The sequence below is a fragment of the Oncorhynchus clarkii genome, chromosome 20, assembly GCF_045791955.1.
Source record: "Oncorhynchus clarkii lewisi isolate Uvic-CL-2024 chromosome 20, UVic_Ocla_1.0, whole genome shotgun sequence".
Taxonomy (NCBI): Eukaryota; Metazoa; Chordata; class Actinopteri; order Salmoniformes; family Salmonidae; genus Oncorhynchus; species Oncorhynchus clarkii.
This window is the reverse complement of record NC_092166.1, coordinates 53,844,200-54,132,557: the sequence shown is the minus strand read 5'-3', so window position 1 is coordinate 54,132,557 and position 288,358 is coordinate 53,844,200. Positions and strand designations below refer to the sequence as shown.

At 42.9% G+C, this 288,358-nt stretch overlaps 4 protein-coding genes and 2 pseudogenes across 4 annotated transcripts in view; 1 reads left to right on the top strand and 5 right to left on the bottom strand.

The window, feature by feature from the left end:
* Positions 1-62,233: 62,233 nt before the first annotated feature.
* On the bottom strand, positions 62,234-63,205 carry LOC139377117 (toll-like receptor 13). The gene is made up of 2 exons (XM_071120141.1): positions 62,639-63,205; positions 62,234-62,557 (listed from the first exon to the last, which is right to left on the bottom strand). The coding sequence occupies exons 1-2, from the start codon at positions 63,203-63,205 to the stop codon at positions 62,234-62,236; spliced, it is 891 nt and encodes a 296-aa protein (XP_070976242.1).
* Positions 63,206-72,260: 9,055 nt separating this feature from the next.
* LOC139377116 (toll-like receptor 13) lies at positions 72,261-75,180 on the bottom strand (annotated as a pseudogene).
* A 6,894-nt stretch (positions 75,181-82,074) lies between these two features.
* Positions 82,075-168,993, bottom strand: LOC139377491 (ras-related protein Rab-26-like). Its single transcript, XM_071120526.1, has 9 exons — positions 168,520-168,993; positions 163,562-163,672; positions 134,489-134,530; positions 124,455-124,521; positions 110,018-110,070; positions 83,332-83,397; positions 82,900-82,956; positions 82,377-82,453; positions 82,075-82,197 (listed from the first exon to the last, which is right to left on the bottom strand). The coding sequence occupies exons 1-9, from the start codon at positions 168,703-168,705 to the stop codon at positions 82,095-82,097; spliced, it is 762 nt and encodes a 253-aa protein (XP_070976627.1). The 5' UTR covers positions 168,706-168,993; the 3' UTR covers positions 82,075-82,094.
* A 7,395-nt stretch (positions 168,994-176,388) lies between these two features.
* LOC139377115 (lipase maturation factor 1-like) lies at positions 176,389-223,600 on the bottom strand (annotated as a pseudogene).
* Positions 223,601-236,773: 13,173 nt separating this feature from the next.
* LOC139377490 (transcription factor Sox-8-like) lies at positions 236,774-239,772 on the top strand. Its single transcript, XM_071120525.1, has 3 exons — positions 236,774-237,381; positions 237,726-237,973; positions 238,190-239,772. The coding sequence occupies exons 1-3, from the start codon at positions 236,975-236,977 to the stop codon at positions 238,948-238,950; spliced, it is 1,416 nt and encodes a 471-aa protein (XP_070976626.1). The 5' UTR covers positions 236,774-236,974; the 3' UTR covers positions 238,951-239,772.
* A 5,762-nt stretch (positions 239,773-245,534) lies between these two features.
* Positions 245,535-288,358, bottom strand: part of LOC139377489 (arf-GAP with dual PH domain-containing protein 1-like) — a 50,594-nt gene continuing 7,770 nt past the window's right edge. The window contains exons 2-10 of the mRNA XM_071120524.1: positions 271,539-271,669; positions 270,388-270,479; positions 261,244-261,326; positions 255,402-255,514; positions 254,954-255,100; positions 251,943-252,026; positions 251,710-251,844; positions 251,309-251,537; positions 245,535-246,289 (exon numbers count right to left, since the gene is read on the bottom strand). Coding sequence (XP_070976625.1) covers positions 246,261-246,289; positions 251,309-251,537; positions 251,710-251,844; positions 251,943-252,026; positions 254,954-255,100; positions 255,402-255,514; positions 261,244-261,326; positions 270,388-270,479; positions 271,539-271,669 — 1,043 coding nt within the window. The 3' untranslated portion in view covers positions 245,535-246,260. The remainder of the gene's footprint in view (positions 246,290-251,308; positions 251,538-251,709; positions 251,845-251,942; positions 252,027-254,953; positions 255,101-255,401; positions 255,515-261,243; positions 261,327-270,387; positions 270,480-271,538; positions 271,670-288,358) is intronic.

Genomic DNA, 288,358 nt, shown 5'->3' with positions numbered 1-288,358 from the left:
AGCAGGTACCAAAACATTCAAATGCCATTTTTTCAAACGTGTGGTTACAAGTTTATCAACTTTCAAAGCAGAATTACTTTTCCATTGTTCCTCAAATACAGTGTATGATATACCATTTTGTTGCTCTGTGTCTCTGCTTTTATCCAATGTCAAAAACACAATTTCAGATCTTGCTCCATAATACCTAATCAAGGTGATCGGTCACATATGTTGATGTTGGGGTGGTGCTGGAGATTATGAATATTAAGGGTAAAAGTACCTTTTGTGTGCACTTTGTCATCACGCACTGATTTTTATCTTCAACAAGTCAGTTAGGTGGAAACACACCACTGGTAGGAATATGTGACTATTTTCTTTATGCAGATTTTAGATTATTCTCATGAAAATCTGTCGCTAATTGTTTGGAAACCTAGCTACAGACGCTAAGTAAAATACAATAGCATATGCCATTTTGCAGATGATTTTATCCAAGGTGACTTACAGTCACACGTGTATACATTTTTATGTAGGAGTGTCCCCAGCTGGAATAAAACCCACAACCATTAGTGATGCAAGTGCCACGCTCTACCGACTTAGCCACACAAAGTCAACAGGCTTTGACACTACATGCATTTAGAGTGGGTGTAGCTGACAGTGGATAAGGGTGAGATGTGGATAGGCACAGAGGATGAATCATATGATAAAAGAATGAACAGATTTTCCCTGGATGATTACATTAAGAAATCAACAGAGGCATTAACTCATATCTCTAGCCAAAGCCTTGTAAAATATTACTGATTGTCTCACTATCCCCATTCGACCCCGTGCTGATACTCAAATCAAAATCAAATCAAATTTTATTTGTCACATACACATGGTTAGCAGATGTTAATGCGAGTGTAGCGAAATGCTTGTGCTTCTAGTTCCGACAATGCAGTAATAACCAACAAGTAATCTAACTAACAATTCCAAAACTACTGTCTTGTACACAGTGTGAGGGGATAAAGAATATGTACATAAGGATATATGAATGAGTGATGGTACAGAGCAGCATAGGCAGATACAGTAGATTGTATCGAGTACAGTATATACATATGAGATGAGTATGTAAACAAAGTGGCATAGTTAAAGTGGCTAGTGATACATGTATTACATAAGGATACAGTCGATGATATAGAGTACAGTATATACGTATGCCTATGAGATGAATAATGTAGGGTAAGTAACATTATATAAGGTAGCATTGTTTAAAGTGGCTAGTGATATATTTACATCATTTCCCATCAATTCCCATTATTAAAGTGGCTGGAGTTGAGTCAGTGTCAGTGTGTTGGCAGCAGCCACTCAATGTTAGTGGTGGCTGTTTAACAGTCTGATAGCCTTGAGATAGAAGCTGTTTTTCAGTCTCTCGGTCCCAGCTTTGATGCACCTGTACTGACCTCGCCTTCTGGATGATAGCGGGGTGAACAGGCAGTGGCTCGGGTGGTTGATGTCCTTGATGATCTTTATGGCCTTCCTGTGACATCGGGTGGTGTAGGTGTCCTGGAGGGCAGGTAGTTTGCCCCCGGTGATGCGTTGTGCAGACCTCACTACCCTCTGGAGAGCCTTACGGTTGAGGGCGGAGCAGTTGCCGTACCAGGCGGTGATACAGCCCGCCAGGATGCTCTCGATTGTGCATCTGTAGAAGTTTGTGAGTGCTTTTGGTGACAAGCCGAATTTCTTCAGCCTCCTGAGGTTGAAGAGGCGCTGCTGCGCCTTCTTCACAATGCTGTCTGTGTGAGTGGACCAATTCAGTTTGTCTGTGATGTGTATGCCGAGGAACTTAAAACTTGCTACCCTCTCCACTACTGTTCCATCGATGTGGATAGGGGGGTGTTCCCTCTGCTGTTTCCTGAAGTCCACAATCATCTCCTTAGTTTTGTTGACGTTGAGTGTGAGGTTATTTTCCTGACACCACACTCCGAGGGCCCTCACCTCCTCCCTGTAGGCCGTCTCGTCGTTGTTGGTAATCAAGCCTACCACTGTTGTGTCGTCCGCAAACTTGATGATTGAGTTGGAGGCGTGCGTGGCCACGCAGTCGTGGGTGAACAGGGAGTACAGGAGAGGGCTCAGAACGCACCCTTGTGGGGCCCCAGTGTTGAGGATCAGCGGGGAGGAGATGTTGTTGCCTACCCTCACCACCTGGGGGCGGCCCGTCAGGAAGTCCAGTACCCAGTTGCACAGGGCGGGGTCGAGACCCAGGGACTCGAGCTTGATGACGAGCTTGGAGGGTACTATGGTGTTGAATGCCGAGCTGTAGTCAATGAACAGCATTCTCACATAGGTATTCCTCTTGTCCAGATGGGTTAGGGCAGTGTGCAGTGTGGTTGAGATTGCATCGTCTGTGGACCTATTTGGGCGGTAAGCAAATTGGAGTGGGTCTAGGGCAGGGGTGTCAAAGTCAAATGGACGGAGGGCCAAATAAAAAAATCAGCTACAAGACGAGGGCCGGACTGTTCGAATGTTCATTGAAAAAATTTTAAATGACGCATATAGTCTAGTGAACCTAATTGAACCTACTGAAAACCTAACAAATATATTACAATATGATCAGATAAATAAAGCAATATTTTCTTATGGCTCTGTCAGTAATCTTTAATTTTCAACAGACACAAAAGACAAATTTCCTTTATATAAATATCCCCATAACATGAACATTAAATGAAAGAAACCGGTATTCAAGGCACCATCAGTAGACTATATTTTCTATTTTAGCAAAAGTGGGCTAAATTTACTTCAAAGAAAAAACAATAATAGCAATTTTCTATCATCCACTCAACTGAAATATTTTTAAAATATAATTGGATTGAAATACAAAAAAATAAAGTGCAAAAATCTATTAATCAAAAACAACACTTTGTTTAAGGAGAAGTAACATGCAGTGAAAACAAATATTAAATTTTAACTTTTAAACTTGAACTGAGTAAAAACTCTAAATATGTGATTGCACAGTAATGTTCACTTGTTTGAGGTTGAGGGTGATACTTGGTGGTGTCCCATCTTTTCCACAAGTTCATCAATGTTCGGGGTAAGGCTCTGAGCTGAAGAAATCCTCAGAATTGAGTGGAGGTGTTCAGCAGTAAGTCGACTTCTGTGTGATGTTTTGTTCAGGTTCATCAAAGAAAACAGTTGTTCACACAGGTATGTGCTGCCAAACATAGACAACGTTTGAGCAGCCTGGATGCGCAGCTGGGGCATTGTGCCGGGGAGGAAACGGGCGAACTCCGCAGCACCCACTGCCGCATATTTTGCCCTCAGTGCATCATTGCATTGGAGGTCAATCAACTCCATTTGGAGGTTTGGTGGTGAGCTTTCCACGTCAACAGCAAATGGGTTACCGAGCAGTTCCAACCTGCTTTTTTGTGCTTCAAAGTCAGCAAATCGGCGTCGAAAGTCAGCGGCAAGCATACCTATTTTATCAGCCAACTGTGTGCTCGGGAACGCACTGGTAGAGAGCTTCTCTTTCATGGTCTGGCAGCTGGGAAAGTGGCTCAAATTTTCTTTCCGCATCTGCGTCTCCCACAGAGTCAGTTTGGTTTTAAATGCCTTCACTGTACTGTACATATCAGAGATGACACGATCCCGACCCTGCAGCTGCAAGTTTATTGCATTCAGATGACTCGTAATGTCACACAGAAAAGCCATTTCACACAGAAACATTTCGTCTCGGAGTTGTGTTGTGTCTTTCCCTTTGCTGTCCAAGAACAGACAAATCTCCTCACGAAGCTCGAAACATCTTTGAAGCACCTTTCCCTGGCTTAGCCATCGCACCTCTGTGTGATAAGGCAAATCACCATGCTCCGTTTCTAACTCCGTCAGAAATGCCTTGAACTGGCGGTGATTCAAACCTTTGGCTCTGATAAAGTTAACTGTGCGCGTGATGATGCTCATTACATGCTCCATTTTCAAGGCTTTACCGCACAACGCTTCCTGGTGTATGATACAATGATAAGCTGTCAGCTCACCTGTCGCGTTTTCCTCTTGCATCTTTTCCCGTATCTTCGCCACCAGTCCGCTCCTGTGTCCACACATCGCAGGTGCTCCGTCGGTTGTCAAACCCACGAGTTTTTCCCAAGGCAGCTCCATCTCATTTACACATCTTGACACCTCTTCATACAAATCATGCCCCGTAGTTGTGCCATGCATAGGACGTAAAGCCAAAAACTCCTCTGTCACGCTTAGGTTGGAGTCCACTCCGCGGATGAAAATTGACAACTGGGCAATGTCAGAAATGTCGGTGCTCTCATCCACAGCCAAGGAATATGCAATAAAATCTTTTCCCTTTTTCACAAGCTGCTCTTTTAGATTGATGGACAACTGGTCTACTCTCTCGGCAATGGTGTTTCTGCTCAGACTCACATTTAAAAAGAGTTGCCTTTTTTCTGGGCAAACTTCGTCACAAACTTTAATCATGCAGTTTTTGATGAAATCCCCCTCCGTAAATGGCCGGGCTGATTTAGCGATCTCTTCTGCCAAAATAAAACTGGCCTTGACAGTTGCGTCCGCGTGTGTGTCCGCGTGTTTCGTTTCATAATGTCGTCTCAGATTATACTCTTTCAGTACCGCCACACTTTCTCCACACAGAAGACACACAGGTTTTCCAGCTACCTTCGTGAACATATACTCCGACTCCCACCTTGTTTGAAACCCCCGGTTCTCAGTATCCACCTTCCGTTTTGCCATTTTTGATGGGTATCTGAAAGTTAATTTTACTGTGATGCTGACGACTGCTGTGCCAATAAATATTGAAATGAAGCAGCCTACTGCTCGGTGCGTCACCTTTGCATTGTGGGAAATGTAGTATTGGTGCGTGTAAAAGATCTGCGGGCTGCCGGCTTGCTGCGGGCCGGTTCTAATAATAAATCAAGATCATCCCAGGGGCCGTAAAAAACCTTCTTGCGGGCCGGATGTGGCCCGCGGGCCTTGACTCTGACATATGTGGTCTAGGGTGTCAGGTAGGGTGGAGGTGATATGGTCCTTGACTAGTCTCTCAAAGCACTTCATGATGACGGAAGTGAGTGCTACGGGGCGGTAGTCGTTTAGCTCAGTTACCTTAGCTTTCTTGGGAACAGGAACAATGGTGGCCCTCTTGAAGCATGTGGGAACAGCAGACTGGTATAGGGATTGATTGGATATGTCCGTAAACACACCGGCCAGCTGGTCTGCGCATGCTCTGAGGGCGCGGCTGGGGATGCCGTCTGGGCCTGCAGCCTTGCGAGGGTTAACACGTTTAAATGTCTTACTCACCTCGGCTGCAGTGAAGGAGAGACCGCAAGTTTTCATTGCAGGCCGTGTCAGTGGCACTGTATTGTCCTCAAAGCGGGCAAAAAAGTTATTTAGTCTGCCTGGGAGCAGGACATCCTGGTCCGTGACTGGGCTGGATTTCTTTCTGTAGTCCGTGATTGACTGTAGACCCTGCCACATGCCTCTTGTGTCTGAGCCGTTGAATTGAGATTCTACTTTGTCTCTGTACTGACGCTTAGCTTGTTTGATAGCCTTGCGGAGGGAATAGCTGCACTGTTTGTATTCGGTCATGTTACCAGACACCTTGCCCTGATTAAAAGCAGTGGTTCGTGCTTTCAGTTTCACACGAATGCTGCCATCAATCCACGGTTTCTGGTTAGGGAATGTTTTAATCGTTGCTATGGGAACGACATCTTCAACGCACGTTCTAATGAACTCGCACACCGAATCAGCGTATTCGTCAATGTTGTTGTCTGACGCAATACGAAACATGTCCCAGTCCACGTGATGGAAGCAGTCTTGGAGTGTGGAGTCAGCTTGGTCGGACCAGCGTTGGACAGACCTCAGCGTGGGAGCCTCGTTTTAGTTTCTGTCTGTAGGCAGGGATCAACAAAATGGAGTCGTGGTCAGCTTTTCCGAAAGGGGGGCGGGGCAGGGCCTTATATGCGTCGCGGAAGTTAGAGTAACAATGATCCAAGGTCTTTCCACCCCTGGTTGCGCAATCGATATGCTGATAAAATTTGGGGAGTCTTGTTTTCAGATTAGCCTTGTTAAAATCCCCAGCTACAATGAATGCAGCCTCCGGATAAATGGTTTCCAGTTTGCAAAGAGTCAAATAAAGTTCATTCAGAGCCAACGATGTGTCTGCTTGGGGGGGGATATATACGGCTGTGATTATAATCGAAGAGAATTCTCTTGGTAGATAATGCGGTCTACATTTGATTGTGAGGAATTCTAAATCAGGTGAACAGAAGGATTTGAGTTCCTGTATGTTTCTTTCATCACACCATGTCACGTTAGTCATAAGGCATACGCCCCCGCCCCTCTTTTTACCAGAAAGATGTTTTTTCCTGTCTGCGCGATGCGTGGAGAAACCTGTTGGCTGCACCGCTTCGGATAGCGTCTCTCCAGTAAGCCACGTTTCCGTGAAGCAAAGAACGTTACAGTCTCTGATGTCCCTCTGGAATGCTACCCTTGCTCGGATTTCATCAACCTTGTTGTCAAGAGACTGGACATTGGCAAGAAGAATGCTAGGGAATGGTGTTTCCCTCTTTTTCGGAGTCGTTTTTTTGGGTCGCTGCATGGGATCCACTCCGTTGTCCTGTTTGTAAGGCAGAGCACAGGATCCGCGTCGCGAAAAGCGTATTCTTGGTCGTACTGATGGTGAGTTGACGCTGATCTTATATTCAGTAGTTCTTCTCGACTGTATGTGATGAAACCTAAGATGACCTGGGGTACTAATGTAAGAAATAACACGTAAAAAAACAAAAAACTGCATAGTTTCCTAGGAACGCGAAGCGAGGCGGCCATCTCTGTCGGCGCCGGATTTGATTTGATTTGTTTGCAATCCCTTTAGCGTTGCAATCCCAGCAACACTGACTGACTGAGCACATGGTGTTCACTCATCAACATCTTAAAAAGTTTTCACGTTATGTGTTTATAAAACGGTGTTGTCCAAAAATATCCCTTAAAGAACCTTTTTATTGGAAAATGTTTGACACATCAGCAAACAGGACCTCCTGAGGGTCAGCAAAATAACTAAACTCACTGCAGAAGAGGAAGCTTCTCATCTGTAGTGTACTGTGGCAGAAGTACACTATAGCAAACCTAATGAAACGTGACCGACAGTGAAGAGAACAATGAGTCAAGATGGGAATCTCTTCTCTGGGTGTCTGGAAATATCTTTCTAAGTCTAGACATCCATATCCGATAGCATATGCTTGCAGGTCCTGGTTTATATCTGGTTCTACAGAGCTTGAAGGAAAACCAAGCTCTGGTCCGCCTTGCTTTGAACACGAAGGCACATGCAATTTTGTGGCTCGGTAGTGTCCACATTGTGTCCGTTCCGCACTATATTCAAATGCCAGTATGCATTCTACAAAAAGTGGAATAGACTAAATGTGATAATAACACCAGAACAACTGATCGACGTAGATAACTACTCTACGCTAAGTACAGTGCCTTGCGAAAGTATTCGGCCCCCTTGAACTTTGCGACCTTTTGCCACATTTCAGGCTTCAAACATAAATATATAAAACTGTATTTTTTTGTGAAGAATCAACAACAAGTGGGACACAACCATGAAGTGGAACGACATTTATTGGATATTTCTAACTTTTTTAACAAATCAAAAACTGAAAAATTGGGCGTGCAAAATTATTCAGCCCCCTTAAGTTAATACTTTGTAGCGCCACCTTTTGCTGCGATTACAGCTGTAAGTCGCTTGGGGTATGTCTCTATCAGTTTTGCACATCGAGAGACTGACATTTTTTCCCATTCCTCCTTGCAAAACAGCTCGAGCTCAGTGAGGTTGGATGGAGAGCATTTGTGAACAGCAGTTTTCAGTTCTTTCCACAGATTCTCGATTGGATTCAGGTCTGGACTTTGACTTGGCCATTCTAACACTTGGATATGTTTATTTTTGAACCATTCCATTGTAGATTTTGCTTTATGTTTTGGATCATTGTCTTGTTGGAAGACAAATCTCCGTCCCAGTCTCAGGTCTTTTGCAGACTCCATCAGGTTTTCTTCCAGAATGGTCCTGTATTTGGCTCCATCCATCTTCCCATCAATTTTAACCATCTTCCCTGTCCCTGCTGAAGAAAAGCAGGCCCAAACCATGATGCTGCCACCACCATGTTTAACAGTGGGGATGGTGTGTTCAGGGTGATGAGCTGTGTTGCTTTTACGCCAAACATAACGTTTTGCATTGTTGCCAAAAAGTTCAATTTTGGTTTCATCTGACCAGAGCACCTTCTTCCACATGTTTGGTGTGTCTCCCAGGTGGCTTGTGGCAAACTTTAAACAACACTTTTTATGGATATCTTTAAGAAATGGCTTTCTTCTTGCCACTCTTCCATAAAGGCCAGATTTGTGCAATATACGACTGATTGTTGTCCTATGGACAGAGTCTCCCACCTCAGCTGTAGATCTCTGCAGTTCATCCAGAGTGATCATGGGCCTCTTGGCTGCATCTCTGATCAGTCTTCTCCTTGTATGAGCTGAGAGTTTAGAGGGACGGCCAGGTCTTGGTAGATTTGCAGTGGTCTGATACTCCTTCCATTTCAAAATTATCGCTTGCACAGTGCTCCTTGGGATGTTTAAAGCTTGGGAAATCTTTTTGTATCCAAATCCGGCTTTAAACTTCTTCACAACAGTATCTCGGACCTGCCTGGTGTGTTCCTTGTTCTTCATGATGCTCTCTGCGCTTTTAACGGACCTCTGAGACTATCACAGTGCAGGTGCATTTATACGGAGACTTGATTACACACAGGTGGATTGTATTTATCATCATTAGTCATTTAGGTCAACATTGGATCATTCAGAGATCCTCACTGAACTTTTGGAGAGAGTTTGCTGCACTGAAAGTAAAGGGGCTGAATAATTTTGCACGCCCAATTTTTCAGTTTTTGATTTGTTAAAAAAGTTTGAAATATCCAATAAATGTCGTTCCACTTCATGATTGTGTCCCACTTGTTGTTGATTCTTCACAAAAAATACAGTTTTATATCTTTATGTTTGAAGCCTGAAATGTGGCAAAAGGTTGCAAAGTTCAAGGGGGCCGAATACTTTCGCAAGGCACTGTAGCTAGCTAACCTCTGTAGCTAGCTAGCAAGCAATGCTAAAGGGATTGCAAACGAGTTAGCATAACTCTAGCCAAACAAAAAATATTGTTTCCAAATATTAGCTAGCTGGCTAGCATTTATGAGGCCAGCAAACACGTCCCCCAAACACTCTCCTCCAACGTTATAATGAAAAGGTGCCTCTCGGTCCCAATACACAAGTTTTCTGGAGACTTGTGGGAGGAGTGCTGATGACATGGCCCACTGTATGCGCTTTCGGCCAGACAGATCTGAACACAATCAGACCACAAAACAACTTTTGTGCATCTAGACCTATCTTTTGAATGCAAGCTTCTTATTCTTATAGAGGAAGCATGTAAGTGTCAAGTGTAGACACAATCATTGTTACACACAAGTTATAATAATTTATGACTGTGCCTCATTACCCAAGGGCAGTCTGAACCACAAGATTGACCCATCTGAAGAAGCTTAAGTTAGACTGAAATTATTCACGTAAGCACTGTATATGTTTGCTGGGAGTGAACCAGAATGACAGTAAACTGGCTTGTTCTTGCCTGGATGCAAAGGGCATATAAATATAGAGGTTTCCATGGCAACACCTTTAGGCGAGGCCCGATCCCACATGGTTTGTCAAAACCGTGACAGAGAGCGACAGACAGACAGGCAGGTGCGAGTTATTCATGTCTACCCAAACAGACAGACTGACAGCTTCCAAGTAGTCAACAACACAAAACTTGTGTGAAACTTTTTCTTCCATCTTTGCTTGCTTCTTATCCTTTCTCTACTGTGGTATTTATTTTTCCAGTCATTTAGCAGTGTCACCCACAAAAGCCCAGGCACCAACACCCACAGTATCTTTTGCTGTCTGCGTCTGTCCTGTCCTATTCATCAAATGACCATACAGTACATGGCTACGTGTGTACAGTATATCCCTCAGATTGAGTAACACTTCTTTACAGCAACAAAACTCCAGGCCCTGGATTAGAGCAGTAAGAACAGACAAACTCTACAACCAGCCCCAGCCTTGCCCCATGATCCACTGTGTGAATATTGTGATCCAATCCCTCTCATGTGGACAGGTCCAGGCCTACAGTGCTGAACATGCCCAGGAGGCCTGGTGTCACAAGGTGCAGGTGTGTCTCAGTGTCGAGATCTCAGCACAGCCGGGAAAGTCCTATGAATAAATAGCACAGTTCAACCCAGTCTGCAAATGGGAGTAGATGCACTCACAAGTTATTTCGATAAATCAATGGCTTGTAAATGTGAGAACCAGCAACAGCTCATTCGAGATGTGAGAGATATAAAATAGTACATTTCAGTTGCTTTGCTTGGATTGAAAGCAAAAACAAAGTGCTCTGTATACATCACAGCTCCTTCTGGGAAAACCGACTGTCATGACGTGTGTGTAGGTGGCAGGGAAGTCAGCCACAGGAGAATCAAACTTGGTATAATGGAGTAGTTTAATAACTTAAAACAAAAGCTCCAAAACCAAAGTCCATAATAAAAATAAATGTGGGTACAAGAACCCATCGCACACCAATCCATAAAACACGAGCATAACAATAAAAAAAAAAATAAACCAAGAACAACGGCATATGCCTACATGGTGCTACATGCACAAAACAATATCCCACCAACACAGGTGGGAAAATGCTAACTAAATATGATCCCCAATTAGAGGCAACGATTACCAGCTGACTCTAATTGGGAACCAAACCAAAACACCAACATAGAAATGTTAAACTAGAACACCCCCTAGTCACGCCCTGACCTACTACACCATAGAGAAACAAGGGCTCTCTATGGTCAGGGCGTGACACCGACAATATAATCAAGGCTGCTATTGTTTGTACAGTATAATGTCAAGAGTGTGCTAGGAACAGATGAATGACAGGAAAAAACACCCACCAGATAAAGTAAGCCAATTCCACATTGGTTTCAGCTGCAACTGCTCCCTTAAGAAAGAAACACATGAATTTCACATGTAAATACACGTGGTGTTCCAAAAACACTTTTCATGTGATCACATGATCTTATGTGAAGTTAATGTGATAACGTGATCACGTGAACTATACCAATCTCCCAAAAACACGTTTTCACATGATTTCACGTGTGAAATGTAATTTGAAATCATGTGGTTTTTCTGTAAGGACTGCTTCATATCGCACTTGGCACACAAGGTCATTTCAATGTGGATAATTCAGTAATATTTGGTTGAGACGTTGACCAATGAGATTACAATTTAGATTCACCCACTCAAAAACACAGCCAAAATGTTGTTGAATTTCCAGTGTGTTATCACTATACTGTCAACCATCTAAAAGAACAACTGAATTCCAATGGAAAAACAATGTCAATTTTTTTGTATCACTCCTACTCCTACTCTCTCCCTCTGGCGTTCGATGTTGCCGGTCTACTAACCACCGGTCCTGGCAACCCACATTGTGCACACCTGGCAACCATCATTGCGCACACCTGCTCCCCTTATTCAAGCACACCTGGACTTCATCACCACCTTGATTACTCCCTTCATATAGCCCTCACCAAGCTATTGGTTCTGTTTTCATGTCCAGACACTTCTCTTGTTTTGTAACTCTCCATGTTCATTATTATTAACTCACCATCTGCACCTGCTTCCTGACTCCCTGTGTCTTTAATACGTTTTGTTTTAGTTGTCACAGAAATATCTATAAGTGCACTTTCAACCATTTAAAAGCACATCAAAGTTTAAATGGGAATAAAATCTCAGATATTTTGTTCATTTATACAACAGATTAATGTGTTATCAATGTGATTCATCTAATAGCAGAACCAAATAACCTTGATTGCAGTAGAGATTACATTAAAAGTACATGGTTCTTAACAGATTATTACAAGAATTGTGAAGATCTCCACAGACCTGCGATGACCTAAGCCCGCTTTATATGATTTCATAAGAAGAAACCTCAAAATATATTACTTATTTTAAGATAGGCTATTTACTGTAAGTAATATTAAATTGTGTTTGGTTGTCAACGCAACCAAATATCAACATTTGAAGGTGATCCATCTGCTTGGATAGTTCCATTTGTGCCACTGACTTAGTCTGGCTTTAATTCAAGTTTGTCAACAAATTAATAATTGATATGTTGATTCACATCTCAACCAAAAATATAAGTTAAAGAATAGGACTAAATCAAACTTTAAATGTACTTTAAATTAAGTTTGATTTGATTTAGTCCTATTCTGTAATTTAGGATTTATTAGGATTGGATTTATTAGACTTTTTAAAATGTAGATGTTCCAAAGGTCTGCATCAGTGGTTGTAGGCTGTGTGTGGAAGCCAGGAGATGCTGAATGTGTTTGTGAATTACCGTGGGACTGACGGTTATCTGCTTGACAATCACCCTGACCGCCACAGCCCTAAAAACCTGATAAAAATGAATTTATAAGAATACTGTAAGTACATAGAGTACTTTGTTTCTCAGTGGGAAATGAATATCCAACTAGTCGGTGACACCTACGTGGAGTTTGTAGTTTGTGACAGCAACTATGTGAGTTTATTAGAGTATTATAGACACTGTATCCTGAGATTTCCTATTAACTTCTATGTAGATTAACTCATTTCCTTCTAACTACTTTTTTGTGAGTTGTGAGCTCATAGAGCTAAACAGATTACATGTATGTATTCATGGGAGTCTCAGCTTTTCATAGATTGGTCATAATAATTTCAAACTTTACAGGCGTTTCTGTGAGAAGAACCGCTGCCAGATAATTTCGGGATCCGCCCTTGTCTCACAAACACTGCTCCAGCTCAGTTAATCACAGAAATCTAAACAAACACACAATGTTTAAAAGTGGTAAGAAGTCCAATTGCCATATTGCTGAATAGGGTTGAATGGCACCAACAACAAAAACAATTGCTAAGGTTCATGGTGGAAGTGGCCGTAACTAGCAAAGGATTATGGTCGATGTAGTCGCTTTCATTCTACCTGACAGACTCAAATGTACAGCTCAAATAAAAGAGAAACGACAGTCCATTATTACTTTAAGACATGAAGGTCAGTCAATACGGAAAATGTCAAGAACTTTAAAAGTTTCTTCAACTGCAGTTGCAAAAACCATCAAGCGCTATGGGGAAACTGGCTCTCATGAGGACCACCACAGCAAAGAAAGAAATTGCAGCCCAAATAAATGCTTCACAGAGTGCAAGTAACAGACACATCTCAACATCAACTGTTCTGTCACACCCTGATCTGTTTCACCTGTCTCTGTGATTTGTCTCCACCCCCCTCCATTATCCCCTGCGTATTTATACCTGTGTTCTCTGTTTGTCTGTTACCAGTTTGTGTTGTTCATTCAGACCTACCAGCGGTTTTCCCCTTGCTCCTGTCCTGTCTATAGTGCTTGTTTTCTAGTTTTCCCGGTTTTGAAATTTCTGCCTACCCTGACCCTGAGCGTGCCTACCGTCTCGTACCTTTGCCCCACTACTCTGGATTACCGACCTCTGCCTGCCGTAATGTACCTTTGACTGCCCGTGTTCGATTTAATACACTTTTGTCACTTCAACATTGTCTGCACCTGGGTCTTACCTTCAAACGTGTTATGTTCAGAGGAGACGGTGTGAATAAGGCCTTCATGTTCGAATTGCTGCAAAGAAACCAATACTAAAGGACACCAATAAGATGAAGACACTTGCTCGTGCTAAGAAATATGAGCAATGGACATAAGACTGGTGGAAATCTGTCCTTTGGTCTGATGAGTCCAAAACTGAGATTTTTGGTTCTAACCTCTGTGTCTCTGTGAGACACATGAGGAGAACGGATGATCTCTGCATGTGTGGTTCCCACCGTGAAGCATGGAGAAGGTGTGATGGTGTGGGGGTGCTTTGCTGATGACACTGTCCGTGATTTATTTTGAATTCAAGGCACGCTTAACCAGCATGGCCACCACAGCATTCTGCAGCGATACACCATCCCATCTGGTTTGCGCTTAGTGGGACTATCATTTTGTTTTTCAACAGGATAATGACCCAACACACCTTCAGGCTGTGTAAGGGGTATATGACCATCAAATTACCTGGCCTCCACAATCACCCTACCTCAATTCAATTGAGATTGTTTGGGATGAGTTGGACCACGAGTGAAGGAAAAGCAGCCAACAAGGGCTCAGCATATGTGGGAACTCCTTCAAGACTGTCACAGGAAGGCCATAAAGATCATCAAGGACAAAAACCACCCGAGCCACTGCCTGTTCACCCCGCCAGAAGGCGAGGTCAGTACAGGTGCATCAAAGCTGGGACCGAGAGACTGAAAAACAGCTTCTATCTCAAGGCCATCAGACTGTTAAACAGCCACCACTAACATTGAGTGGCTGCTGCCAACATACTGACTCAACTCCAGCTACTTTAATAATGGAAAAATTGATGTAAAAAAATGTATCACTAGCCACTTTAAACAATGCCACTTAATATAATGTTTACATACCCTACTTACTAATCTCATATGTTTATACTGTACTCGATACCATCTACTGCATCTTGCCTATGCCGTTCTCTACCATCACTCATATATTTTTATGTACATATTCCTCATCCCTCTACACTTGTGTTTATAAGGTAGTTGTTGTGAAATTGTTAGGTTAGATTACCCATTACTGCATTGTCGGAACTAGAAGCACTCGCATTAACATCTGCTAACCATGTGTATGTGACAAATAACATTTGATTTGATTTGGAAAAGCATTACAGGTGCTGGTTAAGAGAAGGCCAAGAGTGTCCAAAGCAGTGATCAAGGCGAAGGGTGACTACTTTGAAAAAAATCAAATATATTAAGATTGTTTTAACACTTTATTGCTTACGACATGACTCCATATGTGTTATTTCAAAAGTGTTGATGTCTTCACTATTATTCTACAGTGTAGAAAATATTACAAATAAAGACAAATCCTGGAATGACTAGGTGTGTCCAAACTTTTGACCGGTGCTGTAAGTATTCACACCCCTGGATCAGTTCTGTTAGAATTACCTTTGGAAGCAATAACAGCTGTGAGTCTTTCTGGAAAAGCCTTTAAGAGCTTTGCACACCTGGATTGTACAATATTACTTTAAAAATTCTTCAAGCTCTGTCAAATTGGTTGTTGACCATCACTACACAGGCATTTTCAAGTCTTGCAATAGCTCTTCAAGCAAATGAAAGTCAAAACTGTAACTAGGCCACATAGAAACATTTTATGTCTTCTTGGTAAGCAACCACAGTGCATATTTGGCCTTGTGTTTTAGGTCCTGCTGAAAGGTGAATTTGTCTCCCAGTGTTTGTTATAAAGCAGACTGAAACAGGGTTTTCATGGTTCAGTGCTTAGCTCTACTCTGTTTATTTTTATCCTAAAAAACTCCCTAGTCCTTGCTGATGACAAGCATTCCCATAACATAATTCAGCCACCACCATGCTTGAAAATATGAAGAGTGGTACATCAGTGATGTGTTGTGTTGGATTTGCCCCAAACATAGCATTTTGTATTCAGGAATGTGGTAGTAGGATTACAAGATTGTTATATATATGCACCAAATGGTAGTTTTATTTAATAGATAAGGTTCTTAGGACTCTTTTTCTGATTAACTGAGAGGAGTCTTTTGAAGCTTGGGCTGGCAATTGACTAAGTGATGGCTTGGTGATCATAGAAAAAACTACAGCTGGCATTCCATAGATCAGATGTGGTGGGTGTCACCGAGATAGAGAGAGCCTGGAGGAACAGAACAAAGGCCTCAGTATTCCCAATTATCCTGGCATCTTGGAGACAACACCAGAGGCAGATGACCACAGGATGAACCCAAAGTGGCTTATGTGCCCCCAATCTATATGGGGGGTGAACCAGCTATGACTGAGCAATCTTGGCATCAGGTATATGCGGAACAGCATGGTCTGTAAAGGGTAGGCTCTCGGCCCAACAGTCAAGACGGTTTCATTATTGCAATAATTCATCGATATTGAATAAAGATGATTGATTGAAGAAATGACAAAGTCTCTCTCAATTGAATAGAATATTACACAACAGGACATAAAGTTAATTTCTTTGCCACATTTTTTGCAGTTTTACTTTAGTTCCTTGTTGCAAACAGGATACATGTTTCGGAATATTTTGATTCTGTACAGGCTTTTTTCTTTTCACTCTGTCATTTAGGTTAGTATTGTGGAGTAACTACAATATGGTTGATCCATCCTCAGTTTTCTCCTTCTCACAATCATTAAACTCTGTAACTCTTTTAAAGTCACCATTGGCCTCATGGTGAAATCTATGAACGGTTTCCTTCCTCTCCGGCAACTGAGTTAGGAAGGACGCCTGTATCTTTGTAGTGACTGGTGTATTGATACGCCATCAAAAGTGTAATTCATAACTTCATCATGTTCAAAGGGATATTCAGTCTTTATGTTTTTTTTTTAAATCTACCAATAGGTGCCTTTCTTTGCAAGGCATTGGAAAACCTACCTGGTATTTGTGGTTGAATCTGTGTTTGAAATTCACTGCTCGGCATCGGGAAATTACAGATAATTGTATGTGTAGGGTATAGAGATGGCAGTCATGTTAAACACTATTATTGCACACAGAGTCGGATGTAACTTATTATGTTACTTGTTATTCAAATTTTTATTCCTGAACTTATTTAGGCTTGCCATAACAAAGGTGTTGAATATAAGTATACAACAAAGACATTTAAATACATTTCATTTTTTCATTTTTAATTAGTTTGTAAAAAATTATTAAAACATAATTCCACTTTAACGTTATGGAATATCATGTGTAGGCCAGTGATACAAAATGTTAATTTAATCCATTTTAAATTCAGGCTGTAACACCACAAAATGTGGAAAAAGTCAAGGGGTGTGAATACTTTCTGAAGTCACTAAGTGTCTTTGAACGGGGTATGGTAGTAGGTGCCAGGTGCACCGGTTTGTGTCAAGAACTGCAACGCTGCTGGGTTTCTCACACTCAACAGTTTCCTGTGTGTATCAAGAATGGTCCACCACCCAAAGGACATCCAGCCAACTTGACAACTGTAGGGAAACTCAATATTATGAAGTTGTTCCTAATGTTTGGTATACTCAGTGTATGTAAAATGCTGTATGACATTTAGGGGTGAAAGTAGGTTTAATTTCTTCCCGGTATGGGAATTCTATATGTGCCTGTGCTTGAAAAAATGTATGGGCCTAATCATATAATTACAGGATCTCTATTAATTTCAAGTACAAGTTATATTTATTATTCCAGTATGTCCGGGATATGCATGGTATTTCATCGTCCAACGAAATGCTTACTTGCAGGTTCCTTCTCAACAATGCAACAATAAGAAATAGTAAAAAATAAGAACACTGTCACGTTTCTTCAAAATCGAACCCAGAAGCAGACCAGGACAAGGAGAGTAGGAAGAAGGTGAGTATTTATTTACAAGTGAATGTGAATGGGTAGATATATCCAGGTGGCGTAGCGGGCAGCGGTGGTGAGTTGATGGGAGTAAATAGGTGGATCCAATGGGGAAGCGGAATCCTCCGACGACCAGGCGGGAATGGGGTAAATGATCTGGGTGAGTAACTGAAGACAGAACAAACGGAGGTAAGTTTAAGGCAAGCAATACGTAAAAAACAACAAAACAAATTCTATCCAACTTGAGGCTGATACTATGGCACAACATACTGTTCATGGCTAACGATCCGGCAGGGAATGGATGTCAGGTCCGGGCTTATGAAGAGGAGAGATGATGATCAGGACCAGGTGTGCAGATAGATGATGGGATACAGGTGCGGGTAATCAAAACTCCCAACTGGCTACATTGCCCGGCAACCAGACAGGGTGCGTTCCAGGACGCCGGAAAAAACACTCCAGGACAGAACACAGGCAAAAAACAGACTCAGGAAACGGGATTCGTGACAAACACGAACATATGGTAAATGGCAGTAGAATAGAATAAACATTTTAGTATAACTATATTACAGGAAGGCACAATTTATTTATACATGTATTGCGGAAGGGGATGGGGGGCAAGTGTGTACATTTAGCAGTATAATCAGCGTCTCGTAGCAGCAGTTGTGATGTGTGCTAAGGTGCGGAGAAATAGAGCAAGTAGTCAGTGCAGTTCAAGTGTTCAGCAATGTTTTACATTTTTTATTTCACCTTTATTTAACCAGGTTGGCCAGTTGAGAACAAGATAAAGCAAAGCAGTGCGACAAAAAACAACACAGAGTTACACATGGGATAAACAAAAGTACAGTTAATAACACTATAGAAAAATCTATATACAGTGTGTGCAAATGGAGTAAGGAGGTAAGGCAATAAATAGACCATAGTAAGTAATTACAATTTAGCAAATGATAATGTGCAAGTAGAAATACTGGTGTGCAAAAGAGCAAAAAAGTAAATAAAAACCAATATGGGGATGAGGTAGGCAGTTGGATGGGCTATTTATAGATGGGCTATGTACAGCTGCAGCTATCCGTAAGATGCTCAGATTACTGATGCTTAAAGTTAGTGAGGGAGATATAAGTCTCCAGCTTCAGCAATTTTTTTTTCAATTCGTTCCAGTCATTGGCAGCAGAGAACTCGAAGGAAAGGCGGCCAAAGTAGGTGTTGGCTTTGGGGATGACCAGTGAGATATACCTGCTGGAGCGCGTGCTACGGGTGAGTGTTGTTATGGTGACCAGTGAGCTGAGATAAGGCAGCGCTTTACCTAGCAAAGACTTATAGATGACCTGGAGCCAGTGGGTTTGGCGACGAATATGTAGCGAGGGCCAGCTGACGAGAGCATACAGCTCGCAGTGGTGGGTGGTATATGGGGCTTTGGTGACAAAACAGATGGCACTGTGATAGACTGCATCCAATTTGTTGAATAGAGTGTTGGAGGCTATTTTGTAAATGACATCGCCGAAGTCGAGGAACGTTAGGCTAGTCAGTTTTACTAGGATATGTTTGACAGCGTGAGTGAAGGAGGCTTTGTTGCAAAATAGGAGGCCGATTCTAGGTTTAATTTTGGATTGGAGATGCTTAAAATGAGTCTGGAAGGAGAGTTTACAGTCTCACCAGACACCTAGGTATTTGTAGTTGTCCACATATTCTAAGTCAGAACCGCCCAGAGTAGTGATGCTAGTCGGGCGGGCGGGTAGCGATGAGTTGAAGAGCATGCATTTGGTTTTAATAGTGTTTAAGAGCAGTTGGAGGCCACAGAAGGAGTGTTGTATGGCTGGAAGCTCGTTTGGAGGTTTGTTTAACCTGTTGCGACGACCAAACCCGGATCCGGGATTCTATTTATAAGCTCATTACCATAACGCAACGTTAACTATTCATGAAAATCGCAAATGAAATGAAATAAATATGCTAGCTCTCAAGCTTAGCCTTTTGTTAACAACACTGTCATCTCAGATTTTCAAAATATGCTTTTCAACCATAGGAAAACAATCATTTGTGTAACAGTAGCTAGCTAGCGTAGCATTTAGCGTTAGCATTAGCGTTAGCATTAGCGTTAGCATTTAGCAGGCAACTATCACAAAAACAAGTAAAGCCTTCAAATAAAATAACTTACCTTTGAAGAACTTCTGATGTTTTCAATGAGGAGACTCTCAGTTAGATAGCAGATGCTCCGTTTTTCCAAAAAGATTCTTTGTGTATTAGAAATAGCTCCGTTTTGTACATCACATTTGGCTACCAAAAAAAAAAAAAAAAAAAAAAAAAAAAAACGAAAATTCAGCCCTCAAAACGCGAACTTTTTTCCAAATTAACTCCATAATATCGACTGAAACATGGCAAACGTGGTTTAGAATCAATCCTCAAGGTGTTTTTCCACATATCTCTTCAATGATATATCCTTCGTGGAAGCCTGGTTTCTCCTTGCTCTCAAATGGAAAAATAATTGCACCTGGCTTTACGCTCCAATTTCGACGCAGGGACACCAGGCGGACACTTGGAAAATGTAGTCTCTTATGGTCAATCTTCCAATGATATGCCTACAAATACGTCACAATGCTGCTAAGGCCTTGGGAGAACGACAGAAAGTGTAGGCTCATTCCTTGCGCATTCACAGCCATATAAGGAGACAATGGAAAACAGAGCTTCAGAAATTCTGCTCATTTCCTGGTTGATGCATCATCTTGGTTTCGCCTGTAGAATGAGTTCTGGGGCACTTACAGACAATATCTTTGCAGATTCTGAAACTTCAGAGTGTTTTCTTTCAAAAACTGTCAAGAATATGCATAGTCGAGCATCTTTTCGTGACAAAATATCGCGCTTAAAACGGGAACGTTTTTTATCCAAAAATGAAATAGCGCCCCTAGAGATCAAAGAGGTTAACCTCTTGAAGCTAGGGGGCACTATTTTTATGTTTGGAAAAATAACGTTCCCAAAGTAAACGGCCTATTACTCAGGACCAGATGCTAGAATATGAATACAATGGGGAAAAAAAGTATTTAGTCAGCCACCAATTGTGCAAGTTCTCCCACTTAAAAAGATGAGGCCTGTAATTTTCATCATAGGTACACATCAACTATGACAGACAAAATTAGAAAAAAAATCCAAGAAATCACATTGTAGGATTTTTAATGAATTTATTTACAAATTATGGTGGAAAATAAGTATTTGGTCAATAACAAAAGTTTATCTCAATACCTTTGTCGGCAATGACAGAGGTCAAACATTTTCTGTAAGTCTTCACAAGGTTTTCACACACTGTTGCTGGTATTTTGGCCCATTCCTCCATGCAGATCTCCTCTAGAGCAGTGATGTTTTGGGGCTGTTGCTGGGCAACACGGACTTTCAACTCCCTCCAAATATTTTCTATGGGGTTGAGATCTGGAGACTGGCTAGGCCACTCCAGGACCTTGAAATGCTTCTTACGAAGCCACTCCTTCATTGCCAGGGCGGTGTGTTTGGGATCACTGTCATGCTGAAAGACCCAGCCACGTTTCATCTTCAATGCCCTTGCTGATGGACGGAGGTTTTCACTGAAAATCTCACGATACATGGCCCCATTCATTCTTTCCTTTACACGGATCAGTCGTCCTGGTCCCTTTGCAGAAAAACATCCCCAAAGCATGATGTTTCCACCCCCATGCTTCACAGTAGGTATGGTGTTCTTTGGATGCAACTCAGTATTCTTTGTCCTCCAAACACGACAAGTTGAGTTTTTACCAAAAAGTTATATTTTGGTTTCATCTGGCTATATGATATTCTCCCAATCTTCTTTTGGATCATCCAAATGCTCTCTAGCAATCTTCAGATGGGCCTGGACATGTACTGGCTTAAGCAGGGGGACACGTCTGGCAGTGCAGGATTTGAGTCCCTGGCGGCGTAGTGTGTTACTGATGGTAGGCTTTGTTACTTTGGTCCCAGCTCTCTGCAGGTCATTCACTAGGTCCCCCCGTGTGGTTCTGGGATTTTTGCTCACCGTTCTTGTGATCATTTTTACCCCACGGGGTGAGATCTTGCGTGGAGCCCCAGATCGAGGGAGATTATCAGTGGTCTTGTATGTCTTCCATTTCCTAATAATTGCTCCCACAGTTGATTTCTTCAAACCAAGCTGCTTACCTATTGCAGATTCAGTCTTCCCAGCCTGGTGCAGGTCTACAATTTTGTTTCTGGTGTCCTTTGACAGCTCTTTGGATCTTTGCCATAGTGGAGTGTGACTGTTTGAGGTTGTGGGACAGGTGTCTTTTATACTGATAACAAGTTCAAACAGGTGCCATTAATACAGGTAACGAGTGGAGGACAGAGGAGCCTCTTAAAGAAGAAGTTACAGGTCTGTGAGAGCCAGAAATCTTGCTTGTTTGTAAGTGACCAAATACTTATTTTCCACCATAATTTCCAAATACATTCATTAAAAATCAAAAAAAAAAAAAAATCTAATTTTGTCTGTCATAGTTGAAGTGTACCTATGATGAAAATTACAGGCCTCTCTCATCTTTTTAAGTGGGAGAACTTGCACAATTGGTGGCTGACTAAATACTTTTTTTCCCCACTGTATAATTGACAGATTAGGATAGAAAACACTCTAAAGTTTCCAAAACTGTAAAAATATTGTCTGTGAGTATAACAGAACTGATATTGCAGGCGAAAGCCTGAGGAAAATCCAATCAGGAAGTGCCTCTTATTTTGAAACCTCTGTGTTCCTATGCATGTCTATCTTCCATTTAAAGGGATATCAACCAGATTCATTTTTCTGTGGCTTCCCTAAGGTGTCAACAGTCTTTAGACATAGTTTCAGGCTTTTATTTTGAAAAATGAGCGTGAAGTATCACATTGTGTAAGCCGCCATTGTTCCTCCCGCTGTTATGGAAAAAGCTACACACTCGGTTGATATATTATCGAATATATATATTAAAAACTACCTGAGGAATGATTATAAAAAACCTTTGACATGTTTCTGTGGACATTATGAAGACTATTTGGAATTTCCATCTGCGTTGTCGTGACCGCTCTTTCCTGTGAATTTCTGAACATAACGCGAAAAACAAACATCGGTATTTTGGGTATAAAAATAATCTCTATGGAACAAAAGGAACATTTGCTTTGTAACTGGGGAGTCTCGTGAGTGAAAACATCCAAAGATCATCAAAGGTAATTGGTTAATTTGATTGCTTTTCTGATTTTCGTGACCAGGCTACCTGATGCTAAGTGTTCATAATGCTATGCTTGGCTATCGATAAACTTACATAAACGCTTGGATTGCTTTCGCTGTAAAGCATCATTTCAAAATCTGAGACGACAGGTTGATTAACAAAAGGCTAAGCTGTGTTTCGCAATATTGCACTTGTGATTTCATGAATATGAATATTTTTTAGTAATATTATTTGACTGTTGGGCTATGCTATTCAGCGGTTGCTGACGAAAATTATCCCGCTACAGGGATGGGTAGCGTCAAGAAGTTTTAACACAGTGTCCAAAGAAGGGCCAGATGTTTACAGAATGGTGTCATCTGCGTAAAGGTGGATCAAGGAATCACCCGAAGCAAGAGCGACATCATTGATATATACAGAGAAAATAGTCGGCCCGAGAATTTAACCCTGTGGTACCCCCATAGGTCCAGACAACAGGCCCTCCGATTTGACACACTGAACTCTATCTGATAAGTAGTTGGTGAACCAGGCGAGGCAGTCATTTGAGAAGCCAAGGCTGTTGAGTCTGCCGATAAGAATACGGTGATTGACAGAGTCGAAAGCCTTGGCCAGGTCGATGAAGACGGCTGCACAGTACTGTCTTTTATCGATGGCGGTTATGATATTGTTTAGTACCTTGAGCGTGGCTGAGGTGACCAGCTCGGAAACCGGATTGCACAGCGGAGAAGGAACGATGGGATTTGAAATGGTCAGTGATCTGTTTGGCTTTTGAAGACTAGAAAGGCAGGGCAGGATGGATATAGGTCTAACATTTTGGGTCCAGAGTGTCACCCCCTTTGAAGAGGGGGATGACCGCGGTAGCTTTCCAATCTTTAGGATTGTGGTCGGAGCACGATCACAACCGATCATGATGTTTTTATCAATGGCTCCTGTAGGCTACCTGCGCACGTTCATCTACTCTACTCCAGGATCCATACTGGCTTACTTTCACCCCTGATAACATCCCTTATAATGTGTTATAACTGACTATAAGCATCCATAATAACTCATAAGCGGTTATATAACTTTGTAGGATGTTTTATGGTTTATTAACTATAATGACTTATAAGACTATAGTGCATAATGTATTATAGCCATACAGGTTTAAAAACACAGGCAAGTGAGTTACTACACACATTAGGGCCTATAATTCTGTCACGCCTGCTCCTGCTGTTCCCTTCCCCTGGCGCTTGAGGGCGCCAGATGACCATTCATCACTCACACCTTCCTTCACTTGTCACTCGCATCAGCGTTATTTGACTCACCTGGACTCACTTATCTCCTGTTAATTTCCTCCCCTATAATTGTCAGTTCCCTAGCTCTGTTCGATGCTGCTTCATTGATTGTTTCTTGTCTTTAGTTTTTGTTCTTGACGCTGTTCCTGTCTCGTCTATGTCAGTCATTTATTAAATGTTTACTCCCCGTACCTGCTTCGTCCATCCAGCGTCATTCCGGGTTGTGACAAAATCACTTTAACAATAGCTCTTCTAGACGGTACAACATACCAACCATATTACTATTTCCACAGCATTTGGTAGCACGACTTTTAAAAATCCTCTTTTAATTGACTATTTTCAATGTCCGTCCATGACCAACAACCACTAAATCAGGTGGATGTTGTACAGCACATCATGACTCATGTCCAGTATTTAAAAAACCTTGGTGGGTCCCCCGTCCTGTTTTGTCATGTTTCTATTGTATGCAACAGAAAGCCTCAGTCTTGTCCACAGAAGCCAAAGGAATGTAATGAATGTAACAACAGTAGCTAACAACCACTCTTCTCTCTTCAGCCCATCGTCACTCCTCCACACTGACACTTGTACCCTCTCTTACCTTGACAATGTCTTTACAGGAGGAAGAGAGGATGAGAGGTAGCACATGAGAGAACAGGTGAGAACAGCAATGCCTTCAAAAGAAAAAGCTTCAAATCAATGCATTCACAGCAAAGCCTTCTCTGAGGGTCACTTTATCATTCAAATTGCATGAAGACCTTAATGGCCCGATAGTATTGGAGAAAATGTTTAAAAAAACGGACCCCTCTGACGCTGTATGTTAAATTGTGACGTAACGTACAGCACACATAATGCATCTCATTCTGTGTCGTACAGCCTCTCTCCATCAGGTGTAGCGTTTCTCTCACAGATTAAAAACAAGAAAGGGACAGGGTAAGAGGGGATACATAGTCAATTGTACAACTGAATGCATAACATTTTTGCGTCATCACTGCAAGCCAACATGACTCTCAAAAGCCACGACAGCACCGCCCTAAAAATCAGATTCAAATTCGACACAAACCTTCAAATAGGTATGTAATGACACAATATATAAACTCTTTATAGTGTTTTATTTACATTTTAGAGGTGATAAGTTGGACAAATCGGATGAAAACAGCTGTTTCCCAACACGGCTTATCTCCCTCTTTCCCTCTCACGCAGTAGGTATCGCTTCCCCAACTGTCATTTTTAAAAAGACCCGACGGAGCTCATTGCCTTCTTCAATCATGCAGAAACAGGCAGCATGAAGGTCTCGTCATTGTCGTCAATTTTGCTGGAAAGGGGAAAAATTGTGCTTTACAATGGTATTCATTGTCACGTGATGAGCGTACATATTCTTTATTTACGAATGACGCCGACAAAAACAATAAACACTACAAACAAACCATGAAGCTAAAGGCTATGTGCCCTAAACAAAGTCAACTTCCCACAAACAAAGGAGGGAAAAAGGAGGGAAAAAGGGCTACCTAAGAATGGTTCCCAATCAGAGACAACGATAGACAGCTGTCCCTGATTGAGAACCATACCCGGCCAAAACATAGAAATACAAAAATCATAGATAACAAAACATAGAATGCCCACCCCAAATCACACCCTGACCAAACCAAATAGAGACATTAAAAGGCTCTCTAAGGTCAGGGCGTGACATTCATATTACAGTTGACCTGGAATTATTACGTTTTTGGGGTGATAAAATAATGTAAATTGTACGTTACAGCGCTGTCACGCCCTGGTCTTAGTATTTTGTGTTTTCTTTATTAATTTGGTCAGGCCAGGGTGTGACATGGGTTTTGTATGTGGTGTGTTTTGTCTTGGGGTTTTTGTTAGGTAATGGGTTTGTATTATAGTAGGGGTTTCTAGCATAGTCTATGGCTGTCTGGAGTGGTTCTCAATCAGAGGCAGGTGTTTATCGTTGTCTCTGATTGGGAACCATATTTAGGCAGCCATATTCTTTGAGTGTTTCGTGGGTGATTGTTCCTGTCTTTGTGTTTGTTGTCACCAGATAGGCTGTTTAGGTTTTCACACGTTTATTGTTTTGTTAGTTTATTCATGTATAGTTTTCTTCATTAAAAAACCATGAATAACCACCACGCTGCATTTTGGTCCGACTCTCCTTCCCCTAAAGAAAACCGTTACAGAATCACCCACCACAACAGGACCAAGCGGCGTGGTAACGGGCAGCAGCAGGAGCAAAGTAATAAAGACTTCTGGACTTGGGAAGAAATCCTCGACGGGAGAGGACCCTGGGCAAAGCCAGGGGAGTGTCGCCGCCCCAAGGTGCAGCAGGAGAAACGGCAGCAGGAGCAGAAAGAGGAATGGACGTGGGAGGACGAATTGGACGGAGAAGGACCCTGGGCACAGCCTGGAGAATATCGCCGCCCCAAAGAAGAACTGGAGGCGGCGAAAGCGGAGAGGCGCTGGAATGAGGAGGCAGCACGGCGACGCGGATGGAAGCCCGAGAGTCAGCCCCAAAAATGTATTGGGGGGGGGGGGCTCACAGGGAGTATGGCTACGCCAGGTAGGAGACCTGCGCAAACTTCCTGTGCTTACCGGGGGGCTAGAGAGAACGGGCAGGCACCGTGTTATGCTGTGGTGCGCACGGTGTCTCCAGTGCGGGTGCATAGCCCGGTACGGTACATTCCAGCTCCGCGTATCGGCCGGGCTAGAGTGAGCATCGAGCCAAGTGCCATGAAGCCGGCTCTACGCATCTGGTCCCCAGTGCGTCTCCTTGGGCCGGATTACATGGCACCAGCCTTGCGCTCGGTGTCTCCGGTTCGCCTGTATAGCCCAGTGCGGGCTATTCCACCTCGCCGCACTGGCAGGGCGACCGGGAGTATTCAACCAGGTAAGGTTGGGCAGGCTCGGTGCTCAAGAGCTCCAGTGCGCCTGCACGGTCCGGTCTATCCAGTACCACCTCCACGCATCAGCCCTCCGGTGGCAGCTCCCCGCACCAGGCTTCCTGTGCGTGTTCTCGGCCCAGTACCACCAGTGCCAACACCACGCATCAGGCCTACAGTGCGCCTCGCCTGTCCAGCGCTGCCAGAGCCTTTCTCCTCTCCAGCGCTGCCAGAGCCTTCCTCCTCTACAGCGCTGCCTCCTCTACAGCTGCGCCTGTTCAGCGCAGTCGGAGCCTTCCTCCTCTTCAGCGCTGCCGGAGTCTCCCGCCTGTTTAGCGCCGCCAGAGCCTTCCGCCTCTACTGCGCTGCCGGAGTCTCCCGCCTGTCCAGAGCTACCAGTCTGTAAGGAGCTGCCAGTCTGCAAGGAGCTGCCAGTCTGCAAGGATGCCGCCAGAGCTGCCAGTCTGCAAGGAGCCGCCGAAGCCGCCAGTCTGCATGGAGCAGCCAGAGCCGCCAGTCTGCATGGAGCAGCCAGAGCCGCCAGTCTGCATGGAGCAGCCAGAGCCGCCAGTCTGCATGGAGCAGCCAGAGCCGCCAGTCTGCATGGAGCAGCCAGAGCCGCCAGTCTGCATGGAGCAGCCAGAGCCGCCAGTCTGCATGGAGCAGCCAGAGCCGCCAGTCTGCATGGAGCAGCCAGAGCCGCCAGTCTGCATGGAGCAGCCAGAGCCACCAGTCTGCATGGAGAAGCCAGAGCCGCCAGTCTGCATGGAGCAGCCAGAGCCACCAGTCAGCCAGAGCCGCCAGTCAGCATGGAGCAGCCAGTCAGCATGGAGTAGCCAGAGCTGCCAGTCAGCCGCTATTCAGCCAGGATCCGCTATTCAGCCAGGATCCGTCATTCAGCCAGGATCCGTCATTCAGCCAGGATCCGCCAGAACTGCCAGTCAGCCAGGATCTGCCAGAGCCAACTACCTGCCTGAGCTTCCTCTCAGTGCCGAGCTTCCTCTCAGTGCCGAGCTTCCTCTCAGTGCCGAGCTTCCTCTCAGTGCCGAGCTTCCTCTCAGTGCCGAGCTTCCACTCAGTCCCGAGCTACCCCTCAGTCCCGAGCTGCCCCTCAGTCCAGTGGGGCCCTTGGTGAGGACTACTAGGCCAAGGTCGGCGGCGAGGGTCGTCTATCTAAGGACGCGGGGCAAAGGGACTAAGACTTTGTTGGAGTGGGGTCCACGTCCCGAGCCGGAGCCGCCACCGTGGACAGACGCCCACCCGGACCCTCTCCTATGGGTTTAGTTGTGCGGTCGGGAGTCCGCACCTTGGGGGGGGGGTTCTGTCACGCCCTGGTCTTAGTATTTTGTGTTTTCTTTATTAATTTATTCATGTATAGTTTTCTTCATTAAAAAACCATGAATAACCACCACGCTGCATTTTGGTCCGACTCTCCTTCACCTAAAGAAAACCGTTACAAGCGCATTTTTACAAAAGTGTGTTAGCTAACTATACAAGCAAGTGTCTAGGTCTGCAGTTTACACAGATGACTTCAGCCTTATATGAAAGCCTTCCTTGCTACCTAGCTACTCAAAACAAAACCACAGTCATTGGCTTATCAAATCGGAAACAACTCACTAATAACTAACCAACCCATTTTTTTTTAATGTCAGATAATTATTTGTATGCATTTATTAATTAACCTCAGTTTGAATACCAAAATAATCTGAGCAATTCCATAGTAAGGTCAACATGAGCATGAAAAAATTAAATAGCTTATTTCCTAATTAAACTACTTTTATGTATTTTGTGTATTTTGAAGTAATGACTACATTTGGCCTTTATAATTGGCAAATTGAATATTATTGTTACTACAAAGTAGTATCCAAAGTCTCAAAATAAGTATTTTCAGTCAACCAGATTTCATAGCTTTTGGCAATGGCTGACATAACTTGTGTTGGTACTCACATCTAGACCCCCTGTGTATCTGATCAAGTCGGAAGGTTAATGAAACAATAGAAAATATGTTTTGTCCCTTGAGTGCTAGTATAGAATTCTACAATCTAGTGAAAATCGAACGCTGATTTGGACAGGCAGTGTCACATCCTTAACGTTTTTGAGGAAAGGTTGTTATTGTGGGCGCGTTTTGAGTATGATTGTATGCAAACCTTCATCAAGTTCTTATGGGATGTATAATTACTAAGCGTAACGGATGTGACCGTTACGGATGCTTCCTTACATGATCAATGACTCGCTAGTCAGCATCACTGCATAACAGAATCATGATAAAATGTTCATGCCCTTCCTACTGCTTCCGAAGTGTTTTTATGTCAGCAAACAAGCTAGTGTGTGATCTATTTCGGGTGTACTCATATTCTCATATGAACTGCAATCATGCATTGTTCTGCTAACTGGAGCATTGCATGTGATCACATGGCATAATAAAAGTCTTAAAAATCATTAACATAATTAAGGTTTTAAAAATCCATAAGAACATTTCACAGGTCATACTGAGTTTGTTTACTTCCTTTAAGTATGGGTACCCACCCTAGAGACAATTTTGGTCTGTATCTGTGTAGTCTGCCCTGCGCTTGCTTGTGAACTGCACCTGTCAAGCCTGGGGTGCTTTACAAACCGACAAGAAATGTCTACGAAAGTGCAAACCATGTGCTACCGGTTGGTTATAAGTAAATGTGTTTAGCCATTTCACGTAACTGAAATTGAGAATTTTAACCCTTCATAGGAAAGACATCAACATAATGACATATATCAAGATATAGTAGAGTTGATAAGGGATGAGTGAGGGAGTGAGTCCAGATAGCGCACATAAACAAGGGAATGAAATGTGTGCATCAATCACTGAGTCTAGGGTTAGAGGTATACACGGAGTCTACAAAACATTAAGAACACCTGCTCTTTCTATGACATACACTGACCACATATCTCAAGGTGAAAGCCACGATCCCTTATTGATGTCACTTGTTAAATCCACTTCAATTAGTGTAGATGAAGGGAGGAGACAGGTTAAAGGATGTTTAAGCGTTGAGACAATTGAGACATGGATTGTGTACATGTGCCATTCAGAGGGTGAGTGGAGAAGACAGAAAAATATAAGTGTCTTTGAATATGGCATGTTAGTAGATGCCAGGCGCACCGGTTTGTTTCAAGAACTGTGACCCTGCTGGGTTTTTCACGCTCAACATTTTCCTGTGTGGGTCAAAAGGACACCCAGCCAAACTGAGTGAAGCATTAGAGTCAACATTTCGGCACCTTGTAGAGTCCATGCCCGGACAAATTGAGGCTGTTCTGAGGTCAACTTAATTAAAGAAGGTGCTCCTAATGTTTGGTATACTCAGTGTATATAGAGGCAGTTTGTGGGACTGGTAACAGATAAAGACGGACTCTGAGTTGTTGAAATGCAGTTCTTGTGAAGAAATGGACACTCAGGATTTGTGTACATCTTGCCAGCCAAGGCTTGGGTGGCTGCAGGTAAAGTTGTCCAGTCCCTGTGTCCTTTTGTGGACAGCAAGGGGAGGATGTGCCGTTAATTAGAGCCTGTGCTGGCAGATTAAAGGGTGTGAGATTAATATAAAGCATGAGTTTATAAAAGTTTTTGTATGTTTATTCTGTTACTCAGTAGGTGATTGATAATAACATTTAATATTTAAAATAAAACATCTGTCATTAATGATCTACAATGAAATGACTAAAATGTTGTACATTTGAAATGGATTGCCGTGTCATCATTTGCTGTCTGTCTTCTGGGACCAAGTCACATCAATAACACAGAATGTCACGTCCATAATCACATTTTCCTCTAGTGTTATTATGAAAGTGCAAATATTTATATAATTGTTGAGGTATGCAACACTAATTCGCAATGAAAATAGAGATTTTCAAATAAAGAATTGTAAATGCATTTTTTTTGCACATTTGTAAATTTCTGGTTGGTTAAGACTGGAACTACGAGTGCACTTTGATAGCCTATACAATAACTATTCAAGATACTGGTCATTTCTTGGTTCTTTGAGGTAGTTAGGTGAAGAAATCTTTAATATACAAAACACTCATTTTCCACAGTGTCACATCTACAGTGCCTTGCAAAAGTATTCGGCCCTCTTGAACTTTGCGACCTTTTGCCACATTTCAGGCTTCAAACATAAAGATATAAAACTGTATTTTTTTGTGAAGAATCAACAACAAGTGGGACACAATCATGAAGTGGAACGACATTTATTGGATATTTCAAACTTTTTTAACAAATCAAAAACTGAAAAATTGGGCGTGCAAAATTATTCAGCCCCCTTAAGTTAATACTTTGTAGCACCACCTTTTGCTGCGATTACAGCTGTAAGTCGCTTGGGGTATGTCTCTATCAGTTTTGCACATCGAGAGACTGACATTTTTTCCCATTCCTACTTGCAAAACAGCTCGAGCTCAGTGAGGTTGGATGGAGAGCATTTGTGAACAGCAGTTTTCAGTTCTTTCCACAGATTCTCGATTGGATTCAGGTCTGGACTTTGACTTGGCCATTCTAACACCTGGATATGTTTATTTTTGAACCATTCCATTGTAGATTTTGCTTTATGTTTTGGATCATTGTCTTGTTGGAAGACAAATCTCCGTCCCAGTCTCAGGTCTTTTGCAGACTCCATCAGGTTTTCTTCCAGAATGGTCCTGTATTTGGCTCCATCCATCTTCCCATCAATTTGAACCAGCTTCCCTGTCCCTGCTGAAGAAAAGCAGGCCCAAACCATGATGCTGCCACCACCATGTTTGACAGTGGGGATGGTGTGTTCAGGGTGATGAGCTGTGTTGCTTTTACGCCAAACATAACGTTTTGCATTGTTGCCAAAAAGTTCCATTTTGGTTTCATCTGACCAGAGCACCTTCTTCCACATGTTTGGTGTGTCTCCCAGGTGGCTTGTGGCAAACTTTAAACAACACTTTTTATGGATATCTTTAAGAAATGGCTTACTTCTTGCCACTCTTCCATAAAGGCCAGATTTGTGCAATATACGACTGATTGTTGTCCTATGGACAGAGTCTCCCACCTCAGCTGTAGATCTCTGCAGTTCATCCAGAGTGATCATGGGCCTCTTGGCTGCATCTCTGATCAGTCTTCTCCTTGTATGAGCTGAAAGTTTAGAGGGACGGCCAGGTCTTGGTAGATTTGCAGTGGTCTGATACTCCTTCCATTTCAAAATTATCGCTTGCACAGTGCTCCTTGGGATGTTTAAAGCTTGGGAAATCTTTTTGTATCCAAATCCGGCTTTAAACTTCTTCACAACAGTATCTCGGACCTGCCTGGTGTGTTCCTTGTTCTTCATGATGCTCTCTGCGCTTTTAACGGACCTCTGAGACTATCACAGTGCAGGTGCATTTATACGGAGACTTGATTACACACAGGTGGATTGTATTTATCATCATTAGTGATTTAGTTCAACATTGGATCATTCAGAGATCCTCACTGAACTTCTGGAGAGAGTTTGCTGCACTGAAAGTAAAGGGGCTGAATAATTTTGCACGCCCAATTTTTCAGTTTTTGATTTGTTAAAAAAGTTTGAAATATCCAATAAATGTCGTTCCACTTCATGATTGTGTCCCACTTGTTGTTGATTCTTCACAAAAAAATACAGTTTTATATCTTTATGTTTGAAGCCTGAAATGTGGCAAAAGGTCGCAAAGTTCAAGGGGGCCGAATACTTTCGCAAGGCACTGTATAATGGTACATTTTCCTCTCTTGTAAGAACCGACGTTGGAGATGAGAAGCAGATACGGGGAGTGGACATTTAATTTGGAACAGGACAGGAACAGCGTCAGCACCGGGTAACATAAGGACATACGACAATTAACGCAGCAGCAGGAACATAGCTGGGGAATTTACAAATATAGGGGAGGTAATAAAACAGAAAATTGAGTCCAGGTGAGTCCAATAATTTTCTGATGCGCTTGATGAGGGAAGCTGGTGTGCGTAATTATGGTAGTAGGAATGTGCAGTGCTGGGCAGAGAGCGGGAGCAGGCTTGACAGTACCCCCCACCCCCCTCTAGGGGCGCCACCCTGCATCCCCACCTGGATGAGCCTGACGGGCCGGCCGAGGCATGGGCTCTGGACCAGCCGGCTGGGTCGTAGGAGCCCCGCGAACCAGCTGAGGCGTGGGAGCCTGAAGGTCCGGCTAGGGCCTGATGTGGGATGGGCGCTTGCCGAGCAAACCGGGGCAAGGAAATCTCTCCCGGCTAGGGCATGGAAGTCTGACAATCCAGCTAAGGCACCCCCGGTTCCATCAGTGGCAGTCCCCTGACCCGACGTCACCACCAACCGAAAAGCCAGCACTCCCCGATGCTTAATTTGATGGCTGCTGCATTCTGTAAGAACTGCCGCTGGAGATGAGAAGCAGGTACGGGGAGTCAACATTTTATTTGTGACAGGAACAGCTTCAGCACCGTGTAACATAAGGAGATACGACAATTGATGCAGTAGCAGGGAACAGACCTGTGGAACTGACAAATACAGGGAGGTAATAGAACAGGTGATTGAGTCCAGTGAGCCCAATAATTCACTGATGCGTGTGACGAGGGAAGCTGGTATGCGTAATGATGGTAACAGGACTACGCAGTGCTGGGCAGCCTGGCGCCCTCCAGCGCCAGGGGGAGAGAGCGGGAGCAGGCATGACATCTCTAAAGTATATATGACAATTTGTACATTTTCATCATTGTTTTTTTTTATATTCAAGCCTTACTGTCAAAATAGCTATTCATATTTTACCCTTTTGAGATTCACAGACTTTTGCTGATGTGTTTATTCTCCCAAAAATGTATGTCCATTTCTGTCACATCCATAAATGCAAGTATTGTTGTTCCATTAGTTCAAAGTGGTATTACTTAGAATTTTGTAATTGTGTGTCTACACTTCTCCTATAGGCTTCTACAAGTACACACATTAACATTTTCATTTAAGCTTGATAAGTCAATTCTGTGAGACATTTTGATTCTCATTTTGTGTGTAAATGTCGCATCAATAATGCTGGAATTGCCCATCTACAGTAGCCTAGGTTTGTTCTATTTTTTCCTAATGCTAATGACCCTGTTAAAAATCTGGTATGTGGTTCTTTGTAACAGTTGAATGGATCATGATGAGAGTGCGTTGTGTACCTACACTCAAGTTGATTTGCAAATTGTCATAGACAATGGTTTTGACTTAGATATGATGGTAGGGATATTATAATTTGACATTGAGCTTCAACCAATCCAATACTATAGTTGCACCGACCAGCACGACTATAATAATTTACACACTGCAAATTGCCCACACCTAAGCCAAACAAAACATTGTGTTTGAAAATAATAATGATTACTGTCACACCCTGCCCATAGAGAGGCTTTTATTCTCTATTTTGGGTAGGCATTCTAGTTTATTTCTATGTTTTCTGTTTCTATGTTTTGGCCGGGTATGGTTCTCAATCAGGGACAGCTGTCTATTATTCTTAGGCAGCCTTTTTTCCTTTGTATTTTGTGGGTAGTTGACTTTGTTAGTGGATACGCACCAGATCTCCAGTGCTCCCCCACAGCCCGGTTCATCCTGTGCCTCCTCCAAGGACCAGGCCTCCAGTAGGTCTCCCCAGCCTGGAGTCCTGTGCCTGCTCCATGGGCCAGTCAGGGGCCCGCAGCGAGGGTCCCCAGACCGGGGCCCGCGGCGAGGGTCCCCAGACCGGGGCCCGCGGCGAGGGTCCCCAGTCCGGGGCCCGCGGCGAGGGTCCCTGCACTAGAGGCGCCACCAAAGTGGGGGGAGCCAGAGGCGGAGGGGGGTCTACGTCCCGCACCAGAGCCGCCGCCGTAAGGGATGCCCACCCGGACCCTCCCCTTTAAAGTCAGGTTTTGCGGCCGGAGTCCGCACATTTGGGGGGGTACTGTCACGCCCTGGCCATAGAGAGGTTTTTATTCTCTATTTTGAGTAGGCCAGGGTGTGACTAGGGTGGGCATTCTAGTTTCTTTATTTCTATGTTTTCTGTTTCTATGTTTTGGCGGGGTATGGTTCTCAATCAGGGACAGCTGTTTATAGTTGTCTCTGATTGGGAATCATACTTAGGCAGCCTTTTTTCCTTTGTATTTTGTGGGTAGTTTACTTCGTTAGTGGCACTATCGCCCTAGTAAGCTTCACGGTCGTTTTTGTTGTTTTTGTTTTTGTTAGCTCTGTGAAGCCTACAGAACGTGACGTTTGTTATTATTTTGTTGTTTTGTTTGGTGTTCTGATTAAATAAAGAATCATGAACAACTACCACGATGCACCGTAGTCCACTTCTTCCGACGAACGTTACAATTACATTGAGAAATGATCACGTCCCTTTTTTTATTTGTGGAAATACTTGGAACAGATTTCCTAAATGTATATATCTAAAATCTCAAATGAAATGTAAAAAAATATATTAAAATCAGGGATTATTAGTCACATGCACAGGGTTGCAGATGTAAATACAGGGTACAGTGACATTCTTATGCTCTTAGCTCCAACAATGCAAGTCAGGGCCACCTCTAGCCTTTTGGAGGCACTAAGCCAGATTTGGTTGGGGGGCCTCCCACCTTGCAGCACAACATTTTACTGGCCCCCGTCTTGATGGTGGTTTTAACCTTAATTTCCTGCAATTCTACACATTAGAATGTGGCAGAGAGAATTCCTTGCAGTTTTACAGTTAATTTCCTGAAATTCTACACATTTGCCATGACTTATGCCATTATAATATGATATCTGAGCGAGAATGACTAACAAAATCAATGGGGTCCCACTGTAGGTCAGGTCCCCTGGGCATGTCCCTTGCCTGCCAGGTCAGTATTTGGTATGATTACTTCAAGTGAAAAACTACTGATGCACAACCAAATTTCTAAATTGCACTTGGTATATTTAGCTATTTCTTACTCTCAATAGTCAAATCAAATCAAATCAAATTTATTTATATAGCCCTTCGTACATCAGCTGATATCTCAAAGTGCTGTACAGAAACCCAGCCTAAAACCCCAAACAGCAAGCAAGGCAGGTGTAGAAGCACGGTGACTAGGAAAAACTCCCTAGAAAGGCCAAAACCTAGGAAGAAACCTAGAGAGGAACCAGGCTATGTGGGGTGGCCAGTCCTCTTCTGGCTGTGCCGGGTGGAGATTATAACAGAACATGGCCAAGATGTTCAAATGTTCATAAATGACCAGCATGGTCGAATAATAATAAGGCAGAACAGTTGAAACTGGAGCAACAGCACGGCCAGGTGGACTGGGGACAGCAAGGAGTCATCATGTCAGGTAGTCCTGGGGCATGGTCCTAGGGCTCAGGTTCTCCAAGAGAGAGAAAGAAAGAGAGAACACACTTAAATTCACACAGGACACCGAATAGGACAGGAGAAGTACTCCAGATATAACAAACTGACCCTAGCCCCCTGACACACAAACTACTGCAGCATAAATACTGGAGGCTGAGACAGGAGGGGTCAGGAGACACTGTGGCCCCATCCGAGGACACCCCCTGACAGGGCCCAACAGGAAGGAATAGTGAGGAATAGTGAGGTTCTAGCAGCCTGGGGGCCCTAAGCGACCACTTATGTCGCTTATCCCTGAAGTCGGCCCTGATGCAGCTCAAAGAGAAGGGAGTGAAACAATAATAGAATAGAAAAAGATCACAAGAAGGCATATACTGTACGTACTGTATATACACAGTGTACAAAACATTAAGAACACCTTCCTAATATTGAGATGAACAGCCTCATTTCGTTGGGGCATGGACTCCACAAGGTGTCAAAAGCATTCCACAGGGATGCTGGTCCATGACTCCAATGCTTCCCTGAAGTTGGGGGGTGGACCACTTGATACACACGGGAAACTGTTGAGCGTTGCAGTTCTTGGCACAAACCGGTGCGCCTGGCACCTACTACCATACCCCGTTAAAAGGCACTTAAATAAACGTATATATAATACACATATGTGTATGTATTTGTTACGTTCCCCAGATTATGTGTTGTAGTTTTTGTATTTGCAGGAAATGGCTTCCTGAAATCCCTCAAGCAGCTGATTGGTCGACTCCATGGCTAATTGGAGAGCTGACCCCGCCCCCTCGTCAAGACACAGCTGTCTCCAGTTACACATTCATTCTGAAGCTATATAAAAGCCAGTGTTCTGTTCAGGAGAGAGAGTCATTGCTGGGAGGTCATTGCTGGGAGGTCATTGCTGGGAGGTCATTGCTGGGAGGTCATTGCTGGGAGGTCATTGCTGGGAGGTCATTGCTGGGAGGTCATTGCTGGGAGGTCATTGCAGAGAGATCATTGCAGAGAGATCATTGCAGAGAGATCATTGCAGAGAGATCATTGCAGAGAGATCATTGCAGAGAGATTGAATGTGAAGGAGGTCATTGCTGAGAGAGGAGGCTGATGGCTGTGGATAATTTACTATGTTAGTTGTTGGTATGTTCTGTGAGTTTGTTGCTCAGATAGAGCTTATTTGATGTCCTTTGTGTCTTAGTTTGTTTGAGAAATGATTTGTTCTCCTGTTTCATTTGTTCCCAGGGGGGAAGGGGAAGGCACCTAGGGAGTGCTTAGGCAAGAAGCCCGCGGGCATACATATACCCGTAGTATATACATTGTCTAGGTACACCCCCTGTATTTTGGTTAGGGCACCAGGTGGTGCTAAATTAGGTAAGTATTGGTTAGGCAGGTAAGATGGGAGAGGGGGCTTTGAGATTTACTTTCTTTGCTTTGGTTCCGTCCAGCCCCTTTTCCCAATATTACCGTGTAAAGGAAAAAAGTCCTTGTAAACGGTACCACATTCTGCCTGTTGTCATCCTTACTCACGCCTACAGTCCATACCTCTTTCACTTTACGGAGAGTTTAGTTGTAGCAGGGTGTTGCGTTCCCTCTTCATAGAGGCGTGCGTAACAGTATTAAAGTAGTCAAAAGATTAGTTTTTCTTATTTACAATAAAAGTGACTCCAAAATGACACAATACATTATTACCATTCATTTAGATTGGGCACTAAATAATCTGAAACACAACCAAAACAAACAGGCATCCAACAAGTTTGTAGAGTCACAAGCTTGATGTAATAATTTATTTTCATGGAATATGGGACCAAATACTAAACCTTTGATTACTTTTTAATACATATCAAAGTGAAATTGTCCCAATGCTTTGCATCCCTTAAGTGTTGTCATTTATAAATGGTTCACCCAATATGGATGAAAATGCCATCAAATTAAAGCTGAGAGTTTGCACGTTAACACCACCACAACTGGGAGCTCGGAAAGATGTTGATTTGAACAGTCATCCAACTCGGGAACTCGGGCCTCTTTCTAGAGCTCCGACTTTCCGACCTGAAGATCACTGACGTCGTGAGTTGACCTTGTATTTTTCAGTGTTTCCAGTTGTTTTGAACCCAGCAATCGTATAATTTCAAATCCAAAGTGCTGGAGTACAGAGCCAAAACAACAAAACATTTGTCACTGTCCCAATACTTTTGGAGCTCACTCTATTTATATATCCCTACAGCAGGATCTTTTTCCTGTTCCAGAGTGATATATCACTAGGTCAATCATACAACATGTATCACATATAGGCCTCCTAGATTACTCTAGAACAGTGTTGGCGGGTAACACGTTATAAAGTCATGCGTTAGAGATTACTTTTTTGTGGTAACGCATTCATTTTTCAATTTAAAAGGATAGTTCACCCAAATTACACATTGGTTTACCTTGCAAGCAGTGCACAGATAAAGCACGATAGAAATCCATGCCAGCATTTGAGGCACAAATCCCGTCCAAATTATCCGAAAGCGTCTAAAATTGATTGTAAAGCTCAACAAACTCACATATAGATGGTTTCAGTGTTATGCCCGAAAAATGCCAATATCGGTCTTGCCCATTCACTCTCTGAATAGCACATATACAGAATCCGTGTCTCAATTGTCTCAAGGGTTACAAATCCTTCTTTAACCTGCCTCCTCCCCTTCATCTACACTGATTGAAGTGGATTTAACAAGGGATCAAAGGTTTCACCATGACTCACCTGGTCAGTCTATGTCATGGAAAGAGCAGGTGTTCATAATATTTTGTACACTCAGTGTATATACAAAAATAAAGGGAACACTTAAACAACACAATGTAACTCCAAGTCAATCACACTTCTGTGAAATCAAACTGTCCACTTAGGAAGCAACACTGATTGACAATACATTTCACATGCTGTTGTGCAAATGGAATAGACAACAGGTGGAAACTATAGGCAATTAGCAAGACACCCCCAATAAAGGAGTGGTTCTGCAGGTGGTGACCAGACCACTTCACAGTTCCTATGCTTCCTGGCTGATGTTTTGGTCACTTTTGAATGCTTTCACTCTAGTGGTAGCATGAGACGGAGTCTACAACCCACACAAGTGGCTCAGATAGTAGAGTTCATCCAGGATGGCACATCAATGCGAGCTGTGTCAAGAAGGTTTGCTGTGTCTGTCAGCATAGTGTCCAGAGCATGGAGGAGCTACCAGGAGACAGGCCCGTACATCAGGAGACGTGGAGGAGGCCGTAGGAGGGCAAAAACCAGCAGCAGGACTGCTACCTCCTCCTTTGTGCAAGGAGGAGCAGGAGGAGCCCTGCAAAATGACCTCCAGCAGGCCACAAATGTGCATGTGTCGGCTCAAACGGTCAGAAACAGACTCCATGAGGGTGGTATGAGGGCCCAACGTCCACAGGTGGGGGTTGTGCTTACAGCCCAACACTGTGCAGGATGTTTGGCATTTGCCAGAGAACACCAAGAATGGCAAATTCGCCACTGGCACCCTGTGCTCTTCACAGATGAAAGCAGGTTCACACTGAGCACATGTGACAGACGTGACAGAGTCTGGAGACGCCGTGGAGAACGTTCTGCTGCCTGCAACATCCTCCAGCATGACTGGTCAGTCATGGTGTGGGGTGGCATTTCTTTGGGGGGCCGCACAGCCCTCCATGTGCTCGCCAGAGGTAGCCTGACTGCCATTAGGTACCGAGATGAGATCCTCAGACCCCTTGTGAGACCATATGCTGGTGCGGTTGGCCCTGGGTTCCTCCTAATGCAAGACAATGCTAGACCTCATGTGGCTGGAGTGTGTCAGCAGTTCCTGCAAGAGGAAGGCATTGATGCTATGGACTGGCCCGCCCGTTCCCCAGACCTGAATCCAATTGAGCACATCTGGGACATCATGTCTTGCTCCAGCCACCAACGCCACTTTGCACCACAGACTGTCCAGGAGGTGGCGGATGCTTCAGCCCAGGACTGGGAGGAGATCCCTCAGGAGACCATCCGCCACCTCATCAGGAGCATGCCCAGGCGTTGTAGGGAGTTCATACAGGCACGTGGAGGCCACACACACTACTGAGCCTCATTTTTACTTGTTTTAAGGACATTACATCAAAGTTGGATCAGCCTGTAGTGTGCTTTTACACTTTAATTTTGAGTTCTGACTCCAAATCCAGACCTCCATGGGTTGATAAATTTGATTTCCATTGATAGTTTTTGTGATTTTGTTGTCAGCACATTCAACTATGTAAAGAAAAAAGTATTTAATAAGAATATTTCATTCATTCAGATCTAGGATGTGTTATTTTAGTGTTCCCTTTATTTTTTTGAGCAGTGTACATATTTACAACTATTTTTCAGTTTTATACAGTTAAAACTTCTTACGGCTGAAATCCCGTTAACAGGATCGATATGACAACAGCCAGTGAAAGTGCAGGGTGCCAAATTCAAACAGAAATCTCATAATTAAAATTCCTCAAACATACAAGTATTATACACCATTTTAAAGATAAACATGTTGTTAATCCCACCACAGTGTCCGATTTCAAAAAGGCTTTACGACGAAAGCATACCATGCGATTATGTTAGGTCAGCACCTAGTCACAGAAAAACACAGCCATTTCGAGCCAAAGAGAGGAGTCACAAAAAGCAGAAATAGAGATAAAATTAATCACTAACCTTTGATGATCTTGATCAGATGACACTCATAGGACTACATGTTACACAATGCGTGTATATTTTGTTCGATAAAGTTCATATTTATATCCAAAAATCTCAGTTTACATTGGCGCGTTATGTTCAGTTTTGCTTCCAAAACATCCGGTGATTTTGCAGAGAGCCACGTAAATTTACAGAAATACTCATAATATACATTGATAAAAGATACAAGTATTATGCATGGAACTTCAGATAAACTTCTCCTTAATTCAACCGCTGTGTCAGATTTCAAAAAAGCTTTACGGAAAAAGCACACAATGCAATAATCTGAGAACAGCCCTCAGAGACCAAAACAAGCCATACAGATACCCGCCATGTTGTGGAGTCAACAGAAGTCAGAAATAGCATTATAAATATTCACTTACCTTTGATGATCTTCATCAGAATGCACTCCCAGGAATCCCAGTTCCACAATAAATGTTTGTTTTGTTCGATAAAGTCCATCATTTATGTCCAAATACCTCCTTTTTGTTCGCGTGTTTAGTTCACAAATCCAAATTCAGGAGGCGCAGGCCAGATGAAAAGTTAAAAAGTTTCATTACAGTTCGTAGAAACATGTCAAACGATGTATAGAATCAATCTTTAGGATGTTTTTATCATAAATCTTCAATAATATTCCAACCGGACAATTCCTTTGTCTTTAGAAATTAAAAGGAACGCAGCTCACTCTCACGGCCGTGCGCATGACTTAGCTCATGGCATTCTGTCAGACCTCTTAGTCAAACAGCTCTTATTCGCTCCCCCTTCACAGTAGAAGTCTGAAACAAGGTTCTAAAAACTGTTGACATCTAGTGGAAGCCTTAAGAAGTGCAATCGGACCACATTTTACACTGTATCTTGGATAGGCAAAGACTTGAAAACCTACAAACCTCAGATTTCCCACTTCCTGGTTGGATTTGTTTCTCAGGTTTTTGCCTGCCATATGAGTTATGTTATACTCACAGACATCATTCAAAAAGTTTTAGAAACTTCAGAGTGTTTTCTATCCAAATCTACTAATAATATGCATATCGTAGCTTCTGGGCCTGAGTAGCAGGCAGTTTACTCTGGGCACCTTATTCATCCAAGCTATTCAATACTGCCCCCAGCGATAAGAAGTTAAAAGTGGCGAAGTGTGTAAACAAGGATACTTGTCCATAGAGCGACGAGTGAGTAAAAAGGATAAATGTCCATTGGGGGGTGAGGGGTACAGGGGAAGGGAGGAGCAGGCAGATGGGGGGAGGAGGGGAACAGGGGGAGCAAGCAGCTGACTAGGAGGAGTAGAAGCTATTGGCCAGTCTGCCAGTTTTTGCCATGATGCTTCTATATTGCCTGCGTCTGAGTGATGAAAGTGGGGAGAACAGGCCCCTGATGATCTTCTTGGCCTTCCTGTGACACCTGGTTTTTTAGGTGTCCTGGAGGGCAGGCAGTGTGCACCCGATGGTGCATTTGGCTGAGCATACCACCCTCTGTAGAGCCTTGCGGTCAGCGGTGGTGGTGTTGCCGTACATGGCTGTGATGCAGCCCAACAGTATGCTCTTGATGGTGCTCCTGTAGAACACTGTGAGGGGCCTTGGGGACAGAGGTCCCTGATGATCTTGGGACAGGACCCAGTTGCATAGGGAGGAATTCAGTCCCAGGGCCGAGAGCTTTGTGGTGAGCTTAGAGGGTACTATGGTATTGAAGATGGATGTAGTCGATAGTGCAATGGTGATTGAATCATCCGCGGATCTGTCAGGGTGATGTGGTCTTTGGCTAGCCTCTCAAAGCACTTCATGATTACCGGAAGTGAGTGCTACGGGTCAGTATTCATTCAGTTCCTTTCCCTTTCTTGAAAAATCACTTGCAGGCCAGTTTCGTCCCACAGGGCTCCTGTTGCCGACTCTTGCTCTAATGCATGAAATGGTTAATAAAACAAAAAATTTCAATCAAAGGTGGCCACATAACATTTTGAGTTGTTTACACATACATGTAGTTTATTGCAACTATAAATTACCTGATACATTTTGTTTTGGCCAAATGGCAACTACCCATTTTCAGTGGCCTCCTCTTTCTCCTCAATGAGTGCGAAAAAGCTCAATAATTTGTGTACTTGCGTGACTCACTCTAGCTTTTTGTGTGACTGTGATGTAACCACAAGACATAACTCTATAATCTTGCCAATCACAGTCTGATTGAGTTACATCGATCCTCTCAAACTAAAGTGAGAGTTCATGAGTAAGGAAATTACTCATGAGTAGGATTATAGACATACCACCCACGGAGAGATGAAACATACACCTTCTAATGTACTCAAGGAAGCAATGAATACTAAATCAAAGTTTGAATCAACTTCACTTCTTTTCATCCTTATACCTGGAAATGGATCCATACGCCATGTCATCATTTCCTACCTATCTGCTGCTGTGTCCACAGAGAGCCAATCAGCCGTGTCAAGGACAGCTCACCATCACTGTTTACATCTGTTCTACAGCATGTCTCAGCCAATTCAAACATAAGACATGCTGAGATCACTTCTGGGACAACCAGAACTAAAATATTGCGTCAGATGCTCCATTAAGTTCTGGAGGGAGACTAGCGAGAAAGCAAGAGCAGAAGCGAGAGGTTTTACTAGGCCTAAAATCTGTCACAAAAATAAGCCCAGGAAGTGAGGAATTGTAATCAGAAAATGTAATCAAATGACATTTTATTGGTCACATACATGGTTAGCGAGTGTAGTGTAATGCTTATGCTTCTAGATCCGAGCAGTATCTAACAGGTAATATCTAACAAATTCCACAACAAAACCAAATACACACAATCTAGTAAAGGAATGGGACGAGAACATATAAGTATAAAATATATGGATGAGCAGTGACAGAGCAGCAATAGATAGTGAAGGATACAGTATACAGTATATGAGATGAGAAATGTGAGATATGTAAACATTCTTAAAGTGGCCAATAATATCAGGTCTGTAGGTAGGCAGCCACCTCTCTGTGTTAGTGGTGACTGTTTAATAATCTGATGGCCTTGAGACAGAAGCTGTTTTTCAATCTCTCTGTCTCAGCTTTGATGCACCTGTACTGACCTCACCTTCTGGATGGAAGTGGGGTGAACAGGCAGTGGCTCGGGTGGTTATTGTCCTTGCCTTCCTGTGACATCAGGTGTTGTAGGTGTCCTGGAGGGCAAGTAGTTAGCCCCCGGTGATGCGTTGTCCAGACCTCAACACCCTCTGGAGAGCCCTGCAGTTGTGGGCGGTGCTACAGCCCGACAGGATGCTCTCAATTGTGCATCTTTAAAAGTTATATGTTTTTCAGCCTCCTGAGGTTGAAGAGGCGCTGTTGCGCCTTCTTCACCACACTGTCTGTGAGCGTGGACCATTTGAGTTTGTCCGTGATATGTACACAGAGGAACTTAAAACTTTCACCTTCTCCACTGCTGTCCCATCGATGTGGATAGGGGGTGCTCGGTTTGCTGTTTGCTGAAGTCCATGATGGACTCAAATAATTGCTAATTTGCCTCGTGTGTCACGAATCCCGCCGAAGATGGTGCCTCTTCCTGTTCGGGCGGCGATCGGCGGTCGTAGTCACCGGCCTACTAGCTGCCACCGATCCCCTTTTCTGTTTCATTTAGTTGTGTCTAATTAGCTGCACCTGTTTCGTGTTTAGGTTGTGGGCTATTTAAACCCAATAGGCCCGCCGACTTTTGTGCGGGCTTGTTTTTATGTTTATGGTGTGTGATTATTTTGTGGTATTAATTTTTCCGATCAGTTTCGTCCTGTTTGTTTGGACTGGGTCTTTACGCGCCCTTGTGTGTGGCGCGACCGTCTCTCAGTTTTTTGGGAAAATAAAGATCCACATCTTTTGAACTACCCTGCTCTCTGCGCCTTACTCCTCCACCCACTACTTATAGAGGCCGTGACATTGTGAGGCTTATTTGATAGAATATACATTTTGTAATGGTTAGGTTGTTATACACTGACATAAGTGGACACACGTGTCATTTGAAATAAATGACTTCACGACAGCATCGTGCATGTGATCATAGAGATAGATGATTCACCATGGATATAACCTGTTTTAGCATGGACATTACCATTGAGGGCTTTCGCCATTTTAAAGTGGTCAACTGGGTGGGGATTCCAATGAGTTGGGAGCAATCTGCTAATGAAGAAGACGAAAATGGACTACTTTAAAATTGTCCATGCTGTCACAGAGACTATAATAGCACAGATACAAAGATGAAACCTCTATCTATCTCTAAGGCCTGTTGTTCACACGTGTATCTGCCCTCTCATTGGCTAGAATGGTCCAACCTGATCTTGCCTCTTCCCCTCTGCCTTGCATCTTTGAGGAATTGTATTTCCATTGTTAGAGCGGTCACTAGACAATCTTTGGAGTAGCGAAGTCTCCACCCCCCTAAACAGAATCTCTCAACCAGTTTCGGGCAAGTCTATGGGTCACATGTCCCCTCCCATTCCGAAATCTGAAAGATGCGAGCGCCTGTGAAATCGTGATTTGTCCAAATGATCAGTGACGGAAAATCAGGACACTGGAACAAAGTTACTTCTTAGTCATTGCATCCCACAGTCTGTTGACAGCAGTGGAGGATGCTGAGGGGAGGAGGGCTCATAGTAATAGGTCTATCATTGACCAGAAGTACTTGTAAGCTCTGGGGATAAAACGTTTATCCTGATGGCACATCATGCTCTGAATTGACGATCCTGCCATTGAAACATTAAGGGAGCTCGGTAAGACAAATGAAAAAGACAGATGTATATTCAAATAAATCTATTCAGGAAATACATTTCTAGGGATATGTCACCTACTCCAGTGTTTTGAGTGTCTAAGGCCGGGTTTCAATCCAATTGCGTGCAATTTCCGATTGAGCCAACATATACAGCATTTACTGTGAATGGAATACCCACAAATGTGGAAACGTTGCCTTGAAAATACTATTTTCTGGTCGCTCCCAGCACTAGTCATAACCCAATAGAGAGCTTGTGATGAGGTTTTGTCCTCATGATGAATCCCTATGAGCAAAAGATTTGAAAAGACATTGACAACCTTTCAACGTCTTCTGCTCACTAGGATGAATGTGTCATTACTGTGGATATTCACCGGCTGGAGACTCATCCTTTGTTTCTGAGAACAAATCTATCTTGGCCTAGCCATCACCCATCCTGACCTTCTTACCTTAAGAGATCAGCACACACACACACTTGCATGCATAAAAGTAATCACACACGTGCACACACATGCATGATTACAAAGGCATGCATGCACAAACGCAATCACAATTACAGGGTAAATGGTTCTAAATAATGTATCCCATGACCCCATCAGCTGACAAAATCAATCAGGTGATCAGATGCTCCCGGGTCAAGTCTTTCACTCATTAAACCCTCATCTTTCGCTCTCTCCTTTTGTCTCATTCAATCCATCTCTATGCAGGGTCAGTAGGTCCACCTTCTGCAGTCAAGGTGTTGCCATTTGCATTTTTCCATTTTGATTGGAGTGAGCTTCCAATTACTTTGTCATTTACATAAATCATTTTGTGAGGAATAATTTAGATGACTGATGCATGTGCCCTCCCTTTTTTTCTAGCTTTCAAGCCTGACACTCATCCTTTTCCTCCTAGCCGCTGCTAGTCCCTATTGAATGTGTGCATACCTTTTCTAACACTGTCATCTTATATTAGAAAGAACACAGGGCACAACACAGGATTGGTCAGAGAGGAGGGAAACAATGTCATAATAATGGAGAGAGAGAGTGAGAGATTTATTTTAATCCTCATTTGGATTAATCTTCCAAGAGTCAAACACTAAAATGCAATTTATAATACAATCCCATTTTCACATATAACAGAGAGAGGGATACATAGGAAAGAGTGTCAGGTAAAAAGAGAGACCCACCCTCTGGGACCGCTGCCATTTCTGACTCTCCAGTCACAGGAGTGTACTGTGTGTTATGAAACAGAATATTAAATATAAAGACATCACAATTCAGTGTTATGCTATTTTATCTGTCCATGTCTGACTACCAAATACGAACAGTATGTGGTCCCTTCATGATATCTTTGGAATATGTTTCTTTGACCCATAGTTCAGTTTTACTTTCATGAAGACCTTCACATCCCCGAGTCTTCTTCACATTGGCTGGGATGTGTTCTTCAGGGCACTCTGTAGCAAAAACACTTAAAAACAGAAAACAAAACGGAGTGTTTCTTATTGGACAAGTCGAGGTTGTCTCATCCTGTTTTAGTCTGTTGTCATTCATTTTGTGCCAAATTAACACTGCTCGGGGCTGCTCTATAACATTCTTACGAGCCAGAGATGGAAAAGGGAAGTATGGCTTAATTACTTTGACTACGTGGCGGATGACAGTTTAGGCTTCCCACAAAGCAGATGTCAAAGCTCAGGAGAAGACCCAGATGCAGACCGTTTCGAAGTAATGAAAGTTTATTACAAAAACAGGGGAGGCAGGCCAACGACAGGTCAAGGGCCGGCAGAGGTCAGTAAACCAGAGCAGAGTCCGAAAGGTACAGAACGGCAGGCAGGATGAGGGCAGGCAGAGGTCCGTAATCAAGGGTGGAATAACAAGGTACAGAATGGTCAAAAACCGGGGAAGCTAGAAAACAGGAACTAGAGACAGACAGGAGCATGGGAAAACCACTGGTAGGCTTGACAAAACAAAACGAATTGGCAACAGAGAACACCGGTATAAGTACACTGGGGATAATGGGGAAGATGGGTGATGGGTGAAGACAAGCACAAAGACAGGTGAAACAGATCAGGGTGTGACAGCAGAAAAAGCAACTTTTGTTTCCATTACATGACACAAAAGTAAGCAAATACAAAATAGACACATAATATAAATAATAACTAGAGGAGATGAAATGTGTGTGGATGTGTTCAGCGGATGATTCCATGTTTTCTTTGGGAATTTGGCAATTAGGTTAGAGTGGAAAAGCAAACAGTGGCTTTGTCCTATTTTCCTTTCTCCCGGTTGCCATTGGAAAAGGCCTGACTGTAAACATTGAGAACACAGAGGAATTGATGCAGATGAAATGCTGCTTGGATAGGGTGTGTTTAACTGTGTACAGAGTTTGTGTATGAGTCGTGTATGTATATATCTGTATCTTTCTCAGCTGCCTTCTGCCTCTGTTGCACTCTCTCTCAAGTGGTGTGAGCGTGTGTGGATGAAAACACAAACACGTAGTTTCCCCATCTACTGTATAGAAAAGCTGTGTGTGTGTGTGTGTGTGTGTGTCTGTGTTATGGAAATGGAAGGACCAGCAGCCCCACAGGCCCATTAAGATAAATCCTGCCTCCCCTTCAGACAAAGAACATAAAAAAAATAGACAGACCTACTGTTCTCTCACCATACTGTATCTCTTTCTCACACACACACGTAATGCACCACACCCACATACAGTAGGCATATTCTTCTCACAGGCATAAAAGAACCAGACACACACATTTCCATTTTTGCTCCCACCAATTTGTGGAGGACGTACTGAGTCTGAGTGAATATACAGAGGTTGGATTGAAGAGGGATAGTTTATATAAAGAGTGGAAATCAAACCAACATAGTAAGAATGATCATGGAACATCCAAAACCATTTTCGAGAAAGTCTCAGCACCTACAAAATCTTACACTCCAGTCTTAACATATGAGTAGTCAAAGCCAACTGAAAAGTCTAGTACTTATCACAGCTGTTCCCCCCCCCAAATGGGATAAAAGCCACTGCTAAAGGCATCAAAGGTTACTTGGGCATTTACTCTTTGATACCGTATTTGAGCATCATGATCAACGGTTGAGATTAAGGGAAGTGCCTACCCACAGGGCTCACCACATCATTTCAATGTGGAAATGTTGATCATATTTGGTTGAGACGTTGATGAGATTTCAATCTTTATTCGCCCACTCAAAGACAGCCAACAGTTATATTTTTATTTTGGTACTATCGAGTTTGAAAACTATACTCGACTAATAATCAACTACGTTTGTATATTGGAGGGAGGTTAAGAACACATTGTGATCTGATATGACCAAAACACACAGTGAATTCAACAGGGATTGTAACCAATCCATGAAGTGGGTTGATCTTTGTTTAGAAGTAGTTGCCATTGTGATGAAGGCTTCTTAACATTAACTAAGAATAAGAGCCTGAGTGTAACATAGACGATGGGAAGCAAGACGATTGGAAGCAAATCGCCTGTCCTCGGTTGGAACATACATTACCAAGTTCCAAACTGCATCTTGAAGTAACGTCAGCACAAGAACTGCTCGTCTGAAGATTCATGAAATGAGTTTCATGGCCAAGCAGCTGCACACAAGCCTAAGATCACCATGTGCACTGCCAAGCATCTGCTGGAGTGGTGTAAAGCTTGCCGCCATTGGACTCTGGAGCAGTGGAAACGCTTTTTCTGGGGTGATGAATCACGCTTCACCGTCTGATGGATGAATCTGGGTTTGACGGATGCCAGGAGAACACTACCTGCCCGAATGCATAGTGCCAACTGTGAAGTTTGGTGGAGGAAGAATAATGGTCTGGGGCTGTTTATGGTTTGGGCTAGGCCCCTTAGTTCCAGTGAAGGGAAATCTTAACTCTACAGCATACAATGACATTCTAGACGATTCTGTGCTTCCAACTTTGTGACAACAGTTTGGGGATGGCCCTTTCCTGTTTCAACATGACAATGCCCCGTGTACAAAGTGAGGTCCATAGAGAAATGGTTTGTTGAGATCGGTGTGAAAGAATTTGACCGGCCTGCATAAAGCCCTGACCTCAACCCCATTGAACACTTTATGGATGAATTTGAACATTGACTGCTAGCCAGGCCTAATCGGCCAACGTCAGTGCCCGACATCAAAAAATGCTTGTGGCTGAAAGGAAGCAAGTCCCCGCAGCAATGTTCCAACATCTAGTGGAAAGTCTTCCCAGAAGAGTGGAGGCTGTTATAGCAACAAAAGGTGGACCGACTCCATATTAATACCCATGGTTTTGGAATGAGATGTTCAACAAGTAGGTCTCCACATACTTTTGGTCATATAGTGTACCTGATGGCTAGCAATGTAGGTCAAGTTATTGAATTCACCATCATTTCTCTCTGGATGTGAACCCTCAGAGTGGAAAACTTCTGAACAACAGCCTTTAAACTGACATATTCCGCATGCAAAATATCCACTATTTGATGCATTTTAGCATGGCTTGCACTGGTGCATCACAAAGAAAAGTTTTGATTGTGACATAGTAAGGACATAGCTCTGGCTTAGCCTCTCCGGTGAATAAGGCAACAACAAATGGATGGATAATCATTAAAGCTGCATAAAATAGGCCAAAGTTGGCAACTAGATGATTTGAAGAGAGGAACATCATCAATGTTGATTTTCAAATTCACCACAATCAAACAACCAGTATGATCACGTGTAACACTGGAGCAGGTGTCACACAAGTTAACATCTACACTAGTTTCAGTAGAAATGTCAGATGTTCCATTATCGCTAGACTCTGCCAGAGCTAAAACATCCGCATTGAATTTGTGCCACTGTTTATGATAAGCCATAGCTAAATTGCAGTAGTCCAAACAAGGCACATTTGCATTTATACTGTAGGTGCAGTGGCGACCCGTCATTCAGGGCATTAATTACTTTCTTAGCTACAGTATACATATCTCCCTGGCATATTACATCATTTATCCAGTAGCATACAATATATTTGTGGACTCTTTGTGTGGTGCAATGCTCACTTAAACAGGAAGGTGGCACGGCTGTTCTTCGTGGGCAAATTCTGTCATCAAAGTCTGGCATTCTCTGGATTTATGGTGCTTTCAACACAACTGGGAACTCTGGAAAAAAAACAAGGTCAAATCGTGATAACGTCAGTGATCTTCAGGTCGAAGCTCTAGAAAGAGGCCCGAGTTCCCGACAATTCCGAGTTCCTTCAAAAAACCACTCATTATTGAATGCGATTTCCAACATGTTGTGTAATGTCCAATGGCCGATGAGCACCGATAAGTTGAAACAACATTGATTCAACAAGTTTGTGCCCAGTGGGTAGCAGTGGGATTAAACACACAACCGTCAAACCAGACGCTTGCGGTTTATACATACCCCCCCCATCCACATCCACAATGCCCTAGCAAGCCACAAGCCTACTTGATGGTAATAACGCTCACCGCTACCCATAGTGGCAGGTTTGAAGGCATCTCACGACATCCTGGGGACCTGAACAAACATTGAATATCACCTTAGATCTCAATTAACCTGGCTGTATGCCTATGCATGCACACACACACACATGCACACACTCACAAACACACCCAACATAAATATTACCCAAAACAAAGACTAGCCACAAGGCCAGACCTGTTTAAACCAAGGACACATCCATATACGTGATGGGGACGTACTTTAGGCTCGGTTAGAGATATCACACAGTGACAGAAACATACAGCCCAGACAGAAAATTATGTATATTTTTTTTCATCCTCATTTTTCTCTCTAGATGCGTTCCCACTCACATTTTTTTCTCTCTATCAACTCCTCAAAACATCAGTTACAGTGGAAGCCCCCCTTACAAAATGTACCATGGTCCTACTATAGTACTTTCATTCATACCATGGTACTACTATGGTACTTTCACTTACACCATGGTATAGTCTGAATCCTGGAAATGCACCATGGTTTTAGCCTTGAAGTATGATGATATTACCATGGTATTACATCATTTATATCATGGTATAGATCGGAATCATTGAATAATGATTAATGTGAATAATGGCGGCGAAGGGGATGGCTGACGTTTTACTGGCTCCTACGAAACTGTACTATTTTGTACATACTGTTGATGCTACCGTCTCTTATGACCGAACAGAGCTTCTGGACATCAGAACAGCGATTACTCACCTTGAACTGGATGACGATTTATTCTTTAATGAGTCCAATGCGAAGGATATACTGCTTTCCGGAGACCAAGCCCTCATCCCCGTCATTCGTGTGAAGAAAAGATGGAAGGGTGGAAGTCTAGGTGCCTTGTGAGAATTCGTAAGAGAGTGAGTAAACCATCACTACCCTCTGTATTATTGGCCAACGTGCAATCATTTGAAAACCCACTGGACGATTTACGATTAGTAATATCCTGTCAATGGGACAGAACTGTAATATCTTATGTTTCACCGAGACTTGGCTGAATGACGACAGATTATATAGAGCTGGACAGAGCAGCTACGTCTGGTAAGAGGGGCAGGGGGGTCTGTGTCTGTTTGGAAATAACTGCTGGTGCGCGATGTCTAATATTAAATAAGTCTCAATGTATTGTTTGTCTGAGGTAGAATACCTCATGATAAGATGTAGACCACACTATCTACCAAGAGAGTTCTCATCTATATTATTCGCAGCCGTCTATTTACAATCACAAACCAATGCTGGCACTACGACCGCACTCAACAAGCTGTATAACACCATAAGCAAACAATAAAATGCTCATCCTGAAGTGGCGCTCCTAGTGGCCAGTAATGCAGGGAAACTTAAATCCATTTTACCTAATTTCTACCAGCATGACACATGTGCAACCAGAGGAGAAAAGAACTCTAGACCACCTTTACTCCACACACAGAGACGCATACAAAGATTTCCCTCGCCCTTCATTTGGCAAACCTGACCATAATTCCAGCCTCCTGATTCCTGCTTCCAAGCAAAAACTAAAGCAGGAACGCGGATGCTACGCTACAGAACTGGTTTCCTAGCACAGATTGGAAAATGTTCTGGGATTCATCCAATGGCATTTAGGAGTATACCACCTCAGTCAACGGCTTCATCAATAAGTGCATCGACGACGTCGTCCCCACAGTGACCGTACGTACATTTCAAAACCAGAAGCCATGGATTACAGGCAACATCTGCACTGAGCTACAGGCTAGAGATTCCGCTTTCAAGGAGCAGGACACTAATCCGGACGCTAATAAGAAATCCCGATATGCCCTCAGACGAACCATCAATACAGGACAAAGATTGAATCCTACAACACCGGCTCTGACGCCCGTCGGATGTGGCAGGGCTTGAAAACTATTACTATAAACTACTAAAGGGAAACCCAGCCGTGAGGTGCTAAATGAGGTGCTAAATGAGGTGCTAAACGAGCTAAATGCCTTTTATGCTCGCATTGAGGCAAGATACACTGAAGCATGCATGAGAGCACCAGCTGTTCCGGACGACTGTGGGATCACGCTCTACGTAGTCGATATGAGCAAGACCTTTATACAGTTCAACATTCGCAAAGCCACAGGGCCAGACGGATTACCAGGACGTGTACTCAAAGCATGCAAGTGTCACATGCAAGTGACTTCAATGACATTTTCAACCTCTCCCTGGCCGAGTCTGTAATACCTACATGTTTCAAACAGACCACCATAGTCCCTGTGCCCAAGATTGCAAAAGTAACCTAAATGATTACCGCCCCGTAACACTCAAGTCGGTAGCCATGAAGTGCTTTGAAAGGCTGGTTATGGCTCACATCAACACCATCCTGTTGGAAACTCAAGACCCACTACAAATCGCATACCGCCCCAACAGATCCACATATGATGCAATCTCAATTGCACTCCACATTGCCCTTTCCCACCTGGAAAAAAGGAACACCTATGTGAGAATGCTGTTCATTGACTACAGCTCAGCATTCAACACCATAGAGCCCACAAAGCTCATCGCTAAGCTAAGGACCCTGGGACTAAGCACCTCCCTCTGCAATTGGATCCTGGACTTCCTGACGGGCCACCCCCGGTGGTAAGAGTAGGCAACAACACATCTGCCAAGCTGATCCTCAACACTGGAGCCCCTCAAGGGTGTGTGCTTAGTTCCTTCCTGCACTCTCTGTTCACCGACGACTGCATGGCCAAGTACGACTCCAACACCATCATTAAGTTTGCTGACGACACGACAGTGGTAGGGCTGATCACCGACAACGATGAGACAGCCTATAGGGAGGAGGTCAGAGACCTTGCAGTGTGGTGCCAGGACAACAAACTCTCTCTCAATGTGAGCAAGGAAAAGGATGACCGAACAGATCCCCTTTAACATCGACGAGGCTGTCGTGGAGTAGGTTGAGAGCTTCAATTTCCTTGGTGTCCACATCACCAACAAACTATCATGGTCCAAACACACCAAGACAGTCGTGAAGAGGGCACGACAACACCTTTCCCCCTCAGGAGACTGAAAAGATTTGGCATGGGTCCCACAGCTGCACCATCGAGAGCACCTTGACCAGTTGCATTATCGCCTGGTATGGCAACAGCTCAGCATCTGACCGGAAGGTGTTACAGAGGGTACTGCGTACGACCCAGTACATCACTGGGGCCAAGCTTCCTGACATCCAGGAAGGTGTCAGAGGAAGGCCCTAAAAATGGTCAAAGACTCCAGCCACCCTAGTCACGACAAGCGGTACCGGAGCACCAAGTCTGGGTCCAAGAGGCTTCTAAACAGCTTCTACCCCCAAGCCATAAGACTACTGAACATCTAATCAAATGGCCACCCAAACTCTTTGCATTGCCCCCACCCCCCTCTTTTACACAGCTGCTAGTCTCTGTTGTCATCTATGCATAGTCACTTTAATAACTCTACCTACATGTACATATTACCTCAACTACCCAGTCCCCCGCACATTGACTCTGTACCGGTACCCCCCTGTATATCGTCTCACTATTGTTATTTTATTGCTGCTCTTTAATTACTTGTAACTTTTATTTTTTTAAACTGCATTGTTGGTTAGGGGCTTGTAAGTAAGCATTTTACTGTAAGGTCTACTACACCAGTTGTATTCGGCGCATGTGGCTAATACAATTTGATTTGATAATGGAGATAATTGTTGTTATTTTTGATGATGTTTTGATAGTTCAATTAATGTATAAAAGCCTGTTAGCATAGAACCTAACGTCACCTAAAGTTAACTCCAGTCAAGCTAGCCTTTTGTAGTCATCGACAGGACCAACAAACTTCACACAGTGTAAACAAAGGGAAACATTGTAACTTGCTGTTTTTAGGAATATGTTGAGAATTACATTACGAAAATGTATCTTTGAGATATGATAATGAATACCTTTTAGCAGGTGTTTTTTGTTGTTGTTGTATACGAGTAGCCACGTCAGTTGAATGAGAAAGAACCAACTGAAAACTGAGTTTCTGGTGCTTCTCTCTTCAACAAACTATTTAAAATGTTCAAGGTTTCAGACTCTTCATTCTTCAGACTCTATTCACCTTATTCAGGTCCCAAGGTTTAAGAGGGTACACTACACTACTACCCCATGTGTTGTGGTTTTTCACTATGACCTAAATGGGGTTTAAGAATGTATTAGGCCTACACTTTGCCATTGCAGAGCGAGTAGTCAATGTTGCATAATGTGAGTCTCATAAATTACTAAGTTTTTCATCACTTCACCTGAAAAATGGTGGGACACAGACCATCATAATACATTGTAAACAACTACCATGCTTTCATGTTTCACTAGTGCTGGTAGTACAAAACCATGGTATTTCTTTCACTGTACTGCCAAGGTTCATCTGTCTACCATGGTAGCTAGTACAATGGAAAAAATGCTTCGTTTTTTTCAGTCACTAACATGGCAGGAAAATACCATGGTACGTACTGGTGCAAATACAATGGTATTTTCCTGCCATAGTAGTACAATGAAAAAAAAAAAAGTGTTTTGGTCACTACCATGGCAGAAAAATATCATGGTATTTGCACCAGTACCATGGTTTTTTCCTGCCATGGTAGTGACTGAAAAAACATGATATGGAATTGGTTTCCCATGAGAAACTACTGTAAGGTACACGCCTGCCCTCAACTGTTCAGTTGAGAGACTACACCCAACATGCACTATCAATTCAAAGGTCACTAAAGAGAGACAATATGCCTCTGTTGACATCAAATTATTCATGTTATAGCTTTAATACAACTCAAAATGACATTGTCTCAGAACTGAAAGCCTTCCATTACAGAGGTAAGTAATAATCAGTTATTACACAGTCATTACACTTCTGACCTGTGTGCTTCCTCTCTATATTTCAGAGAACACAGGGCATACAAGTTAGTCTTTATCATCTAATACATCTGATAATCGGTCAAGAGGACCAAAAAGGGCCCATGCACAAAATACATTGTGGGCTTTAAGAGTCAGAAAATAGTTTAATCTTAGACAACCTGCTGATTACGAACACTTAAAAAAGACAACTATCCTGACACCCAGGCATCTGACCACACTTGCAGAAAACGGTATTCAGCTTCACAATAAATGTAAATACCAACTTCCTGTTCCCCACGACCTTAACCTCTCTGATGGGTCAGGATGCTCCCTTTCCATGCCTTTTAATGTTTAGATTCATCAGACAGGGTCACCTTAAGAAAATCTATCTGGTTCTGCTTACTGTCTATTCATCTTGTCCACAGTCCTATTTCCTGCCACCCCCTATTAATTAAAGAGCAACAAATAGATTAGGTAAAATAGGGATGACCACATTTAGTCGACTGATCGATTTAGTTGATGGGATGTTGGTCGACCAAGATTTCTTTAGTTGAGCAGTAGCAAAGAAAATTGTTATATACAGTGCCTTGCGAAAGTATTCGGCCCCCTTGAACTTTGCGACCTTTTGCCACATTTCAGGCTTCAAACATAAAGATATAAAACTGTATTTTTTGTGAAGAATCAACAAGTGGGACACAATCATGAAGTGGAACGACATTTATTGGATATTTCAAACTTTTTTAACAAATTCAAAAACTGAAAAATTGGGCGTGCAAAATTATTCAGCCCCCTTAAGTTAATACTTTGTAGCGCCACCTTTTGCTGCGATTACAGCTGTAAGTCGCTTGGGATATGTCTCTATCAGTTTTGCACATCGAGAGACTGACATTTTTTCCCATTCCTCCTTGCAAAACAGCTCGAGCTCAGTGAGGTTGGATGGAGAGCATTTGTGAACAGCAGTTTTCAGTTCTTTCCACGGATTCAGGTCTGGACTTTGACTTGGCCATTCTAACACCTGGATATGTTTATTTTTGAACCATTCCATTGTAGATTTTGCTTTATGTTTTGGATCATTGTCTTGTTGGAAGACAAATCTCAGTCCCAGTCTCAGGTCTTTTGCAGACTCCATCAGGTTTTCTTCCAGAATGGTCCTGTATTTGGCTCCATCCATCTTCCCATCAATTTGAACCATCTTCCCTGTCCCTGCTGAAGAAAAGCAGGCCCAAACCATGATGCTGCCACCACCATGTTTGACAGTGGGGATGGTGTGTTCAGGGTGTGTTGCTTTTACGCCAAACATAACGTTTTGCATTGTTGCCAAGAAGTTCAATTTTGGTTTCATCTGACCAGAGCACCTTCTTCCACATGTTTGGTGTGTCTCCCGACACTCACGACACTTTTTATGGATATCTTTAAGAAATGGCTTTCTTCTTGCCACTCTTCCATAAAGGCCAGATTTGTGCAATATACGACTGATTGTTGTCCTATGGACAGAGTCTCCCACCTCAGCTGTAGATCTCTGCAGTTCATCCAGAGTGATCATGGGCCTCTTGGCTGCATCTCTGATCAGTCTTCTCCTTGTATGAGCTGAAAGTTTAGAGGGACGGCCAGGTCTTGGTAGATTTGCAGTGGTCTGATACTCCTTCCATTTCAATATTATCGCTTGCACAGTGCTCCTTGGGATGTTTAAAGCTTGGGAAATCTTTTTGTATCCAAATCCGGCTTTAAACTTCTTCACAACAGTATCTCGGACCTGCCTGGTGTGTTCCTTGTTCTTCATGATGCTCTCTGCGCTTTTAACGGACCTCTGAGACTATCACAGTGCAGGTGCATTCATACGGAGACTTGATTACACACAGGTGGATTGTATTTATCATCATTAGTCATTTAGGTCAACATTGGATCATTCAGAGATCCTCACTGAACTTCTGGAGAGAGTTTGCTGCACTGAAAGTAAAGGGGCTGAATAATTTTGCACTCCCAATTTTTCAGTTTTTGATTTGTTAAAAAAGTTTGAAATATCCAATAAATGTCGTTCCACTTCATGATTGTGTCCCACTTGTTGTTGATTCTTCACAAAAAAATACAGTTTTATATCTTTATGTTTGAAGCCTGAAATGTGGCAAAAGGTCGCAAAGTTCAAGGGGGCCGAATACTTTCGCAAGGCACTGTATATGTACTGTACATATTCCCATTCACCCCTTTAGATTCGTATGTATTAGGTAGTTGTTAGATATTACTGTCAGAACTAGAAGCACAAGCATTTCGCTACATTCGCATTAACATCTGCGCATTAACAATCATGTGTTTGTGACCAATAAAATTTTATTTGATTAGTTTAGTCTTAATACCGTAACTTAGTTAGGCCTACATTTCAATACCTCTATAGTCTACTCTATCAATCGTTCATGTCATCACACAGCATACGAGTCATTTGCCATGTTGTGTCGCTACCCTTCTGTGATGTCATGTGCTGCTGCTATGCAATATTGTCGTCTAAGGTCTCTCTTTATGTAGTGTTGTTTTGTCCTATATTTTAATTTAATCCCAGCCCCAACCTGACTTGAATAATTAGCTTAAATTATAAATAAACCATTCCATTTCGGAAATTGCATTCAGGAATGAATGCGACTGTTTAGTCTTTGCTGTAATAAAAGGCTTAACAAAAAAAAGTTACAGCAGACTCTCTGGTAAGCTTATATTTTAGTGTTGTTTACATTGTTCCAAACAGTCAGAAAAAAATGAATTGTAATCTATACAGCACCTGTTTGACACACACAGCGCTTGCTATTTACTTTACTTTTCTTGATCTCCAGTATTTTCCACAACTAGTCACATTTTTCCCACACATCTGACTTTCCCTTTACCTCCTGAGAAACGTGTGAATATTCCCGTTTCGAGTTTGTCGCGTCCTCTGCATCCATTTTGCTGTCAAGTGTTGCGGTGTTCAAGGTTTGATATAACCAATTGATGTGGTCATGATTGACGAGGGCGGAATTTTCTGAGATAAACTGGCCAAGACACATCTTATAACACATAAAAACCTCACAGAATTCTGTCCAAAAACAATTACTCTCAACCAGGTGCATATGGGCTTTTTAGGCGAGCGCTGATGCCGCCCTTTGATAAGCAGTGCCCACTTTGTCAAAGGCAGGGGCACAAAATATTTAGCTTCCGATCAAATAGCCTAACCTAAATGGTGCTCAGTCAAATAGAAAATGTTAACAAAGTAAAGTATCCTAAAAACAGGACAGGTCAAGTTATAATGGACATTATGGAATGGACAATCACAACTGTTGTCTAGGTGTAACGGCTGTTGGAGGAAGAAGGTGAGGACCAAAGCGCAGTGTGGTAAGTGTTCATCATTGATTAAATAGAACTGAACACTAAATACAAAACAACAAAAGCACAACCGAAACAGCTCCGTCAGGTGCACCACACACTAAACAGAAAATAACTACCCGCACCACACAGGTGGGAAAAGGCTACCTAAGTATGGTTCTCAATCAGAGACAACGATAGACAGCTGCCTCTGATTGAGAACCACACCCGGCCAAACACAGAAATCAAAAACATAGAAAATGAACATAGAATGCCCACCCGAGTCACACCCTGGCCTAACCAAAATAGAGAATAAAAACCTCTCTATGGCCAGGGCGTGACATTAGGAGTTTCACCCATTGTCATAATCAGTGGTTTCATGATTGTATATGTCACTTTGTTTTGACAAACTGATCATTGCGAGAAAATAAAAAAAATACCTTTGCATTTCCCGCTGTGTAAACACATTGCAGCTAGGGTCTCAATAACTCCTGGTAAAGTTGGGTAGCTGGTGTTCGGTGCTTAAACAACCAAATTGATTAGTCACAGGAATGTCCATTATAATTTAACCTGTCCTGTTTTTAGGATATGTTACTTTAACATCATTTTCTATTTGATTGAGCACCATTTAGGTTAGGCTATTTAAACTGCAAAACCTTTACGCACCACTGCACTTTGTATACCAGGGTTGGCTGGCCTTCTCTAATCACTCGTAGGCTCAGTCACTGGTATACTTTTATTTACAAAGCCATTTTGGGTTTACTAACTTTTTATTTGTGCATTTTTATTGTTCAGAAATGTGGTGGGTACTCTCTTCGTTCGCTGGACTTTATCCTGCTAACTGTTCCAAATTCAGTCCGAACTGAATTTGGTAAAAGGGCTTTTATGTACTCTGCGCCATCGTCTTGGAACACCATGCAAAATACTTTTAAACTGGAAGAACTTGTCCCGATTGGTGTTTTTAAATCACTGATGAAGGATTTTGAGGCTGATTCCCTGACCTGTCAATGTTTTTAATTTGCTGTTTTATACTCTTGTGAATTCAATGGTTTTTACTAGATTATTTGTAGTTTTTCATGTTGTCTGTCTGTAATTTTTTGAAAAAGAGATTTTAATCTCAATGATCCCTTCCTGGTTAAATAAAGGTTAAATAAATAAATACAATTTAAAAAAAGGACTAATAAAGCCAATGCAATGGCCTGATTATTATTTTTTTTTACCCCTTTTTCTCCCTAATTTTGTGGTATCCAATTGTTTTAGTAGCTACTATCTTGTCTCATCGCTACAACTCCCGTACGGGCTCGGGAGAGACGAAGGTTGAAAGTAGTAGCCTACACCCTAGTAAGCACGAGCAGACTTCTTTTGGACGTCTTTTTTTGGTCCGGTCTGGACGTTGTTTTTTGGTGTTTTAGAAATGGTAGTCTTACCACATAGAGGTCCATTCATAAAATTCAATTACAGGCAACACTGTAGGCTACAACTCAGTAAGCAAAGACTGACCGATGCTTTTTGGATGTCTTTTTTGGGGGGGCAGTTCCGGGCTGGCCTTGATTTCCATATCCATAGACGTTGGTTTTTGGTCTGGTCTGGAAAATACATATTTATCAAGTCGGGAAAAGATGCCTTTTCGGCATTGTGGAAAATATATTTTAAGCATACGGAAAATACCTTTTCACATTTCATTCAGAAGCTAAATTGATCCTAACTTCAATGTCTGACATATACGTATTGTAGACGTATTTTCAACGTAATTTTGCTTACTGGGACTATTCTAGTTTTGCTTGAGGGCGTCCTCTGGAATTACGGACATTCTGGAGTAATAATTTTTAACCAACATTGTCAAGTAATACTAGTCCCATGAGAACAGGTCTTTGGAGGAGAGAGAGACAACAGGTGACAGTCACTTGCTGTCTTTTTTTTAACACAGTGCAGCAAATCTGAGCCTGGCCCAGCACAATCAAATCAATTGCTGGTCGGACTCCCACTAGCAATTTGTATGTCTTAATTATTTAATCAAATTGTGTGCTTAAAGCATCAGACAAGCTCAGTGAATATAGTTCTTAGCTAAAGGGCTCTCAGCTTCTTCAGCCCGCCAGGCCTTTGTGTGTGTGTGTCTGTGTGCGCTTGCATGCGTCCGTGTTTATGCATGCATCCGTGTTTTTCCCCTGAAAACTAAATGTAGTTGACACTTTTTCTGGGCAATTTTACTGTAAGTTTATGTAGGTAATAGTGTCTTCTAGGTGAGACTCAAAATGTTAAAGGAAAGGGCATGTACGTGAAAGGTATGTCAAAGTAAAGGGTAAAGATATTGAAGTGTGCTGTGTGTGTGGTTAAAATCCCAATAGCAATTACATCTATAGATACAAGTTCTGAGCCCGGCTAGCACGGTGTCGAGGTGACCTACACATAACAGGGTGACCCGCTCTCACTACTTCCCTCTTCCTCTCCCTCTTACAGTATCTCCATTGACATGGCTCAAGGGGCTGGTCAAGGGGCTGCTGTTGCAAATTGGGTTGATTGGGCAGGTTGGACATGACCCACAAACATAATTTCCCTGTATGTGTCCCAGCCCTCCAGACAGACCCCTCAACTCGCAGTAACACAGTGGAAGAATCTCTGTCAGTCTAAAGGAAGTGTATGGCAGTGACATAACTTCAGGGGGCACTGTAGCACAAGAACACACAGGAAGTCTTATCTAGTTTAGAAGTATCTCAATTGTCTAAAGTCGCTTCCTCTTCGAATCCCCACGCTTACCCAAAATAGTTTTCAGATCATAGCAGATTAAAGAGAGAAGCTGAGTAGAGGAAGCTCCTTTGGACAATTGAGATGCACCTAAGAAACGTGTCATGATGGCTTATGATGCATCTCTACTCTGCCATTAATATGTCAAAATGGCAGGTTCAAAGTGTTACCAACAAAACAATAACCACTGGAAACTCATCTCAAAGTATTTAGTTAGAGTAATTTGAAGCAGACATTAACATAGGATAACGACATACAGAATAATGATTCAAGCAAAGATTTGAAAAAAGTTTGACACTCATGTTTAGCTCTTTTTGTCTTTTTGTACAGGAGATACATTATCTATTTCGCTAGCTAAGTTACAATCCATTCATAAAACTTGGACTTTAGTTTGTAAATGTATTCAAGTCACTGGCCATGTTTTGGCGCCAGCGTAGCCCAAAGTCGGTCCCAAAAATCTTGGTATTGTTCTGGCTCTTTTGGCCAGTCCAGGTAGGTCCTGGTCTTCACCAGTCTGGCCAGCCTGTGGTGGGCGGACAGCTGGTGAGGAGAGATGTCTTCCAAGAAGACCAGGATGAGGATGTCCCTTTGCTCCACCCGCAGCCGGTCAGTGGCTAGCTTCATCTCCAAAGAGCACCAGTTGCTGCGGAGGTAGTCGCGGCTGACCAAGCATACAGTCCGGCGGCTGCTGTAGAGACAATCTGTGATGTTGTCCACAATGTCCTTCCCCAGCTGGAAGTCTCTACTGTGCAGACACAGGCGCAGGAAAGGGGGACCTCGTTGTTCCATGTTGGGCAGAAGCTCCTCCACCACCCAGCGCTCATCTTTCCCACTGTAAGAGACAAAGGCGTCGTACCTGTAGCGTCTCTTGTTGTTCCGAAACACGGCCTCTTCCAACCAGCCGCGAGTGATGTAAAATAGAGCCAGCAGATACTGGCCAGCCAGGTGATGTAGCAGCACCACCAGCATGAAGAGCAGGAGACCCAGGGTGTTAGAAGCAAACAAAATGAATCCTACGTCCATTGAACAATGGATTTGGGAGTATTTGAGGAAGTTCTGAGTGCCATGCTCACCTATGCAATTTATTTCCTTCATTCCCAAGGTAGAATCCCAAAACATGACCTGAACTTGTCGATTCCGTTTCGCCCAGTTATCAAACCAAGCATTGTTGCAACTGCATTGTAAAAGTAGATCTTGTATAAGCAGATACTTTAGGCTTTTCAGGGGCTCAGGGAATTCTTCCATGATTGTAAGCTCATTGTTAATAACCAAACGTAATTCTCTCAATGACTGTAAGTCTTTGCTCAGGTCCTTTTCCAGGTAGTCGATCCTGCAGCCAAGGAGCATCAGAGTCTCCAGTCTGGTCAAATTGTGAAACATGATCGCGAGACCAGTCTGCCGATTGAGGTCTACTCCTGTAAGTTGCAAATCCCTCAAGTGCACAAGTGTATTCAGGCTAGTTAGATCCACAAATAAAGTTGAGAGCTTTGATTCCAGCTTGAAGCGTTGAAGGAACTTGAAGTAGCTCCCAGCAAAGATGGACCCACAAAGGATCCACTCTGTCCTTGCAGTTAGCTCAACGACAGCACTAAAGAATGGCCTCTCACAGTCCTGAAAAGACACTGTCTCGCCGTGGACATGCAGGCCCAAGCCTGGGTTTGGGGCACCATCGCTGCCAATAATAAGAGTCATGGGCCTTCTGCCAGAGCTGATGTAGAGGTATGTCAGTCCCCGAGGTATGCTGCCAAATACACATGTCAGATTCAGCTCAATCTTGGATTCTGGAGGGAAGTTCAAGTCTCCCAGAGACACATTCTGTATTGAACTAAGGTGAGCAAAAGATAATGCCTCAATGTGCACCAATGGATTTGCCTCCAGATTGAGGTACTCTAAGCAGTGCAGATCAAAGAAATTAAATGATTTGATTTCAGATAACTGGTTATGACCTAGATTTAAAACCTTTAACTTCTGCAATCCCAGAAAGGCAAAGTTGTCGATGGTGGAGATTCGATTATATTTCAAGTTAAGTTCTTCCAGGTTTTTCATGCAAAAGAACTGTCTACGTTGTATGCTAAAAATACTACTAAAATACAATGACATTTTTTTTAACCACAAGATTGGACTAGGTTGAGTTTTGCAAAGGGATGTAAATCTTGTATTGTTCAAGGAAAATTGATGAACAGTCAAAACCTGGAGATTCCTCAAGCCATGGATAAAGCTCAGATCAATACATCTTTGTGAAATAGGGCTTCTAAAAAGGTGCATTTCTCGAAGTGTCATGCAATTTTGAATGGCAGAAATTGACAAGTTGACATGATCTGTAGTTATTGAAACATACGAAGTTGAGAGTTGATAGACAATTTCACACATCGACTCTAAGTCACTATCCTCCTGCAAGAATTGAAATGATTCCACTTTGCTGACACCAGACTGCAGTAGTTGCATCTGCAGTACATTATTTAGAGGCATGTTAAGAAATGAAATGTTTTTAAAACCTTCAAACACACCTTTACCTATGGTCTTTAGATCAGGGAAATTCAATAAAATATCTTGAAGACCATAGAAACTTGGGGTCTCATAAGTAGTTCCGTTAGACACGATACACTTTGGGTTACTCAGAGTGGCAATTTCAGCCCACAGGACCAGTGATGTCAGTGAAGATGTGTTATTAACTATTCTACATAAAACCCCTGCCAAGCTCTTTATGTCTGACAACAAATTATGTTCATGCTGTATTATCGTAAGAGTGGTCAATTGTTTCATACCAGCAAATGCATCTAGTGCTATTACAGAAAACGAACATGAAATTATTCTTAATTGTTTAAGATTATGTAAATCCTTGAATGTATTTGAATAAATTGATAAGTTTGAAGAGCAAGTAAGACTCAGTATCTGAAGTCCAAATAGCCCCCTGAAAGCACCTGGAAGAATCTCTGCCGGTTGACCTGAGATGCCAAGCTCAACCAGTTTGTCGAATCTGGAGAAATCGTTGGGATGCAGAATGGATTTGTTCCTCATCTTGACACACAGGGTCTGGATGGAAATGGGGAAAATGGCTAGGTGAAGTGGCACATTGTCGACGTCCATGCAGCTCACTGTAAGGTTACCATTGTGACAATCATCGCCTCTCCACAGATTTGTAAAACCGTCACTCATCACGCATTTCTCACTAGTCCAACTGGAGACACAGATGATCCAAAGAGCCACAACTCCAAACTGAGTGACAATGATGAGCCTCATCCTTCCAGAGGACTACAAATATCCACTGTATCCAGCTAGACTGCAAATTGTGTGGTAAATCCAACAAATCCAATGATAGTTGAGCTGTTTTCTGGACTGTCTGACGGTATAGCAAATTTTTTCCAAGATTAAGCTACATACACTGCTACGGGAGTTGCAGCTCAGTGTGACAGCTGGGATATTTGCCACAGACTTTAAATGTCTCCATACCAATGTTGACAGGAAGGACACTTCACTAGAAACTTCACCGCACACTTGCACCCCCCAACAGACATGCACACACAGACACACAGGAAAACTGGTTAGACTTTGACTGCACCAACACAAAGGGATGCCACAGTAAGATGTATTTTAGATTAATCTCAACTCTCACTTCTTCTAAATCTTCTATTCTTTATTTTATTCTGCTAAGTGAACATGTGACTGCTGATAGATAACTGAGAAAGAGGCATGAAGTGCAGGTTTGGTTTTCAAGTGAATCTGTTTATATTTAAAGGTGAACAGAATGTAATTTGACAGAAATACATTACCATTCAACAATTTGGGGTCACTCAGAAATGTCCTTTTTTTAAAAAGAAAAGCACATTTGTTGTCCATTAAAATAACATAAAATTGATCAGAAATACGGTGGAGATATTGTTAATGTTGTAAATGACTATTGTAGCTGATTTTTCATGGAAAATCTACATAGGCGTACAGAGGCCCATTATCAGTGTGTTCCAATGGCACGTTGTATTAGCATAAAGGCTAACTGATCATTAGAAAACCCTTTTGCAATTATGTTAGCACAGCTGAAAACAGTTTTTTTTTTCGGGAACTTGACTGGTCGGTTGAGGCAGAGGAGCCTGGCGATCCGGCTGAGGCATGAAAACCTGATGAGCCGGTGGAAACAGGGGAGCCTGGCGATTCAGCAGAGGCATGAAATCCTGATGAGCCAGCTGAGGCAGGGGAGCCTGGAGAGCTCACTCACTTTCCCTCAAGAATTTCCCTGTATTTAGTGCCATCCATCATTCCTTCAACTGACCAGTTTCCCAGTCCCTGCCGATGAAAAACCTCTCCAAAGCATTTTTATTTTTTTAATTTCACCTTTATTTAACCAGGTAGGACAGTTGAGAACAAGTTCTCATTTACAACTGCGACCTGGCCAAGATAAAGCAAAACAGTGCGACACAAACAACAACACAGTGTTACACATGGAATAAACAAATGTATAGTCAAAAGCACAATAGTAAAAGTCTATATACAGTGTGTGCAAATGGCATAAGGAGGTAAGGCAATAAATGGACCATAGTAGCGAAGTAATTACAATTTAGCAAATTAACACTGGCGTGATAGATGTGCAGATGATGATGAGCAAGTAGAAATACTGGTGTGCAAAAGAGCAAAAAGTAAATAAAAACAATAAATGATGCTGCCACCACGATGCTTCACTGTGGGGATGGTGTTCTCAGGGTGATAAGAGGTGTTGGGTTTGCGGCAGATATAGCGTTTTCCTTGATGGCCAAAAATCTCAATTTTAGTCTCATCTAACCAGAGTACCTTCTACCATGAGTTTGGGGAGTCTCCCAAATGCCTTTTGGCGAACACCAAATGAGTTTGCTTATTTTTTCTTTAAGCAATGGCTTTTTTCTGGCCACTTTTCGGTAAAGCCCAGCTCTGTGGAGTGTACGGCTTAAAGTGGTCCTATGGACAGATACTCCAATCTCCACTGTGGAGCTTTGCAGCTCCTTCAGGCTTATCTTTGGTCTCTGTGTTGCCTCTCTGATTAATGCCCTCCTTGCCTGGTTTTGAGTTTTGGAGGGTGGCCCTCTCTTGGCAGGTTTGTTGTGGTGCCATATTCTTTCATTTTTTATATAATGGATTCAATGGTGCTCCGTGGGATGTTCAAAGTTTTGGATATTGTTTTTATAACCCATCCCTGATCTGTACTTCTCCACAACTTTGTCCCTGACAGGTTTGGAGAGCTCCTTGGTCTTCATGGTGTCGCTTTCTTGGTGGTGCCCCTTGCTTAGTGGTGTTGCAGACTCTGGGGCCTATCAGAACAGGTGTATATATACTGAGATCATGTGACAGATCATGTGACACTTAGGTTGCACACAGGTGGACATTATTTAACTAATTATGTGACTACTGAAGGTAATTGGTTGCGCCAGATCTTATTTAGGGACTTCGTAGCAAAGTATTCTTTTTCATTTCACTTCATCAATTTTGACTATTTTGTGTATGTCCATTACATGAAATCCAAATATAAAATCTATTTAAATTAAAGTTTGTAATGCAACAAAATAGGATAAACACCAAGGGGGATGAATACTTTTGCAAGGCACTGTATCTACTGTTGTACAGTATAATAATTAATTCTAGTAATGATTATTTGTGACCTGATTCAGGAAACTAGGCGTTTGTCGCATGTCACGACTTCACAGGAGTGCCGTTTGAACGTATGTCGTGGAAGATTCAGAATTTGTTGGTAACATTTGTGAGATGTTTTATATTCATCAAATGGGTGTAAGTTACTTCTCATCAGAATGGTATTTTTGTATAATGCTGTGGCGAGGCTGCAGTTATCTGTTCTATGTCAAAACTAATTTGCAGGGGCCACAGAGAGGGGAGAGGTCAAAGTGTCATCATGTGTAAACATATCTTTTACTCCCTACCTTTTTCTAGTGGGGAAAGGAGGGTGGCAGTGTCTGGAATCATTCTCATGCTCCCTTTTATCTTAACCTATAGCCTCACTCTCCTCTCCGTGAGTTTGTATTTAGAGTGGGTTGTATCTAAATGACAATTTGATATATGCCTGTTGATATGGAGGATTGGTTTATGGTTCTGGGGTTTGGGAAAGGAGACAAAGCTGAACAACGATGAATTATGTCTATGCTGTCTGACTATGTGTGATCTTTGCTATAAAGGATCCCATTTTGACATTGTGTGGGGACTCTCAACTTTTCATTAGAGATACTGAACTGTTGAAAGTTGAAATGCTATAGAGCTTATATAATTAAAGATGGACTTTTATAACTAACTCTGACTTGTGTGTGTGGTTTGCTCCCATGATTTGGTAAATAGAGGAAATTTCCACGACACGTAAAAAAAACATTTTTTGTTCAAATGCGTTTTTTTGGCAGACATGCCTTCTCGAACATGTGAACTTTCGTGGGCCTTTAATAAGTAACTTGTATGCCATCTGTAAATACGAATACAAATGTTAAATTATGAGCACATGAAAGTTCATGAAATTATATTAGCTAGCTAACATTGGACCTGGTTGGTTAGCTCCCCGCTCTGTGGCATTGTTGGCACTTTGTTCATTGTTGTTTAGCTAGCTGGCTGGCTGGCTGGTTAGCTGGCTGGTGTGATCTTAAACATTGTTTACCTAGCTAGGTTCATTGTTTACCTAGCTAGCTAGCTATATGTCTTAAGCTAAAGTGTACTGTTAGCTAGCTAGATAACATTAGCTGTCTGGCTTCCTAGTGGACGTTATTATTAGTTTCCCAGAGCTGTGTCATATGGCCGGTGTCAGTAAACGTAATGAATAATAAAATTGTTGCCAGCAGAGGTGGTTAGGCTGTTTTTTTGTTATCCAGAGGTAAACAAATCAAAGTGCACTCCGAGAGCGAAACGAGATGGGTGGGACTAAAGCTTAAGAGGGTGTGAACAATGCTGACTGGGTATTGACAAAGAAGAGCTCTGCACTCGATACCAAAACATTACAATGTGAATTTCTCAAAGGTGAGTTTACAAGTTGATCAACTTTCAAAGCAGAATTACTTTCCCATTGTTCCTCAAAGCTCACAGATTACTGCACCTGTACCTATAGCCCACCTATAATTTAGCCCAAACAACTACCTCTTTCCCAACTGTATTTAATTTATTTATTTATTTTGCTCCTTTGCACCCCATTATTTTTATTTCTACTTTGCACATTCTTCCATTGCAAAACTACCATTCCAGTGTTTTACTTGCTATATTGTATTTACCTTGCCACCATGGCCTTTTTTGCCTTTACCTCCCTTCTCACCTCATTTGCTCACATTGTATATAGACTTGTTTATACTGTATTATTGACTGTATGTTTGTTTTACTCCATTTACTCTGTGTCGTTGTATCTGTCGAACTGCTTTGCTTTATCTTGGCCAGGTCGCAATTGTAAATGAGAACTTGTTCTCAACTTGCCTACCTGGTTAAATAAAGGTAAAATAAAAAAATAAAAAAATGGAGTGTATGATATACATGTATCATTTTGTAGCTCTGAGTCTCTACTTTTATCCAATGTAAAAAAAAAAAACACCATTTCATATTTTGCTACCTAAGACCACATTTAACACAAACAATACCGGCAGTTGCCGTTAAAAAAATATATATGTAGTGACAATCTCTTGAAATAATCAAATGGACTGTTGGTATTTTTCTCTCAAAAACGTAATGGATTCTTTGAAATCCATTTTTTCAGTTTGAACTTTTCATCAGAAGTCGACTTTAAAAGCTCAGAACTTGGGTTCTGATAAAGATATCTCAGCTATTATCTGTTTTTGGGACAGTTTGTAGTTTACATAACTATACAAACATCTCAAAGTCGAAATTTGGCGATGTGAAGGGTTTCCCTAGGCTACCACACAAATAGTTGGGTAACACTTTACCTTAGAATACCAATAGTTGCATCCCGTACCTACAACAGAGCTAAATTAGGTCACAAGGCAGGTAGCCTCCACAAGAATTCCACCCATTTTTTTTCACATTATAGCAAACAGCCACAGGAGACGCATTGCGATGATTTGTATTGATAAGAAAAAGTCTAAAGAAAGTTACACCTTAAATATTACTCCCAGTGATTTATTGTGGAACCAATGTTTTAGAAATCACTGCGAGATATAAAGGACAGGACAGGTCTTTCTCTATTCATTACAAATGGCGCCGGAGGAGATGGCTGCCGTTTTATGGGCTCCTAACCAACTGTGCTATTTTGTGTGTTTTTTCACATTGTTTGTAACTTATTTTGTACATAAGGTTTCTGCCACCATCTCTTATAACTGAAAAAGAACAGCGATTACTTAACTCAAACTGGATAAAGATTTTTTTTCTTTAACGAGTCGAACGCGAAGGATTTAATCCAGATACCTGACCAGGCTCAAACCCAGACAAGAGGCCGATACAGGGGACGCAAGTCCGGGTGCCTTGTGAGAATTTGTTGACGAGTGGGTAACTCGCCTCTGCCATCCGTCCTATTGGTCAAAGTGCATTGGAGAATAAACTGGATGAAGCTGTTAATAGCATTTTGGTACTAGACTTGGCGCTCTTGTACAAAGAGAACAGTCTATGACTTGGGTGACTGGAATCTTTGGTCCTGAATGTCAGAAAATTTAGCCCCGGTGATGTCCTGGGCCGTACGCACTACCCTCTGTAGCACCTTACGGTCAGATGGCGAGCAGTTGCCATACCAGGTGGGGATGCAACCGGTCAGGATGTTCCCGATGGTGCAGCTATAGAACATTTTGAGGATCTGGGGACACATGCCAAATCTTTTCAGTCTCCAGAGGGGGAAAAGGTGTTGTCGTGCCCTCTTTACAACTGTCTTGGTGTGTTTGGACCATGATAGTTTGCAGGTGATGTGGACAACAAGTAACTTGAAACCACTCCACTTGGCAATGTGGGGACGACGTCGTCAATTTTCTTGTTTGCTCATGGCCTCATACTGCTCATTGAGTGCGGTCTTAGTGCCAGCATCGGTTTGTGGTGGTAAATAGACAGCTACGAATAATATAGACAAGAACTCTCTTGGTAGAATGTGTGGTCTACAGCTTATCGTGAGGTATTCTACCTCAGGCGATTAACACCACGAGACTTCTTTAATATTGGACATCGCACACCAGCAGTTACTGACAAATAGACCCCCCCCCTCCCCGTCTTACCAGACGAAGCTGCTCTGTCCTGCCGATGCATGGAGAAGCCAGCCAGCTCTATATTATCAGTGTCGTCGTTCAGCCACGTCTCTGTGAAACATAAGATATGACAGTTTTTAATGTCTAGTTTGTAGGATAGTCTTAATCGTAGATCGTCCAGTTTGTTTTCCAATGATTGCACGTTGGCCAATAATGCAGAGGGTAGGGATGGTTTACCTACTTATCGGCGAATTGTTACAAGGCACCCCACCCTCCTTCCGCTTTTCCTCCATCTTTTCTTCACGCTGATGACAGGGATTTGGGCCTTGTCTTGACAAAGCAGAATATCCTTCGCGTCGGACTCATTAAAGAAAAAAAAATCTGCCCAGTTCTAGGTGAGTAATCACTGTTCTGGTGCCCAGCAGATCTTTTCGGCCATAAGAGACGGTAGCAGCAACATTATGTACAAAATGTGTTACAAACAACGCAAGAAAAAAAATGTATATATAGCACAGTTGGTTATGAGCCCCTAAAATGGCAGCCTTCCCCTCTGGCGCCATTATCAATCTTATGCACTCTAATATACTTGTCATGATAGATTATGATGCATCTGTAGGCCGCCAGAAGGGCAAGTTAAAAGTGTCACCAACAAAAATGTATCATCATTCGAAACTCATCTCTAAGTATTTAATAAGATACATTTTAAGGAGACATTAACATAGGATAATGGCATACAGGACGATTTGAGTAAAGATTGAAAACATTTTCTAAAATGTTCTATACGTTTGACACTCATGTTTGTCCCTTTGCCTGCTTCTTGTACAGGAAATACCATGTAGTCCAAGAAGAACAGGATGAGGATGTCCCTTTGCTCAACCCACAGGTAGAGGAGCAAAGCAACGTAGCAATGTACCACTGTGCTTCCCACTGCTTCCCACTGCTGGCTTCTCTCTGAAGCTAAACAGGGTTGGTCCCTGGATGGGAGACCAGATGCTGCTGGAAGTGGTGTTGTATGGCCAGAAGGAGGTACTCTTTCCTCTGATCTAAAAAGATAGATATCCCACTGCCCTAGGGCAATGATTGGCGACATTGCCCTGTGTAGGGTGCTGTCTTCCGGATGGGATGTCAAATGGCTGTCCTGACTCTCTGTGGTCATTGAAGATCCCATGGCACTTATCGTAAGAGTAGGGGTGTTAATCCTGGTGTCCTGGTTAAATTTTCAATTTGGCCCACATACCATCATGGCCAGCTTCCAATTGGCTCTTTCTTCCCTGTAACTATTCCTCAGCTTATTGCTGTAAATGAGAATGCGTTCTCAGTCAACTTACTGGGCAAAATGAAATAAATAAATAAAAAAGCCATTCAGTGGCTAGCTTATTCTCCAATGAGCACCAGTTGCTGTGGTGGTAGCGGCTGACCAAGCAGACGGTCTGGTGACTGCTGTGGCGACTCTCTGTGGTGTTGTTCACAATGTCCTTCCCCAGCTGGAAGTCTCTGCTGTGCATGCACAGGAAAGGTGTACCTCATTGTTACAGGTTGGGCAGAAGCTCCTCCATCACCCAGCGCTCATCTTTCCCGCTATAGGACAGAAAGATGTTGTTCGGAAGCACAACCTCCTCCAGCCAGCTATGTGATGTAGAACAGAGCAATCAGATATTGGCCAGCCAGGTGATGTAGTAGCACCACCAGTGTAAAGAATAAGAGGCCCAGGGAGTTGTAAATTAACACTATGTTCATTGAACATTGGATGTGGGAGTATCTGAGTGCCATGCTTATCTTTGCAACTTATTCCCGCAAAGGTATATTACCAAAACATGACCTGAACTTGTCGATTCCATTTCACCAATTTATGAAACCAAGCATTGTCGCAACTGCATTGTAAAAGTAGATATTGTATAAACAGATACCTTAGGCTCTTTAGGGGCTCAGTGAATTATTCTGTTATCGTAAGCTCACTTTAAATATCCATATTTAAGTCGCTCAATGACTGTAAGTCTTCGCTAAGGTTGTTTTCCAGGTAGTGGATTCTGCATCCATAGATTACCAGTGTCTCCAATCAAGACGAGTTGTGAGAGATGATGGCAAGACACGTTTGCCGATTGAGGTCTGCTCCTATAAATTGCAAATCCCTCAAGTGCAGAAGTGTACTCAGACTGGCTAGATCCACAAATTAAGCTGAGAGTTTCGATTCTAGCTTGAAGCATTGAAGGAACTTGAAGTAGCTCCCAGCAAAGATGGACCCGCACAGGATCCACACTGTCCTCGCAGTTAGCTCAATGACAGCCTCGCAGAAAGGTCTGTCACAGTCCTAAAAAGAAGACACTGTCTTGCCGTAGAGATGCAGGCCCAAGCCTGGGTTCAGTGCACTATGGCCTCCAGTAATGAGAGCTGATTCAGAGTTATGCTGATGCAGGACATCCCTGAGATATGATGCTAAATACGCTACATTTGCAAAAATATGTGGATGGTTAAAGCACAGATTTGTAACACACAAATATGCATGGTCATATAAAAAAAATGATATCCAATTGGTAGTTACAATATTCAGAGGCAAAGGTCGAGAGCCATGCGTCCTCCAAAACATGCCTTGCCAAGCCGCACTGCTTCTTGACACACAGCTCCATGCACCAATGTGTCGGAGGAAACACCTTCCCACTGACACGGCCCGCCACAATGAGTTGCTACAACACAATGAACCAAAGCAATGCCCCGACCAAATCCTCCCCTAACCTGCTGGAACAATTGTGCGCAAGCCCAGTCACAGCAGACTGTGACAGAGCATGGGATCAAACCCAAGGATGTAGTGGCACCTCAGCACTGGGATGCAGTGCCTTAGACCGCTGCACCACTCGGGAGGCATGTAGTATGGTCATATTTTGTATGTTTTATTTTGTTTGATATTTTATGGAGCCATCCCTTGTATCATTAATGTATTTGATTACTGCCGCTATGGGGAGCTGTGACGTCAATGGGGAGCTTTAATGGGATCATGAGGTTTTTTCTTCAATCTTGGAGAATATCTACTACTGAACACTACTAACGTTTCTCCGTCTCATCATTTCCCCCTGTTAATTTAGGTATGTAATGTGTAAAAGTGCAATGTGACTCTCAAAATATTGAGATAACATGGTTAACTACATAGTCCATGAGTTTGTTGATGTTTGAAGGCAAGTGAAAGGAGTTTTAATTCGAGTGAAAACTTGTTGGTATTCTCCACATTATAAGCAATGGAGGTTGGCTAGGTTGCTAATGGTTTACATGTAAGAGAACGGATTAAGATTTTGTCCAAACTTTTTGTACTTTTTTTCAACAATGTTTTTGATCCTATTTGTATTCATTTCTATGAACGAAGGCTCAGTTTAGTTTAGGTAATATATGGACATATGTGATGTCAGGATAAAATATGCTAAAGTGTTAATGTTTGTACAAAAATAGAGCTTAAAAGTTTGCAAAGCTTTATGTTAACCAAATTTACCGTGGCTAAGCACTAGCTAGCTCTAGGCTAGTTGGTTTAAATTAATGTTAGCTTTAATGTTAATGGTTTATAATGCAATGGTTGTAGCATTGTTTAGCACAGGCCTCCAGTAATTTATAGCTTTTTTGAAATTGATAGTACAGTACAGTGAGTTATATATAATGTCAATGTGTCATTGTGCTTAGTTTTTTTTTAACATGAGATCTTTGTTTTTTATACTGGAAAATTGAATGTGAAGATTTAATACTACAATAGAGTTGTAATGTATAATTGATTTTGACAACAAAAAATGAACAAAAGAGAATAATAGTTTCATAAATCTTGGAGAATGCCTACTAGTGAACACTACTAACATTTCTCCTTTTCATCATTTAACCCTGTTTATTATCAACTGACCATGTCTCAGTCCGAGGCATGTAACACATGCCTCAAACCGTTCCAAGGATTGTTCTCAATGTGCATTATTTGAAGTGTCATGCAATTTTTAATGGCAAACATGAGGAAGTTGATATGACCTGTAGTTAGCACAACATAAGAGGTTGAGAGCTTATTGACAATTTCACACATCATCACTAAGTCACCACCCATCTAGCAATGAGGAATCGGCCCAGAAGCGTCCCTCTTCCGGGGTGCCGGAATTGATTAAATTGGCCCGGAATCGGGTATCTGACTCGGCCCGGAATCAAAATGAATGACTGCCCAGAATCGACCCAAGTACATCGGGCCATTTACGTCTACCGGAATTCAGCCGACTTTGCCGGCATTTTACCAGAATGTATGCAAAGTTAATTTTAAATATTACTATTATACATTTTATGCATAGAAATTATACCCATCCACCCCAAATAAAAATCTTGTCAGAGGAAACACCGTACACCTGGTGACTGTGTCAGCATGCATGTGCCTGTCCCGCCACAGGGGTCACTACAGTGCGATGGAAATACTACACAGGACTCTTAAAGAATTTCATTTAAATGTTAGTTGTATTAATTACAGAAACAATGAGAAAATCGATTCCATCGATGGAAAAAATAAATAATGAAATGTCCTGCCAGAGAGTAGCCCCAATCGGCCCGAACCCCAAATAATACATTTGGGTCGTATAATTATCACCGGAATTGCCCCGAGCCCCAAGTCATACATTTGGGCCAGATAACTCAAACCGGAATCGGCCCAAGCTCAATCCTAGGCATAAGTAATACTGCCGAAGGTGTCCCAGACTCGGGCCACCTGACGTCGGACGAGTCTGACTGTCAGCCGAGTGACCCGACTCTCAGCCAGAATCGGCCCAGATCCCCTGTGCTAGCTGGGCATGCTCCTGCCAGAACTCAAAATATTCCACTTTGCTTACAACAGACATTCAGCGTTGCCATGTCTGCAATTTCCATGCAAAATTGGGCTACTTTGAAAACGATGAGGTGCGTGAAAATGTATTGGTCACGGGTTGCGGGTTTTTGGGCTACTTCTAAATTGCACCACGGACGCCATGGGATTTTTCTTTAAAATTATAGACCTGCTTTGGCTGACTATCAGGGAGTGAGACAGCCTGTTGCTGAGTGAGTGGTGGGGAAGTGGAGGGGTGTGTGTGTGTGTGTGTTGACTGAGCGCTGCAGCAGACAGCTGAGTCACGTGAGTGACAGAGAAGCACACACACACATCATGACAACGTTTTACCAGTTGTAGGTAGGCTGTTTAGATTGTCATTATGGAGACACCTATTTCCAACACTTTTTCAATAAAACATACTAACACGCTAGAACTGATGCGCATCAAGAAAAAAGGCAGGCACGGGAAAACGACTTTAGTAAGTTGGTGGTTGAAGATATCCCTCTAATTCTCTCTTTCTCTCTTTCTTTCTCTCTCTCTGAGGACCTGAGCCCTAGGACCATGCCTCAGGACTACCTGACATGATGACTCCTTGCTGTCCCCAGTCCACCTGGCCGTGCTGCTGCTCCAGTTTCAACTGTTCTGCCTTATTATTATTGGACCATGCTGGTCATTTATGAACATTTGAACATCTTGGCCATGTTCTGTTATAATCTCCACCCGGCACAGCCAGAAGAGGACTGGCCACCCCACATAGCCTGGTTCCGCTCTAGGTTTCTTCCTAGGTTTTGGCCTTTCTAGGGAGTTTTACCTAGCCACCGTGCTTCTACACCTGCATTGCTTGCTGTTTGGGGTTTTAGGCTGGATTTCTGTACAGCACTTTAAGATATCAGCTGATGTACGAAGGGCTATATAAATACATTTGATTTGATTTGATTTGATTTAGCCGCTCTAGAGCCCATTAGATAAAATCGGAAGTGGTTTAAACTGCATTCTAATGTCAAATTTGCTTATGGACAACCATATCAAGCAAAAGGTTTTTCACATGAACCCCCTCGTGTGCTTCTGTTATAGGGAAAAGTCCCTAATAAAACTAACATTAAATGTGGAGAATGATCCATATGTTGGCCATTAAGTAGCTACTGTAGCCTACCATTTGATACAATAAAATGTAATATGCTGAAATGATGATATCACTGGAGTCATTGCAAATCAATTTGTGCCACTTGTGTAGACTTCTTGGAGCTGATTTAATAAATAGCATATAACTTCAGTTTGATTTGTGGCCTTGTGTTATTATGCAATTATTCATGGCCATGTATAGTTAATGAAATTGGAAGTTTTCAATTGTGATAATGGTCACAGTTCTATCACAATTGCAGATCAGCTGTTATTAGAATTAATTAGATTGAAGGTAACAGTCAGTCAGATTGGGCTACAGGTTAATAAAAACACTGGTTTATGTTGACACGCATAGACCTATAGTTCATATCGATATTATTAGCATGTGATTGAAATTACGACCCATCCTGTAGTAGCTGATTCGAGCAGGGTATTGGGCAAACAGAAGCACTTCTTACCTCGAAATAGCCTCGCTATTCATGTTATATAAATTTGTCTGTCAATTTTAACTAAGCAAGCTGCTAAATCCTAGGCTACTGAAGGCTATAGGCTACCTACATCTAGCTAACCAAACCATGGGAAAGTTGAATTACAATCATAAACCCAGATTTTAGTCAGTAGACCTAGCCTATCTATGCCTAAAAAAAGATGTTTGAGCAAAAAAAGTACATCTCATGAAGTTCTAAAAGCTCTCTGAAAGCACCTGGAAGAATCTCTGCCGGTTGACCTGAGATGCTGCACTCAACAAGTTTGTGGAATTTGGAGAAATCATTGGGATGCAGAACCGAGTCTTCTCTCATATCGACTCACAGAGTCTGGATGGAATTGGGTAACATGGCGAGATGAAGTGTCATATTGTCGACATCCAAGCTGCTTACTGTAACGTTACCACCATAACAATATCTGTAGGCAACCTTCCTCCATAAGTCTTCACGCATATCTCACTCTTCCAACCAGAAACCCAGTTTATCCGAAAAGCCAAAATTCCAAACAGAGTGACACTGGTGAGCCTCATCCTTCCAGAGGACTTCAAATATCTGATGTATACAGATAGGTCGGTCATTTTATGGGAAATCCAAAAGACCCGATGATAGCAGAGAGATAGCACGCACACACACACACACACACACACACACACACACACACACACACACACACACACACACACACACACACACACACACACACACACAAAGGAGAACTGGTTAGGCTTTGACTGTACCAACACTAAAGGATGCAACAGTAAGTTTTATTTCAGGTTAATCTCAACTCTCACTTCTTCTAAATCTTATCTTAATTTAAGCATCTTTGCTGACTGAAAATATGACTGCTGATAGATAACAGAGAAAGAGGTTATGTTTTTCCAGTGAATCAGTTGTTTGTTTTTTTGACAGAAATACATAGAGCAGAATGTATAGTTGGGTAACACTTTGCCTTGCAGTACCAATAGTTACATCCCATATGGACAACACTGCTATATTGGGTCACAAGCCAGGTATCCCAATAATCCAACTCCATAAGGATTCCACCCTGTTTTCAAAGTAAAACATCCAGCAACATGAGGCGTGTTGCGATGTTTTCTTGTGATAAGAAAAAGTCTGATGAAAGTTGCACGCGAAATTACTCTGTGAGTAATATATAGTATACAACTTTCTCTATTCATTTTCCAAGTTTATGCTATGCCCCTTGTCAATCATTTCAGTATGCCAGGATAACAACCTATCCCTCAACGTGATCAAGACAAAGGAGATGATCGTGGACTACAGGAAAAGGAGGGCTGAGCACGCCCCAATTCTCATCGACAGGGTTGTAGTGGAGCAGGTTGAGAGCTTCAAGTTCCTTGGTGTCCACATCACCAACAAACTATCATGGTCCTAACACACCAACACAGTCGTAAAAAGGGCACGACAATGCCTATTTCCCCTCTGGAGACTGAAAAGATTTGTCATGGGCCCGCAGATCCTCAAAGTGCTACATCTGCACCATCGAGAGCATCATGACTGGTTGCATCACCACCTGGTATGGCAACTGCTATAGAGGCGTACACATCACAGACAAACTGAATTGGTCCACCCACACAGACAGCATCGTGAAGAAGGTGCAGCAGCGCCTCTTCAACCTCAGGAGGCTGAAGAAATTCGGCTTATCACCAAAAGCACTCACAAACTTCTACAGATGCACAATCGAGAGCATCCTGTCGGGCTGTATCACCGCCTGGTACGGCAACTGCTCCGCCCACAACCGGAAGGCTCTCCAGAGGGTAGTGAGGTCTGCACAACGCATCACCGGGGGCAAACTACCTGCCCTCCAGGACACCTACACCACCCGATGTCACAGGAAGGCCATAAAGATCATCAAGGACAGCAACCACCCGAGCCACTGCCTGTTCACCCCGCTATCATCCAGAAGGCGAGGTCAGTACAAGTGCATCAAAGCTGGGACCGAGAGACTGAAAAACAGCTTCTATCTCAAGGCCATCAGACTGTTAAACAGCCACCACTAACATTGAGTGGCTGCTGCCAACACACTGACTCAACTCCAGCCACTTTAATAATGGGAATTGATGGGAAATTATGTAAAATATATCACTAGCCACTTTAAACAATGCTACCTAATATAATGTTCCCTACATTACTCATCTCATATGTATATGTATATACTGTACTCTATATCATGCATCCTTATGTAATACATGTATCACTAGCCACTTTAACTATGCCACTTTGTTTACATACTCATCTCATATGTATATACTGCACTCAATACCATCTACTGTATCTTGCCTATGTCGCTCTGTACCATCACTCATTCATATATCTTTATGTACATATTCTTTATCCCCTTACACTTGTGTCTATAAGGTATTAGTTTTGGAATTGTTAGCTAGATTACTTGTTGGTTATTACTGCATTGTCGGAACTAGAAGCACAAGCATTTCGCTACACTCGCACTAACATCTGCTAACCATGTGTATGTGACAAATAAAATTAGATTTGATTTGATTTGATTATTGTGTACAGGCCAGTACATCACCAAGCTTCCTGCCATCCAGGACCTCTATACCAGGCGCTGTCAGAGGAAGGCCCTAACAATTGCCAAAGACTCCAGCCACCCTAGTCATAGACTGTTCTCTCTGCTATCGCACGGCAAGCAGTACCGGAGCGCCAAGTCTAGGTCCAAAATGCTTCTTAACAGCGAACAAGCCATAGGACTACTGAACAACTACCTGGAATATTTGCATTGACCTCACCCCCTTGTTTTACACTGCTGCTACTTGCTGTTTATTATCCATGATCTATTTATTTTTAACCTTTATTTAACTAGGCAAGTCAGTTAAGAACAAATTCTTATTTTCAATGACGTTGTAGGAACAGTGGGTTTAACTGCCTGTTCATGGGCAGAACTACAGATTTGTACCTTGTGAGCCCAGGGATTTGAACTTGCAACCTTTCAGTTACTAGTCCAACGCTCTAACCACTAGGCTACCCTGCCGCCCCGTAGGGGCATAGTCACTTCACATATTACCTAAATTACCTCAACTAACCTGTACCCCCACAAATTGACTGTGTACCATATAGCATACCCCTTGTCAATCATTTTGGTGTGCATCTTTAACACTTGCTTGATAAGGGCAAAACTGCCATACACTGACTTGCACTGACCTGACGCGACCATATGGTGAGGCTGTGGAGTCATGCTTCTATTGGACTCTAATCTAGAGTCTGAGAAAATCAAGAACATATCATTCACTACTGTGCATCTTAAACTTTATTGTGAATATTGAAGTTACATAAAAAATATGACTTACTGTATCTGAGTGGACTACAGAAGTACAGTAGGTTTACACTCTTATCTATAATCAAAACATGTCATGATTTGCTGTCAAATCCGTACATCCTAATTCAATATTGCGTCAATATTCTTTCGTCAAGCATTATAGTATTTCAGTTAAATATGAACAACAACCAGTATGAAACTCGATATCTTTTACGTTAGGCAAATACATACATTTCTATTTATACACCCAGAATTATGAATCTAGCGAACTAAAAAGTGCTGTAAATTGATACAAAGGTCAGATTTGCAGAGTGAAAATTCTCAAAATACAACGGTCCGGACAAGAAAGACAGTGATAAATCATGGCATTTCTGAAATAAAGTAGGTATACTGAACAATACTGTATTGAAATACAGGACAGAGGTTTTGCCTCTAGAATATCAATATAACATGTTAGACAACCTGTACAACAGAAACACATACAACAACATTCAAACATTTGAACAAAACCCATTCATAAAGTGTTACGGCAGTCCATATTGATATTATAGTGCTTCAATGCACATTTCAATTGCATAAGCAGCTCACAGTTTCTATTTCTGCTACTTTACTATCTCTGGATTTTCTACATCACTTGACTCCATTTTCAATTCGGCGTCAACAAGACAACCATTTACAAGTAATGCAAACTATAAAGCTCCAGATTATACATTTCATTTCAAATATATACACCCCATACATTCTTAGTAATATTGCACAAAATGACTCAAGGGGATGATGAATGATGAATCCCAAACGAGGAATGACAACGATAAGAGAGTGAAGGCTACAAATGGATTTTGGATACATTCACAGATGCAAGAAGAGGTGGGTGAGGAGAGAGCTGCAGTTGGGTGGGGGATGACTTGGATGAAGACCAGGGCCGGCTCCAGGCATAAGCGACATTGTGTCCTCGGCCCTGATGAGAACACAAAATATCACCAGGAAGAGAAATAATCTGAGGAGATAGAAGATGATGCAGAGGTACTCTGCCGATAACCTTAATATAGTGGGTGTACTTTGATAAGTTGATGTTTGATGTCTACTTTGCTTAGTGCTCCTTACTGAAGGAGTTTCACAAAAATGATTGACTGACAGACTGTGATTCTTACAGTATCTATGCACTGAACTTGTGTCACCCTTCTATCATACAGTAGGGGGCAGAATGCAAAATGAATTCACTCATACAACATACATACACGCCCACCACTGTTAAAACTTAAATGTATCACACATACACATATTCATAAATACAGTGCACTTGCATCAACATGCATGAGGAAAATGACACAAACACAAGTCAGAAGACATACTGGTAGACACACACACACACCAGATACACACACCCCCCCCCCCCCACCACACACACACACACACACACACCCACACACACACACACACACAGAAGACAGGTTTATGAGTGGCAGCAGCCAGCGCTTTTCATCTCCTTGTTGACATAATCCTGAAGCTGAAACTTTGGATCGTCAGGCTCCTTCGTCGACCTGTGCTTCAGCTCTCTGAGAGAAAGACAAGAGGCCGGAGACATCGAAAGATTAAATCTCACATAGCATATTTACTGCGTAGGCTATCTTGATTTTGTGAATTTACTTCCTAATCGCATGCATGACAAAACAAGAAAGGCAATGATTGACATGTCATCTCTAAGGAACGCAGCACTGGTAAACATCCTACTCACTTGGCCACAGCAGTGAATGCCAGCTCCACATTCAGGCCAGACTTAGCACTGGTTTCCATGAAGGGCACCCCAAACACCTGCACAGTGGAGAGCGAGAGTCCTCTAAGTTTTAGTGTACAAGGTACTTGGTGTGCGTGTGTGTGTGTGTGAGAGAAATATAGGAGTTTTGTCGGGAATTTTGTATGTCGTTATTATTACACCGCCTGACAACAACAAGGGCATTGGACATCCATCTCCCTTACAACCATGTACCAGTCATTTACTGTTTCAAGCCTGGGAACTCATCAGAGCGGACTGATGTTGAAAATTGAGTTAGCGAACTCACTTCAGAGACTCCAAGCAATAATGGCAGAAGGTGCTCCTATGAATACCTAATGAGAGAGATCAAGACACACCCGGACTGTTTTAGTGGGGATTCATGTGTCTGTGCCGACTAAAATAGATGGAAACCTGGACATCAAAAGGGTCAACACTGTGTGTGTGATTTTGAGTTTGTGTATTTATTTGTTAAATAACAGCTCACCTTGGCCAGTTTCTCTCCCTCCTCTCTCTTCACCACTCTCTCGTGTGCCACATCAGCCTTTAAGAGATCACAAAAGGCTCCTGAAAACATTATCTTCTTTCATCTATTCTCTCTTTCATCCTCTACTTACACTAGGAGAGTCCTCTCTTTAAATTTCTGCATGCAGTGACACAAATATATCTGCCTCTTTCTTTCGTTCTGCCTCTCTCAATTCATAGTAATGCACTCATCATCCACCCATCCTCCCTATCTACCTCTTTCTTTCTCTCAATTCATAGTAATGCACTCATCATCCATCCATCCTTCTCTCAATTCATAGTAATGCACTCATCATCCATCCATCCTTCCCTATCTACCTCTTTCTTTCTCTCAATTCATAGTAATGCAATGATTATCCATCCATAAATCTGTACTTCCAGTGGGAGGACTGACCTTGTTGCCCAGCAGCATTAGCACCACGTCCTGCTGAGCATACTCATGGATCTCTGTCAGCCATGCCTGGAGAGATCCATGAGAGAGATGGAGAGAGAGAGAGTGGGCAGAGAGAGCAAGAAAGAGAGAGAGAGCAAGCGGGAGAGGGAGGGAGGGAGGAAGGAGAAAGGGATACAAATAAAAAGGTTAGGACCTGAGAATGGGAAAGTGAACCTGGTGGAAGAGAATCTAAGGCACCACGCAAGACAATACGTTGAAAAGGAAGATGAACAACGATCAGTCAAGGAAGTACAAGAAGTTGGAAGACAGAAATGATAGAAGAGCGTGGAGTACAACCTATTCCTGACAATGCTAATGAAACATACTGTATTGTTAGATGGTGTTCATCACCTGGAATCTCAGGGGAATCAATAATAAGAAACAGAAAAAATAGAGTTTTAATGAGCAGACAAACAGTACTGAGCTTCAATGCAACATCCACAGAACCCCAAAACAAAGAACACTTTGTTGTCACCCCTGTTCTCAGTTTGAGTAGTGCACTACTTCCATCTTCCTTTGTTCTCTCCCGCAATCTGTCTTATTTTAATTACAGGTTAGTGGTCCCTGGCCTCCCTGTTAGCTCTTCTGGTTAAATAGAGGTTAGTGTCTCTGGGGAACCATGATAGATTTCATGAAGGAACCAGCCAAACACACTGTCATTACTCTTTCTATGAGTCCCTCTGTTTACACCCCTCCCTCTCCATCATTTAATTATCTGTGCATTAGGATGGTCCACTCCATCTCCTCTCTCTTGCTTTCTTTCTCTCTATATCTATTTACTCCCTCTTGCGCTCTCTCTCTCTCTCACTCATCTCTTGTTCCTCAGGACTAAACGCTCCTGGTCTTCCTACAATCTGATTAGGAGTCTCAGGTACACCTGAAAGCAGAAGCTCATGGGACACGTACTGGCACATTGTTCCTGTAATTGGCTTTGATGGCAGGAGGCTGAATAGAACCCTAATGAGAGTTAGGAGAGGAAGAGGAGAGGAAAGGGAGAGGACAGGAAAGGGAGAGGAGAGAAGATAAGATGTCAAGAGAAGAGAAAAGAAGAGGAGAGAAAAGAGTGAACACATGAGCTAGCCATTTGTCCTGCTGTGCTGTGTCCTTCCCTGGCTGTTAGAGCAGAGCTCCATGTGTAAACTCCTGCTAATGATAGCAGTTTCTCTCTGTCTCTGCTTATTTAATGACAGAGTTCTAGCCTACATTAGTGTTTTCCATTAACCCACAAAATAATGAGACATTGTCAGTATGGTAATTCCTGTCCATTAGGCTTGACTGTAGAGCTGCGGCAGAGTGCTCCGTGCAGGGAGGGAGGGTTGCTAAACTGCGTGTGTTTAGAGATTGTGCCCAAAGCTATCGTAGTATGTCAGCTAAGTGTGTGTGTGTGTGGCCGTGTGCGTGCGTGCATGTGCGCGTGCAGCTTTAATTAACAGAAAGTAACAAACTAAAATCGTTTGACTTTCATCTTGGTCCTTGATAGTCACTGTCCTATCACTGTGATAAGGAGACCAAGAATGGATGGAGAAGGCCAGCTCCTCCTCTCTCTCAGCTGGAGCCAGACATGTGCACGCAGAAATGTTATAACAAGCACGCACGCGCCCACATACTGTATGTGAAAATGCTTATCCCTGTTACAGTTGAATTCCTTATTCTAAACACCTGGGTTCTCGATTTGTTCTGGTACCACTAAATGATATTAAACAAGCTGCACATATATTACCGCCCAAAGCCCTCTTCAATTAGACCCACTTCTGATACAGTACTGTCCTGAAAACAGCCATCCAACCATAACCTGGATACTGTTAAAGTAGGACTGCCGAATTTCAATTACAACTGACACACCAAAGCGGATAGTTCCCCAACATTAGATATATCCATATGATTTATTTAGTGGCCAGTTTATCTAAAGCAAAGTTTAAAATGGCAGTTTCTCCCTGTCCATAGAACAATTTCAAGGTAAGGAAACAAATATCTAAATACATAATTTCGCTAAATTATCCCGGTTAGTTGCTATTGTTGCACTGTGTGTATACTATATGCTGTATGAGAAAGGAGTCCTACCTGACAAGCCTTTACGTTTCTGCAGTTAACTTATCGCCAAAGAGTGATGGAACGTATGTGTGTGTGTACTTTCATTGATGATAACTCGGGCATTTGGATAGATAGACTCTGTGTGTGTGCAACTGCAAAATTTCTGCAGACATACTAGGATGCTCTTGCAAACTCAAAAGCTCATCAGCAATGATAAATAGTGCACATTTCCCTGAAGATGTCACAAAACACAAGAGCTCCAAACTGTGATCTGAATTTCAATGAGAGGAAGGTGACTGGAATAATGTCAGAAGTTTAAAGGGGGGGATGGGGGGCAAGTGTGAGACATCACATATCCAACTGATATACTGTACGCTTTATGTATAGTGCATGAATATGTTATGGGTAGTAAATAAACTGGAAAGCACTAAAAGCTCCTCAATGCTCAATCATTGGGGGTATGGACTGAAGAGTGATAAACTCTGGTGAACAGATCTTTGAAAACAGAACATAATCGAGCAGCTGACCAACTACGCAAGACTTTAGTTCTGAGTTAACCGAGATTAGTCCACTGAAAACGAAGGCTCTTGGTTGGTTGCACTCCTTGCACAGTGCATTAAAAAGAACATCTGCAGTGATATGCTGGTGAAATCTGCAAGGCACCAGGAATCAATGTGATCTCGACTACACATTTTTCAGTAATTCAACTGTAGACAATGTGAAAGATAGTTCTGGGCAACAACTGTGTGTGAGTGTGTCAGTAATAGAGAGCATAATCGAGAGAGAGGGTTACTAAAGCGACAAAGAGAAAAATACAGTATAGGCACATTATCTTGACAATCAGCTAAAAAGCACAGTGAAGTTGAGTACTGTAGGGGTGAACTATCTCTCCCCCTCTCTCTCTTTCTCTCCGGTCAGGACCGGTTCTCCATCAGCCCAGTGGACCCGGCTGCGACTGCAGCTGCAATCAGGCCCATTGTATCAACTGAATGGAGGTGGTGATTCTCCAAAAACCCCAGCTGAACGCAGAGGCTCAAAGCTGGCGAGAGCAGAGCATAGTTCTGGGGAGAGCAGAGTATAATGGAAGAGAAGTATGAATAAGCATAGACACAATTCAAATGCAAATGTTTTTTGTTTTTTTGTATGAGTACTGTACAAGTCTGATCCCCCCCCAAAAAAAACGTATTTGCCAAAAGCAAAATAAAATTGAATCTAGGCTTCTTCCCCCAGGAAGAAAAATGCTGATGTGTCAGACAAACCAGAATAATAGATCAGAGATGCTTTAGAGAGAGAATGTACCAGGTGCTGGAATATGTGCTGTAGGCAGGTGAGTAGAGGGATTAGGCCACACAGTACCTCTAACACAATGCTATACATACGTGACTCACCACCTGGATTTGGTCTTATGTAGCAAAATTTGAAATTGCGTTTTTTACATTGGATAAAAGAGACTCAGAGCTACAAAATGATATATAATACACTGCATTTGAGGAACAATGGGAAAGTAATTCTGCTTTGAAAGTTGATCAACTCGTGAACTCACATTTGAGAAAATGGCCTTTGAATGTTTTGGTATCTAGTGAAGAGCTCTTCTTTGTCTACACCCATTCAGCATCGTTCACACCCTCTTAAGCTTTAGCCCCACCCATCTCGTTTCGCTCTCGGAGAGCACACTTGACGCTCTGGCCGATGATTTGTTTAAATCTAGACATGAAAACGACCTAACCAGCTTTGCTGGCAACAATTTCATTACGTTTTTTTGCGAGCCAGCCAGCTAACGTTAGCTAGTTAAATAACAAAGTGCCAACAGTGCCACAGTGCTGGGAAGTAACCAACCAGGTTCAATGTTAGCTAGCTAAAATTAGGCTTTAACTAGAAAAGCAAATGGCACTGGGAAACAAATAATAACGTCAGCTAGGGAGCCAGCCAGCTAATGTTAGCTAGCTAGCTAACAGTACACTTCAGCTTGAATTGAAACCACTTTTTGTCAAAATTAGAAACGTGTAATATCTGAAAATGTAGCTAGCTAACACTAGACTATCTTACCTGTATACATCATCATGCATGATGCCCTGTCAGGGAATGCCATACCACAGTTGCCCTTAGTTTGAAGATGTAATCCGGAGACAGGTGTTTTCTCCATCTCTTTAGCTATCATACTCTAATTCCACTGATTTCAAAACTTGATCTTCCAGAAAGTGGAGAGCAACACTTATGCAGCTACACAATACATTATTTTTAAAAAGCTGCATTTGACAGGATTCTGTATGGCAGACCAATCCGAACTCCTCTCTCGGCATGTCCAGCCCACTCATTATCTCAGTCAATCATGGCATAAGGGAAGGTTGCTTGACTTTTTCTGTGGCTTAAGGCTCGTAATTTAAGGCTCGTAATTTAACAATTTGATTCATATTTACAGATGGCATACAAGTTTGTTATTAAGGCACATGACAGTTCACATGTTCGAGAAGGCATTTGAGCCAAAAAAACGCATTTTGATGGAAAAATATTTTTTATGTTCAAACGGCTCTCCTGTGAAGTCGTGACTCGCCTAGTTTCCAGAATCGGGTCACATATGGTAAGAAAGAAATACACACAAACACCCACACAGACACACACACACAGCACTATCCTCCAAGCTTGAGTTACTCTCCTCTACAAGTTTCTATTTCCTCTTTTCAAACTGGCCTAAGGCACTAGATCCAGAGACAAATATTTCTGAAATGTTTTGTCTCATGCAAAAGCCTACCAAGCCATGGTTATTTAAACTACAGTTAACTAATGTATAAAAAAATATTCTAATTATTATTTGATGAAACATTGAATTTGGCCTTACTTCTATTAGCCCATAGAAATGCATAAATAACAGATTTATACATGGAAAAACAGATATAACAATTTAATCTAAAGGAAGATTGTGTCTGAGATATATAAGAAATATATACACTACTGGTCACAAGTTTTAGAACATATACTCATTCAAGGGTTTTACTTTATTTCTACTATTTTCAGTGTCCTTTAGTAGTGGTTTCTTTGCAGCAATTTGGCTATGAAGGTCTGATTCATGCAGTCTCCTCTGAACAGTTGAGATGTTTCTGTTTCTTGAACTTTGGGAAGCATTTATTTGGCCTGCAATTTCTGAGGCTGGTAAATCTAATGAACTTATCCTCTGCAGCAGAGGTAACTCCGGGTGTTCCAGTCTTGTGGCGGTCCTCATGAGAGCCAGTTTCATCATAGCGCTTCATGGTTTTTGCAATTGCACTTGAAGAAGCTTTCAAAGTTCTTGACATTTTCCATATTGACTGACCTTCATGGCTTAAGGTAATGATGGACTGTCATTTCTCTTTGCTTATTTGAGCTGTTCTTGCCATAATATGGACTTGGTCTTTTACCAAATAAGGCTATTTTCTGTATACCCCCCCCCCCCCACACACACACACACACACACACATACACACACCTTGTCACAACACAACTGATTGGCTCAAACGCATTAAGAAGGAAAGAAATTAACATAAATAAACATGGAAAGGCAAGGGGTCTGAATACTTTCTGAATGCACTTTATATACAGTACCAGTCAAGTTTGGACACACCTACTCATTCCAGGGTGTTTCTTTATATTTACTATTTTCTACATTGTAGAATAATAGTGAAGACATCAAAACTACGAATTAACAAATATGGAATCATGTAGTAACCAAAAAAGTGTTAAACAAATCAGAACATATTTTATATATTGCGATTCTTCAAAGTAGCCACAAATACAAGGTTTTACCCGTGGTCGTGGAGCTAGGGGGAAGTGCAACTAAAATGTAGCTGAGATGTAGTTGAAATAACCATCTGCATTATGAAAGAGTCTTTTGTATCATTATTTTATTAGCGAAAATATAAAGATGTTGATGAACAACTACTGTTTATGTCTTTCTTTTGGAAATACAGTACCAGTCAAAAGTTTGGACACACCTACTAATTTCTTTATTTTCTACATTGTAAAATAATAGTGAAGACATTTTGACTAGGAAATAACACATAGGGAACACATACATATTTTATATGTGAGATTATTCAAAGTAGCCACCCTTTGCCTTGATGACAGCTTTGCACACGCTTGGAATTCTCTCAACCAGCTTCATGAGGTAGTCACCTGGAATGCATTTCAGGTATTAAAAAGTATGACTTGTTAAAAGTTAATTTGTGGAATTTATTTCCTTCTTAATGTGTTTGAGCCAATCAGTTGTATTGTGACAAGGTAGAGGTGGTATACAGAAGATAGCCCTATTTGGTAAAAGACCAAGTCCATATTATGGCAAGAACAGCTCCAATAAGCAAAGAGAAAAGACAGTCCATCATTACTCTAAGACATGAAGGTCAGTCAATCCGGAACATTTCAAGAACTTTGAAAGTTTTCAAAAAGTTTTCAAAAGTCGCAAAAACCATCAAGTGCTATGATGAGGACCGCCCCAGTAAAGGAAGACTCAGAATTACCTCTGCTGCAGAGTTAACTGCACCTCAGATTGCAGCCCAAATAAAAGTAACAGACACATCTCAACATCAACTGTTCAGAGGAGATTGCATGATCACATGACCATTGTGGTTGAATTGCTGCAAAGAAACCATTACTAAATGACACAAATAAGAAGAAGAATTGCTGCGAGCAATGGATATTAGGCCCTGGAAATCTGTCCTTTGGTCTGATGAGGCCTACAACCGCCGTGTCTTTGTGAGATGCACACACATGTGTGGTTCCCACTGTGAAGCATGGAGGAGGAGGTGTGATAGTGTGGGGGTGCTTTGCTGGTGACACTGTCTGTTATTTATTTATAATTCAAGGCACATTTAACCAGCATGGCTACCACAGCATTCTGCAGCGATACGGCATCCCATCTGGTTTGCGCTTAGTGGGACTATCATTTGTTTTTCAACAGGACAATGACCCAACACACCTTCAGGCTGTGTAAGGGCTATTTGATCAAGAAGTAGAGTGATGGAATGCAGAATCAGATGACCTGGCTTCTACAATCACCCGACCTCAACCCAATTGACATGGTTGGGATGAGTTGGACCGCAGAGTGAAGGAAAAGCAGCCAACAAGGGCTCAGCATATGTGGGAACTCCTTCAAGAAAAGTATTCCAGATGAAGCTGGTTGAGAGAATGCCAAGAGTGTATAAAGCTGTCATCAAGGCAAAGGGTGGCTACTTTGAAGAATCAAAAATATATAATATATTTTGATTTGATTTGTTTAACACTTTGTTTTGGTTCCATATGTGTTATATTATACTTCTGATGTCTTCACTATTATTCTAGAACCTAGAAAACAGTAAAAATAAAGAAAAACCATTGAATGAGTAGGTGGGTCCAAGCTTTTGACTTGCACTGTATATAAATCATTACCTATTATAAGGTTTATTTGATTATTATGTGGATTATAATACATTTACATATTTGTAGAAGGTTCATGCATTTTTCGTTATGGCAAATCAGGTCTGTGATATTGATACATTTCTAACTTTAGTCTTGTATCAGGTAAACTGTTGTGTCCTCACATTTGGTCTGATAATTGCCCCATAATCTCCAAAGAGTTCTTTCAATTGTCAGTTCAATATATAGCATTCATTCGCTCAAGCATTTTATTTATAAAACGAAAACAAAGTAACAAAGGGATCCTTGAATAAAGTCACGACTTTAGTTGGTCCCTCTCCTTGTTCGGGCGGCATTCGGTGGTTGAAGTCACCGACCTTCTAGCCATCGCCGATCCACTTTTCATTTTCCATTGGTTTTGTCTTGTCTTCCATCACACCTGGTTCCAATTCCATCAATTACATGTTGTGTATTTAACCCTCTGTTCCCCCCCATGTCCTTGTCCATAATTGTTTATTTGTAGTGCTTGTGCACGGTATGCTGGTATTTACCGGGTTTTGTTTGACCCGGTTATTGTATTGTTCTGTTGACGGGGGTTTATGGTTCTAAGACACAACCATTGTAAATCAGTTTCCACTCTCCTGTGCCTGACTTCTCTGCCGCCAGTAGCATCGCATTTCAAATAATGAAACAATAAATGAACCGCAACATGTGAGTCTCGTGTTCATACTGTATTTCACAATCTCTGCGGGCGCATGGAGTTTCCTTTAATGTACACAATTGAGCAAAATGACTCCTTATATGGGAAAGGCTGCTAAACCAGTTCCACCTGGCCCACAGCATTGTAGCATACTTACTAGGGATGCGATGGCACAGTAGGCACACGGTTCGGTATGAGGCACGGTTTGTGGGCCACAGTAATGGTACGGCAGTAATGGTTTCAGTATCTTTATATTTAAACAATTAACTCTTTATTTTGCCTATATACAAAACTTTCCATTGAGAAAAATGGCAGCATGACTGACTAGTCTCTACTGTATAAAATCAAGGGGAGAAAAACATTAAAATTTAAAGTGCTTCTTAGCTTTGACAACCTGAAGCTCTTCACCTCCCAATCCAGTACATAGTGAACCGTCACAGTTAGGTAGCTTTGAGTTGCTCTGGAGGTCCAACTATCAGAAGAGAGAGCTCGATAGGGTGTCTGTGTCAATTCGTTTTCAATTTCTCTCCGTGGTTTCAATTTCTCTCCGTTTCTTAGAGTTTGGTAGTTACTTTGCTGCAGAAATGTGTGCGGGCGGGGTCATTGTAAGGCGGTTAAAACATTTTCATCAGGTGACGAAATCCCGAGTCAGTAACCACCGAATAGGGCTGCAAATCTTTGGCTATGAATACTCCCACTGCTTTCGTTATTTCTTTATGTTTTTGCTGAACTTGTCGCAAATTGTTGTTGGAAGGCAGCAGCGAGAGATTGTTGTGTTTTCGCTAACAAGTTCTCTCTCCTTGCTCCAACTCCACCTGCAAGGGATACGGTCAGGTGATGGTGACCTAAATGACACATCATGTTAAAAGTATTTCCACTCGAGTAGCCGACAGTGGCAAAGCAATGCTTGCAGACTATGCTTTGTTTGTTTACGGTCTTACCCTCGTAATCGTATTCGGTGGCTCTTCAAATTTGCTTCTCTGTCTTGTCACTCTGGAGCTGAGAGAATATCTGTTTTTAGTTCCCCCTCTTTTCATGGGGCCCCTTTAGGGAGGTTTCCTATTGAGATGTCATTGCAAATTGTCCATTGGTTGTCTAAGGGGGAGTGGGTTGTGGTCACTGCGGTTGCCACATTTTGAGACATTGCTGTGTGGTAAAGTTTGTCAGGCCTCAGGAGCCCCCTAACGGCCACAAGCTGTGCGTTTGGTTCTCTGGATCTGGAGCGGTGCATGTAGTCTGCAGCGCAATAATAACGTTTTGGAAATTACAGGAAAATAACAGGCATACCGTAATTCCGCGGTTCACGTGTGCGTATTGAACCGTAGGGGGCGTACCGAATGTTTAAATACCATAATGTGTACCGCTTCATCCCTAGTACTTACAGTACAGCGCACTTTCACTCCATGCTCTACCAGATACTCCTTTCTATTGTTGTTATCTATTCGGTAACATTCCACACGTAAATGTCATAAATAAAACAAATCAATGAAATAGCTTAGGTCTTGAAAATATGTGAAAAACTGAGTTGTATTTTCTCTGTGCCTAGTAGTCGAGGCCAAAAGACTGCGCCATCAACTTGTTTATTTAGCAGACATCATTTGCTGCTTATATTCAGTCAACACACATGTTTTAAGAAAATCATGGAATATAACTGAACATTTTTGTTTCACTTAGAAAAAAACCTTGGGGTAACAACAGTTTTAGTAAGTAATATGCTACAGTCCAGTTACAGCTTCTTCGGACGAAGTAGAAACAAAAAAATATGTGTATTTTTTTGTGTGTGGACAGAGGAATAGCAATTCTTACACTATTCTTCTAAATTCAGTCACCCTCTTCTTCTTCATCCTCATCATTCAGTTAATTCAAATTCAATGGCGAAGTCATGCATGCACAATTATCCGTTTCTATTTGGTTTATATCGCACATTCATTGACAGCATTCATTCAGGTAGAGACACATTAGTGCCTTGGGACACAACACTTTACACTGTACCCAAAAGGATATCCGCGCTCTAAATCCCCCTTGCGGTGGTCTGGAGCAATGAAGCAGTCACGCAGGGTACGTGCTAAACCACAAATTACTTCAATGTCCCGCCGCATAATCTCCAAATTTGAGGAACCACTGTACAAAGTGTGACCCATCTTGAAATGAGGAGCCTGCATGGTCATCACCACAGACCCGGACACCCCAAGCCCCTCATAATGTTGGATGTCAGTGATGGACCCTGTGTAGACTATAATGTACTGGACAAATCCTGTCATTTACGTCGCACATAACAAAGAACTTGACCCCAAACCTGTGCCTTTTGGAGGGAATGTGGTGATGGAACGCCAGCCTGCCCTTCCATAAAATCAGGGACTCGTCAATGCATAGGTCCTTGTATGGCACAAAGACCAGACCGAATGCTGATGTCAGGCTGTGTAAGGGGTCATTTAGGTTGGCGGTAGCATTGTTGACGAAATGGAGGCAATCACAGCAGAACTAGGAAGAGGCGTTGGGAAAAGAACGTGGCAAAGAAGGGAATTGCAAACATTGCTCCGGTATTCCATTTTTAGTTTTTTGTCATTTAGCAGATACTCTTATCCAGAGTGACTTACAAGTGCAATTAGGGTTAAGTGCTTTGCACAAGGGTACATTGACAGAGTTTTCACCTAGTTGAATTGGGTATTTAAACCAGCAACCTTTTGGTTACTGGCCCAATGCTCTTAACCGCTAGGCTACCTGCCTCCCCCTTTACGGGGTTCTTCTTTACTATTCCCATGAGAAAGACTGTCACCAGGAAGGCATTCATTTCAGTAATTGTGGTAATTGTGGTAAATGTGGTCACATCTTCCCCCTCACTCCTGGCTCTCTCTTCTCCTGTAGTCTCCTCCACTCTGTCTCTCACCAGCTCCTTTGTCAGAAACAGCTTGAAACACTCTGCCTCAGATGTAGATGGCAAGGGGCTTTGCAGTCCAGGCTGGCATGCATCAAAGCCAACAGCAGGGCTACGACAATCAGTCGTATATTGCACAAATCTGGCCTTTATGGAAGAGTGGCAAGAAGAAAGCCATTTCTTAAAGATATCCATAAAAAGTGTTGTTTAAAGTTTGCCACAATCCACCTGGGAGACACACCAAACATGTGGAAGAAGGTGCTCTGGTCAGATGAAACCAAAATTGAACTTTTTGGCAACAATGCAAAACGTTATGTTTGGCGTAAAAGCAACACAGCTCATCACCCTGAACACACCATCCCCACTGTCAAACATGGTGGTGGCAGCATCATGGTTTGGGCCTGCTTTTCTTCAGCAGGGACAGGGAAGATGGTTAAAATTGATGGGAAGATGGATGGAGCCAAATACAGGACCATTCTGGAAGAAAACCTGATGGAGTCTGCAAAAGACCTGAGACTGGGACGGAGATTTGTCTTCCAACAAGACAATGATCCAAAACATAAAGCAAAATCTACAATGGAATGGTTCAAAAATAAACATATCCAGGTGTTAGAATGGCCAAGTCAAAGTCCAGACCTGAATCCAATCGAGAATCTGTGGAAAGAACTGAAAACTGCTGTTCACAAATGCTCTCCATCCAACCTCACTGAGCTCGAGCTGTTTTGCAAGGAGGAATGGGAAAAAATGTCAGTCTCTCGATGTGCAAAACTGATAGAGACATACCCCAAGCGACTTACAGCTGTAATCGCAGCAAAAGGTGGCGCCACAAAGTAACTTAAGGGGGCTAAATAATTTTGCACGCCCAATTTTTCAGTTTTTGATTTGTTAAAAAAGTTTGAAATATCCAATAAATGTCGTTCCACTTCATGATTGTGTCCCACTTGTTGTTGATTCTTCACAAAAAAATACAGTTTTATATCTTTATGTTTGAAGCCTGAAATGTGGCAAAAGGTCGCAAAGTTCAAGGGGGCCGAATACTTTCGCAAGGCACTGTATATAATCATCAGCACGACTGGACAGTTTTTGCGTTATGAGAACATTTGCTGAGACCAAACGAATCTTCCATAAACTTTCACAGAACCAATTTTGGTTTGCTGGGCAGACGCATGCTTTTTGTCTATTTGGTAGCTCACAAAAACATTGAGATGGCTTTAAGTAGGCAACAACACAGAGAAGATTTGGAACCTCTGCTTTAATCCACCCGTGAAATGCAAGGGGAGCGTCCAAGGAGATTTATACCTTCCAATTACTTTTCAGGATTCTTAGTCAAAGTTAGATCAAACATTTCAGTCTGTGCCTGATACAGAGAATAGAATCAAGCTAGGAAATGTGGGAAATGAAGTGATCATCAGCCTCCCTCCACTCCCTCCAGAGGAAGAGGCGTTTCATCTTGTAGATAGAATTATGAAACTAGAGGCAGAGGAGGATGAGCAGAGAGGGAGAAGTCATAACACCCTCTGTCTCTGATTGCGTTGGGTTTGAAGGTGCTGAAAGTTAGCCTGCAAAAAAATGTTATGTGTGTGTGCACATGCTTGTGTGTATTCGCGTGTGTATATGTCTATACAAAAACCCTAAATAACTAATTACTTTAGCAAACAGAGTAACTTCTAGTTCCTTAGACTCGTAGCTCTCATCGTATCTATATTAAAGTGACATATTCTGGTCTTTTCAAGCTGCCTTCCTAATGCTTTCTGATCAGGAGAAGACTGGAAAATAAAAGTAATATATCTAATTGCATGATGTTAGCCTTGTCCAAAAGAGAAAAACTAAAGCCTAGGTTTTAAATGTGGCCTTGATAGGATAGGATCGGTCGAACAAAGTAGACAGTTAATGAGAGGGAGGCCGAGAGGAAAGAGAGGGAGAGAGAGAATGTGAAAGGGGCAAAGGGATGACATAGAGAGAAGGTTATGTTAGAAGGTTGTGTAAAAAAGTGAGAGGAAAGAAAGAGAACGTGGAAAGTGAAAAGTCACGAGTGCTGTGTAGTGGTCACGAATGGTTTATTCCCAGCCTTCCCCTGTAAAGGGCTATAGAGAGAATATAATCCCCACCTCTGTCTGTCAATCAACAACCAACAACCACCACAACCTGTGCAAAGCTGTGCTGCACTGAGCCTAACACACACACACCAGCACTAGACTCAACAGCATTACTTCATAAATAACTCCTTCATTCTATGATCATTTACACTGGTTTAAATATGACAGCTTATATGACAGCAGTATCAATAACCAATGCTCAGACTACTTAAGAAATGAAAAGAGAACAATGATCCCAGCAGAGATCCATTTTTCTTGTTTTCGTTCAAATCAAATCAAATTTTATTTGTCACATACACATGGTTAGCAGATGTTAATGCGAGTGTAGCGAAATGCTTGTGCTTCTAGTTCCGACAATGCAGTAATAACCAACAAGTAATCTAACTAACAATTCCAAAACTACTGTCTTATACACAGTGTAAGGGGATAAAGAATATGTACATAAGGATATATGAATGAGTGATGGTACAGAGCAGCATAGGCAGGATACAGTAGATGGTATCGAGTACAGTATATACATGAGGTGAGTATGTAAACAAAGTGGCATAGTTAAAGTGGCTAGTGATACATGTATTACATAAGGATGCAGTCGATGATATAGAGTACAGTATATACGTATGCATATGAGATGAATAATGTAGGGTAAGTAACATTATATAAAGTAGCAGTGATATATTTACATCATTTCATTTACATCATTTCCCATCAATTCCCATTATTAAAGTGGCTGGAGTTGAGTCAGTGTCAGTGTCAGTGTGTTGGCAGCAGCCACTCAATGTTAGTGGTGGCTGTTTAACAGTCTGATGGCCTTGAGATAGAAGCTGTTTTTCAGTCTTTCGGTCCCAGCTTTGATGCACCTGTACTGACCTCGCCTTCTGGATGATAGCGGGGTGAACAGGCAGTGGCTCGGGTGGTTGATGTCCTTGATGATCTTTATGGCCTTCCTGTAACATCGGGTGGTGTAGGTGTCCTGGAGGGCAGGTAGTTTGCCCCCGGTGATGTGTTGTGCAGACCTCACTACCCTCTGGAGAGCCTTACGGTTGTGGGCGGAGCAGTTGCCGTACCAGGCGGTGATACAGCCCGCCAGGATGCTCTCGATTGTGCATCTGTAGAAGTTTGTGAGTGCTTTTGGTGACAAACCGAATTTCTTCAGCCTCCTGAGGTTGAAGAGGCGCTGCTGCGCCTTCTTCACGATGCTGTCTGTGTGAGTGGACCAATTCAGTTTGTCTGTGATGTGTATGCCGAGGAACTTAAAACTTGCTACCCTCTCCACTACTGTTCCATCGATGTGGATAGGGGGGTGTTCCCTCTGCTGTTTCCTGAAGTCCACAATCATCTCCTTAATTTTGTTGACGTTGAGTGTGAGGTTATTTTCCTGACACCACACTCCGAGGGCCCTCACCTCCTCCCTGTAGGCCGTCTCGTCGTTGTTGGTAATCAAGCCTACCACTGTTGTGTCGTCCGCAAACTTGATGATTGAGTTGGAGGCGTGCGTGGCCACGCAGTCGTGGGTGAACAGGGAGTACAGGAGAGGGCTCAGAACGCACCCTTGTGGGGCCCCAGTGTTGAGGATCAGTGGGGTGGAGATGTTGTTGCCTACCCTCACCACCTGGGGGCGGCCCGTCAGGAAGTCCAGTACCCAGTTGCACAGGGCGGGGTCGAGACCCAGGGTCTCGAGCTTGATGACGAGCTTGGAGGGTACTATGGTGTTGAATGCCGAGCTGTAGTCGATGAACAGCATTCTCACATAGGTTTTCCTCTTGTCCAGATGGGTTAGGGCAGTGTGCAGTGTGGTTGAGATTGCATCGTCTGTGGACCTATTTGGGCGGTAAGCAAATTGGAGTGGGTCTAGGGTGTCAGGTAGGGTGGAGGTGATATGGTCCTTGACTAGTCTCTCAAAGCACTTCATGATGACGGAAGTGAGTGCTACGGGGCGGTAGTCGTTTAGCTCAGTTACCTTAGCTTTCTTGGGAACAGGAACAATGGTGGCCCTCTTGAAGCATGTGGGAACAGCAGACTGGTATAGGGATTGATTGAATATGTCCGTAAACACACCGGCCAGCTGGTCTGCGCATGCTCTGAGGGCGCGGCTGGGGATGCCGTCTGGGCCTGCAGCCTTGCGAGGGTTAACACGTTTAAATGTCTTACTCACCTCTGCTGCAGTGAAGGAGAGTCCGCATGTTTTCGTTGCAGGCCGTGTCAGTGGCACTGTATTGTCTTCAAAGCGGGCAAAAAAGTTATTTAGTCTGCCTGGGAGCAGGACATCCTGGTCCGTGACTGGGCTGGATTTCTTCTAGTAGTCCGTGATTGACTGTAGACCCTGCCACATGCCTCTTGTGTCTGAGCCGTTGAATTGAGATTCTACTTTGTCTCTGTACTGACGCTTAGCTTGTTTGATAGCCTTGCGGATGGAATAGCTGCACTGTTTGTATTCGGTCATGTTACCAGTCACCTTGCCCTGATTAAAAGCAGTGGTTCGCGCTTTCAGTTTCACGCGAATGCTGCCATCAATCCACGGTTTCTGGTTAGGGAATGTTTTAATCGTTGCTATGGGAACGACATCTTCAACGCACGTTCTAATGAACTCGCACACCGAATCAGCGTATTCGTCAATATTGTTATCTGACGCAATACGAAACATGTCCCAGTCCACGTGATGGAAGCAGTCTTGGAGTGTGGAGTCAGCTTGGTCGGACCAGTGTTGGACAGACCTCAGCGTGGGAGCCTCTTGTTTTAGTTTCTGTCTGTAGGCAGGGATCAACAAAATGGAGTCGTGGTCAGCTTTTCCGAAAGGAGGGCGGGGCAGGGCCTTATATGCGTCGCGGAAGTTAGAGTAACAATGATCCAAGGTTTTTCCACCCCTGGTTGCGCAATCGATATGCTGATAAAATTTTGGGAGTCTTGTTTTCAGATTAGCCTTGTTAAAATCCCCAGCAACAATGAATGCAGCCTCCGGATAAATGGATTCCAGTTTGCAAAGAGTCAAATAAAGTTCGTTCAGAGCCATCGATGTGTCTGCTTGGGGGGGGATATATACGGCTGTGATTATAATCGAAGAGAATTCTCTTGGTAGATAATGCGGTCTACATTTGATTGTGAGGAATTCTAAATCAGGTGAACAGAAGGATTTGAGTTCCTGTATGTTTCTTTCATCACACCATGTCTCGTTAGTCATAAGGCATACGCCCCCGCCCCTCTTCTTACCAGAAAGATGTTTGTTTCTGTCGGCGCGATGCGTGGAGAAACCCGCTGGCTGCACCGCCCCCGATAGCGTCTCTCCAGTGAGCCATGTTTCCGTGAAGCAAAGAACGTTACAGTCTCTGATGTCCCTCTGGAATGCTACCCTTGCTCGGATTTCATCAACCTTGTTGTCAAGAGACTGGACATTGGCGAGAAGGATGCTAGGGAGTGGTGCACGATGTGCCCGTCTCCGGAGTCTGACCAGAAGACCGCCTCGTTTCCCTCTTTTTCAGAGTCGTTTTTTGGGTCGCTGCATGGGATCCATTCCGTTGTCCTGGGTGAAAGGCAGAACACAGGATCCGCGTCGCGAAAAACATATTCTTGGTCGTACTGATGGTGAGTTGACGCTGATCTTATATTCAGTAGTTCTTCTCGACTGTATGTAATGAAACCTAAGATGACCTGGGGTACTAATGTAAGAAATAACACGTAAAAAAACTGCATAGTTTCCTAGGAACGCGAAGCGAGGCGGCCATCTCTGTCGGCGCCGGAAGTAGCCTTTCTGTCTCTTCTGCTTGAGCTACATGAATATCTCCCATTATGTTCTCTGTGTATTGGTTCAGTATTGGTATGCAAAGTAGTAGATCTCAAACCGAGCACTTTGAGCACTTCCGGCACTCGATTACTTGATATGCGCCTTTGAGTCAATCTCGAACACTAGTTTGACTGTGCCCTTCAAAAGCTTCTTTATTGAGTGGGCATCCTGTGCCAACTCAGTGCCCTTGGCAGCTTCTTCCCATGAATCTCAGCATGTTACATAATGTACCAAGAACAACACTTTGCCCTCAAAAACATTTCTGAATAAATCAACATAAATCAAGAAATCTGTAATTATTGTGTAAGTTTTGCAAAGGACGACTTACTCACACAATTTTACCTCTAGCTAAGGAGTTTAGTGCTTGAAGGAGCGGTATTTCTCTCGTTTGATAATGTACACAAAAACATGTCCATTACATTAGCTTGCTAGCTAGCTCTAAAGCGTCTATCATAAAAAATGTGTATGTGTAGCAGTGTTCTAGAATATTGGACCATTGGCTTTCATACTTTTCAAATTCTCAGCATAGCTCAAACAATTTCTCCACCTATCAACACATTCAAATGAATAGAGGACATGTACCGGAGCCACGTTCGTTGGGAATTCTGGTGAGGTGCGCATTCGGGCTGTTCTTCCACTGCGGATGGTTTAGCTATTTTGTTTTTACTCGGAGGCTAGTGGCTATGCCACAATGGGACGCCGGGCTATTACGTCTCAGCCACTTCATATGAAACAAAAGAGAAGCTAACCAGTTAGTGGAACGCCAAATGCAATGTTCCTTCAATAAGCTAGCTAGCTAACGTTAGTTAGCTTAGCTACTGTAGTAACAGTAAATATCACAATGAACAAGTTTTAATGAAGTAGCAACTGCATGTTCTGCACTGCTGTGCTGTGTGCTCAGATGTACCACAATGTTACAATGTAGCGATTGGTGCTTTGGAAACATGCTGAATTAGCCTACGTACGGACTGCTGGAGAACGTCTACAACTTCATCAGCAGCTGTCAAACTATTATAAATAAGTGACAAGCTAAACTCTGTTTATCCGGGCAGTGCCCCAAATCCTTAGCTAGCTTATTAAATTACATCCTTGTGTTTGTCAGGGAAGCAGCAGGCAGTCTACAACAAACTGTCGAGAGGGCATCGTCTCAATGCTCATTTTGGTCAAAACACTTGCAGACATCAGCAAGTGTCCACTCAATAAAGGGCTTAGGGTCCAAGTGTTCGGTTTGAGATTCCGCCATAGTCTACATGTATGCTGAGACTGTATAGCTTATCACCTAAAACATTCCCTACTACTTAGGGTACTTTAGGCATTATGAGTTGCTGGTGTCTTTTTCAACTTTCTAATGTAAAGTAAAATATATCCTTACAGAGCAATACAGCAAGTGTATACCACACTAAGCACTACCTATGATCCCACATAGGCTACCACACTAAAGCCTATCTATGCCTTTGGGTACTGCCCCCCCGGTCTCTCCAATACTCACGCTGTCTAAGAGCAGGTAAGCCACCTTGATACCCAGCTTGTTATGAGCCACTGTTGTGTTTCTTTGGTTTCAGTGCCTGGCTCAGCCTTACATTTTAATAAGAACTATGTGAATGATGATGATGTTGATGATGTGCATGCAGCAGGGTTAGGTAGGTTACTTTCCAAATGTAATCAGTAACGTGACTTTTGGATTACCCAAACTCAGTAAAGTAGTCTAATTACTTTCAGTTACCTTTAGATTACTTTCCCCTTAAGAGGCATTACAAGGAGACAAAAATGTGTAGGATAAATCAATGTTAAGAGTTTACACAGCTGGCCATATATGGATGTTGCATTTTACTTTATGGGATGGTTGTGTAGGCTTCTTCTAACCCATTGCGTTTTACTACAGATAATAATACATTTAGGCTATATCTTTACATTAAAAACTGAAGTTTGTCACATTTACAGTCATTCCAATTCATTTAATACCCCATGATCTTTAATAAAAAGGACTTGGAAATATAGATTAGCATAATTGTTTTACCTGTAAGGTGCAAATAGGTCAATGAGAGAGCAGCAGTGTGATTCACATCAACACGCTATGTAGGTGATATCCTTATTACCCGTAGGCTACACCACTGCTGTCATCCTTACCCCCAAGCGTTTATTCAAATTGGATAATGTTTGGATGCCGACATCAGTCACACCATTGGAAGACATAGCTTGGACAGTAGTCTACAAAAGCTTATTCCTGCTCTTTTTACGCGATCCATCAAACGCATTTGGTATGTCATCATAGTGGTCTCTGACTTGTGGTCAGACTCGCTCAGGCTGAACAAACTTAACCGTCAACTTTTTTATCAATCCTGATTTGAATATCATTGAGAAAAAAGAAAGGTGTTAAAAAATATATTTAAAAAAATAAAAAAATCACATACATCCTTTCTGAATTTAAAAATAATCCTAGAAGTAATCATCCAGTTTTTCAGAAGTATCTGATTACAACATTTTTGCTGGTAACATAACGGATTACAGTTACAGCTCTTTTGTAATCAGTTTATACTGTATCTGTGGTATTTGTACTGAGGGAGAGAGCAGCCAAACTGGAGATTGAAAAAATATTAAATGAAAATAAATTATGCTCCCATATGGTATTTTATGAGAGGAATGACATTTGTACCTTTGTCAGGATGACTCCCACCTGTGCAGTCAGTTATTATCAAATGTTAACAATAAACTTTTCATCCTGCTGCTCTGTGGACTATTTCTGCCTACTAATGCTGCTAGACAGAAATAAATACAGAATCCTTGATTGGAATAGGAGCAAGCTGGTTGTGTGTGTGTGTGTGTGTTTAATTTGTGTGTGTGTGTTTAATTTGTGTGTGTGTGTGTGCTTAATTTGTGTGAGTGTGTGAGTGTGTGTGTGCATTGTTACAATCGTCAATCAGCCTGAAAGAGAAGGAACTGAGGCAACAAATTACCCAGCAGCCAATAGCAAGCTCAGCTGGGAATTGGTCTCAAATCAGTCTGTTGGGCTAGACTTCCACACTATTGCCCTCAGTCTTCGTCTCAGTCTAGACACGCCACAGGGCACAGGTATCACATCAACATCTGAAAAAGAACTATGAACTCAGAAATGATTTACACCTAATTCTAAAACTGTCTTCAACAGTCTGTTTGTTTCTCTCTGTCATCTTCTCTCTCTATTCCTCTTCCTTTTACCCCAGTCTTTCTCCTTTCCCCTCTTCATTTTGAGTGTAAAATAATGTGTATCTCTATTGAACCGACCTGTAGCTCTATTAAACCTATCATGAAATTACATGGGTGGGAACCAGTTCAAGCTAGTCTCCCATCTCCCGACAATCTCTCCAAGGCTTCGCTTCAAACCTCTCCATTCAAACTAACAGAGCACTCAAGGCCCTCCACATCTCTATGGAAAACAGAGATAGAGAGAATGAGAGTGGGATGGAAGAATGGAGGGATGGTCTTGCAGAGTGGAGTGCTTGAAAAGAAAAACAGAATGGATGCTGCCAGACAAAACACCTAAGCTTGAGCATCACCACAAGGATATAATGTTGTGAATAGGGTCAAACAGAAAAAAGCATGCATGCAGCATGTTCAGGTAACTTCCAAAATAAAGGAAACACCAACATAAAGTGTCTTAATAGGCCATAGGGCCAGACAACCTGGACCCAAACCATTTGCATACCGCCCCAACAGATGCACAGATGACGCAATTGCAATTGTACTTCACACTGTCATCTCCCACCTGGACAAGATGAGAAATAACTATGTGAGAATTCTGTTCAGAGACTACAGCTCAGTGTTCAACACCATAGTCACCCCAAGCTAATCACCAAGCTGGAGACCATGGGATTGAACACCTCCCTCTCTAACTAGATCCTGGACTTCCTGACAGGATGTCCCCAGGTGGTGAGGGTAGGCAACAACACCTCCGCCATGCGGACCCTCAACACGGGGGCCCCTCAAGGGTGTGTGCTTAGTCCCCCTCCTGTACTCCCTGTTTACTCACGACTGCGTTTCCGCACACGACACCAACACACCCATAATCAAGTTTGCTGACGACACAACGGTGGTAGGCCTGATCACCAACGGCCTACAGGGAGGAGGTCAGAGACTTTGCAGCGTGATGCCATGACAATAACCTCTTCCTCAGCGTCAGTAAGACCAAAGTGCTGATCGTGGACTATAGGACAAAGAAGGGAGAGCATGCTCCCATCCACATCGAAGGGGCTGTAGTGGAGAGGGTCCTTCCTTGGCATCCACATCACTAAGAACTTAACTTGGTCCACACCCACCCGCACAGATGTGAAGAGGGCACAACAGCGCCTCTTCCCCCTCAGGAGGCTGAAAGAATTTGGCATGGGCCCACTGATCCTCAAACATTTCCACAGCTGCACCATCGAGAGCATCTCGACTGGCTGCATCACCACTTGGTACAGCAAATGCACCACAAAGCGCTACAGAGGGTGGTACGGACAGTCCAGTATATCACTGGGGCCAAACTCCCTGCCATCCATGACCTCTATATCAGGCGGCGTCAGAGGAAGGCCTGAAAAATTGTCAAAGACTCCAGCCATCCAAGCCATAGACTGTTCACTCTGCTACAGTCCGGAAAACTGTGTCAGAGCATCAACTCTCAGACCAACAGGGTTCAAGACAGCTTGTACTCCCAAGCCATGAGACTGTTAATTAGTTAATTAATGCACTGACTCTATGCACACTCACCAGACTATATTGTATACAGTCCCTTCGTGAAGTATTAATATCCCTTGACTTTTTCCACATTTTGTTATGTTACAGCCCTTTTCAAAAATGTATACAAAAAATGTATCTGCAAACTACACTAAGTACCCCATAATGACCAAGCGATAACAGGTTTTTATACATTTTGGCAAATGTACTAAAAATTATAAACGGAAATAGCTTATTTACATAAGTAAATCAGGCCCTTTGCTATGAGACTCGAATTTGAGCTCAGGTACATCCTGTTTTCATTGATCATCCTTGAGATGTTTCTACAAAGTGATTGGAGTCCACCTGTGGTAAATTCAATTGATTGGATATGATTTGGAAAGGCACACAACTGTCTATATAAGGTCCAACAGAGCTTGAGAGGATCTGCAGAGAGGAATGGAAGAAACTCCCCAAATACAGATGTGCCAAGCTTGTAGCGTCATACCCAAGAAGACTCTAGGCTGTAATCGCTGCCAAAGGTGATTCAGCAAAGTACTGAGTAAAGGGTCTGAATACTTATGTAAATGTGATATTTCAGTTTACATTTTAAATAAATTCGCAATTTGCTTTGTCATTATGGAGTATTGTGTGTAGATTGAGGGGGGAAAAACGATTTAATCAATTTTAGAATAAGGCTGTAACGTAACAAAATGTAGAAAAAGTCAAGGGGTCTGAATAATTTCCGAATGCACTGTATAAATCCCCTCTTCTGTATTTTATTCCTATTTTTCTTTTATTAACCTCTAGCACTTAGCCATCCCGGATCCTGGAGCGTGAATACAGACTCAAGCTCATTACCATAACGCAACGTTAACTATTAATGAAAATTGCAAATGAAATGAAATAAATATGCCATCTCTCAAGCTTAGCCTTTTGTAAACAACACTGTCATCTCAGATTTTCAAAATATGCTTCTCAACAATAGGAAAACAATCATTTGTGTAACAGTAGCTAGCTAGCGTAGCATTTAGCGTTAGCATTAGCGTTAGCATCCAGCAGGCAACATTTCAACAAAAAACAAGAAAAGCCTTCAAATAAAATAATTTACCTTTGAAGAACTTCGGATGTTTTCAATGAGGAGACTCTCAGTTAGATAGCAAATGCTCAGTTTTTCCAAAAAGATTATTTGTGTATTAGAAATAGCTCCGTTTTGTACATCACATTTGGCTACCAAAAAAACCTGAAGATTCAGTCCTCAAAACGCGAACTTTCTTCCAAATTAACTCCATAATATCGACCGAAAACATGGCAAACGTTGTTTAGAATCAATCCTCAAGGTGTTTTTCACATATCTCTTCGATGATATATCGTTCGTGGAAGCCTGGTTTCTCCTCTCTATCAAATGGAAAAATACTTGCACCTGGCGTTGCGCACCAATTTCGACGCAGGACACCAGGCGGACACTTGGAAAATGTAGTCTCTTATGGTCAATCCTCCAATGATATGCCTACAAATACGTCACAATGCTGCCGACATCTTGGGGGAACGGCAGAAGGTCTAAGCTTATTCCTGTCGCATTCACAGCCATATATGGAGACATTAGAAAACAGAGCTTCAGAAATTCTGCTCATTTCCTGTTTGACGTTTCATCTTGGTTTCGCCTGTAGAATGAGTTCTGGGGCACTCACAGACAATATCTTTGCAGATTCTGAAACTTCAGAGTGTTTTCTTTCCAAAACTGTCAATAATATGCATAGTCGAGCATATTTTCGTGACAAAATATTGCGCTTAAAACGGGAACGTTTTTTATCCAATAATGAAATAGCGCCCCCATAGACTCAACTGGTTTTAAGCAAGCCTTTCACGGTTAATTAAGTCTACACCCATTGTATTCGGCGCATGTGACAAATACAATTTAATTTGGACTTGAATAGCTTCAAAGCACCTTGGCATAGATTCTAAGAGTGTCTGGACCTCCAGTGCGCCTCCACGGCCCAGTGTATCCGGTGCATCTGCCAAGGACAAAGCCTCCTGTATGTCTCTCCAGCCTGGTGAGTCCTGTGCCTGCTCAGAGCCAGAGCCAGGCCTCCTGTGTGTCTCTCCACTCCAGTGATGATCCATGGCACGAAGCCTCCAGTGATGATCCATGACGAAGCCTCCAGTGAGGAGTCATGGCACGAAGCCTCCAGTGAGGAGTCATGGCACGAAGCCTCCAGTGAGGAGTCATGGCACGAAGCCTCCAGTGAGGAGTCATGGCACGAAGCCTCCAGCGACGGTCTCCTGTCCGGAGCCTCCAGCGACGGCCTCCGGTCCGGAACCTCCAGCGACGGCCTCCGGTCCGGAACCTCCAGCGACGGTCTCCGGTCCGGAGCCTCCAGCGACGGACTCCGGTCCGGAGCCTCCAGCGACGGACTCCGGTCCGGAGCCTCCAGCGACGGTCCACGATCCGGAGCATCCAGCGACGGTCCACGGTCCGGAGCATCCAGCGACGGTCCACGGTCCGGAGCCTCCAGCGACGGTCCACGGTCCGGGGCCCGCAACGAGGGTCCACGGTCCGGGGCCCGCAACGAGGGTCCACGGTCCGGGGCCCGCAACGAGGGTCCGGGGCCTGCAATGAGGGTCCCCGGTCCGGAGCCCCCAGCGACGGTCCACGGTCCGGGGTCCGGAGCCCCCAGCGACGGTCCGGGGCCCGGGGCCCGCAACGAGGGTCCCTGGTCCGGAGCCCCCAGCGATGGTCCCCGGTCCGGAGCCCGCAACGAGGGTCCCCGGTCCGGAGCCCCCAGCGATGGTCCCCGGTCCGGAGCCCGCAACGAGGGTGCCCGGTCCGGGGCCCGGGGACAGACCTTTCGCGCCACCGCCAGCTACTGCGTGTCACGGCTGGCTGAAGGACTGGACCAAGGTGCAGCATGGTAAGCGTACATTTTCTCTTTATTAAAAATGATGCCGACAAAACAAAGAACAAAACCAAACCGTGAAGCTTTGGGTTATGTGCCCTGAACAAAGTCAAAGTTAACTTCCCACAAAACAGGTGGGGGAAAAGGGTACCTAAGTATGGTTCTCAATCAGAGACAACGATAGACATCTGTCCCTGATTGAGAACCAGACATAGAAATACAAAACATAGAAAAAAGGACATAGAATTCCCACCCTAGTCACACCCTGGCCTAACCGAAATAGAGAATAAAAAGCCTCTCTATGGCCATGGCGTGACACTGCGCCCATATTTCCAGTTTTGAAAATAGCACAAATATTTCTGACACAACCCCAAACCTATATTTACCATTGCATTAGGTTTGTTAAAATATAGCCCCAGTAGTTTATAGTTTTAGTTCAATTGTATTCATAATACACAATCATGACGAACAAAATGTTTAAAAGTCCAAAGCGAAAACTCATTTGAATAGTCCAGGTTGACTTCAAAACAGGTCGGTGATCACCCTGGTCATAGTTCCCCTACAGATGTAAGGTCATTTTAGCAATAGAATTATAGTGTGATAAACTACATGGTTTGTTCCTCACTAAGTGCATTCGGTGGTGCTCTCAGAAATGTTTTCACCTTGCATGTGACATAATGGGATGTCTACTCGTTCCTCTCTTACTCCCACACACTTGGCCATACACAAGTACATACATACACAAGCCTTCTTGCTCTTATTTCATTTTAAATTAAAATAAAGACTGTTGAAATGAATTACTCGAATTATGCGCTGTCCACCTCCCGATTGATTGTGCCGCGGCTGACACGTCCCGTTTCAGCACCACAAAGCTATCATGGAAATTACTCAAATCTGGCTTATTGTGAGGTCAATAGCTGATAAAAAGCCTCATCATGGGCAACGAAACATGTTGTTTCATGGTCTTTGGAGAGGGAATATCAAAGGTGCAAGTGTGACGAATATGAGCCCGGAGCCGACGACGGCAACCCATGTGGGTACTGTGGCATAGTCTAGTGTTTAAAGAAAGTATCAAAACCCCTTGATATGGGAGGCACATAGAAAATGGTACACTTTACACTTTGCATTTATATTTTTGTCCAGTGTATATATAGGAAAACCTGCAAAATAGCTAATGTAAACCAGGGAACAATGCACTACGCTCCCCTGTGCCCAATAAAACTCCACACAACCCTCCCCAAAGCAAAAAACGAAGTTACACCACCCTCCCCTATTTTTAACCCCCCCCACACAGTAATTTTCCAACTGTCCCTTACGTGAGTAAGAGCAACTGTGCTGTTGATCAAAATAAGTGAAAGTAAGTGAGAGTATCCACGCTGTCTCTGCTTCCCTAGGGACCTCTACAGTACGTACCTCCTGTTCTACCATGTATTAATGATAGGAGAACCAGCTGTAGTTACAGCAGTGGGAACAGGAGGGTCTGCAGCTACGCAACATAGCCTCTCTCTTTGATGACTACATGCCATTTAAATAGCCCATGTTTAAACCCCCTGTCGCCAAGACTTCTTGTCCTTTAATGTTAATCAAAAGACTGTAATACGTCTGTGGAGAAGACTGAAAGGGTGAAAAGATGAGGTTACATCAAATGGAGTCGAAATGACCTCAAATTCACAGTCTCGTTGGAGAGCAGCCTGTAAAATCCGAGAGATGGCACCATTTTGTGGCACAGCTGATCTGTTTCACCATTTTGGAAAATAACTACCTGGGATTTACACCTACACACTCCCACCATCATCACCATCACCATTATAATCATCAGAACCATCTCTGACCTCACCATGAGCTCTATTTCAAAATGGTATATTACAAAACAAGACAGAGCTATTATAATGTTTTCTACACAACTTACTGTAACAGCTTATTAAGTCACCTCAAATCAAACAAATGGAAAGAAATAGAGGGAGAAAGACACCGTGTGGTGGTTAGATGAGGCAGAAATGGAGGGAGGGGGAAGGGATGGAGTAGGTTAGACAGTAATGGAGAAACGGAGGGAGAAAGTGGACATAGATGTCAATGAAAGAGAAATGAAGGAAGTGAAGAGAATGGCGGGATGACACTGGTTAGACTGCCAGATATATAGAGATGGGGGGAAGGAGATGGAAAGATGAAGAAAAGAAAAGCCTTTATATAGTGTTAAAAGTTGATGAGCCCCGCAGACAGGACTGACACAGGACTGAGTCTTACCTTGATGTTGTCAAAGGAGGCCTTGTTAGTGACGTCGTAGAGCAAGAGGAGAGCTGTGGAGAGGACACAGACATAGAGCATATCAATAGGCTATCTATGGATGGCTTCCACTAGGATCACTATGATAAGACTCGATAGAAAGTAAAGAGAAAAAAAACCTCAAATGGAAACATGTATCTGGTGTGATGTCATGAAATGAAAACAGGAAATAGAATAGTGTAGAACTTCCATCTGAGGTTGGAAATTATGAATATAATCACATAATCAGCCGAGACAGAATGATCATGCTTAGACCACAGTGAGCTTGCTATATTCACAGCCCAGATGGCAGGTACCACAGTGATATAACAATATTCATCAATACATAACAATCATGACATTTCCACCTTTTTGAAGTCAATACAGTACGTACAAATTTAGAAAAATAATATTGTCCTCTTAGCTCATGTAACAGTGACATGACAGCCTGTACATAACATTTGGTGCCAGAAAGTATACCTCACATAAGGGTGTACGGGAAATCACTCCACAGGGACTGGGGACTGAGCTTTTTGATCCAAACCCCTTCTCCAACCTCACGCTCCGCACTTCCTTTTGTCATTTCACACTTTTGGGGGGGGGGGGGTGTATAATATGCTGTAATTACCGCATGGCTGGGTAGAATGGAGCTGTAGCCTGCTCTCTCTCTCTCACTGATAACACTGCAAGGATTATTTACACAGGAGAGAGAGGAGAGAAAGAGAGAGATGTTCTGTCTACTGGTGTATACAGCCTTGAACAGAACAGGTCTGAATGCAGCCGTCTTTATCAGCCTCTAACAGACGAGTGAGAGGAGAAAAAACACACCTCCTTTCCTCTCCTCTCCTTCACCCTCTCTGACCTCTTCTGTAACAGTGAGAGGTACTGTAGAGATGGAGGTCCCAGTGGCGACTGAGGTAAACTATCACTCAATTCATTTGTGTTTATTCTTCATTTGTATTTTATTCAAAACATCCCTAATTTGTCTGAGAAGAAGGACACCTCTGATGGAGGGCTGAATAAAATAAACAATGCAAAACTATTTGTCTTTGTGTCGCGCGAAGCGGAACCCAAGAGCCCAAGAGCAGACTCAGACGAGGTAACCAAGGAATTTATGGAAACACGGGGGGTTTGAGTGCAGGCCAGGTGAAGCCCGAGCGGGTTGCTGGAAACCAGGTGCGGAGGCTGGAGCGAGAGGTGTGGAGACAGGGTAAGCAGGTTCGGAGGGGAAATGAAGGGAGTGTAGAATCCAGGACAGAGTAGCAGGACTGACGAGAAGTCGGACTGGAGCCAGGGACCAGAGTCAGAGCAGGCAGAACTGTAGCGGAGAGGAAAACAGCGCCAGGCAAGGGAAAACAGGCACAACATGAACAAACGGCTAGAAGACTAACTGACTGTCTCCGCCCACACACACAGGGAGAGGGAGTGAGCACTGGGGGAGTGGCGGCAGGTCAAGGCAACACCGGATGAGCACTAGAGGGCATGGCAGGAGCAGATGTGACAGTACCCCCTCCACATCCAAAAGCCACCGGACGGTATAGGCGGGATGGTCATTGACGAGCCAAGGGGGTGGAGGAGTTGCTGCAGGAGGAGACAGGGGACTGGAGCAGACAGGTTTAAAATCATGGACACATGGAAGGTTGGGTGGATCTTAATAAGAGAGTTTCAGGTGCACAACAGAGAGGTTAATGACACGATCAATCGCAAAGGGACCAATGAATCAGGGGGCAAGTTTCCTGGAAGCCACTTTCAAGGGCAAGTCCTTCGACGAGAGCCATACCCTTTGGTCTGGAGTGTTTCCTGGTGAAGGCACAGTGAAGGACAGAGGACGGAGGGCACTCCTCATGGACTGAGGGCACTGCTACCTCGACCTCCTGGGCAGGGAACAATTGGGATTGATAGCCCAGAGCACACTCAAAGGCTGACATATCTGACCAGGCGTTGATGAGGGTGTTGTGGGCATATTCCACCCAGGGTAGCTGAGCACTTCAGGAGGAAGGGTTAGCCGAAGTCACACAGCGTAGGGCAGTCTCCAGCTCCGGGTTGGCCCGTTCGGTCTGGCCGTTGGTCTGTCGGTGATATCCAGATGAAAGACTAACTTTAATACCAAGTGGTGAACAGAAGGATCTCCAAACCTGGGATGTAAATTGGAGTCCCCTGTCTGAAACGATGTCAGTGAGAATGCCATGCAGCCGAAACACATGGGATATCAGCAGGTCCGCAGTCTCCCTGGAGGATGGAAGCTTGGAGAGGGGAATGAAGTGAGCCGCTTTGGACAATCTGTTGATAATGGTGAGGATGACTGAGTTACCGTTAGATGGGGGAAGGCCAATGACAAAGTCCAGAGCTATGTGTGACCAGGGGCGACTGGGTATGAGAAGAGGGCGAAGCAGACCAGAAGTGGTTTTGGTGGAGTTTTTTTCCGGGCACAGACCATGCTGAGACGAACTCTAGGATGTCTCTCTCCATGGTCCACCAAAAGCACTGACGCAGGAAGGCGACTGTCTAGTTCATGCCACGGTGACAGGTGAGGTGAGTAGAATGGGCCTACTGAAGAACTTCAGAGCGAACTGAATCTGGAACAAACAGAGCCTTTCTAGGACCATTACCTGGGTCAGGCTGGTTCTACTGAACCTGGCGAATACGGGACATGATCTCCCAGGAGACAGCGGTAACGATGCAGGTGGATGGCATAATGGTTTCTGTCCCGGAACCTGTGTTGTCTGCGGCGAACTGACGGGAGTGGGCGTCAGGCTTGGTATTCTTAGATCCGGGGCGATAAGTGAGTGTGAAGTTGAATCTTCCAAAGAACAATGCCCACCTGGCCTGCCTGGAGTTCAGACGTTTGGCGGTCTGGATGTAGGACAGGTTTTTATGGTTCGTCCACACAATGAAGGAGAGAACCGAGCCCTCCAACCAGTGATGCCACTCCTCAAGAGTCAGCTTCACAGCCAGAAGTTCCCGCTTACCTGTCGAAATTCATTTCTGCAGGTGAGAGCTTGTGGAACAAGAAAGCACATGGGTGGTGCTTCTGATCAGAGGAGGAACGTTGAGACAGAACAGCACCTACCCCGGTGTCAGAGGCGTCCACCTCAACGACAAACTGGAGTTCTGGGTCTGGCTGGGTGAGGATCGGAGCGGAAGTGAAGTGGTGCTTGAGTTCCCGGAACGCTGCCTCTGCCTCAGGGGACCAGTGGAACGGAGTGGAGGTGGTGGTGAGAGGGGCTGCCAAACAGCTGTAGTCACGAATGAAACGTGTGTAAAACCTGGCAAACCCCAGGAAATGCAGTAGCTGCTTCAGATTCGAGGGCACAGGCCACTGACTACCCTGACCTTGGAAGGGTCCATTCGTAACTGTCCTTGTGCAATTATGTATCCCAGGAAGGACACAGAGGAAACATGAAACTCACATTTCTCTGCCATAACAAAAAGCTTATTCTCCAACAGCCATTGGCAAACGTGTTGCTGGTGAGCCTCAGGGTCCTTAGAAAAAATTAATGTCATCCACGTAGACAAAAACAAAGCGTCCAATCACATCCCTAAGAATGTCATTAACCAGGCTCTGGAAAACAACAGGGGCGTTAGTGAGACCAAACTGCATGACCAAATACTCAGAGTCCAAGTTGTGTATTGAACGCCGTTTTCCACTCGTCCCCCTCTGATGCGGACAAGGTGAAAGGCATTCCGGAGGTTTAGTGAACACCGTGGCACCATGGAGGAGGGCAAAAGCAGGACTGATGAGTGGAAAGGGATACTTGTTCCTAACAGTGATACTATTCAGTCCACGGAAATCTATGCACGGCCTCAGTGACAAAAAAACCCCAGCCCCTAACAGAGAGAAAGAAGGCCTGACATTTCCTGCAGCCTTGGAATCCTGGATGTACCCCTCCATAGCCTCTTGCTTAGGGCCAGAGAGGTTATACAACTGGCTACAGGGGAGAAGAGCTCCAGGTTGGAGGTCAATAGCGCAGTCGTACGGCCGATAAGGCGACAGAGACAGGGTGTGGTGCTTGCTGAACACAGGAATTGTGGAACACTGGAGGAACTGATGACAGGCCCGGGGGTTCTGGAATGGACTGGGGCACAGACAAGGCAGGGGGAAGGGCAGAATATAGACAATTAGAGTGACAAAATGTACTCTAAGTGGTGACCCTTCCAGCGGTCCAGTCGATCTGTGGGTTGTGCAGCTTTAACCAAGGATGGCCAAGAACCAGAGGAGAGCGAGGGCATTCGCTTATGTGGAGACTGATCCTTTCCTGGTGATTCCTAGAGAGAAGCAGGATGACCGGCACAGTTTTCTCACTGACACGGGCGAGAAGCTGTCCATTGAGTGCATTGGCATCGAGGGGTGAATCGGGTGGAACAGTGTCAAGACCCAACTGGGTAACAACACCTCGGTCCAGGAAACTCTCGCCGGCACCCAAGTCGATGAGGGCAGGTAGAGAACAATCCTGGCTTTGCCATACAAGAGTGCTTGGATGGAACGGTTCTTTGAATAAACAGTATATCCCCCACAACAGCCAAGCCACCCCCTTTAACTGGCCGCAGTGAACAAGTGGAGACAAGTGACCAACCTGGCCACAGTATAGGCAGCTCCTAATGCTGACTCGCCGCTGCCTCTCCTCAGGAGAGAGACGGGCCGGTCGAGCCGTGTGGGTTCGGGTTCTGCCCTCTCTCTCCGACGGTTGTCAATGTGGATGGCGAGAGAAATTAGCTTCTCGAGTCCATCAGGCTCATCCCTGGACACCAACTCATCCTTGATGGTCTCAGTGAGAGCGCTCTGGAATTCTCCCTGAAGGACCTCCTAATTCCAGCCGATCTCAACGGTGAAGGTGTGAAACTCGATCTCCATCTCAGCGACACTATGGGAGCTGAAATCTTGGCCCGGTTGCTAGCATCAGCGTAGGGCTACTGCTCGTATACCAGCGAACATTGAAACAAAAAGGCTCTGCAAGCTCTCCAAGCTCGGGGACCGGAAACGAAATGCTCACGGAGCAGAGGAGGCGAACTAGAGGCTGGTTGTGAGCTCCGGGCTAAGGTTCAGCCCTGTAGGTCAAACAGGCTCCGTGAAAACTCCTTGATGTGCTCCAGAAGGGTTTTCAGGGCTTGGTCATGTTGCTCGAGCAGGGTGCCTTGGCAGGCAAGAGTTTGGCGGAGAGGATCTGAGTCTGCTGGGTTCATGTCTTTGGCCAGATGTACTGTCACATGGAACAGGTGAACCCAAGAGCAGACTCAGACGAGGAGACTGAGATGAGGTAACCAAGGTATTTTTTGAAACACGGGGGAAGATTGAGCCAGGTGAAGCTCGGGCGGGTTGCTTAAAACCAGGTACGGAGGCTGAGGCTGGAGTGAGAGGTGTGGGGACAGAGTAAGCAGGTCCGGAAGGGAATCCAAGGGAGCGTAGAGTGGGGAATCCAGGACAGAGTAGCAAGACTGACGAGAAGTCGGACTGGAGACACGGACCAGAGTCAGAACTGTAGCGGAGAGGAAAACAGCATCAGGCAAGGGAAACCAAGCACAACATGAACATACGGCTAGAAACATGGACTGACTGGGCAGAGATTACGATCTGGCAGTGTGGAAGAGGCAGGACGGAGTATTTGTAGAGGTATTGATTATGGAACAGGTTGCAGCTGGTGGGGATCTGCTCTGACTCAGCACACCTGTCTCCGCCCACACAATCACACACAGAGATCGGGAGAGAGTAATGGGGGAGTGGCGGCAGGTCAAGGAGACACCGGATGAGCACTAGAGGGCGTGGCAGATGTGACACTTTGTTCCATGGCAATCTTTTCTTCCTCTTCTTAATATGCTAGAGAGAGAGAGAGAGAGAGAGAGAGAGAGAGAGAGAGAGAGAGAGAGAGAGAGAGAGAGAGAGAGAGAGAGAGAGAGAGAGAGAGAGAGAGAGAGAGAGAGAGAGAGAGAGAGAGAGAGAGAGAGAGAGAGAGAGAGAGAGAGAGAGAGAGAGAGAGAGAGAGTAACAGTGAGAGATGAAGGTGGTGATTGAGTTAAATTGTTGCTCCCAGGGGTTCCCAGTCACCGACATCTGAGACTTGGAACTCAATATATTTAAATAATGGTCATTTTTCTAAGGGAGTGACTCAAGATGCATTAAGGAAATGGCCAACAATGGCAGGTGGTGTTCAAATAGTTATCCTTTGTACAACACACACAGCTAATCTAAAATACCCACATACAACACCGTATAACCATTAAAACGTCCAAGGAAAAAGCATCATCCTGTAGCCCAATGCATCAACCCAGTGTAAAACACCTGTCAGCTGCTAGCCATTGAGAATAGACGGATGCTATGCGCTTGACAGTGACAGCTGTTTGCCCATTTCTCTGTTGCTTAAGGGGGGACTAGGGCTAGATGACAGTGATAAAGGGTGTGTGAATGGATGCCAGGATCCAGAAAACAGACAGTGAAACAGGCAGAGAATGCTGCCTTCTGACTGTCTGTGTATTTGTCTGTCTATCTGTCTGTCTGTCTGTCTGTCTGTCTGTCTGTCTGTCTGTCTGTCTGTCTGTCTGGATCTATATCTGAAAAGTGCTGAGTCACAACCACCCACATGTACAGTATTACAACAGTTAATCCTCATCATCATCATTTCACAATGGAAACATCATCCTTTGATCAGAAAACAATACCCCCCCCCCCCCTCTCCCCCCATTCTGATAACTGTTACCAGTTCTTTTGGATTGTTAATCAAATCAGACTGCACCTTAAAATACATGGGATATCTCATCACTTCAATATGTACAGTGCCTTCAGGAAGTGTTCACATCGCTGACTTATTCCACAAAATGTTTGTTGTGTTACATCCTGAATTAAAAAATGGATTTAATAGATGATCTTTCTCACTCATCTAGTATTCAACCCCCGAGTCAATACATTATAGAAGTACCTTTGGAAGCAATTACAGCTGTGAGTCTTTCTGGATAAGTCTCTGAGCTTTCCACACTTGGATTGTTCAACATTTTCCCATTTATTATTTTCTAAATTCTTCAAGCTCTGTCGAATTGGTTGTAGGTTATTGTCCATCTGAAAGGTGATTTTATCTCACAGTGTCTGGTGGAAAGCAGACAAACCAGGTTTTACTCTAGAATTTTGCCTGTGCTTAGCTCCATTCCGTAAATTGTTTTATTTTGAAAAACTCCCAAGTCCTTAACAATTACAAGTATACCCATAACATGTTGCAGTCACCACCATGCTTGAAAATATGGAGAGTGGTACTCAGTAATGTGTTGTATTGGATTTGCCCCAAACATAACACTTTGTATTCAGGACAAAAAGTGAATTGCTTTGCCACATTTTTGTTAAACACTATTATTGCACACAGAGTAACTTATTATGAGACTTGCTAAGCACATTTTTAGTCCTATTTAGGCTTGACTTTACAAAGGGTTTGAGTAGTTATTGACTCAAGACATTTCAGCTTTTCAAACATAATTCCATGTTGATATTATGGGGTATTGTTTGTAGGCTAGTGACAAAAATTATCAATTGGAGAGAGAGAGAAAGTGAGAGAGAATGTAAGAAAGACAGTGAGAGAGAGAAAAAGAGAGAGCGAGAAACTGAGTGAAAATGAGAGACAGAAGGGGGAGGAAGGGTAGTAGATGAGGATACTCTGCTACAGGTGTTGAGAAATGTGAGAAAACCTCCTCCACATAAAAAAATCATAAGGAATAACATTTTGAAGTGTCTGTCCTATATCTAGCTCGGGAAATATTTTTGTTTTTATGAACACATATTTAATCCCTTATTTTTGTTGGTTCAAAACTACCTCCATACTTCCATTCATTTGTACGGGTTACAATCAGATGAGTCTGTGACACTTGTGGGGGTCGTAGAGCAAAACACCATATTTTCGTGAGAGTCTCTCCTTTCCAAAGTCAAATCAAAATCACATTTATTTGTCCCATACACATGGTTAGCAGATGTCAATGCGAGTGTAGCGAAATGCTTGTGCTTCTAGTTCCGACAATGCTGTAATAACCAACGAGTAATCTAACCTAACAATTCCAAAACTACTACCTTATACACACAAGTGTAAAGGGATAAAGAATATGTACATAAAGATATATGAATGAGTGATGGTACAGAACGGCATAGGCAAGATGCAGTAGATGGTATTGAGTACAGTATATACATATGAGATGAGTAATGTAGGGTATGTAAACATTATATTAAGTAGCATTGTTTAAAGTGGCTAGTGATATATTTTACATCAATTTCCATCAATTCCCATTAGTAAAGTGTCTGGAGTTGAGTCAGTGTGTTGGCAGCAGCCACTCAATGTTAGTGGTGGCTGTTTAACAGTCTGATGGCCTTGAGATAGAAGCTGTTTTTCAGTCTCTCGGTCCCAGCTTTGATGCACCTGTACTGACGTCACCTTCTGGATGATAGCGGGGTGAACAGGCAGTGGCTCGGGTGGTTGTTGTCCTTGATGGTCTTTATGGCCTTCCTGTGACATCGGGTGGTGTAGGTGTCCTGGAGGGCAGGTAGTTTGCCCCCGGTGATGCGTTGTGCAGACCTCACTACCCTCTGGAGAGCCTTACGGTTGTGGCCGGAGCAGTTGCCGTACCAGCCGGTGATACAGCCCGACAGGATGCTCTCGATTGTGCATCTGTAGAAGTTTGTGAGTGTTTTTGGTGACAAGCCAAAATTCTTCAGCTTCCTGAGGTTGAAGAGGCGCTGCTGCGCCTTCTTCACGATGCTGTCTGTGTGGGTGGACCAATTCAGTTTGTCTGTGATGTGTACGCCGAGGAACTTAAAACTTACTACCCTCTCCACTACTGTCCCATCGATGTGGATAGGGGGGTGCTCCCTCTGCTGTTTCCTGAAGTCCACAATCATCTCCTTAGTTTTGTTGACGTTGAGTGTGAGGTTATTTTCCTGACATCACACTCCGAGGGCCCTCACCTCCTCCCTGTAGGCCGTCTCGTCGTTGTTGGTAATCAAGCCTACCACTGTAGTGTCATCCGCAAACTTGATGATTGAGTTGGAGGCGTGCGTGGCCACGCAGTCGTGGGTGAACAGGGAGTACAGGAGCGGGCTCAGAATGCACCCTTGTGGGGCCCCAGTGTTGAGGATCAGCGGGGTGGAGATGTTGTTACCTACCCTCACCACCTGGGGGCGGCCCGACAGGAAGTCCAGTATCCAGTTGCACAGGGCGGGGTCGAGACCCAGGGTCTCGAGCTTGATGACGAGTTTGGAGGGTACTATAGTGTTAAATGCTGAGCTGTAGTCGATGAACAGCATCCTCACATAGGTATTCCTCTTGTCCAAATGGGTTAGGGCAGTGTGGTTGAGATTGCATCGTCTGTGGACCTATTTGGGCAGTAAGCAAATTGGAGTGGGTCTAGGGTGTCAGGTAGGGTGGAGGTGATATGGTCCTTGACTAGTCTCTCAAAGCACTTCATGATGACGGAAGTGAGTGCTACTGGGCGGTAGTCGTTTAGCTCAGTTACCTTAGCTTTCTTGGGAACAGGAACAATAGTGGCCCTCTTGAAGCATGTGGGAACAGCAGACTGGGATAAGGATTGATTGAATATGTCCTTAAACACACCAGCCAGCTGGTCTGCGCATGCTCTCAGGGCGCGGCTGGGGATGCCGTCTGGGCCTGCAGCCTTGCGAGGGTTAACACGTTTAAATGTTTTACTTATGTCAGCTGCAGTGAATGAGAGTCCGCATGTTTTGTTTGCGGGCCGTGTCAGTGGCACTGTATTGTCTTCAAAGCGGGCAAAAAAGTTATTTAGTCTGCCTGGGAGCAAGACATCCTGGTCTGTGACGGGGCTGGTTTTCTTTTTGTAATCCGTGATTGACTGTAGACCCTGCCACATACCTCTTGTGTCTGAGCCGTTGAATTACGACTCTACTTTGTCTCTATACTGACGCTTAGCTTGTTTGATTGCCTTGCGGAGGGAATAGTTACACTGTTTGTATTCGGTCATGTTTCCGGTCACCTTGCCCTGATTAAAAGCAGTGGTTCGCGCTTTCAGTTTCACGGGAATGCTGCCATCAATCCACGGTTTCTGGTTTGGGAATGTTTTAATCGTTGCTATGGGAATGACATCTTCAATGCACGTTCTAATGAACTCGCACACCGAATCAGCGTATTCGTCAATGTTGTTGTTCGCCGCAATGCGGAACATATTCCAGTCCACGTGATGGAAGCAGACTTGGAGCGTGGAATCAGATTGGTCGGACCAGCGTTGAACAGACCTCAGCGCGGGAGCTTCTTGTTTTTGCTTCTGTCTGTAGGCAGGGAGCAACAAAATGGAGTCGTGGTCAGCTTTTCCGAAAGGGGGGCGGGGAGGGCCTTATATGCGTCGTGGAAGTTAGAATAGCAATGATCCAAGGTTTTACCAGCCCTGGTGGGGTCCTAGTAGTGTGTATCCCAAACGGTTCGGACGCTACAGACAGAAGTTCAGCTGTACCGACTTCAGATGAATCCCGTGACACTTGTGGGGGTCATAGAGCATCGTGTTCATAAGAGTCTCATCTTTCCATAGAGTGGTCATATTAGTTTGTAGGACGCTACAGAGATTTTCGTGAGAAGGCCTATTTTTGGGACATCGCATGGTCTGACAAACATTGCTGTAGCTCAGCCGCCTTCCACCGCAGATGCTGATCTCTCTAGCTTAAACTGGCCGATTTTACGGGGATTCTTTTATTATGTGACTTAGACTCTTAATTAATATGCAGCCTGTAGAGATGAGTTTGATGGATTACACTCTCAATGTTCCACCTGTCACCCACTAAGTAATTCCCTTCGTGCTTGGTTTTTATTTTCCTACATTTCTCTCCTCCCTCCATCTCAATCTCGTTCTTCCTTTCCCTCCACGTATTTTCCTGTCCTTCCTGTTTTTATATATTCCCCCTTCAATTTCTCTCTCCTCCTGCTGTTCCTCTCTCCTCCATCTCTCAACTCCTCCTCCCTCTGTTTCTCTCTCCTTCTTCCATCTCTCAACGCCATTTCTCTCTGCTTCCCCTGTTTCCCTCTCCTCAATCTGCCTCTCTCTCCTCCTCCCTTGCACCTGGTCCCCCTGAGATATGAGATATTTATCCCGGGGCTGCTGTTGAGCAGGATGCATCGGCAGCCATTAGGGAGGAGAGGAGTGGAGCAACTAAAGATGATGGAGAGAATGAGAAAACAAGCCAGAGGAGGTGAGGAGGAGGGCACTGACAGTGCTTAGACTGCTGAAAACTGCACCAACAGTGCTGAGAGCACTCCAAACTGAACCGACAGTGCTGAGAGCACTCCAAACTGCACCGACAGTGCTGAGAGCACTCCAAACTGCACCGACAGTGCTGAGAGCACTCCAAACTGCACCGACAGTGCTGAGAGCACTCCAAACTGAACCGACAGTGCTGAGAGCACTCCAAACTGCACCGACAGTGCTGAGGGCACTCCAAACTGCACAGACAGTGCTGAGAGCACTCCAAACTGCACAGACAGTGCTGAGAGCACTCCAAACTGCACAGACAGTGCTGAGAGCACTCCAAACTGCACCGACAGTGCTGAGAGCACTCCAAACTGATCCGACAGTGCTGAGAGCACTCCAAACTGCAGAGACAGTGCTGAGAGCACTCCAAACTGCACAGACAGTGCTGAGAGCACTCCAAACTGCACCGACAGTGCTGAGAGCACTCCAAACTGATCCGACAGTGCTGAGAGCACTCCAAACTGAACCGACAGTGCTGAGAGCACTCCAAACTGCACCGACAGTGCTGAGAGCACTCCAAACTGCACCGACAGTGCTGAGAGCACTCCAAACTGATCCGACAGTGCTGAGAGCACTCCAAACTGATCCGACAGTGCTGAGAGCACTCCAAACTGAACCGACAGTGCTGAGAGCACTCCAAACTGCACCGATAGTGCTGAGAGCACTCCAAACTGCACCGACAGTGCTGAGAGCACTCCAAACTGATCCGACAGTGCTGAGAGCACTCCAAACTGAACCGACAGTGCTGAGAGCACTCCAAACTGAACCGACAGTGCTGAGAGCACTCCAAACTGCACCAACAGTGCTGAGAGCACTCCAAACTGATCCGACAGTGCTGAGAGCACTCCGAACTGCACCGACAGTGCTGAGGGCACTCCAAACTGCACAGACAGTGCTGAGAGCACTCCAAACTGCACAGACAGTGCTGAGAGCACTCCAAACTGCACCGACAGTGCTGAGGGCACTCCAAACTGCACAGACAGTGCTGAGAGCACTCCAAACTGCACCGACAGTGCTGAGAGCACTCCAAACTGCACCGACAGTGCTGAGAGCACTCCAAACTGATCCGACAGTGCTGAGAGCACTCCAAACTGATCCGACAGTGCTGAGAGCACTCCGAACTGCACCGACAGTGCTGAGAGCACTCCGAACTGCACCGACAGTGCTGAGGGCACTCCAAACTGCACAGACAGTGCTGAGAGCACTCCAAACTGCACCGACAGTGCTGAGAGCACTCCAAACTGCACCAACAGTGCTGAGGGCACTCCAAACTGCACAGACAGTGCTGAGAGCACTCCAAACTGCACCGACAGTGCTGAGAGCACTCCAAACTGCACCAACAGTGCTGAGGGCACTCCAAACTGCACAGACAGTGCTGAGAGCACTCCAAACTGCACCGACAGTGCTGAGAGCACTCCAAACTGTGATACTCCAAATCAGCCCATTCCATTTTATCTCTTTATCTCTATGAATCACTCACTCATTTGTTCTTTATTCTTAATTTGTATTTTCTTGAAAACATCAGTCATTTGTCTGAGAAGAAAAACAACTCTAATGGTGGGCTGAATAAAATGAACAACAATGCTGAACTATGTTTCTTTGTTCCATGACAATCCTCTCTTCCTGTTACTTTTTTATTCTCTATCCCTGTGTGTGCCAAGCCTTCCATCAAGCCCCACATCAAGCCCCACTGCCACAGTTTGGCTGACATTAGTGACACAAGCAGGTATCTGCAAGCTGTAATTCACACCTTGCTCACAGACCCCTCTATTCCTCCAGTGCCACTCTGAAGTGCAATGATAAAAGTTGTATTCCTCAGCAAGCACTGACAAACAGAGACTAATAGCAGGTCTCCTAGCACTAGTACTCAGGGCAAATGAAACTGCCAAAATAAATTGTCACGTCCTGCTCCTTCCCTGACTTTTCTTCAATATTTATATTTAACATTGCTCACTTGTCAGAATTTTCAAATCACAAACAGAAAGGTATTTACAGGCTGTCTACCTGTTTTTTAAAGAGCTAACTTAAGGGGCCAAGACAAAAATGTACTGTTAAATTAAACATGTGTCTATGATGTCTATAAAGAATCTTGGAGTTGGTGATAGACTGACCACCAGGTCTAGACAGAATATGCCTATATAATAACCTCCATATTGGTAAAGGGGTGATTTCCAAATCAACACATTTAAAATAATCTATTAATTTCAATGGTCAAGCCACATGGTTGGAAGAGTAGTAGTGGCGCACTGCTACTAACTGAATATAGGGGAATCACTGACACACACAAACCTACACACTTTTTACAATCTACTTCTACTCTACATCTGCAGTACACTTGACTACCAATACAACACAGCTTAACTGTATAGACACAACAATCAAGCCTCTTCTCAAATAGGAGAACGTTTACTTCACACAATCAAGCCTCTTCTCAAGTAGTCGCATGTTTACTTCATTGATCCTTGACATGACTAATGAGCGCACCAATTTCCCAAACTGAACTCTTCTCCCCTCCAGCTTGAAAACAAGGCATGTCTGTGAGTCTCATTACAGTGGTGTAACAGAGTGGAGCCCAGCTCACCACCTCCACATCAGCAGGCCTCACAGCAGGCAGAGGAGAAACTGTCAGCAATCTGCTTATAGATTAGTAGTTTATTTATGTATGTGTGTCTGTCTGTCTGTCTGTGTAAGCCCGGTGTGGCGTGATTAACTGTGATTTCCTCTATCACTGTGCATCTGCCTGTTTGTGTGCATTCTCCCACACCTGATCAGGATGGCCTACAGCATCACATCTGTCTGGGCCTGACGGACCTGCTCCCGAAATAGCACGCCTGCATGCACACACAGACACACAGACAACTAGTGTTCTGTCTCCCGCTGTGTGAGAGGCAGGCTAATCAGCCCACCCAATGGTTAGCTTCTATCCTGCGGTGCCCAGGACACACGCAGAGGAGAACCAGAGCAATATAAATCCTCATACACAAACACACACACACACACACACACGCAAACACATACACACACACACGCAAACACACACACACACACACACTTAAATATGAGTCACACACACAGCTTGATGAACAACCATCAGGCAATGTCTACCAACGGAGGAGGAGATGAATGGCAGCCAGGATATTGTATGGTTCTTTTTAAACACACACACACACACACACACACAGCTTACCATGAGCGTCACGGTAGTAGGCGTGTGTGACGCTGCGGAACCTTTCTTGCCCAGCAGTGTCCCAGATCTGAAGAGGAGGACATATGACATCATCATTATCCCACTCTATAAAGACTGTTCTTACTCATCAATGGGCCTACAGCAGCTCAATTAATGAACTGGTCAAAACTGAGGATATGAATCATGTGGAAATGTATTTTCCTCTCTGTGAAAATGTTTATGTAGTCTATTCATAGTCCACTTTGGATTATAGTCAATGGCAACACCACGCACTCTGCCCATCATGAAAAGGGCTTCTGCCTGTCTGGTTGAGTTACAGTGGAGTGAGAAATGGAGAGATTGTTGACAGACAGTGGATGTAGAGCTGGTGTCCTAACCCTCCTCGCTCCTCTCTGGCCCAGGCCTCATCAGTGTTAACCTCTGCTCCTTCCTTGGCATGCTCTTTCTCTCACACACCATCAGTCTATCATCCATCTATCTATCTGACTGATGAGAGACAGGCTGAGAGCATGAATAATAATGTAACGAGGAAGAGAGGCAAGGGAGCTGACAAACATACTTTAGTCTATATAGTGTATGTATGTGGACACCCCTTCAAATGAGTGGATTCGGCTATTTCACACCCGTTGCTGACAGGTGTATAAAATCGAGCACACCACCATGCAATCTCCATAGACAAACATTTGCAGTAGAATGGCCTTACTGAAGAGCTCAGTGACTTTCAACGTGGCACCAACAAGTCAAGTATGGCAAATTTCTGCCCTGCTACAGCTGCCCCAGTCAACTGTAAGTGCTGTTATTGTGAAGTGGAAACATCTAGAAGCAACAACGGCTCAGCCGCAAAGAGGTAGGCCACACAACCTCACAGAACGGAACCGCTGAGTGCTGAAGCGCGCACCGCGTAGAAATCATCTGTCCTCAGTTGCAATGCTCACTACCGAGTTCCAACCTGCCTCTGGAAGCAATGTCAGCAAAATAAATTTTCTTTGGGAGCATCATGAAATGGGTTTCTATGGCTGAGCAGCAGCACACAAGCCTAAGATCACCATGCGCAATGTCAAGCTTCAGCTGGAGTGGTGTGAAGCTCAACCTGATTGGATTTTGGAACAGAGTAAATACGTTATCTGGAGTGATGAATCAAACTTCACCATCTGGCATTCCAACGGGCGAATCTGAGTTTGACGGATGCCAGGAGAACGCTAACTGCCCCAATGCATAGTGCCAACTGTAAAGTTTGGTGGAGGAGGAATAATGGTCCATAGCTGTTTTGTATGGTTCGGGCTAGGCCCCTTAGTTCCAGTGAAGGGAAATATTAATGCTACAGCATATAATGACATTCTAGACAATTCTGTGCTTGGTTTGGGGAAGGCCCTTTCCTGTTTCAGCATGACAATGCCGTCGTGCACAAAGCGAGGTCCATTCAGAAATGGTTTGTCAAGATCGGTGTGGAAGAACATGACTGGCCTGCACAGAGCCCTGACCTCAACCCCATCGAACACCTTTGGGATGAATTGGAACTCCGGCTGCGAGCCAGGCCTAATCGCCCAACATCAGTACCCGACCTCACTAATGCTCTCGTGGCTGAATGGAAGTAAGTCCAGCAGCAATGTTCCAACATCTAGTGGAAAGCCTTCCCAGAAGAGTGGAGGCTGTTACAGCAGCAAATGGGGGACCAACTCCATATTAATGCCCATGATTTTGGAATGAGATGTTCGACGAGCAGGTGTCCACATGCTTTTGGTCATGCAGTGTACAGTAGATACACAGGCGTGGACACACAAACACACAAACATAGACATGCAAACACGCAAGTATATACACACACACACAAGTATATACACACAGTGAACTAGTGGAGGCTGCTAAGGGGAGGACAGCTCATAATAATGTATTGAACGGAGTGAATGGAATGGTATGTTTGATGTATTGATACCATTCCACTCCAGCCATTACCACGAGCCCATCCTCCCCAATGTTTAAGTGTCACCTACCTCCTGTGGAGTGAACACACACACACACACACACACGAGTGAACAAACAAGCGCGCACACATACACGCACACATACACACATAACATAATATACCCATCCCTGTCTCATCTGAACGCTGTGCCAAAGGCTCTGTCAATTTTCATATAGACAACGTGTTACATAAAAGACAGCCAACACATCCAGCACATAAAGTATTGAGCAATTGCTGTCATGTCCAGTGCATCATGATTACTTTTTCTACTTTCAACGAACTACGCAAACACTCTGAATAGAAGTAATTCAAGTGTGATTGTTGTCTGAACTCAGTAATGGACACTATCGGTTCCTATAGCCGCATTATGGTCACAGATCACACAATACTGATATCAATCTTTGGCTGACAAAAAGGTAAGGGATAATCAACGAGAGGCTATGCATTCTCTGGAAAACAATGAACAACGCGGGAGATGTGTTCCTCACTTTCCGCAGAGTTGCATTCTTTTCCAGAGAACACATAGAGCCTCAAGTTGATTTTATACCTTTTATACCTTGGCTATAATTTACCTCTAGAAATGTATTCATTTGCAGGTAGAAAAGTGTTCAACATCCACTGAAGTACCTAACAAGTTTACTAGATAGGACAGTACCCAGGTAGCACAAACCTCTGGCCTGATTCCGGCATAACAGATCAAAAACTGCAGGCCCGGGTCTGGCAGCCGAATCCGGCCCGAGTCCGAAATGAATGACGGTGCAGACCAGGCCAGAGTCATTCGGCCCAGATCTGTCAGCCTGAACTAAACCAAAGCTGCCATTTTAGGGCAAGATCTACTCGATTCCAACCCCCCCTCCCCCACCACCACTAAAATGTATTTATATTAAATGTAGGTAGTAATATCATATTAAATGTCGCTAGTAATATTGCAGCTATCAACCAAACTACGAATAACATAAACATGAAAAAAAGACATTTTCTGATTTTAAAACTTTTATTTAAATAGATGAAATTTACTTTGTGTGGGTGTCATCCCTCAACAGTGTCATGGATGTATCCATTTAAATGTCACTAGAAAACAGCTTAAACAAATGAAATTGCAGGTACTTTGATGTTATTCTATCTGCAGCGTTGACACGAGCGACTGTGTTAGCCATAGTTGGCTAGCTAGCAAGCAAGGGATAAGAACATTGCCTGCGTGCACAGCAATCAAACAAATAGAATGAACAACAAGTCCGCTTCTCTAGCAACCTAACCGATAAAACTAACAACCGGGTTTAGTGGAAGGATAAAATAGTATGAATTTTACTTGAAAACATGTCATTTTTACCAGTAAATGTGTGCTTGTTTTCTTTGGCAACCGTGGAATAAGCGGGATAAACGCGTCCGCTCTCTAAATGATCTGGAACTAATAAACTCGGGCAGAACCAAGTTGTCCAATATTTCCAGATAATGTTCAAAGCGTCAGTGTTTATCACTTACAACGTTTATGTATGAGTGTATGTAAATATTTCTATGTCTCTCTGGGTCTATCCGCCCTTTCCTTGCTGTGTTCGGTCCTCTCCTTTGCAAGCTGCAGCCACCTCATGACGAATTTCTCCATCTTTCCATCTGTAGCCTTGGAAGAGAAAGTGTTTCTCCCAACAGCACATTTGAATCGTGAAAAAAACAAAGAAATAGCTAAAGAAATAGTTACAACAATTTGTCCGATTTTGACACCACAAGAAACTCCTAGGATTCACAATCCAGACCTCAAATGGGAAGCACATCAACACAACACAATAATCACAGAGGTTTTCAATTTCAACACTGAGTCAAATAGATCAATAGATATAAATATGTGCCTGTTGTAGTGCCCACCATGTGGTCTATCTGTTTGGAACATGTGTACCAAGTTTGGTTACAATACAAATATCCGTGTCTGATTTATATGCATTTATGTGCCAGACCACACCCACATAAATGTTGATTGGTCAGACCTTAGTCCATAGATGCCATGTATCAACTTTCATCCAAATCGGCCCTGTGCTTCCGGAGGAGATATAATTTAAGGACTTTTCAAAAATGCAAAATGGCGGAAAATCCATCTTGGCAGACCTTGTGGGTCCTTGAGGCAAATTTGCTCCTTGTGAGAAGAGGGGCCAATGCACATAATTGCAGGACTCGATGTCATGGATGGGCAATTGGCGGGCCACGGGCCGCAAAGACCTCGGATCAATTTCCCTTGGGAAAATAAAAATGTTCTGTGATCTATGTCATAATAGTATTCTAATTCCTGATTCTATGGTCAGGCCACTGTCTGTCTCTCACACCAGTCTTACTTAACTTGTGTCCCCTGCTCAGTACTCGTAGTTACAGCTCTCAAATGATAATTATATGGTCCTTGCTATTCAGCATCCTTTGGATGTCCCTACCCCATTTAAGGTAAGGTTAGGTAAGGGATTTGGTTATGTGTAAGGTTAGAGTAATAGTTAAGGTTACGGTTATGGTTTAGGGTAAGGACGGCTCAAGGATCCCGGATAGCATTGACCAAAAACAGATAGGAGCTATGGATGCAAGGACTGGCCTAAAATGACATACCCAAATCTAACTGCCTGTCGCTCAGGACATGAATCAAGGATATGTATATTCTTGATATCATTTGAAAGGAAACACTTTGAAGTTTGTGGAAATGTGACATTCATGTAGGAGAATATAAAACAGTAGATCTGGTAAAAGATAATATAAAGAAAAAAACATGTTATTTTGTATTTTTTGTACCATCATCTTTGAAATGCAAGAGAAAGGCCATAATGTATGATTCCAGCCCAGGCACAATTTCGATGTTGGCCACTAATGGCAGCAGTGTATGTGCAACGTTTCAGATGAACCATTGCATTTCTGTTCAAATTTTTGTATCAAGACTGCCCAAATGTGGCTAATTGGTTTATTAATAACTTTTCAAGTTCATAGCTGTGCACTCTCCTCAAACAATAGCATGGTATTCTTTCACTGTGATAAATTGGACAGTGCATTTAGATTACTAACACAAATGTAAGCTTTCTGCCAATATCAGATATGTCTATGTCCTGGGAAATGTTATTTTTACTTACAACCTCATGCCTACGTTAGCTCAACCGTCCCACCAATCCTGTAGAGGTAAACAGGCCTGTGTTTGGTTCTGATAGGGAAGAAAAGTTCAACTATGAATGTATAACTTATTTTCTTCAGGAATCAATGGGTATTCAGTGCCTAGCAAAGGTATACACACCTTTTGAACAGTTTTCACATTTGAGATTGACTCCTTTTCTATCCAGCCACACCAGCTCAGGCAAAGGGGGCCAGCCTTCAGATTCACATTTTGAGTATTTGGCGCATGGGGTTCAAGTGAGGAATGGGGTCAGCTGGAAACAAATCATTCAACCTATAGAATGTTGTTTTCCATTTTACTTATAGTTTATTTTCTTATTTTTTTAAAATAGATTTGCTTTCCAATGAAAGAAGACCACTAGCGTTTGACCACTAGCTAGAACTTTGTGACTCACTGGACATAGCTAGCTAGCGTAGCTAACTGTGACTCTTAGCTAACTAGCTATGTTAACCGGGTGCTTTCTTGCCTAGTCTTAGCTAGACTACCAATGTTTTACAAACAAAATCACTAGCTACCTCAATTAGCTATTAGCTAGCTACCTAATATCACATAGGCTAGACCCTAAATGTATTGACTTAGCTCATATATTATACAGCGCCAAACTTATCCACTTGACTCAAGTCATTGCACGCCTCCAACCCTTCGGGACCAGTCAGAAGACCACCACGACAAGACTCCACCTACATTATTCTATGTATAAAAACTGTTGTAACCTTTGTTTAGGCCCCTTTTTCAGCTAACTCCATTTTGAGCTATATGAATCAGGTCCGTGCACGTTAAACTGCTAGGACAAGATATCTTTTGACTCAATAAACTGCCTTTTTGTTACAACTGAAATCCACTCTGTCCAGCGTCCATGATTTGGTCTCACTCTCCTGTAAGTAAATCATCAACACTACCTCTGCTCTAATAGTTAGCTAAGATAGCTAGCAAACATTAATGTTAGCTGACTTTAATGGAGAAACGTTAATGGAGAAACAACCATGAACAGTCCAAAAATTAAGCTAGCTACAATCACAAACTAATTAGAGACAGCGACGCAATACAGTACTACAAATACAATAGCTACAATGACCTATTTTGAACTGTTTGGTATCTTCTCCGGCTGGCCTCGACTACTAACCAACTGACTGACTCTCGCAACAACCGTTGGAAAGTCAGGGGCCAAGGCCGACTCAAGATGCAAGGCAGACAGTTCGAGCAGCAGAGGCCACACTGCGGAATCGTGTGTTTTTGGTTCATTTAGAGGTAATGCTAGCTCCCTATTAAGGATATTTCAGGAAGCATTGATGTTGGCAATTGATGATACATGTATGCTGCTATATGCTATGTTGAAAATTCCAATCAGAGATTTGTAAAAATTTAAAAATCAAAAATTTAAAAGACAGGAAATAGTAGCCCATTGGTTACTTGGTGATGTGAGGTCTTTAATTAAACTTTGTCTATGTACAGGTTTAGCAAAAATCATAACTTACCCGTTTTAGATAGTTCCATGCAGGGAAATGTTCAATGTCTCACAAATATGAGGTGTGCAAAAATAATAAATGTGACATTAAGCAGAAGCTGTTATCCAAAACGACAGTATGCATGCATTCATTTTCAGTTCGTGGTCCCCTGAATTGAACCCACAATCATGACGTTTCGAGCGCCATTATTTTTTCCATTGACTGTCATGGGAGTTATTTATTTAGCTATTTTAATAGGATATAGACTACATTTGTAACAGTTTAATAGGCTACTGCAAATATTTAACATGCATGGTTGTAGGCTGCATCACTCCTTCAGTCTAGGTAGCAGATTATCAAATGGAAGATATAGGCCTATATCAAATGGAAGATATAGGCTGTGCTCCGCGGTCAACTGGCACGCTACACTATTGATATCATTAGGCCTTCGTTATTAGAAAATAAAATTAATCTACCTCCTAGGCTACAACAACACAGTGCAATGGTCAATGTCGTATTGTAAATATTGTCTAGGCTGTAAAATGCAAATTTGTATAATCGCTCAACATCCTATTGTTTCATGCCGAAAAATAAAACCCAGATTATACAACCACTTGGATCAGTTATGGGTTCATTCTTGACAGTTTACAAGGTCCAGAAAATTACATTAGGCCACACATATGGTGTATTTTGTCAGGATGTATCGACGTTGACGCAGAGGCCTACCATAGAAAAATAGGCTATAGCCTATGACACTGAGATGTCTGTCATGGATCATGTATCTCAAATCGTCCTATAATTAACGTGGCCAACAGCATATGCCTAAAAATCGCTAATGCCATTATATTAAGCCAGGATTGGCCGAAGGACTGAAATTAATAGAATTAGTGTGAGTAGGGATAAGAAAAAACATTAATTTAAAGCATAAATTCTCTAAGGTCCTTCTCCATGCAATCGCCTAATGGGCCTAAATGTAGCCTGCAAGTGACCGAGCAAATTCTAGGTGAAATTACTACATTCATTCTTCTTCACCTGACGAATAAAAACCTCATATGGCCCTGCTTCTGAAAAAATTAATCGGGACAGATATGTTGAAATGGATTCGGCCCGAGCACCATTAGCCGGACCCCAGAGTAATATGATTATGCCGAACTCGGGAAGAGCTCGGCCCATATGAAGCCCCTCCGAGTCCGAGTCGATGCCGAGTCCCCCGAGTCTCAAACGGAATAGGCCCGAACCCACCGTGTTGACTGGGTAGTTGCTTTGGTAACCAAACCAAGAAAACTGGGTAGTTGCCAAATTATCTGAACGTTCTAGAATGCCCTTCAGACAATCAGAAACGAGCATGCAACAATGCCATGGTATAAAACTGATAATAAACTGGGTGGTTCGAGCCCTGGATGCTGATTGGCTGACAGCCGTGGAATATGAGACCGTATACCACGGGTATGACAAAACACAAATTATATTGGTAACCAGCTTATAACAGCAATATGGCCAATATGCCAAGGCTAAGGGCTGTATCCAGGCACTCCGCGTTGCATCTGCATTATGAACAGCCCTTAGCCGTGGTATATTGGCCATATACCAACCCCCCCCCCCCCCCCCCCCCCCCCCCCCCGTGCCTTATTGCTTAAATAATGAAAATGGACAGTGTAGTACTGTATCGCCAGATAGTCTCCAGGCTGTGTCCCAAATGGCACCATATTTCCTTTATAATGCCCTATAGGCCATAAAAGTAGTGCACTAAATAGGGAGCCACAGCGAGGCTAATCAACTGATAGAGATAAACAATGGACTTCATTAAAGCCTAATTTGATCTGATGTCATCCTATCTCTGACTGTCTGGGGATGGAGACATCTGCAGAGTGTTTACATAGAGAGGAGTGAGGTCAATTAATGCAACTTAATATAATGTTTACATACCCTACATTACTCATCTCATATGTATATGTATATACTGTACTCTATATCATCTACTGCATCTTGCCATCTTTATGTAATGCATGTATCACTAGCCACCTTAAACTATGCCACTTTTATGTTTACATACCCTACATTACTCATCTCATATGTATATACTGTACTCGATACCATCTACTGCATCTTGCCTATGCCGTTCTGTACCATCACTCATTCATATTTTTATGTACATATTCTTTATCCCTTTACACTTGTGTGTATAAGGTAGTAGTTGTGGAATTGTTAGGTTAGATTACTCGTTGGTTATTACTGCATTGTCGGAACAAGAAGCACAAGCATTTCGCTACACTCGCATTAACATCTGCTAACCATGTGTATGTGACAAATAAAATTAGATTTGATTTATTGGCTATCTCTGGCATATATCTGGCACACACACACACAGAAACACACACATGCACACACACACACACACACACACACACACACAAGCACGAGCACAGAGAGATACATACACCCAAACAGATACAGACATACCGACTGTTTACAATTGGCTCATTCATTCCCCCTCCTCTCCCCTGTAACTATTCCCCAGGTCGTTGCTGTAAATGAGAACGTGTTCTCAGTCAACTTACCTGGTAAAATAACGGTAAAATAAATACAAAATGAAAAGGGGTTGCTGTGAATATGACAGCAACACACAGTCAGCTCAGTTTCAAGAAAAATGTTGTATTTCATATTACAGTGCACCTACTGTATTATAAATATGGTATCAAAGCAAGTACTGTGCAATGACTGTAAAATAATTGACTGATTTATACCATAAAAAAGTAATTGCTACTGTTATCTGAATGAATGGATGAATGCGGAAGGGTGTGTATTCCACTGTACTTTACTGTATTTACAAGGAATTGATGGAAGCAGGTTGGCTGTGTCTACAAATTACAGCAAGTGTCTACAAATTACAGCATATTAATGAATATTTGGTCATTTATATCACTTGCACTTCTAGAGGCCTTAACAAAGGCTTCCAAACTGGCAGCAACTACAGTGAAAAACAGACCAAAAGGACAAGGCTAAATGCTCAACCATTTCATGTTTAAGACTTGCTGTTACTCCAATCTGAACCCTACACATTTTAAATTGATGGGGCACAATAACCACAAACAAGTTAAATTGGTACAGCATTCTCACTTACGGGTACCACAAGTATAGCCTCTTACAAGGCACACCTCAAAATATGTTCATAAGCCAAAAACAAACCCACTTATGGTCAAAAGGTACCATTCAAAATACAGCAATTCTTCTTTCCCCACCCTCAACAGTTTCCCACAATGCACCATAATTTACAGCATACACAGTAAAACATTTCAGAGTATCTTCCTGTTGATAATAACCAAAATGACCATATATACAACAGGCAGGAAAACACATGCATGTACGTACGCACGTATGCACACACACACAAACAAACAGAAAGACACAGAGAAAGACACACACACGATTCAATAATTACATTAAAATGAAAATCCATTTTAAAAAACTATAAAATCCCAAAAGCAATTTGTCTTACCTGCAGCTTGACCTTCAGCGCATCAATGTTCAACACTTTATTCTGAAAGACAAAGGACAGAAAAATAATTTAGTTTTCAAACAGAAAAACAGAAAATAATGTATTTGGATTTTTAGGTGGTGCTATTGGCAAAACATGACAAAAGAAGGAAGACATTTGAATGATTGTTTAACAAAAGTGATGTTGTTATAGCACAGTATGAAGATGGTTGCTTGGAGACAAACCATTGTGAAGTGAAGAATCTGTACACTTGATGTAGTGTGATTTACATGTTCAGGGTTTGTAAGTGTGTCCCCACTAGGTTGACTGTGATTGCTGCTATCAGTACTGTATAACTGTACTGGCTGGGTAATTATGTCTCATTGCTGCCTGGTTGTTACACAGTGTTTCATCACCTTAGCTCTCACCCATGGCTAAGCAGTTCCTGCCAACACAGCTGCTAAAATTCACACACACACACATCAGCATGTGGCAGGTAGCCTAGCGTTTAACAGGTTGGACCAGTAAACTGAAAGGTTTGAATCCCCAAGGTGACTAGGTGAAAAATCTGTTGATGTGCCCTTGAGCAAGGCACTTAACCCTAATTGTTCCTGTAAGTCGCTCTGGATAAGAGTGTCTGCTAAATGACTCAAATGTAAATTGCAAGCATATGCATGCAAGGGCGCGTACACATGTATATGCATGCAAGGGCATTGAGGGTCACAGTCAAGGCTACCAGACTATCAAACACATTGTGTCTTTAGAACTTGGATAGCCTAGCATGGGGGCAGGTTACAGTGTCCAATACCACTGGAGAGAAATAAAGGTTCCCTTTCCGTCAGTCACCATCTATTAATGAATCTAATGCTACTCAAATATACACTGAACAAAAATATAAATACAACACGCAACGGAGTTCCAGGTCATAAAAGGAAATCATTCAATTGAAATCAATTCAATAGGCCCTAATCTATAGATGTCACATGACGGGGAATACAGATATGCTTCTGTTTGTCACAGATACTTAAACATTTTTTTGGGATGGATCAGAAATGGATCAGAAAACCAGTCAGCATCTGGTATGGCCACCATTTGCCTCATGCAGCGCGACACATCTACGGATAGAGTTGAACAGGCTGCTTGTTGTGGCCTGTGGAATGTTGTCCCAGTCCTCTTCAATGGCTGTGTGAAGTTGCTGGATATTGGCGGGAACTTGAACACGCTGTCGTACACGTCGATCCAGAGCATCCCAAATGTGCTCAATGGGTGACATGTCTGGTGAGTATGCAGGCCATGGAAGAACTGGGACATTTTCAGCCTCCAGGAATTGTTTACAGATACTTGCGACATGGGGCTGCTGAAAATTGAAGTAATGGCAGCAGGTAAATGGCAATCTTGTCACAGTATCTCTGTGCATTCAAATTGCCATCGATAAAATGTAATTGTGTTTGTTGTCCATAGCTTAAACCTGCCCATACCATAACCCCAATGCCACCATGGTGCACTCTGACATCAGCAATCCGCATAACCACACGACACCATACATGCTGTCTGCCATCTGACCAGTACAGTTCAAACTGGGATTCAACCGTGAAGAGCACACTTCTCCAGCATGCCTGTGGCCATCAAAGGTGAGCATTTGCCCACTTAAGGCAATTACGATGCTGAACCCCCAGTCATGTCAAGACCCTGGTGAGGACGACGAGCAAGCAGATGAGCGTCCCTGAGATGGTTTCTGACAATTTGCGCAGAAATTCTTTGGTTGCGATAACCCACAGTTTCATCAGCTGTCCCGGTGGCTGGTCTCAGACCATTCCACAGATGAAAAAGCCAGATGTGGAGGTCCTAGGCTGGCTTGGTTACACATGGTGTGCGTTTGTGAAGCTGGTTGGATGTACTGCCAAATTCTCTAAAACGACGTTGGAGGTGGCTTATGGCTTATGGTAGAGAAATTAAGTTTTCATTCTCTGGCAAAAGCTCTGGTGCACATTCTTGCAGTCAGCACCCTCAAAACTTGAGACATCTGTGTCATTGTGTTGTGTGACAAAACTGCATATTTTAGAGTGGACTTTTATTGTTTTCAGCACAAGGTTGTGTAATGTGTGTGTAATGATCCTGCTCTTTAATCAGCTTCTTGATATGCCACACCTATTAGGTGGATGGATTATCTTGGCAAAGGAAAACTGCTCACTAACAGGGATGTAAACAAATTTGTGGACAACATTTTAGAGAAAGAAGCTCTTTGTAGGTATGGAAGATTTCTCTGATATTTTATTTCAGCACATGAAACACAGGACCAACACTTCACATGTTGCATTTATATTTTTGTTCAGTATAAATAACATACATTTTTCTAAACTATTCCAATCTGTTACTTGGACTTATTGCACCCATAACTGAAATGGTTGTTCCACTTTAGATATTTAAGGTAGTCACATATCTTAATCTTCCCAACCCTGGCAGTCATTCTGAATGTGGGTGAATAAACAATTCTAAATGTTAGATCATGTGATTTGCAGGTCTGATGTGGCCTGTAAACTATGTAAAGTCCATGGAGAATAAGAACACCTCCTCCCAGCTGCCCACTGCACTGAAGACAGGAAACACTGTCACCACTGATAAATCCACCATAATTGAGAATTTCAATAAGCATTTTTCTACGGCTGGCCATGCTTTCCACCTGGCTACTCCTACCCCGGTCAACAGCACTGCACCCCTCACAGCAACTCGCCCAAGCCTTCCCCATTTCTCCTTCTCCCAAATCCGTTCAGCTGATGTTCTGAAAGAGCTGCAATATCTGGACCCATACAAATCAGCCGGGCTAGACAATCTGGACCCTTTCTTTCTAAAATTATCTGCCGAAATTGTTGCCACCCCTATTACTAGCCTGTTCAACCTCTCTTTCGTGTCGTCTGAGATTCCCAAAGATTGGAAAGCAGCTGCGGTCATCCCCCTCTTCAAAGGGGGGGACACTCTTGACCCAAACTGCTACAGACCTATATCTATCCTACCATGCCTTTCTAAGGTCTTCGAAAGCCAAGTCAATAAACAGATTACCGACCATTTCGAATCTCACCATACCTTCTCTGCTATGCAATCTGGTTTCAGAGCTGGTCATGGGTGCACCTCAGCCACGCTCAAGGTCCTAAACAATATCTTAACCGCCATCGATAAGAAACATTACTGTGCAGGAGTATTCATTGATCTGGCCAAGGCTTTCGACTCTGTCAATCACCACATCCTCATCGGCAGAATCGACAGCCTTGGTTTCTCAAATGGTTGCCTCGCCTGGTTCACTAACTACTTCTCTGATAGAGTTCAGTGTGTCAAATCGGAGGGTCTGCTGTCCGGACCTCTGGCAGTCTCTATGGGGGTGCCACAGGGTTCAATTCTTGGACCGACTCTCTTCTCTGTATACATCAATGAGGTCGCTCTTGCTGTTGGTGAGTCTCTGATCCACCTCTACGCAGACAACACCATTCTGTATACTTCTGGCCCTTCTTTGGACACTATGTTAACAACCCTCCAGGCAAGCTTCAATGCCATACAACTCTCATTCCGTGGCCTCCAATTGCTCTTAAATAGAAGTAAAACTAAATGCATTCTCTTCAACCGATCGCTACCTGCACCTGCCCGCCTGTCCAACATCACTACTCTGGACGGCTCTGACTTAGAATACGTGGACAACTACAAATACTTAGGTGTCTGGTTAGACTGTAAACTCTCCTTCCAGACCCATATCAAACATCTCCAATCCAAAGTTAAATCTAGAATTGGCTTCCTATTTCGCAACAAAGCATCCTTCACTCATGCTGCCAAACATACCCTTGTAAAACTGACCATCCTACCAATCCTCGACTTTGGCGATGTCATTTACAAAATAGCCTCCAATACCCTACTCAACAAATTGGATGCAGTCTATCACAGTGCAATCCGTTTTGTCACCAAAGCCCCATATACTACCCACCATTGCGACCTGTACGCTCTCGTTGACTGGCCCTCGCTTCATACTCGTCGCCAAACCCACTGGCTCCATGTCATCTACAAGACCCTGCTAGGTAAAGTCCCCCCTTATCTCAGCTCGCTGGTCACCATAGCATCTCCCACCTGTAGCACACGCTCCAGCAGGTATATCTCTCTAGTCACCCCCAAAACCAATTCTTTCTTTGGCCGCCTCTCCTTCCAGTTCTCTGCTGCCAATGACTGGAACGAACTACAAAAATCTCTGAAACTGGAAACACTTATCTCCCTCACTAGCTTTAAGCACCAACTGTCAGAGCAGCTCACAGATTACTGCACCTGTACATAGCCCACCCATAATTTAGCCCAAACAACTACCTCTTTCCCTACTGTATTTAATTTATTTATTTATTTTGCTCCTTTGCACCCCATTATTTTTATTTCTACTTTGCACATTCTTCCATTGCAAATCTACCATTCCAGTGTTTTACTTGCTATATTGTATTTACTTTGCCACCATGGCCTTTTTTGCCTTTACCTCCCTTATCTCACCTCATCTGCTCACATCGTATATAGACTTGTTTATACTGTATTATTGACTGTATGTTTGTTTTACTCCATGTGTAACTCTGTGTCGTTGTATGTGTCGAACTGCTTTGCTTTATCTTGGCCAGGTCGCAATTGTAAATGAGAACTTGTTCTCAACTTGCCTACCTGGTTAAATAAAGGTGAAATAAAAAAATAAAAATGTGTTTCAGGCCACTGTATTAGGGTAGAACTAGTCCCTCAAAAGAAGGCTTTGTGAAATATGTATTGTATTATCTTAATGAATAAAACTTCAATGACAACATATTCACATATGCTCTCACTTGGTGAAGACCACAGGACTGAAAATGAATCTAACAACCATCTCTCTGTCACTAGTAAGCACAGTCATGGGTGTTATTTATACTCGAAAGGCACTGGGAAATATGCAAATTAGCGCTATTTAATTCCGGTCCTGGAGGGCCGAAACATTTCTGGTTTTAGATTTTTGTATGGCTCTTCAAAGAACCATCCAATTTATGTTTCTTCAGTGACCCTACAACGGTTCCCCTATGGTGGGAGTTTACATAAAAGACTGCAAAAACACCAGGAAATCCACTCAAAGTTATTTTAATTTCAGAAATCTGTTCCCAAGTATTCTCACGCTGTCACGTTCTGACCTTAGTTCTGTTATTATATCTTTGTTTTAGTATGGTCAGGACGTGAGTTGGGTGGGCAGTCTATGTTTGATTTTCGGTGTTGGTTTCTGTGTTCGGCCTAGTATGGTTCTCAATCAGAGGCAGCTGTCAATTGTTGTCCCTGATTGAGAATCATACTTAGGTAGCCTGGGTTTCACTTTTGGGTTGTGGGTGTTTGTTTTCCGTGTGAGTGTTTGGTCCACACGGTACTGTTTTCGGTTTTGTATATTCACGTCATCGTTTGTTGTTCTGTTCGAGTGTTCTATTGTCTTTATTAAAAACATTATGGACACTTACCACGCTGCGCATTGGTCCTCCGATCCTTCTCGCTACTCCTCCTCAGAAGAGGAGGACGAGAACCCTTACACACGCATAATAGAGAGACGTGTTCGTATACAAATGTAAGCCAGGTTTGAAAATGATTGTGTTTTAGTAAAATATGATATACCTGTTTGGGATTCTTGCGGTCAATTTGCAGTCTACAAATGATTTGTCATTATGTTCCGGCACTCTAACCATCCACTAAAGAAACAATCAGCCCGCGGCTGGATCTAGTTGATGATTCCTGTCCTATGGCATCACTCTTGAGAACCTTATTTGGTCCCAACTTGCACCTGTATGGTTTAGAGTGTAGGCAGACAGAAAGACAGACCGACAGTTACTACACCTCAGTGGCCTGGTGTTGATGTTACTGCTCTGCTGTTAAACTGTCTCTATGGGGATATGACTGTATTACTGCTAATGAGACTCTTTGGAGCATTAGCTGACGCTAGCTGTGAATGATTATTAGCCACGCTGTCAATTTGCAGTTTGAAGGTTAACTGTAAATCAACAGGAAACAACGTGATACAGCGAAATGCTATTACTAGTTTTGTTTTGTTTGTGCGAATGACAACATGGAGACAATGTGATTGGATCAGTGAAAAGAAAGCTGACTGGATTCTTCTGGAATCCAATGCAGTTAGGACCTTGACGGAGGAGTGAAGAAGTAGGGAAAGGCGAGAGAGGCAGAGAGGCAGTCTGAGAGCTGGCCAATGGCATACCGGACCCAACAACAGCAGGGTTGCCACCACCAATTAGAACTTGTGTTTTCTGCACCATGGGTGAGGAGAGGAGTGTGATGGAGGGAAGAAGAGAGAGATGGAAGGGATGAGAGACAGGGATGGGCAAACACAATAAAGCGGATGGAGAATATACAGCGCACTACGATGAGGTTATGTCCGAACGGTGTAATAGCTAGAACGTAAGTCCTCCTGGGTGACCTTGGGTCCCTTCTGTGTGGTCCTTCTGTGGTCAAGTACAGTGTTGAAGAACACAAAGAGGAGTAACGTCTGGTCAACTAACAAGAACTGTCTGAATGAAAGTCCAAACTGTGAAATATACTGTAGAGTAGTTTCTTTTCTATGGACAAGCCGAACCAAAAAGATGGGAAAAGTTAAGACAAGGTTGTGACTTTCTGCTCACAAGGTGTCGGTGCAAGATGTTGAGGTGTGAGGTGTTGTTGTCTTGGTTGTTGTCGACCCTACTGCTGACCTTGGCCTTTTTTTTGCTCCTGTTTAAAAATAAACATTTTTTTTCTTCGGTTTTGACACAAGGCCTTTGCAGCCTCTGTCAAAAAACGAAAGCCTTGGCTGTGGCTAGCTGGCCGAGCAGAGAGAGAGAACTATACCGACGCATCATTCGAACCAGAGCCAGGGGAGAGAGGGGGAAAGAGAGAGCTATGTCAGCATAACATTCTAAAGTCAAACAACAATCACACTCCCTCTTCTTGCCATTACAAACACACTCCCTCTCTTGCCATTACAAACACACGCAATTAGATACATAAAGCCTGCCAACACTACCACTCCTCATTGCCAATGCATTTCATACATATTGCATGGAACAGGGTGCTTTGACGCAGTAGACTTGCCATATGCAACGTGCATTTGCTCCGTATAAATAGAAAACTATTAACATAAGCTCCAGTATTTTTCCCAAGGATGACACGCAATAGGCACGCCCAGGAGATCAAGCTCCGCACTATCTGCGAGTGAAATGAAATGCACATGTTTTTCTATAAGCTTCAAAGAAGCTAGGCCAGAATGACGACTGCACTAACGCTGCCTCTCTGTTTGACGCTGTGGAGAGCACGGAAGGTAGCAGTGACCTCTTCAGTAACAGACGGTGGCATTTTAAGTTTGGTTCGTGGAGGTTCGTGACAGAAAACGCCACTCGTGACGGTGCAGTTCATGTTACACGCTTCATATCGACGTATCACAATAATATTGGTTATTGCACATGACTACCCTAGATTAAAGTAGTCCTAGCAATGCTGCCTGTGAGGGCCACCGACTTGAAGCCTGATGAACGATGACCGTGCCGTGGACCCAGACCATCCGAGGGTAACAGAGGGCTTCAGACAGAGTGGGCGAGTGGGAAGGCGCGTGTCATACTGGTGATTCACACACACACTGGACCGAACACGGGTCCCATATTAATAAAGCCGTACAGCACGTTGTATATTCACAGACCTATAATCAATAGTCCTTCGAGACCACAGCGGGATAGAAAATAATGTGTTTGTGTGTGTGTGTGTGTGTGTGTGATGTGTGTTTTTAGAGTGGGCGGGTGCGTGTGTGTGTGCGTATGCATGTGCATGTGCCGTCTAAAATCTACCTGTCACACCCAGCCTAGTTACACATGGTCTCCTAGGCAGATGAGACACAGATAGGGGGACCTCTCCTTTCCCCAAACCTGTTACTTATTCATCCTCTTCTACCCAATGCATATTTATCAGCCTGGTGACATTATGAAAGCAAGTGGCATCCCTCACAAACTGAAGGAAATTAAGGAACAGCTTCTAAGAAGTGGGAGACCAATTTCTTTCCTTCCTTGCAAGGAGGAAGAAGCTCTTATTATTAAACCTGAACCAAGACTCCTCTCATTCCTCATGCATTCTCTCTCCTTGATCTTGCTCTCTCTCTCTTTCTCGCTCTCTCGTTCTCTCTCTCCCTCTGCCATTCTCTCTCTCATCACTTATTCTCTCACTCTCATTCTATCACACTCCTCTTTTTCTCTCTCGCTGCTGTCATTAGTATTAGTGATGGAGATTGTGGCGCTGTTATTTGCCTCAAATTCAGTGAGACTTCTGTCCCTGGCAGCATCCCACAATGCATGTGTATCCTGACAGTCGGATGCGTCTGCATTCCTCAGCTGTGTGTGAGAGCACCTAAAGCACAATATCTGAAAGGATTAGTGATTTTTCCAATAGAATCCTATAGTTTTTTTTTCTTCACCTCTGTCAGATTCCTATCGGAATGCTATTGGACTACTTTTTCCCGATTGGAAATCAAAAGTAATCCTATTGGATCCTATAGGATTCTCGCAACCCTATAGGATTTGGTGTAAAATGTATCAGAATCCTATTGGACTACTTTTTTCAAAAGTAATCATATTGGAGCCTATACAGTGCATTCGGGAAGTATTCAGACCCCTTGACTTTTTCCACATTTTGTTAAATTACAGCCTGATTCAAAATTGATTAAATACATTTTTTCCATCATCAATCTACACGCCATTATGACAAAGCGAAAACAGGTTTTTAGAATTATCGGCAAATTTATTAAAAATAAAAACTGAAATACCTTATCAAGGGAGGTCTGAATACATTCCGAAGGCACTGTTGGTTTTGTAGGATTTTTAGAGCGTTATTTTTTGATTAACCCATTCAATTATAGTTTGGTGTCATTTGTTCCAGTACAATACAACACCATTAAAGGGATAGTTCAACCAAATGACAAAACAACATATTGGTTTCCTTACTCTGTAAGCAGTCTATGGACAAGGTATGACAGCAATCCATTCTTTGGTTTAATTTTCCTGCCACTGTTTTAACATGCTAACATTTTAGCATTTGTGGCACAAAACCCATTTAAGTCATGGGACCGATATTACAATTTTTCGCATATAATGTTCAAAACATCTATAGGTGAATTTGTTGAGCTTTGGACATGATGAGGGTGTCACGACTCCTACCGAAAGTGGCTCCCCTTCCCGTTCGGGTGGCGCTCGGCGGTCGTCGTCGCCGGCCTACTAGCTGCCACTGATTCTTTCCTCCCCCTCCTTGTCTGTTTATTGGTTACACCTGTTATGTATTGTGGTGATTAGCTGGGCTTTATTAGCCAGCCGGCCCGCCTGCTCTTTGTGGGGGATTGTTTGTGTGACATTTGTGCACGTTTGAGGTGAACGTGTTTTTTGCGTTCGTGGGTTTTGCTGGACTGTTTTAGTCCCCGTGTTTGGGGCATTTGTTTTTGTGAGCGCCCAGAGTTTCGTGGGGTGGCTTATGTTTGCTGTTTGTGCATTAAAGAGCAATACCCTGAACTCTCTGTTTCCTGCGCCTGACTTCTCACCCACTACACCCAGATCGTTACAGAGGGAAAAATGTAAATATTGGTCCCATGACTTTGTGGGTTTGTGCCACAACTGCTACAACGTTAGAACCCAAAAGAAAATCTTCTCAGATTTTGGAACCAGCCCCAATGGACTCCAATATGATTGTATCCTAATCCTATAGGATACAATCCTACAAGATAGGTTCCAAAATCTGATAGGATTTTATAGTTTTTTTGGACTAGGGGTGTTTATTGATGCCTGTGAATTGATCATTACACGCAACACACACACACACACACACACAAAGCATACATACATACATACATACATACAAAGCATACAAACATCAAAGCACTGGCATAAACTACCAAACCCTCAACACAGTGCCAGGTGGGTTCTAATAAATATTCATCATGAGGCCCTTCATACACATCCAGCTACATAGAGCCAGCTGTCAATCAAACTCCATACACACTCCCGACCAACACTCCTATGAATATGTACGAACTCCTGAGGAGTACCTTTCGCCAAAACTCCTCACCAATTGAATACTTACAGATTTGGATGATGTGAGGTATAGATGAATACCAGCATTTCCACTGTAGCATAATCCGTGTTATTCTGTGAGTTGGGTGGACTTCAGAAGGACAAGAAATTTAGCTAAAGTGTGAATGTTTGTTCACTCAACAAACTTTGCTCACAGTGAGCTGAATGTATAAAAATGTGTTGAGTCGATTTACAAATTCATGTTTGCCTTTGGAAGGCAACACTGTATGCTGGTCCAGTTATATAGCCAAATGTTGAGCAAACTCACAATCCTATTGCAAGTGGTTGGGAAAGGGGAAATGGGCTACTTAGTCCTTTGCACAACTGAATGCATTCAACCGAAATGTGTCTTCCACATTTAACCCAACCCCTCTGAATCAGAGAGGTGCGGGGGGCTGCCTTAATCGACTACATCACTGCCCTGGCAGTCCAAAAATAATTACACATCAATTTGCAAGCCAGCATAATGTCACTTGCAGGCTTGGCGTAACCTGTAAACCAGGAGTTTCAGACCACTGTGTTAGGGTGCAACTAGGCCCTCAAAGAAAGGCCTCATGATATACAGTACAGTATGTAATGTACTTTCATAAAGAGTTTTTTTGTGCAAACTCATTCTCCTACTGCAGCTGGTTGCCTTAGATAAAGAAAAATGCAGGGTGTCCATCGGAGAACAACAGATATAAAACCATAGAAATACAATCACTAGAACGGACATCCCTATTCAAGTCAATGGGTCTGTGATGGGTGGACGGCAGACAACATTTAGTGTAACCATGAGGGTGTAGTTAAATTGCTGTGATCTAAGGTGCTTTTCCAATTCTAAGTATTATTTTTCCATGGAAGCAACCCCCATGCTGTGAGGTTCAAGTAAAATATCTCATGTTCTGACACTGAAATTACAACACTGTAAAACTCTATTATAGGGTGCAGTATTTGCATAAATCACCTAGATTGCCTTCAAGCAGGCATTAGCCAGACATAATCAAATAACGAACACTTTGGGTAATTACCACCGGCCAGACAGGGCTGATTGTATTAGCACTCAATGTTGCCGAGCTGGGAGAGAAAATGAAGTCGTAGAAGATTGAGAACACTCCTGACATCTCCTCTACAGCATACACACAAACACTATTTTTATTCTATAAAGTGTAATCCACTATGCAGCAACTGCACAGCGTATCTATCTGAAATTTCTCCTATGCATCCTGCACCACTATGGACACGGTCCATAAACCCTGAGCCCAGTAAAGACCCGACTTATCCTGTCTTTGTCTCCCTCTGTGCCTCTCGTCTTACTCTAAAAGCTTCTTCTTCCCTTTCTTCTTCACTCGCTTCACACTGGTCTGACCGCCTTTTTATCTGTGACGCTCCGTCCGTCTTTCCTGTCTTTTAATCTGCTCCTGCCCTTTCTCTCTTTCTTTCTATTGCTCTCTCTGTCTCGCCGTATATGTGTTGGCTGGATGCAGTAGCGGCAGTTGGCCTCTGACAGCTCTCGCCGTAGTGGTGAGTTACATTAAGGAGCATGGCAGCGGGACTGACATTCTCCCGTAGTGCCGCTCAGCCCCAGATGCTGCATGCTCCATTAACAAACCCTAGCAGAATGCATAAACACAGATTTAACCTCTGACTAGAGAGCAACATCCTAAATCAAACTCAAGCACAATTACCAAGTGCTTGTGTGTGCTGCGGAGCATAACAACAGGATCATGATGAACCAGACCAGGCCCAGGTTAGCCCAGGACAAGGAGGGCCAACAGGCCAGCGACAAAAGCCATCTGGTATTGGACTGCACTGGAGAGAATAAGTTGAGAAGAGAAGGAGAGGAGGGAAGGAGAGGAGGGAAGGAATGGATGTGAGGGAGTACTACAAATGTGCAGACACAATTACACACATTCGAAAAATGCAACATGTTCTACCTGCATCCCATGCCATCACAAGATTACCATCCACAATCGCGAGAAGATCAAAACCCCATAATAACCACTGTCCAGTACAAAACCTTGAAAATATTACTATAACATTACAGTGTTCCACCACCGATCAATAGCTTCCCCAGTCTCCAGGCCCACCTACCAACATATACTGTAATGGATGGCCCCTCCAGAGCAGAAATCCTTTCCCTCATTCTTCCTCTTCACCTGCTTCATGCATTCATCAGACAGGGGCCTAAGGCCGAACCTCACAGGATAATAAAAACAGGAAGTGACAAAAGTCAGAGGTTAAAGGTCAGTGGGGCTGTGTTGGGGTGACCTCTGAGGTCACCATGGTGATGAGAGTATTCACTGGCTCAGTGATTATATGCCGACCTATTACTGTTTATGACCAAGAAGGGTCACTGTCCCTTTGGACCATCATCAAAATGAAAGAGATTGGAAGAACTTGCCGGATAGATTTTGTGTCAATGAGACCAGCTGTATAAATAAAGGACACGTGAAAGAAAAGGTCAAAGTGATGGGGGAGAATGCAAATATTGAACGAGAGAGAAAAAGGCAACGGAATATTAAAACATAATAAAATTGTGGTTTAGTTACCAGATGAACCATTTCAATGACTCTACAGTCCATCATCCAGATTTTATTTCACCTTTATTTAACTAGACAAGTCAGATAAAAAAACAACGAATTCTTATTTACAATGATGGCCTACCAAAAGGCAAAAGGCTTCCTAAAACAGACATCACTACAGTTATAATAACACAAGAGACAGCTCCATCCAAGCTGTTTACAGTTAGACATGTAGTTCTAGATTAGGAAACACAGAAGAGACTCATCTGTCCTGTATGCTATTCAGCTTGCTGGATTTTGGCGTCAATTACCACTAACATTGATTGATGTGACTTTTACCATGGTATTAGTCTAGTCTGAGACAGAATCGCTGATTTTCAGTGAGAGATTCTTCACAGTGAACCTTTCGGTATAATGCATTCAGTTTTTCCAAAGTAGATCAGAAGTGTGAAAAAAAGGAGTGTGTGTGTGTGTGTGTGTGTGTGTGTGTGTGTGTGTGTGTGTGTGTGTGTGTGTGTGTGTGTGTGTGTGTGTGTGTGTGTTTTTAGCGTGGGCGGGCGCGTGTGTGTGCATGTGTCGTCTAAAATCTACCTGTCACACCCAGCCTAGTTACACATGGTCTCCTAGGCAGATGAGACACAGATAGGGGGACCTCTCCTTACGTGTGCTGTAGTAGATCAGTGACACTTGCTCTACGCAATTTCATCGGCGTGAAGTTGGCAGGTAAGATTTGTTAGGCGATCGAATTAACAAGCCTGCTGCATGGTGACCTGCTCCTCTCACAGAGAAAAAGATGCAGCGACCGCCCTCTCTCCCCTCCTCCAAGGCACGATTAATCAGCCATGATCACGTTATAATATCAACTAATCATCACAGGCCACGGCAGCCTGAGCTGTCCTCGTCAATTCGACCTAGCCGCATTCAGATGAACATATTCAGACCGATTTAGCAACTCTTGGACAGTTCTTACACCTTCTTCCTCCATGTAGTTCGTACACCTGTCTGAGGCAGCCAGTCCCTACCCCTGAGCCCTCTTCATTGGTAATAAAGGCCTAATGAAGTCTCATGTACATTCACAGCGGGCCGTGTCCGAATATCCATACCAGCGTACTACATACTTAAACTGCATACTATGGACTCAGCATCGTCACATACTATTTAGCACGTACTGTTTGGTAAATAGTAGGTGGGGCAGAGCCGAGTGCAGGTGGATTTTTCCACATTCAACAGACATGCATCACATCAACCAGCCTGATAATAGCTCGTTTCCAATTCGATTAATTTCTCTAAACTCTGAATAGAATAGGAATGGCGTTATAGGCTAGTAATAGGCAGACTATTACATTGAACCTATACCGTAGTAGACTATATAGCCCATCTATCCTCTTTAAAAAGGACAAACAGATAATTTGGTTCCATTTCAATATAATTATTAGTATAAACAAAGTGCTGTAACATATACAGTGGGGAGAACAAGTATTTGATACACTGCCAATTTTGCAGGTTTTCCTACTTACAAAGCATGTAGAGGTCTGTAATTTTTATCATAGGTACACTTCAACTGTGAGAGACGGAATCTAAAACAAAAATCCCGAAAATCACATTGTATGATTTTTAAGTAATTAATTTGCATTTTATTGCATGACATAAGTATTTGATACATCAGAAAAGCAGAACTTAATATATGGTACAGAAACTTTTGTTTGCAATTACAGAGATCATACGTTTCCTGTAGTTCTTGACCAAGTTTGCACACACTGCAGCAGGAATTTTGGCCCACTCCTCCATACAGACCTTCTCCAGATCCTTCAGGTTTCGGGGCTGTCGCTGGGCAATACGGACTTTCAGCTCCCTCCAAAGATTTTCTATTGGGTTCAGGTCTGGAGACTGGCTAGGCCACTCCAGGACTTTGAGATGCTTCTTACGGAGCCACTCCTTAGTTGCCCTGGCTGTGTGTTTCGGGTCGTTGTCATGCTGGAAGACCCAGCCACGACCCATCTTCAATGCTCTTACTGAGGGAAGGAGGTTGTTGGCCAAGATCTTGCGATACATGGCCCCATCCATCCTCCCCTCAATACGGTGCAGTCGTCCTGTCCCCTTTGAAGAAAAGCATCCCCAAAGAATGATGTTTCCACCTCCATGCTTCACAGTTGGGATGGTGTTCTCTGGGTTGTACTCATCCTTCTTCTTCCTCCAAACACGGCGAGTGGAGTTTAGACCAAAAAGCTCTATTTTTGTCTCATCAGACCACATGGCCTTCTCCCATTCCTCCTCTGGATCATCCAGATGGTCATTGGCAAACTTCAGACGGGCCTGGACATGCGCTGGCTTGAGCAGGGGGACCTTGTGTGCGCTGCAGGTTTTAAATCCATGACGGTATGTAGCATGTTACAAATAGTTTTCTTTGAGACTGTGGGCCCAGCTCTCCTCAGGTCATTGACCAGGTCCTGCCGTGTAGTTCTGGGCTGATCCCTCACCTTCCTCATGATCATTGAGGTGAGATCTTGCATGGAGCCCCAGACCGAGGGTGATTGATCGTCACCTTGAACTTCTTCCATTTTCTAATAATAATTGCGCCAACAGTTGCTGCCTTCTCACCAAGCTGCTTGCCTATTGTCCTGTAGCCCATCCCAGCCTTGTGCAGGTCTACAATTTAACCCTGATGTCCTTACACAGCTCTCTGGTCTTGGCCATTGTGGAGAGTTTGGAGTCTGTTTGATTGGGTGTGTGGACAGGTGTCTTTTAAACAGGTAACGAGTTCAAACAGGTGCAGTTAATACAGGTAATTAGTGGAGAACAGGAGGGCTTCTTAAAGAAAAACTAACAGGTCTGTGAGAGCTGGAATTCTCACTGGTTGGTAGGTGATCAAATACTTATGTCATGCAATAAAATGCAAATTAATTACTTAAAAATCATACAATGTGATTTTCTGCATTCTTGTTTTAGATTCCGTCTCTCACAGTTGAAGTGCACCTATGATAAAAATTACAGACCTCTACATGCTTTGTAAGTAGGAAAACCTGCATAATCGGCAGTGTATCAAATACTTGTTCTCCCCACTGTGTACATTTTTGAAAATTGCCTAGTACACACACCAAAACTTTTCAAATGTTCAAATCAAAATGCTATTGAACAGAATAACGTGGACAGTGGGTTGCGTCACAAATTCAGAACTGCTGGACAGCAACATAATAAACTAAAGCACTGATCATTGGGAACAAGATGAGAATGACGACTAAGGCTTGATCCATAAATTAAATCATAAAATATGTAGCCTAGCCTACAAAAATAAAAAATAAATCCATATCTTCAAATCAAAAGGCCTGATTAACATGACATCAATAACGCAGCCACATTCTGAGTCCCCTGGTACCGACACATTCAGAAACCAAAAGATGGTTTAGTGTTTAGCTCAAAAGCTCTGACGAAGGCCAAGAGAATAAGAAACACTTTTCAATGAGAAAACAGAAATGCACTTTGAGTAAAAATACATTTAAAAAACTTCCCAAATAAGTAACCTTGTTTTGTTGTTTGGTTACTTGAAGAGAACTAGGGCCTATCACTCACATCCCACCTCTTCCAATGCATTGCGGGAAAGTGCACCTCGAATTCTTCTAGATGAAGAACAAAAATGAGTATAACATCCTGGCATTTAAAGAATACTAGATTTGAGAAAATTCACATACTATAAAAATGATATTTTTGCATACTCAAATGGCCTAATATTTAGGACGCAAGTATGGATTTTCGGACACGGCCAGTGTTTAGCCTCAGCTCATCATATCCACCCAGGACAACACACTCACCTGACTCTACAAACAGAGATGGGAGATGGAGGGGGTTCATAAACAAAGTGTCCTGTCAGATAAGAGGGGAGTGTGTGTCTGTGTAACTGGGGGCGAGACAAACAGACAGGCTCAGTGGGTATGTTGTTGTTTCTAGCGCGTATGGCAACCTGCTGGGGACCAAACGCTCCTAGCGGCATCCTCAGGTGGCAAGGGGGCTTGTTTGAGGCCATTGAATGGGTGACACATCGGGGGCAGGAGGTAGCAAACACTCTGTATGACTTCAGGGCAACAACATGGGGATATAGAAATGCCACTTCTCCCAGAAGTGTTCGGGACCCGATGCCATGCTGTGCCAGGCAGGCTGTGTCTGAGTCACATTCTCATGTGACACACTCTTAACTGTCATGTTTCCTCACCCACACACTAGGCTGATCACTTTGAGTCACTAGGACTCACTGACTGGCCTTGTTGACGCCAATTATGACAAGTATATAAACTTCTAAAACAAGTTTTGGCAACAAAATGGGTCAAAATAACTTATTAAACATGTCCTTCCTCCTCCGGTTCAACCATCTTCCTCCGGTTGAACCATCCTCCCCCGGGGACATTGTACTCCCAGAGACACATCACCTGCCTTCTGGCGAGAAGTGGCTTGTGACCTGACATGTGCTTTTCGAAAAGCTTTCCTTTGAACAGAGCATGTACCAGGTGGCGATGTCTTTCTACCGTGCCAACCTGCATACTAACCACCCCACAAAGACCCTGACCGGAGCATTCCTGGACCCTAGGGAGGGGCGACGCACCTCACCCCACAGATCTAAGCTTTACACGCCAGGCTTCTCATCCAGATGTCTCCCCTATACTATTATCCCTTTAGGATGGCACATCCTGCCTAACAGAGATTGGTAAGGCTTAAAATGACAGCACTCTTTCAGTCTGGTACTTACCTGGTATTTTAAGAGATTTGGACTGGAATTGGATTTAACGATCGTTATCTCTCCCGTGCTCTGACAGAGCACAAGCTGCTGCATCAGCTGCAAGCATCTTGGGAGAAACACGAGGAAAAGAAAAGGTTTCTTATGCAGGCGAATGTAGCTCCAATCACAGGTAACAATTGACATCTCGCCACACAGGAGGTCCAGCCAGCTAGCCAAGCAACAAAGTGTAGTACACATAGAAATATCATTCAATGGATTCCATTTCTATGGCAGTACACCTCCCTGTGCATAACAGCTAGGACAAGTTGAGCCGTTGTCAAGGTAACGCAGCCCTAACAACAGCCTCCGCGGCTTCAGGTGTGTGTGTCATCACAGCCCATTGAGTCACCTCTCCTAGGCCTGTCCTATAGTCCTATATAACAGGGTTTGTTAAACTATTCTTTATTATAATTAACCTGTAATGCACAGGCATTGTGTAGCAGGGTTTCCGAAACTCGGTTCTGGGTGTGCTACAGGAATACATTAGCAGATCAGAAGAATAATACATATGGAAAGGGGGAAAGTTGAATTGTAATGAATGCTTATGCAAACATAGTGAAACCTTGGTCTTGGTAATCTGCAGGTTCTGGCGTTTTCCCTATTGTGACCTGGGAATGTGTTTTACTCACACATCTCAGGCTTCCGAAGCTTCCCCACACGCGTGAAGCTTGCAAACAACTCACCTATTTTTATGTGAAATGAACGTTGACAAACCCTCAGGGTGTAGAAAATGAGTAGCCTTTGTTTGAGAATGCATAATCAAGTCGAGTCTGTAGCTATGTGTCTGCAATTATATTGTTTACAGCTCTCAACTCTCTCAAAAGAGTTGGCAAGACAACACACACAGATCTGAGACCAGGCTACGGAACAATGCATCTGCAGAATGAACAGTCCGTCCGTATTCACACTGAGGTAACACAGACAGACAGACAGACAGACAGACAGACAGACAGACAGACAGACAGTTACTGCCGTAGCAGAGGTCTAATAAAGATAAGGCTGACTATGAGCCATGCTGCTCGGGCGGTCGCTCCTCTGTTCCTGGATCTTTAATTGTGTCCTTTCTGTTTGTCTGGCCGATAAGAGAAAAGGCCACACTGGTTTGGCGTTAGCATTAACACAAGGCTAAGCTGACACATGCTGCACCACCAGGGAAGGAACAATTCAATACTGTGTCAAGAGAAAAGGGCATATGCAACGTGAACTAGGGACATTCGGTCTCATGTTAGATTCAAGCAAAAACCATGTTGACCAAGCAAAAACCAAGCAAAAACCAAAGTGACAAGGACAACTGCACTGAGTGTACAAAACATTAGGAACATCTGCTCTTTCCATGACAAAGACTGACCAAGTGAATCCAGGTGAAAGTTATTCATGTCACTTGTTAAATCCATTTCAATCAGTGTAGGTGAAGGAGAGGAGACTGGTTAAAGAATACTTTTTAAGCCTTGAGAAAATTGAGACACGGATTGTGCATTTGTTTTATTCAGAGGATGAATGGGCAAGACAAAAGATGTAGGTGCCAGGCGCACCAGTTTGAGTGTGTCAAGAACGTCAACGCTGTTGGGTTTTTCACGCTCAATGAGAAAACATATAAAGAATGGTCCACCACTCTAAGGTCATCCAGCCAACTTGACACAACTGTGGGAAGCATTGGTGTCAACATGGGTGTAATGTGTACGAAATGTAGGAGACGTCTCCGATTGTCTGTCGCCAATCTATGTTCGACAAAACCTGTTTGATCAGGATGAACTAGTTTGGGTAAAAATGTTTTCAAGACGTTTGCCTAGAACCTTGGCAATTTCATGTGACTGTTAATGAGGTAGAGAGGCCAATGACTTGAGCAGAGAGTTGGGTCTTTACCTTTTTTATGTAACAGAGAAATCAAACTCCCGTGGGATGCCATCCCATCCAGGGGATTTACCTCGGTTCATATCTTCCAATGCATCATCATGCAGTTCATTGAGCATTATAGGTTATAGGTCATCTGTGCATCATAGGAGGAGAGTTGCAGTAGATTCAAGCCCTCAAAAAAGGGTCTCATGCTGCCTGAGGTATTTTGTACTTCAGAACTGTATAACCTTTCATTGTAATGTTTAAATTGTAAATTGATTGATGGTGAATCACGCAAGAGAGCACCATCGTCAGAACGAATGGAAACAATGTCATCAAGACTATAATTATTGCGTAATATTGCATTATTACGTAATTTACTAGCTAAGAGGAAGCTAGGTCTATGACAGTTTGTCGGACTCTATGAATTCAAAATTCCGCTCTTAATCAGAGTAAGGAATTGAACTCAGATTTGATTATCAATAATTCTCTCTCATTCTCGGCAGAGAAACTGTTCTGCTGTTGACGAGTTAGTGAGGATGAAGTGGACTCAAGTTAGGGTCATTTTTGTTGTTGTTGATGCTATTGCTATTGTATTGTTTCCAGTGGTGATTTTAGCATGTAAATCTTGGTGGTGCAAACCCCCCCAAAATTTGGGGGGGATGCATGCCAGCAAAACCACAACACAACAGATCACTAGACAAAACATTAACTGCACTATAACAGTGACAAACGGTGCCCAAAAACTGTTAGGGCCTACATAAAGCTGTCCCAACAGCAGAGTCCCAACAGCAGTCCCAACACCTTACCACTACTACACCTGGCTATCAACGGAGACTTGTCTGGCAGCGAAACAGTTCATTCTACCCCATTTACTGACTTTAAAAAAACATACACTACCGGTCAAAAGTTTTAGAAAACCTACTCATTCAAGGGTTTTTCTTTATTTCATTTCATCATAGCGCTTGATGGTTTTGTGAGATGTGCGTGTCGGTGGCAGGGAAGTCAGGTGCAGGAGAACGAACTTGGTATAAACGGAGTCATTTAATAAGAACTCACAAACTCCAAAAACCAAAATATACAAAGAATAATAAAATGGGTACAAAACCCGTCGCGCACCAACACATACTAGCACTAACATACAATCAAACAATCTCCAACAAGGACATGAGGGGAAACAGAGGGTTAAATACACAACATGTCATTGATGGGATTGGAACCAGGTGTGAAGGAAGAGAAGACAAAACCAATAGAAAATGAAAAATGGATCAGTGATGGCTAGAAGATCAGTGACGTCAACTGCCGAACACCGCCCGAACAAGGAGAGGGACCGTCTTCGGCAGAAGTAGTGACAGGTTTTTGAGACTGCACGTGAAAAAACTTTCAAAGTTCTTGAAATGTTCTGTATTAACTGACCTTCATGTCTTAAAGTAATGATGGATTGTCATTTGACTTTGCTTATTTGAGCTGTTCTTGCGATAATATGGACTTGGTCTATTACCAAATAGAGCTGTATACCACCCCATACCCCTCTTCTGTATACCACCCATAGCTTGTCACAACACAACTGATTGGCTCAAATGCATTAAGGAGGGAAGATATTCCACAAATTAACTATTAAGAAGGCACACCTGTTAATTAAAATGCATTCCAGGTGACTACCTCATGAAGCTGGTTGAGAGAATGCCAAGTGTGTGCAAAGCTGTCATCGTGACTGAAGAATCTCAAATGTAAAATATAATTTGTTAAATTTTTTGGGGGTTTCTACATGATTCCATATGCGTTATTTCATAGTTTTGATGTATTCACTATTATTCTACAATGTAGAAAATAGTTGAAATAAATAAAAACCGTTGAATGAGTAGGTGTTCTAAAACTCTGGCATATTACATCATTTAGGCAGCAGAATACAAGACATTTCTCGACTCACCTTGTTGTGCTATGCTCACTTGAACAGGAAGGTGGTGCGGCTGTCCTTCGTGGGCAAATTCTGTCATCAAACTTTATCACCAAAGTCTGGCATTCTCTGGATTTATGGTGCTTTCAAGACAACTGGGAACTCCGGGAAAAAAACAAGGTAAAATCATGATGACGTCAGTGATCGTCAGGTCGTAGCTCTAGAAAGAAGCCTGAGTTCCCGACTTACAATTCTGACTTACAAAACGTATTTTCCCATTCGTAGTTCGTTTTTTCCCCAAGTTCCCAGTTGTCCTGAACTCACTGAAGTCAGATTTCCCATTTTGTGTTCACAGTTTTTTGACAGCATGGCCAATGTTGAAGGTTTATCATTTTAAGCTTGGAAAAGAGACCCTTAAAGCCAGACTTGGGACCACACAGCCACTCCACTGAATAGCAGGCTAGTGATTGATTTGCCATGCTTGCAGTTAGCCACTAATTCATTTCAAACCACTCATTGTTGAATTTGCGGTTTCCAACGTGTTGTGTAATGTTTATGTCCAATGGACAATGAGAACCGATACATTTTATCGAAAAATTATATTAATTATTTCTCTTCATATGACAAGGACTAAAAATCATTTGCCAATAGATTGTCGGCTTGATTCATGATGATGACTGCTAGCTTGCTAGCTAAGATTTTGAAAGTATAATGTTGACATGATCAGTCCAATCAAAGCTACTATAGATATAATGTTATTTGATGTCATTTTATCTGTGGCCAATGAACTTGAGCCTTCTTGGATTGGCACTTCTAATGTAACTATATGGCAGCTCCCAAGGGGCTTGAATTTTTGAGCTCTACCCTTAGATTTGGAGATGACGTAGTGTCCCCATGTGTGACAGAACACCTAGCAAATCCCAGCGCAAAGAGAGAACATTACCCAATCACAGCGCAACTATAGATCATTACCAACCCCTAGACTCTGTATTTTCTGCTGGCTGCCCCACAACCACAGAAAGCACTGAGCTAGGCTGAAACACTTGCATTTTGGAGCTGCCTTACTCAAGAAAGCAAAAAAAGACCATAATCGTATTATGCGGCTTTATTAACTCAATGTTTAAAAAAAATAGTTTTACATTGTTTGCAAATAGATATGTGACATGTATTAATGCCATAATAACATGCAAAACAGGCTAACTGCCCCACCTTCCCTGAAAGACGGGTTGCCACTCATTGTTTCTAATGAACCCTTTCATGGCATCCCACAGGAATCTATTATAATTCAGACTCTTTGTTGAGGAGGATAAATTCATGTAAATCAGACCTGAATTGATTACAGAAATCTACATTTTTTAAGAGAGTGAGATTAAATCTCTACCTTTGGGCACGTTTTAGAGAATTGGTTACAGATCATTTGCATTTGTTTTTGTGACGACCAGACATAGACATTCACTACATATATTTTTTTTTACCTTTATTTAACTAGGCAAGTCAGTTAAGAACAAATTCTTATTTTCAATGACGGCCTAGGAACAGTGGGTTAACTGCCTTGTTCGGGGGCAGAACGACAATTGGAAGCACATAATCATCTTGAATGTCATTGTATACTGTAGCATTAAGAATTCCCTTTCCTGGAAATAAGGGGCCTAGCCCGAACCATGAAAAACAGCCCCAGACCATTATTCCTCCTCCACCAAACTCTACAGTTGCCACTATACATTCGGGCAGGTAGCGTTCTCCTTGCATCCGCCAAACCCAGATTCATCCGTCGGACTGCCAGATTGTGAAGCGTGATTCATCACACCAGAGAACGCACTTTTTAATTTTACCTTTATTTATTTAACTAGGCAAGTCAGTTAAGAGCACATTCTTATTTACAATGACAGCCTACCCCGGCCAAACCCTAACCTGGATGACGCTGGGTGAATTGTGCGCCGCCCTATGGGAATCCCAATCACAGCCGGTTGTGATACAGCCTGGAATCGAACCAGGATCTGTAGTGACGCCTCTAGCATTGAGATGCAGTGCCTTAGACCGCTGCGCCACTCAGGAGACCAATGGCAGTGAGCTTTACACCACTCCAGCCAAAGCTTGGCATTGCGTATGGTGATCTTAGGTTTGTGTGCGGCTGCTCGTCCCTTGAAACCCATTTCATGAAGCTCCCGACGAACAGTTATTGTGCTAATGTTGCTTTCAGAGGCAGTTTGGAACTCGGTAGTGGGTTGCAAACGAGGACAGACGTTTTTTACGCGCTAGGCGCTTCAGCACTCGGCGGTCCCATTCTGTGAGCTTGTGTGGCTGAGCTATTGTTGAAAGTCACTTTCCCATCTTCCACAAGGCCATTCTACTGCCAATGTTTGTCTATCGAGATTGCATGGCTGTATGCTCGATTTCATACACCTGTCAGTAGCGGGTGTGGCTGAAATAGCCGAATCCACTAATTTGAAGGGGTGTGCACATACTTTTTCATGTATAGTGTGTGTACAATTTCCACCTTCTGAACTAGATGCACTAGGCTAGGTTGTACGCTTGGACGTGCATGTGTGTGAAAGGCAAGCATGAATATGCCAACATGCAAACACAGCATCAACTAGCTTATTAGTATTATATCCTGTTTATTACAGCCATGTATTTTCTCGGCTGACATTTTTATGTCCTGAGACTTGTATGAATGTGCTGTACTTTTACAATATGTATTAAACCCATTTATAAACTAGGTTGTTCGAGCTCTGAATGCTGATTGGCTGAAAGCCGTGGTATATCAGACCGTATACCACGGGTATGACGAAACATTTATTTTTGCTGCTCTAATTACATTGGTAACCAGTTTATAATAAAAAAATAAGGCTCCTCGGGAGTTTGTGATATAGGACCAATATACCACAACTAAGGACTGTGTCCAGGCACTCCGCGTTGCGTCGTGCTAAGAACAGCCCTTAGCTGTGGTATATTGACCATATACCACACCTCCTCATGCCTTATTGCTTAATAATAGCACAGGCTTCGTTAGAAAATAGCAAACACAAAATAAACAACAGCCTTGAACTACCAATAACCACCATAATGTTCTGTAGATAACAGCCTATATGTTGAAGTCTTTGCTGACAGGACATGTTTGAGGAACTGTTATGGCCTCAATAAAAGTCAAATTTTTCCTTAAAAAAACCTCTCCATGTATTCCAACCTCCAGGCTAGGAGAGTTTAATGATAAAACCATGAATAAATCATTAAATGCATCTTTGAATAAATCTTTCAGTTCTACAGTATCATTAGGAGTGTGATTTCGTATTTATTGAGACTGCAATGATTCAACAGCACCCTATTCTTCAAAGAAAAGAACACACTTTAAAATGAGCGATTTCTTTTCAATCCTTTTCCCATCTCCATCTCCACCTCTCCTCCCAGCAGAGCAAGTTAAGAGCGTGGTCTAATTGTGCACACATCACCTCAGATTGCCACATTGCAATTACCCATGTCCCTGTGTGGTCACTGGTCAGTGAGTCCTGTCACGCTACACAACACACGGAAGAGGTGTTGTGGCTCCGCTGGCCTCCTCGCTGACCGCACCGCTCCTTTAATGATTAGCTGGTGTACTGCTGCTGCTGGGCGATACAGCACTAGAGGCTAGGGGGCTGGGAGAGAGGGGAGGTAGAGAGGAGAGAGCGAAAAGCCATCTGCTCAGAACGGGCAGCTGAAAGAGGGCCACTCCAAACCCCACATCTGAGCTACATTGGCCCCTCTCTCTCTCTCTCTCTCTCTCTCTCTCTCTATATATATATATATATATATATATATATATATATCCTAATATAGTGCATTGTTTTGCCTTTTAGCACTTTGTCTAATCGTTTTACTGCCAATCTTTCATTATCCCACCCTCTTTCTCCCATTCCCTCTTTCTCTTTACTCTCTAACATACTGTTTGAAACACATTTCAGCCCCCAATACAAACACACATCGATCTCTCCCTCTCCCTCTGCTTCCCTCAGAGGAGAAGGAAGGAAACTGAATGGTAAACTCCAGTTTAATAGCTCCCACACATGAGCAAGCACACTCCTGAGACATACCGACAACGACTGATATGAAAAATAAACCCAGGACTCCCTCTGCCAATGAAGGGAGAGAGAAATCAAATCAACCAGCCGCCCATGCCGCCTTCCTCATATCCTAATGGCATCAGTGTGCTCGCTGCGCAAACACAGAATAAATATAGTGTATGAGTGTTATCAAGGGCATCCACACTTGAAACTGTCTGTGAGTCATTCACTTTACTCATTATGTTTCATCAAGAAGCCAAACAAATGAAGGAGGAAGAGGAGGAGAGAAAGTTAATAAACAGATATATTGAGGAGAAGATCATGAGATTGAGTGTTTTTGTTCTCTCCGTCACTGTGTGTGTATCATTTGCAGTGGTGTAAAGTACTTAAGTAAAAAGACTTAGTAGTTTTTTGGGGTATCTGTACTTTACTATTTATCTTTTTGGACTACTTTTACTTTTACTTCACCACATTCCTAAAGAAAAGAATGTACTTTTTACTCCATACATTTTCCCTGACACCCAAAAGTACTCATTACATTTTGACAAGAAAATGGTCCAGTTCATGCGCTTGTCAAGAGAACATCCCTGGTCATCCCTACTGACTCTGATCATGTCGGACCCAGTAAACACAAACGCTTTGTTTATAAATTAGTGTCTGTGTTGGAGTGTGCCCCTGGCTATGTGTAAATAAAATGTATTTATACTTTCACTTTGACTTTTGTATACTGAAGTATATTTTTGCAATTACATTTACTTTTGATACTATAAGTATATTTAAAACCAAATACTTTTAGACTTTTACTGGAGTAGTATTTTACTGGGTGACTTTCACTTTGAGTAATTTTCTACTATCTTTACTTTTCCTCAAGTATGATATTTGAGTACTTTTTCCACCACTGATCCTTTGTGCTTCTGTCTCACTTTGACCTCTTTCCACTTGTAATAAGTACCGAACTGAACTGAACTGTCCGGGCTTTAAACAGGTTCCGTTCCGTGTTGCTTCTGTACGAGTTGGCTTTAGTAAGGTAGGATGTCTTAACTATACTGAACAAAAATATAAACGCAACATGTAAAGTGTTGGTCCCATGTTTCATGAGCTGAAATAAAAGATTGCAGATATTTTCCATACGCACAGAAAGCTTATTTCTCTCAAGTTTTGTGCACAAATTTGTTTACATCCCTGTTAGTGAGCATTTCTCCTTTGCGAAGATAATCAATCCACCCGATAGGTGTGGCATATCAAGAAGCTGATTATGTGCATTACACAGGTGCACCTTGTGCTGGGGACAATAAAAGGCCACTCTCTCTAAAATGTGCCATTTTGTCACAGAACTCAATGCCACAGATGTCTCAAGTTTTGAGGAAGTGTGCAATTGGCATGCTGACTGCAGGAATGTTCACCAGAGCTGATGAATGTTTATCGATCATAAGCCTCCAATGTTGTTTTAGAGAATTTGGCAGTACGTCCAACCGGCCTCTCAACCTCAGACCACGCCAGTCCAGGACATCCACATCCAGCTTCTACACCTGTGGAATCATCTGAGACCAAAGACCCGGACAGCCGATGAAACTGTGGGTTTGCACAACCAAAGAATTTATGCACAAACTGTCAGAAACCATCTCATGGAAGCTCATCTGCGTGCTTGTCATCCCATACCAGGGTCTTGACCTGACTGTAGTTTGACGTTGTAATTGACTTCAGTGGGAAAATGCTCACCTTCGATGGCCACTGGCACGCTGGAGAAGTGTGCTCTTCATGGATGAATCACAGGTTTCAACTGTACCAGGCAGTTGTGACGAGATCCTGAGGCCCATTGTTGTGCCATTCCCCTCATGTTTCAGCATGATAATACACAGCCCCATGTCGCAAGGATCTTTACACAATTCCTGAAAGCTGAAAGTGTCCCAGTTATTCCATGGCCTGCATACTCACCAGACATGTCACCCATTGAGCATGTTTGGGATGCTCTGGATCGACGTATGGCAGCGTGTTCCAGTTCCCACCAATATCCAGCAACTTTGCATAGCCATTGAAGAAGAGTGGGACAACATTCCACAGGCCACAATCAACAGCCTGAACAACCCTATGCGAAGGAGATGTGTCACACTGCATGAGGCAAATGGTGGTCACACCAGACACTGACAGGTTTTCTGAGCCACGCCCCTACTTTTTTATTTAAGGTATCTGTGACCAACAGATATATATCTATATTCCCAGTCATGTGAAATCCATTGATTAGGGCTTCGTGAATGTATTTCAATTGACTGATTTCCTTGTAGTAAGTGCAATTTAGTCAAATCTTTGAAATTGTTGCATTTTGTGTTTATATTTTTGTTCAGTGTAGTTTCAGCAAATGGGAAAACATACAAACCCCAGGGGTGGAACTGGCGGTACAGTTTGGATGGAAAAGGGTATTAGTGTCCATAAGCAATGGTCACCAGGGCTGTAACCAGGTTTTGAATTTTAGTGAGGTCCGTAAGGGGTTAGTGTTCCTCAGGACATTTTTTGAAAGTTGAAGCTCATTTACTGCATTTCTATACAATTACAAACATTTAAAATGCAATTTGGAGAACAGCAAAGACAAGCAAAAATAACTCCAGCCATTATCACCTTGGCTGCTGTAGGTTCCTTCATCTCAGTCAATCTACAAACACTTTGAGTCGACGCCTACTTTCAGTCGACTCCAAGCTGGGGTAGTTTGTTTCACGTGCCATGAGAGGGCGGAGTTAGCTGTTTGAGAGAGTGGTGAATGTGCTGCTGAAAATCCTGAGGACGCAGGTGAACATAACGAACAAACCACTGTTCATAATTCCACTCATTCGCAAAGAGGCAGGTGCGATTGGAGCTCTGTCCGATCAAGAATATAAGCATTCTGATCTTTGATCAACGCTGGGAGCAATATTTAGATGTTGACCCATCATTTTGTTTCTTTATTGTGTACAAAATCTATATATGTTTTATTTTTTTATTAAAACATTACCAAGGTCCGGATCTCGGTGTCCTCATACGTAGTTACAGCCCCAAGTGGTCATCATGGAAAAAAAGAAACATCTTAGGAGGGAAAATGTATTAAATTAAAGATGAATGAATTGAATAAACAAATGTATATGCAGTAGTAGAACCTCCGAGTAGACAACATGAGCTTGAGAGCCTTTATGCAGAAAGGATTAATGGTTTTATTTACAGATCAAGGACAGCTTGGATGGGAAAATGGGAAATATTTTTTTTCTGAGGTTGAACCAAAGGAATCATCGTAAGAAAAGTGTCATCAAACCGCATTCCTTTGAAGGGCTTAATTTATTATCACCCAACCAGACATTACAGGAGCAAGTACAATATTTGAGTATCATTTTTTTTTTCGTTTGAGGAACCGCTAACCCCGTTAACAGAACTTGACTAGCATCTTCTTCCCGGTGGACATGCTTGGCATCCACATCCTAGAAATAATGAAGGATCATGTAAAGGACAACTTTGATTTGAATCTAGCCAAAATTGACAAAATATGATTTGCCGTGGAAAGGTAAAACTGTCTTCATATGGCAGAGGGACAGTGATAAATACCTTAATTGTCTCTCAGTTGATCGATCACTTCCATCTTTCAGCAGTTTCGAGCCAAGATATTTTAGTGTAAATGGAATGGTAAACCAGAAAAGGTCAAAAGGAAATATATCTATAACACATATGACAATGGAGGCCTGAACCTAAAGAATATTGAATCCTTGAATCAATATCTGAAATTCTATTGGATCTCGTGAAATCTTAAAAAAGGCAAACCCACTTTTCAATTCCAAAATCTCCTTTTATACATTTGAAGTCTTTGCACTTTACTTGGTTCCTGCAGGATTTCTCAATGGACATATTCCGCATTCTTCAAATAATCAATCCCGTGTATGTGTGGTGTGGTGTGTGTGCGTGTGCAAGTGAGAGTGTGAGTGTGGTGTCTACTCACCCTGAAGTCTATGCCCACAGTAGAAATAAAGCTGCCGGCCAAGAAAGCTCCGTCCTTGAAGCGAACCAGCAGGCAAGTCTTCCCTACACCTGAGTCTCCCACCAGCATCACCTGTAGAGAGACACAAATGACTTTATTTTATGTTCTCATGGTGCCTTGGAAGATTATCCACATTGTCGGGCTTGTACACAGCCTGTACACCCAGAGTGAGAGCGAGAGAGCTGGTGAGCGAGAGAGAGATGGAGACAGACAGAGACAGAGAGACAGAGACAAGGAGAGAGACAGAAACAGACCTTTTAGAGACAAAGAGACAAAGAGAAAAAGAGAAAGACAGACCGAAAAACCGGCGGATACATCTCCATCTGCTGAGCACCTCCATCTCCTCTGAATCCCAATGGCATTGTGCTCAGTAGTGAAGGTCAATGATCACCACACCATGTAGCTTTACTACACACAGTGAGGTGATTTGTCTAAGTCTGGGTAATGAGTCTGTGTCTGTCTGAGAAATCACCTAACCTGCCTCCAGACCACCATCTCTGACACGAATCACTGTCTACCTCAGACTTCTTTCCCTCTTAGTGTGGCAAACTCACTCTATTAAACTGTAAGTCAAGGCCAGGGGAGACCAGAATAGTAGGATCAACGATAAAGGGGAGACTCAGAAGTGTGTGTGTGTGTGTGTGTGTGTGTGTGTGTGTGTGTGTGTGTGTGTGTGTGTGTGTGTGTGTGTGTGTGTGTGTGTGTGTGTGTGTGTGTGTGTGTGTGTGTGTGTGTGTGTGTGTGTGTGTGTGTGCGTGCGTGCGTGCGCGCGTGCGTGCCTGTTTTCCTCTGCGTGGGAAGTGTAGCTCAGACTGTGCTCAAACAGCTCAGAGGGACAAATTAATTCACATCTTCAAAAACACAGGAGTTCAGTTCACATAAAAATACACAGCTACAGAGTAAACAAGCTGGCATCTGAGCGAAGCACTCACTCTCACATCAAAGAGAAAGACTGAATCCTATGGGAGCGATCTGGGAAAGAGGTGGGAAGAACAGGGGGCACCGGAACTGAAGAGGGGACATGGGGCAATACTAGGCTAATTTTCCAGTGTTCTCAAGTTGGTCATTGTAGTATCGCAGTGCAGTTTAGCTGTGGAGGCTATAGAACTTGACTTGAGAATTGATTTTAGAGTAAGTTTAGGTTTAAGCAATAAGGCCCGAGGAGGTGTGGTTTTTGGCCAATATCCCACGGTTAAGGGCTGTTCTTATGCACAACGCAACGCGGCTTGTACACAGCCCTTAGCCATGGTATATTGGTCATATACCACAAATCCCAGAGGTACCTTATTGCAATTAAAAACTGTTTACCAACATAATTAGAGCAGTAAAAATAATATATCAGACCATATACCCATGGCATACTAATATATCATGGCTGTCAGTCAATTGGCGAACAACCCAGTTTATAATAAGAAATAAAGGTTTGACCTGGATATGCACACCAGATCCTATGCATCCTTGGAAATGACACTTTTCCACATACACCCCCCCCCACCCCACACACACACACACACACACACACACACAACCAGATGGCATGAGCACAACGCAGGCATGATACAACTAAGCAACACTCACGTTCAGCTACTACAGTAATCTGAATGTATAAATGATTGATGAGTCGTACACACTTTCCGATGCCAGGCTCATAATCCCTTCTGTGGTGTGGGGTGGGATGGTGTGGGATGGTGTGGGGTGGGATGGTGTGGTGCCCTGCGTAGCATGGCAGTGTTTGTTCTTGTCCCATTGTGCATGTTTGAGTGCTGCTTTGGCAGTGGCACACGCTTGTCTCCCATATCCTTGTTGACACAGCTGTGGCCCAGGAGTTGACAATACAGTTGTTAATGTCAGTTCATTATGCAGTGTAATGTAACAAAACATCCATAACAATCATTAGGCAAATGTCATGTGCCTTGGTTCTAAAATGTCTTGATTTATTTTAACCTTAAAAAAAAAAAGGATATCCCTACCAGCCAAAACCTCCCTAATCCGGACGACGCTAGGCCAATTGTGCGTCGCCCCACGGACCTCACGGTCGAGGCCGGCTGCGACAGAGCCTGGGCGCGAACCCAGAGTCTCTGGTGGCACAGCTAGCGTTGCAGTGCCCTAGACCACCGTGCAACCCGGGAGGCCTTTACTTGAACCTTTTGATGATATTGATGCTGGTCAGAACGTTTGCTTTTATATTCACATAACACCATAACAACCATATATATATATATACTGCTCCAAAAAATAAAGGGAACACTAAAATAACACATCCTAGATTTGAATGAATGAAATATTCTTATTAAATACTTTTTTCTTTACATAGTTGAATGAGCTGACAACAAAATCACACAAAAATGATCAATGGAAATCAAATTTATCAACCCATGGATGTCTGGATTTGGAGTCTACTACAGGCTGATCCAACTTTGATGTAATGTCCTTAAAACAAGTCAAAATGAGGCTCAGTAGTGTGTGTGGTCTCCACGAGCTTGTATGACCTCCCTATAACGCCTGGGCATGCTCCTGATGAGGTGGCGGATGGTCTCCTGAGGGATCTCCTCCCAGACCTGGACTAAAGCATCCGCCAACTCCTGGACAGTCTGTGGTGCAACGTGGCGTTGGTGGATGGAGCGAGACATGATGTCCCAGATGTGCTCAATTTGATTCAGGTCTGGGGAACGGGCGGGCCAGTCCATAGCATCAATGCCTTCCTCTTGCAGGAACTGCTGACACACTCCAGCCACATGAGGTCTAGCATTGTCTTGCATTAGGAGGAAACCAGGGCCAACCGCACCAGCATATGGTCTCACAAGGGGTCTGAGGATCTCATCTCGGTACCTAATAGCAGTCAGGCTACCTCTGGCGAGCACATGGAGGGCTGTGCGGCCCCCCAAATAAATGCCACCCCACACCATGACTAACCCACCGCCAAACCGGTCATGCTGGAGGATGTGGCAGGCAGAAGAACGTTCTCCAAGGCGTCTCCAGACTGTCACGTCTGTCACATGTGCTCAGTGTGAACCTGCTTTCATCTGTGACAGCACAGGGCGCCAGTTGCAAATTTGCCAATCTTGGTGTTCACTGGCAAATGAAAAACGTCCTGCACGGTGTTGGGCTGTAAGCACAACCCCCACCTGTGGACATCGGGCCCTCATACCACCCTCATGGAGTCTGTTTCTGACCGTTTGAGCAGACACATACACATTTGTGGCCTGCTGGAGGTCATTTTGCAGGGCTCTGGCAGTGCTCCTCCTGCTCCTCCTTGCACAAAGGCGGAGGTAGCGGTCCTGCTGCTGGGTTGTTGCCCTCCTACGGCCTCCTCCACGTCTCCTGATGTACTGGCCTGTCTCCTGGTAGCACCTCCATGCTCTGGACACTACGCTGACAGACACAGCAAACCTTCTTGCCACAGCTCGCATTGATGGGCCATCCTGGATGAGCTGCACTACCTGAGCCACTTGTGTGGGTTGTAGACTCCGTCTCATGCTACCACTAGAGTGAAAGCACCACCAGCATTCAAAAGTGACCAAAACATCAGCCAGGAAGCATAGGAACTGAGAAGTGGTCTGTGGTCCCCACCTGCAGAACCACTCCTTTATTGGGGGTGTCTTGCTAATTGCCTATAATTTCCACCTGTTGTCTATTCCATTTGCACAACAGCATGTGAAATGTATTGTCAATCAGTGTTGCTTCCTAAGTGGACAGTTTGATTTCACAGAAGTGTGACTTGGAGTTACATTGTGTTGTTTAAGTGTTCCCTTTATTTTTTTGAGCAGAGCATATATATATATATATACTGTATATATATATATATATATATATATACTGTATATATATGTATATGTCTGGCTTTTATATGGCGGTTTTGGAGCAGTGGCTTCTTCCTTGCTGAGCAGCCTTTCAGGTTATGTCGATATAGGATTTGTTTTACTGTGAATATAGATACTTGTGGACCTGTTTCCTACAGCATCTTCACAAGGTCCTTTGCTGTTGTTCTGGGATTGATTTGCACTTTTCGCACCAAAGTACGTTCGTCTCTAGGAGACAGAACGCGTCTCCTTCGTGAGCGGTATGATGCCTGCGTGGTCCAACGGTGTTTATACTTGCGTACTATTGTTTGCACAGATGAACGTAGTACCTTCAGGCATTTGGAAATTGCTCCCAAGGATGAACCAGAGGTCTTGGCTGATTTCTTTTGATTTTCCCATGATGTCAAGCAAAGAGGCACTGAGTTTGAAGGTAGGCCTTGAAATATATCCACAGGTACACCTCCAATTGACTCAAATGATGTCAATTAGCCTATCAGAAGCTTCTAAAACCATGACATAATTTTCTGGAATTTTCCAAGCTGTTTAAAGGCATAGTCAACTTAGTGTATGTGAACTTCTGACCCACTGGAATTGTGATACAGTGAATTATAAGTGAAATAATCTGTCTGTGAACAATTGTTGGAAACATTACTTGTGTCATGCACAAAGTAGATGTCCTAACCGACTTGCCAAAACTATAGTTTGTTATCACGAAATTTGTGGAGTGGTTGAAAAACAAGTTTTAATTAATGACTCCAACCTAAGTGTATGTAAACTTCCGAATTCAACACAATGAATCGGCGATGCCGCGCTTTTATATATGTTTTGGAGCGTGCATCAGAGTGCAACCCTAAATTACATCATGCCACTTTTTGACCGTGTTGATGTGTTTAATTTTCTTTAATTTTATTTTTTACAAGCTGGTTTGTGGGATGTTAAAACCAAACCAAATATTAAGAACCAAATATCGCTTAGGGGCGCCAAAATGCTCGAGTCACACTGTCTGTCACTGTACCCTCTGTACCCTGTACCCAACGTTGAAGTAGCCTATTTGAGTGACTGATATGGCCAACTGGAGATGGGAGAATATTGACAATATGTGTGCGTAAAAAGTCTTACCTTAAAAGTGATATCATAAAACTCCCTACTGTTGCTGAGTGAGGGGCGGCTCGGATATACCAATCCGTTGGATGGAGCCCCGGCTCCGATCCCTTTACCACTTTTCCCGCTGTCTTTGCTCTTGTTTGGAGATGCAGTCGGGCTTTTGGAGCTCCCCTTGCCTTTCACTGCCTTTTTCCTGGACATCTTTCACTTTTAACGGAATTCCCGCCTGTTGTATATAATTAGTTGTGCAATTACTAGGCTATAAATATGGTGTTCACTGATCTGACAATATCCTTTGTTCTTTGGAATAATCTATGATATGAAAAAAAAATACGTTTCACCGGTGCGTAAAAATCATGACTGTAGACATATCCGCGTCGTTTTAAATGATAAGTGCACATGCGAGTGTATAGCTTTCCTTGTCCGTTGAGCGCAATTACCATTGGTGAATAAATCTCCTGCCAGTTCAAACAGTGCTTATGCAGAAATCTAAACAGACTTGACAGCTCTCTCTCTCTCTCTCGCTCGCTCGCTCTCTCTACCTTCCCCTATATGGCGCACGGTTCACACCAATAACGGAAGTTAAGCACAATATGGTGTTTAGTGCGCGCATCTTGCGGAGCAGGGAAGCATCGCTACTACTGGTGGGAGCGTTTGTGCGTTTAAGGTACGGTGGGTTGTTTTTGTGGTGTACAGTAGTCAGTGATGCAAAAAGTATTCACAAGTGCAAAAATGCACATGTTTGGTGACCAAAATACACTGAGTCTATCAAACATTTGGAATATCGTCCAAATATTGAGTTGCACCCCACCATTTTGCCCTCAGAACAGCCTCAATTCCTCTGGGCATATGGCATCTACAACTACAAGATGTTCAAAGAGTTCCACAGGGATGCCCCAGCAGTGTTGCAGTTCTTGACACAAACTAGGGCGCCTGGCACCTACCCTGTTCAAAGGTACTTTAATATTTAGTTTTGTCCATTCACCCTCTCAGTGGCACACATACATGATCAATTATCTCAAGGCTTAAAAATCATTTTTTAACCTGTCCCCTCCCTCTACACTGATTTGAAGTGGATTTAACAAGTGACATCAATAAGGGATCATAGCTTTCACCTGGATTCACTTAGTCAGTCTATGTCATGGCAAGTGCAGGTGTTCTTGATGTTTTGTATACTAAGTGTGTATCTACATCTTCTATAGACAGTTATGTAAAGGTGAAGAAAAACTGGATGGTTGCATTTCCCAGCCAGTTGCCTACTTGAACTCACACCTTACTGTGTCAGGCGAGTCATCGCACACAACCCACGCCACTTACAGTAAAGTCAAACATGATTCATTAGGCTCCCTTTATTTCAAGTGGACATTACATTTAGAGTATAATGTTCTGTCCTTACCGTTTATTCCTGGTGATGAATATCAAGTACTTTATATAACCACAAGTGGCCTATCCACTTCCTGAGTGATTCACATAGACTGACAGATAAGAATGCATTCCACAGTCATCTTTTAATTTAAACCTGCTATAGCTTAAGGTTCTATTCCAATAATACCGGTTGAAAGGCATTGCTTGTCCTGTGGGTTTGGGTACGATGCGACACAATCTACCATAACAACAAAGGCTACTATGGTTATGTCAACATCACATGAATAGCATAATGCCTGTGAAACATTATGGGATTATGGTCACAACACTGTTCGTTTTCATATAGACTATTCACCTGTCCTATTCATTTGTATGTGACTCGTGAGTCCATGTTCATTAATTCTTTTTGACTTTATGCACACACACACACACACACACACACACACACACACACACACACACACACACACACACACACACACACACACACACACACACACACACACACTTAAACACCTCCACACTCACCACATATGCTTCTGCTACTGTCTATTATCTACCCTGTTGCCTAGTCACTTTACCTATAAGTACATACAGTGGGGAAAAAAAGTATTTAGTCAGCCACCAATTGTGCAACTTCTCCCACTTAAAAAGATGAGAGAAGCCTGTAATTTTCATCATAGGTACACTTCAACTATGACAGACAAAATGAGAAAAACTACACGGGGGGACCTAGTGAATGACCTGCAAAGAGCTGGGACCAAAGTAACAAAGCCTACCATCAGTAACACACTACGCAGCCAGGGACTCAAATCCTGCAGTGCCAGACGTGTCCCCCTGCTTAAGCCAGTACATGTCCAGGCCCGTCTGAAGTTTGCTAGAGAGCATTTGGATGATCCAGAAGATGATTGGGAGAATGTCATATGGTCAGATGAAACCAAAATATAACTATTTGGTAAAAACTCAACTGAGTTGCATCCAAAGAACACCATACCTACTGTGAAGCATGGGGATGGAAACATCATGCTTTGGGGCTGTTTTTCTGCAAAGGGACCAGGGCGACCGTGTAAAGGAAAGAATGAATGGGGCCATGTATCGTGAGATGTGAAAACCTCCTTCCATCAGCAAGGGCATTGAAGATGAAACGTGGCTGGGTCTTTCAGCATGACAATGATCCCAAACACAACGCCCGGGCAACAAAGGAGTGGCTTCGTAAGAAGCATTTCAAGGTCCTGGAGTGGCTTAGCCAGTCTCCAGATCTCAACCCCATAGAAAATCTTTGGAGGGGTTTGAAAGTCCGTGTTGCCCAGCAACAGCCCCAAAACATCACTGCTCTAGAGGAGATCTGCATGGAGGAATGGGCCAAAATACCAGCAACAGTGTGTGAAAACCTTGTGAAGACTTACAGAAAACGTTTGACCTCTGTCATTGCCAACAAAGGGTATATAACAAAGTATTGAGATAAACTTTTGTTATTGACCAAATACTTATTTTCCACCATAATTTGCAAATAAATTCATTAAAAATCCTACAATGTGATTTTCTGGATTTTTTTGTCTGTCATAGTTTAAGTGTACCTATGATGAACATTACAGACCTCTCTCATCTTTTTAAGTGGGAGAACTTGCACAATTGGTGGCTGACTAAATACTTTTTTGCCCCAATGTATCTACCTCAATTACTTTGTACCCCTGCACATCGACTTGGCACTGGTACCCCGTGTATATAGCAACGTTATCATTGCTCTTTGTGAATGTATTTATTCCTTGAGTTACAAATGTTTTTTCAACTATTCTAATAATTTTCAATTGGTTTATGCATTGTTGGGAAGGGCCGGTAAGTAAGCATTTCACTGTTAGTCTACACCTGTTGTTTACCAAGCATGTGACAATTACAGTTTTTTTACAATCACTTTGGCACTATTTTCAGAGCAGAACAAAACTCAAAACGGTCATCACTTGTAACACAGGCTGTCCAATGTTCAAAACATTGCATTGTGCATTCATATCTTTAAAGAAACCTTGCACTTGCAGAATCATTGGTTCAAATAACTAATTTATCGTGAAATACCATAGGAACATTCATTTAGATCACCCACACACAAGATCCCGATAGTTTCACTGTGTAGTTGTTCGTACAATCATTACATATTGTAGTACAAAATATGTGATACATGTTTCATTATGCTACTACACATAAATACATCAATGTAAAAGGACTAGTAGAGAGAATACTACAGGCACAGTGGAATCATTGAACAAAATATGAAATGTATTGATGAAATGCAATAAAATCACAACATAGATTTCTTTGATTCAAAGCAAAAATAATTAGCTACAAAAAAAGAAAACAACTACAGTAAAAGTAATCTGTTCCTCACCTGGCTTACTGTAAAAAGCAAAACAAAGGATAGATTACTGTACTTCTATATTTCCATCAAAACTGTCTTGTGGATTTGGCCACAGGTTCTCATCTCATCCACATCACAATGGATGTTTTCATTAGCCATATATCTTGGAAATAATCTTTGGGCAAATCCAGGCCTGACACTGGTCTGCCGTGATGTCATTGCATGCCTCATCCTTGGCCTGGAGAAGGGCGGCTTGTTCATATACCTTCCACCTCCATGTGGAGAAAAATTCCTCAATCAGGTTAAGGAAAGGAGAGTATGGGGGTAAGGAAAAGGTGGTAAATCGTGGTTGGGACTGAAACCATGCTTGCACCATTTGAGCATGGTGGAACCTGACATTATCCCACACAATGACATAGGTCATGCCATCTGCTCTACAGACCTGATTTAAGTCTTATCAAGGAAGGTTACATTCGAACAGCGAATCATGTGGCTGCCTGCAACTCAATATATAGAGTATATAGAGTAGAGAGCTTTAGATGTTGTTCGACCTAACATTAGAACAGGCAAGATGAGTAATCTAAGCAGCTTTGACCGTGGTATGATTGTTGATGAACACATGGTGATTCCAGCATCTCAGAAACAGCTGCCTTCCTGGGTTTTTTACGCACTACAGTCTCTAGAGTTTACAGAGAATGGTGCGATAAACAAAACACATTCAGTGAGCGCCAGTTCTGTGGGCAAAACACCTTGTTAATGAGAGAGGTCAGAGGAGAATGTCCAGACTCATTCAAGATAACAGAAAGGCCACAAATGCTCAAATAACAGCTGTTTAAAACAGTGGTGTGTAGAAGGGCATCTCTTAACGTACAACACTGTGAATAATTCTGGCAGTTGTAGAGGCAAAAGGGGGTCCTACCCAGTACTAGATAGGTGTACCTAATAAGGTAACACACCTAAGGTGAGTGTACAGTAATGTCAAATCTGAAAACATGGTCTGGAAAAGTGGTACATGGGACCATAGAAACAGTGTCTAATAAAGAATGATGATGAAATATTACATCCATAGATAATGTAGTCCAATTGGTTCAAGTTCCACGGTAATTGGTGTCAATGGATCTCGTTATCCTGAAACTTTCATGATCTAAACATGGAATATTGTTTGTCAGTTTCCATAAAACTATGCATTAAGAGTAATGCAACAGTTACTTATCATTTTGAGAAGTTGTATCAATTGATAGTTAGATCATTGTAATGAAATGAATAGACAGTCATTTCAGATGTCATGTGTGAATTGCATTTTGAAATGGTAATACTTTGATGTTAAGTTGTGTCATTTTGAACAGGTGATTTTAGTTCAATGAACAAATTATCTTAGCTTTATGTGTACTGTATCCAAGCAATTGGAGAAAAATTTAGTTTTGAAAAATTAGCATTTTGATCATTGGTTGAGTTTTGTGTCTAGAGTTTTGAAAAATGACATCAAGGTTTCGAAATTAGTGCCAAAGTGATTGTAAAAAACTGTAAAATTGTATTTGAATCTCTTCTTATATGAAAATTGCCCATTGGCACAATCATGTTCTAATATAGTCTTATGCTGAGACAGTATAAAATGTCTTGTAACTTCCTTGTGTTTCTTGTTTGGACTGTGAGGGGCATGAGGTTGTCCGGTCCCGCTGGCATGGCTATTAGTCCTCATTAGAGGCAGCAGATGCTCACAGTCTGGACCTTCACACATCAATGTAGCGTTACCTCCATCTGGATGGCCCACTTCTACCTGTACAGACAGACAAACAACACTCACTCACCTTCACAGCTACGTAGAAAAACAAGGGCATTTTTCACAGTGGCGACTTATCAAATTGTTCAAAGTGGTAACTTATCACAGAAGTGGTCATAAATGGTCAGTGCCATCTTCTGGCACACAAGTGCAGTCACATCCTACCGCTGCACACAAATGTTTGTTTTTTTTACCTACAAATAGCAAAATCAGCAGATTTAATCAGATAAAATGACTGTAGGTAGGCATCAATTCTGTTTTCCATCATATATAGTGTGTCTGTACAAACAGTGCAGGTGGCTCAGGTATTTGTGATGAGGTGAACACAATTAAAATTGGCCATGCTGGGAGAAATGTGCATTGTGGGATGCAAGGACAGGAGGGAGCATTTGTCCCCTCAGGGTTCTCATCCGTTACTGCTATCACTACTCTGTAAGCGGTTCACACACACAACTGCACGAAGAAAGATACACCTCTTCCACTGATTAGCTCTCCCTTTTTATGCATTGGATCCTATCAGATCCCTGTAACACAAAGACACGCAACAATTAGGGGAATTTGTATGTAGTACAACACTGCAATGTCACTCTAGTAAGATTATTTAATGGGACGGACATCTCACGTTGGATGATTTAAACCACTAGGTTAGTTAACGGACAACTTGCTAGGCGTACAAAGTGAATGGCAATAATACATGGAATGTCTATTTTTGTACTAAAATGTACCTTTTATTATCAAAAGACACACAATGGTGGTACAGTCTGACTGTCTTGCTATGTGAGCCCAACATGGACGGTGTGTCATCCCCTCAACTCTCCTATTGTTACAAAACATCTTTGGCACAGTGGTCATTCTTTATTGCATACAGTAGATGGGAACATTGGAGACAAGCAAAACAGATTAATACAATAAAATGTCATTTTTACAGGGTGTCATGAATTCCCCAATATCAGGGGGACCACATTATGTCAACATGTTTGTTTTCATAGTGTATTTGATCCAGAATTATAAGCAAGGAGCAATACCTCAGTATCTCATGCACCCATCGCTCATTGAATATGTCAGTGTGATTAGTCATACAGTAGGTCAAAAGATCAGGATGGGGCCAGTTCCGGGACTCCAAGTAACCCCCGAGAGTGGCCAGGTCCACAACGGGGAAGAATGCTCCGATACGTTTCACTGCCAGGAGGGCTGAACTTGTGCTCTCCCCGGACCCACCTGGGGAAGCAGGGAGACGGATAAAAGGAGGGACCGGAATGGTTAGTGTAACTGGTAGAGAGAATACAAGGACACGTTTTATATCTAGAGGAAACATTCCACTAGAGGGGGCTAGAGGACAAGGCATTTGAGTTTCTGCAAAGAATGTGAGGCTTGCAATTATTACTGTTTGTTCTGATTGCTTAGGTACTATCTTTGAAACTATAGGCTATTTTTTGCAAAACTCTACACACTAACCACAAAACCTTACACCAAAACAGCAAAACATTATACATCTCTTGCAAAAGCAAACAATTCTTGCAAAACTCTTAAAACTCTTTTTCTAAAAAAAATGTTTGCGTCAATACAGTACACACAAACCATCATTTGAATAAGCACACAAAGCACCAACTACGCACTGATAGTATAAATTAAAAACACTTGTGTCTTTTTCTTTTTCTGTGTGCATGGCATAGCAGTTTGCAATAAAGTTCTCATACATGTAGTAAACACACACATACATGTATCCAAATGTGTAAAGTATGGATGTGTATTCTGAACATAACACACTATCAATACAAATAAGGGGAAAAAAACATTTCAATCTCAAAATGTTCTAACACTCCTCAAACAACAAAAGCGCAGTAAGAGAAAACAAAAACATTGTTGCTAGAAAAAAAAGTACAGAAAAAATTAAGCTACGCCTCGCCTTCTTTGTGGGTCTGGCCATAAGACTTCACCCACATCACATGCGATGTTGTCTTGAGCTAGGGAAGTATCGCCTGGAGTGCCGTATCCAGGCCTGGCATGACCTCTGATCCATGTCTCCACAAGCCTCCTCCATTGCCTGTAGATGGGGTACGGGGTATGCGTTGGTGGGGCTGGCGATCATACACCTTACAACACCATGCAGAGAATAATTCTTCAATAGGATTCAAGAACGGAGAGTATGGGGGGAGATTGAGTGAGATGAAATGTGGGTGACCTGTGAACCAATTGCGGACCACAGCAGCCCGGTGAAAACTAACATTGTCCCAAATGATAACGTACCTGGGCTGCTCTGGCCCCTGGTCATCAGGAATTAGTCTGTTATGGAGGGGGTCCAGAAATGTGATAATGTGTGCAGTGTTGTATGGTGCTAGGATTGCATGATGGTGAAGGACGCCGTTTTGACTAATAGCCGCACACATTGTTATGTTGCCACCACGTTGTCCCGGGACGTTGATGATGGCACGGTGTCCGGTGATGTTGTTTTTGGTGTCCGGCCCCTTGTTTTTGCAAGGTTGAAACCTCCCTCGTCCACGTATATTAGCTCATGATGCACTGCATCTGCTTCTAGCTCCATGACTCTCTGAAAGAGACAAGACAAAACAATGTAGCACAGTAGGAAAAGACAGGGATCAGTCAATTTGATGTAGCACAATACACTTCCAGATCCAGTATTTATATCTCAGTTGTTTTACACGGTCTGAGTTTCTTTCGAAAGGGACTCTGTACAGCTGCTTCGTCCTAATACTATTGCGTTTCAGTAGGCGAGACAGTGCAGAGACTCACTCTGTTGACGTTTTGGAATGTGGTGATATCTGCCATTATGTGGTCCTGCAGTTCTCTGATGCAGTTATTTGCAATGATCATATTGACAATGTGGGTCTCCTGCTCTGGGGTGAACAGTCAACCTCTTCCACCAGTTTTCTTGCAGTTGTGTAAAAACATTTGAATGGTTTTAGTGATAGATCCTTCTCATTATGAAAGTACAGTACATATTACTGTTCCAGCAAGATGAAGAGCACTTATAGTTACTTACCGGTTCTCATTTCTAAATATCCAGATGATACCTGCAATAGTATAGTGGCTCAGATTTGGTTGAACCCGTTGCCCAGCCTTCCTCAAAATCATCCCATGGTTGACAACATGGTCAACCACAGTCATTCTGATTTCATCCGTTATTGTGTTCCTGACTCCCCTTCCTCTTCCCCGTCCTCTCCTTCAACCCCGTCTTACCCCCGTCCTATTGGCCTCCAAATGTTGTCCAAACCAAATGTTTACCTGTGGCCTATTTATAGTGCTCAAGCTCTGATTTGTAAGTCAATTCATTATCTAAAAGTGTTTTTACATGTGTCAATATGGAAAGGCAATTGGTGAAATTGTGTAGCAATGTAGAGACCAATGTTTACAGTTTGGCTACAAGTGTTAATGGTTTCAGAGATAGTGCTTCAAGAATCACTGTTAGTGTTTAAGCATTCAGAAAAAGGCTGTATAACAGTCACACACACTCGTACACGCACACACACAGCTGAGATCAGTTAGGCCTTCAACGCAGCTGTCGCCTAACGGCAACAGCTGGCCATTTTTAAATGAAATGTGCATACTACAGAAACACGCGTCGTATCAAACTGCTTTTCACCCTCTTCTCTTTATCATGGACAACTCTGTTGTGGATAACGGCAGAGGTTCTCCCGTCCACTGCCCAGTGTTAGTGTAACTGGGACTGTCTCTGCCCTGGAAGGGATTGTGTTCCCACTGACTCTGCACATAGGTCTGGTTGAGAGAGAGAGAGAGAGAGAGAGAGAGAGAGAGGGGGGGGGGGGGGGGGGAGAACAGAGGGACAGATAGAGAAAGAGGGAGGAAAATTGAGACAAGGGGTTGAAAAGGTGAGTGGAAGATCAACTGTCACTTCAAACAAATACCTTAATTCAAAGCAGTCTACTCCACCAAACTATTATGTGAACATTGAGCCAATGTGTGACATCAACCTTCCCCCCTCTTGCCAAAATGTCTGACTGGGATTATCTTGGTTCTAGGATTGGAGGTAGACCAGCAGGAAACCCTATGCCTTGAGAAGGGAACATTAAAAACAGGGTGCCACACAATCAAGTCTCCGGGAAGATCTTCACCTGAGATAGCTGCGTGTAGAAAGCAGGTTTAACAGCGGAAGTTGAGAATCGTGTGGGCTGCTAGCCCTGACAGAGGAAATAAATCAGGGCAGGTAGGTCTGGGTCCATGTTGCGTGCCGTAGATGACAAACTCAGTGCTAGAACAATGGCATCATACTGTATCTGAATTCTGCCATGGTTATGGACATTCTCCATTGTGATAATTGTAAGTGGGGTGGTGGAATTTTGGACAGGGATGGGGAAACCAATCCAAGGCATGCACAAAACCAACTAACAGTAAATCAAATAAACAAAATTCCTGATTCTCGCATGTCAAGTTAGAGCTGTTGTAGTCCAAAGGTCTGCCAAGTGCCAGACTGACTGCACCTGGAGGGTGGCGAGCCACATGCGCCAGTGGGGCCCATAGGGGAAGATAAAGCAGGGCCGTCAGATCAGGTCCCCTGGCTTCCACAGGAACTGGTAGTCCTCCCACACAGCCTCTGGGTCCTTCTGGTCCGTGCTCAAAGTACCTTGCAGAATCACCTCAGTCCGCTCCTTAGTGATACTGCGTACAGAGGGAGGGAGACAGAAAAGAGGGTCAAAGAGAGTGAAAGTTGCAGAGAACAAATCTAGAACAGAATTTGGAAAATAGGGTAACCTAGAGGAGAAATGGAGAGTGTTGAGAGAAAGGAAGAGGAGGATGAAGTAGGTTGTTGACAATGCGGAGTGGGCTGAAGGACGTGTTTATCACTTGTCTGGAGATCAGCAAGTTCAGTACCACAGGAATGCTCAGATAGCCAATCAGAACGCCCAGAGCCACATTCACCACCCGACGAATGAGCATACCTAAAAGGACATTGGGGTTACATATAAGGAAATTATTTTTGACGATATATCGTATGGTATCGTTTTGTCAATATCGCAATATTTTTTGCGCTAGTTGGCCATACCTGGAGCAAAACTCCAGTATTTTCCCTTAATAGCCTGTTCTTCTTAATAGCTCCATCTTCTTATATAGGGAGCCAATATGTTTTACAACAATTTTATTTCCATGGCTCATCAAAACTAGTTGTTTTCTCATGGCTCTCTCTTGTCCCTCTGCAGAAGACATATGGTGAGCAATATACACAAAATCACAGTATCGAATAGAAATACATATACAATTGTAAGAATCGCAATGAATATTGTATCGGCACCTAAGTACCGTGATATCGTATCATGAGATCCCTGGCAATTCCCAGCAGGAGCAGTAGAGATACTCTTAATGATCGGCTATGAAAAGCCAACTGACATTTACTCCTGATGTGCTGACCTGTTGCACCCTCGACAACTACTGTGATTTGACCATGCTGGTCATTTATGAACATTTGAACATCTTGGCCCTGTTCTGTTATAATCTCCACCCGGCACATCCAGAAGAGGACTGGCCACCTGTCATAGCCTGGTTCCTCTCTAGGTTTCTTCCTAGGTTTTGGCTTATCTAGGGAGTTTTTTGCTAGCCACCATGCTTCTACACCTGCATTGCTTGCTGTTTGGGGTTTTAGGCTGGGTTTCTGTACAGCACTTTGAGATATCAGTTGATGTAAGGGCTATACAAATATATTTGATTTGAATTAAGGTCACAGTTATGAAAACTTATGACACTAAAGAGGCCTTTCTACTGACTCTGAAAAACAACAAAAGAAAGATGACCAGGGTCCCTGCTCATCTGCGTGAACGTGCCTTAGGCATGCTGCAAGGAGGCATGAGGACTGCAGATGTGGCCAGGGCAATAAATTGCGATGTCCGTACTGTGAGACGCCTAAGACAGGGCTACAGGGAGACAGGACGGACAGCTGATCGTGCTCACAGTATCAGACCACGTGTAACAACACCTGCACAGGATCGGTACATTCGAACATCACACCTGAGGAACAGGTACAGGATAGCAGCAACAACAACTGCCCGAGTTACACCAGGAACGCACAATCCATTCATCAGTGCTCAGACTGTCCGCAAACGGCTGACAGAGGCTGGACTGAGAGCTTGTTGGCCTGTTGTAAGGTAGGTCCTCACCAGACATCAACGGCAACAACGTTGCCTATGGACAAAAACCACCTTCGCGGGACCAGACAGGACTGGCAAAAAGTGCTCTTCGAGTTGCAGTTTTGTCTCACCAAGGGTGATGGTCAGATTCGCGTTTATTGTCTAAGGAATGAGCGTTACACCGAGGACTGTACTCTGGAGCGGGATCGGTTTGGAGGTGCAGGGTCCATCATGGTCTGGGGCGGTGTGTCACAGCATCATCAGACTGAGCTTGTTGTCATTGCAGGCAATCTCATCGCTGTGCGTTGCAGGGAAGACATCCTCCTCTCTCATGTGGTACCCTTCCTGCAGGCTCATTCTGACATGACCCTCCAGCATGACAATGCCACCAGCCATACTGCTCATTCTGTGCGGGATTTCCTGCAAGACAGGAATGTCAGTGCTCTGCCATGGCCAGCGAAGAGTCCGGATCTCAATCCCATTGAGCACGTCTGGGACATGTTGGGTTGGAGGGTGAGGGCTAGGGCCATTCACCCCAGAAATTTTCAGGATATTGCAGGTTCCTTGGTGGAAGAGTGGGGTAACATCTCACAACAAGAACTGGCACATCTGGTGCAGTCCATGAGGAGGAAATGCACTGCAGTACTTAATGCAGTTGGTGGCCACACCAGATACCGACTGTTGACTGTTTGACTTTGTTCAGGGACACATTATTCCATTTCTGTTAGTCGCATGTCTGTGGAACTTGTTCAGTTTATGTCTCAGTTGTTGAATCTTGTTATGTTCATACAAATATATACAAATGTTACTTTGCTGAAAATTAACGCAGTTGACAGTGAGAGGACGTTTCTGTTTCTGCTGAGTTTATATATATGTGTGTGTGTGTGTGTGTGTGTGTGTGTGTGTGTGTGTGTGTGTGTGTGTGTGTGTGTGTGTGTGTGTGTGTGTGTGTGTGTGTGTGTGTGTGTGTGTGTGTGCGCGCGTATCTAGGAACACAAGATCCCTTTGGCAGTAGCCAGAGAGAGGGGCTTAGCCTATGTGGTCATGGGGCATTTAGTCACAGACAACTGGAGGAGTAGGCAGCTCAAATCCCCACTACCTGTCTCGGATTGAGATGGCAACCCGTCAACCCATCCATGTTAAAACCATGCATCCGAACCATACCCGTTGTTTGACTTAAATAATGAATTTTTACGCCTAAAAATGAATAAAAAACAGCCCTAGTGGAGGTAGTACAGAATGTTGGGCCCACTTAAATGACATATTACCCAACATAGAACTAAAGCCATTTGAGTCTTGGGAGACCAATTAGCTGGAGCCTATTCCTGTTTTTATACACAACATGGGCATTCACTGCACTTCGACGTAAAAAAAAATATATATACAGGTAACTGCCAAAATAAAGGAAACACTTGAGTAAATGAGGGATACAAAGTACTGCAATCAGCCATCAGCCATTGAGGAAATGCTTCCTTTGAAATCAATGAAAGCTGCTATACTGCTCGTGTTGTGCTCGTGTTGCATCACGTCCAATGGCAACGTCCAAGCTCAAGAACTGCAGAGGTTCAATTCTCGATGGCTGACGCACACGTTCATTCTATCTTGTGAATTGAATTAAAGTTGATTTTGGTTGCATATGGCCTCAACTATACACCACTGGTTATTGTTCTAAGATGTATGAAGTCAAGAAGCTACTAGCTAGCCGAAACTCTAGGTAGCTGGCTTTGACTATCTTCACAAAGTAAACAAAAGCAACTTGTGTCATTGGAGGATCATTTAGTACAGCCGCTAGCAACAATTGAATGAGTACTTGTGAAAAACTGGACCAACGCTATTGTACTTATGCATAATCGATGAATATGGACCAGTACATTTGGAGAAAATAGAATAAAGATGCTCCTCCCCTGTGCTGCTCTCTGCTCTCAAAACAAGCTCTGTGTAGCAGGTAGAACGTCACATTGACACGACGCTGATGGCAAAGCTACTCAACGTTATGGTAGAGCTGAAGTGTTAGGGTCATGTATAAATGTGGATGAATGATGTCCCATCCCTCCAATAGAGATCCAGACACTTGTAGAATGTACAGCATTCCATTGAAGCTGGTTCGGTGGCTCGTGGTGGCCCAATGCCCTTTTAAGACACTTTATGTTGGTGTTTCCTTTATTTTGGCAGTTACCTGTACATGTACATTCATCACTGTCTTCCACGCCATCTCAAGCTGTCTTGCTCTTTCATTCCATTCCCTCCTCCCTCTCCTCAGCTGTCCCAGCACTAAACCATACTCCTCCCATCATGTCCAAATCGTTAACTTCTTCCTTTATGTTTCTGGGCCAACTGTCAGGCACATTGGTAATGTCTGGTGCTGAGTGTCTACCATCTGTCAAGGCCCAATAGCCTGCTCCAGATGTGCATACAGCCAGGTGTGGGTGTTGGAGATGTGGAGTGGAGAGGCTCGGGAGTGTGGACCCACTCATTTCCCACTCTTAGGTGTTGTATACTCAAACACACAGCTTAGCCAGGCGTGTGGGAAGGGGGAGTCCATACACACACAAACATGCACGCACGCAGACACACACAGCACGGCTGGTAGAGACATCAGTCAGGCCAACTCAGTGGAGCCAGGTGGAAGGCTGGTCTAATACCTCCTCTCCCTCTCTCTGACTGTCATCATTAGTCCCAATCATAAAACACCCAGACAGGGTTACAGCAGCCCTGCTATTCTTATAGGATGAAAATAAATACCCAGAATTCCAGGATAATCCCCACAATACCTTAACCCTGTCCATATCGATTTCTTTCTTTGCAAAGATGTGTCTGGGCTGAGGCAGAGGTATGGGTTGTGAGGGAATTAGATAAATAGAATAGATTATTATATTTCTATGGTGTGGGCTCTACCACTGATGGGTAAGAAGTTGGGCTCATTTAGGAGATTTCATGGCTGTTGAGGGGGTACCTCTGGTGGGTTTGGGGGTCTGTCCTGCAGCCTTCTGGAGGTCCGGTACGGCTTGCTTGGCCCCTCGAACAGGAACCCCAGAGATCCATCGTCAAAACAGACTGGGAACTATGGTCAGCCAGTTGAGAAAGCTTAGGTTCCCACTCACTATCAGAGTCACCTAGGGGAGAGGGTAGATGAGGTGAGACAGAGGGTCGAGGAGGAGACACAGAGGGTCGATGGGGAGAAAGGACACGCGGGAGTGATAAGATTCCTCCAAAAAGGTACTGGCAGAAAAATAGCATGATGATTGATGAGGACTATCTGATTTGTAATAGATTAGGCCATTGCAGCAGGGAAAGTCCTGATTTCCTGTATTTAACTGATGACTGATTTATTACAGTTTTTTCCAACTGCTTACACACGTTTTTCAAAACTGTCTCCTTTTTCCAAAACTGCACACAAAATGCAAAATGCCTCACATCTCCTTCAAAATGTAACACTGCATTCAGAATGCCATAAACACATGTCAGAATGAAGCATTTGCATCAAATGGCAAACACTGCTTTCATAATAGTAAATTTGTGGATATACCATGTAAACACTGTTGTTCTAAATCTAAAGCTCTTTGGTCTTTCATAGGCTTATATCTACATTTCAATACAATGTTCTACAGTGAAAGTAATCTGCTGAGAGGGGTAACAAGTACACTGTAAACACCAATGCAATGTAGAAACAGAAAACATTTATTAGGCCAAACATTATTGTTGTATACAGTAGCATACGACAAAACCATAAACATATGTAAACCAAAAGTATATTCTTTAGAATACAGTAAAGAACACAATTATGTGTGAGGGTAGGGTCCAGTCCAGGAATTGGTGGGGGGGGGGGGGGGGGCAGTCACCAGTGCTAAACTATGCTTCATCTCTTCTCCGGCCTGGGTCTGGCCACAATACTTTGTCCACATCAAAAGATATGTTTTCTCCTGCCAAACATCGAGGGAAGTATCTCCTAGCATGGCGTATCCAACCTTGGACAGAGGCAACCTCTATGTCCCCACATGCGTCCGCCATTGCCTGGAGAAACAGCTGTACATTACTGTAATGCTAAAATAGTCATTAGATAGTTGCATACCTGTTCTCATTTCTGAAGGTTCGAATTATGGACGCCACTGTAAATCGACTCAAGTTGGGCTGGACTCTCAGTCCAGCCTCTCTCATGGTCAAACCGTGGTTGATCACATGATCAACAAGTGTTGCCCTAATCTCATCAGAGATAGCTATCCTTCCTTCTCTTCTTTGCCCTTGTCCTCTTCTTCCTCTTCCTCTCCCTCCTACTCTTCTTGCTCTCTGTCCATTGTTGGCATCCATTGTTCAAAACAGGTAATCTGACCTTTGACCTATTTATAGGCCTATACAGTGATTGGTTAGTGATCAGTTAAGCTATTAGTGTTTGCACATGTGAGTGAGGAGTGTGTGTGTGACCTGGTGAATAAGTGTAGCATTTTGATTGGTTGTGTTTAGAAAAGGAAAGCAAGTCACTTCCTGTTAGATTTCTGTGTTTTAGGTAGAGAATTGTGTGTAGTGTTTTGAAAAAAAGTCAAAGCTTATGGTTTTGGATATTTGGTGTGTAGTTTTGCACTTTGAGTGAGAGGTTTCAAAAATCGTGTGACATGAAAAGATTTTGTGTGTAAGCAGTTGGAAAAAACTGTAAACTGAAGACGGCAGTTGCCATAAAACCACTGTAGAGCCCCAATGGATCCACTAGGTGGCAATGTGATGTCAGAGCCACTCGAGGTAGACATTCTTGGGCACAGATCTAGGATGTTACCCTTTTAAAATCCTAGTCTCAACCAGTTTTACTGTCAACTCACCTGGAACACTATCTGCAGCATTCCGTTGACCATACATCGCCCCAGGAAGGTGAAGAGAAGGATGACGAGCACAACAAAGTGATTGGACAGAACCTCAAAGAGATGGAACCAACATGGAGATTGGTGAATATAGTACGACATGGAGTTTGGCACCGGCTGAGTTTGGAGGGAGCGAGGGAGAAAGAGAATCAGAATGATACCCCCCCCACACACACACATACACACACCACAGAATGGCACTGTGTGGTTAGACACAGTACTCTCCAGAACATCTCTAGAGATGACAGAGATGGGAGTGGGGAGTCAGTAACATCACTCCTCATTTTGGAGCCTGAAGAGAGGGGCTATGTAACCCACCACATCCTTCCAGTCTCAACCACAGAACTGGGATAAGCCAAAGATGACCACAGATTGACACCCCCGGGAGTGCACAACCACAGGGGTCGCAGAGGTTACAACATGAGTACATCCAGCTCAAGGAAAAAGCAATTTGCCTCCATATCGATACTCAAATATGAGCAATGACAGAGGGATAGAAAGAGGCAAACAAAAGAGAGGCTATTACCATAGCATACATATGAGTATTAAGGTGTGTGTTTTTGCTGACGAAAGTGCAGAACAAGATAACAGTGAATTACCTATATATTTGCACGGATTTACCTAGTGTCACGCCAATGACTGCATGGTGATGCATGGTGATGGATGGCAGTGAGATCTGAGTCATGTTGTATAACTTATCACTACCAGCTTTTCTACAGGCTACAATGGACTGCCCAAATGGCACCTTGTGACAAATGCAGGATGACGTTTATTGTCATGAATCTTGCCCTGGAGGTAGAACTGAGTGATTTTCTCTAGATGGGCCAACTGCAGTGTAAAAATTGGCTACAGTGGTTCCTCCTTTAAAAGTTGCATCATACTGCGGCACACCTTGCATGCTGCCGCAGCATTCTGTGGCACGCCATTTAATTGTCAGACATTTTTTCTGTTACTGCAAGTTATTGCTATTTTGACCACCAGAGGGCTTCTTTGAGAAGCATTTGATAGTATTCCGTATTTGCATTACCAGAGAATTTAAAACCTTTTTTGTAATAACATAGTATATGGGATTGATTTTAGGAAATTTGGCTTAATTAATTTGATTAATATTATGGTGTTTCTATTCAGAGAAAATCTAAAAATGAAACCTTCAGGGTTTCCGTTAGGATGGAATGGAAAATATGGCGCTGTACAACGTGCCGGTCGGGAGTAGGCTACAGGGTTGGAGGATTCAAAATTGTTTGCCTTCATTAGACAACTTTGTTCCAATAGTTCTGTAAATAAGTGATATTTATTCCCTTAGGAATTCACTATGGATCCATAACTAAATCAACATCTGCATTTTGAAAGAGTATTTTTATCATTATTTTATTAACGAAATGTGTTTATTTGTTTATTAGGCTACTGTGCAGTCTACAATACATACTGTAGTAAACATGGGAAAGTGCCTGATTCCTTGCATAAGGGAGAGCAGGCCATGTCTGTACTACAGAATGCGGGGCACGCAGGAGACCGGTGTTATTTCATAGTTGTGATGTCTTCACTATTATTCTACAATGTAGAAAATAGTAAAAATAATGAGAAAAAAATGGAATGAGTAGGTGTGTCCAGACTTTTGACTGGTACTTGCTTAATAAATTTGATTAATAATATGTTTTTTTTATTCCAAGAAAAATGAAAAACCCTCTGGGTTTCCATAAGGATGGACTGGAAAATATGGCGCTGTACAACGTGATGGTCGGCAGTACCATACTAGGCTATTTAACCCTTTCATGTGTGAGTTCCAAATATCTCTAACGATCGCCCCAGCGTGAGTTTTTTTATGCACGTGATGTTAGAACATTCTCTCCATTCCAGAATGTGATTGTTACGGACACGCGGTGTAACGTTACTCATTTCATAACGTTTATGGTGTTATACTCAATGCTTAGGTAGCTAGCTACATTATTCTATTAGCTCTGGAAAACAATGCTAATTGTGTCAGGGAAGTATTAGCATGTGTTGTATTTTGAAGCTACCCTGGCCTTATGACTCCCAAGTGGCACAGCTGTCTAAAGCACAGTGTCTCAGTGCTAGGGGCGTCATTACAGACACCCAGGTTCAAATCCAGACTGCGTTTCTATCAAAGTAAGTGCCTTATTACGTTATAATAGTTTCTGTGTGTCGCGTTTTACCGGTTCTACTGTCGCTCACTGTGTGTATGGAGCATAATATATTTGTGTATATTATAACCGCGGACACTCGAAGTAACGTTACTCATGTTACTCACTTTTTATGGTGTTATATTCAATCATGCTTATGTAGCTAGTTACATTCTTCTATTAGCTCTGTAAAACAATGCTAAATGCGTCAGAAGTATTGACATGTTGTATTTTGAAGCTACCCTGGATAAATAGAAAAATATATTATACCACTTGGTCGTTTTCTGAGTGCATTCCACAACGCTGTTTATCATGTCCGCCTTATCCACTGCCCCCATTTTGAGGTTATAGTCAAGCTTGTCTGGTTTGATGTTTCTCTGTCTGGTTTGTTTCTCTCTCCCGTCAGGTGGTCCACCTTCCCTGTGGCCCGACATGGTTGCTGTATGGACAGTGGAGAGGACATGGACGTCTCGTTTGTCATGGCACTTTACTGCCAGCTGTTAACATTTCTTATTTTGTATAATGGGTCAAAGAAGGAAGTTGCAAACATAGGATCTCTGCTCCAGTATTCTCTTAGGGAGTTCTTCTTTACTATCCCCATGAGAAGGACTGTCACCAGGAATGTATACATTTCACAAATTGTGGTTGTTGTCGTCGCCCCCCCCCCCCCCCCCCCCACCACTCCTGGCTCTCTCCTCTCCTGTAGCTTCTCCTGTAGCGATTGGTCTCTACAATGTCTCCCACCAGCTCCTCTGTCAGAAACAACTTGAAGCACTCTGCCTCAGATGGAAATGGCAAGGGGCGTTGCACTCCAGACTGGGACTTGTCAAAGCAAACAACAGGGCCAGGAGGGGTGAAATGGCTGGCAGCCTTCCAGCTACCACAGAACTCCTGTACTTCATCCACTGTCGGTCTGCCTCCATCACCACCAGCATCTTCAAAGGGAACTAGGACTTTGTCAGTGGACAAGGGGTCCTCAGACAAGGGGTCCTCTGTCACTGTCAAAATCTGATTCCTGACTTTGACTCATTGTCAGAATTTCTTTACATCGCCAGAATTTCCGCATTTGTGAGTTGTCTCCTTTTGAAAGAAGTTGTTAATGCTACAGCTTAGCTCATTAGCTACATACATAAACAACAACACTGAATGGCTCAGAGTGGGAGTGAGAGGTTACGTGATTGATTGCCTGCACGCGCCATTTATATCAATAAATCACTATCAGAAAATGTTTTGTGTGATATTATTGATATATTTACGTGTGATTGTACGCTTCAGGGACCACTGTAGAACGATCACACCCATGTGATGGTACGTGTGAAAGGGTTAACTAAACATTCATCGCAGGTTACGAGGAAGGAGTAGGCTGTCCTTGTAAATAAGAATTTGTTCTTAACTGACTTGCCTAGTTAAATAATGGTTACACTAAGAGCATAACATTTATGCACCCTCATTTTCTCATTATTGTCTAACCAATACCCAAACTGAGATTAAGTGAAAATAAAAAATATCATTGATTTATCAAGACCAGTCCCCCATGCTTGCCTCAGAGCAGCGCGAAAAGGTGGTAAAATAGTTGCATGCTTTTGCATCTAACTTCAAAATGCTCTTTAAATAATTACATTTAGAGAATTGGAGGACTCCAAATTAATATCTACGGGGCATCTTCCGTTAGATATTCTCAGATATTCTCGCAGATCCTAAGGGGCTTAGGCTTCTAAATTAATTAATAATAATAATAATAACAATCTCTTTGTTTAAAAAGTAACAATATTTTGGAGATTTTGTTTTCATTTACCCTAGAGTGAGCGAGAAAAAGGCAATTATTATTATTTATTTTTTTACCCCCTTTTCCCAATTTCGTGGTATCCAATTGTTAGTAGTTACTATCTTGCCTCATCGCTACAACTCCCGTATGGGCTCAGGAGAGACGAAGGTCGAAAGCCATGCGTCCTCTAAAACACAACCCAACCAAGCCGCACTGGTTAACACAGCGCGCATCCAACCCGGAAGCCAGCCGCACCAATGTGTCAGAGGAAACACCGTGCACCTGGCAACCTGGTTAGCGTGCACAGGAGTCGCTGGTGCGCGATGAGACAAGGATATCCCTACTGGCCAAACCCTGCCTAACCCGGACGACGGTAGGCCAATTGTGCATCGCCCCATGGACCTCCCGGTCGCGGCCGGCTGCGACAGAGCCTGGGCGCGAACCCAGAGCCTCTGGTGGCACAGCTAGCACTGGGGTGCAGTGCCCTAGAAGCGAAAAAGGCAATTCTTGAACATGGGGTGAGACATTCTTACTAATTTGTAAATAAAGCCAGTTTGTTATTTAGAATGATTTATTTCTGGAGAAACCTAAATGGATTATTTAGCAGACATTACTTGCTTATATTCATGAAGATGATATTGGCAAAGGCAATCTGTAATCTGTTGGCATCACGGCACGACATCAACATCACTCTAATTGCAGTCTCCTGATTTAAACCCGATCAAACATGTTCGGCATCAACTGAAAACATTCATCCGTAACTCTGCCAAGCCTACAAGCAAAGATTAACTGTTCAAGGCCATCAAGATGTTTTGGCTAGAGAAATTGACGATACAACAATGCAACAAATACATTGATCATCTCAGCAAGGTTTTATCTGTGGTCCTGTTGCTTGGTGGAAGTGCAAATAAAATGTAGTTTATATAAACATTTGCATTTGAATGTCTTTTTTCTCATTATTTCATTTGATTAACGACAACATAAATATGTTTAATAAATACTGTACTGCTGTTTTGAGTTAGAAATGTAACACTTTAGAGTACTTAAGCATCGAATACTTTGCAAGTTGAAGGATTTTCACAACAATAGCCGGGTTATAAAAAGTCTATTGTCTTGCTAATAGGAAACATTTGCATAACGGGCGACACCTGCTACAGTGATGAAAAACAAGTGTTTGAAAACCTGTTTTCAAAATGCCTCCAGTTGTCCATCATTACTGTAAATAAAAACACAGCATCTTGTTTACATCTTGTTAACATTCTTTATTGTGTCACACATAATTTGTATCTACCTATACAATTACTTTTAGAGTTTGGGATTTACAAATGTGCGCTTTTAATTATTAGTTACACTGTTTTAGTTCGAGCGTGCAGACTTTTTTTCTTTAAATTATTATTTTATGTAGGATGCTCCATTTTTGACCAGATGCAATTGTAAGTAGGACTAATAAAAAAAAATCCTACTTCTATCAGGCTGTTAAGCCTCAGAGCCTACCTCAGCCAGTTAAGTTATTTTATATAGGTCTAGGCTCCGAAGAAATAGACTCCAATTAAGCCCTCTTCTTGTTTGTAAAGTCAAAATAAAATGAAGATTATTGTTGAAATGAATTACTTGACTTGTGTATGTTTTCACCATCTGTTGGTGTGCAACACTTGCATAACAAGTTAGCGATATTTTCAGCACCAGGCACTGTTTACCTCCTATTGATTGCGCTGCGGTTGCCACCAGTTGTTTTTTAAATTGAACCTTTACTAGGCAAGTCAGGAAAGAACAGATTATTATTTACAATGAAGGCCTACCGTGATATAAATAATTTTTATCAGAACATTAACCATTTGTAGGTAGATACGTGTGTAGGTAGATGTGGAAAGATAGATAGAAATGATTTGTTGCAAGTTGGGGGTGGGTTCACACCTAGCTGGGCTATTAGACAATTCTTTAGTAAAGGTTGAATAGTCTATTGTTCAGCTAATAGCCCATCCTACTACACTTGTGAAAAACGAATAATAATACTTTTCCCCTCTCCACTTGTTAAAGATTCCGATTGTTTTTAGCCACAATCGGCCCCAAACCCAATTAATACATTTGGGCACAGTCGATAGCGTACTGGACTTCAGGCTAGAATGTTGAGGGTTCGAAACCTGCTCCCTGCTTGTTTCATCATATTATTATGCTGGTCTCAGAGCAAATTGTTACTCCCCACCTGGTTCCTCGCTCTCTTCCACGCGTCATTCAGCACGCTTGTGGGCATGCTGGCAGGATGTACTGTTTTTTATTCTGTATATATGAATTACAAAATCAGCCTTTACTTAAATCATGTTTATAGTCTATTGCATAGTTACAATGTGTAATCATTGATGTCCTAGGAGCAGGAGTGGTTAAACACTGTTGAAGTGTATAATTGTAATATATACATGCAGACACAGCATCATTCAAAGAATGGAGTTGGGTGTGACTGAAAAAAACTTGCTAAATATCGATTTTCTTAAATGAACTCTATGACAAAAAAAATATGCACAATGGTTTGTCTCTACATTAACTAACATGTTCCTCTCATTTGTACATTTTTTGCTTGACTCGTTATGACGTTATAACTACTTACACTTGCTTCCCCCGTAATGTTTTGTCAGCCGTCTTTGCTGAAGAAGGTCACCAGGGACGTGTGGCTTGCGTCAAATTCGTCATTGGAACCACTCGATATCGGTCATATAAAAACCTGAGGACCCAAATGCATGACTGCTCTAACTCCCCCTTGTGGTGGTCTGGAGTAATGAAGATGTGACGCTGGGTCCCGCGGTGTAAGCTCACAACTTTGAAAGGAGGAACCACTGTATATGTAAAAATGTATACATTTAAAGTTAGGCATTAGGGTTAGCAGTGTGGTTAAGGTTAGGGTTAAGATTCAAATCTGATTGAATGTCTTTGTGGCCAGTTAGTGACCACTCTGCAGACCTCATGACAATAAATGCCAACCTGCGTGACAAACATGAAACGTATCTGAGCATAAATGCAAAATAGCTCAAAAGTTGTTTTTTCCCTCATTGTCCTGACATAAAACCACGGGACAGAATGGTGTGTGGAAACAACATGGTTTATTTTTATAATACCACACCTTCAGGGTGGTTTCCTGAGCTAAGTCAATTTGGTGCCTCTTATAGAAATGTCCTGAGAGGGCTGTTTCAGTGCAGAGCCAGACTGGGCTGGAGTGTGTGTGTGTGTGTGTGTGTGTGTGTGTGTGTGTTCCAGCACACCCCCAGACAGCCTAGTGTACCTAGCTTGCAACCTCAGATAACCAAACAACCCCAGCATGTACACGGCAAACAAACAAACCAACAAAAACAAACACACCACCCACCGGCCCACTCAGCCAGCCTCTTATAGCCTCAGCAGACTTCTTACCCAGCATGCATTGCGCTGGGTGGCCCTGCCATGAGTTTTGAGGCTGAAAGGGAGCAGTGTATCAGAGTCCGGTAGGGGGGGGGTGGGGGGGTGGGGGGAATGTAAATCTGCTTTACCCCTGGGGGTGTTGACAGGTTTGGAGCTGGCAGGTCAATGTTTAGATGGGGATATGAGTCTGACTGCCTGCATGGAGTCCTCAGGCTCCCATACATGATTTTCCATAAACCCATGTTAAACACGGAAATCCAGTTTAAACACAAATACTATTGGAATGTTTCCTTTCTTTTTTGAACAGTTTTTGTCAAATTCTACAAGGCGTTCATTTGCGGTCTCTGATCCATACAGGTTCACTTGGCTGACCACTATTGCCAGAAACCCATTAGCCTCCAAGTGAAGCCCTGACAAAGTTTATATAATGTAGGCTGATGAATCTATAACAGGGGGCTTGCCCCAGGGGCTCAATGGGCCTGAAATGGACTCCTGTTTGTCCTCGACATCAGACTTCCAGATAGGTGTGAGGGTCCACAGACAGAGGTTCCTTTGAGTTAATAGGGCATGGACAGGGGGGTGGTAAGGGGGTGTTGTGAGGTGCCAGGCATCCCTCCACACCTCACACCTAGGGAATCCCATGAGAGAACCAGCCTGGAGTAAGGATGGTTGCTGGGATGGGGGTGGGGGCATATTTGAGGGGGGGGGGGTGATAACCAGAGAAAGCTTAAAATGATGCACTGCTATCACATATTTTCCAACTCTAGGGACATAGACCTTCCAAGTGAGCCCGATGGCCCAAATTTAGGGGTCTGGGTCATGGACTATTATGACAATACTGATAGGGTAGAGCAGTAACACAAATGTACATGGACACACTTATCCACTTAAAAAAACATATGAACAAACACACAAAAACAACACTAACCCACAAATAAGAATGGGAACTTTACACGACAGATAGGAACATAAACCAGAAAATCAATCCCACAAATTGGGAGCCATACTAGACCAGGTAGTCATCATGCTTAAATTTAGCCATGACATTTTGATGTATGTTTCACCGACCCCACTCTGTCCACCTTGTAGGACAGCAAATTAAGCCATTGACCACAAAGTTAACTGAAATCAACTGTAGCAGGTTCAGCTGGTCTGTGCCTTATATCATGACTCTATGGCCTATAACTTGCTACAGCAGCCTCTTCAAAGTCATGTTGACCAAAGAAAATAAACATGTTTCCCATTTAATGGGTAATCCACCCAGCAGGCGAACAGCCCAAAGCAGAGTACTGAATGAAGGCCAGGGCTAACAGACTGAGAATGGGTTTGTCATATGCCAAAACCTGTATAGTCCAGTGAAGGGAACCTACTGTACTGTACCATACAAGTTACTGTCCAAGGTAGTGAGGTTCCTAGTTTCAATATTTAGTCTCGGAAAAATCTTTGTAGTTTGTCAGAGTGGTGTAAGATTAAGTAGCCCCTAGGCACTGATCCAATGTCAGCTTACTGTGTCCTGCCCTTGATGGTTAAGGTTAGTATTTGGTGAGGGGAAGCTGATCCTAGATCTGTGTATGAGGGTGAGTTCTACCAAGATCATGTCAGTACAGTAAGTATGCATGCATCAGTAGAGTTTGTCAAGCCCAACTACAGTAGACCAACCATTCAGGGACTTTTTCCAAGGCAATAAAAAGCCACAGTCAGCCAGACCATTCAGTCTCCAGAGAGACATTGTGTATTCCTGGTCTCTGTCATTAGACGAGATACTCCAAGCTGTGTGGGTTAGTCTGGAGATGACACAGTATTGTGGTGTCCTCTCCTATAGGGATGATTTATTCAAACATTGAGGCAGACTGTGGTTCCCAATACAGTAGGTTCTTCAGAGCTGTGTCCCATCATGTGCTTTAAGAAATGTCTTGGCACCCACTAAGTTAACAGAAGCAATATTTCTTAGCCAGGGCTACGTCTTAAACCATGACCTCAATTGGTTTCAATTGAACGTTTAGGTGTGTGTAGCTTATTGTTTGTCCTGGGGAGCCCCGTCTAAGGAGAATATCTAGCTTGAGGAAGCACTGGTCTGTCCACAGCCAGCCAGACAAGAGCAGTCGATCCAATGGCGTGGCACAGGAGGTAAGGGAAGATGGATAATAAGGTAGTTTTGTTTAATCCAGTTGGGGATGGCAGGAGATTGATAAAGATCATCAGCCTTGGCCTGATCTCTCAGGACGACCCAGCACAGGACAGGCCATGGGAAAGCCCTGACGCCAACGACAAGCACTGCCCACAAGCATTGCGGTAACTGTATTGCACTGAGCCCACACAAACACACACATACAGACTCAAGAATCCCACACACACACCTCGTAGTGGTAGTCCATGCACGTCAGGTCCCTCCAGCATCTTGATTAGCCCCTGCAGAGAAGAGGAAGACCTGTCAATTATTGAGCTCAACTCAAGGTGACATTTTAAAGGTGCAGGAAAAAAACAGTACTTACAATGGGACACCATCTTTACCTGGCCGATGGTTCTGTCCAGGTGTGTTAGTTTGTGGGTAGCATATCATTGGGACATACTGTAATAACATTTCCTGCTCCAATTGATCTAGAGTCTGTAAAGGATCCGTATATTTTCTGTATTGGATCGGTCAGTATCTACACTGAACAAAACTATAAAATGCAACATATAACAATTTCAAAGATTTAACTGGGTTACAGGTCATAAAGAAATCAATCAATTGAAGTACATTCATTAGGTCCTAATCTATGGATCTCACATGACTGAGAAAACAGATATGAACCTGTTGGTCACAGATACCATTAAAGAAAATGGGCCTCACAATGAGCCTCAGGATCTCGTTGCATTATTTTTGGGCATTCAAATTGCTATTATTGTCCGTAGCTTATGCCTGCCCATGCCATAACTCCAAAGACACCATGGGGCACTCTGTTCACAACGTTGACATCAGCAAACCACTCACCCACACGTCGCCATACACGTGGTTTGCGGTTGTGACGCCGGTTGGACGTACTGAGAAATTCTCCAAAGCGACATTGGAGACTTATGTTAGAGAAATAATTAACATTCAATTCTCTGGGAACAGCTTGGGTGAACATTCCTGCAGTCAGCATGATAATAGCACGCTCCCTCAAAACTTGAGACATCTGTGTCATTGTGTTGTGACAAAATTGCACATTTTAGAGTGGCCTTTTATTGTCCCCAGCACAAGGTGCACCTATATAACGATCATGCTGATTAATCAGCTTATGGATATGCCACACCTGTAAACTGGATGGATTATCTTGGCAAAGGCGAAATGCTCAGTATGTCCCAATGAAATGCTATCCACAAACATCAAACTAACACACCTGGACAGAACCACCGGCCAGATAAGGATGCAGGGTCCCATTTTAAGTACTGTATTTTTTCTGCACCTTTAAAATGTCAACTTGAGTTGAACTCAATGATTGACAGGTCGCATGTTTGTGCATATGGAACATTTCTGGGATCTTTTATTTCTGCTCATGATACACGAGACCAAGAATTTACATTTATATTTTTGGTCAGTGTAATTTACCATTCTATAAATTACCATGAAACCAGAACTTCAGGCCTATTAGCATGTCAATAAACTATATAATCAAGCCTAGTGTTTTCAGTGATCATTCAATAGGAACCCATGCCAGCAGAAGGGTGTGTCAATCACAACCAAATCTATTTCAAATGGAAACAATTCTGAATGATTGCAAGATGTACGTCAATGGGCTGGCATTAAACAGTTTGTGTTTATTAGACAAGAGGGACTTCATATTCAACCAATCTCCCTCATGCTGGACAAAGCTGCAGCTTACTTGTGCTGGTAACTAGCTATCACCAGCAGCTAGCAAGCAACTAACTCTGGAGCGTCAATGGCTAGCTGATAGTCAGAGCATGGCTATTCACACAGAAGCCCTCAAAACAATGTCAGAAGAACAGTGATATGGAAAACAACCTGTTGCATAAAGGTTATTTCTGCTTGTAATTTCTGGCAGAATAAACATTTTCATACAGCTCTGACAAAAATCAGTTTGCCATGTTTCAATATACAGTCACTTTTCAAACCTTTTATAAATGGCAGTATTGTCTGTGTACTTGAGGAGAAGGTTTATTGGATTGAAAAGATGAGAGGAAAGCAAGATTATACTGCACAAATGTCATTTCCACTACCTCTCATTTTTATCCCTCTATCCATCTGTTGAGGTACAACAACACTTTACAACACAAATCACACCACGTCATCACAGTGTGTGTGTGTGTGTGTGTGGCCTGCTAGATGAAAACGCAGGGCTATAGAAATGAGTTCAGTCCATCTATGGTAACCATACTGAGAATGAAAACTGTTGCACTGTGTCTAAATCACTTGAACAGCTGCTAGTTATCATATCGTTAAGTAGAATTTCATCACAAGGCTCCAGAATCCGACCATTTAGTCGTATTTTGCAACCTTTAGCGGCCTTTAAAAAAAATGTATTGGTCGCATTCTACATGGTTAACTCAAAATGTATTTTTTAGGAGGCTAAAGCCATGATTTGGTCAAACAGTAAAGTACATTATCCTCATGAAAGTGTCTGCCTGTCACCTCTGTGCCTGCTTTGCTGGGGACTGCTGCTGTGTCAAGCAAGCCACTAACAATCTACTTTCCCAGGGGCAAATATTTATTTGGATTTTATAACATTTTAAAATCCAATTGGGGAAAATAGAGCTATCCTGTTGTCACAGTTGGAGGGAGGAGGTTCTCAGCTTTCTGTAGGTATACTTTTTTATTTCTAAACTCTCAATTTGAGTTCAATAGCAACTATTTTACAAACAAGATATTTGATATGGCTTTGAGATATTGAGCATGCAAAATGCACATTGGTCATTGTGAGTGCATAGGCCTCATTGGGCGGTAGGCTGCAACGTATTTTGGGACATTGCATTTAGCGTTAGGTTAATATGTGGCTACTAGCAGTGGGTATTATATTTAGAGCTAGCGATCTAGCTAATGTTTTTTGAGTTTCCACTTAACTTCTTGCTCCTACTTGAGACGCAGATGTCTCTAAATGCTAAATGTACTCGTTAAAACTCAAACGTTCATCAAAATGCACATGCAGGGTATTGAATTAAAGCTACACTCGTTGTGAACCTAGCCAACAAGTCAGATTTTTAAAATGCTTTTCGGCAAAAGCATGAGAAGCTATTATCTGATAGCATGCAACACCCCAAAATGCCTGAATGCGACGTAAACAAAGATTTAGAGTAGCCGGCGCTACACAAAACGCAGAAATAAAATATAAAACATTCATTACCTTTGACGAGCTTCTTTCTTGGCACTCCTATATGCCCCATAAACATCACTATTGGGTCTTTTTTTCGTTTAAATCGGTCCATATATACCCAAAATAGCTTTCTATGGAAGCTGTGTAATTCAGAAAAAAACATTGTTTTAAAACGCAGCGTCATTTTTTAAAATTAAAAAAGTCGACGATAAACTTTCACAAAACACTTCAAAATACTTTTGTAATCCAACTTTAGGTATTAGTAAACGTTTATAATCTATCAAAATGATTACAGGGCGTTGTGTATTCAATAGCTCCTCGTCTTCAAATCAATGGCTGAAAATGTGCACTTCACAACATCCTGGCGGAGACCGGAAGAAATTGAATCCAGTTAGTTGGATTTACCAACAAAAAACTCCCTGGAAAATGACGACAATGGCGACATCGTGTGGAATCTGTAGGAATTGCATGCAGGTCCATAATTAATTTTGTGCCCTTTTAACAACACATGAAAGTGACGCATGGAAATTATTTTTAGCTTTCAGAGAGCAGTTTTTCTTGCGCTTTTCGATGAAACACACAATCTGTTATAGTCACAGCCGTGATTTAACCAGTTTTAGAAACTTCAGAGTGTTTTCTATCCACACATACTAATCATATGCATATACTATATTCCTGGCATGAGTAGCAGGACGCTGAAAAGTTGCGCGATTTTTAACAGAATGTTCGAAAAAGGAGGGGGTAGACTTAAGAGGTTCAGGTGGTGAATTAGTCCCAAATAAATTAGCCTATGATATTAGAGCACATAAAGAGTCAGGCAAGTTCATCTCTATTGAACCAAAAATATCTGAACATTCTAGAGCCCAATTTTGTGTATCCAAACTTATTTATTTAATACCATCTCAGCAGTATATTACACTTTTTAATAAAGCGCTGTGAATGACTTGATAAGGTGATAATAATATTTAATGTAGCTGACATTTTATGTAATGATAGTCCCGGGAATCGAATTGGACTTGGTCTTTTACCAAATAGGGCTATCTTCGGTATTCCACCCCTAACTCCTCACAACAATTAATTGGCTCAAATGCACTAATAAGGAAAGAAATTGCACAAATTAACTTAACAAGGCACACCTGTTAATTGAAATGTATTCCTGGTGACTACCTCATGAAGCTGGTTGAGAGAATGCCAAGCGTGTGCAAAGTTATCATCAAGGCAAAGGGTGGCTATTTTGAAAAATCTCAAATATGAAATATATTTTGGTCACTTTTTTGGTCATGACATGATTCCATGTGTGTTATTTCATAGTTTTGATGTCATATGTTATTCTCCAATGTAGAAAAAAGATAAAGAAACCTTGGAATGAGTAGGTGTCCAAATGTTTGACTGTTACTGACCATTCCGGTACTGATATAATCCATCCAGTGTCGAAAACGCCATCTTCTCCCGGGAGGACGCTGCCAAAGGTATCTGCCAAAATACTTTGGTCAAGTCGAGGGTGCTGATGTACCTGGCCTTTCACAATCGGTCGATGAGCTCGTCCACCCTCAGCATGGGGGTAGGCGTCGAATAAGCTGATGTCGTCCACACCCTGGAAATTTTTACAGAAGCGTAGGCTACCGCCCGGTTTGGGCACCTACATGATGGGGCTGCACCATGCGCTGCGGGATTCTTCGACAACCCCCATCCTCAGCATAGCCTCCACTTCTTGCTTTACGGCCTACCTTCGCGCCTCAGGAATCCAATTTCGTGCTGTTTCCCCAGACCGGGTGCAGACGTGGTGTTCAATGAGGGTTGTGAGGCCCGGCTTCTCGGAGAACACCGCCGTGTTCTGATCAACGAGCTCCCTGAGCGCTTGCTTCTGGGCCGGGTCAATGTCCTCATTGCTCGGGACCTCCACTGGTACCATTGGCGTCCTGGGTCCTGACCATAACACAGCCAAGGCTGTCCTCCCGTCCACTTCTTCAAAAGGTTCACATGGTAAATCTGTTGAGGTTTCCAAATCCCCTGCTGCCATACACAGTAATTGACGGTCCCAGCTTCTCTATCACCCCAAACGGCCCGTGCCATGTTGCCAGGATGTACCGATGCCCTCGTGCTGTTTTTACCAGGGGTCCCACTATGTCCATGGCGATAAGTTCAAAGGGCACCCCGATGATCGTTTGGGGGACCAGCAGGGTTTCGGAAGTGTGCTTTTGGGACAGTGATTTTGCACTCTGGGCAGCTGCGACAATAGCCTTCCACGGCCCTCCTCATTCCGGGCCAGTGGAACCGGGCGGCGATCCGTTCCCGAATCTTCTCCATTCCCAGGTGCACCCCCAACAGGTGGGTGTGGGCCAGCTGAAGAATGGTTCCACAGCTATCACTTGGGCTGCGGCGGCTTTCAAGTTTGGATCCTCTCACTGGGAAGGCCCAAATTGTCCCCTCAGTTGGCCCCCAGTGGGTGTCTCTACTGGTCCCTTGAAATTGAGGGGGGAGGGGATGGGCTCCTCCTCCAGTAGTTCACCTGGGGGGTCGGGTTCTGACGCCCCCTCTGAATCCAAACCCATATATACGGGTTTGTCAACCGTTTTCTTCCGGGCCGCAGAGGCGACGGATCCTCCACGCTCTTGTCTTCGGACAGCTCGTACCTTTTTCCTCAGCTCATGCCTCCACAGTACCGCAAACAGTGGACAATCTTGTCCCACGAGGAGGGATACCGGAAAATCCTTGTGGTGTCACAATATTGGCCGGTTGGATACCGCTTTGAGTCACTGTGGACGAGATTTCACATCTCTCTACCACGTTCGGTCCCCTAGTTCAGGTAGCTCGTGGTTACGTGCATAACTATACTTCTGGAGTCTAATAGAGCTTCTGTGTCTTGTCCGTCGACCTTCACCGAGACCATGGGTGCCATTGGTTCATGTTGCGCCTAACAGGAGGCAACGTAGTTCACTGCGTGGCCCACCTTGCCTCCGGGGCTTGCTGATGGCATCAACTCCTCTCAAGCCGGGCAAATCCAGGCAAGGTTCCCCCGGGCGCCACACTCAAAACACCTCCTTTGGTCTCCATCAACCTGGGGTCGTCGGTGGCTGGTCGCCTCTCCCCCAGCCGTCTGTCCATGGATCTGCAGCACTCTGGCCCTGCCGACTGTCGGTTCGGGGTATACAGCAATGGGGCTGTCCTTCCGTCCCCTTGGACGGATCCCGACTCGGCCCGGCTCCCTCTCAGCAGGGCCTCAGTGTTCTAATGCGTCTCCACTGCTTCCAGAAGGCATTCCAATGTCTGGGGCGTGCATAGACCCGCTGCCCTCTTCATGTCGTGGGGTAGCACCCGTAAGAAGCTATCCAGGAACACTTTGTCTAGAATGGAGAGGGTGGATACGTTGATTAGGAGCCATGCCCTGGTGACGCGCAGTAGATTGCTCATCTGGGCTTGGGGAGATGCGTCGATCACAAACCTCCAGTTGTGGAACAGTTGGGCCCGATGGGCCAGGCCCATTTGAGTCCGTCGTAGTTAGCCGCCTGTTCGTCGTTAAGGTCCCAATACGCCTTTTGGGTGTTCCCGTAGAGGAACGTGGCCAGCAGACTTGCCCACTTTGGCATTGGCCATCCGTAGTGCAGTCCGTTCAAATGTGCAGAGGTATGTTTTGATGTGGTCGTCTTCTGTTACCTTGATTAAAAACTGGTTTGGATGCGATTCAGTAGGCGCTCCTCCTTGTAGCTTCCTGATTTCCTCAACGAGGCGGGCATTTTGTAGCCGCTGTTCCTCCAGCGTTTGTTCCTGAACCGCCAGTTGTACTTGTTGGGCCTGGACAAACTGAGCTACAGTATCAACTCATCCATGCTGATGCTGCGTAATCGTCAACCCTGATCCGACCACGTTATCAGAATTCCCGCATTCTCCACCACTTGTGGCAGACCAGGGAGATTGGTCAAGACACTTACATAGATCAGACACGGACAGAGTTGGATTAGCTCGGTTTCAAGGGTGTTTATTTAAATAACAAACAAAAATATAAAAAAATAGGTCTCCACCAGGAAACCTTCTCCAGGACACCGTCTTCTGGGCTCCGGGTCTTGCTGTTTCCTGTGGGGAACAAAACTAAGATCTCTCCATTATCCCTGGGACTGAGCACGACTATATGCGAGTAACCTCTCTTCCCCCAGTCCCATCTCCTGTGTGCCGCCCTTCTGGCCTCGTCCAGCTGGTGAGCAATCAGCCCCTTGATTACTCTCCAACCACAATCAGCCCCAATTAGTACTGGCCGGAGAGCCTGTCTAGACCTGGCACGTCCAGCAGAGTGAGCAATCGCTCGTGATGTGGACTCCATCTGTCACCAGGCCTCGACGAGTCTCCCCCTGGTGGCTGACCTGCTGTACGCCACATATATACATATATCTATATATGCATCTCTGCACTTAAATAGCAAATGGAGGACACTTTTCCCGTGGTTCATTTTCATGCCAGCCAGGTAGGCTATACTCCTTTTGTAAAGATAACCAATGTGCTTAATATTAGGAAAGTTGAGAAATAAATATTGTAGGCCTAGCCTATAGAAAGCTGATGGGACCCTTCTCTTTCTAATAGAGGCTATTACTGTTTTCCTCACGCAATTGCATAGCCTAAAGAATTGTTGCACAACATGAGCTTACATGAAGTGTTTGATTAGATTTGCGATTACATTTGCATTAATGTCAGAGTGATTAGAGGTGCTGAGTGCCAGGCAGTTAGCAAGTTTGGTAGGCTACTAATGACCATCAGCAGCATCAGAGCTTGGAGAAGCCTAATTATCGTGACTAAACAGTCACGTGGAATTTGACTGTCTTCGTGACTCGTGAACGGCGGCGTGGCGGTAATACGGTCACCACAACAGCCCTAGGTGTGAATACTTTCTGAAGGCACTGTAGCTCATGTTTGTCATTCACTATTGTACCCTTTATGTTCAGAACTCCACTCAAACAAGTTGGTTAATACAAGCTGTCAATCAAGCCCTATCATTGAAGTGCCTACTAGCTTTTTATGTCTCTATTTTGGTTTGGTCAGAGTGTGATTTAGGTGGGCATTCTATGTTCTTTTTCTATGTTTTTGTATTTCTTTGTTTTGGCCGGGTAGGGTTCTCAATCAGGGACAGCTGTCTATCCTTGTCTCTGATTGGGAAACATACTTAGGTAGCTTTTCCCCACAGGGTTTTTGTGGGTAGTACATTTCTGTTTAGTGTTTTGCACCTTTCAGGACTGTTTGGGTTATTCCCTTTGTTATTTTGTTATAGTGTTAGTAAAGAAAGCATGAACACTTACCACGCTGCGCTTTGTTCTGATGATTCCTCTTCTTCAGACGACAAATACCGTTACACCATGCTACATCCTACACGGTCCTATGCCATCGTGCCCAATAATGTGTGAATCCTCATCTTCATTAAACCCACCTCAACTGTAATTTACCTGTCTCGTCTGTGTTCGGATCAGCACCTGGGAGCGAACACATTAAGCAATACCAAACCTAAGAATATACAGTCCACCAAGTCCTTAATTACAAACTTTGTTGGTCTCTAGTTGTTAATAATATTTTTTCTTAGATCTAAGACTGGTATTAAGGCACACCCTGTAGTTGGCCCTGCATGTCAAACAAAGTGAATAATGTATGTTACAATATATTATATGTTAGGCCTCCATGATATTCACTAACAAAACAAGGGACTTTTAGATAGGAAGACCTGAGACAAGCTGACAAACTGCATGTCCAGAGAGTGTGCAGACAATTTTGTGACGAGTCCTAAAGCCATCTTCTCAATTACTAAAGCAGTTTAATGAGCCGAGAGAGAGAGAGGGATTTCTGCCTATGCATTGACAGATATGAAGCTGGATTTAATGTGCATAATCACATTAAAATAAATCAACAAATTAAATTAAGAGAAAAACAAGGAAGGACAAGTGAGGTAAATGAGAAAAAAGAGCTGACTTGTGTGATTACAGGGAAGATTGCAAAATTAGGTTGCTGTTAAACATTCGGATTGGTTTTATCCTCCCAACTAAAAGTCCCATTACGACATACTGTTTCACTTTACATTTTGGGAGAAATTAATATTTTTATTAATATTATTCATATATTTTTTCCGAATTTGATCGAAGTCATGCCGGAAAAGCGTTCGGAAATGTGACGTCAAGAGATGAACGCACGAGTGAGTTACACACATCAGGAGTGAATCCACTGTCCACAAAAGACAGTAAAGACCAACATCATATAGAGACCTAAAAAATGTGTCACTCTGAATGAAGGTACTTGACCATATCCTGTGATTTCTTTATTCTGTCTCAGCGAAGAAAATATTATATTATATAAAATATTATCACTTAGTGTTAATGGAGTGGTTGTAGCTTGCTTGCTTATTCGATCCCCACACCATGCTAGATCTGAGTGTGCCAGTTCGTTTTGCATGGACCGGTGCACTTAGATCTTTGTTGTCTACTGATCTTGACAAACTGGTGCACCTGGCTCTACTACCATATCCCATTCAAACGCACTTAAATCTTTTGCCTTGCACATTCGCCCTCTGAATGGCACACATACACAATCCATGTCTCAAAAATAATTATTTAACCTGTCTCCTCCCCTTAATTTACACTGAAGTGGATTTAACAAGTGACATCAATAAGGGATCATAGCGTTCACCTGGATTCACCTGGTCAGTCTGTCATGAAAAGAGCAGGTGTTCTTAATGTTTTGTATATTTAGTGTATATCGTGCAACCTTTAAGCTATTTGGCTCTGATTTAATCTCCAATTATAGGACATAAAAAGCAGCACAAAAAAAGACAGCAAGGGAAAAGAAATACATGGAAATAAAATAAAAAGCTAGTTCTAATTCTCTTCGGTGGTCCATCAAAAGACCAGAGCATTACGACTGACTCAGAATAAAGTAAAGGGGGATAAAGTAGTCTTTACTTGTTGTCTGACTTGTGTTTCCTCCTCAGAGAACTCAAAAAGGCACAACTCAATCTCTTCTTTGCAGAAAGCTATGAACCAATGCAGTTACCAGTGCTTTCAGCCACACACATGGCTCAGTCAGAGCTCATGCAAAGGTTAGCTCCCCCACAGTAACATTCTCCTCAAATGGTCTCATGCACCACAGACCAGTCCCAAATGCATCCCTCTCCCTCTCCACTAATGCAATAGAGGCTGATTAGTGTAATCAGGCTGCATATTGCAAGCTGATATACCCCTGGGGGAGCAGGGATAGAGGGTTAGCAGGGTAAATGCGGCCCCTCACTGACAGTGGGGGCCTAATTCATGGGTTACCTTTGCTATTCATCAGCGAGCATTCTTGCATCTATGACATTACAGATAATTTAATAAAGGAGCCGGCAATGTATTTTCTCTCAGAGAAAATTTTGATTCCACTAATTTGAAAATGACTGTCAACCCCCTCTTCTAGTCCCCTCCACCTCTCAGCTGGGCTATAAACCTAACGAGGATACATTTAGTTGTCTGCTTCTGCCGTCTGCCTGCTGTCCTAATGCCATTTTAAACAGGATTGTTTTCTAGCTACAGCAACAGAGGGCCATCATGACTGTTCTACTTAAACGTTAGCAGATGTGACCCGTGCTAACAATGTGCCATGGTGCACTTCAATAATAGTGTTGTTCTGTTGTGTTCTGTTCCTACACACAAAGCCAAAAGAGAAGATGAATGAAAGGCTTGGAGGACCATGACAAATCTTAACAACAGTTCTTATGGGGTAATAACTCACTGTTGTGCAACAACTGCAATTTAAGCCCCAGAATAAAGCCTGAAGAGAGAGCAGTCCTAGTCAAAGTGAGGGGTTGAATGGCACTGACTGAAAGAGGGCCTTGGAATGGCAAACCGCAGTGTTTGATATAAGACATTATGATATCTGCAGGAAATTATATCAAAAATGTTCCTATGAAATGAAAGGGCATATGAAATAAACTTCATATGGCACAGTTGTGGAGGGAAAACCCCAGGATCAAAATGTATACCATACGGCTGTTTGAAGCACTAGTCTGTCTTGGCAATCCATAATCGACTACAACTGCAGACAGCCCTTGGAGGTCAAGAGCTTTAAAGCCTTATTTCGACAGAGAAGACTACACCCACTGGGCACAAACTGGTTGAATCAACATTGTTTCAACGTAATTTGTCAACGTATTGTCTCATGAATCTACAAGGAAAATGCATTGTTTTGCGGGTGAAATTTCAACATAGAAAAACCTTGAATAAAATGTTGAATTTGTACCTTTGAAACAACATCAGATCTTTAATGTGTTATCCACTATCAGAAAAAAAAAACTTCAAGGCAGCAACCTACTGCTGGAGAATTGATCCACAGCTACTATTTTGACTTCCATCCAGGGTTTTAACCAAGCCCATCGTTACTATATATTTGTCCTTTCAGACTATTACCAATGAGCTCTCGTGAGAATGACTGTTGCGAGATCTCCACGTTAAAACCTAACAGATTCACTCCATCTCAACCAAAAATCTACGTTAAAGAATAGGACTAAATCAAATCAAACTTTATTTGAAGTGCATTTAAAGTATGATTTGATTTAGTCATATTCTTTAACTACAAACTACTGTAACAAACCTTAAAATGAGTAACACATCCATGGTCACTTTGAGGTTGTTGTAAAAAAAAGAAAATGTCTCCTTATGTAATCATATGAGGCATGCGTGTTCAAGATAGCAAGCATAGGTCATTGCAGGTCTGTGGAGATCTTCACAATTGCTGTAATAATCTGTGCAGAATCTCAAACGACACTGATCAGTTGCGCCATGTACTTCCGGTGGGCCCAGTGGGCAGTCAATGAAAGGTACTGAGACTGCAACTCCAGGAAAAAGCAGCAGGGATACGAGCAAACTTCTGTCCTTAATAAAAAAAAATTGTGCCAAATAAATAAGCAGTGATGCGCTTTGAGAGTGCAGCCGGGACATGAGACTGTCGACATTGACACGTCTGCCTATCATGGGGCCAAATTGGAATTATCAGGACATTGGATTTTGTTAATAACTCATTGGGAGTTGACTGTTGACATGCCCAACATCCAATTCAGTCGTGAGGATCTTAGTACTATCAATTGCCATATTCTAAACATGGAGGTAAACAGTTACCCAGAGAACCTTGGAGGCTCTACTGCAACGTCATTTTGAAAAACTGTTTAACGGAATTGCCTTTAATGATATTGGAATTCTGAAGAAATGTAGGAATGAATCAATGACGTGTAAACAGGTTTATCAAATATAAGGCATTACAAAACTATTTGAAGCCATCAACCGTTTCCTTCTTTTATATGACGGGGTTGTCGCTGTGGCACTGCTTTGCATTGTTGACACCACAAGTGAGAATATGAGAACAGTTATACTTCTTGAACAGGCATAAAAGAGAGAGCGGGTGCCACAGCCATTATCCCACGAATTTGTCACCATAAAAACAATATCCCGGTCATGACAAAATTGAGTCGATGCAATAAAACTCCTTTTGGAGTGTTTTATTCCACAGTGCTGGGCTCCGTCCATTGCTGGGCTCCGTCCATCCACACCGAACAACAGAACTCTTGCCCTCCAGATGTACATTGGTTGGAGCCCTTCACAAATGCGCAAACGACAGCGAGCAAGTCCCTCCATTTTCTGTTTGGGTGTTGCACTGAGATTTATTCTGTCTCCCAACAAAAGTAGGGGATGGTGGAAAAGAGAGAGAATGGTTAAAGTGTCACGGCTGGTTTGGATGGCTGTAAGTCAGGGACGAGAGAGAGAGAGAGAGAGAGAGACTGGGCCGGCTGAGGGAAGCAGGCCCTGAGGATATTATTAGCACTACCCAAACCCAGAACAAGCAGGTCGACATGGGACAATCGTAAAACACTACCTGCTAGCCTACATTCAAAACATACAGGCTACACTGTCTGGTGATACGCTAATGGCACAGCAAGAATCGTTTTAGAAACTTCAGGGTGTTTTTTTATCCAAATCTACTAATAATCTGCAGATCTTAACTTCTGGGGATGAGTAGCAGGCAGTTGAATTTGGGCATGCATTTCATCGGGTCGTGAAACTGTGGCTGATAACTGTCACAATACACTGCACATACAAGAAGGACATGAAAAAACAAACGGGATAGGGGTTTGGTTTCAATTTCACTCATACGAAACATAACTCACATAAAATGTATTTCAAATACATGTAATGCCTGACAAAATTCAAGAAATGCATGGCTATGACATCTACACTCAAAAAAAATGAGGGTTCCTCAAGGCTGATGGTTCTACAGTGCCTTGCGAAAGTATTCGGCCCCCTTGAACTTTGCGACCTTTTGCCACATTTCAGGCTTCAAACATAAAGATATAAAACTGTATTTTTTTGTGAAGAATCAACAACAAGTGGGACACAATCATGAAGTGGAACGACATTTATTGGATATTTCAAACTTTTTGTAACAAATCAAAAACTGAAAAATTGGGCGTGCAAAATTATTCAGCCCCCTTAAGTTAATACTTTGTAGCGCCACCTTTTGCTGCGATTACAGCTGTAAGTCACTTGGGGTATGTCTCTATCAGTTTTGCACATCGAGAGACTGAAATTTTTTCCCATTCCTCCTTGCAAAACAGCTCGAGCTCAGTGAGGTTGGATGGAGAGCATTTGTGAACAGCAGTTTTCAGTTCTTTCCACAGATTCTCGATTGGATTCAGGTCTGGACTTTGACTTGGCCATTCTAACACCTGGATATGTTTATTTTTGAACCATTCCATTGTAGATTTTGCTTTATGTTTTGGATCATTGTCTTGTTGGAAGACAAATCTCCGTCCCAGTCTCAGGTCTTTTGCAGACTCCATCAGGTTTTCTTCCAGAATGGTCCTGTATTTGGCTCCATCCATCTTCCCATCAATTTTAACCATCTCCCCTGTCCCTGCTGAAGAAAAGCAGGCCCAAACCATGATGCTGCCACCACGATGTTTGACAGTGGGGATGGTGTGTTCAGCTGTGTTGCTTTTACGCCAAACATAACGTTTTGCATTGTTGCCAAAAAGTTCAATTTTGGTTTCATCTGACCAGAGCACCTTCTTCCACATGTTTGGTGTGTCTCCCAGGTGGCTTGTGGCAAACTTTAAACGACACTTTTTATGGATATCTTTAAGAAATGGCTTTCTTCTTGCCACTCTTCCATAAAGGCCAGATTTGTGCAATATACGACTGATTGTTGTCCTATGGACAGAGTCTCCCACCTCAGCTGTAGATCTCTGCAGTTCATCCAGAGTGATCATGGGCCTCTTGGCTGCATCTCTGATCAGTCTTCTCCTTGTATGAGCTGAAAGTTTAGAGGGACGGCCAGGTCTTGGTAGATTTGCAGTGGTCTGATACTCCTTCCATTTCAATATTATCGCTTGCACAGTGCTCCTTGGGATGTTTAAAGCTTGGGAAATCTTTTTGTATCCAAATCCGGCTTTAAACTTCTTCACAACAGTATCTCGGACCTGCCTGGTGTGTTCCTTGTTCTTCATGATGCTCTCTGCGCTTTTAACGGACCTCTGAGACTATCACAGTGCAGGTGCATTTATACGGAGACTTGATTACACACAGGTGGATTGTATTTATCATCATTAGTCATTTAGGTCAACATTGGATCATTCAGAGATCCTCACTGAACTTCTGGAGAGAGTTTGCTGCACTGAAAGTAAAGGGGCTGAATAATTTTGCACGCCCAATTTTTCAGTTTTTGATTTGTTAAAAAAGTTTGAAATATCCAATAAATGTCATTCCACTTCATGATTGTGTCCCACTTGTTGTTGATTCACACAAAAAAAATACAGTTTTATATCTTTATGTTTGAAGCCTGAAATGTGGCAAAAGGTCGCAAAGTTCAAGGGGGCCGAATACTTTCGCAAGGCACTGTATGTGGGTTCATAATGACTCAAATCACCCTCGGAGCTCTTCAAAATGGTTGTTTACAGTTCACAAGTGTTTTTCTTCACTTTTAGTGACAATTAAAATGTAGGGGAGGCGGCTCATTCAAATGTTTTGGGGAGTGGTTTGCTCACAGCTCTGTTTGTGCAACTGTGAGTGAGTGTGTCATTCCTGTTTATTTAATGTGTAGTGATATGCCATCACATATGACAATGGCCAGTGGCAGTGTCTTGTGAAAGACGAGTATGGCCTTGCGTCAATTGAGAACAGTCATACCTATGAAATTTTAACAATATAATACGAATGTATAGAAAATAAAGACTATAAGTGCCTCTTCGGCTTAAATAAATAACGGGGGAAAATTGTGCCCGATATCAGGCACTAGGCGGTTTTATATGTATTTTTATTGAATTATAACAGAAACCTTACATCGTACAACGCTCCACAATATGTAAAAGTGTAGGTCTAGGTCTTGTGCTTCCAATGAGTGGTATTATACGGCGCTACAGTGGATGGTTGACGGAATTATGGTGTGTTCATAACCATGTGGAAAGCGAGAATTTACCACATCTGGGAAAAATCCACTTGAACTGACCTCCAACTGGTAATTACTACTTAAAGTCAGCCATGAATACCCTTGTGACAGGGGGAATGGAAGCTTGTGTGCAACAGGGAAGGGTAATTGAATTCAAGATTCACAAAAGATTCAAAAACAGTCCTAGCCTGTCTATGGTTAACAGGGTTGGCGCGTTACACCACAAAAATATTAAAAAAATTAGAACCAGCTCACCTACTTTTAAACTATGATTTGACTATTAGACGTTAATTTAAAAAAAAATACATTTATTCAAAGGAATAGTTTCACAACATTAAAACAAGAGTTCAGTTCAAGTAACAGGGTTGACCTTAAAATGAGGGACATTCGTAAATGAATCGCATTAAATAATGATCTTCAGAAAGAACTTTGACAAAGCAACAAAATAACTGGGGCTTTATAAAGATGGTGAAAACGTTAGAGTATTTTGGGGGGTTAGTGGGTTAAAATCTTCCTCGAAGTCACAGAGGGTGCACAAAGGGATTGTTTGTTTCTTTTGCCAGCAGCATACCACCCTGCATCCCACTGCTGGCTTGCCTCTGACGCTAAGCAGGGTTGGTCCCTGGATGGAAGACCAGATGCTGCTGGAAGTGGTGTAAGAGGACCAGTAGAGGGCACTCTTCCCTCTAGTCTAAGGAGATCCCCAGGACAGTGAAGGGCACATTGCCCTGCATAGGGTTCTGTCTTTCAGATGGGAGGTTAAAACGGTTGTCCTGACTGTGGTCATTAAAAATCCCATGGCTCTTATCGTAAAAGTAGAGGTGTTAACCATGGTGTCACGGCCACCGAATCCAACTCCTTATAGGCATACATCACCTATGACAGCTGATGTGTGGTGAGCGTTCTGGCACAAAAATGGTCACTGTGTATCACCCAGATGGGTGCTACACATTGGTGGTGGATGAGGTGAGTTTCCTGCTCCTAAACTCAGCAACCAAAGAAATGTCCCTTTTTCAGGACCCTGTCTTTCAAAGATAATTCGTAAAAATCCAAATAACTTCAAAGATCTTCATTGTAAAGAGTTTAAACACTGTTTCCCACAAACAATTAATGAACATGCACCTGTGGAACGGCCATTAAGACGCTAACAGCTTACAGACGGTAGGCAATTAAGGTCACAGTTATGAAAACGTAAGAGACTAAAGAGGCCTTTCTACTGACTCTGAAAAACACCTAAAGAAAGATGCCCAGGGTCCCTGCTCATCTGCGGGAATGAGCCTTAGGCATGCTGCAAGGAGGCATGAGGACTGCAGATGCGGCCAGGGCAATAAATTGAAATGTCCGTCCTGTGAGACGCCTAAGACAGTGCTACAGGGAGACAGGGCGGACAGCTGATCGTCCTCGAAGTGGCAGACCATGTGTAACAACACCTGCACAGGATCGGTACATCTGAACATCACACCTGCGGAACAGGTACAGGATGGCAACTGCCCGAATTTCACCAGGAACGCACAATCCCTCCATCAGTGCTCAGACTGTCCGCAATAGGCTGAGAGAGGCTGGACTGAGGGCTTGTTGGCCTGTTGTAAGGCAGGTCCTCACAAACCCACCTTCGCTGGACCAGACAGGACTGGCAAAAGTGCTCTTCACTGACGAGTCGCGGTTTTGTTTTACCAGGGGTGACGGTTTTGTATCCGTAAAACGGTCAGATTCACGTTTATCATCGTAGGAACGATTATCGTCTAAGAAATGAGCGTTACACTGAGGCCTGTACTCTGGAGCGGGATCGATTTGGAGGTGGAGGGTCCATCATGGTCTGTGGCGGTGTGTCACAGCATCATCGGACTGAGCTTGTTGTCATTGCAGGTAATCTCAACGCTGTGCATTACAGGGAAGACATCCTCCTCCATCACATGGTACCCTTCCTGCAGGCTCATCCTGACATGACCCTCGAGCATGACAATGCTACCAGCCATACTGCTCGTTCTGTGCATGATTTCCTGCATGACAGGAATGTCAGTGTTCTGCCATGGCCAGCGAAGAGCCTAGATCTCAATCCCATTGATCACGTCTGGGACCTGTTGGATCGGAGGGTGAGGGCTAGGGCTATTCCCCCCAGAAATGTCCGGGAACTTGCAGGTGCCTTGGAGGAAGAGTGGGGTAACATCTCACAGCAAGAACTGGAAAATCTGGTGCAGTCCATGAGGAGGAGATGCACTGTAGTACGTAATGCAGCTGGTGGCCACACCAGATACTGACGGTTACTTTTGATTTGGACCTCCCCCCTTTGGTCAGGGACACATTGTTCAATTTCTGTTAGTAACATGTCTGTGGAACTTGTACAGTTTATGTCTCAATTGTTGAATCTTGTTATGTTCATACAAATATTTACACTGAAAATGAATGCAGTTGACAGTGAAAGGATGTTTATTATTTTGCTGAGTTTATGTCAAGCGTTTTGAGTACCTCAGTTGGTAGAAAGGTGCTTTATAAAATGCAGAATTTGGCACTTAAGCAAGTCTTATTCATATTGAAAATTAGATTTATTGAATTATCCAGGTAGTATATATTAAAAGGGCACTTCAAGCAGGATTTTAAAATGCAATATTGGTGCATCATTTCCACTTAAAAAAGTCCACCAGCAATTGTTTAACTTTTACTGTTGAAAAGCAATATCCCAAGTATACATACAGTAAAGTATACACACAAAGGGTAAAATAATGGTGTGCAAAAAGCGTTCATTTCGTGAAACGACCTAGTACAAGTTCTGTCCGTTGGACTCTCATCAAGTTTGTCTGTTTATTTGTCATACGCACATGAAAGACATTTGCAGTCATTTTGATTCATGTTTGGGTTTTTAGTGTGCTTTTGTTATGTGTCAAGTTCAATAAAAATGCATTTGAAAAAAGACATACTGTAGCAGCGGCAGCCTATTAGATAACTTGGGGGTGTGGCTTTGTCATAGTGCTTATTTGGCTCACATAACACAGATTGTCATGCCAGTTAATGTTATGGTTTGTTCTGTGATTATAGGTTAAGCTTGTACACTGCCAGTTCTGCAGTATTAATGAGACTGACATAAGTGCATGTGATGCCAAAGAGTTACGTTGTCAAGACAGTCACCATTTCTTTCCAATATGATTTGGCCAATATTTTAAAGGTCAGGAAACATGAGTTTTTACTCACCAAAGTAAGAACAGTGTGCAGGGCACAACCCGTAACTTCAATGTGGAAATGCAGGTAATATTTAGTTGAGACATTGACCAATGAGATTTCAACCTTCATTCACCAGCTCAGAAAGACAGCCAGAAGTTTGTTTAATCCCCCCCCCCCCCCCCCCCCCCAAAAAAAAAAAAGTTAAACAACTTAGTGTTAGCACTGTGCTTCATCTAATAGCACAACTAAATGACCTGGATTGCATTTGAGATTACATTCAAAGTACATAGTGTAAGTGATCAATGCTGTTCTAGACTCCAGCAGATTACAGCAATTATGAAGAGCTCTACAACCCTGAGAACTTTGCATGCTATCTTGAACATGCATACTTTATGATTACAGAATACATGTATAGTCATAGTAGGCTAACCTCAAAACATTTCCATGGATGTATTACTATTAAAACTCCTTCGGGATTGGTGTCCCTTCCAAGAGCTAACATAGGCTAATGCGAGGTTGTAAGTAAACAAGAAAATTCTTGTTAATCTAACTGCACTGTACAATTTACAGTGTCTATTACAGTGAAATAATACCATGTTATTGTTTGATTAGAGTGCACAATTTTGAACATAAAAAGTCATTAATAAAAATAATTGGCATATTTGGGCAGTCTTGATAGACATTTTAGAACAGAAATGCAATGGTTCATTGGATCAGTCTAAAACTTTGCACATACACTGCTGGACCTGGGCTGGAATAATACATGATGGTCTTTCTCTTGTATTTCATAGATGATGGTACAAAAAAATACAAGAGAACGGATGTTTTTTTTCTTTGTATTATCTTTTACCAGATCTATTGTGTTATATTCTCCTACATTAATTTCACGTTTCCTTTCAAACGTTACCAAGAATATGCATATCCTTGCTTCAGAGCCTGAGCTACAGGAAGTTAGATTTGGGTATGTCATTTCAGGCAAAAATGGAAAAAAAGGGCCACATGATTCAGTTGGCGACGTGAATCCAACATTATTTGTTAACTTGTCAACAAGTGAATAGGCCATTTCCTGTATTAAAAGTGGTATTGAATTGTCAACAAGTTCCAGTTTGTCTACAAATTAATAATTTATATGTTGGGATTCACGTCTCCATCTAAACCAAAAATCAAAGTTAATGAATAGCACTAAATCGTATACAATCAAAACTTTAAATGCACTTCAATTAAAGTTTGATTTTGTCCTATTCTTGAACTTTGATTTTTGGTTGAGATCGAAAAAATCAAACAAAGCTTGAAACCAAATGCCTATATTTATTGTGTATTTTTAGTTCCCAGGTTGAATTGAAACAATTGCTGTTGACGACTTTGCAAATGCTATATAGGCCTAAATAGTGTTGTTGATGATATGTGACTTATAAAGTATGGTTACATTTATTAACATTGAAGATATTTAGTTATTAAGAGGTCTTTCAATAATCGTTCTCGTGATAGCACATTGGTAGTAGTCAGTGATGAATGTAAAAGCTGGGCTTGGTTAGAACCCTGGATGGGAGACCAAATGCATAGCTGTAAAGGAACTCTGCAATAGGACTTGCTGCCCAGCCTATTCATTTTTTAGTGAACGTTTTTATAACGTTGAAGATCTGACGTTGTTTCAAAGGTACAAATTCAATACATTTTCTTCAAGGTTTGGCTGTTGAAAATTGGTTACAATGACATAATCCTGTGGTTGAAATGTCACCCTCAAAACAGTTGACTTTTTTCAAATCCAATATATTATACCCCTAGATTTCACTTCACAATATGTGAATACTCTGCATTAGCTAGCTCAAGATGGCTAATGTTAGCCACCAGCCATGCAGTGTTGGCATCAGTGAGCTACAATCCACCATTCAGGAGGAGGTGTGATGTAAACAACCAATCGGCAACCAATCAGATTCCCCACACATGGGGGCTGCATGACCTGTTCTTGGTGTAGTCTACCAGAGTTTGTCAACCTTGGCTTTGTACTAGCACGCTACTGTGATCATTTCCACAGCAGGGATAACATTAGCAGGTTAGTTGGTTAGGAACCTTGCAAGCTGATTTTTAACAATACATACGTATTTGCTTGTAAGTTGGCTGAAAATTCAATTGAAACTAGTCATGAGTACAAATGATTGGTTTAATTTAAAGTTACACATTTGAAGTTACTGGCTTACCCAGTCATCCATATTACGTCATGCTCGGCAAAAACATTTTCCGGCATGACTTCGGAATTCTGATCGGTTTCATGGTAATAACTTGAAAAATTGAGAAGTGAGGTTTAACCTTGCTTTGGAACATTTGATGCATATAGTAATGCAAATCCATTTGTTAAGTTTATGCTACCTACTCTTTAATTTAAAAATATATTAGTTAAAAATACATTTACATGCATGTTGAAATATATTTTGCAAAAAATATCAGTAAATACACAAAATATATTCGAAACTATATTCTTTAATGTATTTCGAAATACATTAGATACAAATTGTAATGCATACAGTTAACATAGTGTATTCGGAAAGTACTCAGACCCCTTGACTTTTTCCACATTTTGTTACTAGAGCCTTATTCTAAAATTGATTAAATAAAAAATCTCATCAAGCTACACACAATACCCATATATTTTTTTGCACATTTCTTACAAATAAAAAACAGAAAAACCTTAATTACATACATTTTCAGACCCTTTGCTATGAGACTCGAAATTAAGCTTGGGTGCAACCTGATCCCATTGATCATCCTTCAGATGTTTCTACAAGTTGATTGGACATGATTTGGAAAGGCACACACCTGTCTATATAAGGTTCCACAGTTGACAGTGCATGTCATTGCAAAAACCAAGTCATGAGGCCGAAGGAATTGTCCGTAGAGCTCCGAGACAGGATTGTTTCAAGGCACAGATCTGGGGAAGTGTACCAAGAAATCGGGGGTGAAGGGAGGTGACTGAAAACATGATGGTCACTGACAGACCTCCAGCGTTCCTCTGTGGAGATGGGATAACCTTCCAGAAGGACAACCATCTCTGCCGCACTCCACCAATTAGGCCTTTATGATAGAGTGGCCAGACGAAAGCCACTCATCAGTAAAAGGCACATGACAACCTTCTTGGAGTTTGCCAAATGGAACCGAAAGGACTCGTACCATGATAAACAAGATTCTCTGGTCTGACTACAAAAGGGAAACTCAGCCGGGTGCTACCCAGTAACGCGGGCCTACCAGACAAGCTAAATGCTTTTTATGCTCTGAGGCAAGCAACACTGAAGCATGCAGGAGAGCACCAGCTGTTCCGCACGTCTGTGCGTCAGCTGTTCCGCAGGTCAACATTCACAAGGCTGCGGGGCCAGACAGATTACCAGGACTTATACTAAGAGCACGCGTAGACCAACTGGCAATTGTCTTCACTGACATTTTCAACCTGTCCCTGACCCAGTCTGTAATACCTACATATTTCAAGCAGACCAAAAGTGTGAATGTAACCTGCCTAAATGACTACCACCTTGTAGCGCTCATGTCGGTAGCCATGAAGTGCTTTGGAAGGCTGTCATGGCTCTCATCAATGCCATCATCCAGAAAACCCTTGACCCACTCCAATTCACATACTGCCCCAACAGATGACTCAATCTCCATCGCACTCCACACCGCCCTTTCCCACCTGGACAAAAGGAACACCTATGTGAGAACACTGTTCATTAACTACAGCTCAGTGTTCAACACCATAGTGCCCACAAAGATCATCACTAAGCTAATGACCCTGGGACTAAACACCTCCCTCTGGATCCTGGACTTCCTGACGGACCGGCCCCAGGTTGTAAGGGTAGGCAACAGCACATCTGCTACGCTGATCCTCAACACGGGGGCCCCTCAGGGGGGCATGCTTTGTCCCCTCTTGTACTCCCTGTTCACCCACAACTCCAACACCATCATTAAGTTTGCTGACGACACAACAGTGGTAGGCCTAATCACTGACAACGATGAGATGAGTGTGGTGCCAGGACAATAACCTGTCTCCAAGGCAAAAGAGCTGATTGAGGACTATAGGAAAAGAAGAGCCGAACAGGTCCCCATTAACATCAACGAGGCTGTAGTGGAGTGGGTTGAGAGTTTAAATTACTTGGTGTGCATGTCACCAACAAACTATCACGGTCCAAACACACTAAGACAGTCGTGAACAGGGTACGACAACCCCTTTACCCCCTCAGGATACTGAAAAGATTTGGCATGGGTCCCCAGATCCTCAAAAAGTTCTACGGCTGCACCATCGAGAGCATCCTGACCGGTTGTATCACTGCCTGGTACATCAACTACTCGGCATCCGACCGTAAGGCGCTAAAGAGGGTAGTGCGTACGGCACAGTACATCACAGAGGCCAAGCTTCCTGACATCCAGGACCTATATACTAGGCAGTGTCAGAAGGAGGCCCCAAAAAATTGTCAAGGACTCCAGTCACCCAAGTCATAGACTGTTCTCTGCTACCGCATGGCAATCAGTACCGGAGTGCCAAGTCTAGGTCCAAAAGACTCCTTCTACCCCCAAGCCATACGACTGCTGAACAATTAATCAAATGGCCACCCGGACTATCTACATTGACAACTCACTGTTTATTATCTATGCATAGTGACTTTACCCCTACCTACATGTACAAATTACCTCAACTAACCTATACCCCCACACATTGACGTGGTCACGGCACCCCCTTAATATAGCCTCGTTATTGTTATTTTATTGTGTTACTTTTCACTTTTGATTATTTAGTAAATATTTTCTTAACTCTTTCTTGAACTGCATTGTTGGTTAATGGCTTGTAAGTAAGTATTTGGCACATGTGACAAATAAAATTTGATTTGATGAAACCAAGATTAAACTATTTGGCCTGAATGCCAAGCATCACGTCTGGAGGAAACCTGACACCATCCCTACGGTAAAGCATGGTGATGGCAGCATCATGCTGTGGGGATGTTGTTCAGCGGCAGGGACTGGGAGACTAGTCAGGATCGAGGGAAAGATGGAGCAATGTACAGAGAGGTCCTTGATGAAAACCTGCTCCAGAGCACTCAGGACCTCAGACTGGGGCGAAGGTTCACCTTCCAATGAGACAACGACCCTAAGCACACAGCTAAGACAGAGCATCAGTGACTTCGGGACAAGTTTCTGAATGGCCCAGCCAGAGCCCAGACTTGAACCCAATCGAACATATCTGAAGAGACCTAAAATAGCTGTGCAGCGTCAATCCTCATCCAACCTGACACAGCTTGAGGGGATCTGCAGAGAAGAATGGGAGAAACTCCCCAAATACAGGTGTGTCAAGCTTGTAGAGTCATACCCATGAAGAATCAAGTCTGTAATCGCTGCCAAAGGTGCTTCAACAAAGAACAGAGTCAGAGGTCTGAATACTTATGTAAACATTATTTCATTTTTTAAATATTTAATACATTTGCAAAAAAATCTAAAATCTGTTTTTGCTATGTCATTATGGGGTGTTGTGTGTAGATTGATGAGGAAATTGTTTTCCTTTATCCATTTTAGAATAAGGCCTTTAATGTAACAAAATGTGTCGAGGAGTCTGAATACTTTACAATTGCACTGTATATTGTGATATACATTTGACATAAATTACGCAATATACGTTGGAGTGTATTTCAATTGTATTCAATACATTTGGCCAATTCAATACTTCACATGTACAGTGCAGTGAGAAAGTATTCACAATCTTGACTTTCCACATTGTGTTGTGTTACAGCTTGAATTAAAAATGGATTAAATTGAGATTGTGTCACTGATCTAAACACAATATCTGTCACGTTCGATGTATGGAGGAGACCAAGGCGCAGCGTAAGATGAATACACACTTCTTTAATGAAGACGAAGAAACACTAAACAAACTTACAAAACAATAAACCGAAAGTGACACAATATAATATAAGTGCAGACACAAGCAACTAATACAAAGACAATGACCCACAAATTACCCAAGGAATAGGGCTGCCTAAATATGGTTCCCAATCAGAGACAACAATAAACAGCTGCCTCTAATTGAGAACCAATCTAGGCAACCATAGACATACAAAACACCTAGATTAGTGACCACCCCATAAACATACAAAAACAGTAGACAGTACAAAAACACATACATCACCCATGTCACACCCTGACCTAACCAAAATAATAAAGAAAACAAAGAATACTAAAGTCAGGGTGTGACAATACCCCATAATGTCAAGTGGAATTATGTTTTTAGAAATGTTTACAAATTAATAAAAATGGAAAGCCTAAATAACTAAAGGAGTAAAAAAAAAACTTAACAAGTAAGATAAGTTGCATGAACTCACTGTGCTATAATGGTGGTTAACATGATTTTTAAAATTACTACCCCATCTCTGTACCCCACACATACAGTATCTGTAAGGTCCCTCTGTCGAGCAGTGAATTTCAAGCACAGATTCAATGACCAAGTCCAGGGAGGTTTTCCAATGCCTCGCAAAGAAGGGTAGATGGGTAAAAATAAAAAGCAGACATTGAATATCCCTTTGAGCATGGTGAAGTTATTAATTACACTTTGGATGGTGTATCAATACACCCAGTCATTACAAAGATAAAGACATCCTTCCTAATTTATATGATGGAGAGAAAGGAAACTGCTCAGGGATTACCAATATTGATTACCGATATTGAATGTTCCAGAGTGGCTTAGTTACAGTTTTTACTTAAATTGTCTTGAAAATCTGTGGCAAGACTTGAAAATGTCTGTTTAGTAATGATCAACCACCAACTTGACAGAGATTGAAGAATATTTTTAATAATAAAATGGGCAAATACTGTATTGTACAATTCAGGTTTGCGAAAATCTTAGTAGAGTTACCCAGAAAGACTCACAGCTGTAATGGCTGCCAAAAGTGATTTTAATGTATTGACTCAGGCGGTTGAATATTTATCTAATCAAAATATATTAGTGTTTTATTTAGCATTAATTTTAAAAAGTTAACATTTTTCTTCCACTTTGACAGAGTTTTGTGTTTAATTCCACTTAAACCTCTACGGGATGGGTGTCCCGAAACTGGGATGGTTGTTGCTATCTTGCGCTAATGTGACTAGAATGACTGTATACAACAGCCAACTTTCTGGGACATAGACATGTCTTATATGGGCAGACAGCTTAAATTCTTGTTAATCTAACTGCAGTGTCCAATTAACAGTAGCTATTACAGTGAAAAAAATTACATGCTATTGCTTGAGGAGACTGGTTTGACACATTCACCTCAAGGTAAATAATGTTCTTACATTCAGGAATCTTGCTCTGATTTGTCATCCTGAGGGCCCGAGAGATAAAATGTAGCATAGTTTTGTTTGATAAAATCCATGTTTATGTTCAAAGGTAGGAGCTGGGGTCCACAGTTTGACCCCACTGCTGTCTCTGATCACCCCTAAGTAGAATGACACGGTCCAACCAGACATGCACTTTACTGGACTTCTTCAAATCAACATGAGCCTGAGGGGAGATGCACAATATAATGCAGAAACAAGCTACAGAGAGGAACAATGTAAGACTGAATTCTGTTGGCTGAAGATCATTTATGTGCAAATGCTCTCCATCATTGCCTGGTGCACTCTTCCTACCGCTCCTCCTGCAAGAGTGTGAGATGTGACACGTCATGGTGTGGCTGTGAGACAGCTAGTTAACTGGCCAGGTCCAAACTATATCACACCCAGTCATTGGGCACCACACCGGCCCACTGGAACCCTGATTACTATGATTATATTTCACAGCTTAAACAGACACTGCCCTGTGCATCAGATCCCATTAACACCACTTAGCTAACCGCCTGGACTTAAAAACTCTGATGCTAACAGCCTGGATAGCAAATTGAAGGAGATGCTTACGCACGCACAAACTTAGCTCAGGACGTGAAAGCAAAAGTGGAACCATTAAGGAACAGGGGAAGAGAAAGTAGTGTGTTGCCAGGAAGGATATTTTCAGCATGTGAGGGAGGGCCTTAATTCTAAAGTCGTGAAAAATGTAGAATCTGTTTAGATGAATCTGCTGAAGGAAATGATCAAATATATTTTTGTTATGTCCTCAATAGCACAATTATTACATTTGAAATAATTTGACAGCATACGGAGCAGTTTGGATAATACTGACTGGTATTAGACATTGAGAAATAAGACAAATCCAAATCAACGAACTGGGTTATGATCTGACGCGTTCGAAATCCAAACATGAAACCGCTCTGGATCGAGTTTCTTACTTAGGGTTCCTTTGAATCTTACTGGTTACACCCACTTCACTTAAGGGTTCTCAACAGAGGTCAACACAGACCAAGGGATAGATTACCCTGACCTAGTCTAACCAACACTTACAGAACCAACACTGAGTGACTGTAGCATGGGCTTTGAACTATACTACACTGTATTTACACTGCCAGTGTCAATCTAAGGAACTTCAGACTTTGTCTATCATTTCCAAAAAGGTTTAAGCTTTAACCTCATGTCATCTAAAGACCAAAACTATATGCTTTCAATTATATTTAAAAAAACATTTGTATCCTACCCCAACCACAATAAAATTGATTATCCCACAATTAATAGGCTGTTTATTGGTTAGGCCTCAGCTGTGTCTAAGGGGACTTGCTTTGTTTTTAATAACTTTGTGTCTAGGGGAAATTAGTTCAAGTAAGCATTTCAAGTCAATCATACTCTTGAAACTGAGGTTAGCTGACAGAACATATAGTCCCCTAGTTGCTCTGTCCTCTTTATGGGCCTAATTGAAAAAACACTGAGCATTGTGGCAAGTTTCAACCCCCAAGTTCTGGCAGACAATTGTGCTGGGTTAGTCTGGGTTCGGTGTTCCATCTCTCCACTATGGAAACCATAAGAGAGTCACAAAAGTTGCCTGACTGGTTCCATATTTGCATTTATCCAAAGCCCAGTACACTTTTAATATAAACACAGTGAATGACAAATCACTAGAAATTCTGTGTTTTTCCACAGACTTTGAGGTGAATTCAGGCGAGTGTCCATTTGCCCCACTTTGCCCCACTTTGCCCATACAAATATGAAGGACTGGCGATATGTGTGTCAGTGTAATAGATGTGTACATGTGTGCGTATGAGTCTGTGCCTGCCTGTGTGTGTGTGTGTGTGTGTGTGTGTGTGTGTGTGTGTGTGTGTGTGTGTGTGTGTGTGTGTGTGTGTGTGTGTGTGTGTGTGTGTGTGTGTGTTTATCAATCCCGGCGCCCGGAATTATGCGGACGATGAGCCAGCGGAAGGTCCAGATGGAGATGAGCGAGGGGGGCAGGGACAGACACCACACAGGCATATCCAAAGGAAGCCTGTCTCCAACAACTGACTCTCCCAACCTGGGAGGGAAGGCAACGAGGGAGAGAGGGAAGAGAGAGAACAGTCAGAGAAAGAACAACAGGGAGAGAGTACAGGACAGAGGGATTACAGAAAAAGTACAGGGGAATGACTAGTGGTCAAGCAGATGTGGGGGGAATATAGTGTGGAAGGAGAATGTGATTGACCAAGATATGGGATGAGATGACTAAGGGGCATGAGAGATGAAGAAATGGGATATGAGAGAAAAGGACAGATGGTATTGCTAAAGGACAAGTGTGGCAAAGGTAAAAATGTGAACACATTTCTCAGCAAGTGAAATAAGGCATTGGTACGTTCGGGAAGTTACTCAGTTACGACGTCTGTGATGAAGTAGTGAAAAAGGGGAGAGTTAAAAGGGGGAAACAAAAAATGCTAATTCAGTTTTTGCATAAAAAAAAAAAAACAACGACGTCTGAGCTGACCTCACAGTTCTGAAGCTTTGTTTACAGTTAAAGCAATGAGAGCAGGCGAGGATGCTTTAAATAACCAAATATGGCCAGCTGTAATGGGAGAAGTGACATAAGGTTAGTTAACCTGCTGTATATGCAAAAAATCACTGTTCTGGAACGATCTCTATCAGTCATTATATTTTGGGTGGTTCGAGCCCTGAATGCTGAAAGGTGTGGTTTTTCAGACCGTATAACACAGGTATGACAAAACAATTAGTTTGACTTTTGCTTTCGTATCCAGTTTATAATAGCAATAAGGCACCTCAGGGGTTTGTGATATATAGGCCATATAATACCACACCCCCCTCTGGACTTATTGCTTAATTCTGCAGTGATGAACCCAGAACCTCCTCTGGATATGTGTAGAAGAAGTGTGTGTGTGTGTGTGTGTATGTCTTGACACAGCAGGCTTGTTCATAAATGTAAAGTGAAAAGGTTCAGAGGTAGTGCACATCGGAGAATGTGCAAAACAGTAGGAATACATTCCTAACATTGAGTTGTACCCCCTTCAGAACAGCCTCCATTTGTTGGGGCATGGACTCTACAAGGTGATAAAAGCGTTCCAAAGGTATGCTAGCCCATGTTGACTCCAATGCCACCCACAGTTGTGCCAAGCTGGCTGGATGTCCTTTGGCTGGACCATTCTTGATACCCATGGGAAACTGTAGTGTGTGAAAAACCCAAGAGTGTTGCAGTTCTTGACACACTCAAACCGGTGCGCCTGGTACCTACTACCATACCCCGTTCAAAGGCACTTCAATAAGGGATCGTAGTTTTAACCAGGTCAGTCTATGTCATGGAAAGAACAGGTGTTCCTAATGTTTTGTACAATTAGTGTACATAGAGAGTTGGGCCAATGCGATATGTCTGAAAGTTCCAAGAGCTCTGTTCTCCTCCATAGCCACTGCTAAGTGATAACTAACACTTCCACAATGTGCTTTTTCTGTCTGATAGTTTAAAACCTATGAAGATGTCCAGTGAAAGCAGATACGCAATTTGTCGACACCAGCGGGTACAGACTTGGCTATATATTACGTATGATCCCGAATGTTAATCAATAAAAATGTCTTAAGCGCGCTGATCTGTTTTGCTTGTTTAACAGGGAGTCATTTCATAGGGAACTGGATGCACTCTCGTATTGCAACATCAAATCAAATCAAAATCAAATCAAATGTATTTATAAAGCCCTTCTAACATCAGCTGATATCTCAAAGCGCTGTACAGAAACCCAGTCTAAAACCCCAAACAGCAAGCAATGCAGGTGTAGAAGCACCAATGTTGTAGATAACGGAGGTGGCATGACAGCCGAATTCACTGTATACACACACACACACGCACACACACATGACCAAAAGTATGTGGACACCTGCTCGAAAATCTCATTCCAAAATCATGGGCATTAATATGGAGTTGGTCCCTCCTTTGCTGCTATAACAGCCTCCACTCTCCTGGGAAGGCTTTCCACTCAATGTTGGAACATTGCTGCAGGGACTTACTTCCATTCAGCCACAATTCGGCATTCCAATTCATCCCAAAGTTGTTAGATGGGGTTGAGGTCAGGGCTCTGTGCAGGCCAGTAAAATTCTTCCACACCGATCTCAAACCATTTCTGTATGGACCTCGCTTTGCGCACGGGGCATTGTCATGCTGAAACAGGAAGAAGCCTTCCAAACATTTGCCCAAAAGTTGGAAGCGCAGAATCGTCTAGAATGCCATTGTATGCTGTAGCGTTAAGATTTCCCTTCACTGGATCTACGGGGACTAGACCCGAACCATGAAAAACAGCCCCAGACCATTATTCCTCCTCCAAACTTAACAGTTGGCTTTATGCATTGGGGCTGGTAGCGATCTCCTGGCATCCGCCAAACCCAGATTCTTCAGTCAGACTGCCAATGGTAAAGAGTGATTCATCACTCCAGGGAACGTGTTTCCACTGCTCCAGAGTCCAATGGCGGCGGGCTTTACACCACTCCAGCCGACACTTGGCATTGCACATGTTGATCTTAGGCTTGTGTGCAGCTGCTCGGCCATGGAAACCCATTTCAAGAAGCTCCCGACAAACAGTTATTGTGCTGACATTGCTTCCAGAGGCAGTTTGGAACTCTGTAGTGAGGGTTGCAACTGAGGACAGATGATTTTTATGCGCTATGCTTCAGCATTCGGCGGTCCCGTTCTGTGAACCTGTGTGGCCTACCACTTCGTTGCTGAGTCGTTGTTGCTCCTAGACATTTCCACTTCACAATAACAGCACTTATAGGTGACGGGCCAGCTCTAGCAGGGCAGAGATTTTACGAACTGACTTGTTGGAAAGGTGGCATTCTATGACGGTGCCACGTTGAATCTCATTAAGCTCTTCAGTAAGGCCATTCTACTGCCAATGTTTGTCTCAGGAAATTGCATGGCTGTGTGCTCGATTTTATACACCTGTCAGCAACAGGTGTGGCTGAAATAACCGAATCCACTAATTTTAAGTGGTGTCCAGATACTTTTGTATATATAGTGTATATGACTGGTGCGCATGTGACACCGCGTGTGTGAGGATGCACACATGTATAAAAGTCTAATTCCACAGACTGGCCTAATGTGAAAGCAGCAGAGTGCTCTAGTGGAAGGTTTACCTTCTCCCTTCAGCTAAATCCAGCCTGTTCACCCCTCCTAACTAAGAGCCTCTTCACACTTACTGCACTTTTTGTAGAAATACCTTCAGTTACACACGTAAACTTGCGTCCTTGCTACATCTTGACTGCTACCTCTGGAGGTAGCTCACGACACTCGCTGACAGTTGCCCACCTTGAAGATGGGCAGTGTAAACAGAATTGTCTTGTGAGCCAACACTCCTACAGTATAAAGGGTAATAGCATAGAAATGTTTTTGAAACAGCTGAAATTTTTGACATTTTCCTTAGACATTTTCCTAATGTTTGAGACTCGTTATATTGAGTTTACCAGAAATTAGAGTAACAGCCTGTTACATTCCTGAAATTGTCGCAGTAGCTGCACTGAGCCACGTTAAACTATGTAAGCCCATCACCAAAAGCATGTCAAATGTATATCATATATAGGGCTGTAGCAGTCACAAAATTTTGTCAACCGGTGATTGTCAAGCAAATAACTGTCATCTCACGGTAATTGACGTTAATTGACACATTTAGCATCTCCTGACTTCCACACAGCCTACAAGCCACTGATGCAGACCTTTTGAACATCTACATTTTAAAAAGTCTAATGTAATATATGTAATATATGCTACACCTTCACAATAAATCCATTATTTATTTTAGACAGGTCTAAAGAAACAATGTAGTCTTTCAGAAGAACAGAATAGCATACTCTGAGTTGTCCTTATGTTAGGCCCTGATCTGGCTATGCAAATGGCTGTGGCTACGCTAGTTCATTTAGCAGACAAGATTTGCCAGACAAGATTTGCTTAAAATTCTGTGGCATTATTTTATAAAAATTATAACCTTGGATTAGCTAACACAACGTGCCATTGGAACACAGGTGTGATGGATGCTGAAAATGGTTCTCTGTAACGCCTATGTAGATATTCCATCAAAAATCAGCCGTTTCCTGCTACAATAGTCATTTACAACATTAACAATGTCTACGCTGTATTTCTGATCAATTTGATGTTATTTTAATGGACAAAAAAATGTGCTTTTCTTTCAAAAACAAGGACATTCCTAAGTGACCCCAAACTTTTGAATGGTAGTGTATGTGACTTTAGTTGTTCTACAAATGTATGTTCAGATTATTATTTTTTTAAATTGAATCCAAAACATACAATATACTTGTAGTGAAGCCGCTCAACAACTACACCACACCAGTCATCCAACAAACTCCCATTAAGAGCGAAACAAAGATGTATCCAGGGTCAATGCCCTGCTCAAGGGCATGTCTACAGATCTCTCCCAAGGACAAAAACGGGGACCCGAACCCTCCCAGAATCCCCCCCCACAGTTCCCCAAAAGCTGCCCCTCAACCGTCCGAGACCCCTCCCACAGTCCCCCCCAAGATTTACATTTAAAAATAAATAATAATAATAATACATTAATTCCATTCCCCACCCCTAAGAACCCCCTCAATGCACCAACAACCCACAAAAAAAAGAACTGAAGAGAAAAAAGAAAAAGACAAAGAAAAACAGAAAACAACAATGCAAAAAACAAAGTACATCAAGGACAACTAAAATTATAACAGCAAGGTCAACTCTATATGTTTGAGTACATGTCTGGCACTATTTACATTTGTGTTTGTCCATGTATGTGTGTATTTGAATGAGAGTGTGTGTATATGCATGTGTATAAACACCTGCACGGCATCAGCCTCAGCCAAACCGACATTAGCTGTAAAAACACTGCCCCTCAGTGTCATTCAAACTTAATAAAAAGTATGTTTAATTTTGACTTTATTTTTAATAGTTTTATCTTTGACCATCATTCTACCCCCCGCCCAGCCACTCCCCTCCCATTTGTCTCCAATTCCACATCCCAACCCTCAGCTTCCCTCAGCCCATCCCACCTATCTCTGCTGGCCACCCTCTTCGGATTTCTATGCAACATATATCTTTAAACTATGCTGTGATGTTTAATGTACAATTTCAATGTATCTAATTGAATAGAATCCACAGGTTGCGAGTTGAAGATAAATATATTAGTAATTGACTGACCCGGTCTCTCCAGATCTCCTAACAGTACTATTTCTAGGGTAAATTTGAGATCAATGTTATGCATTTTCAGCCATTCCTGAACCTGAGACCAGAAACAGGCTACCAGAGGGCAATACCAAAATAAATGGTCTATTGATTCTATATCGTCACTACAAAATCTGCAAAGCTTAGATGATTTTATGCCCCAAATATTCAACATTTTATTGGTGGCAAGAATTTTATATAATAATTTTAGTTGAAAAGCAAGAAGAAGTCTTGAAACTTGCGTTGTTTTATATATCAACTCATACACCCTGTACCGTGAAATTGGTACATCAAAAATCTTTTCCCAACTATTTTGCAATCTGTATGGCACAGTTGTCAACATCCTGGTCCTCAAATGAAACTGGTATACTTTCCTATTTATGCTATTTTTATTCCTCCGCCAGTTTTGATCCTTTATATTGGGCAGACAGACCAGTACCCTACCTCCTCCTGCTGCCACCTGCCTCCTCCATTTTGGGGGTAATGCTGTAATCAATTGGTTGTACTCTTGCATTGAGCAGACCTTCCTGTACAATTCTGATAACTCCAGTTGTGAAAGACATAACTCTGACATTCCAATTTACAATATCATTTAAGAACAAAATACCCTTTTCAAACATCTTTCCCATAAATACAGGTATTTTATCAACCAGCACATTTGAGTTCAGCCATAATATTTGTTGTAATATTTGTTCTATCTTTTCAGGGGGATGAAAATGTAATTGTAGCCAGCTCTGCAATGCTTGTTTGAAAGAGAGATACTTTGAAAAAAGTATAATTTTCAATTAATCGAAAACTGAGACATGTCAATCTGCACAAAGTCAAAAAAAAAACTATTTTAAACAATGGATGAGCTTTTCTTAGTAATCTACTTGAGAACCATTTAGGGTTCAAGTAAAACTTTTTAAAAAGTGAAGGTTTTAGAGAGAGGTTTAGTGCTTTTATATTTAATAATCTCAACCCACCCAATTCATATTCATTATATAGTCACGCTTTATTTTGTCTGATTTAGCGTCCCAGATAAAGTGAAATATTATTTGCTCATATGATTTGAAAAACGAATCATCAGGAGTAGGCAGCGCCATAAGTAAGTGAGTAAACTGAGATATGACTATGGAGTTAATCAGGGCAATTTTTCCATAAATAGACAGGTATTTACATCTTTATGGTTGCAGGATCTTGTCTATTTTTACAAGTTTTCTATTGAAATTCATTGTGGAGAGCTTATTTATATATTTTGTGATATGAATACCAAGTATGTCTACTTCACCTTCAGCCCATTTTATTGGTAAACTGCAGGGTAATGTAAAAGTTGTATTTTGTAAAGATTTTTTCAGATTTAATACATTATAAGGCTGCATGACGAGGTTGGTGATGTGAAAAAAAAGTATCTTGAAAGGCATGAGTTCTGCTTTCTTTTTTGCAAAGGCTGTACATACTAGCAGTCTCCCATTCACAATTTGACAAGCACTTTGATAATGCCTCGAATTCATGGCGGCATCCCCTTTGTGTGGCTGTAATCCATGCCGTTTGTGCCCTTGGCCCGGAGTGCTGCGTTGTGCCCAGCTCCCTGAGTGCTGCACATGCCGAAGCACCCCACTCACATGGCTCTCCATCAGGTGATCGGGTCTTTCTCACAGGCTACAAGTGAAGACAGACACGTAAGGGACGCAACTGAGCACGTCAATTCCGAGGTGCACAACAGAATTCCGAGGTGCATATTGGAAGAACTGTCCACATTTACTTTCGTCAGCCAACAAGATGATTAGGCCTAACAAACAGCTAAAGCACTAGCCTATGTCCCTCTACTATCCCCCATAGTACACAAGTTTACCTATTATATTCTGTGTGAGAAATAAATATTCCAAACATAGTCTGGGACAGGTGTGGGATGTGATAGGTCCCTGTTGAATACAACCACTAGGATCAAAAAACTGTTACACAATGAGGCTGACACAAAAGATCAGAACGTTTAGCTTAAAAAGTCGATAAACTATTAGGCTATTTATTCACATTATAAGTGCAGCAATGCAAACATGGCAATAGGCTCAAAGCACAAATGTTCCGTTAGCAGGAAAACACCATTATCAAAAGCGTGATTGTGCATGTAAATGTGATTATGCGTGTAATGCTTTATTATAAAGGTGTGTTTTTATGTTGAAAATGATCTTCCCCAAACTTGAAACTCACTCGCTGCTTATGTAGGCCAGTTAGGCTCTACACCAATTGTACAGCAGATTAATGTGCTTCATTTTTAAGAAGTTATTTGGACACTAGTTTTGATACAAACCTTATCAAAACATAGACATATGGGCCTAAGCTTGCAAAAAGAGCATATGCCGTTTCCTGCCTTATGCAGGGCATCATTGTCAAGTGATAATATTGTCTGTCACCCATCACACTATTCTTGATTTAATCTGGTCTTTACATATACTAAATATGTGTGAAATTTGTTTTGAAAAATGTAATCTACGCACTTAAATAGCAAATGGAGGATGCTTTTCCCGTGGTTCATTTTCATATCAGACAGGTAGGCTATACTCCTGTTGTAAAGAGAAGCAATGTGCTTAATATTAGGAAAGTTGAGAAATAAATATAGTAAGCCTAGCTTATAGAAAGCTGATGGGATCCTCGTCTTTTTAATAGAGGCCATCACTCTGTCTCACCCAATTGGATAGCCTATAGAAATGATGCGCAACGTGAGGGCGTGGGCTCTCATGAAGTCTTTGATTTGATTTGCAAATACATTTGCATTGATGTCAGAGTGATTAGAGGGACAATAGAGTGCTTGAGTACCAGGCAGTTAGCAACTTTGGTAGGCTACTAATGACCCTAAGCAGCATCGGCGCTTGGAGAAGCCCAATTAAGGTGACTACGGTCACATGGAATTTGACTGCCATCATGACTCGTGACCACTGGTATGGTGGTAATACAGTCACCGTAACAGTGCTAGTTCGGACCATGATAGATCCTTAATGATGTGGACACAGGAACTTGAAGGTCTTGACCTTCTGCATTACAGCCCGTTGATGTGAATGGGGGCATGCTCGGCCCACTGTTTCCTGTAGTCCAGAGTCAGCTCCTTTGTCTTGCTGACATTGAGTTCTCTGACCTCCTCCCTATTTTATTTTTATTTTTTTATTTTACCTTTATTTAGCCAGGCAAGTCAGTTAAGAACAAATTCTTATTTTCAATGACGGCCTGGGAACAGTGGGTTAACTGCCTGTTCAGGGGCAGAACGACAGATTTGTACCTTGTCAGCTCGGGGGTTTGAACTCGCAACCTTCCGGTTACTAGTCCAACGCTCTAACCACTAGGCTACCCTGCCGCCCCTGCTGAGTTTCCCTATAGGCTGTCTCATCGGTGATCAGGCCTACCACCGTCGTCTCGTCTGCAAACTTGATGGTGTTGGAGTCGTGCCCGGCCACAGTCGTGGGTGAACGGGAAGTACATGAGGGGACTAAGCACGCACCCCTGAGGGCCCCACCCCATGTTGAGAGTCAGTGTGGCGGTTGTGTTGCCTACCCTCACCACCGGGGGCATCCCATCAGGCAGTCCAGGATCCAGTTGCAGAGGAAGGTGTTCAGTGTGTCTAGGGTTTCTGGAATAAGGGTGTTGATGTGAGCCATGACCAGCCTTTCAAAGCACTTCATGGCTACAGACGTGAGTGCTACGGGTCGGTGGTCATTTAGGCATGTTACCTTGGTGTTCTTGGGCACAGGGACTATGGTGGTCTGCTTGAAACATGTAGGTATTACAGACGGTCAGGGAAAGGTTGAAAAGGTCAGTGAAGACACTTGCCAGCTGGTCAGCACATGCTTTGAGTACACGTCCTGATAATCCGTCTGGCCCTGCGGCCTTGTGAATGTTGACCTGTTTAAAGATCTTGTTCACATTGGCTACGGAGAGCGTGATCACAGTCATCCGGAACAGCTGGTGCTCTCACACATGGTTTAGTGTTGCTTGCTTCAAAGCGAGCATAGAAGGCATTTAGCTCATCTGGTAGGTTCGTGTCATTGGGCAGCTCACTGCTGAGTTTCCCTTTATAATCTGTGATAGTTTACAAGCCCCGCCACTGTAATTGCCTTAATCTTGTTTGTACCCCAGGAAGATTCTAATGGGGATTCTTAATGAATACAAATATAGTATGTAGGGTAGGCCAACTCTGTAATCAAATCAAAATATACATTTTTATGCTGGTCTATTATTTTTCTCTCCTTACAGGTATTCGTTTGGTAAGTTACCTTCAATTACATGTATGACTACAGCATCAATCTGCACCTGGACCTTAACAGCCTGCTATTTGTTAGTCCACAAACTCCTTGTCTTTAGAACCTTCCCACAACTATAACAGAGCCCTTGTTATCCCCATTCCCTAGGCTTAGGTGACGCGATCACATTCAGATCAGTGTTAATATGATCTGGGTCTGGGCCATAGCCAGAGGTTTGGGATGATTACATTTGATGTCAATGCATAATCTCATTGCTCTGGTGGTGTAGGGGTCGTCAACACCAGCCAGGTGTCTCAGCTGACATGATTTAATGCCGCTCACTGGTCTGTACTGGTAAATGTGCCTAATGGCAGAGAGATCAGAGTTAGTGTATCATGCCACCCAAACCCCCCTTAAACATCTAGCCATGGGTGGGTCTGTATTCAAAATGTGTCTCAGAGTAAGAGCTTATATAGGATCCGTTTTGCCTTTTAAATCATGATAAATATGATTATATACTGTATAACAGGGGGGGGGGCTGTTCCTATATAAATAAGCACTGCTACTCTGAGAAGCTTTGTGAATACGGGCCCAGAACATTGGAAAACAGGGTTAGCAGATGTGGCTGATTCAGCTGGTCTTTGTTGCCTGAAAAGGATTCCTCAGTTGTCATCCCAAAAACTCAGCTCGCTCAATTCAATCCGACTGAGGTTTTATGGTACGTGGGGCATCTAATCTTTCAAACACAGTTATGGTGTAAAATCTCATCGCTGCAGGGGTGAGGATAAGTAGTTCTGGATGTAGGCCACTAGTTCAGATAAGAGGCCAGGTCAATTTGACTTCTCTGATTGGTTAATGACACTTTGGATGCTGGATGGCTGTGGTCAGGTTCTGTGGTCTCTTTTTTTTTCTCTTTTTCATTATACAGAAGACCCGCTTATCGAGGAAATCAAACGCTGTAGGTACCACAGGAGGTTGGTGGCACCTTAATTGGGGAGGATGGGTTTGTGGTAGTGGCTGGAGCAGAATGGTATCAAACACATGATTTGATGCCATTCCATTCCAGACATTATGAGCCATCTTCCCCTCAGCAGCCTCCCCTGGTTTGTACTGTATTAGTTAAATGAAATGAAAACAGAACCAAGAATGAATTGGTACCCTCCTCCCTTTCAGTTGTAGAACTTGTATTAAACTACAGACTGTGTTCATCCATATTTCTGTCTCTACATCGCTCTTTTTCATTCCCTCTGTACTGTAAATCCATATATGGCCTGATCATTACACAGTAGTTGCATGTCCACTGGGCCAGGGTTACAAAGACTGTCTTTGGCCCTATTCCCTTTATGAGAAATGAAGGAGAGTCTGAGTGGGGTGGCAAAAGAGAATTCTACTTTTCAACTCACATTACATCCTTGCCTTACCATTCGTTGCAGATGGCAAAGAGACATTCTTGTTCCGCAGCTGAAAATTGACCAGTAGCCAGTAAGCATAGACTATTCAAATAAAATTACACTATGAATAATACAACAGTTTATTTTCTCGTCTGTAGACTACTCGTTACAGCCTCATTCTAAAATGTATTCAATTGTTTCCCCCTCAATCTACACACAATACATCATAATGACAAAGCTAAAAAAGGTTGAAATTACTAAATATATATTTTTTAATTAAAATCACATTTACATAAGTATTCAATTGAGCTCAGGTGCATCCTGTTTCCATTAATCATAATGCACTGTATAGCCCAACATTAGTATCACAACTAAAGTTACATCAACTCAATTAAGCATATAGGAGTATCGTTTCTTGGTTAACCGCTCAACACTGAATAGCCGCATGTGCGCCCTCAAATCATTTGGAGAACATATCCGTTCTATTTTATTCAGCTATGCTCAATTGTGTTCTTCATACTATAAAATAATTCCACGAAGTTCTAAACTAATCATGTCTGCTAAGTTAATAGTGTAGCCCACATCCATAGCCAGATTAGGGCCTAACATAAGGACAACTCAGAGTATGCTATTCTGTTCTTCTGAAATACACAACATTTTCTATGTATCAAAAGGTCTGCATCAGTGGCTTGTAAGCTATGCGTGGAAGCCAGGAGATGTTAAATGTGTTAATTAACAGTCAATTACCGTGAGACCGGCAGTTATTTGCTTGACAACTACTGGCTGACAATTTCATGAGCGTCACAGGCCTTACCACCTGAGGGCGGCCCATCAGGAAGTCTCGGATCCAGTTGCAGACGGAGGTGTTTATTCCCAGGGTTCTTAACTTAGTGATGAGCTTTGAGGGCACTATGGTGTTGAACGCTGAGCTGTAGTCAATGAATAGCATTCTCACATAGGTGTTCCTTTTGTCCAGGTGTGAAAGGGCAGTGTGGAGTGCAATAGAGATTGCATCATCTGTGGATCTGTTGGTGAGGTGGGTCTAGGGTTTCTTGGATTATGGTGTTGATGTGAGCCATGACCAGCCTTTCGAAGCATTTCATGGCTATAGACGTGAGTGCTACGGGTTGGTAGTCATTTAGGCAGATTACCTTAGTGTTCATGGGCACAGGGACTATGGTGGTCTGCTTGAAACAGGTTGGTATTACAGACTCACACAGGGAGAGGTTGAAAATGTCAGTGAAGGCACTTGCCAGTTGGTCAGCGTATGCTCGAAGTACACGGACTGGTAATTCGTCTGGCCCTGCGACTGCGGAGAGCGTGATCACACAGTCGTCCGGAACAGCTGATGCTCTCATGCATGTTTCAGTGTTAGGCCCCCACCCCGTGTCTTACCAGAGGCTGCTGTTCTGTCCTGCTGATTGAGTGTACAACCCGCCAGCTGTATGTTCTTAATTTCGTTGTTGATCCACGACTCAGTGAAACATTAGATATTACAGTTTTTAATGTCTCGTTGGTAGGATATACGTGCATTCAGCTTGTCCCATTTATTTTCCAGCGAATGAACATTAGCTAGCAGGACGGAAGGCAAGGCTAGATTAGCCACTCGTTGCCTGATCCTCGCAAGGCACCTTGATCTTTTTTCAAAATCTAATTTCGATTATGACAATATGTGAGCTAGGACGGACAATATACTGTAACTATTTGTTCAGCACTTTTGAAATGTACAGCGACAGAATTCAGAACATGGGCCATTCTTTCACTATTCTCCCTGTACACCAAGTCAGAACCGTAGGGGATATAAGCAGACAATGAAAGCTCTTACAATATTAGATGATTACATTTCTCTAAAACAGGCTATAGGCTACATGTGCACCACCAAGTTAGATCAGTAGGCAAAAGGAGGGGAAACAAGACCAAATTATTAGAGTGGGGCACATGAGCTAATAACAGCTTACTACACAACACACACTTAGTATTTCTTTCTTAGCTACAGTACATATCTCCCTAGCATATTACATCATTTATACAACAGCATACAATACATTTTTGGACTCACCTTGTTGTGTTGTGCTCACTTGAACAGGAAGGTGGCGCGGCGGTCCTTCGTGTGCAAATTCTGTCATCGAACTTTGTCATCAAAGTCTGTCATTCTTTGGATTTATGGGACATTCAAGACAACTGGGAACTCTGAAAAAACTAGGTTGAATCATAATGACATCAGTGATCTTCAGGTCGGAGCTCTAGAAAGAGGCCCGAGCTCCCGACTTGCAATTCCGAGTTGGATGACCGTTCAAAACATATTTTCCCAGTTGGAGCTTGTTCCCAGTTGTCTTGAACTCACTGAAATCAGATTTCCCAGTTCTGAGATTCCAGTTTTGAGCGCGGCAAAAATCATGCTGGATTGACACAATGGCCAATGTTGAATGTTTATCCTATTCAATTTGAAAAATAGACCGTTAATAATCCCAGACTTGGGACCACACACCCACTCAAGTGAAAAGAAAGCTAGTGATTGAGTTGCAATGCTTGCAGTTAGCCACTGATTCCTTCCAAACCACTCATTGTTGAATTTGTGATTTCCATCTTGTTGTGTAATGTTTATGTCCAATGGCCGATGAGCACCGATACGTTTTATCTATAATTTCTTTTCATTATTTCTCTTCACATGGATAGGATTAAAAAGGATTTGCCAGTGGATTGTAATAATAATTTATTATTGACTGACTTGCCTAGTTAAATAAAATCCCAACAAAGCTACTGTAGATAAGATGTCATTATATCTGTGGCCAATTTACCTTGAGCTTTCTTGGATGGGCACTTCTAATGTAACTCTATGGCAGCACCCAAGGGTCTTTTTAGCTCTAACCTTAGATTTGGTGGTTACGTAGTGTCCCCATGAGTGACAGAACACTGAGCCAATTACAACACAAGAGAACATTACCAACACCTACACTCCGTATTTTCAGCTGGCTGCTCCACCACCATAGAAACCACTGAGCTAAGCTGAAACACCTGCATTTTAGAGCTGCCTTACTCAAGAAAGCAAAAAAGAAACCACGTTTGTATGCGGCTTTATTAACATTGTTTTCAAACTGATATGTGACACGAATGAATGCCAAAATAACATGCAAAACAGGCATCACCCCATATTTATTTTTTTAGCTAGACAAGTGGGGCTCAGAACAGGTCTGCTATGAGGTTGCAAGTCCATAGAGTTCATGCCTTGCACATATGCTTCCACAGTTAATGTATCTGAATATAAAGCTGGAATTCTGACCATGTTAATTTTGTCTACGAGAATCCTGCCTGAATGATATAAGCAATTTTACATTGGCTATACAGCAAAACTAATTATTAGAATGTATATAACACACATTTCAAATTACTGGCTCATATTTCCCACAAATGGGAGGAATCAGTGGAGCTACAGCGTATGTACAAACCAATAAGATATGAGGGGTGGAGTGAGAGGACGCAACCAGATTCCAACAACATTCTCTTAGCACAACAAAATGTGTCAGTATCAAACTGAGATTTCAGAGTTTGGACAATATAACCAATATGACAATTTACAACAGGGTGATAGGTAAGAATTAACATCACGACAAGCGTTTGGGATTTTACATTTGAATTGTTCCTCACTCAGGGCTCCGTGCGTAAAATGCGCATTTGGCACAATCAACAGGCAGCTATATAGACCAAAGCAATTTTTCACTGAACATGACCGAGGAAAAGAGTAAGTCATTCAGCGACCATCCATGTAGTCCAACGGGAACCGCCAGCTCGATGTCGCAGGACGACTCGGATTCGGACGTCCCGTCCTCTCCAACCGGCTCCGATGGACAGGCGCCCGGCAACGGGATAACCCCAAAAATGGACACCAGCGAGGAAGATAAACGGTTTCCCGCATGCATCCGAGACGCAGTGTCTCAGGTGCTTAACGGATACGACTGGTCGCTCGTACCGATGCCTACACGAGGAGACCGGTCTCTGAAAAACAAACCCCATGTGAAGCGGCCGATGAACGCGTTCATGGTGTGGGCGCAGGCGGCGCGCAGGAAACTAGCTGACCAGTACCCGCATCTCCACAACGCCGAACTCAGCAAGACCTTGGGGAAGCTCTGGCGGTCAGTAGAGATAACCGAATGTATATATTTAATGGGGGGTATAGTACACATTTGCGTACCTAATGTGCCGCATAGAACATGGCACAGATGTACCCTGGAAATGTTTTTTGCTCCAAACCCAAAAATCTGCAGTGAAGATTGACAAGTTACAAAATACTTATTATTAGTTTATTTTCTAGTATTGTTTCATGAAAATTTGTGCACAACTTTGCCTTTTCATAATGATTAACCAAATTTTACATGGCATGTTTAGAATGATGATGGTAATGATATTCACTGTGACATCCAGCATTGTGCATCTTATAATAGTCCACAACTCAACCCAACCTGTCATCAATTTCCAGCCTGCTCTCTGAAAGCGAGAAGAGGCCATTTATGGAGGAGGCAGAGAGACTGAGGGTGCAACACAAGAAAGACTACCCTGACTACAAATACCAACCCCGGAGAAGGAAGAGCACCAAGCCAGGTCAGTGTAACTCCGACTCCGGGGCTGAGCTGGCCCAATTCCACCCAGGCCAGATGTACAAGGCTGAACCTGGTCTGGCCAGACTGATCTCTATGGGGAATGGGCATTATCATCCAGAGCGGACAGGTGAGTGGATCTCCCAGCATATTTGATACATTTGTGCAAGAATGTAGAACAATCCATACTCAATAGCAACACGCAGTTTGTCAGTCACCAGGTCTTTTTTTTACTGATTGAGATCTTGTATGAACACTTATCTCTCCTGGGTTCAGGTGTTCCGGCACATTATTTTGTTAGTACGCCATAGCTAATGTTTAGGCATCTGTTGTGTCTTTTCTGAAGGCCATCCACATGGTCCCCCCACACCCCCCACCACCCCCAAGACAGAGCTGTATCTTGGGCTGAAACATGAGGGCCGGCGCCCCCTGGATGGGGGACGGCAGAACATCGACTTCAGCAACTTGGACATCTCTGAGCTGAGCACCGATGTCATCAGCAACATGGATGCCTTTGACGTCCATGAGTTCGACCAGTACCTGCCACTCAACAAGCACAGCTCCGCCCCGGCGCCTCCGGACCATGGGCACGGGGGTCACGGATCCAACCCCCCCTCTGGGTCCCTCAGCTCCTCCTACGGCCACTCCCACAGCAATGCCTTGCCTTGGGGTCCAAAAGGGGCGGGAGCGGAGGCGGCGCTCCCCTCTTCCTCCTCGTCTTCTAGTAACAGTGATGGCCTTCACCACAGAATGCCAATCAAAACGGAGCAGTTGAGTCCCAGCCACTACAGCAGCCAGCACTCCCACAGCTCCTCGCCATCCCACCCCGACTACACCCCCCTCAGCTCTGGAGGCGGCCCCTCCTCTGCAGCCCCCCCATCCCCCTCCTCCCTGCCCAGCCCCCAGTGTGACTATGCAAACCTCCAGAGCCCCAGCTACTACAGTGCCTACTCCAGCTACCCCGCAGGTCTCTATCAGTACCCCTACTTCCACTCCTCTCGCCACCCCTACGGCAAACCGCTCATCAACAGTGTAGCCATCCCTCCGCCCCACAGCCCCACCTCAAATTGGGAGCAGCCGGTCTATACCACACTCACCAGGCCTTAGACTCAGCATTGACAGCCTATGGTGCCTGATATGGCTTTCTTCTGTTTTTGCTGTGTTAGTGAGGACATGACACAAGGCTCAAGGTTGGACACGATCTAAGAACAACTGCCTGCTGGTTTTGTCAGAATGGACAGAGAATCTCTACCCACATTCATGCATGAATCTTCTGTGGGAAAAATGTGGAACACACTTCTGTTTTGACCACGAAATCACAAATGAATACAATTCTAGATGAACTTTTTATGTGCCTATCTGATGTTCAACTCTTTATCTCAGATTGAATAATTATTGTTTGTATTTATGTTTTATATGAACATGTTTTATATTGGAATGCACATTCCGGCTTAACAAATGCACCAAATGAATAGTAATTCCACTTCTTAGTTACTGTTCATCACTCCAGTGCAGTTCCATTCCTTGTCAGAAAAAGCACCGGGGACTTTCACTCAAGGCAACAGGTGTTCAGTTCTGTTTCCTACAAATGGAGATGACAAGATTTCAGGGTTGAAGGAAATGAGTAAAATGATATACCATATGCTGTGATTGACTGGACAGCTGGACTGAGGACAGGAACCACCATGCTCGTCATATAGCATGGACCGCTAAACCCTGAGCATCTGCTGCACTTGTCTTCTTCAAAGGTTGACATGTCCATTCCAGCACAGCAGTTCTGTGCGGATGAAGGCCAAAATGGCTTGTCTTTCTGAAAAGGCAACTGCAAAAAAAAAAAAACATGGAGAGACTGCCCAAAGGGTTTGGTTATTTGACTTTTATACTTGATATGTCGACTAGATTATTTGTATGCCGGCTCTATGAAAACCAGCTAATAAATGTAAATGTAAATGCTTGATGAATTTAGTGCGCATGACCACGCATTTATGCTGTTTTATGTTTACCTTTACGATTAAATAACTGCATTGCAGAGTGTTTTCACCAACAACAAATTTGGTTAGGAGAAGTTCCTCCCTCATTCATTTTCAACAAGGGCACGCAGAGAAATTTGCGGGAGATTGTGGGAAGGTGAGCGGCGAAACCCTGCTAGCGGAGTGGTAGAAAAAGTTCAGCTCTTCTCTACTTCGTGCAAATTTCAAGCGGAGCGAAGCGTTGTCAAGAGGAGGCGCTGCCTCTGGTCAAAACCCACTGTATGAACTCATGCAGAGCCGTTAAATACGTTGGCCCACACACCTGTTTCTTGCTGTTAAGAATATTTTTGCAAATGACATATAAACTTAATGTTTATAAGTAGTTGGGCAATTTCTTGAAGACAAGATGGATGCTTGCCATGCAGTTACTGAGAGTGGGCATACTACCAAGTGTGTTTGTGTGTGAGTGTGTGCATGCATGAGTGAGAAGCGTGCGTGTGTGGGTTTGCGAGCGTGTGCTTGCGTGTGAACGCGTGACACAGACAAAAAGCTCTGAATTTTAATGAGCAATTACTTTGTTGAAAGATCCTTTGTCTCCCTTCATCTGGGGAAAGAGAGAGAAATTAATTGGACTGAGAAATAAAAACTGCATCATTACCAAAGGCACCAACAAGCAACAGGGTATGAGAAGAATTCATCGCAGTGAAGCTGATCAGAACAGATGGGATGTGGGTGGCTTGTGAGCGGAATGCTCTTTTTTGTTTGTTGTGAGAACAGATTTAAATGTATAGCCACCAGTATGCTGTAACTCAGACTGTCCTGCCTATTGTTTGCCAGGACATTTTAGCAGAAACTCAATTAGAGAGATAGGGATGAGGATAGAGAATGGAGATAGATAGATAGATAGAGAATGTTAAGAGTTACTGACAGAATTAATCAGGATGCATTGCATAATAACAGGAGTTTGGCTATACAAATTATGCATGAATCACCACCATCATCTGTCCAACTGGAATAGATTGATCATTCAGTGAATAACAGACACTATACCTAGACCAACATAGCTATTAACTATTAACAATCTTCTTAAAACCTTTTTTTTTTAACAGATACAGTATACTGTACCTGGCTCATAGGTTGCTATATTTACTCTCAGGCCATGCTAAATGCCCTATGTTTCTGCCCCTGGGCTTCACTACAGAAATGATGGCTGAGGATTTGGGGTTCCAGCCACTTTTAATTACTTCCTGAATGGTGAAAATATCTGGTGAGTTTCACTGAGTTAGTGTCTACTGGAGTTAGCCTGGCCTGCCGGGGCGCCAACGACAACAAGCTGCCAGACAGAACTAACATTGACTTACCCATGATGCCACGGGGATCTGGAGCCAGGGTGGAGGGGCAGAGGAGTGTGGAGGGACACATCAGGAGACCTGACTCGCACTGTGATTCGCCACATAAATGGTCATATATATACTGTATAGGTGGGAAGGCAGTTCCACCTCATTTGGATTGGTAAAAACACAGAGGCAGTTGAAATTCTGCTAAGACTATGCATGGGAAAATCAATTTTGGGTTACTGTTTAATCACCTACAAATCCCAGTTACACCTTTCAAACAGCAGCTTCGTATGTTATCTAATTTCCTTCCAAGTCAAGTTCTGTTCACGTTAAGTTTTGTTCAATTAGTCTTCTTAATTATTTTGAAACATGTTTATAAAGTTACTGATATCTTTCTCATTTTCATTACAGCTATTAGAAGTTAAAGCTTATAAGTGGTTCATACAATTTTAAGCAGTGAAAGGGATCCCTGTGTGTGTGTGGGTTTATCCAGGGACTTTTCATTAGATTTGTGCCTTCTCTGTAGCCGTCCTTTAGGCTTTACCAACATGAGACACCAGCTGATTGGGTTAGACTCATCACTAAATTATTACCTCTAACTTGAAACAGACTGGGGCAGCAATGTAATAGACTTACAACAGTCAATTAGACCTAAAACCTCTACTGACGCAAGTGATGAGGTACACGTTTCTCCCTGATCTTGTCTATGTGGTATTCTCTGTCTCAAAATAACAGGATGCTACTGGCAAGTTGTTCCTGTGCAGTGCAACAATGACAAAGGGATGAATAACAGTTGTTCAAACTGCAGGCCCATTTCTATTGTTCAATCTAAGTAATGGCTTCTATTTTCTACAAATTCATCAATAGAAAGACTAAGGAGGTTCCAAGACATTGATGTTCCCACAGATATTGCACACCTCTCATTTCAACCAAAAATAGTGCCCTTTGACCCTTTGGGGTGTATCAACTGTTCTTCAATCCCCCGTCGTGTTGGCCGGTTGGACCACTCTGATCCCTATAAAGAGAAAGAACTTTGCCTTGGAGTGGTCTGGAGTGGTCTGCGATGGTTCACAATGCCAGAAACAGAGCAACCGTGAAACTCCACCGCGGTGACCGAGGTCAACCACAGCACGTTGCTTTGGCGCCAGTCCTTGGGAAAAGCATGTAGTCCCCATCTCGCAGACAGAGGGGTGGCCTGTCTCGATGCCTGACAAAAAAAATCTGCTAACTCACTCATATGCTATACCCGCTTTATATATATATTCAGTACATGTACATTTGCAGCATACTATTTTATATGAATAAAATCTAAGTGTTTAAATAAGAAAATATACTGTATTACCAATAGATAAAGATGTTAATTTACTTCGCCTTGATGGCAGAAGCAGATGTGAACCCTAAAGTCAGTGAGATTACAGAAAACTGAGGGAGGGAGAAAAAGGTGTCAGAAAGAGAGAGGGAAGGAAAGAGTGAAGGTAGCATGTGTGACTGTGTCCCAGCTGTTGCTATGACGATTGGGCTGCAGCGCCATGAGCCTGACCCCCTCTGAAGCTCTTAATCCTAACCTCCCAACACACACACAGACACACAGACACACACACACAAACGGAGGAGTATCCCTCAAGGATTTCCCGCCATGTGGAACCGAGATGTGAATGTGGTTAAATTTACTGGAAGTTCACAGGAAAGGCACACAGTTCACAGAACAGACACATACTGTATGTATGGAGACATGACGGGAGCATGTCCTTATAGTGACGCAAACAAATAAACAGAGATAATCACATGCCCGCACAGACACACCAATTGACAAGAATCAACGCTCTACCGCATCTCACCATTACAATATTACCATAACTATTTATTACATAATTGAACTGTTGTGAACTTTTAATTACACACAATACCAGGTCTGTGGGCATGTGTAAGCTGCACAGCCATTATCATGCTCCTCGTGTGGGTTTTTGTGCATACGGTCAACACACTCCAGCCCATATTGATATGGTCCTCCACACTTCACAACTGCCCGCCTCAGAGTGTCCATCCAGCCCAGGCTTAACACTAGAACTCTCCCTGGGTGGAATTCCAACAGCTGTCTGAGCTCTCCAACCGCCACCTCTAACGGCAGCTGTGTGTCCGTCTCTGTCCCCGCATCAGTTAGCACAGAGAAGCACACAGCTTCGGAGGTTGGCCCCTATCCGTTCTGCACGCATGCATACTACGAGAACACACACGGGCGCACAAACAAACACAGGCACACCCGCACACATTATCTGAAGACAAGAGACTACTAGAGTAGTGGTTTCCAAACCCTGAAATTAAACTGGTTTCAAATTTGATCAAACAAATGAATTGTTCTCTCTTCAAATGGGAATACTGTATAATACAACATTTGAGTGTCAACTAAGGGCCTTTTAGACTATTAAAATGCACTTTGATGTAATTATGCGTTGGGACAGCCCTGCTGGACCTTAAATTGAGTGAATACGAACACAGGGTATAAAGTGGGGTTCCCTTCATTTTCTAGCGTCAATTTGTGCGGAACCATTTTGGGACCCCATGCGCGCGCACGAGAGAGAGAGAGAGAGAGAGAGAGAGAGAGAGAGCAAGAGAGAGAGAGAGCAAGAGAGAGAGAGAGAGAGAGAGAGAGAGAGAGCTAGACACTGTTGCCCTAGAGCACACAAAAAACTATACATACCTTGGCCTAAACATCAGCACCACAGGTAACTTCCACAAAGCTGTGAATGATCTGAGAGACAAGGCAAGAAGGGCATTCTATGCCATCAAAAGGAACATAAATTTCAACATACCAATTAGGATTTGGCTAAAAATACTTGAATCAGTCATAGAGCCCATTGCCCTTTATGGTTGTGAGGTATGGGGTCCGCTCACCAACCAAGACTTCACAAAATGGGACAAACACCAAATTGAGACTCTGCACGCAGAATTCTGCAAAAATATCCTCAGTGTACAACGTAGAACACCAAATAATGCATGCAGAGCAGAATTAGGCCGATACCCACTAATTATCAAAATCCAGAAAAGAGCCGTTAAATTCTATAACCACCTAAAAGGAAGCGATTCCCAAACCTTCCACAACAAAGCCATCACCTACAGAGAGATGAACCTGGAGAAGAGTCCCCTAAGCAAGCTGGTCCTGGGGCTCTGTTCACAAACACAAACAAACCCTATAGAGCCCTAGGACAGCAGCACAATTAGACCCAACCAAATCATGAGAAAACAAAAAGATAATTGCTTGACACATTGGAAAGAATTAACAAAAAAACAGAGAAAACTAGAATGCTCTTTTGGCCCTACACAGAGAGTACACAGCGGCAGAATACCTGACCACTGTGACTGACTCAAAATTAAGGAAAGCTTTGACTATGTACAGACTCAGTGAGCATAGCCTTGCTATTGAGAAAGGACGCCATAGGCAGACATGGCTCTCAAAAGAAGACAGGCTATGTGCTCACTGCCCCCAAAATGAGGTGGAAACTGAGCTGCACTTCCTAACCTCCTGCCCAATGTATGACCATATTAGAGAGACATATTTCCCTCAGATTACACAGATCCACAAAGAATTCGAAAACAAATCCAATTTTGAAAAACTCCCATATCTACTGGGTGAAATTCCACAGTGCCATCACAGCAGCAAGATTTGTGACCTGTTGCCACCATTGTAAAATACAACCCATATTTATGCTTATTTATTTTATCTCGTGTCCTTTACCATTTGTACATTGTTAAAACACTGTATACATATAATATGACATTTGTAATATCTTTATTGTTTTGAAACTTCTGTATGTGTAATGTTTACTGCTAATTTTTATTGTTTATTTCACTTTATATATTAACTTTATATATTATCTACCTCACTTGCTTTGGCAATGTTAACACATGTTTCCCATGCCAATAAAGCCCTTGAATTGAATTGAGAGAGAGAGAGAGAGAGAGAGAGAGAGAGAGAGAGAGAGAGAGAGAGAGAGAGAGAGAACAAGACAGAGAGAGAGAGAGTGAACAAGACAGAGAGAGAGAGAGAGAGAGAGAGTGAACGAGACAGAGAGAGAGAGTGAACGAGACAGAGAGAGAGAGAGTGAACGAGACAGAGAGAACGAGACAGAGAGAGAGTGAACGAGACAGAGAGAGAGTGAACGAGACAGAGAGAGAGAGAACGAGACAGAGAGAGAGAGAGAGAGAGAGAGAGAACGAGAGAGAGAGAGAACGAGAGAGAGAGAGAGAGAGAGAGAGAGAGAGAGAGAGAGTGAGAGAGAGAGAGAGAGTGAGAGAGAGAGAGAGGGAGCCCAGCGGTTGATGAAAACCAAATGCATTACTTATTTGATAATAACAATCCGAAGTAAAGGAGACACGGTCAGCGGGATTGTTCTCAGCTTGGATCCCTGTCGAGTTTATTACAGCGGCAGACCAATAGAATGACAATGCACAGCATGGGTGATGTATTACAATGGCCTAGAGTGCCATCTAGTGTCTTTCAATGATAAACACAATTTGATTGAATCAGTTAATATTAAATCAATTACAACCCTGTTGCATGAAGTAACAAAATATTTACATTCACATTTATATTTCAAAATAAACAGCCACGAGATGTGTATAACCCTACCTAAAAGCATTTAGAACAATCAGAGAAATTGCATAAATCCACTGTCATCAAAACTGTCCAATCAATAAATTACATTTACAGTACTGCTCTCAACAAACAGAGTGAACATGACTCATTAGTATACAACAAGGGAGGAACCACTCACAACACTAAGAGCGGGGGTGCAGTGTGGAAGAGTCTATGTGGAGAGCGGCAGCAGGGGAATTGATATTTCAGTGTTATTTTCTCTCCTCTCAAATCCCCTGACCCCTGACCTCTAACCCCCGGTTTAGGCATCAGGTTCAGAAGAGGTTGAGATGTAAGACCTTTTATTGTTTTTCACTCTCCTCTCTGATATATTTCTTCCATCTCTATCATTTCGTTCCGTCGCTCCAGGTACAGTAGAGACTTGTGTTATTCTGGGGTCTCTGCAGAGAAATCCTGTCTGTTCTGTTCTTGGTGGGACTTGAGCTGACCAGTAGAGTGACAGCTCTAGCTCCAGTCTCAGGGCTTGTGTTTGAAATGGGCCTCCACTGCACGGTGAAGAGCAGAAAACCAGTAAGTGTTACCACAACATAGAGATACAATCACAGAAAGGCATATAGGCACAGTACAGTACATAAACAGGCAATCACTCATTACCCTGCTTTGGACTGCCTCTAAAAACACACCATCAATCTATAATTATAGTGATTAATACCAATGCTGGTGCTAGGGAGTTACCCGGTGTGCAGGTTTTTGTTTTAGCCCTGCCATAAAACATTGGCTTCAGCCAAGCAACTGCTTGTGAGACCTTGACTAGTTCAATTGGGGGTTGTACATAGCCTGCAAATATTATTGCAAAGACGCAATATCTGCATACATGCATACTCCTCAAGAGTAAGGCTGTGGCAGCCGGTGATTGTCATGAAAATAACTGCCCGGACTCACGGTAATCGACCGTTAATGAGCATAAATGCATTTAGCTTCTCCTGGCTTCCACGCATAGCCTCCAAGCCACGGATGCAGATCTTTAGAACATCTACATTTTTAAAAAAAACTGAATAAATCCATTTATTTATCATTTATTTTTGACAGGCCTTAAGAAAAATCATATGAAAAAATGAACAGAATAGCATACTCCGAGTTGTTCTTATGTTGGACCCTGACATGGCTGTGCCATTTGGCTGTGGGCTACACCCGTTCATAATTTTTACAATTATTTTAGAGTATGAAGAATACAATTGAACATAAAATAGAAAGGATATTTTCTCTAAACGATTCCAATGGAAGTGCGTCCATGTGGCTATTCTGTATTGAGCGGTTCACAAAGAAACCAGTCCTATATGCTTTTTTTTTAGAGTTATTTATGCAACTTTAGTTGTGATACAAACGTTGGCCTATATGTTAAGATTTTTAATACATTCTAAGGCTGCATGATGGGACTCTAGTGATGATTTGAAAAAAGCCACAAGCTTCACTCATTTCATCAGTCTCTCATTCACAATTTGACGAGCACTTGATAATATTCTCACCAGGCCTCGAATTTCCAGGTGGCATCCCCCTTGTGTGGCGGTAATGCCCCCTAAAAAATCTGTGGCCATTGTCCCCTTGGGCTGAATATAATAAGCTAATTATAATTCCCTTCTCCCAGCTGTGTGCTCCGAAGCACCTCTCACTCAGAAATACCTCTCTCTCAGATGTCTAGTCAAAGTCAGAAGTGTACATACATCTTAGCCAAATACATTTCAACTCAGTTTTTCACAATTCCTGACATTTAATCCCAGTAAAAATTCCCTGTCTTGGTCTTCCGGGTGGCGCAGTGGTTAAGGGCGCTGTACTGCAGCGCCAGCTGTACCACCAGAGACTTTGGGTTTGGCCAGTAGGGAAATCCTTGTCTCATCGCACACCAGCGGGCCAGGCACAGTGCGTGCTAACCAAGGTTGCCAGGTGCACGGTGTTTCCTCCGACACATTGGTGCGGCTGGCTTCCAGGTTGGATGGCACTGTGTTAAGAAGCAGTGCGGCTTGGTTGTGTTGTGTATTGCATGACTTTCAACCTTCGTCTCTCCCGAGCCCGTACGGGAGTTGTAGCGATGAGACAAGATAGTAGCTACTAAACAATTAGATACCACGAAATTGGGGAGAAAAAGGGGTAAAAAAAAAAATCCCTGTCAGGTCAGTTAGGATCACCAGTTTATTTAAAAAATGTGAAATGTCAGAATAATAGTAGAGAGAATGATTGATTTCAGCTTTCCCAGAGGGTCAGAAGATTACATACACTCAATTAGTATTTGGTAGCATTGCCTGTAAATTGTTTAACTTGGGTCAAACGTTTCAGGTAGCCTTCCACAATAAGTTGGGTGAATTTTGGCCCATTCCTCCTGACAGAGCTGGTGTAACCGAGTCAGGTTTGTAGGCCTCCTTGCTCGCACACGCTTTTTCAGTTCTGCCCACAAATTTTCTATGGGATTGAGGTCAGGGCTTTGTGATGGCCACTCCAATACCTTGACTTTGTTGTCCTTAAGCCATTTTGCCACAACTTTGGAAGTATGCTTGGGGTTATTGTCCATTTGGAAGACCAATTTGCGACCAAGCTTTAACTTCCTGACTTATGTCTTGAGATGTTGCTTCAATATATCCACATCATTTTCCTGCCTCATGATGCCTATTTTGTATTTTGTGAAGTGCACCAGTCCCTCCTACAGCAAAGCACCCCCACAACATGATGCTGCCACCCCCGTACTTCACGGTTGGGATGGTGTTCTTTGGTTTGCAAGCCTCCCCCTTTTTCCTCCAAACATAACAATGCTCATTATGGCCAAACAGTTCTATTTTTGTTTCATCAGACCAGAGGACATTTCTCCAAAAAGTATGATCTTTGTCCCCATGTGCAGTTGCAAACCGTAGTCTTTTATATGGCGGTTTTGGAGCAGTGGCTACTTCCTTGCTGAGCGGCCTTTCAGGCTATGTCAATATAGGACTCATTTTACTGTGGATATAAATACTTTTGTACCTGTTTTCTCCAGCATCTTCACAAGGTCCTTTGCTATTGTTATGGGATTGATTTGCACTTTTCGCACCAAAGTACGTTCATCTCTAGGAGACAGAACGCGTATCCTTCCTGAGCGGTATGACAGCTGGTGTTTATACTTGCGTACTATTGTTTGTACAGATGAACGTGGTACCTTCAGGCGTTTAGAAATTGCTCCCAAGGATGAACCAGACTTGTGGAGGTCTTGGCTGATTTCTTTTGATTTTCCTATGATGTCAAGCAAAGAGGAACAGAGTTTGAAGGTAGGCCTTGAAATACATCCACAGGTACACCTCCAATTGACTCAAAATATGTCAATTAGCCTATCAGAAGCTTCTAAAGCCATGACATCATTTTATGGAATTTTCCAAGCTGTATAAATGCACAGTCAACTTAGAGTATGTAAACTTCTGACCCACTGGAATTGTGATACAGTGAATTATAAAAGTGAAATAATCTGTATGTAAACAATTGTTGGAAAAAGTACTATTATTATTATTATTACTACTATTATGTCCTAACCGACTTGCCCAAACTATAGTTTGTTAACAAGAAATTTGTGGAGTGGTTGAAATGACTCCAACCTAAGTGTATATACATTTCCAGACCACTGTAGCTAATGCCCGTGATCGTGTCCTTTTCACAGGCATTTCAGCTAAGTAGTAGGCTTCAAGTGAATGGAGTCAGACACATCTGGGACGCATCTGCGCGCTTCCCTCTTATTGAATTCCGAGGCGCATATTGAAGATGTTAGAACTGTCCACATTTATCCTACATTTCATCAGCCAACAAGATGAGTAGGCCTGACGAACAGCAAAAGCAATTGCTTATTTCAATCTACTATCCCCCATAGTACAAAAGTTGACCTATTCTATTGGTCAACGTGTGCTTCTGTGCAATAAATAAATATTCCAAACACACTCTGAGACAGTTGTGGGATGCGATAGATCCCAAATGAATACAACCACTTGCATATGAAGCTGATCGTTTAGCAATAAGCGCGAATGTTCCAAAATGCAATCAATTAGAAGAAAACACTGTTCTCAAAAGTGATGGCAAATGTGATTATGCATGTAATGCTTTATTATAAAGGTGCATTTTTATGGTGAAAATGATCTTCCCCAAACTTGAAACTCACGCGCTGCTTATGTAGGCCAGTTATGTACACCGGTTATAAAGAAGATTCATGTGCTTCATTTTAACAAGTTATTTGGCCACATTTGTTGCAATACAATCCTTATCAAAACATATAGACCTATGGTCTAGGATACATGCAGGGGACTATGATTTGAAAAAGTTGCCAAAAAAAAGAAGAAGGTATGCGCTTCTTGCCTTAATACACAAGCTGGGCATCATTCACAAGTGATAGTCTAATATTGTCACCCATCAGACTATTCTTGATTTAAATGTTGTCTTTACGTATAATATATGTGTGAAATGAGGTTTGATTTAGAATGGACCGTAATCATGCACCTGTCTCGGAACAGGAGCATGGGGAAAAAATTCACGTCATCTATACAATAGCGAATGGAGGACGCATTTCCCATGGTTCATTTTATTTTTTTTATTTTTTACCTTTACCTACTTTTACCCCTTTTTCTCCCCAATTTCGTGGTATCCAATTGTTTTACTAGCTACTATCTTGTCTCATTGCTACAACTCCCGTACGGGCTCGGAAGAGACGAAGGTTGAAAGTCATGCGTCCTCCGATACACAACCCAACCAAGCCGCACTGCTTCTTAACACAGCGCGCATCCAACCCGGAAGCCAGCCACACCAATGTGTCGGAGGAAACACTGTACACCTGGCAACCTTGGTTAGCGCGCACTGCGCCCGGCCCGCCACAGGAGTCGCTGGTGCGCGATGAGACAAGGACATCCCTACCGGCCATCCCCTCCCTAACCCGGACGACGCTAGGCCAATTGTACATCGCCCCACGGACGCGATGTACTCCCGGTCGCGGCCGGTTACGACAGAGCCTGGGCGCAAACCCAGAGTCTCTGATGGCACAGCTGGCACTGCAGTACAGCGCCCTTAACCACTGCGCCAACCGGGAGGCTCCATGGTTCATTTTCATGCCAGCCAGATAGGCTATGCTCCTGTGTTGAAGGGAATCAATGTGCTTAATATTAGGAAAGTTGATAAATAAAATGTTGTAGGCCTAGCCTATAGAATGCTAATGTAATTATCTTTTTAATATTGGCCATCAAACCTCTGTTTTCTCATGCAATTGCAGAAATGTTGCGCAACATGAGCACTCATCATAACATTTGCATTGACGTCAGAGTGATTAGAGGGAAAATAGAGTGCTGAGTATCAGGCAGTTAGCAAGTTTGGTAGGCTACAAATGACCAGCAGCAGCATCAGAGCTGGGAGAATCCTAATTACCGTGACTAAACGGTCATGTGGAATTTGACTGCCATCATGACTTGTGACCACCGGTGCGGCAGTAATACGGTCAGCGTAACAGCCCTACTCAAGAGTACACTTAATGTAGTGCATACTCGAGTACGCCGGTGTAATTCAGCCTCATGACTTACCTGCGTACTCTTGTGGTCTCATGGGTCTGTTGATGACCCTCTGGAAGGCAGCGATCCAGTCCCTCTGCTCCGCCTCCGTCTCGCAGGCAAACAGGAACTTCCTGTCTGGTGTTACTATGGTGATGCCATGGTTCCAGTGGTAGCCCTGTGTTGAGGGGGGAAGGCCTGGGAGCACGGTGTAGCTGTTCTCTTTACTGCCGATGAACACCTCTCCCCTTGCATAGGCGTCCTGAGAGAGGAGGGGGGGAGAGGCGGTGGGGGGGAAAGAGAGCGTGAGAGAGATCAGAGAGAGATATCAGAGAATAAAGTATGCTGTACGCCACAGAATAGAAAGTTATGACAAGTAGGGTTCATTCAGAATGGATCAGTTGTTTTAGGGCAGGGTGTGTCTGTCTCTTCACCAGAGGATCTTTGAAGTACATGAGTCTCCTGTCGTCCATGGTGAACCACCTTTTCTTAAAGCCCTCTGTGTGCTTTGGGCCTGTCTTCTCCATGAAGCCCTCTTTCATGAAGCTACGTGTCAGTTTGGGCACCAGCTGAAGGCCAAGACAAGAGAGAAAAGTGTTTGTTTAATTGTGTTAAATTGGGGTTCCTTGTGGTAATACTCATTGCTCAATATATGTTGTGGCCTCACCTCCTCATCACTGGCTCCAGGGAAGGCCACCTGAAGGTAATGGAACCTGGCAGCTCTGATAGCGTTGAACCAGTCCACCATTTCCTACCAAAACAAAAGACACAAAAGCATCCTAGTCAGAGCTAGTCAGATATATGCCTTATTCAGAGTCATCCCTGCAATGAGAAGACCGTAAACCTGCTACAGTATGGAACATTACGAGACGTGATCAAGGTATTATATCACGACAAAACAGCTTTAATATTACTGTTCTGTTCAAGCTTGCCATCTTGTCTGTTAACCAGCTGAGGAGGCTGTACACGCTGTGCCTTTCATCCTAACCCACAGACAAGGGTGACTTGCTACTGAGAGAGATGGTCACCTGTGTGCACAGCAGTAAACCCTCAGAGAAAAACAGCACGCCAGCTAGCAACTCTGTGTGTGACTGCAACCCCCTCCACATTCCTCTAGCCAGCTCCACTGGCCAGATTACACGGTAGGATGACGGGTACTGCTGTCACAGTGAAGAACACGTCTACTGATGAAATAGATATCTAGACATGTTTATTTCCACTCTCCCCCAGTTATCCAGAACAGCCCATATCTACTAGAGACTCTTAGAAGAAAAAGGTGCTATCTAGAGCTTAAAAGGGTTCTTCGGCTGTCCCCAAAGGAGAACCCTTTGAAGAAACCTTTTTGGTTCCAGGTAGAATCATATGGGGTTCCAGGTAGAATCCTTTCCCCAGAGGGTTTTTACATGGAACCCAGAAGAGTTCTACCTGGAAATGAAAAGTGTTTCCTATGGGTAAACCCAAGGGCCTTTTATGGAACCCTTTTATTTTTATAAGAGTGTAGAGACTCAAATTTAGTTGAACAGACTACAGTGGTTCGTCCTTTAAAAGTTGCAGTATACTGCGGCGCAGCTTGTATGGGGCCTCAGAATTGTATGGCACGTTATTTAAGTGTGAGCCACTGGTACCATTAATGCTAGTTAGTGCTAGTTTGACCACCAGAGGAGCATTTGATAGCCTTCAATAGTAGCGGGCACGCGGGAGACCTGAAAAATGTGTCGATTCACACGCAGAGCGTGGCAGATGTTTATTAAGCCTTCGCAGAAAGCAGGAATCGTGATCACAGGCAGGCAGGAAATGGTCAAACACAGGTAGGTAGTCAAAAACAAACAATACCTCACAACCATACAAACAGAAAGAACTGAACTAAATAGGGAGCTGATGAGACCAGGTGAGAAACGAACTCAGGTGAAATAGGCTACCTTGGGGCGGCAGGTAGCCTAGTGGTTAGAGCGTTGGACTCGAATCCCCGAGCTGACAAGATAGAAATCTGTCGTTCTGCCCCTGAACAACACAGTTAACCAACTGTTCCTAGGCTGTCATTGAAAATAAGAATTTGTTCTTAACTGACTTGCCTTGTAAAATAAAAAGATTTAAAAAAATCTATGATCAAAAATGAAAGACAGGGCTACGTTCCAGAACACAAAGAAACCAGAACACAAGGTTGACTAAGAAAAGAAAAGCAGAACCTTACAAGACTGGGGTTCAATTCCCCGACAGGGAGGAAGGAGTAGCCTGTCCTTGTAAATAAGAATTTGTTCTTAACTGACTTGCCTAGTTAAATAAAGGTTACACTAAGAGCATAAGTCTAACATATACCCAAACAGAGATTCTGTGAAAATAAAATCTCATTGATTTATCAAAACCAGTCCAATATATCTGTGAGAATATCCAACAGGCTTTTATATAATTCTCAATTAATAATAATCGCAATATTTTGGAGATGATTTTGTTTTCAAATAACGTAAATGTAACGTCTGCTTTCAACTCCCACCCTCAAATACCTAGATCCCCTGAATGCAGCCCACTCTCCAGATCCCAATCACCTGAATTGTGATCACCTGTTCACACACCTGTATCACACACTATTTAGTTCAGTTCTTTGCACCGCATCACTATGAGGTATCGTTTGTTTTGTGACACACGTCTTTCAGAGAGCTGGTTTTCCGGTGAGTTACTCCTCCCGTGTATGATAGTGAGGCAGGCAGAAACTAACGACGCCTTTTGCCTATTCCCTGCCTGTACTTTAGCCTATTGGATTTCCTGTTATCTACATATTGCCTGATCTCTAGGACTAATTTACTAGTCTTTTCCCTGCCTGTACTGTTGCCCTTTTGGACCCCCTGTGTATGACCTTTTGCCTGCCCCTGGACCCATCTACCTGCCTCCTCACGTGGTCCTTTGCAATAAACACCTGCTGCGCCCTGCGCTTGAAACCAGCTCTCTGCCTCCCCTCGTGTTCATTACAGTAAAATGAGAGAGAAAAAGGCCATTCTTGAACATGGGGTGTGACATTGTTACTCATTTGTAAATAAAGCCAGTTTGTTATTTAGAATGATTTATTTCTGTTTTTAGAGGGAGAGAAACCTACAATTAACAAATGGGTCTCCTAGCCGAGGCTGGCACAGGTATTGATCCAGCATCCGTTGTAAACCAGCTTACAGTGTCTTAGAACGTTGCGCCACTCAGGCGCTGTACAACGTGACCGGTCGGGAGTGGCATACAGTACTACAGTAAGAGCAAAATAAAATAATAAAAATAGTTTTGGTAGGTAATACTGAAGTCGTCAGTCAATTATCAGTTACTATTTAGGTTTATGTCGCACATTCATTGCCAGTTGGAGGACCCAAAAGCATAATCAGTGCTCTAACTGCCCCTTGCGCTGGTCTGGAGCAATGAAGTGATGACGCAGTGTACCATACTAAACCACAAATTACCTCTAAGTTCCGCAGCACAACTTTTAGTGGAGCAACCGCTGTAAATCAGTGTTCCTTGATATGAGTAACAGCAGCCATATTAGGTGTACCATTGAATTGATGATTCATCATACATCATATCTCTAAGAATTCTGTGCATTTACACATATTACAATAGGAGTTGGCTATACCAGTATAAACAGATCTGGGACCAGGATACAAAGCCGCAGAGTCCTTTTTGTCACAGTCACCCATAATGCCTCACCTTAGAATCGCTGTGGTAGACAAAGATGTTCCTGGTGCTGTTGTCTCTCAAGTAAGTAATCTGCAGGCCGTAGGGGTTGCCTATCTTAGCCGGCTGGAACGTGGCATTGAGAGTCTCGATCTTCATCACTGCCTTGGGGTCCCGCGCCTGGGGGAGATACACAAACTGTACGGTACATAAATACAGTATACGTATAAATTGTTACATCGAATAATACATACTGTATGTTTAGATAGGTAAGGAGATTAAGTCTGAGGTATTTGTTTTAGTTTCCTTGTGGACACATATACATAGCGTGCTATACAAGTATTCATGATTAACTTGAAAGAGATGATTAACCTGAAAGCTAGTAGCATAAATTAGCTGGAGATTACGTTTCGCAGGGACATGCTTGTATTTATGTGTGAGAGCATGTGCAGATGTGACTACGTGTTGACTCCAGCCTTACGTCCTGCTTGTTGAAATACTTGAGCGCCCCCTCTCGTTCTGACAGGATGAATTTCCGGCTGAGGAACTGGCCGTTGTCTCGCCCGCGTTTCCATAGAAACCCCTCTCTGTACCCTGGGCAGATAGAAACCCACCAGACAAACTCAGACAAACTGAAATAACTCTCTGGTGTAATCAAGAAATACCAAAGCGTATGAAGGGAGAGTGAAAGGGAGACAGAAAGAGAGGGATGAAGAGACAGAGAGAGGGGCTTTAGGTGAAAGAGAGTACATGAGAGAGGAAGTCATAGAACAGAATGCAGGAAGAAAAAATAACCTCACTGAAGGTAAAGTACTGTACATTCTTTTACATGTCAATGACACAGCACTAGTCCTTCCAGCCTATTTCTGGACCTCTTACAGACAGGGAGTGGTTTCATTAAGTGGCAGTACAGAGCACGGTGTATAATCCATTAGAGACTACACACGCTCTTCAACTCTCTCTTACTCTCTCATATTCTCTTTTTCTCCCTCCTCCCCCTCCATTTTCTCTCTTCACTTCTCTATTTTCCTTTCTCCTCCCTCCCACAAATCTCTGTTCACTGTATCCCCATCTATCTATCTATCTCATACACACTCGCATATACTGTATCAATGCATGCCATACTACTAATCCCATCCAACACCCCTCAAGTCCCATAACCCCCCCAACGTCTCTCCTTCCTCATCTGTCCCCCTGTTTTCTCCTCCCTCTCTCCATCCCCTGGTGACAGAGGTTGGCATCTCTCTTTTTCCCAGTTAATCGTAATGTATTCACCTTGCATTACCACCATCGATCAATAACAACCCCCACTACTCCCTTTTCTCTGCATACAGAATCAATACAGCCATTGAGCACTGGGAGTCTAGTTTACCACCACCCTCCCTGCACCTACAGAAGGATACACAGTACCAGTCAAAAGTTTGGACACGCCTACTCATTGAAGGGTTTTTCTTTATTTTACTATTTTCTACATTGTAGAATAATAGTGAAGACATCAAAACAATTAAATAACACATATGAAACAATGTAGTAAACAAAAAGTGTTAAACAAATCAAAATATATTTGAGATTCTTTAATGTAGCCACCCTTTGCCTTGACAGCTTTGCACACTCTTGGCATTCTCTCAACCAGCTTCATGAGGAATGCTTTTCCAACAGTCTTGAAGGAGTACCCACTTATGTTGAGTACTTGTTGGCTGCTTTTTCTTCACTCTGGGGTCCAACTCATCCCAAACCATTTCAATTGGGTTGAGGTCATGCTGGTTAAGTGTGCCTTTCATTCTAAATAAATCACAGACTGTGTGACCAGCAAAGCACCCCACACCATCACACCACCTCCTCCATGCTTCACGGTGGGAACCACACATGCGGAGATCATCCGTTTACCTACTCTGCGTCTCACAAAGACACAGCGGTTGGAACCAGATATCTAAAATTTGGACTCATCAGAACAAAGGACAGATTTTCACCGGTCGAATGTCCATTGCTCGTGTTTCTTGGCCCAAGCAAGTCTCTTCTTCTTATTGGTTTCCTTTAGTAGTGGTTTCTTTGCAGAAATTCGACCATGAAGGCCTGATTCACACAGTCTCCTCTGCACAATTGATGTTGTGATGTGTCTGTTACTTGAACACTGTGAAGCATTTATTTGGGCTGCAATCAGAGGTGCAGTTAACTCTAATGAACTTATCCTCTGCAGCAGAGGTGTCTCTGGGTCTTCCTTTCCTGTGGCGGTCCTCATGAGAGCCAGTTTCATCATAACACTTGATGGTTTTTACGACTTCACTTGAAGAAACTTTCAAAGTTCTTGAAATGTTCCAGATTGACTGACCTTCATGTCTTAAAGTAATGATGGACTGTTGTTTCTCTTTGCTTATTTGAACTGTTCTTGCCATAATATGGACTTGATATTTTACCAAATAGGGCTATCTTCTGTATATCACCCTACCTTGTCACAATACAACTGATTGGCTCAAACGCATAAAGAAGGAAAGAAATTCCACAAATGAACTTTTAAAAAGGCACACCTGTTTATTGAAGTGTATTCCAGGTGACTACCTCATGAAGCTGGTTGAGAGAATGCCAAGAGTGTGCAAAGCTGTCATCAAGGCAAAGGGTGGCTATTTGAAGAACCTCAAATATATTTTGATTTGTTGGAATCGTGGTTACTACATGATTCCACATGTGTTATTTCATAGTTTTATTGTCTTCACATTGAATAATCAAAAAACCTTGAATGAGTAGGTGTGTCCAAACTTTTGACAGGTACTGAAAGGTAACAGAACATATAAAAGGCCTTAAAGAGGGTAGCGAGGCGACAGATGACTGGATGAGGGTAGGACCCGTGGATCTATTCATTTTAACCCTGGGTTAACCCTGGATGATGCAAATATTATGTGATGCAAATAGACATAAACAAATACAAATCTCCTGCCCAATGCATCCCTATGTATCACAGAAATATAGCTGTGTGTGTGTGTGTGTGTGTGTGTGTGTGTGTGTGTGTGTGTGTGTGTGTGTGTGTGTGTGTGTGTGTGTGTGTGTGTGTGTGTGTGTAATTAAGATGAAAGGAAAGGAGTAATTGTGTGTTTTTGATTTTACTATCCCTGTTGAGACCAGAAGTCCTCACAAGGATAGTAAAACAAGGAAAATTCAGACAAGTGGGAACATTTCACCGGTACCCACATGGAAGAATACTTTTTTAGGGTTAGATTAAGGGTTAAGAGTTAGGGTTAGCTTTAGTGTTTGGGGTTAAGGTTAGCGTTAGGTTAAGTGTTAGGGGTTAGGGAAAATAGCATTTTGAATGGGAATCAACTGTTCGGTCCTCACAAGGATAGTAAAACAAACGTGTGTGTGTGTCTGTCTGTGTGCGTGTGTGTTTGTGTGCGCTGTGTGTGTGTGCGCATGTGTTCGTCATGCGCATGTCAGCTGTTTGTTCACCCGCAACCACCCACAGTTCCCTTTTTTCTCTTGAACATTTATTGAACAATTCATTTTTTCTTCAAAATGTTTTCACTTATTGCATATTTAGGCCTATCGAACAGTATGTGATGATGCGACACACCTCTGTATTTCCTGTCATTGCATTGATTAGTCCTGTTTGGGATTCATGCTACACTCTGACAATGATCCATTGTATTGCTTAACCAATAACTGTAGCAAATATGGTGTATGTTTATTGCGGTGAGGTCTGTCTATTTAATTTCCTTTTAGTGCCTATAGCGATGGTCTATTCATGTATCCGCTTTAAGTGCGCATTGGTATGGTCTCTCTACAATCGGGCGCGCCGGGGTATTGTGGGTATGTAAGCCCGTTCTTTACAGGTATCAGGAGGACTGCTGTTGTAAATATTCACCTGCACTAATTTCACTGGACAGCAAATAAATCAAAAGAATATGTAAATACAACCTTTGTTCCTAATTTTAATACTGGTTGTTCTCTGGTGCTGAAAACCTCCTAAGTTAGACTGCCGGATCCCGTGATACCTTAACAGAGTAGCCTAGTAATGTTCTGCTGGAACAAAAAAACGGCATGTATTTGGAGCTCATACAGTTAGGCCCTAAAGCTAATGCCAGATTTTAAAAAAACAACCTCAAAGTAGCCTATAGATATGAATTGCACAAGAATTCTACATTCACAGATTTTTATTGCACTGTTTTTATTGCACCTCCTATAAGCCCTTCATCCACACAATATTGCATAACCCTAAACCTGACCACCCTGAGGATATACAGTGCCTTGCGAAAGTATTCGCCCCCCTTGAACTTTGCGACCTTTTGCCACATTTCAGGCTTCAAACATAAAGATATAAAACTGTATTTTTTTGTGACGAATCAACAACAAGTGGGACACAATCATGAAGTGGAACAACATTTATTGGATATTTCAAACTTTTTTAACAAATCAAAAATTGAAAAATTGGGCGTGCAAAATTATTCAGCCCCCTTAAGTTAATACTTTGTAGCACCACCTTTTGCTGCGATTACAGCTGTAAGTCGCTTGGGGTATATCTCTATCAGTTTTGCACATCGAGAGACTGAAATTTTTTCCCATTCCTCCTTGCAAAACAGCTCGAGCTCAGTGAGGTTGGATGGAGAGCATTTGTGAACAGCAGTTTTCAGTTCTTTCCACAGATTCTCGATTGGATTCAGGTCTGGACTTTGACTTGGCCATTCTAACACCTGGATATGTTTATTTTTGAACCATTCCATTGTAGATTTTGCTTTATGTTTTGGATCATTGTCTTGTTGGAAGACAAATCTCCGTCCCAGTCTCAGGTCTTTTGCAGACTCCATCAGGTTTTCTTCCAGAATGGTCCTGTATTTGGCTCCATCCATCTTCCCATCAATTTTAACCATCTTCCCTGTCCCTGCTGAAGAAAAGCAGGCCCAAACCATGATGCTGCCACCACCATGTTTGACAGTGGGGATGGTGTGTTCAGCTGTGTTGCTTTTACGCCAAACATAACGTTTTACATTGTTGCCAAAAAGTTCAATTTTGGTTTCATCTGACCAGAGCACCTTCTTCCACATGTTTGGTGTGTCTCCCAGGTGGCTTGTGGCAAACTTTAAACGACACTTTTTATGGATATCTTTAAGAAATGGCTTTCTTCTTGCCACTCTTCCATAAAGGCCAGATTTGTGCAATATACGACTGATTGTTGTCCTATGGACAGAGTCTCCCACCTCAGCTGTAGATCTCTGCAGTTCATCCAGAGTGATCATGGGCCTCTTGGCTGCATCTCTGATCAGTCTTCTCCTTGTATGAGCTAAAAGTTTAGAGGGACGGCCAGGTCTTGGTAGATTTGCAGTGGTCTGATACTCCTTCCATTTCAATATTATCGCTTGCACAGTGCTCCTTGGGATGTTTAAAGCTTGGGAAATCTTTTTGTATCCAAATCCGGCTTTAAATTTCTTCGAAACAGTATCTCGGACCTGCCTGGTGTGTTCCTTGTTCTTCATGATGCTCTCTGCGCTTTTAACGGACCTCTGAGACTATCACAGTGCAGGTGCATTTATACGGAGACTTGATTACACACAGGTGGATTGTATTTATCATCATTAGTCATTTAGGTCAACATTGGATCATTCAGAGATCCTCACTGAACTTCTGGAGAGAGTTTGCTGCACTGAAAGTAAAGGGGCTGAATAATTTTGCACGCCCAATTTTTCAGTTTTTGATTTGTTAAAAAAGTTTGAAATATCCAATAAATGTCGTTCCACTTCATGATTGTGTCCCACTTGTTGTTGATTCTTCACAAAAAAATACAGTTTTATATCTTTATGTTTGAAGCCTGAAATGTGGCAAAAGGTCGCAAAGTTCAAGGGGGCCGAATACTTTCGCAAGGCACTGTAACTGCAGCTTATGAGTCAACCCGCGAATCACTACTGTGTGCGTGTGTACCCAAGGAGGAAGTTGAATCTCATAGTAAACAGATGAGGTCATCTTTAATCAATGAGAGTCCAGTCTGGCTCCAATAAGAGCGAGAGTGCTTTCATGCAATGAAAAAAGAGCATGAGTCATTCACTGACATTGACACTTATACTGTCTGCCTCAGCTTAGTAAGAACACAAACAACCACCAAGGAAGAATACAAGGCCAGACATATTCACTCTGCCTTCATTCTACGCCTCAACGTCATCCTTCTTCAAATTCATAGTTCACAAAAAGCATTTATGTGGCCACTTGAGTGCAATGGATTTTTGGGATGCTTGGGAAAGGATTTTATTTATTTTCAGAGGACTATTTGTTGGTTTGATTTTGCATAGCTCTGCATCCATAGCTTTGCATAGGCAAACCTTGTGTGTGTGTGTGTGCCAGCTCACCTGCAGAGTATGGCTCCTGTTTCTCGATGAACTCAAACTCGTTCCTCTCGTACCTGGCTCGGATCCACTGCTCCCGCAGTAGCCTAGAGCACAATGAAGCAATGGATGGGTTTCACCTTCTCTCACCTTTCTCTATAGCACAGGTGCCACGCTGCTATGTGAATGAATGATGACCTAACAAGCTGGGAGGTTGGGACACAGGCCACATTTCTACTTATCTCGCTGTGACAGATTCTCCTTTCCTTTCATCTTCATTGCCCACAGGCACGCACGCACGCACACACACACTCCTTTACACCAGGACAAAGAGATTGATTAGCATGAGTAAACAGATTAATAACAGATTATCTATTTTTGGTTGTGTGTGTAGAGGAGTGAACCTCACTATGACAACAGCAGCCTCTCCCCTCTCTCTCTCTCTCTGCTAGATGTTTTCAAACTGTATGCAGGTCTATTTTAGATGTTCCTATCTTTTTTCGGTGTCTCTTATAATAATCATGTCAGTACGGTCAGCTCGCATTTGGCATCTTTTCAGAACAAACATCAGATTATTCAGATTAAAGTAATCCATTCAATTGACACAAAACCAAATCTGTACCGGACGATTCCCTCTCTCACATTATTGGGTTGGCACTAGAGGTCGACCAATTAATCGGAATGGCCGATTAATTAGGGATGATTTCAAGTTTTCATAACAATCGGAAATTGGTATTTTTGGGCGCTGATTTGCCATTTTTTTTATATATACCTTTATTTAACTAGGCAAGTCAGTTAAGAACACATTCTTATTTTCAATGTCGGCCTAGGAACGGTGGGTTAACTGCCTTGTTCAGGGGCAGAACGACAGATTTCCACCTTGTCAGCTCGGGGGATCCAATCTTGCAACCTTACAGTTAACTAGTCCAACGCAATAACAACCTGCTTCTCTCTCGTTGCACTCGACAAGGAGACTGCCTGTTACGCGAATGCAGTAAGCCAAGGTAAGTTGCTAGCTAGCATAAACTTATCTTATAAAAAACAATCAATCATAATCACTAGTTAACTAAACATGGTTGATGATATTACTAGATGTTATCTAGCGTGTCCTGCGTTGCATATAATCTGATTGAGCATACAAGTATCTGACTGAGCGGTGGTATGTTGAAGCAGGCACTAAACATTCATTCAAACAGCACTTTCGTGCGTTTTGCCAGCAGTTCTTCGTTGTGCGTCAAGCATTGCGCTGTTTATGACTTCAAGCCTATCAACTCCCAAGATGAGACTGTTGTAACCGAAGTGAAATGGCTAGCTAGTTAGCGTGCGCTAATAGCGTTTCAAACGTCACTTGCTCTGAGCCTTCTAGTAGTTGTTCCCCTTGCTCTGCATGGGTAACGCTGCTTCAATGGTGGCTGTTGTCGATGTGTTGCTGGTTCGAGCCCAGGGAGGAGCGGAAGCTATACTGTTACACTGGCAATACTAAAGTGCCTATAAGAACATCCAATAGTCAAAGGTTAATGAAATACAAATGGTATAGAGGGAAACAGTCCTATAATTCCTATAATAACTACAACCTAAAACTTCTTACCTGGGAATATTGAAGACTCATGTTAAAAGTAACCACCAGCTTTCATATGTTCTCATGTTCTGAGCAAGTAACTGAAACGTTAGCTTTCTTACATAGCACATATTGCACTTTTACTTTCTTCTCCAACACTTTGTTTTTGCATTATTTAAACCAAATTGAACATGTTTCATTATTTACTTGAGGCTAAATTGATTTTATTGATGTCTTATATTAAGTAAAAATAAGTGTTCATTCAGTATTGTTGTAATTGTCGTTATTAAACAAATAATAATTATATATTTTTAAAAAATTAAACATTTAAAAAATAAAAATCGTCCGATTAATCAGTATCGGCTTTTTTGGTCCTCCAATATTCGGTATCGGTATGGCGTTGAAAAATCATAATCGGTTGACCTCTAGTTGGCACCCACAGAGAAACGTAATGTCACAGGCACAACTTGGCGCTGTCATTTTGGAAGTCACACTGTGACGGCCCTGAATTTTTCTGAACTGTCTCAGTGCTTCTCCTTCCAATAGGGCGCTTTCCCTTTAATTCCCAATTAAATAGCCAGCATCAGCTGCGCAAAAATGTTGTGATGGAGACGTGAATGATGATGTGTTCAACCCTCAGTTCCCGAAGCTTCTCTATTCCGTTTGTTTTGTTGCCGTTAAACGTGTGTTTTGTAGCCTAATAGAGTTTACCCAGGAACGGATCCACTCTTTGCGTCCGTGGACTACACCTCTCTGTTCTTCGTGGCCTTTCTCCGCTGGAGATCTGTTGGCGGATTGGATTGTCTGACTGACTACAACCTTTTTGTATACGGTAATGGTAATTTCATTTGTTTTGATGTCATGTATACGGTGTTGATTTATGTAGTTAGTTGTAGTTGAGGACTTAGTAAGAGTTGATACGCTTTAAAGTTCTGTGGTAAAATAATTGTTATATTGATTGTATGATTAATACTGGGTTTACGCTACACTTGAATGAACGGACAAACATTGCGTGACAAAGGTCACTGGAGTTCCCTGAACTCCTTTACCGGGCTGGACTCTTTTTAGGCCCGAGGTACAGGACATTTCTGGAGGAACAAGAACTCATTGTGTTATATTATTATATGTGTGTGTAATCATTGATGTTGCTAATACAACCCACGCAAAATAATATAGTTGTATTTGAAGTTCTTTCCAATGTTAAGGGTTTATGAAAAGTTTATTTCCATCCTGACTTTTACATAAGTCCTTTGTATTGGTGTAGACTTGACGGACCAGATGGGACTCATTCCCTCCCAAACCAAAAGGAGAAACCAATGTTTTCTCTGGTAGGCACAACATACCTGGCACCCCTATAAATAATAACCTCAAGTCAAAACTGTTACATAACAAAATGGCACCCCAAATAGGACAGCTCAACATTGTAAACTAACCAAAGCAAATCTTTTGTGTGGAATTAAAACAATGGATTCACCCCAAGATAATGTGCTCATACCTGTCAATGGGAATACACAGGGCCATTCTGACCATCAAGCTGACAATACAAATCATAATGTGAATGGAGATAATGGAGTTGATTTGGGCCAGAGCCCTGGGAATCTGAATGCTCGGTCTGGACCACAGGCCACAGGTCGTCTAACCAGTTACTCACTTATTGACATGGATCTGTGTGGCAGTACTGAGCTAGCCCTCCCTCTGACACCCAACCTTCCTCCATTGTCTGGTTTATCTCCAGAGGTTGTAGTCTTACAACTTCAAGGTGACATCCTTGATATTCGTCGGACTCAACAACATCTCCAAACTCTTATCCACCATAAATTAAAATGTCTGAGGGAAGAGCAACAACAGAGTGCCATGGAATTCAGAAACTCACTGAGCACTCTAACCCACACGCTGACAGAGCTCAGTGAGAGTGGAATACGGGAAATTACTGGTGCCATGGACAGGCAGTTTGACTACCAACGAAACCAATTCACTGCCACTCTCCAATGGCGCCTGCAACATCATCACACTGAGGTCCTCAAGGACGTTAATTCTGTTTTTTCTCCCATGGTTAACACTGTAGACCACTTGTAGACAGAGCTCTCGAATTGTGTTAAAATGTTGGATGACGTGTCTGTGGACATGGCCTCCATTAGGCACAACTCCTTACAGAGTTTCTCTGGTGTCCACTTCTGGTGTCCACCTCATACCACTGAGGGCCAAGCTGGCACCTCTGAACAGCCAAGACCAGGCCATGCTACAGCCACCCCTTGCAGGATGCAATCCACCATGCATCCTGGTGTTCATTTTCATGGACCGATAACTCCCTCCCCCTCTACTTCCTCAATCCCTCCTAGCTCTTTTGTTCATGGTGATATGAGTAGACGTCATGTGGGGGCGATGCCCATTAAATTGCAATTTCCCACCTTTGGGAAGAAAGATGACAGTCCTGATCCACTAATATGTCTGGAAAGATGTCGGGACTTTCTTGCCCTCAATCCCCTGGCTGACGACGAACTCCTTGCCACATTGAGGAATGTGTTGCATGGGACAGCTCGAGACTGGTGGGATGTGGCACGTCTCACCACTACCTCCTGGGCTGACTTTGAGGCCAAGTTTTCCTCTGCATTTCTGTTTGAGGACTACACAGATGAGTTGGCAGAAAGTCAGAAATCGAGTACAAAGAGAGAGAGTATCCGTGACTTTGCATACGGTTACCACTCCCTGTGCAGAAGGTGGAAACCTGGAATTGAAGAGGAAGAGGTTCTTCAAGATCAATTTAATGACATCAACCCACTACTAGCCAGTCAACTCCGAGAACGAGTCACCACTGTCGATGGACTGGTTCGCTTGGGACAGCAGTTTGAGAAGGACAGAGAATGCCAACAGCAATATGACCAGAGAAAAAAAGACACCCAAACAGTTACCCAAGACAGACCATCAACAACAGCTAGAGTCTCCAGCCAAGACCCCTCATGTTCTTTTGGAGATGTAGCCAAAAGGGACATTCTTCAGCTACATGTCCAAGACCGTATCAAGTAAACCCTTCCAGAAACCACAAATCACAACAGGCCAACACACCTAACTCTCTTTGCAGGAATGACCATCCTACTCTGGGTGCTTTAACCAGAGCTAAAACTCCAAGAGTCACTGCCTACGCCCCCCCCCCCCCATCGACATCCCCTTCCTTTCAGTTAATACCGCACCAACTGGTGTTACCCATGGACAGGAAGAGCCAGCTTGGATACCGGGTCATCCTACACACTGCTCAATGAGAAACTGTGGAAGATCCACAATACAACTTGAAGCCGTGGACAGAAGGTCCACTCTATTTGGCTGATGGTGAGGCTAAACGACCACTTGGATGGAGTGAGGTAGAGTTCCGCCTGTGTAACCGCTCCCATATGATCCCTTCTGTTATCCTACAAACCAAGAACCTTGCTTTTCCTGTCGTGTTGGGAATTGATTTCATGTACTTCAGTGACCAGATTGATATCGCACACAATTGCTACTGGTTTCCATACAATCTGAGCAAGAAGCATTTCTTCCAATCAGAAGCTACAAAGTTACATGATTGGGGTTCAAATGTGGCAGTCTTCTCAGCCGTTGCTCCAGTACCACTAACCCTTGATAATCCTTCTGACGATCTCCTTTTACAGGCTGTGAGAAGAGCTCAGCTGGAACAGCCAGAGGAGTTAAGGCTGTTGGAACAGCTGCAGAATAATGCTGATGTATGTACTTCAAAGCTGGGATGCACCGGGCTCCTGAAGCACAAAATATTCCTTACACAGGAAATGCAGATCAAGCAAAAGCCATATCGTTTGTCCCCAGCGACGCTAATCATCCAAAAGGGACTCATTAATGATATGATAATTCAAGATATAATAGAACGTTCCTCCTCTCCCTGGGCTGCTCCTGTTGTCCTCATCCCAAAAAAGACTGGTGGTCTTAGATTTTGTGTGGACTATAGGAATACCAACAATGTTTCCCAGAATGATGCCTATCCTCTTCCTACCATCCACGAGATCCTGGAGTCATTGTCTTGCGCTGTTGTGTTCACTACCCTTGATCTCAATAGTGGTTATTGGCAGGTTGAGATGGACCAGGAAAGCAAGGACAAGACTGCTTTTGTCTGTGCTGAGGGCTTGTTTTCCTTTAAGGTGATGCTTTTTGGATTAAAGAATGCACCTGCCACTTTCCAAAGACTCATGGAGATTGCGTTAGGTGAGCTCAAAGGGAAGATCTGTTTTGTCTACCTGGACGATATAATTATCTACTCTCAGAACAGAGAGACACTTTCAAGCTCTTCAAGCAGTGTTGGACAAACTAAGAGAAGCTGGTCTGACCTTGAATATGAAGAGCAACTTCTGCCAAACCTCCCTGAAGTTCCTTGGCCATATTGTGTCTTTTGACGGCATTCATGTGGATCCTGAAAAGACAAAGGCTGTACAAGACTTTCCTGTGCCAACCACACTCAAGGCCCTTCAACGGTTCCTTGGTATGGCTGGATGGTACCATCGGTTTGTGTCGAACTTCTCCCAGGTGGCAGAACCCCTCAAAGCGTTGAAGCGAAAAGGAGCGAAATTCCAATGGACGGCAGAGTGCCAGACCTCCTTTGAAACCCTGAAACGACACCTCGTCACACCTCCCATTTGAGGTCATCCCAACTTTGATTGCCCTTTTGTTGTTTACACTGATGCAAGTGATGTTGGACTTGGTGCTGTCCTAGTCCAACAGACTGGACTTGGCACTGAAAAAGTGCTAGCGTTCGCCAGTCGGACATTGAATGGAGCAGAACGGAACAACTCCACAACCGAGCAAGAGTGCCTTGCAGTTATCTGGGCTTTGGAAAAGTGGAGGTACTACGTGGAGGGAAGACACTTCACTCTGGTCACTGACCATTCATCCCTTGTATGGGTGTTCAAGACCAACAAACCAAGTACCAGACTCATAAGATGGGCTCTACGGTTGCAAGAGTTCACCGTTGCAGTAGAATACAGGAAAGGAAAATACAACACTGTTCCAGATGCCTTATCCAGAGCTCCTGCTTGTGGCAACGGTAGCCCTCATCTTACATGTGCTACTGTCCTGTCAAGCAGTCGAGACTCGCCCAAAACGGACTTTCCCATCTCTGAGGCCATATGGAAAGCCCAACAGGATTATCCAGAAGTACAGGCTTTGTACCAGACTATCCTGGAAGATGGAGAAAAGATGGTCAATCCTACCACAAAGCTGACCATCATGGAAAACAGTCTACCGTGTTGCACAACTACCTCACAGAACCCTCTACCAATTGTACATACCTGAAACTCTACGCCTACAACTGCTTCAACATTTCCATGAAGACCCATTAGCTGGTCATTTGGGCAGGTTCAAAACCTACAAGCGGTTGCAAGCGTTACTGTACTGGCCACAACTGAGCATGGATGTGAAGTCACGCATCCGAAACTGTCAGGTTTGTCAAATGTACAAACCAGAAGGTAGAAAGCCTGCTGGCAAGTTGCAGCAAACGGTGGTTACCCGACCTTGGGAAATGTTAGGCGTGGATTTGATGGGTCCATTTCCTAGAAGCTCCAATCAGAATGTGTACATGCTTGTTTTTGTTGATTACTATTCAAAGTGGGTGGAGCTCTTTTCCCTGCGTCAGGCCACAGCAAGGACCGTCTCTAACATCCTTACAAAAGAGATCCTGACTCGCTGGGGAGTGCCTGATTACATCCTGTCTGATCGAGGTTCCCAATTTGTCTCTGATCTCTTTGAGGAGACCTGCCAAAGATGGAACCTGAGACAAAAGTTGACCACGGCCTATCACCCACAGACCAACCTTACTGAGAGGGTAAATCGAACCTTGAAGACAATGATTGCTTCCTATGTAGGGACCCAGCACAAACACTGGGACAAGCACCTTCACGAGTTTCGATTTGCCCTGACTTCTGCTGTGCAAGAGACCACTGGAGTCACACCTGCAGAGCTGAACCTAAGTCGTCCCCTCCGAGGACCCTTGGATATGGTGCTACAGCCCCAGCAGCTTACTCCAGACGCTGCTTGCTATGACCAGGTAGTCCATCTCCATGACTTGAGAGCTCTTGTCTCAAAGAACATGATCCAGGCTCGACTCAAGCAGAAGAGAAATTATGATAAGAACAGACGAGACATGCAGTTCCAGCTTTGTGATCGGGTGTGGCTTCGCTCTCATCCTTACTTGAAAGCTGAACAATTCTTCTCGGCCAAGCTCGCTCCTAAATGGCAAGGACCATATAGGATTGGTGAGCAGATGGGCCCTTTGAACTACAGAGTGGTGAAAGAGGACACAAGTGAAGATATGCGCGTTACCCATCGGCTGAGGAATTGGAGGTGATTGAGCGCCGCAAGGTCCTGGATATCTTTGAAGAGGAAAGTGAGGAGACCTTTCTCGGTTTCCCCGACCAAGATGTGCCTTCCAGTGCAATGGTCGGCTTTTTCCAGGGGAGGGGGTGTGACGGCCCTGAATTTTTCTGAACCGTCTCAGTGCTTCTCCTTCCAATAGGGCGCTTTCCATTTAATTCCCAATTAAATAGCCAGCATCAGCTGCGCAAAAAGGGTTGTGATGGAGACGTGAATGATGTGTTCAACCCTCAGTTCCCGAAGCTTCTCTATTCCGTGTGTTTTGTAGCCTAATAGAGTTTACCCAATCCACACTTTGCGTCCGTGGACTACACCTCTCTTCTTCGGTGGCCTTTCTCCGCTGGAGATCTGTTGGCGGATTGGATTGTCTGACTGACTACAACCTTTTTGTATACGGTAATTTCATTTGTTTTGATGTCGTGTATACGGTGATGATTTATGTAGTTAGTTGTAGTTGAGGACTTAGTAAGAGTTGATACGCTTTAAAGTTCTGTGGTAAAATAATTGTTATATTGATTGTATGATTAATACTGGGTTTACGCTACACTTGAATGAACGGACAAACATTGCGTGACAAAGGTCACTGGAGTTCCCTGAACTCCTTTACCGGGCTGGACTCTTTTTAGGCCCAGGTACAGGACATTTCTGGAGGAACCAGAACTCATTGTGTTATATTATTATATGTGTGTGTAATCATTGATGTTGCTAATACAACCCACGCAAAATAATATAGTTGTTTTTGAAGTTCTTTCCAATGTTTTAAGGGTTTAAGAAAAGTTTATTTCCATCCAGTCCTTTGTATTGGTGTAGATTTGACGGACCAGATGGGACTCATTCCCTCCCAAACCAAAAGGAGAAACCAATGTTTTCTCTGGTAGGCACAACATACCTGGCACCCCTATAAATAATAATCTCAAGTCAAAACCGTTACAACACTTCACACTTTTGCGTCTCTCTCTCTCTCGCGCTCTTTCTCTCTCCCTCTTTCTTTCACAGGCAAACGCACTGATGTACGCACACACGTGCACACATACACCGCACAAACACACACACACACACACACACACACAAAGGAAGAAGTACTGCAGCATGTTACATTTCAGTACGGGTGTGAGACAGTAAGCGTTTTAGAGTAACAACACTTGACACAGCAGTGATATCTTTGTATACCACTAAGTGTCTATATACTAATCGACCAGACGTTGTCAGCACATCATTATAACTCAGTCATGTGGGTGACTTACTTGCAGTCTGTGTGTTTGGGTCTGTAGTAGAATGCTGGAACCTTCTGTTCATACTTTGCTTTGGCTGGTTCATTACCCATGGCAGCCATTAGCTGAGGACAGACGGAACAATACAGGTTTCTCGGTTTTAATACAAATCAATTAATGCATTGACAACCAATGATGTATATAATCCCTGGATTGCTGATGCTATGTACTGGCCATTGAAAGACTTTGAAGCCACCGGTCAGCCATATTGGCAATCCCAAGTAGGAGCAGTCTTCCATAGGAATGAATGGAATTCTACAGTACGAAATTACATATTTAAGTATTTTGTTGTTGTAGTGGGGACAGTAATATTAGTAATCTCCAAAAATCATACTTTAAGAACAAAACATGTTTTAATATTTTTAAATGTTTAGCTCACATACTTTTAAATTATATTATGTATTTACCCAAGTTAAACCATTTTTAAAGGCAATGCTACCAAATACTAATTGAGTGTATGTTGACTTCTGACCCACTGGAAATGTGATGAAAGAAATAAAAGCTGAAAAAAATAATTCTCTAGTATTATTCTGACATTTCACATTCTTAAAATAAAGTGGTGAACCTAACTGACCTAAAACAGGTATTTTTTTACTAGGATTAAATGTCAGAAATTGTGAAACATTTAAACTCAGTTTATCTTGCTAAGGTGTATGTACTTCCGACTTCAACTGTGTGTGTGTGTGTGTGTGTGTATAATATATATATACACACACACAGTTGAAGTCACTTTCCTCTACAAAACATTAATGTTAAAGAGGAAAAAAGGGAACTGTACAGCACATTTTCTATATTTGCGGGGTACTGTTAGGTGTGGGCCTCAGATGTTCCCTTAATCACATATAGTCAGGTGGTTGCGGAAGGTGATATAAGCAATTGCGGGTGAATAAACAACTGACCTGCGCAGCCCTATCAGACACACTACTGGAACTGACTGCGGGTCAGTTTTTTTGCTTGTTTTAACATGAGCCGACTTAAGAACTTGGATGGCAAGATCTGATCTCAAATCAGGTTGTGACATGCATTACATTGGTACAAGTACATTTATTACAACACAATATAATGTACATGGTCCCAGTAGTATCTTGCTCTCCTGCTTCCCTCTATGGCAGGGGGTTACTGACCTCAACCTCTGAGGCGTCCCATATCTCCTGCTGAACAGACTTGACCCTGCTGATGTGGGGGATGCCTCTGTGGAGGAGGGAACAGCCCTGGCACACAAACACACCCAGAGTCACTGAAGCCCAGTCTGGCTCTGAGGAGAAGGGGGGAAGAGAGGGAGGGAGAGAACAGTGGGGATGGAGAGATATGGGGGGAAGAGAGGGAGGGAGAGAACAGTGGGGATGGAGAGAGATGGAGGGAGAAAGGGAGAGGGGAACCAAAGGGGGGAGAGAGCGTCATAAATGCGGTGCAACAGAAGGGATATGAGCTCAAGGTCCAAACTATAAATACTAAAAGTGCTGACACCTGCAATTCTGAAAGGTAATAGGTAAATGAAGCAAACCCAGTATAACTGGATAGAGCTGCATAGAGAGAGAAAGAGAGGGAGTGTGTTTGTGTGTGGCCAAAGACAGCAGAGCTGCAGAATCGGATTAGTGGAAAACATATTTAGGCTTCGACACAGGAAATGAGCTAGATACTGCATTTATTCACTGATCAAAATCCACAGAGAGTATTAGAGCACTGTTCAACAGACCTCCAGGCCATCGCTACACTCTATCACACACATGCAAGCATGTACGCACGTTCCCGCACACACAGCGACTACAGAGCTGTGACAGGCAAACACATGACAGAACCCTGCAGAAAGCACTGTGCTATGGAAAGAATAAACTGTCAAATTGCATCTGCCACAAACATGAATAGGCCTGCACTTGGCCCTTTTTTGGGACACAACAAAGAGATATTCATGTTTATAAGGATGGGTGTCCTGAAGATATGAGAGATGTTATCTCTCTACTGTGATAATGCATGCACACACACACACACTCACCATGCACGAACACATGCACGCACACACACTATTCTGAGAGAGAAATTGGCTGACTGAATGACCTTATGCATTGAGAAAGAGAGCACTCATCCAGGAATTGCACTGAGCGTATTCAAGGCTTTCGAAACTCGAAACGTTATTTTTTTTAAATTGAATTTGTACTCCTTTTTCTCCCCAATTTCGTGGTATCCAATTGTTGTAGTAGCTACTATCTTGTCTCATCGCTACAACTCCCGTACGGGCTCGGGAGAGGTTGAAAGTCATGCGTCGTCCGATACACAACCCAACCAGCCGCACTGCTTCTTAACACAGCGCGCATCCAACCCGGAAGCCAGCTGCACCAATGTGTCGGAGGCTACACCGTGCACCTGGCAACCTTGGTTAGCGCGCACTGCGCCCGGCCCCCCACAGGAGTCGCTGGTGCGCGATGAGACAAGGACATCCCTACTGACCAAGCCCTCCCTAACCCGGACGACGCTAGGCCAATTGTGCGCCGCCCTCCCTAACCCGGACGACGCTAGGCCAATTGTGCGCCGCCCTCCCTAACCCGGACGACGCTAGGCCAATTGTGCGCCGCCCCACGGACCTCCGGGTTGCGGCCGGTTACGACAGAGCCTGGGCGTGAACCCAGGGACTCTGATGGCACAGCTGGCGCTGCAGTACAGCACCCTTAACCACTGCGCCACCTGCGCGCTTTCGAAACTCTTGACAATGTGAATGTAGCCCAATCAGCCAATACCTATTATGTGTATACACACAGATGAAGTACATACACCTTGGCCAAATACATTTAAACTCAGTTTCACAATTCAGTTTCACAATTTAATCCTAGTACAAATCCCCTGTCTTAGGTCAGTTAGGATCACCACTTCATTTTAAGAATGTGAAATGTCAGAATTATAGTAGAGTTATTTATTTCAGCTTTTATTTCTTTCACCACATTCCCAGTTGGGCAGAAGTTTACATACACTCAATTAGTATTTGGTAGCATTGCCTTTAAATTGTTTAACTTGGGTCAAACGTTTCGGGTAGCCTTCCACAAGCTTCCCACAAAAAGTTGGGTGAATTTTTGGCCCATTCCTCCTGACAGAGCTGGTGTAACTGAGTCAGGTTTGTAGGCCTACTTTCTCGCACACGCCTTTTCAGTTCTGCGCACACATTTCCTATGGGATTGAGGTTAGGGCTTTGTGATGGCCCCTCCAATACCTAGACTTGTTCTCCTTAAGCCATTTTGCCACAATTAGGAAGTATGCTTGGGGTCATTGTCCATTTGGATGACCCATTTGCAACCAAGCTTTAACTTCCTGACTGATGTCTTGATGTTGCTTCAATATATCCACATAATTTTCCTTCCTCATGATGCCATCTATTTTGTGAAGTGCACCAGTCCCTCCTGCAGCAAAGCACCCCCACAGCATGATGCTGCCACCCCCGTGCTTCACGGTTGGGATGGTGTTCTTTGGTTTGCAAGCCTCCCCCTTTTTCCTCCAAACATAACAATGGTAATTATGGCCAAACAGTTCTATTTTTGTTTCATCAGACCAGAGGACATTTCTCCAAAAAGTACGATCTTTGTCCCCATGTGCAGTAGCAAACCGTAGTCTGGCTTTTTTATGGCGGTTTTGGAGCAGTGGCTTCTTCCTTGCTAAGCAGCCTTTCAGGTTGTCGATATAGGACTCGTTTTACTGTGGATATAGATACTTTTGTACCCGTTTCCTCCAGCATCTTCACAAGGTCCTTTGCTGTTGAACTGGGATTGATTTGCACTTTCGCACCAAAGTACGTTCATCTCTAGGAGACAGAACGCGTCTCCTTCGTGAGCGGTATGGCGGCTGTGTGTTCCCATGGTGTTTATACTTGCGTACTATTGCTTGTACAGATGAACGTGGTACCTTCAGCCGTTTTAGAAATTACTCCAAGGATGAACCAGACTTGTGGAGGTCTTGGCTGATTTCTTTTGATTTTCCCATGATGTCAAGCAAAGAGGCATTGAGTTTGAAGGTAGGCCTTGAAATACATCTACAGGTACACCTCCAAATGACTCAAATGATGTCAATTAGCCTATCAGAAGCGTCTAAAGCCATGACATTTTATGGAATTTTCCAAGCTGTTTAAAGGCACAGTCAACTTAGTGTATGTAAACTTCTGACACACTGGAATTGTGATACAGTGAAATAATCTGTCTGTAAACAATTGTTGGGAAAATGACTTGGTGTCAAGCAACAAAGTAGATGTCTTAACCAACTTGCTAAAACTATAGGTTGTAAACAAGACATTTGTGGAGTGGTTGAAAAACTAGTTTTAATAACTCCAACCTAAGTGTATGTAAACTTCTGACTTCAACTGTATGCATGCACGTTTGCATATGCATACGTTTTGTGTTTGTAAATAATTTGTGTTGAATATCATTTTAGCTTACTTCGGCTCAATGTTTCTACTCAGTTTAATAGGTCCTGAGGCATTGAAACCTCCCATGAAGTTTAGAGGCAGTTTGCACCGCTGGCAAGACCACCCTCTTTGCAGATAATTCTGCTCTGACACCCAGTTCTAACAAACCACATTCACACACATTGGAAAGCCCCTCCCAAACACACTGCAGCCTTATGCTCCACACACACACACACACACACACACACAGAGTGTACGACTCGAGAGTCAGTTGAGAGCTAAGCGGTAAGGATAGAGTCTATTCTTGCATTTCCATGTACTCTTGGGATGCAGAGAAAGCTCAGATGGAGATACAGCCCCTTTTAAGTGCTGGGGCAAGTACCAAAGAGAGAAACATGTGACATTGGAAGGGGGGGGATATAAAGAATGAGAGAGATGGGGGGGGGGGGGGGGGGGGGGGGGATCTGCTTTGTGTTGACTTTGTCCCCTCTCTCCACTGTATCCCTTAGCTCTGAGTGCCCAGAACATATAATCAGGGTGTGGCCTCATGTCTGTAAACAATGACTCCATCTCTATGGAAACAATATCCCCATCAGAACTGGCCTCCTTCTATAGCCAGAGGTGGGGTCACCTAGGTGTGTGAATCAGAGAGTGGAGGAAAGCAAACTGACCACCAACAGAAAACACATGTGCTTCTGTCACTGGGATTTCCCACTTGACATGACTGTTAGTGTCGGTAAGGTGGAACACACATTGGATTCCCTGTGTGCGTGCGTGTGTACACAAGTTTGTGTGCAAAGCAGCGGCACAGTACAGACAGTGGGGGGCGTGTTTAATTAGTCAGAACGAGATAACAACTATGAATTAATTAATTGGCCGCCTTATGCCTACCCTCTCACGTTCCCTAGAATGGCTGATGTTTTAACCCCTTCATCACCATGGCATACATTAGTTAGATTGCTTCAGCAGCTTTCACCACATTCTATTCCTGCTTCTCTGGGCACTAGTCTGACTAAGAGCTGAGCTACGCATTGTTATCGTGCCCTGTGGTTGTGGACGTGTTTAACTATAGTAAACAAACAAACAAATTGACCAACTGGGGACATTTTGTTAGTCCCCACAAGGTGAAATGCTATTTCTAGGCGGTTAAGGTTAAATTTAGGGTTAAGGTTAGGTTTAGTGGTTAGGGAAAATAGGATTTTGAATGGGACTGAATTGTGTGTCCCCACAAGGTTAGTTATACAAGACTGTGGTGTGTGCGTTCACGAGGATTTGTGCGCGTGCATGTGTGTCCGCACCTGGGGGTCTGTGTTTGATGGCTTATTCGTTCTTACTCTGCGCTCCACTAGACGAGGTAGGTCAGGGACTAGTAAAGCTTAAGTTTCTCTCTGCCTCAGCATTTGGATGCTGCCCTTCATGGAGGGTACAGACATTCCTGTGTGGGGAAAAAAAAAAATCGCAGTCATTCTCTGTGGGCTGTGGCCATTGAAGGGAAGCATCCTGATAAGAGAGTTGAGGTTGTGTGTGGGCCTACAATATCTGGCCTTATATCAGTAGGACCACACAGGGGAGACATTCTGAACATTAGCATAATACTGTATGTTATCATCAACGTGTGGAAGCAAATGGCTATCCCTCTGACAGTGGTACAGTACATCACTGGTGTAAATTACCTTGCATAAATCAGTGAAATACACAAATTCCTCAGGCGTTACTACAGAAACCCTGGTTCGATTCCAGGCTGTATCACAACCGGCCGTGATTGGGAGTCCCATAGGGCGGCGCACAATTGGCCCAGTGTCGTCCGGGTTTGGCCGGTGTAGGCCGTAAATAAGAATTTGTTCTTAACTGACTTGCCTAGTTAATAACCTGTTAGAGCTCTAGGGGCGCTATTTCATTTTTGGATAAAAAACGTTCCCGTTTTAAGCGTGATATTTTGTCACGAAAAGATGCTCGACTACTATATTCTTGACAGTTTTGGAAAGAAAACACTCTGAAGTTTCAGAATCTGCAAAGATTTTGTCTGTAAGTGCCCCAGAACTCATTCTACAGGCGAAACCAAGATGATGCATCACCCAGGAATTAGCAGAATTTCTGAAGCTCTGTTTTCCATTCTCTCCTTATATGGCTGTGATTGCGCAACGAATGAGCCTACACTTTCTGTCGTTCGCCCAAGGTCTTAGCAGCATTGTGACGTATTTGTAGGCATATCATTGGAAGATTGACCATAAGAGACTACATTTTCCAAGTGTCCGCCTGGTGTCCTGCGTCGAATTCGGTGCGCAATTGCCAGCTGCTTCTACTTTACCATTTGATTCAGGGGAGAAAGCATGTGTCCAAGAACGATGTATCAATGAAGAGATATGTGAAAAACACCTTGATGATTGATTCTAAACAACGTTTGCCATGTTTTCAGTCGATATTATGGAGTTAATTTGGAAAAAAGTTCGCGTTTTGAGGACTGAATTTTCGGATTTTTTTTGGTAGCCAAATGTGATGTATAAAACGGAGCTATTTCTAATACACAAGGAATCTTTTTGGAAAAACTGAGCATCTGCTATCTAACTGAGAGTATCCTCATTGAAAACATCAGAAGTTCTTCAAAGGTAAATTATTTTATTTGAAGGCTTTTATGTTTTTGTTAATGTTGCGTGCTGGATGCTAACGCTAATGCTAACGCTAAATGCTAACGCGAAATGCTAACGCTAGCTAGCTACTTTTACACAAATGATTGTTTTCCTATGGTTGAGAAGCATATTTTGAAAATCTGAGATGACAGTGTTGTTTACAAAAGGCTAAGCTTGAGAGATGGCATATTTATTTCATTTCATTTGCGATTTTCATAAATAGTTAACGTTGTGTTATGCTAATGAGCTTGCTGATAGATTTACACAATCCTGGATACAGGGGTTTTTTCATAGCTAAACGTGACGCAGAAAACGGAGCGATTTGTCCTAAACAAATAATCTTTCAGGAAAAACTGAACATTTGCTATCTGAGAGTCTCCTCATTGAAAAATCTGAAGTTCTTCAAAGGTAAATGATTTTATTTGAATGCTTTTCTGTTTTTTTGTGTAAATGTTGCCAGCTGAATGCTAATGCTAAATGCTACGTTAGCCATCAATACTGTTACACAAATGCTTGTTTTGCAATGGTTGAGAAGCATATTTTGAAAATCTGAGATGACAGTGTTGTTAACAAAAGGCTAAGCTTGAGAGCTAGCATATTTATTTCATTTCATTTGCGATTTTCATGAATAGTTAACGTTGCGTTATGGTAATGAGCTTGAGTCTGTATTCACGATCCCGGATCCGGGATGGGGAGATCAGAAAGGTTAAATAAAGGTTAAATAATTTTATTTTAATTAATTAATTAATTAATAGTAGGTTGGTGACTGGTGGTTACGGGAAAGCAAGAGTCGCTTGCGTGATATGTAGCCTATGATCAGAGGTGGAGCCAGAGCGGAGTCTGGCTGCCCATAATCATCGCTTGCTCCACCTCAGCTCACCAGCTGATGTAGGCTGCGTGTGCCGGGTTTGGCGCATCCTTCTCACTGCTAGAGAACAGAATCCTCGCTGCTCTGCGCAACCATTTCTGCTAATATTCTGCTTAGCACAGTAGCCTATCCAGTCCAAGTGCAAATGCAAGTCACGAGAAGGTGAGTTCAAGTCACCAAGGGTCGAGGTCAAGTCACAAGTCTTGAAAATCGGGACGTGAGTCCTGGACTCGAGTACTACAACACTGCCCTATGCGGGTGATTTGCAGGAAATGCAATGATCAAAGTAAAAGGAAGGCGGTGATTGGTTACATTGCCTATTATGCCAATTTCTCTGTATAAAATGGGCCTTAACTTTAAAACTAGCAGAGATCCCACTCTGGAACTTTGATATGCCCTTAGAGTATATTAATGTTCAACAATATATTGAATCATTTGCCAAATTATAAACGGTACATTGTTCATATTCCTGTTTTATATTTTTCTATATTCATAAATTGGTGTAAAAAGAATAATATTGAAATCAAAATACTACTCATATTTACAGAGCAAGCATTAAAGATAAATATGACACCAATCTTTGCTTTGTAGCGTCTATAGATTAAACATTAGTCTTAAAGGGTAAGGCCAAAATGTCATAAGTGTGTGTATGCCAACTTTGATGAATTATTTCTCAATTATGCTTTTAGATACAAATGTCAAATATACATTGATTGTACAAAACATTAGGAACACCTTCCTAATATTGAGTTGCACCCCCTTTTTCCCTCAGAACAGCGTCAATTCGTCAGGGCATGGATTCGACAAGGTGCCAATAGCATTCCACAAAAATGCTGGCCCATGTTGATTCCAATGCTTCCCACAGTTGTGTTGGCTGGATGCCAAAGCGGTCATCAAGGCAAAGGGTGGCTACTTTGAAGAATCTCAAATATAAAATATATTTGGATTTGTTTAATACATTTTTGGTTACGACATGATTCCATGTGTGTTATTTCATAGTTTTGATGTCTTCATTATTATTCTACAATGTAGAAAATAGTAAAAAATAAAGAAAAACCCTTGAATGAGTAGGTGTGTCCAAACTTTTGACTGGTACTGTATCTACATATCTGTGTATTTAATTATTTATCTATGTATTATCTAATTACTCAAACTTTAATAAATGTATATGTATTAATTTATTTATTGATGTATTTCTTCTTCCAATATTATAATGGGGGGTGTCAAACATCTGTATCTAACACACCATTGGTTGATTAATGTCACGGTGCATTGCTCGACTAGTTTTGCCTGCTTTTGCACCACCTATCTGAAGCTAGCCACAATAGAGGAATTTGCAGTTCACCTTCAAAATAAAAGACCTGCATTGAAACTGATGCAAACAGGTAGAATCATGCCATATTTGAACTGGATAATGCTTAACAAGTTTGGAATGTTATATAAAGTCAACAATTTGTTACTTTGCCTCAAATTTGAATCAGTTGAAATCACACTGTGGATGTATTCGACTTCAGAATTGCATTGGGGGCAGACTGAATCCATTGTACAGTCATGGCCAAAAGTTTTGAGAATTAAAACAAATTTAAATTTTCACAGTTTGCTGCTTCGGTGTCTTTAGATATTTTTGTCAGATGTTACTATGGAATACTGAAGTATAATTACAAGCATTTCATAAGTGTCAAAGGCTTTTATTGACAATTACATGAAGTTGATGCAATAAGTCAATATTTGCAGTGTTGACCCTTCTTTTTCAAGACCTCTGCAATCCGCCCTGGCATGCTGTCAATTAACTTCTGGGCCACATCCTGACTGATGGCAGCCCATTCTTGCATAATCAATGCTTGGAGTTTGTCAGAATTTGTGGGTTTTTGTTTGTCCACCCGCCTCTTGAGGATTGACCACAAGTTCTCAATGGGATTAAGGTCTGGGGAGTTTCCTGGCCATGGACCCAAAATATTGATGTTTTGTTCCCCGAGCCACTTAGTTATCACTTTTGCCTTATGGCAAGGTGCTCCATCATGCTAGAAAAGGCATTGTTTGTCACAACTGTTCCTGGATGGTTGGGAGAAGTTGCTCTCGGAGGATGTGCTGATACCATTCTTTATTCATGGCTGTGTTCTTAGGCAAAATTGTGAGTGAACCCACTCCCTTGACTGAGAAGCAACCCCACACATGAATGGTCTCAGGATGCTTTACTGTTGGCATGACACGACTGATGGTAGTACTCAACTTGTCTTCTCCGGACAAGCTTTTTTCCGGATGCCCCAAACAATCAGAAAGGAGATTCATCAGAGAAAATGACTTTACCCCAGTCCTCAGCAGTCCAATCCCTGTACCTTTTGCAGAATATCAGTCTGTCCCTGATGTTTTTCCTGGAGAGAAGTGGCTTCTTTGCTGCCCTTCTTGACACCAGGCCATCCTCTAAAAGTCTTTGCCTCACTGTGCACTCACACCTGCCTGCTGCCATTCCTGAGCAAGCTCTGTACTGGTGGTGCCCCGATCCCGCAGCAGAATCAACTTTAGGAGACGGTCCTGGCGCTTGGGCGCCCTGAAGCCTTCTTCACAACAATTTAACCGCTCTCCTTGAAGTTATTGATCTGATAAATGGTTGATTTAAGGTGCAATCTTACTGGAAGCAATATCCTTGCCTGTGAAGCCCTTTTTGTGCAAAGCAACGATGACGGCACGTGTTTGATTTGCAGTTAACCACGATTGACAGAGGAAGAACAATGATTCCAAGCACCACCCTCCTTTTGAAGCTTCCAGTCTGTTATTCGAACTCAATCAGCATGACAGAGTGATCTCCAGCCTTGTCCTCGTCAACACTCACACCTGTGTTAACGAGAGAATCACTGACATGATGTCAGCTGGTCCTTTTGTGGCAGGGCTGAAATGCAGTGGAAATGTTTTTTTTGATTCAGTTCATTTGCATGGCAAAGAGGGACTTTGCAATTCATCTGATCACTCTTCATAACATTCTGGAGTATATGCAAATTGCCATCATACAAACTGAGGCAACAGACTTTGTGAAAATGTATATTTGTGTCATTCTCAACTTTTGGCCATGACTGTACAGCCTTGCCTATGGAACTTGGGTCAATGAAATGTTCACAGTGAAGAGTTTACACAAATATTAGGGTCATAGCTCTTATTGCAGGACTTAAACTGTGGGAAATTACTTCACTATTCAGGTTATTTTGCGTATTGAACGTTCATGATGCAATGTAGAGCTTTACCTATGGATCTTGGGTCCATGAAATGGGGTAAGTCCAAAACACAGCTGTACATTGCAATTTGAATGACCAATACGCACAATACTGACTGGCGAGGTGATTTCCCAGAGTCAAAGTCCTTCAATATGAGCTACAACAGTAATATCTCTGCACACTCTTCACAATTGTGTTCTGTGGGTGTCACCGAGTAGGCTGATAATTGATCCACAATCCATAAGTAAGGCTGTTAAGTGAAATATTAGTATGCCCCCAATGCAATTAGTACAATACATCCACAGTGCGATTACAACTGATTTGTCCTTTTTTGTCAAATTCACAAACGATTGTCTTTTGTTGAGTGTGTGTGTGTGTATGTATGTATGTATATGTGTGTATGTATATGTGTCTATATGTGTGTGTGTGTGTGTATGTGTGTGTATATACATACATACATACATGCATACATGCATGCATGCATACAGACAGACAGTGCCTTGCGAAAGTATTCGCCCCCCCTTGAACTTTGCGACCTTTTGCCACATTTCAGGCTTCAAACATAAAGATATAAAACTGTATTTTTTTGTGAAGAATCAACAACAAGTGGGACACAATCATGAAGTGGAACGACATTTATTGGATATTTCAAACTTTTTTAACAAATCAAAAACTGAAAAATTGGGCGTGCAAAATTATTCAGCCCCTTTACTTTCAGTGCAGCAAACTCTCTCCAGAAGTTCAGTGAGGATCTCTGAATGATCCAATGTTGACCTAAATGACTAATGATGATAAATACAATCCACCTGTGTGTAATCAAGTCTCCGTATAAATGCACCTGCACTGTGATAGTCTCAGAGGTCCGTTAAAAGCGCAGAGAGCATCACGAAGAACAAGGAACACACCAGGCAGGTCCGAGATACTGTTGTGAAGAAGTTTAAAGCCGGATTTGGATACAAAACGATTTCCCAAGCTTTAAACATCCCAAGAAGCACTGTGCAAGCGATAATATTGAAATGGAAGGAGTATCAGACCACTGCAAATCTACCAAGACCTGGCCGTCCCTCTAAACTTTCAGCTCATACAAGGAGAAGACTGATCAGAGATGCAGCCAAGAGGCCCATGATCACTCTGGATGAACTGCTGAGGTGGGAGACTCTGTCCATAGGACAACAATCAGTCGTATATTGCACAAATCTGGCCTTTATGGAAGAGTGGCAAGAAAGCCATTTCTTAAAGATATCCATAAAAAGTGTCGTTTAAAGTTTGCCACAAGCCACCTGGGAGACACACCAAACATGTGGAAGAAGGTGCTCTGGTCAGATGAAACCAAAATTGAACTTTTTTGTCAACAATGCAAAACGTTATGTTTGGCGTAAAAGCAACACAGCTGAACACACCATCCCCACTGTCAAACATGGTGGTGGCAGCATCATGGTTTGGGCCTGCTTTTCTTCAGCAGGGACAGGGAAGATGGTTAAAATTGATGGGAAGATGGATGGAGCCAAATACAGGACCATTCTGGAAGAAAACCTGATGGAGTCTGCAAAAGACCTGAGACTGGGACGGAGATTTGTCTTCCAACAAGACAATGATCCAAAACATAAAGCAAAATCTACAATGGAATGGTTCAAAAATAAACATATCCAGGTGTTAGAATGGCCAAGTCAAAGTCCAGACCTGAATCCAATCGAGAATCTGTGGAAAGAACTGAAAACTGCTGTTCACAAATGCTCTCCATCCAACCTCACTGAGCTCGAGCTGTTTTGCAAGGAGGAATGGGAAAAAATGCCAGTCTCTCGATGTGCAAAACTGATAGAGACATACCCCAAGCGACTTACAGCTGTAATCGCAGCAAAAGGTGGCGCTACAAAGTATTAACTTAAGGGGGCTGAATCATTTTGCACGCCCAATTTTTTTACTTTTTGATTTGTTAAAAAAGTTTGAAATATCCAATAAATGTCGTTCCACTTCATGATTGTGTCCAACTTGTTGTTGATTCTTCACAAAAAAAATACAGTTTTATATCTTTATGTTTGAAGCCTGAAATGTGGCAAAAGGTCGCAAAGTTCAAGGGGGCCGAATACTTTCGCAAGGCACTGTGTGTATCTATCTATCTGCCAAACTGAAGTGACATGCTATGATTCTCGGAGTAGGGCACCGATAAATGGTGTCATATCTGGCATCTCGATGGATACTGAGGCTTCATGGTTTAAGATGAACATGCAAGGAATAGTTGATTCACGTCACTTAATCTGCACTGTGAACGGGAAGGAGGAAAGCCTTTCTGTATTGATGTTTGATGAAGAATTTCCCCTGGCCCATTTTAAGCTGGGATATGAGATATGCAGTGCAAGCTTATGTAAAAAAAAAAAAGCCACTTCAATGTCATAAATGTAAAAAGTCTGGCCAACTGAATACCATTGTTGAAGAGTCTGAGGAGGCACGGTGTTGCAATTGTGATGGGAATCACGTTCCCTGAGTGCCCTGTTAAGGTGAAGAAGGTCAAAGAAGGTAGGATCGAGGCTGTCGATGGTCTCCTACGCAGAGGCAGTGAAAATTGTCGAAGAGGTGAGTAGAGATGATGACGCTATGGCAGTGGAGGCTCAACAATCTGTGGCTGTCAGTCAGTTGAGAGATCCTGAAACACCAGTCATGTAGAAGGTTGTTTCTTTTTTGCGTTTATTGTACAGGTGATGATTTGTACATTACAAAAAAGAGAAATCATTGTGAAAGCGGCTAAAAGGTTCTTGGATTTCATGACTCAAATATTGCAGGGAATACTGTCTGAAGATGCTTCCCATTTTCAGGCCCCAAAGCCTGTGTAAGGATCTGAGTACATTTGACGACGAGAAAATATATATATTTTTTAAATCTATTTTTTCATTCTTTTTTAAAATTCTCTGTTTTTACCCCACCCAGTAGTGGCAGCAATACACCTTTTGGGATGTAGTCTGCCAATAAAACCTTAAAGAAGAAGAATGACGCAAATCCAGATGACCTGTTTTTCTGTGTGGAGGCATGCATCGAATACTTGGGTCAGCTAGCTGCTATATAATTGGTAGCTATATTTTAAAGACGAGCTAGTTACTGTGTATTTGAACGTTTTGGTCAAACTACTTTGTTCCCCTGCCGGATTATTGATGCCTTTGTGACAAAGTTGACAAGACACTCCTAATGTTACTGCAAATAGGTTGTTTTTAGACAATTTGGCTGATTTTTAAGAAGCTTGTGCACATTTACATTAGTGTTTCATTAGCTAGTTAGCTAAGTTACTGACTGACTAAGCTAATTCTTATTCCTGTTGTAGTTGCATTTCAGGTGGAGTGGCATTGCAGACAGGCCTGCATGCATATTCAAAGAATCTGAGTAGTACTGATTTTAGGATAAGTTTTGCATACACACCGAGTACAATTACATTGACAAGGGGGAGGTTATCCTAGATCACTGTCCCTATGCTGAGACGCTATGTGATTATGGGCCTTGGAAGAAATACCATGCACAGCAGTCCTTTCACCACAGGATCCTAGAGCAGGAGTAGGCAACTTGGTTCTAGGAGTACTGCAAGATTTTGTTTCAACTAGGCACCACAGCAGGGGTGTGTTCAGTTCACTTTCCCAAAACATTCTTGTATGTTCTTGATCAGACTTGGAGATACGTTTGCTCCGTTCGGTGGGTGTGGCTTGAAGCAATGAGTGAAGTATTTAAAGGGCAGTGGTGCATTTTGTACCCCCAACCCCTTCCCATTTTTCAACGTGTCCCTCAGTACAGCACCGTTTCTGTTCAATTAAACATTCTATTACATTTGTATGTACTGAATGCAGCGCTGACCAACTGAGCTAATTGATCAGTTCAGTGATTGCCTAAAGTCAACACACCTGGTCTTCCAGGTCAGTTAAATCAAAACCATGAAGTGCCTGCGGCACTTCCCCTTCCCTAGAGGAGTTAGTCAATGCTTATGAATATTGAATATGAATTTCCATATCAATGACACCACACAAAACATTACATAATACAGAACATTAATAAACAAAAACAAGTTAAGGACAGAACGAGGTACATTTATTTTATTAAAGGCACACGTAGCCTACATATCAATACATATACATGAACTATCTAGGTCAAATAGGGGCGAGGCATTGTGCTGTAAGGTGTTGCTTTATCTGTTTAAAAGTGCCATACAATAATGGCTGTATATAATACTGTACACAAACAGTTTAGGATTTACAATACATTAATATTTCTTGTGAAAAGAAGTGATGCAGTCAGTCTCTCCTCAACTTTTAGCCAAGAGACTGGAATGCATCATATTTATATCAGCCCTTTATATATTTATATCAGAGCAAGATGTGCCACTGTTCTGGGCCAGCTGCAGCTTAACTTGGTATTTCCTTGCAGCACTCGACCACACAACTGGACAATAATCAAGATAAGACAACTAGAGCCTGCAGGACTTGCTTTGTGGAGTGTGGTGTCAAAAAAAGCAGATCATCTCTTTATTATGGACAGACCTCTCCCCATCTTTACAACCATTGAATCTATATGTTTTGACCATGACAGTTTACAATCTAAGGTAACACCTCAACGTGTTCAACAGCCACCCTATTCACTACCTGTAACGGCTTTCCTCTTCTGAGGAGGAGGAGGAGTAGCAAGGATCGGACCAATACGCAGTGTGGTAAGTGTTCATCTTGGTTTTTTAATAAGAACACTGAACAAAAAACAATAAACGACAACGTGAAAAAAACGAAACAGTTCCGTGTGGAAACAAACACTGACACGGAAAATAAACCCCCACGAAACACAGGTGGAAAAAGGCTACCTAAGTATGATTCTCAATCAGAGACAACTAACGACACCTGCCTCTGAGAACCATACCAGGCCAAACTCAAAAACCAACATAGAAAAACAAACAGACTGCCCACCTCAACTCACGCCCTGACCATACTAAAACAAAGACAAAACAAAGGAACTAAGGTCAGAACGTGACAATACCAGATTCAGCGAAGGTCTAGAACTTAGGGAATGATTTGTACCAAATACAATGCTCTTAGTTTTAGAGATGTTCAGGACCAGTTTATTACTGGCCACCCATTCCAAAACAGACTGCACCTCTTTAAGGGCATCGTTGATCTTGGCTTCATAATACAGCTTCTTCTTTATTGTTGAGTTTAGTAACTTGATTTCTCAATTTGCAGTAAGTCAGCCAGGCAGATGCGCAGCCAGACTTATTAGCCATTCCCTTTGCCCCCATCTCTTTCAAAAATATAGTTTTACAATTCCTCATCAGTACATGGAGCCTTAACAGTTCTTAACAATCCGTTTCTTAATAACAGGTGCATGTTTATCAATAATTGGAAGAAGCAATATTTGTAACGTCATCCACATAAGTCAGAGCAAAAAAATGGGCGCGATACAGCTTAAGAACAAAGTTCTACAGTATTAGTTCAAATGTGATCGAATCATGTGGATGATCTTGTCCATGTAGTGTTTGTACTGTAAACACCACGGTAGGTTGATTAATAACCTGAACTAGATTACAGGCACTGGTTACAGTGAGAAGCTTCCTCTTGACCAGACTACTTGATGAAAAACCAATCAATATTCCGGTCCCCAAGAAATTTGACCTCTGTTTACATCACATAGACTAACTATCAAGCATTTCCCACACATTATTTAGATACTGACTGTAAGCACTTGGTGGCCTACAGCAACACCCCAAAAGAAAAGGTTTTAGAATAGCCAAGTGAACCTGCTACCACAACACTTCAATAACAATTGACATAAGATCTTCTCTAAGCATTACAGGGATATGGCTCTGAACATACAGTATGTGAACCCTTTGGAATTAGCTGGATTTCTGCATAAATTTGTCATCACATTTGATCTGATCTTCCTCAAAGTCACAACAACAGACAAACACAGTGTGCTTAAACTAATAACACAAAGTACTGTATTTTTCTTGTCTATTGAATACATCATTTAAACATTCAACAGTGTAGGTTGGAATAAGTATGTGAACCCCTAGGCTAATGACTTCTCCAAAAGCTCATTGGAGTTACCTAACCTGGAGTCCAATCAATGAGATGAGAAGTTGGTTAAAGCTGCACTACCCTATAAAAAACAACATTTGAGTTTTCTATTTTCAAGAAGCATTGCCTGATGTGAATCATGCCTCAAACAAAAGAGAGAGCAGAAGAATTGTTGACTTGCATAAAGCTGGAAAGAGTTACAAAAGTATCTCTAAAAGCCTTGATGTTCATCAGTCCACAGTAAGACAAATGGTCTATAAATGGAGAAAGTTCAGCACTGTTGCTACTCTCCCTAGGAGTGGCCATCCTACAAAGATGACTGCAAGAGCACAGCTCAGAATGCTCAATGAGGTTAAGAAGAATCCTAGAGTGTCAGCTAAAGACTTCCAGAAATCTCTGGAACATGCTATAACATCTCTGACGAGTGTGCGATACATAAAACACTAAGCAAGAATGGTGTTCATGGGAGGACACCACTGAAGAAGCCGCAGCTGTCCAAAAAAAAAAAAAAATTCTGCACGTCTGAAGTTCGCGAAAGAGCACCTGGATGTTCCACAACGCTACTGGTAAGATATTCTGTGGACAGATTAAATTAAAGTTGAGTTGTTTGGAAGGAACACGCAACACAATGTGTGGAGAAAATAAGCACAGAACATCAACCTCACCCCAACTATGAAGTATGGTGGAGGGAGCATCCTGGTTTGGGGCTGCTTTGCTGCCTCAGGGCCTGGATAGCTTGCTATCATTGACAGAAAAATGAATTCCCAAGTTTATCAAGACATTTTGCAGGAGAATGTAAGGCTCCGACCAATTGAAGCGCAACAGAAGTT

What these genes read in the sequence shown, in the direction of transcription:
- LOC139377491 (XM_071120526.1), bottom strand. Translation starts at nt 168,705, where the DNA reads ATGTCCAGGAAAAAGGCAGTGAAAGGCAAGGGGAGCTCCAAAAGCCCG. An exon ending in CCTCCTTTGACAACATCAAG is followed by an intron (nt 83,398 to 110,017) that starts GTAAGACTCAGT and finishes GGATCTCTCCAG; the next exon opens with GCATGGCTGACAGAGATCCA. An exon ending in GCATTCACTGCTGTGGCCAA is followed by an intron (nt 82,198 to 82,376) that starts GTGAGTAGGATG and finishes TCTTTCTCTCAG; the next exon opens with AGAGCTGAAGCACAGGTCGA.
- LOC139377490 (XM_071120525.1), top strand. Translation starts at nt 236,975, where the DNA reads ATGACCGAGGAAAAGAGTAAGTCATTCAGCGACCATCCATGTAGTCCA. An exon ending in ACCTTGGGGAAGCTCTGGCG is followed by an intron (nt 237,382 to 237,725) that starts GTCAGTAGAGAT and finishes ATCAATTTCCAG; the next exon opens with CCTGCTCTCTGAAAGCGAGA. An exon ending in TTATCATCCAGAGCGGACAG is followed by an intron (nt 237,974 to 238,189) that starts GTGAGTGGATCT and finishes TCTTTTCTGAAG; the next exon opens with GCCATCCACATGGTCCCCCC.
- LOC139377117 (XM_071120141.1), bottom strand. Translation starts at nt 63,205, where the DNA reads ATGTTTCACAATTTGACCAGACTGGAGACTCTGATGCTCCTTGGCTGC. An exon ending in GTGGGAAAGATGAGCGCTGG is followed by an intron (nt 62,558 to 62,638) that starts GTGGTGGAGGAG and finishes AGAGACTTCCAG; the next exon opens with CTGGGGAAGGACATTGTGGA.